At 35.8% G+C, this 287,427-nt stretch overlaps 7 protein-coding genes, 1 long non-coding RNA gene and 3 other non-coding genes across 25 annotated transcripts; 3 read left to right on the top strand and 8 right to left on the bottom strand.

The window, feature by feature from the left end:
- Nucleotides 1–13,306: 13,306 nt before the first annotated feature.
- Trnad-guc lies at nucleotides 13,307–13,378 on the bottom strand. The gene has a single exon. It is a non-coding gene; the product is annotated as a tRNA-Asp (tRNA).
- A 15,734-nt stretch (nucleotides 13,379–29,112) lies between these two features.
- Nucleotides 29,113–29,184, bottom strand: Trnad-guc. The gene has a single exon. It is a non-coding gene; the product is annotated as a tRNA-Asp (tRNA).
- A 31,725-nt stretch (nucleotides 29,185–60,909) lies between these two features.
- Nucleotides 60,910–63,359, bottom strand: LOC124642286 (attacin-E-like). The gene is made up of 4 exons (XM_047180646.1): nucleotides 63,229–63,359; nucleotides 62,682–62,805; nucleotides 61,882–62,079; nucleotides 60,910–61,397 (listed from the first exon to the last, which is right to left on the bottom strand). The coding sequence occupies exons 1-4, from the start codon at nucleotides 63,323–63,325 to the stop codon at nucleotides 61,193–61,195; spliced, it is 624 nt and encodes a 207-aa protein (XP_047036602.1). The 5' UTR covers nucleotides 63,326–63,359; the 3' UTR covers nucleotides 60,910–61,192.
- Nucleotides 63,360–83,632: 20,273 nt separating this feature from the next.
- Nucleotides 83,633–133,879, bottom strand: LOC124642223 (myb protein). 9 transcript variants are annotated; one of them, XM_047180547.1, is made up of 17 exons: nucleotides 133,675–133,877; nucleotides 130,683–130,799; nucleotides 105,535–105,667; nucleotides 105,022–105,171; nucleotides 98,200–98,297; nucleotides 97,646–97,780; nucleotides 96,943–97,111; nucleotides 94,323–94,525; nucleotides 93,534–93,625; nucleotides 92,345–92,496; nucleotides 91,787–91,942; nucleotides 91,181–91,272; nucleotides 90,624–90,810; nucleotides 89,815–89,991; nucleotides 88,999–89,172; nucleotides 85,923–86,039; nucleotides 83,633–85,169 (listed from the first exon to the last, which is right to left on the bottom strand). In XM_047180547.1, exons 1-17 carry the CDS (start codon nucleotides 133,695–133,697, stop codon nucleotides 85,047–85,049), a joined length of 2,298 nt encoding a protein of 765 aa, XP_047036503.1. In that variant the 5' UTR covers nucleotides 133,698–133,877; the 3' UTR covers nucleotides 83,633–85,046. The 9 variants fall into 9 exon arrangements, with proteins under 9 accessions (XP_047036503.1, XP_047036504.1, XP_047036496.1 ...); XM_047180548.1 differs by lacking the exons at nucleotides 130,683–130,799; nucleotides 133,675–133,877 and adding an exon at nucleotides 126,721–127,147 and having other exon boundaries at nucleotides 94,323–94,522; nucleotides 97,009–97,111; XM_047180540.1 differs by lacking the exons at nucleotides 83,633–85,169; nucleotides 85,923–86,039 and having other exon boundaries at nucleotides 88,127–89,172; nucleotides 94,323–94,522; nucleotides 133,675–133,879.
- A 1,574-nt stretch (nucleotides 133,880–135,453) lies between these two features.
- Nucleotides 135,454–138,775, top strand: LOC124642470 (checkpoint protein HUS1). Its single transcript, XM_047180903.1, has 6 exons — nucleotides 135,454–135,592; nucleotides 135,669–135,875; nucleotides 136,570–136,670; nucleotides 137,066–137,176; nucleotides 137,646–137,823; nucleotides 138,527–138,775. Exons 1-6 carry the CDS (start codon nucleotides 135,541–135,543, stop codon nucleotides 138,754–138,756), a joined length of 879 nt encoding a protein of 292 aa, XP_047036859.1. The 5' UTR covers nucleotides 135,454–135,540; the 3' UTR covers nucleotides 138,757–138,775.
- Nucleotides 138,776–139,797: 1,022 nt separating this feature from the next.
- Nucleotides 139,798–150,825, bottom strand: LOC124642359 (nuclear pore glycoprotein p62-like). The gene is made up of 14 exons (XM_047180754.1): nucleotides 150,593–150,825; nucleotides 150,178–150,237; nucleotides 149,909–149,998; nucleotides 148,324–148,439; nucleotides 147,773–147,842; nucleotides 146,486–146,763; nucleotides 145,385–145,559; nucleotides 144,373–144,651; nucleotides 143,616–144,182; nucleotides 142,556–142,640; nucleotides 141,981–142,155; nucleotides 141,390–141,565; nucleotides 140,887–140,998; nucleotides 139,798–140,557 (listed from the first exon to the last, which is right to left on the bottom strand). The coding sequence occupies exons 1-14, from the start codon at nucleotides 150,660–150,662 to the stop codon at nucleotides 140,399–140,401; spliced, it is 2,412 nt and encodes an 803-aa protein (XP_047036710.1). The 5' UTR covers nucleotides 150,663–150,825; the 3' UTR covers nucleotides 139,798–140,398.
- A 1,553-nt stretch (nucleotides 150,826–152,378) lies between these two features.
- Nucleotides 152,379–161,396, bottom strand: LOC124642485 (E3 ubiquitin-protein ligase MARCHF1-like). 7 transcript variants are annotated; one of them, XM_047180944.1, is made up of 5 exons: nucleotides 160,539–161,354; nucleotides 159,782–159,892; nucleotides 156,756–156,843; nucleotides 153,877–153,979; nucleotides 152,379–152,643 (listed from the first exon to the last, which is right to left on the bottom strand). In XM_047180944.1, the coding sequence occupies exons 1-5, from the start codon at nucleotides 161,267–161,269 to the stop codon at nucleotides 152,456–152,458; spliced, it is 1,221 nt and encodes a 406-aa protein (XP_047036900.1). In that variant the 5' UTR covers nucleotides 161,270–161,354; the 3' UTR covers nucleotides 152,379–152,455. The 7 variants fall into 7 exon arrangements, with proteins under 7 accessions (XP_047036900.1, XP_047036897.1, XP_047036899.1 ...); XM_047180941.1 differs by having other exon boundaries at nucleotides 152,379–152,679; nucleotides 160,539–161,337; XM_047180943.1 differs by having other exon boundaries at nucleotides 152,379–152,664; nucleotides 160,539–161,333.
- Nucleotides 161,397–169,079: 7,683 nt separating this feature from the next.
- LOC124642320 lies at nucleotides 169,080–171,835 on the bottom strand. Its single transcript, XM_047180702.1, has one exon. The coding sequence runs from the start codon at nucleotides 171,384–171,386 to the stop codon at nucleotides 169,266–169,268; it is 2,121 nt and encodes a 706-aa protein (XP_047036658.1). The 5' UTR covers nucleotides 171,387–171,835; the 3' UTR covers nucleotides 169,080–169,265.
- A 6,272-nt stretch (nucleotides 171,836–178,107) lies between these two features.
- Trnad-guc lies at nucleotides 178,108–178,179 on the top strand. Its single transcript has one exon. It is a non-coding gene; the product is annotated as a tRNA-Asp (tRNA).
- Nucleotides 178,180–179,850: 1,671 nt separating this feature from the next.
- Nucleotides 179,851–195,100, bottom strand: LOC124642438. Its single transcript, XR_006985768.1, has 2 exons — nucleotides 194,992–195,100; nucleotides 179,851–180,408 (listed from the first exon to the last, which is right to left on the bottom strand). It is a non-coding gene; the product is annotated as an uncharacterized LOC124642438 (long non-coding RNA).
- A 61,835-nt stretch (nucleotides 195,101–256,935) lies between these two features.
- Nucleotides 256,936–257,760, top strand: LOC124642175. The gene has a single exon (XM_047180488.1). It carries the CDS (start codon nucleotides 256,936–256,938, stop codon nucleotides 257,758–257,760), a length of 825 nt encoding a protein of 274 aa, XP_047036444.1.
- The last annotated feature ends 29,667 nt before the right edge of the window (nucleotides 257,761–287,427 follow it).

Here is a 287,427-nt window from a genome sequence, read left to right as displayed (position 1 = left end):
GGTTTGCAAAAGTTCAAACCTATAATAGCAATATATCGATTCAACTATTACCACGAAAACGTAAGAAACAAACACATTTCCATTTAAACTAGTCAAAATACACAAATACCTAGTAACTACATAGCAACCACCCACAAGCTTTGTACAGTCGCGTACAATATGTGTTCACTTAGCAAATATTTTAAAGCGATAGTTCTTAAAGTGGTAGTTTAATGTGGCTTCCAAAATATTATGCTAGTGAAAACGATGAACACCAATGAAAATAGAATCATCATCAGCCACGCTTGCTATTATTGTGACTTTATCGCCCAGGTTTCCTCGAGATGGTTTCCTTCACATTAAATCAGCCATTTGTATCCAAGATACTCCTAAAAAAACAAGCCGACTTAGAAAAGTTGCATTGGTACTAGCCTGATCTGGAATTAATCCCCCACACAGGCATGACAGGTTGGTGCTTTACGCTTTTTCTGCGAAACTTAAAAACTGATCCATTCGTTGTTTTGCGTTTAGAGATTGGACGCAATTTATAGTGTACGTTGCCCAGGCCAGATGTTGTCGAAAATGGTCATTTGAATCTTATAGATAATTAGTTGTGCGGCTTATGTAATTGTTGCGCTCATTTTTAAAGGACAATGGGCACTTTGTATGAGATTTGGTACCCGCTCCAACAGTAACGTATGATATATCATTAGAAAGGTATTTGCGTGAAGAATAATGAAAACTATGGGGCCTGCCTCAATTAGCTGTCCGATCCGAGTAACGATAAAAATTGAATCGACATAGAAACAAGTATGTCATCCATATATGCAAATTCATTAAGAGGCATATGTCGTCAGTGTAATAATTTTAAACTCAGTTAATAGACATCTTACATTGTTTGAGATACACTCTATTATAATCTAAAGTTTGCAATATTCTATGGAGTCATACTACGGAAACACAATCGTCATCTGATTTGACAAAAGTTCAAAACATTTCTATTCATCTTTTTTTAAGAAGAAATTCATCATTATCTCAGCACCTCTTGAGGAGCAAGATTAAGTCGTAATATGTACTATGTTAACATCGTCTCCTAACTTTTCAACCTTAATTGATTGTAAATACTGAAAGACTTTCATCAAATACATAACCTAGTTCTGCGTGAACTGCAAAGGTTTGCACAGTCTTTTTTTAAAGCAGTCGGCAGGCAAACATTTTAAGAAGGCCTAATTCCTGTTTTTGTTACTTTACCAGTTTTTATTAAATACAGTTCGATTTAAGAACTACATCTACGTTGATGATTTATGAACATTACACATTCTATTAGTCGATGTCACGCGAAATGGACAAGGATTTGGGACTAGTCGTCATAGTAAACATTTTTTGCCTTGTCAAGACCTACGCAATGGTACTAGAATCAACACTGTTGGACAGGGTACCAAAACGCCCATCGTCCTTTGTTGTGCTTATAGTTTTTTAATTATTTCACAAAAACATTTCCTGCTGGCGTAACGTTACGCCAGCCAGACCTTTTTCTTTCTAATGGGAATATTTAAATAAATATTACCTATAAAATTTGTTGTCTAGATAAAGTAAATGTTGTGCCATATTTTGTACTAGTTTTGTATTTGTTCTTTCTTCGGTTGCGAAGTTATTCGAGATTTTGCTGGGGTAACGTTTCTGGTTTTGCTAGATCTTTGAAATGGTTAAGCGGATTCTTATTATATTTTGTACATGACTTCCTAGCACTTAGTTTAAATTTGTTCGGCGGTTCGAAGGTTTCGAAGGTTATTTCATTAAATGAAAAAAACATTTCAATTGGCCCCAGCACTCTCAATAAGAAGTCTAAAGACTTACCTACTTTAAACGTTATTTTAAAGCTTGTAACTGCCTTCAAATGTATGTCAAGTATCCTGTAAGTATTTAACAAGTTATGATGATATTCAGTTCTTCACGAGCACGGTCTTGATGCGCCTGAATATACAATGTTTTGTTCAGTTAACAATAATATTATATTTTGTACCTATGTCTCTACCAGACCTCGGGACTATAGAGTCCCGTATTTGGGGGAGGCGAACGTGGGTTAGGAAATGTTTTTGTGAAATAATTAAAAAACTATAAGCGCAACAAATTTAAAAATGTGCGCAACCATTACATAAGCCGCACAACTAATTATATATAAGATTCAAATGACCATTTTCGACAACATCTGGCCTGGGTAACGTACACCAACTTATATGTAGATAATGTCCGAACAGTCTCCAATTGCAAAAAGAAAACAAATAGATCGGTTATTGAAATACGCAGTATGCTTAGGTACAGACAATACGACCGGAGAAAATCGCTTCAGAATTTTCCTAACTGTAAACATAAAATTGTTGCTCATGACTTTACCACTATAGAATGTTCCTGCTATTCGTTTGACAAGCTCCCTTGCAATGATATGCCAGATACAATTTGAACACACCCGTTTGAAGTAGATCATTACGAATTAATTGATCGCTTTGATTCGATTACTAGACCTAACCGACCGTGCAAATGATATGCGTTTACCTACGTGAAACTTTAAACGACTAATTAGTGTAATATTAAACTATATTATGATTATATTTGGTAGGTTTTAATGACTGAAATATAAATCTAAATATGGTAAAGCTAGTGTTTGTTTGAACACACTAATTTCAATAACTACACGACTGATTTGAAATATTCTTTCCGAGTTAGAATTTAGCAACAAGTAGAGTATGAGCCATCACATTTTGCAACGCCTGCAAAAGGCCGTTATGCTGAATCTAAACCTGTATCTTAGAACTGTACAACCTTAACATGCAAATAAATATATTGAGTTTGAGTTAGACAACCCCATTAATGGAGGAAGACGCTTTATTTTTATACGGGTGCGTGGAGGAGTTCCCAGGAGACGCAAATGAAACTGATGGTGGAAGGTACCCATATGTATATGATTTTTTGAATGATTGTGTAGTGCGATTCTCCTACGTAAGTTTTCGATACCAGTCAATATTGTTCGCTGTGGTCGGTAGGTACTAGGTACCAAGGTAGGTAGCACGCTATTCTATTCCGCATATTAGTAAATAAGGCGAGCTACAATTTTGAAAACAACTTTAAAGTACTCTTCTCATAAATAAAGACACTGCTATTGCTAATAGATTAAGTCTTAATACCAACACTAGTCACGTAAACGTTTGAAATCAACGAACTGAACCTTAAGAATTGTTCACACTATTACTAGAAAAATAAGTTCTTATTCTACCGATTCACACAGCGCTTATCATCATCCACTTTTCACGCCAAAATTAGCGAGCCAATTTAAATCAGATTTCGTATACAGATAGCCTAAAGCATGAGAAAGGACGCAGGCAAGTTTTTATCCGAGTTGCTGGAACGGTTCCCTCGGGACACGGGTGAAACCATTATGTTTCTCATTGCATGAGATAAAATATTCTTGAAAATGAGTCAACACATTTAGAATTAAGCCCAATTATACCCTCACAAACACACATACATGATCTAAAATCGCACTAATCACATATCAATATCAATCCATGACCCGTATACAGCAAACCCAGATTTAAATTTTGATCCAACCGACCATTATGTGCGGTCAAACATATTGCGGTAAGTTTAACCTCACCCTTTGAAACTAAGTAAATAAATAAATTAAGCTAGGTGAGAATTTATGTTTCCAGTTTTACTCCCCGAAGACAGAACTCACGTTTTCAATTTGAACTATTAAATTCTAGATTCTAGAAGATGCTAGTAGTGCTAATGCAGTTTTGAAAAGATCAATTTTTGTTGCTTCTTGGTATGAGAAGATGACTTTGTCTAACATAAGATTTAAATACGTTGGTTTATTTGCACAAGCAGTCTTAGCTAAGAACCAGCCGGACAGGTCGATCGATTTTAAGGCTAAGCAACTCTCAGCACGATCGATCAGTGGATGGGTAACCATCTAGGTATTTCATGGCGAGTTTTCCGAGTTTCGAGTTCTGGAGTCACGGCTGTCATTTGCCATCCGTCTGTCGTTACTGGTACTGAGATGCCGGAAAGCCTGACCACCAGTCTTACCGAGGGGTATCGGGTTGCTCAGTTTGAGGAGGTCAGATAAGCAGTCGGTCCTTGTCAGACACTGGTACTTAGATAGAAGAGAGAAGCACTGGTTACACTGAAAGCCGATCCCAACATAGTTAGGAAAAGGATACGATTGGCAAGTACTTGGATAAACGTTATCATTAATAAAACTACGTAATATATTTCAGTGAGAACCAACAGGTATTTTTATCCGAAACATTATACCCATATTTTCACCTTTTTATCCGCCTCTCTTCATATTTGCAACAAGTACCTTCCTAGGTATGCCGGTAATCACATTACATTTTTAAAGCTCCGCTACTCTTAAGGCTTCGAGCGTTTAACCAACCGGAGTCGCCACGAGCACAAATATCTATGTGAAAGTAATGCAATATGTGAGGCAACGCAACAAATGGTGATAGCTCGATAAATGCATTTTCGATCCCATATATCGTTATGCACACTTCAAACACAAGCATGGACAGACATTGTACAATTGGCGGTCATTAATTCGTTAAAAACTTGAAAATGTTTCTACATATTTTAGCTGTATCAGACAAACAGTCCATTCCAGATCCGTATAGACGACAAAATTTCAATTATTTTTATTATGTATATGTCGCAGGGATATGATAAAAACGGGGATATGATCAATTCCCTAAGGGATTTGATCAAATCACGGAGGATGTTAAAATAGCAACACGATTTTATCTTTTCTCCAAACAAATCTAGTGAATTGAACAAATCCCTAAATTGGTTCAGTGAAATGACAAAAAAAATGTCAGTTCTTGTTTGGGTCGCGCTTGCAAACACTAGGCAAGCCGTAGGTGTCATAGATGTGCCTGTAAGAAAAATAATGTTTTATGTTATTCACGATGCCACAAATCAGCTGCATGTTTTAATAAGTGATTATTACAAATAGGCATATCATACGCAACTAAAATATTTTTTAAAGAAATTTTTGTAGATTCTTTCAAAAATTAAAATATTGTTCTGAGTAATCGTGATTTTTATATCAATATTTCCTTGTATTGCATACACCTGATTATCATAATTATGTAGGTATATCTTACCAAATAAACCTTTAAAATATCAAAGCAAAATTATTTTTGTCATTTCACTGAACCAATCTAGTGATTTGTTCAATTCACTAGATTTGTTTAGGGAAAAGATAAAATCGTGTTGTTATTTTAACATCCTCCGTGATTTGATCAAGTCCCTTAGGGAATTGATCATATCCCCGTTTTTATCATATCCCTGCGACATATATATTCCCGCAATAATGCCTACACATGAGCATGCATTATGTTCTCATACCCTTGGCAGAAGATATTGCACGGCAATGACGTCTCCAGTTGTTCAATTGATCTAAGACTGGAGAGCTCTCAAAATCGGTTCGGATTCCGTTCCGTGGATACAGCACTCGTGGCTGTTTGTGTTTCTAACTGAAACTGAGACATTTTGTCGTATTACAGAGTTTGTGAACGTCATGCCAAAGTAAGTTCTACTGAGGTGCTTAGGAAGTTAATCAAATTACTAAGGTTCGCTATTCTGGTATTTGAGTCAGTTTAAACAAAGCTAATCTCAGTTAATTCTGAACAGATTTGAAAAACTAAATGGTGGGTAGCCCATTTCTATCGAAGAAGGCTATATATAACTAGCTACTGAGAGCTCTATGCTTTGAGTTGCTTATGATGGGTAAGTCTAAAAATCAAAATCACAAATCTTTTGTTCAAAGTAGACTGAATACAACACTTTTACAATTAGAATTACATAAGCCAGCGGCAAAAACGCCCACCCTTCACCACTTCCTATGTGGAAAGAAACGACAATGTCTGTCTATCTTATAAAATTACTAGCGACCCGCTCTGGCTTCGCACGGGATAATAGTATTTCCCCACTATTTAATGTATGTTTTAATACAGAGAAAGCTTTCTCTTTAATCACTCTGTCTATTGAAAAAACCGCATGGAAATCGGTTGCGTAGTTGTGAAGATTTAAGCGTATAAAGGGACATAGGGACAGAAAAAGTGACTTTGTTTTATATATGTAATAATATTCGTACGGCTGTTACTTAGACATTCTGCTTGACGTTACTCATCAGCATTTATTTATTTATCCAACTTATTTATGTACTTACCTGAGTTACCAAAAACAAACTTCCAAAACACAAACACAATTTTCTAACAAATAATAATACTCGTGAAAATATCCGCGTCATTTATCTTCAATACTTCGAAAATGACGCGGTTTTACCAAAATACCTGAAGTTTTCCAATATAACTGTTGTGCGACAAACGCTGGGCGCTCATAAATCACTGCATAGCTTTTGTTACGTAATTTTCTTACCAATTTTCTTGTAAACAGATGATTGGTAAATCTTTTGCGAATAACTTTACCTATTCCATTATTAATATGAAAAGGACACATTTTTTCATTTATACCCTAAAGGCTCCAAAACTACTGTACCAATTAAAAAAAAGTTTGTTGGAAAGCTACAAGCTCTTCCTGAGTAACATAGACTATATTTTATCCCTTTACAGACTGAAGTTCCCACGGGACGCCAGTGAAACTGCAAAGTCAGCTGGTACTATTATACTTTGACGGACTAGATGGGCGGACAATCTGTCCAAGGTCGTCGGGAAGTAGTGGGTACGGATTAATAAATACTTACTACGTACGGTTCCCATAGTGAAATACTGTACTTAATACTAAGTTGAAAATTATGAGTTGGAGGCTTAATCACGGAATGCAAGGAATTGTTAGCTACTTTACCAACCCAGGAATCGAACCTGGACCTCAGATTACTGAATAGTTAGTACATATCCTGGACCGTCATTCACCCTCCTGCCCTTCTCCCATTTTTTCCAACTGGGTCATTGTACGGTAGACTGCACATCAGTGGTAACTGTCATGCACCTTAACCTATAGTAATAAGTACGATTTTTTTATAAAACTGTTACCACTGACCTGAAGTTAACTGTACATTAGGGTGCGTCCACATCTGGCGAACGTGCCGCGAATGTGCAGCTCGCGAGCCGTTTGCGACCTGCCCGCGAGCTGCGCGCGTGCATTTTTGTTCGTGCGCCGCTTCTGCGCCGCCCGCGCGCAGTTCGCGCGCGACCTAAGCGCCGTACGCGATCAGCGCGCAGGCGGCGCGCGACGTCTGCCATCTTCGATAGTACTGAGCCAGTATACGGAACTGTAAGGGCGAGAACTGAGTGCGCGCAGATCGCGCGCCGCTCACGCGCTCTATACGAGCCTTGCATGAGTTGCGCTAAAGAGGCACACCAAACTATCGCAGTGACTGCACGCGCGCAGCTCGCAGACAGCTCGCAATCGGCTCGCGTGCTGCGCATTCGCGGCACATTCGCCAGATGTGGACGCACCCTTACTGATTACAGTAAAAACAAGTGGTGATTGAAATAATTGATGAAACAACCCTAAGTAAGCGTAATTCGCTGAAATATTAATACTTTAAAAACCTTCTTGGAAGGACATTGTAAGTGCTAGTACAAACTAAATAAATTAAGGACAAACTAAAATAAACTCGATCAAAATACATTTTACTAATGAATTTAAATTTAAATTCGCAAACAGTATCAAAGGGAATACCTTCCTAAGCTTAGTTTAGAAAAGTTTTAACAACCCTAGCTTAAACTCAAGCAAAATTGACCTTTATAAACTTATATATAGAGTTGAAAATAAATTGCTGTTGTCAAAAAAAACTGTAGAGGCTGAATTTCAATAAAAGCAGATGGAATTTGATCATGAGAAAACGAAACAAAAAATGTGTGATTAGAAACATGACGCTCTGTATACTTTTTGCCCAAAATCACGGACTAAGGAAAAATAGCAGAGATATCATAAGCAAGGTAGCTCAGGCGCCTTCTTGTAGGTCAATGTAACGTACCGTACGTAGACATGGTGACTAGAACTAACTAGGCGTTCGGATTTCTTGTAAAATCAAAAGCAATCTGTCAAAGATTAGTCTTGATTGATTGGTGATAAAATTAGCTGGTATTAGTTTAAAAATGTCTTTTAATAAAAAAAAAAAAAAAACGTTACAGCTTTCTTCCGTAGACATTTCGGTCTGTTTGGTACATACGATCCTTATCTACTCAAAAGTTAATGATTATTCTTTCATCTATCTATAGGGACCCACTTTTCACAAAAACCATGACCAAAAACCAAGTTAGATAACAGCAATTGAATCTTCGCAGATTAACCTATATTCCCAGCAGAGCTCTGGAGCGGAAAACCCGTTTCGTCCTGCGCCGCACGTAATTATAAATGCAACAGATGAACTAGTTTTGACACTATAGTTCGGCCATTCAGAGAATGCGTTCCTGACACGTCGCGATTGAACTGACGACGTAACTTTGCAATGGCGTTGCAGTTACGATAAAAATATTTTTGCTGGTTGTTTACCGTTTTAACAATTGAGGAGCATTAAAACAACATTATTATATCAATAATCAATGAATGTAGTTACGTCGTCAGTTCAATCGCGACGTGTCAGGAACGCATTCTCTGAATGGCCGAACTATAATTAACAGTGATTCTGGGTACTCTTGGTAAGGCTAAAGGATTTGATGCCTTGGAGGATTATTTTAGGATAAATTTGTTTGGTATAAAATTGTTATTTAAGTCATGTTTTTAAAGCAAATAATATTATACTTGGAAAAACGTCCGAATTGAAAAAACTTTTCGAACTTTGAAATAAAGACATGAAAAATCTTTGAGCTATATAATATGATAAAATCTTTCATATTAACGCAGTGCGATAAATACTGCATGCTCGCTTGATAGATGGCGTTGTCCTGGTCTAAATCGCGCTATGGTTGATCTATGATGGCCATCTACCTCTGAAATAAATCTTTTTTATTCTAAAAGATATTCGATTCAGCGAATGATAAAATTACGCCTCACAATGATAACATCTCATATTTTATGATTTAACGTCTACGTAGGTAAAATAATAAAGAAATACATTTAAAACACCTTAACCCACACACCATTAATACCATTAAACGTTTTTACAGAGTTTAAATTTAGAGAAAATGTGATTTAACGTTAATCAATATAATTAATATTTTTACCACCAGATATAAATGTGTACCACGTTAAAATGCCGCAAAGATAGTTGTTTTAACCCTTTAAATCCCATTGTTTTGTGAATGAAACATACAGGTATAAAATAAAACTGAACAATGACCAGTTCGTGGAAATAGATAGAACCCACCAACAATGTACATTTCACTATAAAAACACCAGTTTATTCACAGCAAAAACAAATACAAAAATATTAATGAACGCTACAAAATTTTATGTAAACACAAATATTGTTTTAAAGCAAAAATAACAGTCAAACAAAAAAATATATATAGTTACAAAAAAGCTTTTTAAAATTCACAAATAGTAGTACTTCGGTAATCCGATTCGCACTTCACTGTTTACATTTTAAAAAACATCGAGTAAAAAAAATTATTGAGATTTTTGTTGAATAAACAACAGAATATTGTAGTTATTTGTAGGAACTTTTCACGTTGAAACAAAGGTCATTTTAGAGCAATTAAGTACGGTTTTTACAAAAAAGACGGTAAATTTGCTCTCAGGGGCGTACCGTAAGCAAAGCACTTTAGAATCATTCGCGTTGCTGTTAGATTCTTAGACCTCACCTGTGTCGATTTTGAAAAACAAAGAAAATAAAATAGAACCTCCGTAACAGAAAGTGTAGATGGTAAAATAACTACTTCAATCTCGTAATCTGTCGTGTAAACAAGAAACTTCTACTTCCCAAAGAGGAAGAGGTTCTCAATAATTTGGATGTTCTCAATATTTTTGACATTTTTTTTATATCAAGATCCAAAAAAATATCATAATTATGTAATCTTTACACGTTTGCTTTATCTCTTCAGTATATCGTATTCCCCTGCTACTTATTGGTGTCTCACAATGTATTGATCTCCAATTACTCTTATCCTAAATAAGTTTTAGTAAGAAATAAGTTTTTTTTTGCTATTTTTATACTGCTGTATATTGTGCTTTCTCACCAAGTTTCTACAGTTCTAGTCTAAATATTAAAGCATCTAACATACTGACATTAACTCGACACACTCAAACTGCAGACTAATGACCGAATTCACTGAGTGTCGCTTCCATATTCATGTGGTCTGCATGACTAGCGGTAATTGATAGCGAGACCACTGTGCCATCCGATGGCGAGGGGGTGACCAGAAATATAGGTTGGAGTCTATGTTTGTCGATATTGTACTATTATTTTATGTCTGCCTTTGTCATCATCGTACGGTCTGCTTTGGTAGTTTCGCCAAACTTAAAGGCGGCTCGTAACTAACTTCCGAGCATAGGTACGCGCATGTTACTTGGTCATAACTGGGCACACTTCCACAGCGACATAGTGAAAGATTTTTCAAATATTTTCAGTAGTTCCCGAGATTACTGTTCAAACCAACAACCAAACTTTTTCAGCTTTGTGATATTGGTATAGATGTTTGACTTGTAAAATAAAATAACACCTTTACCTGTAACCAAAAAAAAAAAATACAGTCCTCATCGTCCAATCTTAATCTCAACAAAAAAACATGACCAAAACATTCTAATTAACCGGCTATTGAATGAGCTCTATTCTAGCCCTAATTACGAACAAAATAAACAAAAACTACCCACCTTTTGTTCACGAGGAAGCCAATGGAAGGCGCCCATTCAAAAATATGCCTAAGGCGTCGACCCAGCAATTATTACTGTTGCGAAACGAACAATGAAGAATTGTGATTTCAGAGCTTTAGAATTAGCGAAGATACTAAATTCATGGTAGTGACAAATATGAGTTAATGTTTTTGCAGATGAATTGTTAGGGCGGAGTTATTTTAAGGTTTTACAACTCTTATGTTAACTACCGACAGCCGTAAAAGTCGACTTTATATCTTAGCACCTAATGGTTAGGAATCTCGATGAATATGCTATGGCTATGGGCTTTTACATGGGACTCATCATCATCTTCTGAGCCTTTTCTCCAACTATGTTGGGGTCGGCTTCAAGTCTAACCGGATGTAACTGGGTACCAGTGCTTTACAAGGAGCGACTGCCCTATCTGAGCCCCTCAAGTCAGTTTCCCGGGCTTTTACATGGGACTACAGTTTTTTAATAGGAGCAATGTGTGGTCCAAATGTTATCAAAATTTAGCTAAAATTGTTACCTCAGTTTTCAACTGAAAAGCTAGTACCTAATATACTAAATACCGCATAACGCAACAAACATTCAAGCCATAATTTGTTCCGGCACGCTATCGTTGCCAAAACGCATTCTACACAGCTAACAAAAAAACCACAGAGCAAATATGGCTTTGTGAGCGGCGAATAAAACCTAACGTAAATAAAATAAAATAGGTAGGTATGAAAAACTTTTTACAAAACAATATACTAGGTATATAGGGTATATACATAGGTTGATTGCCTCGTTGGTCTAGTGGTCGCAAGCGCGGCTGCTGAGCACAAGGTCTCGGGTTCGATTCCCGGGTCGGGCCGAAATCGCTTTGTGGGTTTTCTTAAATTTCACAAAGCAGCCCGTAGTCAGGAAGTTGGTGATTGATTCACCCGTGCATCGGAGAGCACGTAAATGTCGGTCCTGCGCCTGATCTCTTTCCGGTCGTGTCGGATTGCCGTCCCATCGGGTTATGAGAGTGAAGGAATAGGGAGTGCATCTGTATCTGCGCAAATGCTCGTGCACTATAATATGTCCTGCGCAGCTGGCTGATCTCCTTAAAATGAGAACAGCCGCCGTGGCCGAAATCGGCCGTGGACGCCATTATTACCATTATATACATAGGTATACACAGGTAGGTACATATACAGCTTTTTTTCTGAATTCAACAAGAATAACTCAATTTTCCACTGTTATGGTAGGAATCAAGTTCTAGACGTACGTGGCAGTCGCTCCTTGAAAAACACTGGTACTCAGATGCATCCAGTTAGATAGGAAGCCGACCTCAACATAGTTGGGGAAAGGCTAGGCAGATGATGTTGGTGGGAATACCGTTCTTGAAAGTGTATATTCTAAAGACAAGGAGATACTCTGTACTTTGTCACTATGTTGTAAAAGTTTTTATAAGGCACTGGCATTCTGTTCTTATATTCCGCTGCATATACATATGTGGTAATCCTAGTATGGAATCTAGGGCCCCAACCAACAGTGTAACACATTTTTCATTTTCTTGTAATTAGACTGACCCCAACATAGTTGGGAAAAGGTTAGGTGGAGACAGAATGGTTACTGTTTTTCTATTCACCTATCCAAATGAATTACCCTTCATGCTTCTCAAGTTTAACCAACTACAATGAAGGAGGAGGTTCTGTTTTCACTAGGTATAATGTTTCAGCACATGTTACAGACAAGCTCTAGCACTAAATACTAACGCCAACGTGTTTGAAACAGCAAATTGCTTGCCAACGCTGTTATTAATGCCAATATCGGGTTGAGATAATTTGTTGATGCTATCTACCTACATACAACGTATAGGATATGATAGAATTATAATAGTTTTACACTAAATGATTAGCAACAAAACTAATGAAATTGTACTTAATGATCTACTTACTAGATTTCGTCACAAGGTAACAACATGGTAGAAACATTTTATATAATTTACATAATAGAGTTTAGCGGCCTCGTTGGTCTACTAATTAGTCGTCGCGACTGTTGTACATAGGGTCTTTGATTTCTGATTTGATTGCGGTTTTTTAAGAAACTTTTACAAAAGCAGCCCGTATTCTGCTTGGGCCCTATAATATGACCTGCGCAGCTGATCAGCCAGCTTAAAGCGAACAGCCGTGGCGGCCAATCGGCCTGGACACCGTCATAGGATTTACAAATAAATCTATATTTGTGACTAGTATTCCTATTCCCCCAATCATTAATTTAACAAAAAAATCGCTGCGATTATCCTTTTTCCATATTCCCCAAAGATCGCTTAAAAACAAACCCCGTCTTAACAAAACGTTTTAACCTTAAACAGAATTCAAATTGAGAGAAACTTCGAAAGCTTTTGATTCCGAAAATAATTAGCAAGATTACGAATGCCGAGGTTTTCAACGAACTCGTAATTATGATGGATGGACAATTAGATCATGAAGTTATAAGGTTTCGTTTTAAATATTTTTTAAATAAAATAAGCGAAAAAGTATGTAAGGTAATTTTATAAAATAATGCAAAAAGAATTCTCTCCGGCGGGGAATCGAACCCCGGTCTCCCGCGTGACAGGCGGGGATACTTACCACTATACTACCGAAGACTTGCAAAGCTAATCGAAATTTTACTTTAAATTCTAAATATTGCCGGTCATTAACGAAACTTGATAATACGTATTGTCTCGTTCGACATATTGTACGACTGAATATATGTAATGATTAAACATTTGAATATTTACATATAATTACACAACTGCGTTAATTCGTATGTTTTGTGGGGGAATGTAGTTTTCAATGCATTGGTTGGCTTTTTTTAGGGTTCCGTAGCCAAAATGGCAAAAACGGAACCCTTATAGTTTCGTCATGTCCGTCTGTCCGTCTGTCCGTCTGTCCGTCTGTCACAGCCGATTTACTCGGAAACTATAAGTACTACAGTGATGAAATTTGATGGGAATATGTGTTGTATGAACCGCTACAAAAATATGACACTAAATAGTAAAAAAAAGAATTGGGGGTGGGGCCCCCCATACATGTAACTGAGGGATGAAATTTTTTTTTTCGATGTACATACCCGTGTGGGGTATCAATGGAAAGGTCTTTTAAAATGATATAAAGTTTTCTAAAAAACATTTTTCTTAAAGTGAACGGTTTTTGAGATATCAGCTCTCAAAGTCGTAAAAAGTATGTCCCCCCCCCCTCTATTTTTATAACTACGGGGTATAAAATTCTAAAAAAAATAGAGGTGATGCATGCTAATTAACTCTTTCAACGATTTTTGGTTTGATCAAAGTATCTCTTATAGTTTTTGAGATAGGTTGATTTAACTGTAATTTACGGAACCCTTCGTGCACGAGTCCGACTCGCACTTGGCCGGTTTTTTTTTTTCAAGGAGCTACATATCTAAGCGGTTGGTTCTTGCAGCCTTTTGACCATGCTGCTAGTCGATAGCAGTGTGGAGAAACTTTTTGTCGCTTCAAGTAAATACATAATTATAATAGTAAGGTACCATAAGTGTTACCTATTATTGTATTATGGAAACCAAAGTAAAGAAGACATACCGACAACTTAAATTAGTAAACAAATTGTAGGTACACTAAGTTATCAGAAAAAAGAAGATAAGATAAACTTGACAGAATTACGTCAAAAGTCAATTGATTATACGGAACCAGAACATCGTCTAATTAATGTGAAACATTTCGACCTTTTTACCATTGGAACTCACAAAAATATCACTTTTAATTTTCTTTTTTTGTCGTTAGAATATGTTCCAATGATGACCAGTATATTAAATGCCTGTATTGCACACATTATTAATAATTACATAAATATTTTCGAGAAGATGTTTTCCAAGGGCGAACTTGACCCAGAACTTTTTTTCTTACAGAAAACCTTATGTACTACAAAAAAATATTTAAATTGCCGTCAATATTATTCTAACGGCCAGTTTCTTCATCAAAAGTTAAAGTCAAAGTAATGTCTAAAGTAAAAGTAACGGTCAAATTCGTTTTTTCAAGGCTAAAGTGACATCAAAACTAATAGAAAAATTGAATTTGACCGTTACTTTTACTTAAGACATTACTTTGACTTTTACTTTGGCTTTAACTTTTGATGAAGAAACTGGCTGTTAGTCGGTTTCTTATTAACTAATTAAAATGCTTTAGTATGGGACGCGACTTGTGTCGATACTCTTGCACCATCTCACCTTCCTAGCTCGGCGCGATGTGCTGGTTCCGCTGCTGCGGCTGCAGAGAACCTCAAACGGCGCAAATATAGCACCCTGGTTGGTAACTATACCTTTGAGCCGTTTGGGGTTGAAACCCTCGGGCCGTGGGGTCCAAGTGCTCATCTGCTTTTTAAAGATCTGGCAAAGCGACTTGCTGACACTTCAAGTGACCCAAAGGCTGGTTTTTATTTTGGTCAAAAATTAAGCATTGCCATCCAACGTGGCAATGCTGCCAGCCTCTTGGGTACACTCCCGGTGGGCAGCGATGAGGAGTTTTTTGATGCCATTTTTTAGTTGTATATATGTATAAATAAGGCTTTTTTTTACGTCATGTAAATATGATTTTAAAATTAAAAAAAAAAAAAAAAAAAAAAAAAAAAAAAAATAAAATAAAATCCCATTACATTATTCAAACCTCACATAAGTAAATAAAAAATATGACAGCAAAAAATTATTCTAAATTCAAAACCAAACTGACGTAAAAACATAAATTCCTTTAAAAAAAACACAAACCTCTTTTCACAATGTCGCTTCGAAATTCGAAATCTCACAAAGCGTAGGGGCCAGTATTCATTCAATTTATTAAGCAAGGGATCTAAGGTTGCTTACTTTGCGATTCGTACAGCTTAACCTGACGGCGTTTTAAGAAAATGAACTTAACATAAAGGTTGGTACTAGGCATTCTATTTAATTACTAACACTTACTAGATTGGTTTTGGGTAGTGAGTTTTTTCTGGGAAGGAGTTCTTGCAATCTGTATATTTTAAATTTTGTTACAGATTAAGTCTAGGAACTTCATTTTCAGGGGCATGAGGTTGCAGTGTTAAAGAGAGTGATGTCGTGATGATGCAGGTAAACGGCCAACATATCTTTTTTAAGGATTTTTTCACTATTTAGCCTCAATGCTACACTTATATTAGTTAAGACTAACCTCCCCACTCAGAGACATTTAATGATTACTTAAGTCACTCCTTAGTGACGAAATGTCATACAAATCCTTCACTAAGGAATGGCTTAAGTAACCATTAAATGTCTCTGAGTGGTAAGTAATTGTTTGTTTGTTATTTTGCTTGAACGTACTAATCTTAGCGACGGCTGGTCAATTTGAAAAATTGCTATATTACACTTCTCTTTGGGTGCACAAAGAACTTCCCACGGGATATGAATGAAACCGCGAGCGAAAGCTAGTCATTAAAATGATTATAGTTTTAGTCTCACTTTTTTGAGTAAACCATATCCTCCGAGCCTTTTTCCCAAACTATGTTGGAGTCGGCTTCCAGTCTAACCGGATTCAGCTGAGTACCAGTGCTTTACAAGAAGCGACTGCCTATCTGACCTCCTCAACCCAGTTACCCGGGCAACCCGATACCCCTTGGTTAGACTGGTGTCAGACTTACTGGCTTCTGACTACCCGTAACGACTGCCAAGGATGTTCAATGACAGCCGGAACCTACAGTTTAACGTGCCATACGAAACACAGTCATTGGTGTCTAAGATATACTTAGAAAATACATACAAACTTAGAAAAGTTGCATTGGTGCTTGCCTGACCTGGAATCGAACCCGCGCCCTCATACTCGAGAGGTTGGTTCTTTGCCCACTAGGCCACCACAACTTTTTTTGAATGAATGAATGAAAATGAGTAAACCATATAACAAAGAATTACTTATGGAACCCTACAATGGAGGAAATGCATAATTTGTCCTAATTTACGAGGTTCAAACTGAAAGTTCTTAGAAAATCAGAAACTGATTACATTAACCAGTTATTAGTTTTATTATATGTTTAAGTGATTATGTGATTAGTGTTAGTACGTCGAACACAGCATTTGAGTCACCTCCGTTAAATCTTTCAATCATTTTACGGCACCAATCCACACTATGGAGTTTATGAGCCTCAGTCAAATTATGAGGTATCCACCGGGCGCAAAGCTTCCTGACCGCTAAATGTTCGTGGAGGATTTTGTGCACTTGACTCATAACGATGCCTAAGCTTGTCCGAATCTGCTGATAGGTCACTCTTTTGTCAGTCTCTATCATACGCCGCACAACACAGATGTTATCTTTAGTCGTCGCCTTAGAAGGCCGTCCCTCACGTAAATCATCAGTGAGATTAGTGCGACCACGTTTAAACTCATTAAACCAGTTGTAAACAGTCGCACGAGATAGGGCTTCATCGTGAAAGGCCAATCGTAGTCTATCATAACTTTCTTGTTGACTTAAATGACATCGAAAGTCATAAAAAATCATTGCACGAAAATTTTCTCGTGTTAAATTCATGTTGACGTGACACAGACAATTTTCAATTTGCCGCCAAATCGTAAAACAAATGACAAATGAATTAAATATATACTCAGTAATATTGGAAAAGAGTTCTATTTTCAAATTATAGAATTATTTTTTTATTATATTGTTTATAAGTGGCCAGTTCTAAGAACTTTCAGTACTTTGGCAATCGAATTTGACTTTGTAACCCGCGTTCCGAAAGATTTATCTTGACCTATCCTAACCCAGATTGCCTGCATACATAAATGAAATTAAATTGTAGGAAGATGATTAAATCTCTGAAACTACTGGGCTGACTTGAATAGTTCTTTAGTGTTAAATAGCTTATGTATCGAAGAGGCTATGGGTTGCTTCTTATCCAGATGCAGGAAATAGTTCCAGTTAACAATATAACATGATGATGCTATAATATGAAACGGTCACCCATCCAAAATCCAACCGTGAGAGCGTAACTTTCCACAACAATAGCCTAGCATATCTGAGTAGGGTGACCATGCTTAACTCTTTACCAGGAACATTGTATATAGCACAAAGGCTGAGAAATAGTAAATCCGTTTTAGTCCGTATTTTCATACAAGCGAGTTCTGTAGAATGTACAAACAAACACGCTAGTAGAACTAAAACAAACATTTTAACGTCTGTACGACACAAATAAATGTATAGTTTTGTTTAATTACGTGACAAATTAAAATAGTGTGCCAAAAAAGTGTCCTGAGGGATCAATTTCCCGCTCGTTGTTTAAATACTAAAAGTAGTAGTTTTTAATTACTGATTACTGGCAACTTATATCTTAAACAGTGCAACAGTTACAATGTGAAAAACTATCATCTAAACAACCAAACGCCAAAACTTTCTCATTTATAATACAACTGACAAATTTTCCGTGCTAGATAACGTATTATCGGGTACCTTCACATTTCAATTTCCAATCTGTAACCAAAATCAGCTCAAGACAAGAAACGTCAAATTTTTATCTTTAGTAACTTCAACAAATCAGCAGATTTTTTAAACAGGGGAAGTATTTTTAAAGGCATTCGAAGTTCCCACAGGACGCGAATGCTTCCCGTAACACAAACACGTATTTACACGCACACAAACAAAACTGTATTTGGCCAACACTACCTAGAACATTGTACCTACGTCCCTCGACATTTGAGATATCTCTTGTAATTACCCAATAGTGGGATGTAAGGTAATTATCAGTTGATTTAGTGAGGTAGAATCTACGGCAGCCTGTTTAGTTTGCTAGACCGCAGTGCTACGAAGGTTTGTAATTGCAAGAGTATTGTATAAATTAACTTGGATTTACGGCGGTGAGCAATGCGTTTTTGGTGTTTGTGTTTTAGAATAATGTTTGGTATTACGCCTTTCGTCGGAAAGTTAAGCAGATCTGTTACTGTATATGTAATGCCAGTCCCCTTGATTCTTGCAAACCCCTATTTCAGAAAACTAAAATACTCACAATTTTTTCCCTTTACATCATCGAAATTGGTCTCTTCGTAAGAAAGCACCCACAATTGTTCGAAAAAGTCTCAGAAAAGAGTGTATTCAGCAAAAGAGATCCTAGCAAGATTGTTTTACCAAAATGCAGAACCACTCTGTTCCACAGAAATTGTATATTTATGTGTGTAAAAATATATAATAGAATACCCCAAACTTTCAGACAGCTTCCACTATGATTGTTTAAAATAAAACTAAAGCAATGGTTAGCAGAAAAATGTTATTTTACAATTAAGGATTTCTTAGAAAATAAGTAATTAGAATGTATGTCATAAATTATAATAATAACAAAATTTCTAGATTTAATGATAAATTGTAATTTATTGAATTTGTTAAATGTAATAAATAATAATGTAGCTGCCCGCATGGGCTTTAATTATTGTATGCCCAAACGGGCTGATTGTTGTACTATAACTATGTACCTAACACCTGTAACCTACACAGTTAATACAATAAAGATTACTTTACTTTACTTTACTAAATATCATAGTATCCAGTTGCATATTAACTAATGAGAAGGCCGACTACAAAATTACATCTTCTTCTTAGAAAAATGCAGCTCAACTTGAATGGATATTGCAGCACACGATCATCCTGCCCTCATCCTATTGATTTGGGGTCGGCGAAGCTAGCTTTCTTTTTCTATATTCTTCTATCTGCCATCATCCCACAAGTAACATACATTCTAACCATATCGGCTTACACAACATTAATCCATGCATCGTTTCTAAGATCAAAAACTTTCTCACGAAATGATCGTCATTCCTCCCCATTATATGATTATGATAAAACAGCCGGTTGCGAAAATAATGATCATATAACTTTGAACTGAACCCACATTTTGTGCCCAAAATAACTGACAAGATCATCAAACCGCATCCACACACTTAACAAATCAATCAACCGCAACACTACAGCTCCCGTCAAATCAAAATCCAGAAAAAAGCGGTTACACTATAAAAACCGACCAGATTTAAAGGTAATCCAATCACGGGGCCCCAACGGGTAGTACGCGAGTATCCTCGAATGGAAACGTACATAGCAATCAGCTTTGTGAATGGGTCGGTTCATAAAACGGCTCTCCACCTACCCCTGTATCTGGGTCAGATGCATGGAATAAAGAAAGACCAACGGAGAAGTTATAATACAGGTAGGTAGGCCTTCTTCTAGGTCAAATTCTCACGGTGGGCATGAAAAAACTGATCAGTTACGAGTGAACTATCGAAGGGTACGGTTCTTTGAGATTGTTAACGATTTTTGGTATGACAAATAATGGTCAGGTCCAAAAAGGCGTATTAGAGCAAAAACAGTAACGTACCTCGCCCCCGCTCACCCACATTTTGGCGCGCTACTTTCTTCGGTGATTTTCCGTTATGGCACCTCCGCTAGTCATTTTGTTCTCCATGGTCAGATGGTTTTCGAACCGGGTTGCCATTGCAGCCTCGTTGCTGCAAACTTTTTGATCCTTTTAAGTTAATTAGGTGATTTTGACGATGGAGATTTGGATTTTGATTGGTTGTCAGATTAATTATAATGATGTGGGTTAATAATTTTTGAGTTTTTCTGTAATGTCAAAGCTACTGTAGAGGCTGCATAAAGCTGGGTACTCACTTAGCAGTGTAGCACGTAACGTATCAGAAACGGTATCAAGCTGCAAGTGGGTACGGCTCGTTCACGGTCCTCCGCGTACCTATCTAGCTACGAGCTGCCGGATCCGCTGTGCTCGCAACGACGTCACGCCGACAACATGTACCAAATGGTGGCTAGTGCTGCTTTCATATTCATGTATAATATTTTAGAAAAATACAAAAGCCCTAACAGTCCTAATCTAAATCGTCCTAACAGTTTTGTAATGGATATGAAGTCTCAAGCGATAAGTGGACATTTAAATAGTGTTCAACAGAGGTCAAGCTCACGCGTACGTACTCACTACACAAGCGGTCGTGAAGCCGTCCAAAAGCACACTGCGAGCTGCCTTTGTGCTCGCAATGAAACCGCCACTCGGCGGGTCACTGCGAGCTTACAGCGCTCCACGCGCGAGCGGCTTGCAGCGAGCTCGTGCCTACGTACTCACTTGATACCGTACCTGATACGTTACGTGCTACACTGCTAAGTGAGTACCCAGCTTAATGTGTAACAATTCTGTCTCCTATAATAACATAGGACGTTTCCTCGTGATATTTTTATAACATTTTTTGGAACCAAGACATAAAATATAAATGGTACATGATTTGAATAATCCTCTTCAATACGTAAGTTTTGTGCTCAAACTTCTGACACTATATTTAACAGTCCAATCGTCCAGGATTAAGGGGAACAAAAATGCCTCTTTCAAAATACAAGTAACAGGCAATAAACAGATGAATTCCTAGACCCTAAAGAATATATCAACATTTCTATAGATAGATACAACGTTGTATCTAAAGTCCGTTAGTTTACAGAAGTGCGGTATGTAGCTCAGAGCTGGCTATTTACTTTGCCTCGCATTACCTCGCTTCCTAGTATTCCCCGTAACGCCAAGAGCATTGCAAATAATCTAGGTTTATGGAGTCAAACAAAAACTTGTACCTTTATACGTTTTAAATGTTACAATTCAAATATGAAGTTGTACATAGATGAAATCTTTAAACACAACTTATGGATGCAAAGAGCCTATTTCTTCAAGTTAAACTTCTCATTATTTACACATTTATTTTGATACGTATCAAGACTGGTCATTTTTAGATAAACATAATTTTTCTGAACTAATATAAAATAAACGATTTTTTTCTGCATGATTCATGAACATCTACTGTTCACACCCAAAACGTGGTAACCGACCGAAAAAACCTACCATAATAACATGAGGCAGCGTGCAAAACTGCTTCGTCAGCACAAACTGTACCTACACAGCAGTATTGACACGCAGACACAACTACGTGCACCGTGTTTATTCTGCCTACGAGTCTCGACGATGCAAATATCTCGTTTGTTTAGTTAAAACCAAACGTACGAATTTGCTGCTGTATTTTGGATACGGTTCTGCTAAATAAAGGTATTGTTGTGTGGTGTAATTAGTAGCTTGAAAGCGTTTGGTGAATGCAGGTTACCTATTCCTGTGTTGTGGTAAAGAATGTGTTAGAAAATTAGAGGATTCGTTTACTTTAGTACAGATTCTGAATTTTTTGATGCGATTTTGTAACAGTATTAAGATGTTTATATAATGATAAGTTTAATAGAATAGTTTTTTTTATTAAAATGTTAATTGAATAAGGATATACATTAATTTAAAAAGAATTACAGATCCTGTTATCTATTCTTACCAGAGCATTGAAGAATTCAAAACATTTTTGTATAACGTTTATGCTACACAGTCAATTCTTTCTTCAGACTGTATCACGGAATCTCGAAGTTCAAAATGCCGAAGTACTGAAGCCATAAAGTACACAAGATCGATGCACGTGACTTAGAATGTACGCTACATCGAAGTACTGAATTGCGAATGTTCATGATACCGATGTACGGAATATCGAAAGTTTGTTATAGCGAAGTACGTGATTGCGATTGTTCTGAATCCCGATGTACGGAATATCGAAAGTTTGTGACACCGAAGTACCTAATATCGAAGGGTTTAAAATCACGGTATCTGCGGTAATTGGTAATATCAACCAGAAATGCTTTAAATATCGTATTTTGATCAATTTCCAGTAAAAAATGCATTGCTTTAATGTACTTGTGTTAAATCTACGAGATCTTATGTTGTTATTCCACGACTTTGTTTTCGATTTCTGTCGTGGTTCACATTTATTCATCATTATTTGCCGAGCCTTTCCCAACAACCACCCACCCACCTAACATTGTATTGAGGTCTGCATTATATTGCGCCTAGCCTTTCCCCAACAACAATGTTGGGGTCGGTCTACGAGATCTTATGTTGTCGCTCCTTGTAAAACATTGATGCGCCCCTGGCCCCAATACAATGCTGAAAACAAAAAGTGTATATAATATAATAATGCAGACCTCAATACAATGTTAGGTGGGTGGGTGGTTGTTGGGAAAGGCTCGGCAAATAATGATGAATAAATGTGAACCACGACAGAAATCGAAAACAAAGTCGTGGAATAACAACATAAGATCTCGTAGATTTAACACAAGTACATTAAAGCAATGCATTTTTTACTGGAAATTGATCAAAATACGATATTTAAAGCATTTCCGGTTGATATTACCAATTACCGCAGATACCGTGATTTTAAACCCTTCGATATTAGGTACTTCGGTGTCACAAACTTTCGATATTCCGTACATCGGGATTCAGAACAATCGCAATCACGTACTTCGCTATAACAAACTTTCGATATTCCGTACATCGGTATCATGAACATTCGCAATTCAGTACTTCGATGTAGCGTACATTCTAAGTCACGTGCATCGATCTTGTGTACTTTATGGCTTCAGTACTTCGGCATTTTGAACTTCGAGATTCCGTGATACAGTCCTTTCTTCAACGCAAAAACATACTGTTTTCTACAGTAAAATTTTCAAAATATTGAGGACATATAATACCTAAAAACATTACTTCATTCACCATTTCCTCTATATTCGGCTAAAAAAAGCTTACTCAGCGAGCAAAGTCGCGCGAGTTTTAGCGAAATCGGATTAGTTTCGTTTAGACGAGAATTTTTCTGGAACGAATGCGTAAAACTAAAAGTTTCGAGGAAAAATTTTGCGAAAATAAAATCTAGGTATTCTAGAGGTACTGTATAAAATCTCAATGATGCATTATGACCGAATTCAACTTTGCTTATTGTATTTACTTTTTAGGCAAGTACATGATTGGTATTGAATGTTGCAAAACGTAATACGAGTAAAACTTTTATTTGTTTATGAGCTCCTAATATCAAGTTATTTATATAGTTCTCTAATTTAAGTGCAAAAAAGGATGGCATTATTTATCTCGTACTTCTAACCCGCCCTATAATCTAGACAGCCTGTAAAAGTACATTTTTTTTTAAATGACATGCAAGTAGGTACCTAAGTATCAGTAAAAATACTTCCGTATATCAAACATTGACTATACATAAATAATCTACCTCGTATAACTTCCTCAATCTTCGAATATTTCTATTCCACTGACTTGGAATCCTATCACACGAAATTCGCAATAAATAAAAATAAACTCGAAGTCGCACTACACATCAATGTATATAAAATTATTCATTGCCGGTCAGGTGGACAGTCTCATGTTTTATTCTGAAGCCTTGTTACCCTACTTGTGTTGGGTCAAACGATATATCCGATATCCTTGGTAATGTTGGGTTTTGTGGACACCCTACTGTAACGTTGACTCTGTGAGTCAGTTTTACCAAAATACTATAGTAAAGATTCATGAAATATATTTTGATTTCCGTGAAAATAAGTAGTAAACTGAATTGGTTGAATGTAACGACTTGGTTTTCTTTTCCACGGATAAAAATAGGCCAGGTAATGTTTCTTTGTATCATTATAAGTACATATTATAGCTCGTTTTTTTGCCAAATCTGTTTATTTTAAAAGCTTATTTATGAACTTTTAATGCGTGCTGGTAACATATGGTGAATGGTGCCCATCTATCAAAGGTACCTTTTTAAATCTTTTAGCAAACATAGCTGGCCTACTCACATTGGTCGTTAAAGTTTTTTCAGCTTTTTGCATACCATTACTAACACAACCATATTTTACTACACCCCATATAGTGCTGGATTTATGTTGCCACTCCGAAACGGCTTTACCTAAGTATTCGTTAAAAGTATGTTCATATTCAATTTGGAAACATTCCTTTAAATGTAAAGTCGCTTAGCATGATATCATAAATTAATGTAAACTGAAGTCTTCAAACAAGTTTGGTTATAAACAAAATTAAAAACAATTAATATAATAAAGATTATTTTTGTTCGTTTGTGCCCTGTAAGCTCCTGACACGACGACACTGCTGATCGATTTGAAAAATGTTTTTACCATCCCGTTCATATTTTCCCATCACATAGGTGATTTTTATCCAGGTGTGAGAAGAATTTCCCCGGGAGAAACCGCGAAAACAGCTAGTCTAGGATAAACCGACAGACGCCGAAACTCCAAAAATCTATAGATCTACATATACTTTTAGCGCTGTCAATACCCATTTGTCGTAATAAATGACACTCTAAAAATACATACGAGTATTTCAGCTCCTATCATGGGAATAAAAATGTAGGCACAAATATAGTGACAGCCGGAATACTATTTCTATTTGAGTGGTAGTTAAGGTGGAATTCCATCGGTGCATTGAATTTTACCATACTATGACTGGAAATGTACTACAAAAATGTTTCTTCCGGTCTACTTACCCTATAAGTAGACCGGAAGAAACATTTTTCATTACCATTTTTGTGCACTAGAAAACATTAATACATTGAGTTACTGTTACAGCCTTTGTATCGTCCCACTACTGGGCACAGGCTTCTTCTCACGTGGAGAAGGATTGAGCATTAATCACCACGCTTGCTCAATGCGGGTCGGTGATTTCAGACTATATAGTCCAGGTCTCCTCAAGATATTTTCCTTCACCTTTTTATCAGCCATTGGTATCCAAGATATACTTTGAAATTGAGTGTGAAGATTTAATTGCTCTAGCAAAAAACATAACAGTAAAGAACAATGTCAGGTTTCGGCCCACCCAATCAACTTTTAAAACTAAATTCTCACGGACACAAAGTTCTTTACTACAACAATTTAAATATAAAATACTAACTTCTTATAAAATATTTAATTGTTATCTAGAACTTCTCCAAAAAAAAATATCATTTTAATAAGTAATTATTTTGTTTATCATGTTCAGGTTTTTCGTTTTAATAATTAGGAATAATTTGGTTTTGAGAAGTTCAATGCAAAAGTGGAAAACATAGAAAAGCTTCTGACATTAAACTACACAAAAAACTGTAAGAATTTTCACTGTCCATGAAATATTTTTATTGAGCCTAAGTTACTATAGACGTCTGACATTGTTCTTTATTGCGAACATTTCAATAATGCTCGTAAAACGGCAACCTTTGTGTGCGAACACCAGCTAGCAGTGGAGTCGTGCTGACCAATGCGTACACAATTTTTGTTCGCCAACAATCTCTAGTGGAATCTCGCTCTATGAATACATTACACAGTAATTAGTAGTAATAAATAATTAATTCATGATGAAAAAAAAAACTGTCTATCTTCCTACTGATTATCAATTAAGTCTTTCTTCCTACATACTTCTATTATATACCTAAGATTCCCGGAAAAATTAAACTTCCAAGTCCTACAAACGATTGACAAGGGAATAAACGTATCTCACTATTAATTACTTCATGCGGGTTGTCCAACAGTTCTGTATCGAAACAATAATTAATTTCAGTGTTTGCACAGCCAATAATTATTATTTCTGTTAAGCAAACAGACATGAAATGTATTTTGTAATTGACTCTGCTTGTTTGTGCAACGATAATAATTATATTGTGGTTATATATTATTTATTTATTTATTAATTATATTGTGTTGTTTTTGAACTAGTAAAGGAAAAACAATTTCGGAATATTTTCTGCTCCCGTCAAAGCAAACTTTTAGGCGGCCGATAGTTTCATCGGGCTCATAAATCAGTATGGGGATGAATGATAATGCGCACATTACAATGATTGATCCGACCGGTATCAGATCGACTAAAAGGTTTGATTAGATGGATTAATTTTTTGATTACATTTTCGATTAAAATAAACTATCAGCAAAGCATCTTGACAAATCGACAGTAGTTTGGGAATTACGAGTACCTAAAGCACGGATGAGTGATTTTTACTATGCTACATACTTAATTAAATCGTTTTTTTGCTCCTAGAACGGATGGATTAGGCTGGACTCAAGCCACTCCAACCTGTACTTTTTGAAATCAATGGGCCTATGTGCAGTGCAGCAGTGTTCCTATGGCTGAAATAATAACGATGAAAGGCTCCTATCGCAAGACCTACATAGCAATAAATGAAGCCTTTCCTAGCTGCATACAGGATAACTACTTTTGTAATATTTCTTCTAAGAAATTAATATGTTTTTTTCTACGCGAGTGCATTTTTTAGATTGCTAGTTTTTAGGGTTCCGTACCCAAAGGGTAAAACGGGACTCTATTGTTTTCGTTCCTCTGTCCGTCCGTCCGTCCGTCTGTCACCAGGCTGTATCTCTTGAACCGTGATAGTATTTCGGTTGCCGGTATAACAACAAATACTGAAAACTAGAATTAAATAAACATTTTTGCTCGATTTCGAAAAATATATATACCTAGAATATTAGTTTGGATGGTACGGAACCCTTCATGCGCGAGTCCGACTCGCACTTTTCCGGTTTTTTGTTTTAGGATTGCCCAAACCACCTTTTCGGTATTCAAGTAAAAAATACACGAGCACTAGGAAACAATAACCTAGCTATATCTCAGCTCCTAAATACAGCCAGGGTATATTAACTACAATGTGCCGGGAATCAGAGCGGACAAGATTTATAGTGGCCCACCGAGCTATGAGCAAGCTGCTTTCGGGAGATGAGATGACATGAACTAGGTAGTATGTGAGCTATTTTACAAGAAATGCGTGCATGCTAATTTTAGGTTGTTGAAAAGTCTCCATTCTTGCCAAATTATTAGGAGATCAACAGTGCTTTTACACCAGCGGATTTTCCAAGCGACATTGATGTGTTGGTAGTGGTTAGTGTGAGAAAACAATTGACAACTACGAGAGGGAAGGGTGAAGTTTTTAAATCCAATCCGAATGGCAGATTTTTGCCGGTTGGTTTTCTGTGTAAAAGCGGTGTTGTTGGTAATACACATTATTGTCAGTTAAGGCACAGATTAACTAATACGCAGACACTTCTATGTAAATTATGGTTCTGTTTGGAAGAGAACTGCCAACTGTCAATGACATCACTTGCAGCTACTGCATGAAATCGGTCACATTCCCACATACCACCCACATAAAAAAGGAAAAGAAAGTGAAATATATATGTACATATATATGCAACCAGAGTATGACCTATACCATAAATCCATCATCATCATGCCCTCAAATTGCCAGTTCTAAGTTCACACAACACAACTTAACCCTGCCTCCTCGCTCCGCTCATCTCCGTTTCACTCCTACACTAAACGCAGCTTTATATCGGTCACTACGGGCGAGTGCAACGTTACTTACTGCCCTAGTGCTGGCTGAATTTACTATTATATGTATACAGATCAGTTTTTAGGAGCTACAAGATAAAAGCCAGGATTTTTGACAATATGTTAGGAAAATGGGTTTTCCACGGTCTTGCATTTACATAGGCGCTCACTATCTTATTTAATAGCACGAATACCAGGAACATAATATTATTTTGCTATCCTCCGCTCTCTGTTTCACCCTTGTCTGTAGAAACTATTAGATGCATAAATGGGCTATCTAACACTAAAAGAATTTTAGAAATCGGATGAGTAGTTCCTGAGATTTTCGCGTTTAAGCAAAGAAACTCCCTCGCTCCGCTCATCTCCGTTTCACTCCTACACTAAACGCAGCCTTATATCGGTCACTACGGGCGAGTACAACGTTACTTACTGCCCTAGTGCTGGCAGAATTTACTATTATGTATACAGTAGTGTTTTCAGGAGCTAAAGGATAAAACAGGGGAAAAAATCTGCTGGTATTACCAATAGTGAAGAGAAGCATCTTTAACTTGCCTTTAATCATTAATTAGGTTAACTATTAGAGGTTTGGTCGTGTTTGTGAAAACCTGCATTTGTAACCCGATATATAATGAAAAGGTAAGTATAAGCTCTGGAGTTGATTTGATAGCAGGAATATAAATTAGTTTTTGCTAGCCTGAAAGTATATTTCAAATCGGATCAGAAGTTCCTGAGATTAACGAAAGTTCAAGTAAAAAAACAAACTTTGAGTTTACATAGGAAGTCTAAAATACCGCAGTGGGAAAATTTACAACTTTACAAGCATATATAAACTCTTTGCTAAAAGAATAGTGGCTATTTTTATTGTAGTTTTAATTGTTTCGGAGATAAATATACACCGCTTATGTTCACGGAGAAACTTGTAGTTTTTATGACCACAGTGAACAAAAATGTGCAAATTATTTTTATTCACACAGTTTATTTTATTGCAAGGCGTTCATCTAATCAGGCACACTATGTACATACACTGGAAAATATAGAACTTAAAACGAGCAGTTCTATAAATTGACAATAAAAACAAATATAACCTGATTATTTCAGGAATTATTCATATAAAATCATAAAATGTGTATTTCACTAAAAATACACTGAGAACACAAACAAAAAGATCCTCTCCGGCGGGGAATCGAACCCCGGTCTCCCGCGTGACAGGCGGGGATACTTACCACTATACTACCGAAGATGTGACTGCATGTTTGAAATTGTGATTGTGTTTATGCGAGAAATACTATGAATGACATCATTTATATCATGCGCATTAGTGAGTTGGTGTTGATAGATTACCTCAGTAGATTACAATATCCATTACAAAATACAACGTAGGTAGACAAGTATTATTTGTTTGAACATTAATTGGGAAAAAAAAATCAGGCCTCATGTTAAAGAATTACGCTGCATTTTATTTTGTTGTGTTTTTTTTTAAGTGTTATGTAACCTATTCTTCTTTACGAAAGCACAGACAATAGAAAAAACCTTAACTAAACGCTAAATAAAACATCAAACTAACACAATTCCCTCAAAAACTGAGAATAGAACTTTCTGGAACTCAGTAATTATGCCTCGTCATTATAACTTAAAGCGTCGGTCATTATTGTGCAAACTTCTTAGACACTGTTCAAAAAGTTAGTTCAATAACTTTTACAACGCTAACGATGGCCGTGGCTTCCGATATTTTAATTGTTCATGTTTCAAGTATCCATAACCAGTATATTTAGATACGCGGTAAATATGGAAACTAGAATTATTAGTTGATAAATTAACTCTTTACGTGGCTAGTAGCGCCGCAATAATGGGTCAAACAGTTCTGGACAATTATGTTGAAAGTTTACAGTTTGTATCAATAGATGGCGCTGTTCTCAATTTCTGAGATTATTTTTTCTGAAGATTTATTTTTTAAACAAAAGATGAATGACTACGTGATGAACAGAAATCCAAATTATTTTAGATTGGAAAAAGCTATCTTGGCCAAGATCTAAAACTATAAGCTCATATTGTTGTGTCTTCAGAAGTCAACATACGTTTAATGGGTCAGCCATCTACGCCATAGAAGTACCATAAAAGTAACGATTATACCAAAATGATGATTGAACGAACAAGAAAATAGTCCATCTTGACCTTTTTAATCTCCTCCCATCTACGCCCATGTATCATCTTTATAGTGTATACTCGACGTTAAAAGGGTGCTATTTGATTGACGACCTCACGGACAAATTACAAACTTACCAGACACATTAAACATAGGAAAATATACCTTATGTGTTCATTTTAAGGTTTATGTAAACTGTAGATGTATGAAAAAAGGAGGGAAATAGACACAAAACGATAACCGATTGGTTGTCAATGTCAGTTTCATAGTAGATTTCTTTGTCGCTTGGTTGAGTCCAATTTGGGTCGAATCTGGGAGTAACAAGCCTATTGTGTTTGACAAGTTGGGTTGGCCGCCAATGTTGGTGATGACGTCATATTGGTAGGCTTTGAAATACCAACTATGAATGAAGCATATTTTTCAGCTAAAAGACAAATGTCTGCTATCAGTCAAAGTGCTTTTAGTTTTCAGATAGGCATTCCTTACTTAAATATTTTTTTAATATAAGAACTACTAAGCTGTTTTCCCTCGTGCCCCGTGTGTAGGACCGGTAGGTATCATACCCGGGTAAAACCGTAAAATATTGTATGTTATTCGGATGCAGTATTTAGTTTCGGAAAATTCATGGTACAAACAAACAAGAAAAAAAAATACAGAATAAGTATTGCTTATGTTCCATTTTTGAACAGGCATGTTTTAGGACATTTTTAGACAATAATCATGCATTTTAAAATAGAGATAAAGGGCAATTTATCTTTGCAAAAAATATTTTTAAGCAATAAAAATCTTTACCATACCTACTAATCTAATACTAATTCTCACCCTTTCACAAAAAATGGCAAAAAACCCATAATTAACACCGGCGCATCCCACAAGCCACCCAGTATTGGCTCCGTATATTATGGCCTTACCTTAGACCATTTAACGAATTGGACACGTCATTGCCGTGCTTCTAATTTCCATTGCCAAAGATAGAGGACGTCACTCAAACTTGTATATTATGCACGTGTGTGTGACAAGTTTATGCTCATGTTTGTCAATTTTGTCATATGCCTGCATAACGATAACAACGAATTGCATGAGTGAGCTTTCAGTAGTTGTTGCGTTTTGAACTCCACGCTTCAATTGTCAGACATATACAAAAATACTCAAACGTTATTTAACTTTAAATTTAACCTAAGTCTACTCAGATACTGCTACAGAGAATTTACGCAAGGCTCTCAGGGATAGAATATTATTTGATCAGCACTTAAAAATGAGTGACGTTTCAATATTCATCCGTATTTCTTATAGGATTTGTGTTCCATGGTGGTTCCGGTTGTTTAAATGCTCCAAGGGACCAACAGATGTACGTTATGGCCCGGAGGTCGTTTTTACGACTTCAATTGACTTTTAAGATTAAAATGCCGGCATTTCGCGAATCGTATGTGGTTATAATAAAGTTTTATGTTAGTGTTATCGGCTGTGAATTATCGGATTTGCTGAGTAAGTAGGTTTTTGTTGGATTTTCTTGGGTTTCGTAAAAAATTGGCACTTTTCGTTTCGATAAGGTTTTTTTTTTTTCAATTTAACGTTGCCCCAGTCTATCTATTTTTCACACAAAAAAGCAGGTATTCAAAGTACCTAGACGTGGAATAATTTTAGAACTGAGGAACGGGAATGGAACCTAAGACACGCCGCATAGTAGCTAATGCCACCGACGGCAGGAGAAAACTATACTTGTATGTAAAGCATAACCCTTAAAAATTATCCTATGTAACAAAATTACTGTCCTGTGGCTGAGTAAACCATCATCAAAAAATAAATAAAAATAAAATAATTGCAAACAAGTTGTTGAAAAACAAATTAACAACGTAATTGCAGAATCTTTTTAATCCCCTTGTGAGCAATAAAGATAAATCTCTTTCCACTTACAATAAGGCCTAAACATGCAAACACAATGTACAGAGGAGGAATTTTAATTGCTTCTACAAATAACACATTATTTCGGGAGGAATTTCCACTCCTTTGCTAGCCTGTTCTGTGTAAAATTAAGCGAATTTCTGTTTATAACTTTAGACAGAATAAGGCTTGTTTTTCACTTTGGGATAGGCAGACATATAATAGGGAAATAATGGCCTCCGATTGACGGCTGAAGAAGATCAGCCAGTTGCGCAGACACGGGTGCGCTCCCCATTCCTTCACTTTCATAACATATTGGGACGGCAATCCCATACGACCGGACAGAGATCAGGTGCTAGACCAAAATTACCTAATGTGCTCTCCGATGCACTTTGTACCACCACCAACTCTCAGACTCCGCTTCTTAAAAACCCACAAAGTTTCAACCCGAGGAGGGAATCGAACCCACACGTCCCACACCCTCTGTGTCCACATCTTCAGCAATCGCGCTATCACAATACGCAGGTATCTGTTACCTGACCAAAGCATCAAAACCGTATGGACTAATGGAATCTTAAAAACATATTCCAATGGAATTTACTTTACTAAAAACTTTACACAAACACAACTGACTGTCTGACAGAAGCTGTTCTGAAAACCGCATCAAAATCGGTTCAGCCAAACGTGACGTAGCCAGCGTAACGTCCTTTTTTTTGAAGTTGGTTATAATGGATCTTTTATCTGCACTAGGACAGTAAATAGGCCATCACCATGTCACGGTAAAACTAGAGATAGTTGGAAAGGCGTGCCTCTCTCGTCACTGTGAACACTGCGCTATTAATTCACTTACATCTTGCCCCGGATTAATTCATCAGCTGAGCAATCCAGTGAGTGACGGTAACAGGGATGTAGGGCACTAGATGAGCCGTTGAAAAATGAATTATATAGGTTACTTTTTCAGTTGCATGTAAGTAAATATCCTGAAAAACTACTGTATTTTTTATAAAAATTAATCTTATGCCGATATGCGTAATGCGTATGTTTAATAAATGTTCTTTGTTCTTTTCACTATGTCATGGTTTAAGTTGTAAATGTACGCTACTCAATAAAAGTATCTTTTGCATGGCACCTCGGATCTATAACCATTTGCCAAGATCTGTAGCCCAAGCACGAATATTTGCGAAAAGTTATTCGTATCGAAATCGAGTAACATTTGTATGAGAATTGTACAGCGCCCCTATCGGGCGTAAAAGGAAACAAAAAATGGCAGCACGAACATTGTTTTGACGTACGGTAACGTAAACTCTCGAAGGCTGGCTATCGAGTATGGTCGAAACATTATTCACTTGAAAAAAGTCGGTGAGAAAAGTTTCGAGAAGTGTAAAAATAAAGTTTTAACCGTGTTTATGTTTTGTTTAGAGTTAGTTTTGTGAATAGAAGTGTTTTAAAATTATTGTTAAGTTATTGGAACAATTAGTAATAGCTTCAATATACTTTAAAATGCAAAGACCGCCACTGTATGAACGTAGTACCGCATATTATTTTTTAGCTTCAAATTTACTAGAAAATTATGGATATCAATCACGAGAAACAAGGTACCTAAGTAATTAAATCATATTTTATTTATTTGCGTAGATACCTATAGAATTAATGTGTTTGAAAAAAAAAATGTTATTTATATGTTTATTTTTAATCATTGTAGAGCAAAACTTAGGAATAGAATTAACCCACTGGACACAAATGAAACCGAATTTAAAAATATAGAATATAGAAATAGCATTGCACTTAAAATACTTCACACTAAAGTTTATGCCACTCAAACTTATTAAAACTGTTTACTCACGCTTCCATGAATTCAACCATCATTTCATATTGCGTGCGTCTGACTGGTTCTCATAATTATTTATTATATTGAAAGCACTTAATTATTTGTAGCAAAAAAAAAACCAGAAATAATTTTGTTGTGGATGTGTAGCAAAACATAAACAAATTTGGCGCCCTTACGCGCGTCGGATGTCAAGTGGGTGCGTTCGGTACCCGTCATTTTTAAAAAATAAAATCTCCGTAACTATGTTATATTGCTAAAGATAATGCCATTTTATAATGTCTAATAATTAACTTTGGGTCTCTTTTTTATATTACATTCAGGTTTTATTATAATTTAATAATAATAAAACGTTTAATCAAAGGTAAAAAAAATATTAACAACTAGAGTTAGTTTTCGAACGCACCATTCATTCAACAATCGTTCATTTTGCTCACTATTTCGCGTCCCTATTTACATTTGCATGACGTCACATTAGAATTCGAATCGAGTGTTCGATAGTGCTTCGAATGTGGTTCGTGCTGCCTACTATCGACAGACTCCGTTTTCGAATCGAGGCCTCGATACATTGTCGATACGAATACGTTAGATATTCGTGCTTGGCCTACTGTTCTCGAAACCTCACAGATCAACATGTTTAAGAGGAAAGTTAAAACATTGTTATTGTCAAAGGCGTATTATAGTGTAAGAGAATTTTTAGAAAATAAATTATAGAATTAGAATAATAATAAGAACTATATGATTTCCCTTTTTTCTGTTTTGTTTAATAGTTTAATTTTGCAAGCCTTATATTGGTAGGATATGGTCAACGCTCCTTTTGTAAAATAAAATAAGATCTACATGTATGTACCCATATTCGAAAAATAAATAAATTTGAATGTATTTGGAATATTATTTAAAACAATTCGGCATTAAATGAATGACAAGTATGATAGAATTATCAAGTGTACAGATTTTAGGCATGACAAGATTTTCAGGCATTAGTTGGTACAACCAATAGTTTTTAAGTTATATATATGGGTTAAAAGAAACAAATAATATCCTACTTAACCGTCTTTCAACCATGACAAACCATTGAAACAGAATATATTTTAGTGCAGAAGAGTGCTCGCGCTAATCGGCTCATCCCAGCTTTGTTGACACGAAGTGGCACGGCGCGTATCGTTTCTGTTCACGCTCGAAAGATGGCCGAATGCCCGCGTGAATATTGTTCGAAACCTTTTGTTAAAGCTAACAGCTTTGGCCAAGTTTTCAAAGTTTTTAGAGGTCAACATTTTATGACATTAAATGAAAAACCATAAGAAGAGCATAGCTGTTAAAAAAATTACCTAACATGTTCTACACTACGACATTTTTTAAACAACCTCAGAAAATTGAGAAGCTTCTCGATTAACATGATGGTATGTTTCTTTTTTAAAACCTTCATCCTTATAATATCAGTTTACTTTTGCATAAAGCCTATAAGAATACATAGGTACCTACGTATATAGTTACTTTCTTTAAAATATTTTGCAAAATAATCTGGCACATCCAGTAGTGGTAATTCAACGTATGGCATCAAAATGTAACGTAGTGGAGTAATTTATAGACTCTCAAAGAAATCAAGGTTGCATTTAGATCCACTAGTAGTCCAATTTAGTGATTGATTGCAAATAGAAAACTAGTTTGTGTCGTGTCTAACCAGAATCTATTTAGCGAATACCTAGAGTTTTTTATCGACAAAGTGAATTAATCATTAAACTGCAATTGAAAACCGAATGGCAGTCTGTTTCAGCAAATCAGATTAACCATATTCGGATGATCAAGCTTTTAAAAAGGAATTTTACGCGACTGAAAGATTTATTGAAATCGGATGGATCGGTAATTTCTGAGCACAGGACGTATTCAAACAAACTCTTCAGTTTAAGAATGCATTCCTAATAGTTTAGATTTTCCATGTGAATATTATAATGTAAACTACATATATAACATGACTTAACAGTTCTAAAATGCGTACCTACCTACTATTTAATACACATATTTTACAGCAGCTTTTATATTTTTTTTTTTTATATACTTAATAGATTTTTTGAGTTTCAATCTTTTGACTGTACATATTTTAAAAGAAATATATGGCCTATTACCCCATAAATCCCCCCTACACAGAAACACACTATACCCCCAAATACGAGTAGCTGAACCATAGACAATCCGCCCCACTCTTCCAAATTGCTTTTCGAAGCGAATTTGTCGCGATTCATCACCCAAACACTCCCGGGTGGGCTATAAAGGAAATTTGGAGTCTGAATTAATGGATTATCCGATTTCCAATGATGCTCGTTTGTTTTCCGAACTTCTGGCGTTCTATGCTAGTTTAGGCTTTATAGTGTAAGATATACAGTTGATGGGATCGGTGTTATGTTAACCAGTTTGACGAAATGTCTTACAGAAGTAATCTCTTCTTCTCTCGTCTTACAGAAATAAAATCTTGATGGTTTTTCTTAAACATTAGGCTGGCTCAAGATTGTTAAGCATATCTACAAAGTATCTTCTTCGATAAACAGCTTTCCAAACACAAGGAATTTTTGAAATCGGTCGGATATTTCTTGAGGTTAGCGCGTTACACACTTCAGCTTTATATGTAGAGGTTAGTTAAGTAGTTTCTAAATATATCGCTGACAAACAGATCTAAGGACTGATAAGCTCGCATTGGCTGGAACAGACAAACAAATGTCAATAACATTCACTTTACAATACTGAGAGATCACTAAACTCATTATATACAAGCATCCTTTACTTGACAACATGACATGAAATTGTCGGTAACTGTTAGGCTATGACATTCAGAATATCCGACTGATTACAGAAGATCAAAGTGACAACGTATTCGACTATTTCAATGACTGTACAAAACAAATAGGTACCTATCGCGTTTGGTACCTTTTGGTTACGTATGAATTTTAAGTAATTTATACTTAGTGTTTGAAAGACGGACTGAATAGAATCACCGTTTTTTAACCCTGTTATGACTCCTATTTTATCATCAGCAGATCATGAGATCTGCCGACCCATTTCACAACTATGTTGGGGTTGGCTTCCAATCTCACCATATGCAGCTGAATACCAGTGCTTTACAAATAACTACTACCTATGTGACCTCCTCAACCCAGATACCCAGGCAACCCAATACCCCTAGGAACGACTGGTTGTCAGACTTACAGGCTTCTGACTACCAGTAACGACTGCAAAATATGTTCAAATGACAGCCGAGGCCTACAGTTTATCGTGCCTTTCGAAAGAAGGACAAATTAAAATCACTGTTTTGGAACTTTTATTTAGATAACATTATATACTAGAAGTGACATAACTGTTAAAACCACAGGCTACCCATTAGACGTCAGTGGGTACTTTAACTCTAACCAGAGACTAGACTTACTTAAAACTTAGCTAAGTATAAACTTGCCTTAAACTAATAGCCTAAGTTGTTTGTAAGTCGTCAATATTGTCGACTTTAGCTGAACTTGGCTTGCACTCAGGGGAATTCGAAGATTGCTTTACAAATACGAAGTTTATTAAGGAATTCTGTTTCTAAACATTCTCATCCTAATACGTAAATCATCTGCCTAGCCTTTTCTTAACTATGTTGGAGTCAGCTTTGAGTCTAACCGCATGCATCGGTGTACCTGTCGTTGCTTGCGACTACCTGTCTGATCTCCTCAGCCCAATTACTTCGGATACACGATACCCCTTTTTAAGTCTAGTATCTATAATTATTTAGACATACAAAAGCCAGAACGTCTGAAGACTAATCTTACTGAGGGGTAACAATTTGCCTAGGTAAATGGGTTGAGGATGTCAAATACGCAGTCGCTCCATGTAAAACACTGGTCCTTACTCAGCGACATTTGTATATCCTGAAAGCCGACCCCAACATAATTAAGAAAAAGACCAGGATGATAATGATGATATTTATGAACTAAAAAAGAAGAACAACTTTTAATGCAATTTTAAAATGCATTATAAACCTGTTATTTCTATTCCATTTTACGTTTCTATTAAGATAGTTCCACATACCAGATGTTACTTCACAAATAATGTAGGAGAACCTTTTAAGGGCTGACGGTATTAAAAATTAAAACGGATACATTTACTAATCCCACTTACTCGGATATATCTCTTGGGAATGAAATAAATTGGTTCCTCAAAACATTAAATATTGAAGAAAATTGTGTGATAAGAACCTTAGTGCACCTGTGACTTTTGTTATCGACTTAGTATTAGCTTTCTAGAGTTTACATAACAGAATCATGTTGAATGGGTTGCTAATGAGTGAAATCAGTGAAAGGAAAAAACAATGTTAAAGTTGTCCCACAAACGTATGCTATAGTTGTATTGCTGAAAGATGCGTTAGTTTTAATTATATTTTATTTAATTTATGTGCTCATCTCAGGAATAGCTAGACCGATATGGATTTTTTAAAGAAAAAAGATAGCCATAGCATTAATCGAAGAACAAGAACGGGATCGAAAACACTTGAAACATCTAGTAAGTAACGCTAATATGAAACTTATCCGTAACCACAAAAACCTGACAGAACTATTCCCAGGCATATTTCAAGGATATTCAACAGCAAATTACGCCATTTATATCAGTCTCCAAACAGCCTATAGGAGGGTAATCAATTGTGCGTTTCATCACAACAGAGACGGGATTCGGTCCAACTCGCCCTCTGACAAATTGGTGCAATTTACCTTCTTTTCATACTAGATACTGGAGACTCGTTATAGGCTTAAAAGTAAGAGCATGTCCGTAGGGATATAAAATTAGGTCCTAAATATGAAAGTTTGTGAGAATCTATGGATGTATGTTTGTCATTCTTTCACGCAAAAACGGCTGGACCGATTAAGTTGAAATTTGGTATGTAGATCAGTTAGGTGAAACATAAGTTTAATACATAAGCTATTTTTTATCGTTTGACACCATGTGTATTTATTGAGTCACAGAAAGTATAACGAGCTTTTTAAAATCTTGCTAATCTATGAGTATAATTATAAAGATGGTTTTTTTGCTGAAATCGCTAATCTCCGGAACTACTGTAGCGATTTGAAAGTCTGAGTATTAAATAGCTCATTTAATAAGGAAGCTTTTAGGGTGAATATTATCACGAAATCCTAATTAACGCAAACAGCGCCTATTCACAGGCCGAAGCCAGACGATACTCGTACATAGCCTTACAATATCCTTAGTTATAAGAATTCATACAAACTCATTAAATCCCAATACTTTCATTTACCAAAACCCCCAAAAAATTCCCATACCCATACAAAAAAACAAGGGAAACTGAAGACCGATTCAATTAATACACTGTTTTCCCTCCATGGTGTTTGGTACCATGAATAAGTTATGAGGTTTCCTACCTATCAAATTGGAACACGGGTTCATCTATTTAAGTATTCATTCCATAGACAACGGGTGACAGAAGGTACGTAAACATTTGGAATACCTTTTTGGAGATCTTAATAATATTTACCGGCTTTTGGAGATGGAGAAATATTTTGATGACTTGTTTGCTGGTTTCTTGGTTGATCATCATCCTCCGAGCCTTTTTTTTCAACTATGTAGGGGTCGGCTTCCAGTCTAACCGGATGTAGCTGAGAACCAGTGCTTTACAAGGAGCGACTGCTCTATCTGACCCCCTCAACCTCTTGGTGGATGATGATTTTAAAGATATGTAACTAGATTCTACTTTGTATGGATCCTCTTATCTATCTTACATAAGTCTCAGTTTTTGCTTGCCTAATCGATTTCCTCAGCCGTTTTTCCGAAAAGGTGTGATTGACAGACATGTTATAATGGAGTTAAAATTCTAATATGCTTACCTAATTATGAACGTTTTACTTGCGTTCCAATATAATTCATTAACTTTTCAATCTATACTAATATTATAAAGCTGTAGAGTTTGTTTGTTTGAACGCGCTAATCTCAGGAACTACTGGTCCGATTTGAAAATTTCTTTCAGTGCTAGATAGCCCCTTTTATCGAGGAAGGCTATAGGCTACTTTTTATCCCGGTACGGGAAGTAGTTCCCACGGAATGCGGGTGAAACCACTGGCAGAAGCTAGTTATAGAATAATAACTTTAATTCCAGAAAATCCGCAGATTTTTCATTACATACATACCTACAAACATTTTGCCTCCTAAACACAATATAAACTTAGGTTGACCAATGCACATTAAACTTCATTAAAAACGTGATATCAAATACATCAGAACGGGCTTATATTTCCCCTTCAATCTGCCCTCCAGTCTGTCTACCCTAGAGGTTCCAAAATGAATACAGCCCAGATACTCCCCAACGACTAACAATAACCGCATTAAACCCTTCTAAAAGCGAACTCTTTCACCACTCCAAACGAAGTTTTTTCTCGCCAAAAACATTTAATTGTGTTGGCGAAGTTTTGTTGTGTAGGAGCCGGCAAAGTTTTCTTCAATCTATCTTGTAAGCCCACAGCAAACCTCTTTAGGGCGCTTCGATCCGGTAAATCAATAAGCGGAACCCACTTTGAAAGTTGGTAAACTCTTCTACGCAGAATAATGCGACTGTTGAAACAATAGACTTGTCACATTTTTATGGTATTTTTGTCGTGGTCTATACGTTTAAGCATCTGCCTCTCAAGTACGAGAGTGTTGGTTTGATTCCAGTGAACAAGTATCAATGTGAAGGCAAGATACTTAGGAAATCTTACCTAGACTAACCCAAAAGTCTGAAACCGTCAGTTCGCCTTGAGCATGTATGGTAATTAAGGGTCAATTCCCACTGAAAGAGCAGCGGCCGGCAGCGGCCGGCAGCGGCCGTAAATGCAAGGGATTGAGCGCGAGCGCGGCGGGCCGCGCCGCGCCGCGCTGGGCCGCGCCGCGCCGCGCTGGGCCGCGCCGCGCCGCGCTCTTACGGCCGCTGCCGGCCGCTGCTCTTTCAGTGGGAATTGACCCTAACGCTCATTCTTTGTTTGTGTGAGAACAACAACATGCATTACTCCGTGCATTCAAATAAAAGCTAGCCTAAAGCTGTCTCAATAAATTGTCTATCCAAAAGTTATTTTTTTTTCAAATCACTTCTCGATTCGCGCGTTTATACAAAACTCAGCTTTATAATATGCAAATAAAGTACCAGCCACTGGTCAACACATCCCCTACTCCAATAGTTCCCAACTCCTTAGTCTCACCATCTCCATCGTTTACTAAATGAACTCGGCCGTCACGTAGATACACAAACTCAGATCGGGCTTGGCAATAATCAACTTGCGCTGGATTTGATTTGACGTCTTCAGCTCGGCTAAAGTAATTTCTTGTGTCAATGTTGTTTGTTGCAAGCTTTGGCTTTGCTATTTTAAGATAGGGTCATGATGTTGCTTTTGTTTTCTTGTTATTTGATTGTTTTACAATGATTGACCTCTGCACATTTTGAACAGAGAAAGACGGAAGACTTTGGAGGAAGCCTAAAAAAAGATCTACATCAGATCACACTTAATATTATAATGGCGAATGTATGTGTGTATGTTAGTTGCTTTTTCACGCTCAAACTAATGAACGAATTTTGATGAGACTGCCAGAGTTTAGCTTATACGTCAGAATAATATATATACTTTTTATTCGGTTGTCGGTCCCTTACAAAGTGGGTCAAGCCGTTTACAGTAGCTTATATAAAACTTAAATGCAATCAACCCCGCTCACTCGTACTTAAGGTAGATCTTTCAAACACTAAGCTACCATTAATCCAACATAGGTTACTTCAATTGAACCCAAGATTTTAGCCTAGGAAGAAACAGTTACGGAGCTACAAAAAGATCTTCGTTCAGAAACAATGACACGCAATAAATACGAGGGTAAGTAATGAGTTGTTACCACGTTGTTACCCTAATAAGTTTACCCTTGTTATGACTTGCGTGGGAATCGTAACAGCTGTCTAGGCCACTTAACTGGTTTTAGACATAACTATGTTTAGTAAGTACTAGGACTTGTTGGTGAAACTATTAGGACAAGTTGGACTGAAGTATGAATTTCTGTAGCTGGGGAATGTCTTAAGTAGGCCAATGTTGTAGATAAATGTGAAAGTAACTCTGGTTTTCTGTATGTATGTCACACTTTCAGACCAAAATCACTGAACTTATTTGAATTACACGAAAGGTATAGGTACTCATGAGCCTGAGAAAAGACAAGGGTACTTTTTATCCTGCTGCAGGCGGTATTTCCATCGATAAGCGGGAGAAACCGCAGGAAAGAAATAGTTGTGAAATAAATTGTGAACGATACACACAAAAACACATGGACAGTCGGGTATACTAAACTCATTTTTGCAAAAAAGTGAAATAGATTACCAAAAAATAATTGATTCAGCTTAAAACACACTTTTATTAAAAACACATACCTATCCACCACCAAAAGAGACATTTCACAGAAAAAATCGTCAGACCTCAAAAGTATATACAGGCTGCTTAAAAAAACCGAAGCCAATATTTTCTATATACAGGCTGGTAATGATCGACTAAGCGCCAGTAAAAACTCAGCTATAAAATACACAAACTGAGCCCGCCTAGTTAGTAGGGAAACGCGTTATATCATAGTTGGGATGGTTCCGTAGGTATTTTTGAATCAGCCTGTATAGATCTTGGTGAAATTACGTTAGGTTAGGTATATTAGTGTGGTAAATACATTTTCATGAGACTCGTGCAAATATGCGTAAGGCACACGCAAAACAGCCAGTTTCTTAGTACTTTTACTTTTGGCTGGTAATTTTGGTTATGCCAATCAAATCAAATCAAATCGTTTATTCGCGTTCATGTCAAAAAGTCAAAAGTCAAATCATTTATTTAATTTAGGTCTTTACAAGCACTTATGAACGTCAAAATTATAACTAAGTTTGATTCTAGTTGCCCATTCCAAAAGTAGCTTCCTATGGAGAAGAACGGGCAAGAAACTCCATGGTTACTCTTTTTAAAAATAATATGGTATTACAGTTTGTATGTATTGATACATACAGTAACAGCATGCGAAGATCATGTAGAATCGCAAATGAGGATAAAATGACAATTAAAATGCTACATGGTGTTCACATTTACAAATTGGTTTATATTTTGGTACGAAGTTACAAACAAATAATCAAAAGATGAATACAATTTTACTTGCTGGTGTAATTTTAATTTGTTAAATAATTAAATTTTGTCAGTATGTCCTATGGAGCAGGACCAGCATGTTTCCAAGCATTTTTATCTTGAATGTAATCTTCTAATTTATAATATGCTTGCTTACAAAGTGTGGCTTTTATATGAGTTTTAAACCGCATGTCATTCAGTTCCCGAACGTTGTCTGGTATTTTATTATAACAATTGACACAATATCCCATGAAAGATGTATGTACTTTAGATAATCTAAACTGCGGGATAGCTATCTTATTTTTATTTCTAGTGTTATAATTATGTCTATCACATATTTTATCAAACAAATGTAGGTTTTTCCTAACATACATGATATGTTCATAAATAAATTGGCAAGGTACGGTCATGATATTAATTTTTTTAAACAGTTCCCTAAGAGATTCACGACCACGTAAGTTGTACATAGCTCTGACAGCTCGCTTTTGTAAGATAAATATGCATTCAATGTCAGCAGCTCGTCCCCACAGCAGAATGCCGTACGACATGATGCTGTGGAAGTAACTAAAATATACCAATCTAGCTGTTTCTACGTCCGCTAGCTGCCTCATCTTTCTAATAGCATAGGCGGCCGAGCTAAGACGACCCGCAAGAGATGTAATGTGGGGTCCCCACTGTAGTTTTTTGTCAAGAGTGATTCCCAGGAAAACTGTCTGATTTATAAATTCTAGTTTTTCACTATTAAGTATAATGTCACATTCACTACTTTTTACATTTGGCAATGAAAATCGAATGCATTTTGTTTTTTTTTTCATTAAGAGCCAACTTATTTGCGTTGAACCAATTTTGAACCTGGAGAATGGAATTGTTTACGTCGTCTAAGATACGTCTACGTCGATCAATATTAAAAATAAGAGAAGTGTCATCGGCAAACAACACCATTTTAGATTGATTATCAAATAAGTAGGGCAAATCATTTATGTAAACTAAAAAGAGGAACGGACCTAATATAGATCCTTGTGGTACGCCCATTGCCATCACTGAACCTAGTGAATTTACGCCGTTTACTTGAACATGACGCACAAACAAAAACGTATATACATATAAAAGCACACAAAAAAAAACAAAACAAGAATGAAATAGAAAAACAGAAGAATATGGTAAAAGGAAAATATGCGTCACAATCACGCGAAATGGCCCTCGCTCAGCATATGCAGCGACCCTATCCGAGACAGAGTCGCGGCGCTGGTTTTCAGCGATGGCCAAATCCATAGCCAATCAACCATAGGATTCCTTTCCACCACCAAGAGAGGTGCATTTCACACAAAAATCCTCAAACGTCCTTCTATCTACTGGGTGCTTAAAAAACCGAAGCCAATATTTTCTATATACACGGTAGGTAATGATCTCGTAAGCGCCAGTAGACAGTCGGGGACGCATCGCGCTCCGCTCAGCTGTGAAACACACAAACTGAGCACGCCTAGTTAGTGGGGAAACCTGTTATATTATAGTTAGGAAGGTTCCGTAGATTTTTAACACGCTTATATTAGCTTCACTTGTAACTATGTACGTAAGAAAATCTAGTAATCTTAATTTGACCCACTTCTCGGTCTTCGATTAGGATGAAATTTTGCACACGCTCTGACACGACTATCACACATGACTTTGATACATGACTAGCGTGTTTTTTAGTTTTTTAAACTTTTTTTTTTTTATCTTGTATATTGTGTTTTGGTAAAATGACGTTTATTTGACAGTTTGTAAGCACAATTTCGGTCTTGTCAAAGTTTGTATTTGTCAGTCAAATATTTATAAGTATAGGCATATTAAAAATACTAGCGCCTCCGCTCAGCTGTAAAACACACAAACTGAGCACGCCTAGTTGGTGGGAAAATGCTTTATTTTATAGTGGGTAAGGTTCCGTAGGTTTTTTTAAACAGGCTGAATTTCTTGGTGAAGAGACCTTTATTTGCCAGATCATATGGTTTTTTATGAGACTTATTTACTCGTGCAATATTTTTAAGACAAATGAAAAATACCACTATACTGTACTAGTAATTTAACTTTATATTTTAATACTAAGAACTTTGCTGTAGTTTTTTTTACTATATAAATGAAGGGTTGTGTTAACGTTATAGAGAGACCATCAAAATTGATCCAAAAAATAAATAAATTAAGTTGTGTCTTGAAAACTAATTTCTAGATTTATTACGGCAAAAGGTCAGAACATAGGGAAAAAATGCTAACAAAAACGCTTCTTATCGTACAAAACACTACCTTACCTTTCCATAATCCCACGGGGCAAAACAGTTGCGAACCGAACCCAATAACATAAAAATAAAATAAAATACCATATTTATTGCGGAACCCTAAAAAACTTCCCCATCTACCCTACCTCAGTTTATTTGCTTTCATACTTAAAGAACGCTTCAGTCTGGAAAATTGTGTCCTTTCGTTTGCCAAACGAACATATTAAAATATTTCTTTTTTATTACTACCTAGTTGCGAAACTGAAACCTGAAACTCTGAGAGTACAGATTGTAAGATTTTTTTACTTTTTACGTTTTACAGTTTTTGCTTTTTTGAATACGTGTATTGGAGTTGCTCAATCGACGTAGTCAATAAGTTTTTTTCACTTTTTTCATAGGATGCACTTGTAATTTATCATTTGATGCAACTATGAAAACGCCAATTTGCCTTTCCTTTGACGTATTGTGGGTTTATTACTCAGATCAAAGAAATAGGGTTTATTAAAACAAATCCTAACTATTTTAAAAAGGAAATATGTTTTCCGCTTGCAGTATTGATGCAATGGGTGGACTTTTTTCTGCGGTAACATTCATTTACTCAAGATACGAGTAAACTGCATTAGGTGACGACGTGGGAAACAACCAGTTTTTCCTCATCATCTGCCTATATAGCCTTTTCCAACTAGATTGGGGTCGGCTTCCAAACTAGACACAGCTGAGTAACAGTGTTTTACTGCGTAAGAAAATACTCAAATAACTTTCACACCTTTTTAATAAAGAACTATGTGTATTGATACAACTTCTAAGATCTATAATTTTATCTAGAATAACTAATGTTATTAATTAAAACCACACACTCAAAGATAATAATTAGCCGACCTTTATGCTGAATTTCAGCCGTACACACACAATCAGTTGGATGCTATCTGGCAAATGATAATGTAGCGTCATGTAAATTCGCCAACGATAGCGCTCGGCCCTCGATGGAAAAGCATTGTTATCGTCATGATAAAATTGGACCGCTACTAAGGATATTTTTTCAGTAAATTTTTTAGCTCTCCTTTTTAATATTCATACTTAGCTGCATCCATATTAGGCTGAAAGACGACCTCAACGTAAGTAGTTAGGAAAAGGCTAGTTATAATTTAAATAAAAAAAATATTTATGTCTCTCTGATCTTTATCTACATAAATACACATAGAAATCTTCGGAAAATCCGTCTTTGAATACATTTAAAATTCATTCGTCTTTCTGCATCTAATGTAGTACCCAAAAAGAGATTCTTATGACGAATCGAAACCAGATTGGTATCATTGGTACTGTTTTGAGTAAAGTACCATTTATCCCATTTTCCTCTCCTCTTTTGGAACATAAAGTGAATGTGCGAACATTAATCTCATCTCACAAAATTCTCACATCAACACACAAAAAATCGAGAACCCACAATAAACAGTGGTAACGAAAACGAGTTGAGAAGTTCACTGAGTAAAATAATCGACTTAACCCGCACTGGGGAGGAATTCATTTATTTAATTAAGATTCAACAAACTTCCCCAAACACTCTGTTGAACGAATTAATGATTATAACATCTTATTTTAATTGAACACTAAATTCTTGGGGATTATTTAAATTTTTAATTAATTGGTGTGATAGAAGTCTGTTATGTCACACCATTTTATCACACACGTTTTATCACACCATTTTCTCAGGAGGATTAGATAGGGAGAAGTTTCACATGGGATGTTCGAGTATAGAAATAAAAATCATTATTTCTCAATGTGAGGATGACTTGTAAATCCTCGATTCGACCAATTGGCGGCCAATATAATTAGATTATCGTTATAATTATGTAGTGTCTAAGGTGTCACAGTATTTGAGTCATGTATCATCGTTGCAATAAATAACAGTAGGTAGGTATGTTTCAGCTTAGTGACACTACACTTAGATTCCAGGTCAGGCAAGTACCAATGCAACTTTTCTAAGTTTGTATGTACTTTCTAAGTATCTTAGACACCAATGACTGTGTTTCGGATGGCACTTTAAACTGTAGGTCCCGGCTGTCATTGAACATCCTTGGCAGTCGTTACGGGTAGTCAGAAGCCAGTAAGTCTGACACCAGTCTAACCAAGGGGTATCGGGTTGCCCGGGCAACTGGGTTGAGGAGGACAGATAGGCAGTCGCTTCTTGTAAAGCACTGGTACTCAGCTGAATCCGGTTAGACTGGAAGCCGGCCCCAACATGATTGGGAAAATGCTCGGAGGATGATGATGATGTTTCAGTTTAGCTTATCAGAATTTTTGAGTAACCAGACACACTGGGGTTTGAAAGTAAAGAAGTCTTAAATAATACTTCATTTTCAGTTTCATTAGAAGTTAGGAGAAAACCCAGAACGTTTCTATGAGTATATCTATAAATAGTACATTCAATTGCCGCTTATTATTTTCCGAGAGTTGATCAACTACCTAGAAAATTGATCAACTTACGAGTCTTGTATTTTCCGGTGACATATACAATTCTACTTATTATTCACCTTAAAATCATAGCATATCTTTCTACATCATCTGCCTTTCCCAACCTGTCTATCTTCCGGGCAATGTTCACCAAACGCACATACTACCTATATAAAATCCGGCTCACCTCGTTTTTCAGCAGTATATATAGGTAGTAACGGTTTCACGACGACAAAGACATAATATCAAAGCTACCCTTTTTGCACTATTTGACGACGGCACCCAGCAATAAAGTTATTACACCGCATGTAAATATTTTGGGCCACTACTGAATAGCGTACAGTGTGTTGCAAAAAAACGTAGCAATGTGGGGGTTGAAATATATGGGACGAAATTAAATTTTTAATATGGGTTTTTATGGGAGTTTGTTCGTTGTGTACCTAAGTGGTTTTTTATTACATTATAGTCGTAGTAACATGAACATTTTAGTCGCATATGTGTAACATACCTGGTCCATATTCGCCGTACGCATTCTTGACTCGTAGGTAGCCAAAACGAGTTCAATGCGAACTACGAATTAGGTACTCATCCAATTATTTTTACTAATATCTTCCATTTGACTTTTAACATTCTGCCGGATATGTTAAGCAAAAAGAACTAAATATAGTATACATAACAAACATAACATATTTAACAACATTTCAGCTATTTACAAGTCATGACCTACATTTGAGGTCACACAGTTGCAGATTTAACTTTCAACATTACTGCTAGAAGGGATCGAGTTTAAATTAAAAAGTACCGTTGTAAAAATATATTGAACAGTAGTGTATTCATGTTTACCACTTTAGATCCATGACCGGGAGTCAACCGTCTTTCAGATTCCGGGCTTCATCAAAGTCTAAACCACTTATGTACCTACAGCAATCACTCCATGCCACCCACTAAACCAATGAGACAGTTCCTTATCCGTATCAACATCCACATCAGGTTTTTGAACTTCTCTCACACAGAGAAGAATTGAACGATAAACACTACACTTACTCAATGCGAGTTTTCTATCACCTTATCAGTCAGTGGTGTCCAAGATACACTTGACGAAACGAGAAGTACACAATAACTTATTTAGATTACATTAATACTGTTGCGTACATGCTATTTACAAAATTTACACTAATTCTTGTCTGTCCCGGAATCGAACCCACACACTCGAACTTCACAGGCTGGTAATACAACCTCTAGGACACCACGTCTTCCCTAAACAAGTACCAAAATCACATCTACATACAAACTAAAGCAGCATGTATAACATCCGTTAAGCGTGTGTATGTGGTCTCATGAATATTCTGGATCCGCGATGAGATTTATTACGGCCCCGGTTTTCCGTCTTGCTCCAGATTTATGCGTTGGACGAACCGGTCCGGGAACGGAACGGTTGTCGGACGCCGAATTAGATTTGTGACTGAGACGCTCCGTTTAATAATTTATAGATTTAGTGTTAATTTACAGGTGGGTTGCTGAATATGGGGTTAGGTTGTCGGTGAAAAGAAATAAAAGTATTTCTTCAGTTGGTGTAGGTAGGCTGCAAAATTCTTGGGTTTCTTTCATGTTGTTACATATTTAAGACTATGCAAACTTATTTAGGTGCTTCTCATTTTATATTAATCTGATTCCCACGGTTTAACCCGCGGTCCTACTTCCCTTATAAGGATGGCATATAGCTTATGACAGTTTCGAGTAGTAGCTTTCTATTGGTATTTTCTATCGGTTCAGTAAGTCCAGATATTACCACTACAACGCGGCAACGCCACAAAATCAAACAACTCTAAATCTTGTTTTTTTTTATAATTTTAAAAAAATCACATCCAGTGATTCACCATTTTTCATCTGTAAACAGGTTAAAAATAAAACAAAAATCAAAAACATCATCATTATTTCTGCCTCATACATTCAAATACCCTTTACAAGGAATAACGGAGATACCCAACAAAGGAGAACACAAAATACCTTTTACCCCCCACAAGTGGGAAATCACCCGTACGAATCGCCTTTAGTGATACCAACTCTGATATTTTCTCCCAAAATTTTGGGAGAAAATCGGTAAAGGCAGTTTTTCCATAGGGTTGTTACTGAGTTATTTTCAGGGGTTTACTTTAAATGGAATTTATAACTCATGCCACATTTCCTACTACTTATTCTTTCAAACCTGAAAATAGAGATTTTATTAGAATTAAGGAGTGTCTACGTATTATTTTATGAAAAAACTGATACTGACATGTGTTTACATCATGTGTTTACTGGGTACTTAAATGTTTAAATTTGTAGTCGTGTAAATATTTCAACTTAACTTATAAATACGTAAAAAGAGCTTATGGTAATCAAAATAGCTTAATTTTAAGGGAAAAATTTTCACCCAGCAGGCAACACCTCGCCTTAAAGAGCGGTGGAGTATAAAAATATGACAATTACTAATATGCTTCGTTCGCACGGACGGCTTCGAATTTGTACCCCAAAGGATTTCGCTCGCTCCACTGATTCCCCTGTTATAAATGGAAGCGACTACGTGGTTTTCTGATTTAATTCTTACCTAATAAATACTTTTGAGACGATGTTTTTAGTTAGTCTCGTTTTATAGCACTTTAGGATCGTAAGTTACTTTTCAGAAAAATGAGGAGATTGAAAATTGAAGCGTGGTTTTGTTTTCTAATTTTAGAGTAGGTTTTCTTGAAGTAGACTTATATAATTTTACTCTTAGTTTGTTGCTATAATTATCTTTAATGACTTTGTAATAGCTTTCAGTAAGTTAAGGATTGCTAGTTCGTTAGTTAGAAGGGTTCCTCTTAATTTGGGTTCTTCACAGGGGATTGATAAGAAAAAATCGTGACCCTCTTTTATCTGTTTTTTTCCCTATATTTTCTATTTGAAACTATCACTCAATAGAATTCCCATGATATTCAAAATTTCCAACAGTGTGCTAGCAATAGAATTTACAACATACCCCCGAACTTTCAAACTGGAAGCGCTTTTTGTCAAACTCGTAACAATACTTTCGAAAAACAAGTGTTACACAAAAGCCGCTTCCAGTACATTCGGTGTTTGTTCGACGCGAACAATATATTCGCCGGTTGTGATATCTGTGACGTCACAGCATATCTCGACATCGTTATCATAACGATTGATACCGGGATACTTTGCTGACGTCGCTTTATCGAGTCCCGGGTTTTTAAGAATGGAATTTGTAAGGGGTAATCGATTTGTTTGGTTGAAGGTGTTTGTAAATTGCAATGGTTTGGTGTAAATGTAAGTATTGCTCGTAATTGATAAGAGAGAAATTAAGTAAGTTTTTTAAAAAAACAAAGATAAGGAGGCAATCTTCGCAAATCCTTATTCAGATTAACTCCCCGTAGAATGACAAATGACGTTCAAATTCAGCAATCAACACACAGCAGACAACTTGTGAATTGCACATATCCTTTTATATATAATCACTATAGGCGGGTAAAATATATATTTACTATCAATCAGTCCTTCTTCCATTAATTTTTAACAAATGAATTACAAATTCTAAATTCCAATGTCATTTTCAAATTCAAAAATCGAATCACCTAATTGCATCTTCTACCAACCTTTTTGGGCCTCCCATAAATAAGTATAAACCATAGATCTCACCTCTTACCTAAAGTTTCTACCAACGAAACTTAACCCCAAAATACCTGAGCGTTTCAATCACTTACAAGACGTTCAGATTGCTGAACGGGAAATGAGCCGTGATCTCTTGCCCTATTACGTGTGAAAAGAGGGGGGTTAACATGTTTTTGCAGCCAACATGAGTACGGGAGTGTGCGGAAATTGCTCAGCCAGGGTTATCGGGAACACATTGTCGGGGTTACATGTTTTTGTTGAGGTTAAAAAGTTAGGTTTGTCGTCTTGCGGTTGGGGGTTAGAGTTTGTCAAATATTGGTGTGGTGGTTAATATTAAAATTAATTATAACCTGAGTTTGATTCTTAAGAATAAGAAGATTAAAAGAATGCTTAAAAGTTAGGCAATCTAATTCTGAATAGTAAACGAAAAATTCTATTTTTATTCATTCGGTTACCATCAGTAGGTAGAGTAGACTTAGCCTATGCCTAATTTATTTTTAATTTTAGTAAAGTTTTTTGTTTTAGTCTTACATCTGTCTGATAGACCGATGAGAGAAACTTCTATGTGTAAATGCACAACATGAACATTGTATGCGCGTATATTTACACACACAAGCAAGGCTCATTCACATCGCAGGCGCGTTCATAAGAGTGGTATTCTCTAACCCGCTTTCCTAAAAACCTATCCCATATTCAGAATATCACAGCAACATTTAACACAGGAGTGTAATTCTAAATTCATAGGCACGTTCTCACTGGACGGACCAAACGTGCTTTTAAATCCTGGCGAGCGCTTTGACAGGCTCCATTAGCGACGCACGTTGATTCATGAGAGCATTGCTTAGAGAATTAAGACAACTGGACACGCCGTTGTAATGTCTTTTAGAGCTGCTCGTACTCATATGTACATGTTTGCACGTCAATTTTTCTTACTAAAACCCACCATGTTCCTTCTTGAGCCATTTATGTAGGTACAAGGTTTCGGCCCTTAGGAACCCTTCTGTGTTTGCTGGAGTCAGCAAAGAAGTAAGAGAGTTCTTAGAGGATCACGTGGAACAAAACGCGCTCCCGACATGAGCCTCTCGTATTTAGATCGAAGGATGGGCAGCCACCCAAAGCTCATCGCCCACAAACTCGCAGTCAATTTTATATCTGTGTTTCTCAATTTTGTCGTGTGTAACGATTTGATCAACAATGCATGAGTGAGCTCCCTTCGCGTAAACTCATAAGTCTTTTTATGCGACTTAAAAAAATAGAAGGATCTCAGTTTGATCTCATTTTTCGCATTGAGATTTGTAGTCGGGACGGCTCCGGTCGGTTGAATGTTCTAAAATACATTGCAAGGGTTATGTACCCGTGTAGTGGATGCATAGATTTCGGGTTTACGGTTATGTAGCTGCTACATTATGTACTGGCTATATAAGGCTTTTAGATATATGAAACAGTATTTCCCGCAGTTTCACTGTAGCATTATCTTCATGCCTTCTTTTCAATCAACTTCTATGTAAGCATATTGTAAAGTTACTTTTAGTTAATAAACATTATTCCTTTTATTTATTTTTTCAGTCACTTTAGTTAAAATCGTACCAAACTTATTCTATTTCACGTGTAATCAAGAAAAAAATAGAGATAAAAGTTGTTAATTTAAGCTATATTAAGTCTTGGGAATCTGTTCCCGTTTGTATCTTGATTCAAATTATAATCATATCAGAAATTATATAATATAATTGTAGTAAAATAATAGAAAAATACATTCAACACGAACGAATATTTACGTTAATTAACGAACTCAATCAATTCTAACTAGAGCTGTCGGCGCCGAGCAAGAACTTCAAGTAGAACAGATCACAACCACCTGTTCTATAGTTTTCCTTCGTTAACTTAAAAAACTTCGCCGTGCTGTCTTAATGTACGGTGACTATGTGAACAGGGGTTTGGAGACTGTATTTGAATTGTAAATGTATTTGAGACTTTATAATGCTATCACCATATATTTTTATAATGTACATCACTAAAACTAACTTTAAAATGTAATAAATAAATCATTTGTAGCTCTATAAAGCTAAGCGTCCACTTGTCGGTATCGTACGCAACGGACGCAACGGACGCAACGGATCGTAGTATTATTTATATAGAAACTCAAACAAGATGTGCGATGCGTACGATGCGGACAGGTGGACGCACTTGTTTGAGTTTCTATATAAATAATACTACGATCCGTTGCGTGCGATACGTCCGTTGCGTACGATACCGACAAGTGGACGCTTAGCTTAAGACTGATTTAGTTGTCACCCGTCTTGCCTTTTCTTAAGTATCCTTAATTCTAGGATCGATGTCTAATCTAAAATGCAGCTGATTGAAAATGCTTTGTATGGAGCAAGAACTTCATATTTGATTAAATACCTATACTTAAACAAAATAATTAATTACAAAACACAGCTTTAAAAGCGTGCGTTTGCATCGAGATCTAGTGGTAAACTAAATAGGTTACGTTCTCGGCTCATTACTTACTTGCTTTCGAAACGAGGGCAGCCCTCGAACTACCCTCCGAGAACTTATAAATAGCTGCCCTGGATTCCCTTACGCACTAGCATGGAGTAAGGAAAGGAGCAGAGATACCATAATGCAGGTAGGTCAGGTTCTTTCTTCTAGGTCAAATACGTACGGGGGCACGACCAAAACGATAAGTTACGAGTGAACTAACTCAGCGTCCAGGTTCTTTGAGACATTTGTCAACGATTTTTGGTATTACATAAAATGATCGGACCTAAAGAAAGCGTATAAGAGCGAAAACAATATTAACGTTCCTCGTCCCCCGCTCACCCGCATTTTGGCGCGATACTTTCTTAGGAGATTTTTCGTTATGGCATCTCCGCTAGTCATTTTGTTCTCCATGTCCACGTGAAACTATAACTCTGTCCTTTACTTGTTGGTGAAGGGTAAAAGGGAGGGTACTGTGTTATTAATTATTACGGTTCCGGGTTGCCTTTTGTGAGTGAATGTTTAGAAAATGTTGCCTTTTTTAAGTGTACATAAGTGGTTTTACAACTTAGTTGAAAGTAAGTGCACATATTTTTATATTGGGGTCGGCTTCCAGTCTTAATCAGATGCAGCTGAGTACCAGTGTTTTACATGGAACGAACTCTAACCTCGTCAACTCTGTTACCCGGACAACCCGATATCCCTTTGTAAAACTGGTTGTCAGACTATCTGGCTTTTCACTACCTATAACGTTTGCCAAAAACACGGAGAAACACGTTATGATGTAGGTCTCCCATCCATGGAACAACTGCGCCAAGCGTTGCTTAACTTCATGTTCGGTAGTTATCTCTCATGTCTAAGCAACAAACGCTGGGACCGCTCCTCTGTGGAATTATCTCCGCAGAACAATCTAAATTCAACCAAACAAACAAACACTTTTACAGCTTCCATTTAAAAAAAAAAAAAAAAAAAAAAAAAAAAAAACAAAAAAGGACTGTCCTTGAAAATCCAAAAAATTGGCATTCACAACAGGAATAGAGCACTCGAAAAAAAAATTCTCGCAGGAACCTGCTAGCGGCGCGGCGCCCGCTTCAATTAAGTTTCCACCGCCGTGCACCATTGTACCAACGCTTAAAGTTAGGACTTGCGTTACCGAGTGTACTTCAATGTTGCTTACACAGCGGAACTTTTTGCTGCGAAAAGTTTTTTTTTTCTATTTTTTTTATTTTTTATTAAATCCTTTTTCATGATGGCAAGAGATAAGCATGGAGGAATAGGAAAAGTTTTATTGGTTTTTTAATATTGTTGTTTTAGTTCAGTTTTTTAATCGTAGTCGGAATATTATTTGTTATGCAAATGCATTAGTTAATCCTTTTCCATTAGCTTGGGATATAAATATATTTCCATTAATGGACATTTTGTATTCTGTGTGGATAAGTTTTTGTGAAGATGATTAAATATGTTTTCGATTTTAATCTATGCATTTCAAACAAAAATATATTTTTTAATCTAAGCTGTGTTTTCAGGGTTTCTTTATACACAGGTAATAGTTTTTAAAAGCTATAAACCTACAAATGAATTACTAATGACTTTATTTTTTAATGTCACTCATTGATGGTCACTGGTCACCCATCCTGTAACCTATCGCAACCAGTGTAGCTTAACCTGGACACATTCCTCACAGGATCACAAAACACATAGATATACCTACTTAAATTGCTTGAATATACATACGGTAAACATACTTGGAGATAGGTGATACCATGGATTAACACATAGGCTGCTTTTCAACAACACACTATGCGGGCAAAGCCGCGGGCGGAAGCTAGTATACTATATTTCTACATACTTATATCTTTAGAAGTCCTACCAAAAGCACCGAAGCATTATAATATTTCGCGACAATATTAACAGGCCAATTATTTCAACGCCTTCTTTTCCTCCCTGAGGGTCAAAAAGTAAGATTCGTCAGCATCCCAAAAGGTATAAAACCTCTTCATCCAGTGAAGCCTAGACTCCCGGAAACCACTAAGTAACTACTTTAATTAAAATTTTAAAATTATACCGAATTTCATTTCTGCGTTGGTGTCGCGGAGTATTGAGTTAATGGAGGATTATGTAGAACTTTTATCATTTATGCTGTTTAGGCCTTTGTGTTTATGGATAAGCCATATTATTAAGCCATATTATTGGTTTTTCACAGACATAAGAGTCGATGGTGTCAACATATTTATCAACCAACCCGAAAGAAGAAATTTAAAAGCTTTTATGTATTTTTTCGAATCATAAAAATTCAATTTATTTGGTACATTTCTGTTCAATAATAAATTATACTCATATATAAACTATTTTCCACGGGGTCTACTTCTCGTACCTAGATAAAATATAACCTATGTCACCCTATGTAGAGTGGCTTTCCAACACTACATTATACACTATGGGGTACACAAAAAATCCTCCTTGCAATACATAATTGTATAGATAACTCCATTTACTACTTCTCCGTGTGCTCAATCCGCAGTCGTATATTTAGCATGGGGACACAAGTTTCTAGATCCTTGTTTTTCTGCCTCAATCTGTTTAATGGCAGTGGGAATGAAAATGCGGGCGCGGTACACTATTCTCAAAACTTATAGAATATTTTTTGCGAGTACTTTTTTTAGTTTTATCTCCCGACTTTTTTTTTAGTTTGACATAAAAAATATGTTTTCTTTGTAATTCTTTGTATGGTTATAAAATGATTTATAGAAGTTTTATAAATTGGTATTTTGTACTATTTTATGAAGGATTCTCCTATTCACCCTAAAATGACGAGCTATTTTATTCTAATCTCATGTCAAACTAGATTGGGCTTAATTAAAACATAATGTTTCTTCATTATTATAACATTCATCTATTAAGTATCAAAATAAATGTAGGTGAATGTAAATTCAATTAAAATATATTCAAACAATGAAAACAAAATCGATACACGAACCCAGGCAAAGACATAACACAACAAATGATTAGGAAAATACCTTTGGGCACAATCTTTGTACAGTCAGAAACATAAATTGCTTGAAATTTTCAACTTTCAATATTACATTATAGTTACAGGTATCATCACCACATTCATCAATATAATGCGAACTTTGCTTTTTAGATATGGGAGATCCTTTCAAATAGTCGTCTAAAATAATGATTTCCTATCATATTTAAGGAGTTCTTATCTATGCTTCACTACTTACCAATTGTAAGCATAGCGGCTATCATGTCATAACCTTTAAAATGAAACTTTTTAGAATAAAAATATATTGTATAGTAAAATATAGCGACTTTTGTTACTAACGGTAGGTACATGTAGAATCGATTTAATTGTTTGTAAGACTTCAAAAGAAACACGAATAAGGTAGCTTTGTAAATAAATACAAGGACACGTTTGAAGGCGGAATATTTTGTTGTTGTTATGGAGAAAGCCAGAACTTTTGGATTCATAAATTGTTTTGAATTCGATTCGTATTTAAGTCTGGAAAAATAAATCCATTCTTACTCACTCACTAGGGATATCCTTACTATGTTTGCAAAAACTACTGAAACGATATAAAAAGTGTTTGGTACATAGAGTCTAGCAGGAACTTGAGAAAGCACATAGGTATGTAGTTTACTTTTATCCGAGTGCAGGAAATAGGTCCATCGGGTTGCGGGTGAAACCATGGTAGATAGTAGTACTGTGATGACTGATCTTGCACTAGGCTATTTCTTGAAAACCGACTCGATCGAATCGAGTCGATTTATTTCACTTGAAAATCGTAATCAAAGTTATTAAATGAAGATAAAATAATTCTTCATCTGGTGAAATGAGATGCTAAATACAACAAGAAAGTTTTATATAAAAACAAAAAAATCCACAAAAACAAGAAAATATCGACCGCTCACCAGAATAGCACCCGAACATTTTTTCCATCTCGCAGCGCTAAATCGGGCCGTGCTTACTTTAATGCGGTATCGACATTAATAATGTTTTTGAAAACAGTCATATTTTTTGAACCACCAGCAAAAATGTTGACTTAAAAATATGAGAGTTCCATCGAGCATACAGAGTTACGTTCCAATAACTACGGCTTTAATCCCGCCAAAAGTTTTTGGAAAACTGTTTTGGTTTTCGGAACTTTAAATAGGGAAAGTAGTAGATAGAAGCTGGGGTTGTACCAGACTATGGACAAGTTTTTTGTTTGTCTTAACAGAGCTTGCACACTGTACACTTTTAGCCGACAATATGGAGATGTTATCCAACCCCATGACCAACTATTACTTTTAAAAAGTACTTTTGAAGATAAGAAATGAACACATTTTAAATGAAAAATTAAATATAACATTTATTTTACCTAGAAAGAAATTACATATTAAAGCTACAGTATAAAATTGCGGAATGGATTACTAGTAGAACTCAGACCCGCCGAATGATGTCTGAAACAAAAAACAATTGAACATAAACAAATTCAGTTTGTTTTTAAAACCTACTAAATGTCTTAGTGCTTCTTAAACTCACCGTTCTTGATCCTTTACTATCTCATGAAAGTTTAAACTATCCCCATCAACAAAATCCAAGTTACCAATATCATCTTTGATTACTTCTTCCATATTCTTCCTAAATCCTTTTCCATTAACAGTTTTCTCTTCACCGACCATAGTCACTTTATCACCTAAATTTTTAGTGTGGAAAGTCTTGAATATTTCAGCCTGTCTAGGTAATCTAGCCAATTCTCTTTCACTAAGATGACCAGTTTCTTTAATTGTGTCAAAAAATGGATCTATTTCATCGAAATCTATGAATCGCTTCTCATCAATTATTGACTCTAAATCTTTGAAAGTTTTTGTACATGTCATTAGGGTTAGGATCAAGAACTGTTGTGCTTCGTACATTTCTGTGTTGGATAAGTTTTTTCGTCCTTCAAATCAATTCTTGTGATATTCTTTTAAACAATTAGATATCTTGTTCATTAATCTGAAAAATCTGAAAATAAAAGTAAATACTTATGATAATTTGATTTAGCCATCAGAAAAAGTCTAGCAAATGAAGTAGTTGTCTGACATGTTTTATTATGTATTGTAGAAGAGAAGAGTCTCCTCGTCTCAGAAGAAAAAATCCACGTTTGGACAAAAGGCTCCCCCAAGTTTCGCCATTTTGATCGATCGTCAACTTCCCGGAGATCTTGACTACAGAGTATAATATCCCCAAAATTATGGTCACAACATTACACTGAACTGTTCAGGCAGGTTACATCTAAGCACGCTTCATCTTCACAAAAACACAAAACGATCAAAACAGCCTATCATAAATAAAACAATCCCAACAAACATTGTGCAAAAGAAAATAATTTAAAACAAAGCAAACACAAGCACTCCTTTATTTCCCCGCAGCAATACTTATCGTCAAACATATCTTTACTAGTATTGCGAAAACTGAAGGAATTTTCACGACAATTTTCACGACGCTGAAAGCTCTTGATAATGTCTCGAAAACTTCACTCGTTTCCTTTTACAAAGATATCTTTTTTTTACTAGAAAAGCTCTCGGGTAAATATGTCTTTTCCGTCGTGAGTATCTGTCTATTGATACCTTTCGCACCTGTCATTATGTCAAATGGTGTGTGTTTTCTTTCTAAGATTTTTGTTGGCTATCATTTTTTTGTATAGTTATTTTGTTCTTCCCATGTGAGAGGAGGAATGTGCCCAACTGTGGGAAGATAAAAAGGCTGTAACTGTAACGAGCGATATTTTGTTGACACTACTTTAACGAGAAGTGGAAATATTCAAACTTAAAACTGAGTAGAAAGAAATATAAGTTAACACTTAAATGCAAATTAGATTATGTGTAAAATAAAATTGAAATTGGGTAAGTTTTGCTTATGTGATATTATTTCATCTCCAGTCCTGAACCGTTCCAATACAGATTATGACTGCATTTACATCATGATTACGTATTATCCCAACACACCACTAATCAAGTGAATTAATAGAAATAAAACATCTAAACCGCATTTACTAAAGTCCCAATTAAAATTAATGTTCCAAATTAAATCACATCTAGTTAGCCTACATCTTAGATTCGTCACCAGCCTGTTATGATTGCAACTCGCGGCCCATTGGGTAGAAACAAAAGATTTATTCAACAAATATCGACAAACATTGTTTATTCCAAGATATTTAAGCAGACACATCAAAGGAACCATTTGTTTTTATGTTGGCACTTAAATTTTAGGGCTTTTGTATTAAATGTAGCTTTTAGCACTCAAATATTGTATTTTCTTGTTTTAGTTTTTCTCTTTGTGAAGATAAATTCAAGATTTAAGGTATTATTTTTGAATCATAAAGTGACGATGAAGTTAAGTATATATATTTGTGAATGTTGTTTTAAGAACAATCTAAAGGTCAAAATTAGATTAGGTTTCATTGAACAGTTGGTACCAAATAAGTTTGCGTGTCTAAAATTAGCCTACACCTTTCTCCAAATTTATTGTGGTTTAGCTTGTAAATTTGTGTTAAAAGCCTTACCGTTTCATTTAGGTATTTTATAGCACCAGTGTATTCTTTTTCCCTTTACAAAAACATCACTGAGCCACTACCGGTGCGCTTGCGTCGATAAAAGGCCAGTCGATAAAGCCAGTTAAAAGAATAGGTCATTACAAAATGTAACCTGAACTGAGTACTTAAATTCTGTACAGTTGCTAACAAAAGCCGTCTTCGCGAGTCTTGAAACCACAAAAGTCAACCCATATCTCAGTAGCTTCTCGATCGGCGCTGTATGTCTTTATATGCCATACTTATCTGTTTAATAGCTCTCTCCTCTAAGTATATTCATAAGATGAAATCATTGCTGCCTATTAATTAAAGAGGTTAATAAAGATTCATAGAAAATTAAGAAGGAAACTTGGTAAATACATTAGACTCTTCAATGATACAAATACAAAAAAAATCTTAATAAAATTTGAAGAAAATTAATGTGCACGCATTAAAATACGACTGTATGTACATTACCCTTTTTTCTGTAAGTGTACAATACTTTGTTGACTGCGGATTTCAATTACAGATCTATCTATTGTTTTGCGATTAATGGTTGCAATTTGTCATAATTATCCGCAGTTAAATGCATGTTGTACAAAAGGTTTAGTTTATAAAAACACAGATTAGTTATATTTTATTTTATTCTGTCTTTTAAATGAACAATAATGAAATGACAAAAGTTTTACTTACTCCTAAAATATATAGCACAAGATGCAAACTTACAAATACCTAATTAATACTTTGGTTTCACATTTTACATCTTAAAATTGAAGAGATGAGAACTAAGCTTAAGCAAATGACATAACTATTTATAAATGAATGTATAGTTTAAAAGTAGTAAAATATTAATCACAAAACTGAAAAGAAACTTTTTCAAATGCTCTTTGACAATGAAAACTCAAAAATTTAAAAATACTTTCTAAAAGTAAGACCAGCGGATGGCTCCCAAGACGAACTCCTCATAAAGGGTGACACAGACTTGCTGAACCCAGCGTTGAAGTCCAGAGAACTGGATCTATCGCGGAACAGGTTGAGATTGCCAGTGGCTGAGTAATCCGTACGATCAAATAAGGGAGTGCGGGCTACCCCTAGTGAAGCTCCCACTCTATTCCTGTAATAGAAAAGAAAATTTTAAGACAACGGAAAGACGATTGAGGTATTTCTAAGGAGGAATCAGTTGCGATGAATCTAGGCAGAAGTTACAGAAAGTCTATGAAGGTGAATGCGTCGACTGGTGGAAATTCGAATATACATAAGTGTTTTACACATTTTGTTTAACAATTTACACAATCTAAAATTCAAAATTGAATTTCCCACTACCAGTCAAAGCATTCGCCTTAACCAGTTTTACTAGGGGATAAATTGCTTTGCCCAGGTAACTGCCTTGAGGAAGTCAGAGAGACAGTCGCTCTGTGTAAAACACTGTTACTGAGCCAGTTAAGACTGGAAGCCAGCTCCAACATATACTTTGGTAAAAGGCTAGGTAATTGATGATGAAATTGCGTACACGGCTCAATCATTTCAACGTAAAAACGTAAGAAACAAACTCACTTTCCCATACATAATGTAATTGCGGAAGATGGTATCACACTTACTTGTACATATAGTCAAGACCACCGCCAACAGTGTTGAAGTTCGGCACCTGAGGTATGGAAGGCATGTTGCGGGTGACAAAGGCGTTGGCAGTCACATCATGGTTATCATTGTGGAACAGATTCGCATGTCCAGCAGCTGTCAGCTTGTCACCGAAGTTCGGAATGTGAGTGTCGGTTAGTGAGAGTCCGTGGCCGCGGCTGGAAGAGAATATTAATTATTAATGGATTGTCTAAAGAAAATGATTGTTAGAGGGAAAGAAATTGAAGAGCTGCAACATCTAGTAATGAAATCTCCATGAAAACTCACGTGTCTGTGCATATGAATATATGGCCCACACATATCATATTAGTATTGTGGTGGCCTAGTGCTCAAAGACCAACCTCAAGCATGAGGGCGCGGGTTCGATTCCAGGTCAGGCAAGTACCAATGCAACTTTTCTAAGTTTGTATGTACTTTCTAAGTATATCTTAGACACCAATGACTGTGTTTCGGATGGCACGTTAAACTGTAGGTCCCGGCTGTCATTGAACATCCTTGTCAGTCGTTACGGGTAGTCAGAAGTCAGTAAGTCTGACACCAGTCTAACCAAGGGGTATTGGGTTGCCCGGGTAACTGGGTTGAGGAGGTCAGATAGGGCAGTCGCTCCTTGTAAAGCGCTGGTACTCAGCTACATCCGGTGAAGCTGGAAGCCGACCCCAACATAGTTGGGAAAAAGGCTCGGAGGATGATGACATATCATATTAGTGGAGACGCAAGACCAATAGCAGCCCAATTTACAAGCTGATGATATATCACTTACGCATTATCATAAGCGAGACCAGCGGTAGCAGCTTGTAGGTGCTTGTTCCTATCGAAGTTCAGTCCTCCAACAGCGCTCAGCATATTCTTATCGTCACCAGTTATTGGCAGTCGGGCGTTTATTGCTGAAAGAGAAAAAGAAGCGTGGTTAATATGGGAAATTATCTATTCAAGAGGTTCAGTTGAAAGTAGTTGGATCTATAACATATGTCAGTTGGTTTAAAATGAACTTATATTCGACAGAAAAAAAAACTACTTAATAAGTAACTTTATTGTACCCAAAAGTACTGAATTGATGTTAATTAAGTTGGGCACATAGATAGACTAAAGCCTGAGAAAGGACATAGGCTACTGTCTTCCCGGTTACTGGAAGTGGCTCTCCCGGGTGAACCACTTCAGGGAGGAACCGCGGGAAAAAGCCACTAATGTATGTTAGACGGCCTCGAAATCCCAAACATAGAACTGTTTAGCTACCATTGTCCCATATAAACTAAATTGAATCAATTCTAAACCAAGCTATAGATAACTAGGTACAAAAAAAGTCTTACCTGAACTTTTATCAGAGTTAACGACTGTACTGCCGTGTAGCTGCGGGTATGCCGAAGCACTTACCACGAGCAGGGTTAAGCAAACCAGAGAGAACATGATTGCTTTCTTCAGGAGTATCAAATGATGACCAGTCTCCGTATTCTCGCGTTTATATACGAACAGTTGTAACATGATAAGCTAATAGGGACTTTACCGTGCAAGCGAATTATCGTGGACAGTTAAATGATTCATTGGGAGTTTATTAAGTAAACAGTCTTTTGTTTTTTGAGGGATTTAGTGAATGATCTGTTTGTAAATTGACTATGTGTTGTGATGAATTTAACACATATCTTCGTTATCCTATTTACCTAGGTACCTAATGTTATTAATGCGAAAGTTAGTATGTATGTAAGTATGGTTCCTCTTTCATATAAAAGTGTGTGGATTTTGATAAACTGATATATATAATTACATAAGAATAACATATAAATAGACTACATATGGTAGTAACCACGCACGTGGGTGAAACTGCGGCTGAAAGCTAGTGTATTATTTTTTTTTAACAAAAATATACTCCACTAATTGTTGCTCGCGGTTTTACCTGTTTGCCGAGAAAACTATTTACCGCACGTAAACAAAAAAAGTAGCCTATATCCGTCTCCTGGGTACCGTTGGCAGAAGAAAGTTCCAAAAATATATTTAATGGAATATCTTCATTAAATAATTATAAGTTTTGTATGTCTCTAACCGACCACGGGACTACAGAGTCCCGGATTTTTGGAAGGCGAACGTGGGGCCGAAGCCAACACGCTGAAGCCCTTTTGAGACAATTATAATTATAATATTATTATGATAAATGCCATAACTTAAGCAATTAGGTATTACATGATTAATTAAATAACAACAATAATATAAATACTGAAGGAAAATTAACCACTTGTTTGTATTGCGGTTTTGTGGCTAAAGTTATGTTTTTTTATATATAAAATCATTGTGTTGTATTTAAAGCAAATAAAAAATAAAGGTTTTAATTAGTAATCAAGTAAAGAATTAGGTTAATAATAATTTGTTTAAAAACTAGCTGCGCCTGCGACTCTGTCTGTGCATTTATAAGTAGGCATTAAAAAAATTAACCGACTTCCTGAAAAGGAGGAGGGTTATCAATACATCTGTTTGTTTCGTAACTTTTTTCATAACCATATCTTAATTTAAATCTGCCTACACTTTTCGATTAATTCATAATTCTATTTATTTCTTATATATTTATATTATTGTCAACTCTTTTTTTTTATTATTATGAACTATTTGACATACATAAGTACATACACGTTATATTAGCCCATATTTTGTTAGTTTAATTTTGAGTAAGATTTGCATTTTTGTCATTTTGAGTTCACAAACAAACGTACATGCCAATTTGCTTCCCTTGTAACCCCGGGAGTGAACCGAGTGATAAGTACATAATAGACTGATGCTGTCTGAGGTCAAATGACGACGAATTTAGATATCACTCGGATTAGCGGATTCCTTTGTTTAATTTAATTTTGAGTGAGAATCAACGTCGTGGACGTCCACCAACGAGGTGGACAGACGACCTTATAAAGGTCGCCGGAAGACGCTGGATGCAAGTCGCTTCCAACAGGTATCTGTGGAGATCAAAGGGGGAGGCCTATGTTCAGCAGTGGACGTCCTATGGCTGAGATGATGATGATGATGATGAGAATCAAAAACTGTAATTTTTATATTATAATAAATATTCAATAAATCAATCAATAATATTAGTACACGAACAAACATAAATGCCAATTTTCTTCCCATGTAACCCCGGGAGTCAACCGCGTTGATAAGTACCTACGGTACCTACCACTAATAAATTGATCATGACTGTCTTTGACAAGCATGTTGCACTTTTTAACCGACTTCCTGAAATATGGAACGTTTTCAATTCGTCTGAATGTCTGTTTTCTAACACATTTATAATCTGACATGAGCCAAATAATAAGTTTTTTTACTGTACTATCGCCACCTAGTAAAACTTTATTTTTTATTAGTACGTCTTATGTTTCGTATATTTTTAGGTCAAAATAAAAAAAATAACGTCTTCAAATAATAATAAATATTACTTTGTAAAAATAACTGCAACAATATTAATACACGAACAAACACACATGCGAGTTTGCTTTCCTTGTAACCCCGGGAGTGAACCGCTCGTTGATAAGTAGTTACTACTAATAGATTGATGCTGTCTGAGGTCAAATGCTTACGACTTTAGATATCACATGGACTGGGGGATTCCTTGGCAATATGGTCAGATGTAGCTATTTATATTTACTGGGTGAATTACATAATAATGATAGTATAGATAGATATAGATAAGTACCTATAGTGTTTTTAAGGGAAGTCTTTGCCTAGCGGCGGGGCTAGATTGGCTAAAAAAATATGTAAAAGATATATTGTTTACACAACTTTAGAGCCGTGGAGCTTTTCACATATATATATATGGCATGCTTTGTAATTACAACTTCGGTTAGGACAACTTTTAAGGCGGGAAACTTTTCGAGTAGGCATGGCAGAATTTTTAAGGCATGTTTTCTAATTGGATAGCTTTTGATATCGCATTGAAAACATACAATTATTTATCTACACCTCTTTTTAACGTTTAGGTATGTAAAAATATAGCTTAAATCAAACCTACACCTAACTCAAAACATGAAGTAACTTTATTTCTCCAAAAATAACCACATAAAAAATACTCCAAAAACGTCTTGTCATAACACCAGTGCATTTCAAAACAGAGCCATAATACAAGCAACTGGCCATTGAAAAAGCCTATATACGAAGAAAAATTCTTTACAAAGTCCATTTACTAACAAATTAATGGCAACATCTTTTTATCGCGGCATCTCCGCACATTATCGCGAAAGGAAACATCTAAGCCTTTTTCTTTGACTAAAAGCCTGTATAAAAATATCGCTGCAACATCCTAACTTAACTTGACCTAACATAAAAACAATATTGAACCTTATCTTCACAGCCTAAAGTTGATTTTCCAATGTATTTGTGACTACCAAAGCTGCACGAACACTGGCCGATTCCATATCGCACTAAATAAAAAAACCTTTAACGTCACGATAAAAATCCTCAACAAAGCCAAAAAGGTCCGCGATTTTACGAACGTTTACATTGCGAATGTGACCCTTATTACAATGATGTAAGAGTCACGTCAAAATGTTATGTAAGCCGAAATAAGTGAGTAGTACAGGAGATCGACTAGCTTTTTTATTACTCAACCTTTTTTTATTTTATTTTTCTATTTCAATTTTCAATTACAGTTTTATAAACATTAACTCATGTTTACTGTCAAAAGTAGAGGAAAACAATTTGATTAACAATATTTTTCGGCCGCATTTGATCTCGTAACGTCAAACCAAAACACCAAAGCCCCAACGTAAACTTAGGTCGTTAAACATGTCGCTTCGACTATCCCTACTAATATTATAAATGCGAAAATAACTCTGTCTGTCTGTCTGTCTTTTACGCTTTCACGTCTAAACCACTGAACTAATTTAAATAAAATTTGGTACAGAGATAGAGTTGACCTTGAGAAAGAACATAGGATAGATTTTGTCCCGGACTTTTGAAGAATTCTCTTGGAAACGCGATATAACCGAACTCCACGCGGGCGAAGCCGCGGGCGGAAGATAGTTTCAAAATAAAAACAGAAGAAGCTCCTTTAAGTTTTATAAAAAGAAAAACATAGAGAAACAAAAGAAAGTAATATTTGCAAGAATTCTTGAAGCATAGTGAAAAAGTTTATAATTATATGTCAAGACAACGAGGCTCTGTGACAGTACTTTATGAAGTTGAAAACAAAGTTTCATAAGTGGATTCTTGTGGATCCAAGGATTTTAACTTTTGAATTTGAGCTGCATAATCTTAGCTGAAGTTTGGAGCAAAAATCTGTTTAGTAAATAAGGACATTTATTAACAGAAACGATTATTATACACTAGCAATCTGCCTTGGTTTTGCCTTATACCCATTTAAAGTTCCTTGTGAACCCATCTCTGTATTGCTGAAGATAGGAAATCCATTTAGTAACATGGAAACAAATTCGAAGGTGTGTGTCGTAATGTAGTCAACTTAAGTACCTATCAAAATTAAATTCATTAAATGTTTAAGTAATTCAAAGTAATACGTATAATGCATTTATTACTGTGGTATGATTCTAGTAAATAATTTTATTTTCAACTATATATTTTTGAAACAGATAACACAAATATTCATAAAAATAATATTTCCCGCCTCAAATACTCACTACGTCTCCTCACCTACAATCCTTGTACACTGCCTCTATTGAAATCGGAAAAGGTCTAAAGGACCCAAAGTATAGGGCTATTTATTTTGATCTCAAGTGACATTCCCCAAATCGTTGGTAGAATGTGAAAATTTTTAGCCCTTCGCAGTCAAGGGTATAAATTGTTTCCCAAAACGGATAAGGGTACTTTAGATACGAAATAATTTGGCATGCGACACCTTTTTGCTGTAAGATTGATTAATTTTGAATTTATAGAGTTTTATTACAGCATTTTTGCGGTAGTGAATCATATATTTGGACGGGTTAGTACGTAGGTACATATTTTGCTTATTTGTGTAATTTTAGATACCAGAAACATCGATTGGGTCATTTTTAACACGTTATCTTAAACCTGCAGAATATTTATACTTTGAACTTCACATTATTTTAAAAGTTTTACCACAAATATGAACAAAAACCCCAAAGTATGTAAATAAACCATATCGCGACACCTTCACACACGGTTGGTTAGCCCCACGGTAGGCTATTTAATCGCCAACTGGCTATTTAAACTACATATGTATACTTCTTTACATATATAAACATACTAGCGTTTTCCCGCGGTTTCACCCGCATCCCGTGGGAGCGAATGCCCACACCGGGATAAAATATAGCCTATGTTACTGGCAGATAATATATCTTTCTAATGGTGAAAGAATATTTAAAATCGGTCCAGTAATTTTTGAGTTTATCCAAAACAACCAAACAAACAAGCAAACAAAGTTTTCCTCTTTATAATATTAGTATAGATAAATACATATTACGACACCCAGACCACAGCGAACCAGCCCTTTGTTTCAAAACAAAACATTATTTCACAAAAGATTCTTTTCTGACTGAATAATTTACTAGATAGCTGACAAAACTTTCAGCAAAACATCACGAATATAAGATTATTATATACGTACACTAGCCATTTTCCCGCGGTTTCACCCGCGTCCCGTGGGATCTACTGCCCGCACCGGGATAAAATATAGCCTATGTTACTCGCAGATAATATAGCTTTCTAATGGTGAAAGAATATTTAAAATCGGTCCAGTAGTTTTTGAGTTTATCCATTACAACCAAACAAACAAAGTTTTCCTCTTTATAATATTAATATAGATATATACTTATATAATTAACCAGACCATTGCAAAATAATATCTGCCTGTTTTCTATCTAAGAGACAGCAATATAAATGTTTCGAAAATACAAAACTTTTGAGTGCACCCGACTACGGAACCCACGTAAGCATAAAATATTGCGAGACTCCGCCATTTTGGTTCTTATTCACGGTCCTTGGTTCGCTAACATATGAACTCATCCTTTTTTGAAGAGGATGTTTTTAGATAGCTATTTATTTAAAGGATTTTAATGAAATAGTTTTTCCTCTTGGAGTTTTTTAGAGCTTGCATATGGACGTTTAAATGTTGTTGGTGCATCGAGGAAACCTAATCAAAGCACTTAGTTATCTACCTATAAACTGTTTTAACAGTTTCGTCCATCTTTTTATTTTATCAACAAAACGAAAGGAAAGAATAATTATTTTGTTCGTTTTTAAATTCTCCGAACCCACAGAAGATTTAAATAAAATTTGGTACCTACAGAGATAGATTTGACCTTGAGAAAGAACATAGGATAGTTTTTATCCCGGACTTTTGAAGAATTCTCTTGGAAACGCGATATAACCGAACTCTACGCGGGTGAAGCCGCGGGCGTAAGCTAGTAGGCTGTATTTTAGTATTATATAGTATTTTAGTAGTCCACGAGACGTGGATACAGCGGGAAACAGCAAGTAATCAATGTTTCAAAAACTTGCAAAAATGTAAAGATAATTTTGATAAAACATGTTGCCCATATTAAAATTGCCACAGAAACCTCTGTACCTAACTGATTTGATCTTCGCAGTCCTTAGAGGTTGCCTTTAATATGTCTTGTAGTTTTTCTTTCATCTAAATTCCAATGTATCTGTGTAAAGGTTTTTCTGAAGACACGCAAAATGGTTTTTTTATTTATTGAGACTTTAATGAAATTGCCCTTTTTCGTTCTAGCGTACATCTACAAACTTTGAGATATATTTACAAAGTAATGAATTAAAAAAGAAAATATAGGTATGAATCTATGTTCTAAATATTTATTCAAATAAAAAATGTAGTGAAAGTGTAGTTAAATTAAAAACGTAGAAATAAAAGGTTCTAAGTAGAAGTCAAGTAGGACCTATGGACCTACAAAAGGTCCTGCATTTTGGGAACTATGACCTAAGAAGGTCCTAAAAGACGAAAGCTAATATCAACTTATAACAATGAAACCAGAGGCATCCTAAAAGCTTTAGAATTTAAAACAAACAATATTGGCTAGAGAGCAAAGCGGTATATAGCTATCCATACATTTATGTAGACACCTGCACTGCAAGCCATTTTAATGCATAGATTTACTTAGAAAGAGAACCAATACATGAACTACCCTACCTAAGTAAGTACAGTATGAATAACAAAAGTTCCAACATTTTGAAACAATCCTTCCGGTCCTTTATTGAAGGAAACAATTCAAATTGAAACGTAAATTACAGACGCTTTCAATTTAAATGACCTTTTAGACGATTAAGTGGGACCCCATAGGGCTGGGTCCCATCGGTTCGTGTTTTATGACGAGATTTTTCAATGTTATGGACCCGTTTGTGAAGATGGGGTTATGAGTGAACTTGTTAAGGGTTATTTATCACGGATTTAGTTAATGGACTGAAATTTACTGTTGCTTTAGGGTTGTGGTGAATTTAGGGGTAAGCAGGAGGTATCGAGATCTATCAAGTGGTTTTGTTACCATATTTGATCCTATGGTTCTCAGAATTTTCTTACACTATACATACTCATTACACATCATGATCATCAGCCTAGTCTATTGTTCCACTGCAAGGCATAGGCCTCTTCTCATGCAAAGAAGGAATGAACGCCTGCTCAATGCGACTAGGCGATTTCAGACTTTGAAGTTCCAGGTTTCCTCATGATGTTTTCCCTAACCTTTTGCTCAGTCATTGGTGTCTAAGGAACATCCATATCGGGCTTATATTTTTGTTCACAACTTGACCCGCCACGTCATTTCCTCCAAAACGGGAACGGGATCAAAAGACCAAAAACTGCGTCCTCAGCTAACACTCAAAAGCTACAAAATGGACCGTCTTGTTTGCCAACAATGAAAAAGGCGACATTTCCAACATCTATAGATACAGTTAATACGTATTTTGTCGCTTCTGTAACAGCCCTACACATCTATAGCAAGAAGATTAGTGAAAACCTTTTGCTTGCCGTAATGGACCGCCGTTTAAAAAGCTACCGTACCGTTACTTTTCGACAGCTTAATGGATCCATGCCTGAGAGCTGTTAAGTGGTTTATGAAAAGTCTTGCGCTGTAAAATATTAGTTGTTGCTTCGTAAATTGTAGTTTTCATCCATGATATATGTTAGTTTGATAAACGTTTGCCATGATCAGGTTGTTTATGGATTATGAAACATATTTACAAGTACGTGGATCATGGATATAAAATTGTGAGAATCTGGATCGATATACAATATTGTGCGAATGCAAATCAACACTTTGTAGAATGAGGGTGACAAAAACAAAACAAGAGAGTAGTGTGATCGATAATCTTGGTGAGTGAGTTGACGTATAAGATGATGTGAAACAGAGAAGTATGGAAGAAGAAGACATACTGCACCAACCACTAAAAAAAATTGGAATAAAGAAGGAGGCTGATGATTTAATAAGTATAATTAACAGATCGTCTGATTATTTAAATTCGATGAGATAATGTATAAAGTAGGTACATCTGCAGCTGTTGAAATTATTTAATACTAGCTTCTGCCAGCGACTTCGTCCGCGTTAGAGTCGGACTTTGTGCAAAGAGAGGAAGAAATAATAAACACCAGCCCCTCCAATTATCTAAATCTATGCGTACTTACTGCTTCTTTAAGTAATAAAATGTAAACTATTAATAATTTGTAATTTGAACGAATATTTAAATACAAAAATAACTAATAGGTACCAACCTATTTTATAAAATAACAACAAAAGAAAGTTAAAAATAAATTATTTAAAACCTAAAAGTCGCGCAATAAGGTTGAACGCTCTGAACGTCTATTCGCATCAATCGCACCAACAGCCAAATATTGTATGAGCTCGCGCAGCCACCGCGCCGCGAGTCGCGTCGAGCGCGGCGACCATTGCACAAAAATGATCCTTATAGCGTGCGTGATTCAGTATTCACGCGCGGTGGCTTATTACCGTTTTTCACGTATAACTTTGGTGTTTCTTTACCGATTTAAATCATATGCTGCCATGGGATATTTTATGAAGAATATTTCCGTCGTACATGGTTTCTGTGTAGATGTAACCATTAAGGCTGCACACGCGACGGAAGCTTAAAAAATGGAGTAACTTCTCCCGTTTTCCCAACATTTACCTTCACTGCTCTGCTCCTATTGATCGTAGCGTGATGGAAAGTATCCTATAACCTGCCCAGGAGTATGAAGAATATTTGTGCCAAGTTTCATTAAAATCCGTCCAGTAGTTTTTGTTTCCATAACGAACATACAGACAGACAGACAGACAAAAATTTTACTGATTGCACTAATCACCCCTAATAGTTATTTTGGAAATATATTCAATGTACAGAATTGACCTCTCTACAGATTTATTATAAGTATATATAGATTATCAGAGTTTAAAAGGTTAAACTTCTTTGTTCTGCCTCCATTTATTCACAACAAACTCTATAAGTAGGATAAGTATTTCGTTTTATTAACTCCAATATTCCGCGAAACAATTTTGATTAAAACGCAAAGCTCTTACAATAAGAAACTTATTTAATAAGCTGTTTCAACGAGACGGACTAAATACAAATATGGGAAGCAAAGTTTCTTGTTTGAGATTAAGTTAATATCAAGTGTATGTTTATCTTTGGGATATGAATACGTGTACAAGCCTTTGTTTTGTGTATGTTTGTAGATATTGTTCTTAGCTCCAAGGGCTATATTTTGAAGTATTAAGTTTAAAGCGGAAAGCCTGCGTAGGTAATAGAAATAATAGTCCCCAGGCCGGCGAACAAATTTTTTTTGATACATATACATTTAAGACTTTGTGAGTGCCTTCCTTACGATGAGTCCGACAAACTTTTCGGATGCGCAAATTTTGGTGCCGCTGCGTTTTTTAATGCTTGACTCCTGAAATTGTCGATATGACGTCACTATGGCTCTTCGTACATACACGTTTCATCTTTTGAGAATCGTTTAATAAAGTTAACTAGAGAATGGTGGTCAACTTGTCCGATAAAGATCGTGCTGCGTTTGGAGTGTCCACCATCCTGAAAATGTCGATATGACGTCACTATGACTCTTCGTACATACCTGTTTCATTTTTTGAGATTCGTTTAACAAAGTTAACTAGAAAATGGTGGTCAACTTGTCCGATAAAGATCATGCCCCCTTCCTTCTTCTTAACGTTCCCCGTTGTTATACTAATTACAGACAGAATTCGTTCTTTATAAGATGCGCAAAGTTCTACAACAGTCTGGTCGACTTTTCTGAACTTGACTTATTCGTTACTAAACCACATGTATTGAATAGATTACTGACTAAACATTGGTTCGATAGCTGTTCTATCTAGTACCAACACTTATTATTGTTACAGTGTAGTAATGTAGTTTTGTCTAAGTTAAGTTTTTCCTTTTTTTTTTTACATTATTCCTAATTTTGTTTCCTTTTCTCTCTCAAGCATGCTCTTCATAAAAACCTAAATGCGAAAACATGTTATTGGTTAATAGATGCATAATTAGTTATTTTTGTTACCTAGTTGTTAATACTGTATGTTTTCCGATTACAATAAAATAAAATAAAATAAATAAAATGCTGCGTTTGGAGTGTCCACCATCCTGAAAATGTCGGTATGACGTCACTACGACTCTTCGTACATATCTGTTTCATTTTTTGAGATTTGTTTAATAAAGTTAACTAGAAAATTGTGGTAAGCTTGTCCGACAAAGATCATGCTGCATATGGAGTGTCCACCGTCCGGAAAATATAGATATATTTTAAGATTTGGTATAAAGTACTGACAATTGGTGTGAAGTATGTTAATAGTAAATGTTGCATTTAGAAAGTCGTTTCGAATGATATATGTATCATTACTACAGGAGGGATTTATTAACTTGAAAACACCTATCGATAAAATAATCTTATATAAGCTCTAGCTTCTGAAATACTAACAATTCGCCGAAGTTTTTTTAATATGAAATGTTGCATTTAAAAACGTCTTTTGAATGATGTATAACTCATTACTAGAGATGGGATTTATTTAATTGAAAACATCTATCAATAATTATAATTTTAAATAAGCTCTAGCTTCTAAACTACTAACAATTTGTCGGAAGTATGTTAACACGAAATGTTTCATTTGGAAAGGTTTTTCAAATAATATATAATTTGTTACTAAAGAAGTAATGGATTAGCTTGACAGAACCTACCGATAATATATTCTTAGAAAAGCTCTAGCTTTTAAAGTACTAACAATTTTTCGGAGTTATGCTAATACAACCTTGCGCTTAAAAAGATCTTTTGATTGAAATATGGCTCATAACTTCAAGTGAGATGTTATTCCTTAACACAATGTAAAGTATCAATAATATGCCTTAGGTCAGTTATGTCTTCCAAAATACTAAGAATCGGTAAGTGGTATGTTAAGACGGAATATAGCGCTTAAAAAGATCTTTCGATTGACATATGGTTCATACCTAGAGGTGGGACATTATTCCCTAACATAGTAAAACCTATCGATAATACGCCTTATTTGGGCTATATCTTCTAAAATACTAAGAATTGATAAGTGGTATGTTGAGACAAAATGTTGCACTTAAAAAGACCTTTTGATTGATATATAGTCCATTAATAGATGTGGGATATTATTCCTTAACATAATATAAACTATCAACAATACGTCTTAGTCAGGCTAGTTTTTCTAAAATAGTAATTAAAATTGGTAAGTAGTATGCCAATTTAATATACTTAAATAATGCACGTGAATATTTAAGTCAGAAATTGACAAAAAGAATAAACTTCTTCCAATTGTAATATTTTTTTCTCATTTTCTTGTCGAACTGACTATTTGCCTCACTACATTTGTCGGACAAGTCGATATTTGCAATAAGAATAGTATTATCTATCATTGTTGTATTTGACCGACATGTATGTATGGGGAGACACAGTGACGTCATATCGACATGTTTCGGATGGTGGACACTCCAAACGCAGCATGATCTTTATCGGACAAGTTGACCACAATTTTCTAGTTAACTTTATTAAACAAACCTCAAAAAATGAAACGTGTATGTACGAAGAGTCGTAGTGACGTCATACCGACATTTTCAGGATGGTGGACACTCCAAACGCAGCACGATCTTTATCGGACAAGTTGACCACCATTCTCTAGTTAACTTTATTAAACGAATCTCAAAAAATGAAACGTGTATGTACGAAGAGCCATAGTGCCGTCATATCGACAATTTCAGGAGTCAAGCATTAAAAAACGCAGCGGCACCAAACTTTGCGCATTCAAAAAGTTTGTCGGACTCATCGTAAAGAAGACACTCACAAAGTCTTAAATGTATATGTATCAAAAAAAAATTTGTTCGCCGGCCTGGGGACTATAAGTCCATTATGAAAAAGCGATGTAAGTATCTAATTGTGCGTCGAAACTTGCTTTTTTGGAGATAAAGGTGAAACATAATATCGCAGCACAATCTCTGGTCTTAATCATTTAAATGGTGCTTCTTTTAACATAGTGGTATTCCATGTAGTAATTCACATTTTGTGTACTGTACCGCAGTTGCAGAAAAAAAGAGTAACAGAGTCTATTTAAAAAACACTTATGTTAATATGTGAATGTGTGTGTGTGAGTGTGTGGGTTCGATTCCAGGTCAGGCAAGTACCAATGCAACTTTTCTAAGTTTGTATGTACTTTCTAAGTATTTCTTAGACACCATTGGCTGTGTTTCGGATGGCACGTTAAAGTGTAGGTCCCGGCTGTCATTGAACATCCTTGGCAGTCGTTACGGGTAGTCAGAAGCCAGTAAGTCTGACACCAGTCCAACCAAGGGGTATCGGGTTGCCCGGGCACCTGGGTTGAGGAGGTCAGATAGGCAGTCGCTTCTTGTAAAGCACTGGTACTCAGCTGAATCCGGTTAGACTGGAAGCCGACCCCAACATGATTGGGAAAAGGCTCGGATGATGTTAATATGTGAATCTTTCGAAACCAGTAAGTAAAGCTAGGTAGGCTTTTCGAATATGTTTTAGTCAGGGTCCATCAAAATAGAGAGACCAAAATCTGTACCATAATGTAGAAAATATCTTCCATTAAAACAGAATGAGAAATATCTAGAACAAAAGACAATAGTCATAATAAAACAACAGCATTGCAGGTGTAAAATATTTATTACGAAAGTTTATAATGAAATAGTCGGTCCCTCGAAACTTCGTTATAGACAGAGATAGGCAAGCTTATGAAAATAAGTGGAAACTTACTGGTGGCACACTGGGCGTTCGTTAAGGTAAGCTACACTAAACTGACATTACGAGTGTTGTCAGTCTATTGCAAATTCTTAAATAGTGATGTGGCACGACCGAAACTTAGCGTTAATAAAATCAAGTATCGTATTTTTACAATAAGTCATACTGAAATAATGGGCTTATCCTTGATGATTACGCATGACTTTTCATGGTCAGATATCCCTGGCAGTTTGTAGCACGTCGTACAGCCGTGTGTATGTACGTGAATTTTAAATATAAAACTTTGAATGAATATTAAATTCATCTATTATAGACAAAAAGTTACGATTCAACGAACCGGTATCGTAAGTACAACACTGCACCAAACCTGTAAAGAGCTAGCAACATTATTTGTAAGTTTGACATTTTGCAAGTGTCAATTTAGTCTACGAGTTTGAAAAACAGACTATAAACATAATTCTTAAATTAAGACCCGGTAGCCGGGGCTGCGAGATTGTTCGAAAGACTTACCAAGATACATATAGGACTTTAGAAGGAACATGGTGGTTTTTAGTCAGTAAGACTATGGCACTTCCTCACGCTGCTAACCCACAGCGGGATAGGTCATTTGATGATTTCCCATCGAAAAATAAAGGCCCGGTTTCATTGGTTACCGATAAAGTGTCAGTTAGTACTATCTGCCAAATAAAGGCTGCTAATAATGTCTGTCACATATGTATTGCTATCCGAGACCTCTCAAACCAAAGGTATCTGTCAGATAACTTCCTTATATAGGGAACCAAGCCTTGAGTAAACAAGAGACAGATTAAAAAATAGCCATCAGTACCTACGATAGAAAACCTGTAAAAAACAATCTTCATAAAAGTAAAATAAGTTCTTTTCCCTTCTAAAAAAAAATCTTATCCAATTTACATAAAAAGCTGTTCACTAATAAGGTTTTAATCACAGACTCCTGTTGTGCTGACGGCCTTACAAGCAAAGCGTCTCGTTTCGTTGAAGCGCAAAATGGAACGTGCAAGTTGTTAGCAGTCTGTCTTCTAACAAAAAGAGATCTCGACGAACTACCGCGCGCTTCTTAAAGTATAAAATTGTTTTTCATATTATTTCCCATTTTAGTTGGAAACTCTAGAAGTTTGTTATGAACTTTTGAAGATGTAATGTTATCAAGTGTTTGGGATTAGTCTTGCTTCGTATTTTGCTGTTGAAACTATTTCATTGTTCGATTTAAGTCACGCTGTTTTCTTTGAATATTCTTAGTAGTGAGAATTTGTTCTTATTGATGCTGAAGTTAAGCCTATACCTACATAAGGTCGTCAATATTACTTGTGAAATATCGTTGTTCGCTATTAAAATATCTATTTTGGCCTCTTCGAGGAATTAAGTATTTTTTTTTAGTTCACGGATATTACCCAATATTTCAAGTCTCTTGCTAGCTTCACATCCAAATAAACCACTAACTCTAAATCCACATCACTACATAGTATAAAACAAAGTCGCTTTTTCTGTCCCTATGTCCCTTTGTAAGCTTAAATCTTAAAAACTACGCAACCGATTTTCATGCGGTTTTTTTTCAGATAGAGTGTTTCGAGAGGAAAGTTTATATGTTTAATGATATCCATTAAATAGTGGTGAAATACTGTTATCCCGTGCGAAGCCGGGGCGGGTCGCTAGTTTATTATAAAGCTGAAAAGCTTACTTGTTATAAAATAAGTGCGTTCAACACTATGGCAGAAATCTTCCGTATTTTTATTATCGGAAGATTTAATTCATGTTATTAGATGCATTACATAGTTCTCGTCATTTTTTTGAAGCGATGAAACAATAAGTCACGTTTACAATAGAAAATTAAGCAGAACTTGAATAGTATACCTACCTACTTACATACCCAAAGATATGTTTAATTAAGTGTCTATCTGTGTTTAGGCCATGTAACGCTCCATCAAGCACCGCCAAGTAATCGATAACTCGCTAAGTTTACTCGTGAACTAGATACCCACTCGACTGTGTTATTGTTCCGTTTAAGACGTTTATTTTTGTTCTGTATTTACATTTACATATCTATTTATAAGGGAACAGGGAATTTACAAAACGATTATCAGATTTACGGGTATTTCTGGGTTAAGAAAACTTATGTATAACAAACAGGCAGTGTTTCCTACCTCCTGAGGCTGTGGGGTTGTAAAAGAGTTACCGCGGCCCTGGTACATGAAGAGCTTAAGAAGGAATATGGTAGGTGTTGGTCTGTAATAGTCTGACACTGAAGCACGCTGCTAACCCACAGCGGGAGAGGTAATTTGATGATAACAAGTTTCCTATCCCACATCGTCATAGCTGAAAGACTAGGACAAAGGCCTTCTCCAAGCTATGGGGATTTGCCCATACTCATCGCGCTGGGCATGCGTGTTGATATCCTCCTAACCGATTATCGGCTACGGCGGCTGTTCTCATGCAAGAAGATCAGCCAACTGCGCAAGACATATTATAGTGCACAAGCCTTTGCGCAGATACAGGTGCACTCACTATCCCTTCACTCGCATAGCCCGATGGGACGGCAATCCGACACGACCGGAGAGAGATCAGGCGCAGGACCGACATTTACGTGCTCAATGATGCATGCGTGTTAATGAGCTTAGTGTGGGATACTTTAAGCTTCGATGCTGCTGCCCATCTCCGAACAAGGCCATTAATATCCCACTTGGTGCTGTGTGGTGGTTATACCACCACCAGTCGGTCGCCATAGCCTCGTCCGTTTTCCAGCACGGTGCACCATGGGCAGATGAGATTGGCAATTGGGTTATGTGCCATTTAAAAAGCATGCTTATTAATTAAATGATTATTTCACATAAACACAGTAAATACCAATCTAACGTAATAATTAGTGCAGTCGAAATAATTTCAAGTATTTAATTAATTCCGCGAACTGTACCTATTGATGAAATATTATAACTGGTGCTAATAATTATATTCCATAGTTTCTCATCAGAGTACACATTAATTGCCTACACTAATTTAGCTGCTAGGTAAACGGTATATTAGGTGCTCCATGCGTGCGGAAAATCCCGGATTTATTCCTTTTTAATCACTATACAACAATGGGGATGTCTGAGAATTAATACATTCTGTAAATAGTTAAACTTGGATATAATTCATTGAATGTGATTTAAGAGCTTGAATGCTTGAAAAAATAAGTTGATAGGTACCTAAGGAGGTAACTATAAGACAATTTGTTCAACGTTTGCTGTGGGTAAACCGATTAATACTTTTCCAAAAATTGGAACATATTTCAAACAAATCCAGTTTGAGAATATTTAACTTAATGATGGTAACCCTTCACAGAATATTGCAGGCTCTATCAAAGTTAACTGCTCGACTGCGTAACACACAGTATTCAATATTATAATATTATTATTATTTGCCGTAGAACGGAGCTAGTTGTTAATTAGGCGACGTGTGTGTTTAGTCACAAAGAGCTTATTTGTGAATAAATAATTATTTAGGCACAGAACTGCTAGTTTCTGTGGTTGTACCCGGCTGGAGTTTACATATCTACATAATTCCTAGAATATGTTTTTACTTATGTAGGTACTGTAGAGTATTTAGTACCTATTAATTATGTATAGTAGAGTAAATATAATAGTTACATTTACAGCCAGTTTCTTCATCAAAAGCAAAAGCCAAAGTAATGTCATAAAGTAAAAGTAACGGTCAAATTAGTTTTTTCAAAGCTAAACTAACAGCAAAACGAATATATTAAACGAACCATTTGACCGACGAAGAAACTGGCTGTTAGTCATCGGTGATATACCACTGACAACTCCCATTTTTTTAAAAGAGACCTATCCAAATCTCTTTCCTTGATCCTAATCATCCCATCTCTCCATCTATTTTAGGTCCGAGTACCATGTACCACCACATTGAATTGGTAGCCCCTGACTGTTAGTTGTACTTTTTGGGCAGTCGTTACTGGCAGTCAGAAGCCACAAAGTCTGACGATCAGTATTACCCAGACCCAGGCAGTCACTTACTCAGCTGTATCTGGTTAGGGCTGCGGGATTGTTCGAAAGAGTTTCCGCGGCCCTGGTAGATACATAAAGGCCTACGACGGAACACGACGGTTCTTAGTCAGCAAGAGTCTGATACTCCCTCACCGCTGCTAACCCACAGCGGGAGGGGTCATTTGATGATTTTTGACGTCGTCAAAAAAAAAGAAAGCTGTGTCTGGTTAAGACTGGAAGCCGACCTATAGGAAAAGGCTAGACAGATGACGAAGTAGCAATAAATGATTAATGAGACACACACCCATATCAGAAGCTCACCAATAAATTCAAGGGACTTTAACTTAATTTAGACCAGTGACATGCAATCTTAATTGCTCCAAGCGATGTTACTCCAATTTACAACCGTTCGACTGGGGTTTGAGTTCCAGTCAAAGTAATTAGAACTTTAATTGCAGTTCGGAAAGTTGGTTTTGGCTTGTAGGTGAGTAGTTGGACGACTTTAGGGAGGGAGCTTAGTGGTAATGAAATACCGTTTTATTTAATTACAATTTGTTGTTATTGTTTTAAGGATTTTGAGTGATGTAATGGATGTGTAATAATTCTTATTAAACTTCAAAAGGAACTCCTTGATTAATTTTCTTATGCATTATATTTAATTGAAACTTGACTAAGGTAAGATAAATTGCTCGGGTAATTAATTGATGGATATGATATTAATTATAAATCGCTGTCAATCCATCTTCTTTGGTTAGAATTATTGTTCTGCTAGATGTGTTAAAATGGTCACCAAGTAGGTAACATGTAAGACAATTCAGCACCAAGGCCCGTGACCTAGGCAGACATAGGTCTTTATCACTTTTAACAAAACCTGTCAGCCAGGTGGAATGTAGGACCTTTGCTACGCAAATGGTAATTTATGTTAAAAAAAAAAACAAGAAAAACGAATTATCATTTCAGTAAATAAATAAATATACTTAAATAACAACCAGCAACAACCTACATTATGTAAAATCGCTACCGCTCGTAGCTCCGCTCATCACAGCGCCCAACCTTACCGTACAATTTAATTCCTCCTCATGCTAATAGGGCTGGTCTCCAACTAGAAGGCAATTTCGCAAGACGTTTTAGTTACTGATGCTATTACAGGCCTGTATCACGTGCCTAGTTTTAGAACTTAAGTGGTTATTAGTGGTTATGCCTGGATTTGTTTTATGATAGATTTCATGTTTTGATGAGTCATATATCCTTGGCTTGGCTTTAAATAGTAAACATATTAATGTGGGACACTGGAAAAAGACGCTTATATAAATGCACGTAAGTAACACACCTAATCGTGGTCACAAGACTGTTGTAACAAGTCCTAACACAGCTATGATACCATGTTTCATTATAAAGTTCCAGTTGCATGTCTTCTGGCTAAATCCTCAAATCAGTTTGACAATACCATTTTATTGTAAGATTTAGTTATAATGATTCCGAAGAACACAATCAAGACCCATTTTGTCTATAAATTATTATTTTTAAACATCAAAACGACGTTGCCTTTACTGCGCATATAGCACTTAAGCTACATTCTTTACACACAGACCGGAGCCGATCGGCAGCGCGAGCATTAAAGAGCATGCAATCGGATCCAAACGTCGAGAAAAAGTACGCTATCGGAGCCGGTCGGCTCCTCGACAGACCGGCTCGGAGAGGAGAGCAAATTCTTAACACGTTGAATCGAGTACTTAGTATTTGTAGTAAGATTTATTTTTGGATGTGCACTACTTTTGTCATCCTTGGAAGAAGAGTAAATTAGTTACCTTAGAATCCATTACAAAGCGTGTTAAAAAATATAGTCGTCTAACAGACCGATTACGTAAACGACTGTCGGCGAAATTAGCCTTAATCAGGCTAAATGGGGCATTCAATTTCTAATCTGTCCAGTGTTTTCTCAAGTAGGTATGGGATTTTTTAGATCACACGATACCTATTTGAGCGATTTTAACTTTGAGACTTATCAAAACCAAAGTGAAGTGTGTACTTAATTAAGGATTCACTTTCTAGAAATAAAATTATACCAACCGTAAAATACACATAAGTACCAATCGTTACAATCTTTTAAAATTTGCATTCGAGTAGACTTTCTTTGGCTGACATTTGAGTGCATATTTTAAAATTCCAACATCTTTCTACTGGTAATAGGATTTGGGTAAAGTAGGAAATAAAAGATCAAAAATTCTATAAAACCATTTATTTTCCTCACTTAAACATCTATAAACCTATACAAACTTACATAAGTACTATTTACAAGCTAAAACAAAATAGTCGTTGTCACGAAATAAAAACACTGCGTCTTTGAATAAAATAAAACATGGCAATCAATTACCTACTAAGACTGTTTAACTTAAACTATAGTTCGGCCATTCAGAGAATGCGTTTCTGACACGTCGCGATTGAACTGACGACGTAACTTTGCAATGGCGTTGCAGTTACGATAAAAATATTTTTGCTGGTTGTTTACCGTTTTAACAATTGAGGAGCATTAAAACAACATTATTATATCAATAATCAATGAATGTAGTTACGTCGTCAGTTCAATCGCGACGTGTCAGGAACGCATTCTCTGAATGGCCGAACTATAAATATAATTTACAGTATTAAATGTTATTTATTAGCAATTTATAAAGTGCTGCCGAACTTTGAACATAGAAGATCCTATTCCTTTCTGGGGTCAGTTAAAAATGCTACCATCTTTCATATGGCAATTGGCATATGTGCTCAGTAGGGTCCGTTCAGACAGACCGGCTCGGGGAGGAGAGCAAATTCTTAACACGTTGAAAATCGAGTACTTAGTATTTGTAGTAAGGTTTATTTTTGGATGTGCACTGCTTTTGTCATTAAGAATGCTCGAAGGCGCTCGGTGTGAAATAATAAGAGGAGCCGACCGGCTCCGATAGCGTACTTTTTCTCGACGTTTGGATCCGATTGCATGCTCTTTAATGCTCGCGCAGCCGATCGGCTCCTGTCTGTGTGAAAAGAATGTAGCTTAAGTGCTATATGCGCAGTAAAGGCAACGTCGTTTTGATGTTTAAAAATAATAATTTATAGACAAAATGGGTCTTGATTGTGTTCTTCGGAATCATTATAACTAAACACAATAAAGTTGTTCGGACATTTCTAGTATCTATGCGTTAAGACTTTAAGGTTCACATTTCAATATTTTTAAGGAGACTGTATGTCTCAAAAGACAATCTTTTGAGACATACAGTCTCCTTAAAAATGATGGTGATCTTGATATTATAGTTCGGCCATTCAGAGAATGCGTTCCTGACACGTCGCGATTGAACTGACGACGTAATAACATTCATTGATTATTGATATAATAATGTTGTTTTAATGCTCCTCAATTGTTAAAACGGTAAACAACCAGCAAAAATATTTTTATCGTAACTGCAACGCCATTGCAAAGTTACGTCGTCAGTTCAATCGCGACGTGTCAGGAACGCATTCTCTGAATGGCCGAACTATAATAGATTGCAATTAAAAATCATATGAAAGAAAAACTGTAAAGGTTCATGATTTTATTATTATTTATTTAATCAGCAGCACTAGAGAAAAATTCCAAAGAAAAACATAAATTAGAATAGAAATCACAAAAAACGTACAATAAAAATATGTTTAAACATAATTCGTATAAATATTGCCTCTTAAAATTATAATTATTATTATACCAAACTTAAACGTTAATTACAAAGTTAGATTTCTTTAAAAGCAGAAGTTATATTTTTTTCTTGTTAAAAAGCGCACACCACAACCTGAAACTTTATGATGTTAAAATATTTGTTTTACTAAAAATCAGCCATCCAGTAGCTTTTAAAAAGTATTAAAAATTCACACAATTAACAAAAAATGTTATTACACAATTAAGTTACATATCAATGCGCAATCACACAAAATGCAAAAAGAATTAAAAGCTTTAAAATGTGTTACTCAAAAAACTTACAAAAATCTTAAATTACTGTCTATATTTAGGATTGAATTATTCCACTTAATATTATACTTTGTACTCTTTCAAATTACAATATAGACTTACTAAAAAATATCTAGGCTTAAAATAAATTTAAGTGTAAAATCATTTCCATTCAAAATAAAATTTTACATAAAATCAGTAAACAAAACTAAATCGCTTCAAAATGGGACCTTTTGTTACAAAGAATTAAATAAAACGATAGAATAATAGACAGATATTACACTTTTACCCAAATTATAGCGATTTTATTGCAAATTCTACAAATATATCGAAATTATGTATCCAATCAAAAATTATCTGCAACTGTTTAAATAAGTAAATTCTTTCGCCATGATGATATAATTCTATTTTATATAAATTAAACACTAAAATATGCATTAAAACCAACTTATGAAATAAAGTCACTTGTTAAAATTTTTATATCATCCACAATCACAAAATACAGAACTATTCATACATAATTTCTTACTTATACTAAAATCACACTGTTTTATTTACAACTCTAAAAATAACTACTAAAACCCATAATCTATAATAATAAGCGTACTTACGACTTCATCGTATTATTTTCTTCCATCATCAAAATCTGAAGTGATGTGACTAAAAAACATTGGCAGTAACATTTTTATCGAAATATCATTCAATGACATGTAACGACCGAAATCAGTCAACGAATGCCCAAATTAATACATCGACAGCACAAACGTCAGTTCTTCGTAGAACAACTATTTATTTTCAAAATGAGACGTACACATTTAAAATAAACAGTAATTTTAAAACTGACGTTTATGTTGTCGAAGCACTTTGGCAATTTTTTGAACCAAAATAGAACAATGATCAGGAAGAAAATGAATTATCGATAAACATAATTAAACACAACACTACCAGGTCCAAGTCCCGGTATGTTTAAGTTCATTATTTGTAAAAGACCCACTTCTATAGAAAATTCAGTGATCTAGGTTTTAAAGCTGATTTCCTCATATATTGGTGAGCTAGTTGAGTGAGGTCCAGTTGGTCTTGCGTCATGCCGCATGCGAAAGTCTGCCATTTGTAGTTGCCCTGTAAAATAATTGAGTACTTTACCTACATCTACACTTACGGCCAGTTTCTTCATCAAAAGTTAAAGTTAAAGTAATGTCTAAAGTAAAAGTAACGGTCAAATACGTTTTTTCAAGGCTAAAGTGACAGCAAAACTAATAGAAAAATTGAATTTGACCGTTACTTTTACTTTAGACATTACGTTGACTTTTACTTTGGCTTTAACTTTTGATGAAGAAACTGGCTGTTAATGTAATAAAGAGTAAACATTGTTTTGTTTCTACAGTCAACTTCAGGTCAGTGGTAACAGTTTTATAGGAAAATCGTACTTATTACTAATGAGTTAAGATGCATGAGAGTTACCTCTGATGTGCAGTCTACCGTACCCTGAAAACTGTACTGAACCTGTTTGAAAAATTATTTCACTATTGGAAAGCTAGTTTTCTTAAGTAACATGGACTTTATTTTATCCCGGTAGTAGTTCCCACTGGACGCGGGTGAAACCGCGGGAAAACGGCTAGTTGTACATAAAGTACTGGTTGGTCTTCGCAATCCCTTTTTTTATTTTGCTGACAATTCTGTTGAAGGAACATGTTTTTTCTTTGAAATGAAGACGCGTTTCTGACCTCTAGTTATTAAATCATCACAATTTTTTTTTTCATCATTCTCTTTTACTTTTTTATTTTGTCCTCCATCGCCATCCACAGTCATCCCGGCTTTTGAGCAGCCCGCATCAAGAAACTTACCGCAAGTTAAGACAAACAAAATACTTACCACTATAAAAGGCGACTGATTCTCCTCCTTAACGTCAACTTCCTCGTCCAATTTGTCGAACTTGATGGAGCGCACAGCTGATCTCTTCACGACTATAGGCTCATTACCACGAGCAACCTATAAGGGAATAACGTTGTGTGCTGTTACGTGAAGTTTTTAAATGATATTCAGGATTTTAAAAAAATATTATTAATTGTTTTTTTGCTGTTAGTCTAGTGACCAGTGTCTGTAATCTTTACACTGGCTTTAATTAATTAAAATTCTTTCAGTTTAAAACGAAAATCCTTATCCTTAATCTTTTGCTTTCTAGAGCTTTTTAGTTCGACTGTTGTTTTTGTATATCCACAGATATTGATCAGCAATTTATTCTTTAATTAATTAAAAGTGTAGCTAATTTCATATACAGAGATATATCTAATGATACTATCTACAGAAATATAATACTAAAACAAAATAAATGTTGCACACATAAAGAAAATAAATTCTACTTCAAATGAAAACTGTCAAATTATCTGAACTGAATTTAAATATACTCATTATTCTGTTCTACACATTTGGATATCACTAATTTGAATAATGCAAGCTAAATGCATCCAAAATAAATATGTCAATTTTGATTAATTTTGTTTTTTTTTAGTCCAAATCTGTAGAACCAACTAGAGGGTTAATAAAAAACAAAACAAAAATAAAATGTACAAAATACATTTATTGAAATAAAAAATGACATCGGATCTCATTTGGATTGGATTGGAATACAAACAATATTGACAGAGACACTAAACTACTCAAAAAAATAAGAAAAAACACATCGAAATACAAAAAAAAATGTTGCCATAATACAAAGAAACTACAGCTACAGAATAAATTAAAACATTCTTTTTAAACATAAATAGTAACAAAAAACAATTTCTATAACAAGATATAAATAAATAAGTATTTTTAAGAAGATTCAACACTGGCCTGTCAATATTGTGGCGGGGATGGAATTGGCGGGAAAAAATACAAAATGGAGGAAAAAGGGGTAAAGGGTAATGTCATTTATTTATTTCAAATAAAGTTCTCTTAAGTAGCTGCCGATATAAAAATTGTTATAAATGTAACAAAAAAATGACTGTATAAATACAATGATCCACAACCTATGCGACAGCATTTAAGTCGTTATTCGAATGACAGTTAAATTAAGTATAAAAAATTGTTAATATTTTCAAATGCAAAATACAAAGCAAAAATACTATAATTAATAGAATTTCTAAATAAATAAATACAAGGATAGGACAGGTCACCTACAAGGGTTAAGTTAGTAGATTTCAAAATTGGAACGTGCCTTTAAATTATAAGACCCTACGTCCGTTCTTTCAACGATTTATCTCATACGATTCCGTATTTAAGAAAAAAACTTGTACAAAAAACATTATTTTTAACATTTTCTCATCAATATTGGAATACCGCGATTCCTGAATACTGCTGAAGCTCAATATTTATTTTGTACTTATTTGTTTTTTGTTACTACGGACAAGTATTTTTTAACCTAAAAAAAAATTAATACTTGAAATTATTACAACTAGTAACACTTAAATAATTTGGTGCATGGTAAACTTGAGGTATACTTTTTGACGATCCTACAACTATATTTTTATCTAGAGAATTAAGAATATATTAAATTAATTGAAAAAAAAACGAATAGTTCATTTGATGAAAACCTCATCTTTGGTACCTTATTTTCTAATACCGTTTGACGTTTACATTAGTTTGGTGCAAAACCTACCTAAGAATCGAAAATTCGAGAAATAAAATTAAGAAAAATTTACAACCGTTATTATTTAATACCATAAAAAAGAAACGAAAATTCCATAGTTATTTTTACACGATATTTTAAAATTATTACTTTTCGATAGTTTTATTCGCGAAGAAAAAGTTAGTCATGTTTTAAGATTCAATTTTTAATCGATTGTTATGCCGATAGAATCGATTTAGTTTTAGTATGATTTCAACGTTTATCACATTATTATCGCGTAATTTTATGTTAGTTCATTAGTTGATTATGCAATTATTTTTACTAGCCACTAATTTGAAAACACTAAAATGTTTTACATGTAATTGATATTAGAATTGTTTTCACCCCTTCGGTAAGGTTATTTAATGTCTACATTTTGTTCAAATGATATAATTTTTTTGTATGTATTTTACTTTTGTCTTGTCTTTCATTCTTAACATTTTAGTATTTCCTCCAGTGACTCGCATATTTCGTATTAAATTAAAATTGTTATTTTTATGACTTAGTTAAGCGTGTGTTGAACTTACTATTTACTCTTACAACTCACTATTTATTCACAGTCCATTTCATTATTTAACGTCTTGTGATATTTTGTTTATATAATGTTTTGTAATGCAAAAACTATATAAATTAATTATCGATCTGATTTCTAAAATATTTTTTTAAGCAATTAAAATAAAACGTATTTGTCGTTAGTTTTAACAACACATATTACCCTGTAAGGTTTTTTTTTAGGGTTTCATGGCTCAAATAGAAGAGAGAAACATATTTGTCCCTTGGTGTGTTTTCTGTATTTGATTAAATACATTTATATATTTTTTAAAATCATTTTTTCATCGATTAACAAAACACCACAAGACCTCACTAACTCAATAAGCGTAATTCCTACATATTAGTGAACATATAATAATCGTTACTAAACACATCGTCTTGCCCATTATCTTTATCTACCGTCCACCATTGATTCTCTTTCTGCGAATAATCATTCTTATTCATAATCTTATTGGTCAAAATCTCATCAATGCGTGATGTAGACGGCTTCTGATTGGTCACTTTGTAAATGTGATCTGCTAGCGCATTGGCTAGGACTTGTTTTGGCGCGATAAGGTTGTCACACGCGAGTTCATTGCCCGAATTGATAGTTCTTAACCGATCCGCGTTTAACCTACTAAAGCTAGGGTTGTCTAAATTGGTGATGTCTCTAAAGGGGGTCATTTCGACCTCGTATTCGGGGTAAATTATTTCATTGGGGCCTAAGGTGTTAGGTTCGGGATTAGTAAGGAGTAAAGACCTGTGTTGTACCTTAGTTTTCTCAGTGATGACGGCTTCTATGTCAAGTTCTTCGTATTTGCTGGTTTCTGGGGTGTTGTCGGCGCTTATAAGAGAGTGTAGGCTGGTGGATTCTTCTAGAAGAGAGTGTTTCACGATAGATGGTGGCGAGAACATAACTGAGCTGTCCCCGGCTAAGGTTTTGCTCTGTAACAATTGAAAAAGTTTTATTAAAATACATATTTTACAAAAAACAGTTAATATTAAAATGGGCATATTAATTGTATTGAAGTTAAGTATACTTTGCTACGATCTGTTTCTTGATGTTTGACTCTATAATATAACTAGCCCTTTTCCCGCGGTTTTATCCGCGTCCCGTGGTAACTACTGCCCGTACCGGGATAAAATATAGCCTATGTTACTCGTGGATAATGTAGCTTTCGAATGGTGAAAGAATTTTTAAAAACGGTCCAGAAGTTTTTGAGTCTATTCATTACAACCAAACAAACAAAGTTTTCCTCTTTATAATATTAGTATAGATATATGCTTTGAAAGGCTCGATAATTAAGCATTTGGCCCTGGTTATCGTTTGTAGTGAAGCATAGGTTAGATATCAGCTATTTTGAGTAAATGCATTGCATTGGACAGTATGGTGTAACAATTCATACAATTCTGACGTTCTAAAACTGCTGTTTTAGTCTTTCTGCTAAATGCTTTTTAATTCTCAGGTGTGAATGCGTTGAAGACATTGAAGATCATTGTAACATTTTTGTTTTTGTCTGAATTTTTATTTGGTATACTGAAGGCAAGGAAGGTAAGGTAATTTTTATTGTTTGTTAGTGAAGTTACCGGCGTCTCAATATACGAGACATCGGGCACGATGGTGGCGTGTGCCCCGCGCGCGTGCGGCGTGGAGGTGGCGGCGCCCCAGGCGGGCGCCAGCGCCTTGCGCGCGCGCTTGTGCGCCGGCACGTTCTCCTTGCCGCACTCCTGGCGCCTGAGGCTGCCGATGCCGGAGTCGTTCACCTGGGGGAGTCATTTGCTGAGTATGTGTGAACTATGTGTGGTGTAGTGAAGGTGGAAGGTTTGACTACGATGAAATATGACGCTAATGTACAGTACACCAAAAAAACATAGTAGCAACACACAACGCACAAATACAATGGTATTATTATGTCATATACGAGAGTATACTGACACTATTTGGATTTTTACTTATAGCATTTTAATTCAGAGCTGTACTGAATTTGAATAACAAGCTAACTAAAGGTAAGCAAGCAATCATCTAAACAGAATTTGTCACAAATACATATAAAACAAACTTCTCGGACTGGAAATTCATTCAAAAAAAGAACCCGCGAATAAGAACAAGGAAAACTAAATCCATTACAAAGATTGCAAATGTGATTTTAAATCAAGAACATTACTCCACTCAAAAAGGCGAGCTTGGATTATTAAATGCTCTATGATTCGATCTCTTTTATCGTTCTTGGCAAAGACATAGATACCATTAAACGCTTAAGGTAATATTGAAGATTACGTAACAATACCACTACCAGTCGAAGTTTAAATAAATTACCGTGGAGCTAACCAACCGTATATAGATATCGTTAGATTTAACCAAAAATGCTTAATAAATTATTTTAAATATTTCTCACCTGCACATTAGCATTTTCCTGATCAGCAGTAGAAGACAATAACGAGTCGTTGATCGTACTATCAGAATTCTCTCTCTTCATCATAATTGTGATATCTTCTACTAACAAGCCCGGGCTAGATGGTTCGTACTTCAAGCCGGATTTTTTGCCTAACTCGGCCATAGCTATCTTGAAGGGCGTTGGAGTTCTGTAATTAACGAAAATTAAAATTAATTAATGTGTTTGTAACTTTGTTTAATTTTGTACTTTAAAAACAGAATTGTTTTGTGTAACTATTAGAAAATGAAAAGGTTATTGATAGTTATGTATTTTGGATGGTAAACTATTACCTTTTTGATTGAATTATAATACATAAATAATTATAATTCTACTGAGCCGATTACACAGAAACAATAAATACATTTCTGTACCAAGAGATTCTTAGCATATTTAATGTAATTTCGAAGACTGATTTTTATTACGATTTGACGAACATTTTTCCCATTAAATGTCAACTTTGAAAAAAATCTTTAAAAAAACTCTTATTTTTTAAACAAATGTTATAATTATATACTTACTTGGGGGTGTTACTCTTGCCAGGGTGTGGTCCTCCCGGCGTCACGTGGTGAGCAGGTGTTGGCGTTTGAAGCAATGGACTTGCACTCCATTCCTGCAAAAAGATATTACATTCCATTATTTACTAATATTAAAAAATGTGAAAGTGACCATCTGTCGCGTAACAGCAACTAAATAATAAAAATATTTTTATTATTTTCATGTTTGTAATCAACTCGTCTATTTGGGTAACCCAATACGATGTTAAATGACAGCCGGGACCTAGTTTAACGTGCCATCCGAAACACAGTCATTGGTGTCTAAGATGTACTTAGAAAGTACATACAAACTTAGGAAAGTTGCATTGGTGCTGCCTGACCTGGGATCGAACCCGCGCCCTCATACTCGAGAGGTTGGTTCTTTGCCCACTAGGCCACCACGACTTTTTTAAGCGATTTAATGTTATACAGACATATTATTTTGAAAGGGGACTGCCAAAGATGTTAGCCCGGCTAGTACCGGTTAGTACCGGCTATCATTTGAACATCTTGCTGCTTAACCTTATTGACCGATCTTTCAACTTCTTAACAAACTGTTTAGCTTTATAAGACCAGTATATAATTACATACCTTAGTGGCATGCCTGAGCGGAGTAGAGTCGAGCTCCGCGAAGGCGATGGGCGCGGGCGAGTTGAGGAACTGCGACGGACTGAACGGCAGCGCCTTGATGGGAGTCACTCCCGACTCCCGACACTCTAGAGCTTTGGATAATGTGTCTGACCATGCCTGGAATTGTAGAAAGGATTATTAGTAAGTTTGAATAAGTTTTTTATAAAAGAAATAGGTAAATACAGTACAGTAAATTTTTTACTGGGTGTAAGAAAAAATAAGTAATCTCTTAGTTACAGATTCAGTAACTTCAGAGTTTGAAATTCTAATTTGATTTCAAACAAATGGGTTCAGAAAGGATGATAAGACTACGCCTTTTTTGCACTTTACAAGATTATCTTCAAAATATTGTGATTTTATGGTTGACCAAAATGCTTTACTTTGAAATATACGTCAGCCTACCCGAAGCTGTCGTCTGTACACATTTGAATCATTAAGTATGTGGTAATCCAAGTCACCTCCATTGCATTTTAACAAACTTCATAAATAAAAGTGACCGATACAATACGTTAAACTCACATTAGTGTTGGAAACAACTGGGGTTAACTTTTTGGGCTTTCTCCTCAGTATGGGGGGAGGGGAACTGGTTTCCATCGCCTTCTTCTTAGGAGACGTGAAGATTGAAGGCACTTCTATTTCCTTGGAAGATTCCGCCTGAACTGCGTATGTTACTGCAATGAGAAGAAATAAAATTATTTAAAAAATAATACAAATCAATGGACAAATATAAAATAATGTCTATACCAGTCGAATATCCCACCTCCTTTTGTTCGTTAAATAAGCTTTCTATACTAGCTCATTAATATAACTTTATTAAATAATGGAACGAACCAGATAGGTATGATAACATGAAATCGATTAACTATGCTATGTGCTAAAAAGTGCTAAAAAGTGTCAGCACATTAAATATCTCGTATGTAGGTAATTTGTCTGTCTAATTCCATTGAAAACACATTTCTTATATCTAGATGCTCATTTAGTGAATCCTCCGAGCCTTTTTCCCAAACTATGTTGGGGTCGGCTTCCAGTCCAACCGGATTCAGCTGAGTACCAGTGCTTTACAAGAAGCGACTGCCTATCTGACCTCCTCAACCCAGTTACCCGGGCAACCCGATACCCCTTGGTTAGACTGGTGTCAGACTTACTGGCTTCTGACTACCCGTAACGACTGCCAAGGATGTTCAATGACAGCCGGGACCTACAGTTTAACGTGCCATCCGAAACACAGTCCACGGTGTCTAAGACATGCTCATTTAGTAATCCTGGCAAATCGAAAATTTATTCGAATTGGCTCCGTAGCTATTGAACCGATATGAAAAATTCTTCCATAATTGGACGTAGTTATGCAGAAACGTTCCAACCCACAAGTCACCCGAAATCGAGTTATTGTGATTGAACAGCCTAAAATTTAGCATATGGTTATCTAAACTCAATATAATTCAACAATAAAACCTCTAGTACCTTTACTAGTTAGAATAAAAAAGAATACAACTGAAACGCGTAAATGCTTATATCTCAAATTCAAGTTGAATTTGAGATATAAGCATTTACGCGTACAGTGGGTTGGAACGTTTCTGCATAACTACGTCCAATTAGAGCTCTGCGAATGAATCTACACAATCTGTGCTGAACATGGGCTATATTTTATCCATATACGGGGGCAAAAGTTCTTCAGTGAAACCGCGTGAAACAGCTATAATATACATACCAGCATCCTGATTGTTTTGATTGGTTGTTGACGCTTGACTCAAGTAACTTCTGAGAGGGGAGTCCGTTGGCAGCGTGTCTATGTTTACAAATCTGAAAAGTGATATAAGAATTATTTAATAACATTGTATATGGGACTATCTAGTAATTATTTGGACTCTCTGACTGCCATTACAGACATGGGCTTGAAAAGTGTGTGTTCTATATCCCAAACTAGAAAGATTAAAAGTCACTCTAAGTTAAAATAATAGTTATATCACATATTCTACAGTTCTACTCGATCAAAAAGAAGACATTTGAACATCTTTGGGAGTTTTTACGGTTAGTCAGGAGCCAGTAAGTCTGACACCAGTCAGTTACCAAGGGGTATTAGGTTCCCCGTGTAACTGGGTTGAGGAGGTCAGATAGGCAGTCGCTCATTGTAAAACACTATTACTCAGCTGCATCCGGTTAGTCTAGAAACCGACCCCAACAGGGAAAAAGGCTTGGGAGATGATGAAGCATTTATGCAGACATAGGTCATCATCCTCCTTCCTCCGAGCCTTTTTACCAACTATGTTGGGGTCGGCTTCCAGTCTCACTGGATGTAGCTGGGTACAAGTGCTTTATGCAGACATAGGTGCACTCACTATTCCCTCAATCTCATAGCCCAATGGGACCACTGGAGAGAGATCACAAGCAGGACCGACATTTACGACTAATCTAATATTAATGGTGGCTGTCCACAAACACTAGGCAATCTAACTAAAGTAAATCAAAATTTCTAGATCATTCCAAAGCTAATACTTACTTAAAAGGTGCATCAACGATTTCAATATCAGCAGCAACCAGCCCCCCTCTGTCAGGTGACTTGGGGGGAACGGTCTGATGTTGCAGAGTCGTCAGCTGGTCTTTCAGAAGTTGTCTGAAGTGTAAGACGTGCTTCGAAGCCGGTTGGCTTGTGTTCGATGAGTTGCTCTGCGTTGATTCGTTGAAGGGGTCTGACCAGGTCTGCTGTGGAATTTGGTGGGTTATTTAGATTAATATTTATGTAGGTATATAGTTTATATTCTGTGACATATTCATCTATGAAACAGACTTAAAAGAATAAACGTGACGGTTTAAAATCATCTAGACACACGGCAGTGTGTCCGCCAAGTTCGAGCAAAAAAAGCGACACACCGGCCGTGGGTTATATTACACGAACCATTTCGGGATGTTACTTGGCAAGTTTTAATATAAAATTAAATACTTGATTCATTGCGTTTAGTAAGTTTATAACAAGGTGTGTGAAAACTTGCCAAGTCACATCACTAAAAAGTAACTATTTTTAACTGAGGTATGTGTATGGAACTTGGTACTTATTCAGATCTCACTTCTTTTATAGGCGAAGCATTCCCATATTATCGAACTTGGCAGTCTTTCACATTTTTGTTTTGGGTGGGATTTGACTTTACGCACATTTATAATACTTAAATACAAAAGTAACTCTGTCTATATCTCTGTCCATCTGTCGCGCTGAAATAACTGATCCAATCAATATGAAATTTGGTACACAGATAGTCTAGATAAAAGACACAGTCTACGTTTTATAAGGGTGCTACATCTAGAACAATATTTCCTCTCAATTATCCTCTCGTGTAAAATAGTTTTCCCTTAATATTCTACGTAGTTTGATTAAAATTTTCTAAGTTAGCATCTAAAACTTAGAAAAGCCAAAGCACACAACTACAACATAACGTATAAGCCCGAATGGACACAACCAGTGATATGTACATGAAATATTATTTACATAATGATGGGGTACGTGAGCAAATGAAAAGAAATACATTGCAAATTAATATGTAAACATTTAAATGTATAGGCTGACCAGTTTTTTGTAGTAACCTTTCTAATTTTGTATAAAAAATCATGTGTAATTTATGGAAAAAAGGACACAATAGATTAGAATTATTCTTAATTCTATTGTGTATTTTTGTATTTGACTATGAACATAATTTTAAGACTTCATAATATATTTCGATCAACATCAGCTTTCGAGTTCTCTCATATAGAGAAGGAGCGTTAACCACCATCCTTACTCACATCAGTTGATCAATATTGTTACCAACAACCTCCTCCTTTTTGGTAAGTCGGTTAAAACGAATATGGTCAGCGTATACATTTGCAAGGCAAAAATACGACACAAAGGTGGGTTTTTTTATATATATTTTTTTGTGACTATAATTTGAAATGATATTGAATTATGTAATTGTAATTTAATTATAATTAAATTGTAATAGACAGCTGTGTTGCTGGGAAGTTTGTTCTTCACCACTTCTTCTTCCCAGCCATAACACTAGGAAGTGGTGAAAGGGGGGCGTTTTGGGGGTGCTGTCCTTATGTATTATTTGATGTGAAAAAGTGCTATAATCTAGCCTATTTTCAATAAACGTTTTTGACTTTGACTTTGACTTTATCATTATGAACAGTGCTGAATATTATACAAAAGTCGTATCTTTGCCTGTTAGTTAATTTGGTTGATTTTCATACCAAAAGTTAAGTTAATTTTGAGAGAAGAAAAAAAAGGAAAAAGGTTCGTCTGCAATGTAAGCACTTAAAATGCTTATTACTTGCAAACGCACCTTAAAACAAAAAAAGTCTTATTACAAAATGAGGTCCAATCTTTAATTCAAAATTAAACCTAAGAGATATTTTGAATTTCGAATTTTAAATCCAACTATGGAATTCCCACTTTTGCTAATAAAAACTTATTTTTTTTAGTTTTGTTGTTAATTTTCCTATTCATAGTTAGATTTTATATAAGTTTTAGTTTTTTCACAACAACGAAATCATTAAAAAAAACTAAACAACACAAAGGCACACTCGAACATAAATCCCAATACTACATATCAATCACGAACGAAATAAAATATTCGAAATTCAAAAACCATATTTTTTATCTCTCAGAATTAGTTCCGAATTCAAATCCGACCTCATTATGCAGTAGGGGTTGATCCCAATATTCTATCTATCTGTTGGTTTGCTTAATAGAGATATGAATTTGTCATAGCTTATATGGAGTCATTTAACATCCTTGGCAGTTGTTACGGGTATTCAGAAGCCAGTAAGTCTGACACCAGTCTAACCAAGGGGTATTGGGTGGCCCCGGGTAGCTGGGTTGAGGAGGTCAGATAAGCAGTTGCTCCTTGTAAAACATTAGTACTCAGCTGCATCTGGTTAGACTGGAAGCCGACCCCAACATAGTTGGGAAAAGGCTCGGGAGATGAAGTACTTAATATGAATATTGCCTTAACAATGTCAAATTAAGAACAGGTGGGAACCCCGCCCCTACTAATTATTAGTACTCGTCTAATACAATTGACTGTAGTAAGCCAAACCAATAGATAGATAGCATATAGGAACGTCAGGAGGTAATGAAGCAAACTAACATCGTTATAAGCGACTTGCACTTTGTCGTTAGAAGTGTTGTGTTCAGTGTACTCTCGCGGACGCACCCGCGTTTGCTTGCGGCGCAGGGACTCGAAGCTGTCGAGTAGGTCGGGCTCGTATTTACGTCGCATTGTCGAGTTCCAATGGTTCTTTATTGCGTTGTCGGTCCTGGGAATAGATTTAGAACTGTTAGAAAAATATTCATAGTTGGGTACACGTAAAAAAATATCATACTAAGGATAGCTTAGCCATATAGGTAAGGATGGTCCTCGATATAGGCGTGGGTCGTGCTAAGTATCTTGCTATTCTGAACTTAGCCATTTGCGCATCAGTCATGAGTAGAAGTGTTTTCAATGGTTTTTTTACCCGACTATCAAGAAGGGTTATGTTTTTGACTGTTAAGTCAAAAATAGTCAACTTCGGACAAGTAAAGCTTCTCGAAATATTTAACTTCAGAATTGCAAAGTGTAAAGTCTGCGAACTGCAAAGTCTGTGAGTGTGTACTTTTGTTACTTCGTCAAGCACAAATGACTGAAAAGATTTTGATAAAACTTGACAATAACATAGCTTACCTCTACATATAAGTAAACATAAAATTTACTTCTTATCCATGTGCTAGAAGTAGTTCCCACGGGATACCTACGAATAAAACCGCTGACAGAAGCTAGTATGGAATATTAGTGAGGTGTATATTTTTCTCACCTGCCGGGCAATAATTTAGCGATCTTAGCCCACTGGTTGCCGAGTTGTTTGTGCGCTTGGTATATGACTCTGTCTTCATGTTCCGTCCATGCTGTCTTCTTTATAGAGGGGTTTAGGTGGTTATGCCACCTTTCTCTGTAAAATTAAATGTTAAATTAGTTAATATTTTTTTGTATTATTCTATATAAAAAAAAGAAAATGGTCCAATTGCCTGGTTTTGAATGAGTTATTAATCCTATTATATAATATTATAAACGCGAAAGTTTTATGTACGATTGTTGGTTCCTCTTTCACGCAAAAACTGATGAATGAATTTTGATGAAACTTGGCGATAGCTTAGCTTATACATCAGATACTTTTTTATATCATCAGGGTACTTTTTATTTATATGCGGGAATTATTTCCTTGGGGATATGGGTGGAACCGCGTGCAAAAGATTCTTATTCATATATCGGGGAAACTCATGAACTATTTTAAGAATTACATATTTTTATGGGCTACTAAAAATATTAAATATTAAAAAAAATGGTATATGTTATGGACAATATACGAACCTGCATTGTTTCCCTATCCTCCCTTTTAAATGACGCGCGATGAGCGTCCATTTTTTCGGCCCGTATTTCGCGACCAACTCCATAACTTTCTCATCCTCCTGAAAACATTAATAAAAATTACATGAGATGATGATGTTAATTTGTAGTTTGATGATGATGAAATAAATACTTAAGTAATCAATCAAATATCTTTAGAAAATTAACAAAGCCGCTATAACCCTCTTGACATAACAACAGGATGACTACAATATGATGACCTACTCATGATATCCTCTAAAATAAAAACAAAACCAGAAAAGGTTTACCATTCTTCAAAAACAATATCAGACTTCATCACCAATCAATGAGGATAAAAGACAAAAAGTTCTTTCATAAAAAAAAAAAATAAGTACATAGGTACCTCCCAAAATGACCAAATCATCGCCTCAAAAGACCAAACAATTGAAAATGGAAACAATAACCAATCAAAACTCATCCTTACACGAACCTCCTTAGACAAAAAGTTTGCAAAAACAAAATACCTGCCAAGTGCGAGACTGACTTCAACATAAAGGTTCTGTACTATTGTCAGAGTACAAATTATGTTTGTGGTATGGGACTCCCTGGAATATTTACTTTATTCTAGTTTTCAGTATTTATTGTTCTAGCTGCAAAAATGAAAAATCATCTGTGAAAATTTCAACTGTCTAGCAGTCAGTTTATTACCGTCCTCGCGATATAGTCTGGTGACAGAAGGACAGACTGTGACGGAAAGACGGACAGAGAAATCGCGAAGTCTTAGCAATAGGGTTTCATTTTATCCTTTGAATAAGGAATCCTAAAAAACAATAAGAGCATCTGATCAGAACGTGCGAAAATACGTTACGAGCAAGGTGAACCGGTGGGTGTGTGGGCGAAAAAATATGAATACAAGCCGTTGATCAGCTGATTGGACAGTGAGGAGGTAAAAAGTGCTTCTATCATTAATTCTCTCACGGTTTCATCCGGTGTAGACTAGATGCCAATTTTAAAGACAATCCACTATGAAGGATCCGATTAGACTCAAAAGTTCTCAGTGGATCCCAGTATTGTTTGGAAAAGACTAAGCTGATGACCACTATGAAAGAGTACTTTTTATTTTATGACGTATCTAAGTTAAGATTTTGTGACAGTGACAACAAGCCATGGGTTAAACATCAAAGAACGAAATATGAAAGCAGAACAACTGTGCATTATTTGCTATTTTCACATATTTTTTTAAAACAATACACAATTCAATTATTCACATAAAAAAGCACGCACTTATTTATACACGCAAACCTTACCATGTCGTTATACCTAACCTACTTGAAATTCGACCATAAAGTACTCGATTCTAAATGACTCTATCAAATCGCGAGTCACGTACGAAGCAATTAGAACGCCCTTTACATTAAAATAATAACACTTTTTACTCGATACTGTACCGAATAATTGGCGGCGGTGTGATTGTAACTCGATTGCTCGCAAAAAGCTTGATCATAATCGCCATTCAGTATTGTAGATTTATCCTTGAATGGTTATTGTTAATTGAAGTTGGAGGAGCCTCGTTCTTGTTATAATTGTATTGATTGATTTAGTTCCGGAAGATATACCTGGTCATTAAAAGCTTATGTAATGAGCTGATGTAATTATTTTTATCTTTATTCATTCAAATCCTTTGCCAACGACTGGTACATGAAAGGTAGATACATCACCATTCGTGCATCATGGTACATGATAAGTGAATGGTCAATGTGGATAAAAATCATTAGGATTTTTAAAGGCAATTAACTTTTCATCAATTAGTGATAACTATCTCATTATTTGGATACTTCCGAAAGTGGTTATAACCGCATCCCGAAGGAAGTAGGTACTCCCCGCAGTTCGATAAAAAAGAATCCCATGTCCTTTCTTAGCTCTGTGTACCAAAGCGAGTTTGTAGTTTTGCAGTGAAAGCGGCACAGACAGGCAGTTATTTTCAAATCTATGATATCAATGAGGAGGTTAGATAGGCAGTCGCTCCTTGTAAAATACTGCTACTCAGCAGCATCCGGTTAGACTGGAAGTCGACCCCAACATAGTTGGGAAAAGGCTCTGAAGATTATAATGTATGACGAATACCTAAATACAGACCTCAAAATAATGCTACGTTCACACGCGCGCCGCGCAGCCCGGCGGGCTGCCTGGCGGGCTGCGCGGCGTGCAGCCCGTCGCGGGCAGGCGGATATTCAAGCTGTTCACACGCGCGCCGTCGTGTCAGTCAGTGCAAGAATGGCGAGCAGCGAGGATCTCGGTGTTGTTGCTGTCATAGCCTTTGGGTTAACTTATTTTTATTGGAAAAAGAATCAAAATGATGAACGACGTTAACCATTCCGCCATGTTGTAATTTCCGATCGTAGCGACTTTCTTAGAACGTTTAGTCGTCACGAAAGCGCAGGAGAGACTGACTGCCCGCGCGCGTGTAAACAGTCGCCGGGCGCCCGCACATTCATCCTTTGAACTTTGCCAAAAAACCGACACTCGCCCGGTTCGCGGCATTCACGGGCACGGGCGCGTTCACGGGCTCGGGCGTACCGTTTACACGCTCGTGAACGTGACTGTGCCCGTTGAATGTTGATTTGAACGCGCACGTGTGAACGTACCATAACACCAAAAAGTCCTTATCAAAACAGATGGCCTCAAGTCAATATCCTTGCCCTTGAATAGTTTTTTGTCTGTTTGTCCGTACTAAGCTCTCATACAAAGATCTAATAGTGCTTATTATTAACTAGACCCATTTAGTTTGTAGATGATGTCATTTCTTAATGGGAATGTAGAAGCTGTGGTGTATTGTTCTATTTAAGAGGATTAGAATTGGGACATGCTATTTGTGGTTATATAAACAAGAAGTTTAAAAGGAAAAGACTGGAGATAATGTAAGAATATTAAAATTCTGCCTTTTTACTACTGTCCCACTGCAGGGCACACGCCTCTTCTCATACAAAGAAGGAAAAGAAAATAGAAAACTACCACACATGCTCAAGGCGGAGGCTTTAAAGTCAAGTTTCCTCAACATGTATTCCTTTCCTTTGAGAACATCTAAAATAAGTTGTTTTTCCTCTTCTTCAATTATGGTACGAGCGTCTTTTGTTTTTGGTTTGGTCAATTTCGTCGCCATTCCGTCTCATATTTGGCAATTATACCAATACATTCCAATCCATAGATGGGTATATAATTCAGTTCCGCATTTTATCGAACTAAAAAGGAACGAAAATATGAATAATTCATATTACCAATTATGTTATTATCTTATTTCGATAGGCTTCCATATGAGGACAAAAATCATAAATGATGTAATGCCTAAAGCACGCCCATTCAATCTTAGTGTTAGAAAAAACCAAGTGTATTATACAGTGATTTGCATTTAAACTATCATTGGGTTCCGTAGCAATATAACCAACATTTGTGTGTAAAATAGGTAGTTTTTTTTTTCATATAGGTTAATGAATATAAACGGAGAGCCAATAATTATGTATGTCACACAATCACGCCAAAACACCTGAACTAATTGAAATTTAATTGGACACAGAGGTAGATGGCACTCATGAGACGGATATAGGCTACTGCTTTTATCAAGTGAATAGAATAGTTCCCACGCAACGTGGGCGCTAGCTAATATTTAATTGTTTTTATTTTCAAAAATAGTCATAAATCATGGAGTTAACTTGAAAAGTATTCTTGTAATTATTTAATTTTTACGAAACTTTCCAAACAATAGTAACATTAGCACTTTGGTCGTCGTCTATTCATACTGTACAAAACAAACGGAACCCTACATTATGCGTAGGCAGGTATAAATTTATAAATATTGTATTAGAATTTTATTGTCTTACGGCTTACTCACTGGGTGTCCAGGCAATAAAATGTGTGAAAATAGTTCCCAGAACATATTTCTATGAAGACATGATGTTCCTTATTGTATTGTATATTCATGTAATGTATGAAATAACAATAAAATTTATACTAGGTCATAGCTAGATACAGGATATGATTACACATTTTGTTGAGTACATTGACCGTACTGTTTGTCATTTATTTATTCGTACTTATTTTTGGTTTTTACGGTCCGTGAATTAACCATAATGCTGTATGATAATACATGTAGTTATTAGTTAGTAGTACATAAATATAGTTTATCAATCACGTTTGAAAACTCTCATACGAGGCAGGCAATATCAAATCTTGAATGTCAAAGGAAGCAATTTTGAACGTATTATTTACCAAATAACTTAATTTGTTTAATTTTTTACCAGCTAAAATAATATACGAATTGAGATGAAATTCCAAGCTTCCTTACATATGTAGTAGCTTTCCGTCTTGAAAAGACGATCAAATTTTTAATACACAATTTACAGCTGAAGTTATTACTGTATAAATACTCAACAAATCAACATTGTAAGTAATTGTGACTACACTAAAGAATCATATAACGTAGTAATAAAGATAATAATCTTAGATAAGACATCAACATTCGCTACGCGTATGCGTAAACAATGGATTCATTCATAAAATCTAAGAATTCGTGTCGTCAGCATTGCGGGTTTTATAGGCAAAATGCGTGGTCAAATTCAGGCCTAGAGTAATTTTATATTAATAGATGGAATATTATTTATTTACTGTAAAATGTAAATCAATAGATAAAACAATAGGAATATTAAATTGACATAAGTCAGCTTAATTCTTAAAGTATCTACTGTTTGGATGTCGCAAACCGTCGCAAACCGTGTGTTAGAATAAATTTACGATTAATATTGGGACATAGAAATCTGTTAGAACATGAAATACCGATTATTTGGATTCTATTATTGAGATATTCAACTGGAAATAACATTGTCCTGAAAGGCAAACTTCACAAACTTTCTTAGCTAATGTATCACTAATTTTAGTTTTTTTGTTTCCTTATACTCCAAAATGAACCCTAAATCGCCCTGTATAATTTACCAACCTTAAGCCCTCTTAGTATTTATTTACCCAAAATGTTTTACTCCCTTAAGATACGTATACGAGACCAGGTTTTCATTACATGACCAGGACCTGCTTACCGCACTCTTATAAAAAGTAGCCTATAAGTATATGTCATTGCGTCAAACTTCATATCAATCGCCTCAGTGATTTTACAATGGAAATGAAAAAAAAAAATCTTTATTTATATGATCGTATCAAATGCAGAAAACATTGACACAGCGTAGGCATTCAATTACGCGCATTCTATGCGTCCGCGCTTGCAGTACCAACGACCTGTGACTCACGCGCTTCCTCGCGCTCTTAGACTGATTGGCGAGTGCTGAAGCGCATATGTATTACTAGAATTGTTGGTAAATTGTTTTTAATCTTATTTGCATGTTTAATAAATTACTTCCTTACGCTGTCTGATGTCCCTAAAGCCTAATAGTAACTCATGAGAGCTGTCTTTGATTTATCCTTGTTATTCTGTTCATAATTATTATCTTGTATACCCACATGATTTGATTCTTAGATTGAATCCTTTGATTAGATAGGTGTTTCTTTTATTATAATGCTTTGTTTTCCAATAAAATGCATTATAGATATACATGAACTACCCCCCTAGATGGCTCTGTCCAGCTAGATCCAGGCAAGGTCGCCGGCGAATCGATGCGGATTGCTGAAGACCGAGCAAAGTGCAAACCTTGGGAGAGACCTTTGTCTAGCAGTGGACGTCTTTCGGCTGAGATGTTGAAGGTGTAAATAATTTTAAAAATGCTAAGGTCAAAATTGTTGTACCTCAAAAGGAGGATCAAAATGACTTAATGAAGGAACATCCTTGTCTTCAACAAAACAATAACAATTCTTCACGCATACACTCAAAGCGTTAAACTCCCCACTTACGCACATTTTGCTTATGGACATAATTTCCTCGCGGTTTGTGCTACAAGACATTGTGGTCTGTATGAACGGAAGCCATTTTACTGTAATTTGAGCCTCGTGAACGCTTTTAAGGTAAATAGTGAGAATATTATGGGAAATCATAGCCTTTAGGTACAATATACTGGTAAAAAAGTATCGTGGGGGAAGGGAAACCATTTTTTCGGAAATAATCAGATCGAGAGATGAAAGTATATTTCTAAATAGATTTAAAAATGAGAAGATATACAAGAAAGACGATATGGAGAAGGAAATAATTCTCCATTAAGGACCGGTGAGGGTGGTAGTAAAATAGCTAACCCCAAAAACTAAACGAAGCGACCAATTTTATAAAGTCCTCAAAGCCCATATCCCTGTCACATCAAACTTCCCCCAACATCGCCGGATTCACGCAAACACTGCAATGTAAATAATGACGTAACTACGTTCAATAAACTCGGGATTGTATGTTCTAACCGCAATAGGATGCAATGACTTGGTAATTCATGCTAACATGGATTGCTGTGAATGAATTAGTCATTGAAGAGATTGCTCGTGTATTCTGCTTTTGTTGTGTGCCTTGCTTTTTCATACCTATATATTTTTATTTATTTTCTGTTTCTTACAACAATCATCATCCTCCAATAAATTTAAACAATTATTTTTACCCCTAGCGACTTTACTCACTAAAATAATCAGCAATTGAATAAAATCAAAGCTAACACTAACTAAAACCACTTCATTATTTTTTACCCTTGCTCCTCTCTTTGCATGCTATCAGCTAAAAAATGCCTCCGACCACTCAATAAAGTAATTTTAAGGACAAATACTCCCCTAATGTAATCACTCCATCATCACCCTACTGTTACTAAGCTTTTCACAAACTTCATCAAAGAGCAAATAAAAAGAATTGCTATTTACCTCCTTGGTCCAAGGGCCTTTGACTAGTTCAGGGTTGACGACTTTGGTCCACCGCTGTTGGCATTGGACATCGGACCTGTCTGCGAATTCGGCAGATATCAGGTCCCAGTTCTCGTTGTACATCTTAACGTAGGCTTTCAGCTTTTTGTCCTGGAAATATTAAATTAAATATTAGTTTCTTTCTCTATGTTTTTTGACCTAAATAAAAAATTACAAGTCTATAGGCACTCAATACCTCTTTTTCAATAAGCTTCAAAATTCTCCCCGTAACAAGAAGAAAATAATAATTTGGGATTTTAAAGATGGAGAAAATCATTTGGTTCTGCTAGTAATCCAGAAGTCAGGGAAGATGGAGAGGAAAGAAGGTGTAGACTTTTACTGACTAAACCCATCGAAGTTCTTTCTGGAGCCCTTCTTCGTCCCGACAGCGCATATAACACGACTGTCTTTCCATTACTATTACACCATTACACGTCAGCACTTGCGCGACATTAACAGAAAATGTATTCTCACCTCCTCCTTCGTCCACCTCCCCCTATTAATATTCTTCCGCGGCCCAGAGCTTTTGGTTGCAGCCTGGACATCATCGTAGGCCGCCGCCGAATCCTCTGAGTATTCGCTCGACTCCGAATCATAGCCGCTACGTCTGTTGATGAGGAGAAATGAACTTTAGTTGTAAGGCCATAAGGCTTATTATGGGATTGACAAATCGAAGGAGAGAATTTTATAGTGGTCTGTTAATGAAGCGAAAAGGACTTTAATCACAACGCAGTAAGTGTCAATATGTTTTGGCAGCTTGGTGTTAACATGGGATTTACATAGCTAGTTTCATCGTATCGATAAAAATTACAGCGAAAACTTAAATTGTGTATTACGTCACCAGAGGTCTCTGTTTCATGTCTGGATTCCTTAAAAGGTAAAGTACACACGTAGGTACATATTATCTCAATAAATGACGGTACTGAACAAACAAGTAATCTCAAAAGCTCACTAAAGTACATTTTCCCTCTTCCTTCAAGTTTACAGAAGGATGTTTACTTTAAACCTTGCTTAGACACACAGATGTACCGTTTTGTACCAACACGATGTATAGGAACTTAATAAATATGGACTCTAAAAGATAAATTAAGCTTGGGAGTAGTGCGGCAAATGTAAAAATTGAAAAAATATTATAATGAATGGAATACCTACGTAAACTGACATATAAGTTAAGCAGAAATATTTAATTCATATAATAAATATTAATTAGTATGGACATGGTCAGCCATGTACGAGTCTGACGTACGCAAAGGTACATACTTTCTATAAAGCTTGCTATGTCTCCTCGCATATCCATAGCTGGGTACAATCATGTGTAATTAAACACTATAACCACAGATTATATAATAGCTATAACCTTCTCATTGATTAACATAAATTGTAGCTTTTGTTATACAAACACACATTTGAAATTAATTACCTATTAAGTTAGGTGGGTCCAATATGGTACCTAAGGTTCGCATCATAAGCATTCGATTTTTGAAAATCCCCATAACTTTTAATACAGGTAACAACCACAAAATACAATAAAAAAAACTTCACTAACAAACCAAGTCACGTCCTTTTCCACATACAGACATTTATTAATCAAAATACTCGAGGAATGCCAAAATATATTTGCAGTCCAAGCGGCGCTGTTTACAAAGGAAAACTGTCAACAACATGTCAAATTGTGCACATTTTTATTTAGTTCCATTTTTGGCCGACTGATTTAAATAAGTTGGTTTTTATGTAGACGGATCCTGGTTTCATCCTTGTATTGTAATTGGGATTACGTAATCTACAAAGTTGTTTGAGGCCCCGTTTATCTTGAGAGTATTATTATTAGTAATGTGAACTATTGATCGGTAAAAAATTGTAATATAGTAATTAGTTTGTCTTGTGACTTGTTTAATTAATTAGACTTATTAATGTTTTATCAAAACTTGTAGCGAACACTTCTGACTGTGTTTAACACACTAGGCATATTTGTGTTACGATAAAGAGTGTTGAAGACGTAATATAAATAAACGAGTTCGCATTGTGTGGTCTTATTTTGGATTGCATTTCAAAACAAAGCTCTAGTACTTGTAAGACGAAAAACTTTGAGAAGAACCAGTGGTATTATTTCAGGAATTTTAAGGAAAAAGTTGCACCTAAAAAGGATGATAATTTTTCACTTTTGCGGTCTTCTATCATTGTCTGAAGTAACTTTGTAAGATCAAATTTCAATAAAAACAAGAATAATATTATGGAAGACCAAAAAAACAACGCGCTTTAGCAGCTTTGCAGTGTCACATTCGTCAGTCGTAGGTACAGTCATCCAATAAGTTATTATAGCAAAAACATATTAACTTTTTACAGACATCATTTTGAAGAACAGAAATGTATTTGCCACCCAAGAGTGGAAATAAAACAAAAATTATCATTACATTATAGGTACGTGATGGATCGAGCACAACAAAACATGTTGCAATTTTTTTGGCGAATTTACAAAGTTGCTAGCTAAACAATTCCTTCTTTCTCACATCATTTGTCGCTGGCTTACCTACTTATGAAAAAAAAAATCTTGGCGCCAGAATCCCCCGTAGACAGACAATAAAATTCGAAGAACTAACCAGCCCTCGGAATTTCCCGTCACCCAAAAATGTACTTAAATCTTCAAGTAATAAAACTTAAAATCGAACGGCGTAGGTTGAACAATTTCTTCGGAGAACGAGTTTCGTGTAGCTATAGAAGAATAACCTATGTAAAGACGACTAATAATTCTTGAATCGGCATGTTTCGGCGAGGCAGAAAAACCTGAGGCTTTATTTATACATACCGAGCCATCAGCTGATATGGAAACCAGTTTATGTTCTCATTCATTGCAAATACACGGATGGAATAAGGAAACCGGAGCGATTCGAGTTTAAAGTCACTTATTTTAAGGAATTTATGAAGGAATCCATCTTGATCTTCACTTTGGTAGTATATTTTTATGGAATTCGTTTTTAGTCTCGTGCTATGGTTGAAAAGAAAAAGTGGAATCTTGACACATCGCCTTGATCTGACTGCTTTCGTATATAGAATGTTGATTCTTAACACAGTATGTGGGTACACTTAACACTCACATTGTAAACCTTTGGAAAAATATTGAAACTCAATCTTCGCGGAATTCTCCACTTAAAAATTTTCTCACGTAAATTTCAACTTCGCAAAAAACAAATTATGTGGTCATACGTGTTTAAAACAAGCAAAAAACCTTACTCACAAATTTATCATCACGACGATTTATAAAAACAACTTTTGACATCCAAAACCCCATTATTCACTTAGAAACATCACACACGATTGAAAAACTTTGTAAATTTACAAATCACCATACATTATTTTAGGTTATAATCCCCAGTGTTCCCGCCAAAACTTCACCCAAATCACATTGCGGGATCCCGACTCACGCGCATCGAATGCCACAACAACACTGCCGAACAAAAATTCAATTCGTAAAGGTTCCCACACGCACACATGAATATTCACTAACACACCCACATCGAACGCATACGCAGGACGTAATAAGGGTGTGGGGAACAACAAAAACCCTGTAAGGGACGCGGCAATTCCGATGAAGAAGACAGAGAATACGCAATATAATGAAAACAACAAGGATGGAAAATCAGGTATAGAAATCATTACCCCGCAGTGGGAATGTGACGCAACGCAGGCAAAGGTAAAGCAGGTGTAGGCTGGTAATAGAAAGGTACAAAGAAAAATTGATCTTTTTTATTGGATAGGTCAGCGTAGACCCCATAAAGAAAAATAATCGCATGGTATTAAAATTCCCAAAGGAAAGGAAACAGGGTGATATTTCAAAGCCTTAGGCAATAAAGCAAACATATTACAACTTTCAAGGAACATTAAACGCCTTATAACTTTTAGTATCATACAGCTGCTTTGCATTCCTACTGGAAAGAACATGAAAGTATAGATTTAGAAGCCTGAATTGCGATTAATACTACCAGAACAAAATTCCAAAATATTGACAACGTTCAAAGTCCAAAACACCAATGTTGCACAAACCGGGACACTCAAACCACATGTTTCGGATGAACGGCACTTTCGATTGCAACAAAAAAATCTTCAAACAAGAGGGTAGGAACGTGTGCCGGATGCTAAACTAATTTTGGATAACGGGGACTCGGTTTTTGCAGGAATTGGGTGTTGCGAATTCCGAACGTGATGCTTTCGGTGCAACGGTAGTCAATCATATTTTATGCATTTACATCTGTGACATTCAGCAAAAGACCTATTTATAAACTCTTACAAATTAACCATGGATTTCGTTACAAAAAATGCACTTTTACAAGTCATCATTACATTCATGCTACGAGCATTTAATCAATTAAAATTATACATCTTTAATGGGCTAGCATGTCTTGCGATTCCTAATCGATGTTTCGTTGTCAAATTATTGATCCTACAGTTTTATTGACTCCAATAATTTCCAACAAGCTTTGTCAATTACTCATCAACTGTTTGAACAGACGTCTAGCTTTTCGTCCAAATATTAGTTTAAATTAATAAGCGCTATCAACATTACTTCCGCAGCCACACAATGATAAGAATACTGTGAATGCGCTGTGATCAAGTTTAATATAAGGGCAATGTCAGATACGAATATGTAATCAGATATATTTGATAAGGAAGACGTTCCACGTTTATCCTGTTTCTCTGAATATGTGTTTGTGTCTTTTATTCATTTGTCTAGTACCTGAGATCACAGGACTAAGGCAAACGATGCAAGATCGGAGACATCCATTACCCTAACATTTCTATAAATTAAATTCTGTTATGACAAATAATTATGAATAGAGCTCTAATCATAATTATAAATAACAACCACAATCTTAGATCACATTTTAATAGCGTAGAAGGCATTACTAATTTAAAGGGAAGAAAAAGAAGAGGAAGTGGTAGCCATTTTGTGTCGTCATTTCACCTGTCCGGTGGTGACCACCCTCGGATGTACATTTGATTTCACGACCGATTATTTTCGGAAAAGGAACAAAAAAGGGACCTGTAACCTCGTTTGAGTTAAATTATGTTCCTTACAGATTTCTATCGGAAGGTGCGTAGACAGTCCGTGAACCGAAACTCGTGAATTAGCCTGTTCCTGAGGGTTGTCTTGCGGTAAACAGAAATTGGAACACACTTAATATTTTACAGGAAATCTTTTAAAAACTATAAATAACATCATGATCATGGCCAAATATTCCAAAAAGATTAATTGGAGAATAAGAGTAGATTTTCGGCATTATATTTCAGTATAATTTACACACTCTAATTATACAGCGCTCGAATTCCCTATCTATTCATACAAAAAACACGCCCAAGGCTATAATTTCGCACATTCTCAATTTACCCACTTCTTTATCGGAACCACCCACTTCCACTGACGCAACCTAGTTCTTCACAACCAGTAATTAAGTACAAATCATTTCCTTCGAAACAAAAGACTGGACATCGCCAATTTCTAAAGGGGAACAAGACATAAAAAATTGTCAAGGGGTTCCTTGAGGAAGCGTCCTGTTAAGTCACGCATCGCCCGTGCTTCCTGTCCTCTGTCCCCTCGTGTATGACCTGCTTATTAGCACTATGGGTATACTCAAAACATTCTTGGTGCCCGTTAGAAATTTACAACTCCATTCGGTCAGTGACTTGCATTTAGGAATACTTGCACATAGCGGACACTGTTTACAAAAGTAGGAAACTGTTGCATAATATTGTTAGACTTGGACCTAAAAATATTGAGGACCAGAACCAGATTGCCGCGTTGTGGATCAAAGGATCAATAAAATTGATTCAGTATATGTATTAGCGCGTAGCATTATCCTCGAAGCAACAAAGCAACTGGCTACGCACATTCTACCATAAGCCAATTAAAACAGTAATTAATATTATTAGCAGTCGCATAACCTATACAATATTAGAAGGACTACAAATAGAATCGATGGCACTGCTTCAAATAGAATCGACAAATGTTGCAGCTCATTCATAATTCATCTCGAATTACGAATGGGATTGCATCACAGGCTTAAACAGCCAAAGCCTTGGAATATCGATTTCCTGTTGGGATAATATTATTACATAGATATACTACATACATATATCATCATCATGGCCACGGTATGTGTTAACTTTTATCTCAAGGATATAAAAAACAGGCATTAAATACTCTGAGGAGAATAAGAATCCTACTTGACCACAATGGCCTTATTTTTAACGTGAAACTGAGAGTCAGACTATACAGGAAATAACACACAAACACATGCTCATAATTCAATTACGCATCGGAAAGCTTTAAACATTTCATAATACCGCTCATATAGGTCAAGCGATAAGCACAAAGTTATATCGAACACATTAACATAATAATAAATGAAACCTAATCTGTTCTGATCTGAACATACAATTGAAAATATTGGAGAGTTACTTAATAATGAAATGACAGAATGAATACATTAATACTTAATCAACGTTCAAGGATACTTGAAATGATTAAACATTTTGTATAGCTTTGTATGATGGAGTGTTGTCATTAAAATTGGCAATGCTAAGAAAAAACTATGGAAGGCGTTAAGAGTTTCAACTCATGTTCGTCAAGTGCAATGATACGGACTAAAGCTACTACCTACCCCGTGGGAATGCACGATAAAGAATAATCCTTAGCGGCGCCAAAAGTCTAGACATGTACTTATGTGCACTAAGGATGTTTTTTCAGGTCGTATAAGATTGATTTAAATATTGTATAAACATAGTCTTAAATGTCCGGAGGTGATGACGTAAGCGTGACCCGAAGGACTAATATTTAAGAGGAATGGGCACCAAGTAGGTATGGTTACAAAATTTAACAAAGTGATATCTTGATCACCAATTTCTTGGAAAGCAAGCACGAGAACAACAATTTTAAGCGGATTCACACACACCTGTTACACTGCAAACCTAGTTATAAAAGAAACTATGTAATTTGTAAACTAAAGACGAAAAATGTCTAGAATCTGTGAATGTGTGTGTAGAATCTGGCTTGACACAGTTCGTAGTCTTAGACGAAAACAATGCTTTCTATTAACACCATACGTGCATCAATCGACTAAATTAGTAAATTACTTTATTAAAAGGGACACGCCACTCATCGTTGACAGTATAACAATCTCTTCATTTTCTATCTCTATAACAAGAACAAGATCATTAATGGGAGAATTGCAAACTGCTACTGCGCGTACGATAACACCCAAGTTTCTCATTCCCATGGTGGAACATAAAACATTATTTTTCCATATCAGATTATACTATATAGTTCAGTATCGTTTCTTCGAAGTCTATCGGTTAGCATTACAAATGACGTCTCTCACAATTAAGGCAAAGCTGTAAAGACTCGAGTTTACAGTAAAAATAATTAAGATAAACATTGGCTGGGTCTTATTACCAGTTGAATAAGATGCCTTGTTGACATGTGCAGTGGACATGGAATGGTGAATGAATGAGTCATGCGCGACAATTTGTAGATAAAGTCAAGAATGTTTATTGAAGACGGCTACGTGTAGTTACATACATTAACTTTATGGATATTTTTCTGAGCGAAATAAAAATATGGGTTTCAAAACAAATTATTATATTCATAAATAATTGTTTCAAAGATCCTTATCCAAATTCCATTGCATAATGATTACAAAACTAACTATGGGATATGTCCAAAGTTCGAAAGACCAAGGATGTGAAATATAAGGACCATAAAAAATGCCAGAGGCCTCAAATCTCAGTGTTGTTTTTGCTCAGCAATATGACACCGGAATCTGTGCCGATGAGAACTGAGAAAGTCGATTCGATGTGGTGGCCCACTGCGTAATATAATCCAGGTCAACCAAGAGGAATTAATGTGTCGTCCTTTGGATAAATTGCGGAAAAAACCTCATGAAAAAGCACCTAAGGACCTACTTGAAATAATGCTATGAATTCTATGCATCATAAAGTATTTGTACCAGATCATCCGGGTATGTTGTAGGTACTCAAACACTAATGACTAATATATTTTACGAAGTAGAACCATTCCGAGGAACCTAAACTCGTGTTACAAGGGAAAATAAGTCTACAGACATGTAGGTATATGGGAACTTGATTAACAATATCCAATGTCATGCGGAAAACAAAAAATAAAATACAGTATTTTATCATTCTACCTAAATTGACGAGTGTAGTCTACAAAATTCCTGCATTATAAGAGGAAACTAGGATAAAGTTTCCAGTCGCGTGTTTGGTCTGCTATTTTAATATGACCGGCAGACATGATTTGTAATTTGCCTACATTCTACACTTGACATTTATCTTGATAGACGATCTCATACCAATGAAGAGGTAATTCATGAATTCTGTGTCAGATATCGAAATTCAACTCCTCAAGTGTTCTTCTTACAGTCTGAATAAATGACCTGACCCAAATGAATGATTGCCTATTCAATGGACTCTATTTTCTATTTAGAGTCATCGGAGAATAGATGGGACTTTTATTATTTAAACACCCCTTCGCGAAATTAATGCTACGTTCTCACACTGTCTGGATATAAATTGGTTTGTCGGTAGTTTATGTGAACATAAAAGTGGAGAGTTATTGCAAGTAATCATGATGAAGGACCGAGTGGTGAAATGACGTGACAAAGTTAGTGGCTATAGAACAAAATTTGATTGTATAGTTTGAACAAATGTAAAGGATTTTAGCTGCATTAGGATTGATGACTTAAACAAAGGTGAAACTTGGAAAAGTTTTCAAACAGACACTTCTAATTGAGACGACCTACATCCGTATTTATCTACTTGGCATTGACCGACTAATTGATCAGATATTTTTTTATAAAATCTGGTACTATAAATGCAATTGTTACAACTTTCATTGTATTTACATCTCGTAATTTACCCACAGTCGATTCTCCAATCTCACCCTTGAGAATCTACTTAATCATGCCACACAATGCTTAGAACACCTGAACTAAGATAGATTCCCTCCTAAATCATAGGCAGGGGTTAAAAACAGGTTCCTAGCCTTTACAAAGTAGATAAATAGACATTAGATGAAAGGATGGCTCATAGGATTATACAATAGACGATAGACCAACTTGAAGGGGATGTATGCGAAAACAGAAACCCCTTGTCTTTTAAATATACTTTCTCACGCAATGGATAAAGGTCTTGCGTGGCATTGCACGATTCATCATAGTTATTGTTAGTCCGGGTACCTATATCAGTCTTATCGGGACTGGAGACAGTTTATTTTTGTAATTAAGAACTACTTATTGTGAAATAAATAAAGTTTTTAAAGGTCATTCCAATTTCTGAGTCCATGCTGGTATAATTTTTGCCAATTCTTTGACTTGATAAAGGAAGTTCAATAAACATTTAATTCTTTACAAAATCTGGAAGCTACTTCCGACTTGCTAATTAAATAGAGGGGACTTTTTTCATAACTATCTTCGTGTCAGTGGCAACAGCCGTATAGCCATATGCCGCGGATGACACATTTAAAACATATGTGAACTTTTTGCTATACTCCACTTCCATTTAGCGTCTGTTTGTCGATCGTCTCAATTTTATCAACCAATTGATAAGAATTAATAGCGTTAGACAGACACATTCATGAACGTGGGCCATTCTTTATCTTTTTTTTCTGATTACGCGAACTATAATTTTGGGGACCTCCGAAATTACGGAGCTTATCTCTGAATGTTGGGATTTTATACAAAACAATCTTGAAGCTTTAATAAATAAGGAATACAAAATGCAAATCCAAAACATAAAACAGTAACATAACCTGGTAAAGGCAAAAAGTAAACTTATAGTACAATAATTAAATTCAGTTATACATAGATGACATTAGGACGCATACGAGGGGTGCGGACAAAAGGACCAGCTGCTACCTTTGAAAACGATTAGCATCAATACATGTTGCAACATGTATGAAATTACTTTGATGCTCCTAAGTTGAAGAGTCGATGGATCTTTATATTGTTTAATGATACGTGGTCATTGCTTTGTATTGAATTTACTTCTCATGGTGTTTGTTCAAGCGCAAAGGAAAATGCAAGTTGTGAGAATTTTATGGGACTGTTTACTAATGAAACAGAATTAGATGGACACGATGATGAAGGAATTTAAACCATTTGCTCTATGTAAAATAGGAATATTAGCCACATAAGGGTTACAAAGTTAGCATCTGTGCTCATTAGCATTGCATAATGTAATTTTAAATGAATTGAAATTATGTAATTAATGCGGGACTTAAAACAACTTCCTCGTCACATTGCCTTTGCTCAAACACCTGGTATCCAGGCCTAAGAATATTTTGACCAACTGTAGAAATTCTGGATTTGAAACTCAAAATTTGTATTTATTAGCTGACCTCAAAAAAAATCAGCTGTAGGTACAAAACGGTCAAAAATTTTCGACTTAAACTACGTATTGTTGAAAGCACAAAGGTTCAAGGGTGTTCACCTGGCCACCCCTAAGATTAATGTCTTAAGACAGTACAATGGTTCGCCCCCGCGCACATGGCCTGACATTTCTACCCCGACTTGTATTTTTTTTCGACTTCCTCCCTTATTATATATCGTCTTACAATAATTACGCACGCGCCCTAAAGGTGTTTAGAGAAAGCGTTAATGAACCATTTATTTATATATTTTTTTTTATTGTTAATTGACCTTTTTTGTCGAGGACTTTTTTATGAAATGTCGCGTGCTTAGAAAATGTGTAGTTTTGTTCAAAAAGAATCGGAAGTAGCAATAATCAATTTTGCAGGAGCTAAGTTTTTTCGGCAAAAAATATACAGAATCATTTTTAGCTTTGTTATAGAGCTTATGTTACAATTTGAGGGTCAAAAAAGTAAAGAACTGGTATTTTTTATGAATGCTTTAGAACACTTAATGAAGTTCTTGTTACCAAAATACGGTTTATATACGGTTTAGAAACATAAAAAGTGGAACTGGAATGGAATCCCCATTTGAGGCTTGTTGAATATCAAAATAATAAATACTGCATAAAAATACACTTAACCAAAATAATTGAGAACCCTCGTTAATGGCTTAATTTCAGATCAAACAGCATCAGAAACTTTAATGTGTTGACTTTTTTAATGAATGTGGGATACTTGATATGTTTTGAGGAGTCCTTAAATTTTAAACTGCCTGATTCAAAAAAATATTGCACTATTTATTAATGCAACAGCCTAGTCTACCTGAAGTTCTATTAGAAACTGCCGTCACGGTTCCGATGAAAATCAGGCACGTAGACGATTCTAATGATAGCATGAATGCATTTAGAGCAATGCAAAACACAATATGCAATTGTTCATAAACTTTCCCTTGCATCGGGTACTACTTTATACATATGGGCTAAAAAACCTTTGTCCTTACCCAGGTTTGAATGTACCCCCATAATCTATTTCGCTTCAGTGATTTCACCGTGAAAGTGTCACAAACAATACTTTAGTAGTACACCGTAAAATTGGCCTTCCTGACATCAGTTTAGATGAAAAGGCACTGTCTCATCATCTTTTTGGTCCTTCTTCCCTCTAAATTAAAGAATTACGTCACGTTATAACGTCATCAATGTATTTAGGTTATTCACACTAAAATACTACTTCTCATATAAACAATTGGCTTCCATATCATAAACAATAAGTACTTGGACATATGAGAAACAGATTGTGCCCGGCCTGGAAGACCGTATTATTGTATGAGGTCATTGTTCCTAGCCAGGCCTCTAAATTGCCACGGTTTATTACATTATTGCAGAGTTATGGGCTACGAAAACGTTGGTTGATTTATTTGTGTTCTAGCTTTAGTGGCGCTTAGTTCATCGGCATTGTTGGTGTGATGTAATTTTTGGTCCTTAAATCCGAAACCGTAGATTTAGCCACCACCCTTATTTTATTAAATTCTTATCCAAAACTTATCACTTCTAAAAGTAACCCTTGGGTAGTTAGGTAAAAAAATAATTACAAACTTGAACTTTTTTTGATAACCAAATAATATTAAAGGATTTTCTCGAACACTCTTGCAGAAAAATTTAAGAAACAGAGATTGGTAAGAGAAATCATCATAATTCATTAATTAATTAATAAGAAACCGAAAGTACAAAAATCGGCAAAACGCACAAAACTGCATTAAAAAACCTAAAGTCAACGACCGACTCGTAGTGATGGGAATTCGTTTTACTAAAGAATGCGGTCCGGGACGGTCTTGTTCCGCAAACCCATACAGGACCTATACCTCTTTACTCAAGTCGGCAGGTGATACGCCATCTGGCCTGCCACGTGTCAACGAACGGCGAATTTACGATACCGATACCGAATTCGCAATTATCGATACGATTCCCGTAAAGATCGGAACGGCACTTTTTTTTGGAATTTTATCGATTTTTAAATGAGTTATTAGTTTATTAGATATCGATTAGTTTGTTCGCAGTTGCTTATTATAAAGCTGTTTGTTATTTTTGGATTGGACCTCCTCGAAGTTGGTGTATTCTAGTGATTTGCGATTCTACTTCGCTTAAGGGGATTTTTCCATTTACTTAAAAATAAAATAAAACTTAATATGTATGTATAGTATTTCAAATAGTTCATATTTACATCGTAATCGCTTTTCGTTGAGTTGGAAGTAGAATCGGATATTAAGTAGGCAACAGGTAGGTTAGACATCAGCGAGACATTTAAATCAAACTTATCAAAAATGAATGCCAAACTAAATATATCGAAGACATATAAAAATTTAAACTGTCCAGGTCTTCACGATCTAATTTAACATTGTTATCAAAAAAGAAAAAAACAAATAAAGGAAGACCAACACCATATGACAAAGCCATACAACTAAACTCACATTAAACAGAAAAAAAACTAAGTCATACAAAATATCGATTTTTGGTACGTGTATTCGAAATTCCGGGCGGGAGTTCATACGCCATCTGCGCCCCCCACGCACGATTGCTGCGCAGCTGCCCTTGCGCAGGGATGCGCGTAGCGGGCCAATAACAAAGCGGCAACGTAATGCCTTTTGGTACTAGATCAATGAATGGAGTGATTAAAGTTAGGGTTGCTTTTGTGTTTAATATAATGTTTATTTTATAGTGTTATCATTTCCTTTCCTTTGGCTGTTTTTGATGGTATAACAATTTGATGAGTTTCGTCTTTAGTTTAATTTAAGTATCTTTTTCCGATGTTATGATTGGGAAACAACAATATTCGTAAATAACTTGAAAGCAAAATAAGAACTTTGGAAAAGCATTTAACATACTAAACTTCTTCAATGGAATGAGGTGTACGACGAATTCCTAGACCCACCCACATTGACAAAAAACAAAAATTCTCTTTTAAAGGTTTCAAACAAAGAGTAGTTGAAAGCTCATTTGCATGCTTCAAAAACCCTTAAGCAAAATGACCCATTTTAAGGGCAATGCACTTTTGAATTCTCAACAATAGGCTCCCTTTGAAACCAAAGGGGTGCTTATTAAAAATCTTTTTCTCGAAGTACAGAAACAGGTTTTGAGCTACTTTTTATTATGGATAATCTAAGTAAGAAGCGTGGGTCCTTACTAATGGATACACGGTACCTTTGTGTTAATTGTGTTGCTATACGCAGGATGAAACTTTTAAGGCGCCTTGAAAAGATTTGTGTTATGGAGAAAAGTTTATAGTTCATGAGGCGCAAATATTTTCTTCTGATCTTTGAAGTTTAGTACTCTACTAAAACTATGTTAGGATAGGGTACTACTGGAGCCGTAATATCAATAAATAATTAATGAAACAAATTAATTAATTAATGATCCTCATACTTAATTGCAGGCGTCAATTCAAAACTAAAACAAGTCCCTCTATAGTCGGCGTATCATAGTGATCTTTCATTATAATTTACTTGTTGTTTAATCTTAACAGGACTGACCAATTGTATTCTGCTACCTTCCCTTTCGGGAAACACATTCTTTAAATTATGCAACAATACAACTACAATGATATTTCTCTAACACACGAGTTGCAAGTCAAATGACCCAATTCTGGGGTTAAAAATCTACATGGGAACATCGAAAATTTAATAAACATCACCACATCTGCTTGTTCATCGTTTACAAATTTAGATAAGTAAAAAGATCAGAAAGGACATGCACCAATGCTTGGGCCCCTTGTCCGAACCTATGCAAGCCCCCTGTTTTTTGACTCGTGGGAATATGTCATGGTTACCTGTAAAATAGGGTGGTTCGTCTACCCTTATATTAATTATAAGTGCAATAAATTACAATCAGTATTTTGATTCCATTCACACGTGATTGGGTAATTCGATGCAGGCATTACATCGAATATATCAAATCTCATTGTTGGATGCATAAAAACATGAATTATTTATTCAGATCTATCGATGCAGGAGTAATTTTAAAAATAAGTCACGTTTTCATATTTTGTGAATACAATAAAAATCAAAACATTAAAGAAGAACTAATTTTAATTTATAATATCTCATAAGTATTTCAAATTCAAGGCAGAATGTCCAACAAAAGAAGTACGAGGCAAAGGTTAAAAAAACCATTCCAATGATAAATGATAAAGATCCTATCAATAGGCAAATTGAGTATAAAAAAACTAGTATGGAACCTGAATTAGAACAAGGCTCTCAATATGTAAAGGATCGCAAACCATCAGAGCATGGCATGACCATGACTCATGAACAATATGGCGTTCAAGCTAAACTAAACGATACTATTACTTAATTAGTACTGAATAAATAAGCAATGAGAACCGATTATATGGTTGTTGGGCAGAACAGGAGTGATTTTAATCAAGGGAGTGTTAAAGGAATCATTATGTTCTGCAAGCAACATGATTTTAATCTTGAATGTATTAGTAAAGACACGTACATTTGCAAATCTCAAAGACCGTGGAATACTGGAGGTTAGAGTGAAAAGATACTTTAACAAAAGTAACAATGTTTCAGTTGAAGGGTTTTTGAAATTGGAATAACTTAAAAACAAACACTACATTCGAATTTTGAAAAGACAAGATTTTAAATATTCGTTCGGCGAGCCTTGAAGATTCAGATTCGGAACCAGCCAAAGAACCAGTTCCTGCAATTTCGTAAAACTTACACGATATCATCAAAATTGGTTCACGTGCTTCCAAAAATGGCTGGTAAAAAGGCGGGCTTTCAAAAATTGCCAGCATTATGCTGGTGCATTCCAATATTAATTAAAACAGTCATGAAGTAGACACTACGGACATTAATATCAAAGTAAACCGGTCTGGTACTGACATCAAAGTTCTATTTTTAAATGAAATATTATGTAACAAGGCAGGAGAACCATATAATCGATTCGATCGCCATATGGCTGACGGAAACAAAGAAATCGATAAGTATTTAAAAACCCTCATGCATGATAATGGGAAACTAAAAGTAGATAGTTTCCATAAAACAGTGAAATTATCTAAAACATAGGGGCCCCTTGAGAAAGTTACCATTAAACTTAATACCCGCATTTGCGAGTTTTTACTGTTTCGTTTATAGTCGCGGTTTCGACAACTGTTCAATTATTAAGAAATACAACCTGGTTCATAAAAGTAAACTAGTGGACCAATTTATTATTTTCACTAATATTTATTTTTATTACAACCATATTTTCTAAAAACTGTTTAATTACATGGTTTTAATGTCTTTCACGTAATGGTATTTGAAGGAAGACACGTAATTAAAAATGTTTATGGGACAACTGCTGAGGAAACACGTAATAAGGGTTTATATGCAAATTATTCAATTCATGAATTTGCCAGCCTACGACATCACCTGGCAAGATTTAAAAAGTAATATGAACGCCATGGATGAAATAGCAAAAGCAAACGATCTATGTGCAATACATTAAAAGTCTATTAAACAAACAAAACTTTGATGTAATTAAAGCTGAAAACAGATGTAGAATTTCCTGTAAACCAACGATAAACAGAGAACAATGACTAATATCCTGGACATAATTATAACGATGGCAAAGGGCACTGACGATATCACGAATACAAACCATTCGTACTGCTGACCAATGACCGCAATTCCAATAATGATTTGTTAAAAGAAAGAAGGGAGGAATAATTCTCGATATTTCAGTTTCATGGTTGAAGATTTCAAGACCTTTAAAATATACTTGATAAACATCGGCGTTCTCTACAAACGACTACGAAGAATTGTCTGACGCACCGTGAGGGTAGCAAAAACCTCATTTGAATAACCTCACGACGTTAAACATCTTCGGTGCATAAGTAATTCAGAACGCACCCGGCTCGTAGGAATAGCACGCGCCGACGCGGGCGCAGCTTATCGAAACACCTACGCATCACCGGCATAAAAGCATAAATCGATTCATTCATCCGTTGTGAACACAATCGCTGTTTTTGCAGAACTCTCTTGTTGGGTTGACGTTTTCATATCAAAATCGTATCGTATCAATATCGTATTGTATTTTTTATGCAATATGGTTTCTGTTAAAACCCGTGTTCTCATGATTTCAGTCTACTCTACTCCCATTACGTAAAAATTTAGAGTATTGCAGCTTGCACATAAATTGACGCTCATCAAGATTTAAGGATTCGTTTGGGGAGCGTCAATAAATTTCGATCTCGTTTCACGATTCCGGGAACTTCTCGCAGTACTAATCAAAAGGATCTTGATGACCTTTGACATAAATACAAGACCGACCCATGTTACTTATTCATGGCGGAAAAAAAAACTACTCGTCAACCATTGCGAATCTGTCTCGTGGATAACAAAAGCAAGGCTCGTACGAACCTTTGTTAAGACGGTCCCGAAAAAGAATAGCTCCCTCAATTTCTTGGGCTCCCCTCAAAACTTTATACAATATTTCTTCTGACATCAAACCAGCTGGTCTATTCAATGTTTAAAAAAAAAAACACGGCCTGTCTCCACGTGGTCGGAAATTCGACTGGTTTCTTCATAGATATTATTACAACGCTTGAATGGTGAGTCAAAGTCATTTTGTCACGACTATGGTAATAAATTATTCATCATAAGTGTTCCTTGTACCAATTTATTGGTGTGTTATTAAGTGAAAAAATGCCTTCCTGAAATGTCAACTTCGAAGTGTTGGTAAAAACTTCTATGTCATGTTTAATAAACTCGTTGAGAAATACATATCATAAATAATATGGGCTGTAGCATTAGTAGGTGCAGTTGCAATCGTGTGAAAGTCAAGACCTACACTTACCCCAATTACTTTGGTATTCATAGAAAAGCCACGTTAGATAAGGGTGTGCTGCACTTATCGATAATGATATCGATAATGTGTGACCAAAACACTTCACCTAAGTTATTTAAGAATTAGAAATATTTCAAAACTCATTAGAAAGTAAATCTTCTTTTTTATTGAGAATTTATAGCATAATTAATTGATTAGGTGTTTTTTAGGTGTCGTGTCCGTAAACGTAAAGTACTCAATTATTTCAGTCCCATTAGTCACAAAGAAAGACACAAGCAGCTAAAGCATGCAATAAAAACGAAACAACTATAAAATTCAAACCACACAACAGAACACAAATAACGAAATACTTTTATAAAATAAATAAAAACAGAAGTATAAAAGCGCAAAGATCAAAAGTAGCCAGCGCATTTTATCGATAAGCGAGGAACATCACTTACTCGCACCTTGCTGGCCATCTGCCGCGATGCACGTGAGGCAATTAAGGCCATCGGCTTTGGGGGTGCCACCCTCGGTACAATGGTCGTTTACCTCATACAGAGGGGTTGCAACGTGGTCAATGCACCAACTTCATTGTTTGGTCTTTACACTCCCACGGGAGACAAAGAGGCCTCACAAGGTAGAATTTTTAATCCAAATGAAGTGTTAGGTGGTGGGATTCTGAGCACTTAACACTATGGTAATGAATTCTTTAGAAATCAATTCAATAAAGCACAAACAGAAAACAATAAAAGTGTACTGAATGACAATCCAAGAAGACGCTTTATGAAAACGTTGAATAAGCATGCAATTCTTTGATTCCTACAAGAAACATTCCTGTGTGCGTGTGCAATAGTGTGCATGAAATAGAAGGAAGACTAGACCAGATAATAGGTATTGATACTAGCAAGTTTCTAAGACGGATTTTATGCAAAAAATATTGAATTATTCGAACCTGGTGTAGGTAAGTCATAATTTATAAGCAAATTATCACTGAATCCTAATTAAACGCTATCTAGAATTGTCAAGAACTTAAGAATTTATAGTTTCGGATCTTCTGTAGTTTTATTTTCGTTGAGGTCATATTTAGCAACAAGTTTGTTGATTGCTTTGCCCTGAAGGAAAATAGTCATCCAACTGTCTACATTATTAAAAAAAAAAATGTCTACGTACAACATCCTTAAAATTCTTCAAGAATATACCTACTAATAGCACTGCTTTAAAAAAGACCATAAATCCAAAGGCAAGGTCGTACGCTATGGGTGTTAAAACTTTGAATGAAATCAGGTACGACTTCATGGCGTCAACAATACGGCCGACTAGTAACTGCCCACGCGATACCAAAGGCATCTCGCGAAGCTACGTGAGGCCTTGGCAAGCCGTCAAGGTCTCCGAAAGCACGCAGGATTATCCGGGCCATTTGCTAGTCCGCTCGTACCCAACTTAAATATTTAAATTTTATTCGCATGTGGCTTGCTTCGTAAATGATCGCTTCCTTTTCTATTACTATTATCATCTGTTGTGATATTCTTGACATTGTTAACCTTTTAATTAATCAAATCAGGTTTTTTGTCTAATCACACACCGACTGCCCTTCCTTAAATGTTTCTAAAAGTTCGTACAATGTCTACACCAGAGCGGTATATTTCTAAGTTCAGAGTAAATATCCCAGCTGATAAAGCGTTTTTTTTTTTTTTTTTCAACCGGCCACGTACAAAAAACGACCTTGGCTTTAAAAGCATTAAGATAACATCTTTCTAAGAGGAACAAGTTATTTCCATATTAAATATCTTATCATTCCTCTTTGTTGTACCACGGTGTCGTCAGTGGTCTGAAGCCCTTCTACAATCCCTTAAAACTCTGCATCTTTTTCTTGGGATCCAACAAACTCATCAATATCTCTTTTAATTTCTTTGTCATGACATATTTGATCCACATCTTCAATAGCTTCTAATTGACGTGTTTCTACGGGCCCCAATCTTGATTTGTGCGAGGTCAAAAAGTTCAAGGAAACAAGGTTTTAAAGCTTCCTCTTGGTTACGGCGTACAAATATCGCAATATAATCCACTGTGACTTTAATCAAGGTCTCGGTTTAACATGGGCACCACAGGTACGTTTTAACTACGCGTATCAAGTAATATATCCTCGACTATATAATGTAGTTTCATTTACATTGCCGGTTTTATGTGCTGGTTGAAATTCAGTATCCTCTTTCAAATTTCCTTTGATAAATACTTCATGTTTAATATTATTTATATCCCCACCCTGATGCAGAACGGTATAAACCTTCGCGGTGTTGATTGAGTATTTTATAGCTCATAAATTCTCAGGTTTTGCAGCCTCAAAGTGATTGACCGCGGTTATAAGATATTGTTTAGCAAATATTATAAGTATTTCCTACTATTAATTCAAGGGACAAAATGCAAGCTCGCGTGCACAGAGATGCTATTTACCCAATAAACAGGAGTTTCTGAGAATCTCAAGTATTGTTTAAAGCAATGACGACTGGATTCAGGATTTTCTTGTTTTATTTAACCTCATCACGTCCTGTCGTCCTCAAGTTCATTACATTAACATTATTAACAATAACACGTGCCATAAATAAAATTGTTCCGAACGAAGAAGAAACAAAAATAAAAATCCTGTTTTTTGGCGATAGAAGTTAATTGGAGATTCTTACGTAATGTGAAAAAGAATATGGTTTTAAACGTGTAAAAAGGAAGTAAAACTGGTCGGTAGGTACTTTGTGTTACTACGGTGCGAAATCGGCTGTGTTATACTTATCTTAACCAATGCTGAATATGTATTCTCTAAACATTGATATCGTTAAATTAGTTTAGTCAAATAACAATACTAACAACATAATGATTAATGGAGTGATGAACACTAATTTATCAAGTAGATATTACTGCTTTACTATGTCAAGTTTTTGCGATCTTTGGACAACTTAATTACTAGCCAGGAACAATTTACGACTTGAGCGCTTTAAAATAATTTGGCGACACATAGGTAATAGGTTATTTTATTATGCAAGACTTGTTTGCCTGGTTAACAGTGCACTAAATCCAAGTTAGAAAAGTATTTAGCCAGTTTTTGAGCATATTAATATTCGGCGCATCTTTAATCGAAAATTAATAGGTAAGCCGCCAATAAAGGTTATCTTAAAACGATCATAAGTTATGTATGTACTTGGGACTTGGACAGACTATTATAGTACCTAAATAAAAGCTAAAATTAAACACAAAATGTTTTCCTTCCACGGCACTGTTGAAATTTCTAGAAATAGTCCTTTCACAATGCGCTGGTACTTAAAGAGTGTTTAGTGAGCGTATCGAATGACCTAGCCCATGGACCTAGGCATTAGTGCTCGCCAAAGGCCTAGGAATGTCGTGGACTGCAAATATGTACTGCAATACAATAAGTTTATAGATGGGTACCTACACATCGAAGTTATGAGAGGTAACTATAAGATTAAAGGCAGAAATGGAAGACATTAAATGGTGTTTTGCAAAAGAATGGTCAGATGTGACTCATGTGACCTCGTCACAGCCAAAAGTCGTCCACTACTGGACTGCTGCAGTGCTGCATCCCACAAGGTGGGAGGATTTGACCATACTCACCGCGCTGGGCATGCGTGTTGGTGAGCAGTCGGATATGTGTAAGTATTCATCAAAATATGGCTGAGAAAATATGAATACCAATAGGTACCAAACATATGAATTAGAGATAGGAATCAGCTGTTTTAAAATAAAAAAACAATCCCGTTATTGGGCATGCGCGAGGCGCCAAATGGTAAACCTTCAGAAATGTAAAGTTATTTGGCGCGGACTGTAGGTATGTATGTATGTACTAATAAGAGTAATAACTATTAATAAATATAATCTGTCCTTTAAGTCTGATTTGGTAAAAAGTGTTTCTCTGTAGTAGCCATTAATGTAATCGTGACCACATGGTTTTCAGTACATATACGGCGGTAAGGGATGGAAACGTTTCCACTGTTTCCAGTGTAAGTACCTACCTGTATTGGTTACCTACCTATTAACCACCATATAAGCAGGAACCTACCTCTCTACGTTAAGCCCGTGGAGAAATAAATACATGGTACACGAATGGTACCTATTGCTATGGTGCAATGCAGATTAGAATGGTGGGCGCGCATATCCTGCATGCATGTTTTCATTCTAGATAACAAGGCAACAGGATTCTATGAAACAGCCTCTTATGTATTGAAGATTTGAAAACACGTAGGTAATACACAGCTGATTATGATGCCTACGTACGTATTCATTCTTTGCGATTAAAAAGTACAAAACCTTGTTTCTTATTTGTTAAGACTTAAATAAAAAGAATCAGAACTTAGTGGGTAGGAACAAAGCAGGTACAAAATTAAAAAAGGTCGAATATTTGAGGTTAAAAAAATCAAATATGGAACTCACTTTCTCCGCCGGCCGGCATTTGTTTTGTTCTCGATGGCAAAGTTGAAGGATTCGCCAAAAATCCGATATTGCAGGTCATCGTCATTACTTTGATATTGCATCTCTTACACACAATTTGATACGTATTCGATAAATAAACCACCCTTATCACTATTTAATCTTAGAATCATGATTACAAAGCATTATTCTAACACTTTTTTTAGGTTAAACGCGAACATAACTTTTGTCTTGTTACCGCCAAAATGGTACAGATAATGTAATCGAAAGATATTTTTTTAATGTTTTTTTTTGCGGCACGGGTCGCGATGAATCTCGGCTGTATCGCGCGCGAAGCCGGACTGACTGAGCGAGCGAGCGTGCGGCTAGCGCGGGAACCCGTCGCGTTATCCCTTGCTCGACAATAGTGTTGCCATTACGGGGATACTCCACCTTTGTGTGGTTTGTTTATTATGATTTGCTATTGTTTTTTTGCTGGAAAAGCTCTGAATAGGGATTAGGGTTTTCCTCACAAAAGAGTAGGTATGTATTGTGTAACTATACTGCTTTAGAACTATAATTATTTTCTATAATTTATTTTTTTTACTTATCTACAGAAATACAGTAACACTTATTTTATTTTAGTTTTCATACATCATCTTAGGAGGATAAAAGTAGTTATGTGGACTACACAAAACCGTCTGTTAAAACTTCGAAGATAATTTTTTATTTCCTCCTTGCTAAATAATTTACGTAAAACAATAATTATATTATCCTATAAATAAATACTCTAAGGTCAAATAAATTTATTTAATTCAAAACGGGTCAAGAACAAAATACCACAGAATTCATTTGGCACGTTATAAATTCTAACTTAGAACACTGCAAGCTAATGTCTTATTCAACCATCGCGGGACTAGACGCATTGACATTTAAATTATTTTAGATGGAATTTAGCCTCAAGGCTGGTCATTCACACCCGTAAAATATGTACATCACGTAATATTAAATACGAATTATATCTTTAAAAACGTCAGATTAAATTCAGATACGAGGGAGATTTTTAAATAATTCCTGGCAACACCGTCTTGTCCCCGTATGCCCGGGGCCGCGCTATAATGACCATGGAATTCCATACTTAATAGTTCAATTTATTGCTGGGATGTGAGGATTCAGACTGGGAACTGGGAACAGCGGTGCAGGTGTAAGAATTTGTAGGGAAAGCAAAGTAAAAGAGGTTTGACACTACTCTAGAATAGGGCTGCCATCCGTCCGGGTTTCCCCGGATTTGTCCTCGTTTGGAGGCCGTCCGGGGGCCGTCCGGGCGGGGTTTCAAGAAGTGTCCGGGGAAAACCCGGACACTTTTCATGTAAGGAAGCACCTCATTGGATTTAAGTATGTGTTAATAGTAAATGGATTACAAATTAGGTACTATTTTGTTTAAAAAAATCGTACTCCTTCGGGGAAAAAATGCGATTTACGCCAAATGTCCGGGTTTTTTTAATGTTTGTCCGGGTTTGGTGAAATTCGAGATGGCAGCCCTACTCTAGAACAACCTCGACCTTCATTAAAACGAGTTCTCGTAATTACAATACGTGAAAAATAATTTGCAAACTTTTTTATCCATTTATTGCTTTTAAATATTTATGTACAGTATTGATTTCGTTTCTTTAGACATGGCTTAATCATTTTCATAAAAAAAACTTTGATGATGTTGATCACTCAAATATCTTTCTTAAATCAACATAAATTCTCTTTTATGTAGAAATGATGCGAAAAATCAATGTTTAATTTATTGAAATCATCTAAATTGATTTTTAAAATATACATATTGACTTTTTAGAACTGTTCATTTGAACTTTTGACATCGATCTTAATAGGATACAAAATAGGTACTTAAATAATATTTTATCTTGATTAGATGCTTATCGTATATTAAGTACCTACTATCATCATTTAACTTTCTTAAATAAAATTAAAACTTACAGGCTTGACTAAAAGCTCAAACAAGCAGATATGTACTGTTTTATAATTCTTATCATGATCTGAGGTAAACTAAAGTAATAAAGAATATCCAAAACCTTCTTGGAGAAGTATCAAAACTCCTTTTTACTTTACAGCTGTTTATTACCACAAAGGTTTTATGCAACCCCCGTGTCGGCAAGTTACAATAACGTCTGGCAAGTTTCTATGTAGCTTATACCGGATAGACTGCTTCCAGGTCAGATAAAGGCTATCAACAATGTACGTACACTGTTTTGCCTTCACCTAGATTTCCCTTTATTTTGTGTGGTGTGCACCAGTATGAATTAATTGTTTACATGTTAATCCTAATTTTCCATATCCTGCCAAGATATTTCTCGCATTATTCGAATCAGAAGGAACAATTTCACGTTTCTTACCCTATCCTGCGCCCCGCCAATTTTTGTAGATACCATGCTATGTATCAAGTAAATTTTTTGAGTCGTCTTTCTATTAGAAGAGATAAATAGGACATCTAACCAAATGGAAAATTCTGTTATGTACCCCAGTTTCTTCTATTCCTTCTTAAAATTCCAAGTTTCAAAGCCACAAAGTAATGACGTCACCGTCGCACCCATAAGAATTTCGCATGCGAATCGATGTCCAAACTGGCTCCACACCCACGTTAATGAATAAAAAACCTTCCACTGTAGGCGTTTCGGCTTGTAACCGTAGGTGTTACTAGATAATGTCTGAGGAAATCTTAACGAATGGGCCTGGTTTATAAACACGGAAAGGTTCCTTATCGAATACACTAAGAACCATCATCGCTAGTGAGTCTAAATCAGAAGGAGACGGACCAACCTGCAGTAGTTTTAATGTCCTCAGTTGGAGTACTTAAATGGTATTAAATAAAGAAGCAAGCGAAGGGATTTTATTTGCCCATAATTAAAAATGCTGACAACCAAAAGAGCACCAAGACGACAAAGCTCGCTGAAGAAATCGCGCTAAATTAAATTAATGTGTTAATTCTCACAAGTTTTATAGTAGCAGGTGCAATTAAAGTAGCTTCCTTCCTACTTAAATGTGCACCTTGGCCAATCAGGCCGATAATCACGTAGCTGAGGGTGCTATTATTTACGATGGCAAAGTTAATTCTATTGTGGCATACGATAGTGTCAGAAATGATATTCCGTTTAGCTATACGTGTAGTGATTTAGGTAATACACAGATGTCAAAGGGAGTTAAGGCTGCGCTTTTAGAACAGTAATGGGGACCTGTGTTTGCAAAAAGTAGGTGTCTTCTCGTGGTCTTTGGTTTAGTTTTGATCCGATTTAGTAAGATCAAGGAAGTTCTCAATTCGTCATTGCCTTAGAAGTTGTTGACTGAATATTTCAGCCTCAAGACCGCAAAGTAATTTTTTGTCAGGTTTATTTTTTATAGTTTCCTCTTTAGCACATAGAGTGAGTCTTTCAAATATAAAGTTGTAGTTTCCCACATTAGTGGCAACATGTTATTTAACACTCGATACACCCGAGAGGCCATATAAAGACATTGGCATCTCGTGGTATTTGCAACAGGACAAACCACTTCTGCGTTTATAGATAAAGGTTTAGACTTACGGGTGTAGTTTCGATTTAAATGTCACATGTTTCGTAATTAGATTAAATAATATGTATCTTAGGTAATCAAATCAATCTTGGAAGAGAGCTTTCTGTGCCTTTCTTTGTATACGGTCATCCATATAAAAAAAAATTTTTTAGTCATGCCAAGCCAAGACGAGCTTAGACTTGTATAATCAGAGCATCATCCACAAAAAGGAGTACTTAGCTAATTTGTTATGACAACAATTAAAACGGAGAAATTAATAATTTGATTACAAAAACTGCTTTTTTTTAGTACTTCCTCATTTATGCAAAGCCATTTTGTATAGGTGCAGCACGTCGTATTTATCTTCCATATCTTCTTTGTCAGCCATCATAACGGAATCTATAGAGCCGAAAAATCTTATAATTAGTACTCACTCCTCTTTAATAATGACATAATCTTCCTCTGCTTCAGTCGACAGCTTCGCTTGCAATACTTTCAGCCTTTCTATCTGGAACTGCAGATAGGATTTTGTTCCTTTTTCTTCAGCCATACTGCGAACAAAACATTGTCTCCTTATAAAATAGGATTACACAATAGAAATGCATACTTTTATATCAATGTACCAGAAAACCATTAAGTGGAACATGACTGATATCGGTGTACATAGTTAACTTTATTTTTAACCAACATAGTTTTCCTGGAAAGTTCAAACCATGTTGGATATAGCCAGAAATTTTAGTTTGGTTTAAAAGGTGTGAAACTAAGGCTCAAATGTGAGGTTGGTTAGAAATCTGACATGACAAGGCTAATTCCACCTCAAACCAAAAATTCAGCAGACATTCCGTCGAATATATTTTCGCGTTGGTTCACTTGAGGCCATTTAACCAAAGGGTATCTTTATATATGGCTCAGTTTAAAATTCTGCAATAATGGGCTTCTTTTTCACCTCAGTCTATAATCCATTCTAGACTATAATGGAATAGCAGCACCATTCAACATCAAAGCTGATTACATAAGCCGCTACAAACACCCCTAGTTCGAAGCCATTGCAAAAACCATACGTCCTGCCTGTGATTACATGTCATCAAGATTCTTTCTCAATCTCGAAATAGAAATAAGTTGCCCAGTGTCCTGTAATTTTGATTGATTGAACTAAACCCGTTTGTGGACGCAATGAAGGTATAAGTGACAAGTAAGCCGACTTGAGGAGTGAAGAACGATGTTTGTGGACGCTTGTGATTATGAACTAACGAGGGACCACCCTGTGGGAGCTTGTTTTAAGGTTTTATCAATATTTTTAGGCATTGCCATGCTTTTCGCCGATTTGGTTGAAAGCTCATTAGTGATCTGAACAGAGTGAAGATATGAAACAGAAATGAGCAGGTAATTACTCTTTTGAAATAAATAAAGCCATTTCTCTACTAACAAGTAATAGGGAAAGATTTTATGTCTATGAATTGTTTATCTCCACTACAATCTAAGCTGACCAATGTCATTATGTTTTGTAATGACTGTTCAATTTAAAAATACTTTAATACAACGTACAAATTGTGTGCTTACGAGTTCATTCGCAAGAAACTGCTTAGTACTTAATACCACTTCAACAAGACACATTTAGAAGCCACACAACGTCTTTGAATCCTACACCCCTAGGTTAAAAGTACTATTTATCCGCGATAACTATCTCAAATCCATCGGACTGACATGTGGCATCGAATAATGCCGATGCACCTGGTCCCTGTCATTTACAACTCCAATTACTGCGTGAAAGAGCCGTGAAAATAATATCGTGTCTTGTGTAGTAGAAGCTTTCTACGTGTTTCATCTATGGTTTTAGGCCTATAAGTCTCCGTAGTACCACAGATTATATAATGGTAGTACTAACTACTTATGATTTCCGTTTATCAATACCGGGTATTCGGATCTCCTCTAACTTTTTCACGGCTTCTACTATCACGCGTGTCGCTATGTAGAAACCATTTTAAGATATCATCGAGATCGGCAATTAGTTGCTAGGTACTTGCTAGACACCAAGTTTGGCGAGAACTAACTATGCCTGCTAGAATGCCTTTTAGAGCGCTTTAGTTAGGTCGTTTTTCGAACCAAAATTCGAGTTTATGGACACGGAAATCCGCACCCAAAGCATAGCTGATGTCACTATTTTCGCATTCAGCTGATAATTATAAATTATGATAATCCTCCAGGATTTAAACGTGTTTTCTTTCTCACAGAAATAAGAATAACATCAGCTGTTTTTCAACATTTGCGTAAAAAACCGGTCCATTGTAGATGGTCAAGTTTTGTAGGTAACAAAGGTGAATGGATGGCAAACGCATCCATTAAATTCAAATCGAGTACATAAGTACCTAATTCTATCGATATGACTTCGATAATCATTAATATCAAAGGTCACGTTACAAAATTGAGCAGTTCCAAGTTAAATCGATTACTTAAAAACGCCCCTCGTTTAAGAATGAAGCTCTCGTCATTTCACTGAACTTTCGTCAATTTGCAACGTCAACCCTTGAGTTGTCATGTTTTAACCCACCATCAATTTAATTTAGTACGCTTTTAACGTTGTCCAAAAATACGATAACATAATTTTGTCCGTCTTATGATTGCCTAAATCCATTTCAAGTCATTTGTAAACTGCATTCAGGATAATTAAGTTAATGAAGGTTAACGCTAAGTTTATTTTGTTAGAGTGACATATTTAAATAAAGCCCAATGTCCCTTTCATTAGAAATAATCTACAACTAGAATGTATAAAATCAGGGCTTGTACACCTATTTATTTACTTCACATTCACATATAACCTAACTAGTAAAAGATAACGTAAGTAAACACTGGATTGCTATCAGTGTTGACTAAATAAAACATAACCTACTCATTCGCGTGGCTAATATCATCCACGGTAATCCTCATACAACGATAGCCTCAATAAATAATGTTAAATTAATGACAGACTTGCGCTCAATACAACTAAAAACCGAACGTATAAAATGGCGTTGCATTGCATAATCAAGGCACCTAATCACGGACGACATTGAGCCGTATTACGTAGTATGCATCGAGTTAACAAAAATCGCTCCTATAAAACCCTCAGTACAACTGACTGAATATGTTTGCAATGTTCATGAATTCTGAAATAAAAACAAAATAACGAATTTGTTTCAAATAAGAATCCGTTAAATATTCGAAGATCGAATTCGAAGGGAAAACGTTATGGCCAACGGCGAACAGTGCCAATAGATATGCCAAAATAAACAGCTTCTGTCACAATTTTCTTCAATCTAACCGCATCTTTGTGAACAATGTAGTTGTTAATAACAAATGAGTGAGGTAGAAGTGAAAAATTGTGAACAAGAAAGTGTATTTGTGGTTATAACACATTCGTAATGACGACATTATCGATCGTACACATACCTTGACTGGTCATTTTTCTCCATTTATCCTTGTTACTTAAAGATTATTGTGAAAATAAATTTACAAATAAAATTATAGATTTTACATTGACTTTATAGAATAATAGATTACTTTAGATTGCACAATAATTTAGTAAAATAAATAAAAAAACTTTTCAAGTCATATAACCACAATTCGTTAGTATTCGTTACAATCAAAATGGAACATTGTCTATCTCATTCGTGACACCGTAATTTGCCTGTTGTAAGACAGAGAAAGGTGATGTACCGTAAATAGAACTTTATCAACACGACAGCACCATTCAGAGCCATCTTTGTAGGAAACGAGAACACACACATCTTTGTCTATGGATAAATGTTGCCATAAAAATATTGATGAAATCGACTAAACGGTATTAGATGTTAACTGCCAAATACGGCTCAATCAACAGAGCATTTACAAAGGTTCCGTATCAATTTAATCATCAACTGCAATGAGGGATTTTGTTTTATTATTATTTTCCTAGCTGATGCCTAGATGGCTGTGATTTTAGTACGTTACTTCAAGGAACGGAGCGTCATATCAGATCAACCGTCATAATAATTTTGAGGTCGCATAACGAAACTTACTTGTCATCAACAATTAAATAAAAATTAAAATAGGAAAAAAATGGAATAAAAGGAGAAAAGAAGTCAATCAGAGATTAAAAAAAAAAATATCCAGATATATGACTTTCTGGAACCAAGCCACATAAAGGGCTCAGCATAATGTTTTTTTTTTTTTATACTATGTATATGCAACGCGATCTATAAATTTTCTTTAATTCTAATAAAACTATTTTTTTAATTCTCATAAAGAAAACATTAAGGCTTTGGTTTCAAAGCTTTATGCTCAGTCGTAACCTTAAAAAGGTACTAGACACACCCTAAGCCCTAAGCGGTAAATTTAATATTTGATATTGTGCAAAATTGACGTTTAGGCCTAGTATTGAAGATTGCGCAATGATATTTAGCGACCAAATTTTAATTGCATAATATTTTCATCGTGATATTGCGCAACTATATTGGCCGTCTGTGTAAAGTCTAAGGGGCAACCTAAACGATCAATGAGGTGTTTTCTTTGATTTTTTAAAATTATTTTTCTAGCTGATGAGTAGATGGCTGTGAACGAGGTACCTGAATGCAAGGAACGGAACGTCCTATGTTATGAACGTCATATAATTTTCCGGTTTTTAATGCGTTTTTGTTATTAACAATTAGAAATATAGAAAATAGGGCCATAGGGCATAAAAAGAGAAGATAAGTCAGTCAGATAATTAATATTGTGTCAGTCAATATATAAAATGTATATATAAAATTTTAGTTAACATTATCATTCTTGCATTGTAAAGAAGGTTAAACTTTTACTTAAACAAATAACAAAGATCCGACCACATATTATGCATGTTGTGGCAACCTATAATAAGTCTACACTTAGCAAAAGATTTAAGATTTCGTAATAACATTCATAGTAACTAGTGTAAGATTTGTTAGTTGTCCTAAATAAAGAAAAAAAGATAGGTAACTATCTGAATGTCCCGAGAGATTTTGAAAACAATTTGTCCAGAAATCTGAATTTCTTGGATCTTAGTTTTTTTTTTAAATTCTCAATAAGAAGACCTCCTGTTGTAAAAATCATCGTATCGCGAATAAAGTAATTTTAGTCGATTACTCGTGTCTATTTTATATCATGGCAATCAAAATGTATATTGTCTTTGTTTTATCATCCTCCTCTAGCTGTCAAAACAAAGCTGTCAAAAAAAATAGGTACGATTTTAAAAGCCCGCGAACATCTTCAATAAAATAATAGTTAATTTATTAGTTACACCATATTAAAACAACACAAAATATGAAATTCCGTGCTTTAATGATTGATGCTGGCACGATGCGAGAACTTTCAAGTAATTATTTTTGGTTGAAAACTTGCAACAAAGTTTTGCTTGCTTTATCTTTTCAGCTTACTTTATCTATTTGCAGATGTTGTAACAATAATATCGAAGTTATCCAAAGAATGCGTGTTAAGGTTGACTGATGATCATATGTATTTTATCGTGAGTGAAGAGAACAGCGGGCCTTCACCTCCAATTCTTTGGTGTGAGATTCCACAAGCAATGTTTTGTTCAGAATATCAAATGATCGGGTTGGATGAGGAACATAAGGATATTTATTTAGCTTTAAGTTCAGGTTTGTAAACTCCAGTTCTATTTATAAGTGGTATATAATACAAACTTTCAATTGTAGTGATGGTTAAGTGATTGTGAATTGCACAGGGCAGGGCATCTGAATTCTTCTTATTTGAATGTATAATTTATTTACTTTAAATATATTCAAATGAGTTTGATATACATAAAGTACATGTTGTTGAATAATACATCTTTGAGGATTTTGTGAGGAACAGAGATCAGACCTAAAAATTTAATTTATTTAATTTAAAGCCTTTTTATTTCCATTTCTTTACATTATTTATATCATTTATATGTTAATTATTATTTGTTTTAATTTTTGATTTAAAAAATGGATCCCATATGGGTATAGACCTCCTCCATCTTCTTCCATTTTTGTCTATTTAGGGCAACAGTCTGCCAACTGGGCCCCGTAGTCCCAGCTATGTCATCGGCCCATCGCTTTTTACGTCTTCCAACTCTTCTTTTGCCTTTTGGACCATTCCAGTTTGTAGTGAGAAGGGTCCACCTGTTGTGCTTGCATCTGCATACGTGGCCCGCCCATTTCCATTTAAGCTCTAGAGCATGTATAAGTGCATCTATTAGATTCGTCTTTTTCCTTATTTCTGAACTTTTTATTTTTTGTACTTTTCGTAGGTTTAATATACTTCGCTCCATCGCGCGAAAACTTTAATGTATTTTTAATATAATTTCAGGTAATTTAGCAAGATCCTTAGTTACTTTAAAGACGGCAAAATCTTTAAAAATGAAACTAACTAAGAAACAGTGTCCATGTCTAACTTTAGAAATTGAAATGGTATGTATTCTTTACTAATATTATAAAGCTGAAGAGCTTATTTGCTTGAATATGTGGAATTATTGCACCAATAAGTGCACATTCACTATGTAAGTCATCATCATCAGCTTTTCTACAGTCCTACTGCGGTGCACTGGTTTCTACTCATACACAAAAGGTTTGAGCATTAATCACCACGCTTGCTCTTGCGCTTGTTTTCAGTTTGGTGATTTTAGTCTTAATAGTCGAGGACCAAGGTTTTCTCAAGGTCTGTTCTTTCATCTTTTATCAGTGTACTTCATTATTAATGCTTCAAAATATAACACTTGTGGTATGTTACAAAGAAAATTGCTTGTACAGTAACAACATTGGTGATGATTTCATCTAATCTAACATGAAAAATGTATTCTTTTCAGCCATGTGTTCTATCTCAGCAGACTAGACAAGTGACACATGATATACCAGTAACTGTGATACCAAGGAAGCTGTGGGCTGACTTCCATGAACCTAGGATACCTAGCCTAGATGTAAGTATATTTTATATACATCTGTATTTAGTTATTTTACATAGATTTCTACATGCTGGTTATTTGATCATCTTTGGCAGTAGTTACATATACTGCGAACAAAGAAACTCTGACCACCAGTCTTAACAAGCAAGGAACATTGGCTTGGCCGAGTAACTGGGATGTCGAGGTCAGGTAAGCAGTTGTCCCCTGTATCCCATTAGACTGGATACCAACCCCCATATATATAATTCGTTAAAAGGTCAGGCAGATTTCTAAGTAGCTGATAATTTGTCTCTTTGTCAACTCTGGCAGGCTGCTTTATTGCAGGCTGGCATTGTTAACTTTTCGAATACCACTGTGTCTGTTGTATTCCACACAATAGAGGAATGCTTAATCATTAATAAAAAAAATTACAGTTCAAGCTTCCACCAGCAGAAACACTATTTTACTGATCACCTAACTATTATATCTATTACGTACTTTTCAGATATCAATAGAATTACCTCCTCTAAAACAACTTCGAACCACAATCGATAGAATGAGAACAATGGCATCTGAAGTGGTGATCAGGGCGTCCGCTGAAGGAAGATTAACTCTACAAATAAAGACTGACATGGCTAAAGTGTCGACAAGGTTTAAAGGATTGAGTGTGGAGGCTTTTGGAGGTAAATAAGTAGCCTTACTAAGTATTGTAATATTCTTGACTAGCTTCTGCCAGCGACTTCGTCCGCGTTAGATTTCCCTTTACTGCTCTGCTCCTATTGGTCATAGTGTGATGAAAAGTAACCTGCCCAGGAGAATGAAGAATAATCGTACCAAGTTTCGTTAAAATCCGTTGAGTAGTTTTTGTTTCCATAACGAACACACACACAGACAGACAAAAATTTTACTGATTTAATTATATTCAATAAAGATTAGATTTGCCATCAGTATCGATCACTAATCACCCCCTGATAGTTTTTTTGGAAATATATTCAATGTACAGAATTGACCTCTCTACAGATTTATTATAAGTATAGATTAAGAAAGTTACTATATGCTTAAAATGGCTGTATCAAATTCATTCACATCTGGGTGATCGTGGGCTAAGTCAAATCCGCGCGGATCGATCGATTTCATTTATCAATCAGTCAAGACGGGTCAGCCAGAAAGTCTAAGATCCAGTTTTATCTGGGAAAATTGGGTTGCCTGCGTAACGGTAAATGTTGAGGTGGTCAGATGAGCAGTCGTTCCATTTAAAACACTGGTACTCACCTGTATCTGGTTAGATATGTTAGGAGCAGGATATAAAGCAATAATTTACTGAATTGAATTTGATGAAATTAGGCATCATAAAAACGGCATAATTAAACTTACTGTAAATTCCAGGGCCAATAGATCATTCCGACTCAGAAACGGACACTCAAACTAACGAAGACATCTCCCGCATATGTAACTGCAGAGTGGACGCTAAGAAACTGTCAATGTTCCTCAGTGCAGACCAGATATCTACCAACAAGACTATCTGCAGTATAGTGCATAGAAAACTAGTCATATTGTGTTTGCAGAGCGATGAGAATGTTAAGCTGCAATGTTTTATTAGTGGAATTGTTTATTGAATGAATGAATTGCATTTTAGTTTTTGTTTTATTCAAAACTGTTTGACAGATTTGAAAATCTCTGAGTGACATGGGCCATATTTTATCCCCGTACCTGTTCAGTAGTTTCGGACACTTAAGGGTACAAACAAACAAAAAAGATTCCTTCAAAAGAAAGTTGAAATGGTATACTGATGGAATGAATGGAATACTGATTACCCGATTAAAGACACGAATATAAACGAATTACTTTTATTTCACAGAAATACAGTTTTATAAGAATTACAATAACACTGGTCAACAAATTATTATTATTTTTTTGGTGCAAAGGTGAAATATACAATTTCTTATAGAATATTTGATACGTAATCGAAGTCCAGAACATAAAGTTGCACTAGTACGTAGGGATTTAGAGATATACCCCTCCTAAAGTACCAAAAATGTGTTTTATTATGAAATTTGATGTATTTTTTCAGGGACATCAGAATTTTCTAGTAATTTCTAACTAAAGCATTATATAGTACTACTTTCCCCGCATTAACACCATTTTAATTTATATTTTTGCAAGTTTTCTTTCTCAATATATACCATACTATATCTAAAGTGGAGTTTTTTCATACTAACAGGCCAAATAAAATATAGGGAAGATCGAACTATCGTAGCTGTATACCTATTTCATGAAAATTTAAACTCTTAGCGTTCGAAATAAAAATGAATTTCAATCGGGAAGAGTAGTACTATATAATGCTATAGATGGAAACCAAAAATCAATTTTGCTGTCCTTCAAAAAAATCGTCAAATATCGTTAAAAAACGCGTTTTTGGTACTTTAGGAGGGGTATATCTCTAAATCCCTACGTGCTAGTGCAACTTTATGTTCTGGACTTCGATTACGTATCAATTAATCTATAAGAAATGATATATTTCACCTTTGCACCAAAAATGCTGTTGACCAGTGTAATTAACAAACAATTTGTCCAGTTTTTAATAATCAACAAAGTAGGTACAGAAATGATAATCAAAAACTTTTTGTCCACAAGTTTGAAACTAAGTACGAAACATATTTAACATGAAATAAAAAATCTATTTTTTTTTATTGCTGAATGAATATGATATACAGTTATACAAAAACAGTTTTTATCTATGTACATTTGTTATTTCGATAGTTTTCATCACTTCGTTTTTAATCAATTACTTTTCCGAAAGTGATAACTATTCAATTAATTGGAATCAATCATTTAGCACAGTCGACGACCCATGTTAGACTCAATACTCAAGCAAAAACAACAGTTATTTATTTAAATTTTAATATAAATGAGGGTCCCGCCCCGGCTACGCCGTGGGATTTTGTATGTACCCAAACTTTTCACATAAATAACTTTAATTTATTGGTACATTACATAACTGCATCAAAATCCGTGCAGTAGTTTTTGAGTTCATCGCATGCAAATAATCTCCGTCGTCTAAGGTCTTGGTTCTTTTATATTATGTAGTGATAAAGTAAATGTGTGGGGTTTTTTAAAGTATCAAATATTTTTTCACAGAAGTCTCAACAAAAAAATTACTGGTACTGAAATAATTGGTCTTTATGAAATCTGTTACATTCTTGAGCATTGTTTTATAACACGGACCTAAAATTCTAGTTAACATTAAATACTGTAACTTCAATTATAAGTGAGTTGGTAAGATCGCTCGTTGTCTCTCCGCAGCGTGTCGTGGGTAGCTTTCAGTTGGTCGAGTTTTGTAGATATCTGTGCAATGGAGTTGTCTATCCATTGCATTGACGACATGTGGGCGTTCAGAATGCGGCCAATTTGGACGATCTGAAAAAAAAAAATGGGGTGAATTAAGCCTTATTTTTGGTCCTTCATTTTTGTAGTATTAAATTAACAGTGTATTGAAGGTGAACAAAAGGAAAGAAAGGCTCGAATTATCGAGCTGAACACTTGGAATATTCAAAATATTTCCACTACACTTACCTGGTTTTAACTACCTGGTTGGGGAGTTCTGCCTTTCGAAACCCTAAGGCACTTATGGTCAGCCATGCACAGACCAACCACTGTTTCTCTATATTCTCGCACTAAATAGTCTTATAGGTTGTTTGGGGAGATATCAAATAGTTAAGTCTTGAAATCCACAACATTATACTTACAGGATCATTGCTGTCTTGACTCCTATTGGTTTCGTTGAGATGTTCTATAACTTCTTTCAAATCTTCCGACATCTGTCTCAGTTGAGTGTCCAAGTTTTCAGCTAGCGAATACCTGAAATGACAAAAAATATATGTTAAATGTATGGATTTATTACTTACTTCATAATTTTGTACTATCTAGCGATTTTGATAGCACCCCAATTTCGCAAACTTTTCATTTGTCATAAAATTGGGCGCAAGTGAATTGCAATATAGCACAAGTTATAGGCTAATATACAAAAGTCTTTGTTACCATTTTACGTAAAAACTATTTACAAGTACGATTTTCAACGATACTAAGCAGTCATATAATTTATAAACAACATAATTACCGACTATCTCTAATCCGAGACGCAATTTACAATAGCGGGAAACTGCTACTTTGTAAATTAAGTTCCCAGTTTATCAATAAGCAAACAATTTCTTCAAATAAATAATTATTTAACAACAGCTTGTATACTCACATATGCTCTCTCTCCGGATCTCTGAGCCTGTCCACAGTTTCTTCAGACAGTTGTTTCTCCATGGGCGCTAACAAATCTTCTAGTTCCTTCTGCTGAGCTAGTACGAAGTCTAGCTCGTGCTCCAAGCTCTGTTGTTCGTTCTTCACTGATTGTACGGCATCGTTTAGTTCTACTATCTGTAAAAATATATTATTTACTAAGTAATATAAATTTCTATGTTTCAATCCGTGGCCAGAAGGAATTTGTTGGAATGATCGGAAAGTGTCAATTGACGAATAATTTTTTGGCACAAACAGCAAATAGGATACATGAATTTAAGTGAAATTTTTGGTCTATGCAAGTAGGGTAAAGTTACGGGAAGCAGAATGTTAGATACTTTTATGTACACGGAAAGTCCTGTGGTACTTATAGATGTTTATCTCATATAGGCGGATACTTGGTAGGTGCACATTGCCTTTGTATGCGTAATCTCGGGAGAGCTTGTTATTGGCAGAGCCACCGAGACATGAAAGACAATGTGTCCCAAGTGTCCAGTGTATAACAAGGCCCCGTTTTTGATAAATTAAATACTAAATTGACATACAAACATACCTTCTCCCCATTAGCAATTAGCAGTCTATCCCAGGCGTTGATCTGTGTAGCCTGGTTTATAAACACGTTTTCTTGTTCCTCTAACTCGAGGGTCCATTTGTTGATACTCTCTTCAAGTTGCGCGAAGGTAATTGATGTTATTGTCTGAGGGGGAACTGGGGCTGATGCTGTAGTTCTGAAAGATTTTAGGAAGATTCATTGTTTAAATTACTACTACTATTTATCGAGGAAAAAGTAAAAAAAAAGTAGCCTGTAGTGTAGGCCACACTACAGGCTACTTTTTATCCGGGTTCGTGCAGAGGTTCCCACGGGATGCGGGTGAAACCGCTGACAGAAGCTAATATAAAATATAGCCTATGTCATATAGGGACTGTAATAGTTTCGCAACAGTGAGTTTTTTTTTACCAGTAATTTCTGAGTCTTTATACAAGCAAACAAAAAAAAAAAATTAACAAATAATATATATTTTTAATTCTGGTTTTTCATTTTCTGACTATGTAAGTATGTACTTACCTACTTATGTTTTGGTTTCTACATGTAATTGAAATACTGACTGAGTGTAATTGATTACTTACGTAGTTGCTGTACTAAGAGAAGCCAAAGCTGTGGTCGCTGTAGTTTTGCCAAGGGCTATGATACCTGAAGGGGCAGTGGTTGATGCTGAAACATACAATAATTTGAATATAAATAAAGAAACCAGAAATCAGAGGCTTGGCACGCGACGATGGCAAGAGACCAGACGGGATGTCTATAATGCCTTGGAAGATGGGAAGGTCTTTGGTGTGGGACGCAACCTGCGTCGACACCCTTGCACCTTCCCACCTTCCCAGTACGGCGAGCTGTGTCGGTGCAGCTGCTGCAGCCGCGGAAAACCTCAAACGGCACAAATATGTAAACCTCACCGGCAATTGCATTTTTGAGCCGTTTGGGGTTGAAACCTTGGGACCATGGGGCCCAAGTGCCCACAGACTCTTTCGAGAAATCAGTAAGCGATTAGTGGAGTCCACTCGTGACCAAAGGGCTGGCCTATACTTCGGCCAAAGGATATGCATTGCCATCCAGCGTGGCAATGCAGCCAGCCTTTTGGGCACGATCCCAGCTGACAGCGATGCGGATGAATATTTTGATACTTAGTTTTAATATTTCCCTATCATAAGATCATTTGTAAAACTATTACCCATTTTTAATAAAGAAATATTTCTAAAATTATTTACATATATAGCTATGATTTATTAAAATACAGTATTTGTGTTTACAATATTTTGTAAATATTTAGTTTGTAGTGCAAAAATTTTAAAATGGCGGATTTTTATGAGCGGTTTAGAATCGATGAACATCAAGATGGAGACATAAATATTGGAGGTAAAAGAATAAGCAATATAACCTCTATCCATATTGGTATAAGTTCTATAATAGATTACTAATAATTTTGTTAACAAATGCTGAAATTTTTATTTGACAATACAATTTTACTTAAAGTCAACATGACATGAATTTAAATATGTATTTGAATTAGGAATTTCTGTAGAACCATCATATTATTATTTTTTAATCACTTTCCAAAAAGGAGTAGATTCGCAATTCGGATCTTTGTATTATTTTTAGAGGCAAATGAAAATTTTAAAATTTTCTTACCTGCCGAAGAACCTACAACCGACGTAATAGGTTTTCCAAAACTAGAGTCAATTTGAGCTGCAGACCCAGCGACACTGACCCCGTATGTTGCATTTGGGGCGGACGTAGAAACAGCTCCAAAACTCAGCTTAGAAGCCGCAGTGCTGGTTCCAAAACTAAGCCCGGTTGCTGGTTGACTTGTTGCAGTTGATGCCGGAGTGGACCAAGATGTAAGACCACTTGAGACAGGTGCTGTAGAAGTGGCACTCACTGTGCCAGTTGATACCGGACCAAAGCTTAATGGTGCTGATGTTTTAGGAAACTGCCCAGCTGGTAAAGCCTGTCCCAATAATAATGGTTTGTCCGTTCCTGAAGTAGCTACTCCAGAAGTGGCTGGTTGGGTTCCAAAACTAAGTCCGGTCTGCGTGGTTGTTGGAGCTCCAAAACTGAGCCCGGTTTGTCCGGATTGGATGGTTGTTGGTGTACCAAAACCGAGTGTTGGTTGCGCAGTCGATGGTGGAGCGAAACTGACACCGGTTGTTGCTTGACTGGTTTGCTGGTTACCACCAAAGCTTAGGGGAGTTGGTGCTACAATAAAAGAAATAGGTTAACTTTAGTCTTTATACGTTTGTTCAAGCTGAACTCAAAAAGAGCAAACTGCGTTTTACATGATCTATTTAAGCTACTTTAATAGAAGAAATTAATTAAATAAAAATTCTTGGCAATGGAAGAGAAGCTGGAAATTAATATTTATAAACCAAATAAAAGTTAAACTTACAAGTAAAAGAGCCAAATCCTTGTGGAGTACTAGTAGCAGTTTGAGCAGCACCAAAGCTAGGTGCTGTAGTCAGACCAGTAGTCTGACCTCCCAAACCCGTACCTTGTCCCGTCAGACCAGTAGCTTGTCCGGTTAGACCAGTAGTCTGACCTGTTAGACCAGTAGCCTGTCCCGTCAGACCAGTCTGACCTAGGCCAGTCTGAGGTGTAGAAGTCGCGGCTCCTAATGTACCGAAACCGAGTGTTGCTGGTTTCTGGCCGAAACCTCCTTGTGTGGTTGCTATGGAAAAAAAGTAATATGCCTATGTAAATGACCCTAATTAAATTATAAAATAAAACTTGATCATAATCAAATCAATTCATTTATTTAGTAACTCCTTTTTTCCAATTTCTAGTAAATATGAAAAATCCAAATATACCAAAAACGTGGGCCTTCAATTTACTGCCTGTCAAATACTACTTTAACTACGATAAATTATACCAAAATTAGATGCAACCATCGCAAATAACAACTTTGCCTTCGGTACAGTTGGGTAAAAATAGGGAATAAGTATGTTATTTCCCAAAAAGATCGCTCCCGTTTATCCCATCGGTGGCGAAATGAACTTGGGTACATCCATTAGACACCGACTTCTAGGCAAATGCATCTAAAATTAGTTTTTTTGGCTTTTTAATGTTTTTAGAAGTTGGTTCAAACTGAGAAATTTAGTGCTTTTGTAGTTGATTGTTCTATTTTTTTCTCGTCTTATCAACAGTGTACATAAACTGCTAAATCCCTACTAATATTATAAAGTAACTCTGTCTGTCTATCTGTTACGCTTTCACGTCTAAACCACTGAACTGATTTTAATAAAATTTGGTACAGAGATAGAGTTGACATTGAGAAAGAACATAGGATAGTTTTTATCCCGGACTTTTGAAGAGTTCTCTTGGAAATGCGATATAACCGAACATGACGTGGGCGAAGCCGCGGGCGGAAGCTAGTATGTAAATAAATGAGAATAAAAACTTACTAGTAGTGCTAGCGCCTCCCAACGCAGGTGCCGTAGTGGTGCCCCCGCCGAAACTGAAAGCGGACCCAGGCTTGGAGCGTAGAGCATTTTGTCCGAAACCACTGGTCGTACCTCCGCCGAGGAACGACTGTGTCGGCTGAGCTGTTGCAGTTGTTGTTGCCTGTTGCTGTTGTTGCTGAGGAGAAAAGAAAAATAAAATTATTAATGTGGGTTTTTATAACAGCAGGCTACTTTTTATCCCTTTGCGGGAAGTAGCTCTATCTTGAACCAGGTGGAACCGGATCTCATAACATTGTCTTGCTTGCATTACAAAACTAATAACTACACTAACGTAGTCTTTTCCATAGTCAAAACACAAAATAAACTGCTTGGTTTTCTAAGCTATTAAGTACTAGTGTCAGTTTCCCTAAAGAACAATGTCAGGTTTCGGCCCACCCAATCAACTTTTAAAACTAAATTCTCACGGACACAAAGTTCTTTACTACAACAATTTAAATATAAAATACTAACTTCTTATAAAATATTTAATTGTTATCTAGAACTTTTCCAAAAAAAATATCATTTTAATAAGTAATTATTTTGTTTATCAAGTTCAGGTTTTTCGTTTTAATAATTTGGAATAATTTGGTTTTGAGAAGTTCAATGCAAAAGTGGAAAACATAGAAAAGCTTCTGACATTAAACTACACAAAAAACTGTAATGGCCTTACTACAAAAACTTTAACCACTGTTTTACACTTGTCTAAAAAAAATGTGGCTCCAAAATGAACCATATGTCAACGTCATAATTTGACATTTTTTTAGACAAGTCTTAAACTGACGTTAAAAAGTTTTTGTGGTAAGACGGTAAGAATTTTCACTGTCCATGAAATATTTTTATTGAGCCTAAGTTACTATGGACGTCTGACATTGTTCTTTGCCTCCAACATAGTGACTAGTAGATCTTAACACTTTTCAAAATGGAGAGAATTTCTTCTTAACATCACTTTTAATGTGTCAGAAGTGCACAAAGAGCAAATAAAATCACAGATTGTTTTAAAAGTATATACTAGTAGGTAAGTATAGTAATAGTACATAGAATATATTTATAAGAAATACTTACATTAGGCTGAGGAGCCGAAAACCCAGTAGCTGGTGTAGAAAACCCAAAACCACTGGTTGCAGGTTGACTACCAAACCCAGTAGAAGGTTGTGCTGCACCAAAACCAGTTGAAGGAGTGCTACCAAACCCGGTACCAGTTGGTTGTGTACCGAAACCGGTGGTGGCTGGTTGTGTGCCAAAACCGGTGGTGGCTGGTTGGGTACCAAAACCGGTGGACGGCTGTGGGGATTGGCCGAAACCGAAACCGGTGCTGGGGGATGAGCCGAAACCGGTTGATGCTGAAAGTACAAATTAAGTTATTGTAATCGTACTGTAGTTTAAACACATGACAAACATTATTAAAGGAATTCAATCGTAAATGACATTGACCATGGGAAAGGCATTGCATTACATAATAATATGACGATGCTAGAACCAGAGTGATGTAAGTGACATTTTTGGCAAAAATGGTTTTTTTACACACTTGCATGGAAAAATCAAAATTCTTTCAGGCCATACTGATCTAAGTGCTTCCTAGTATTATTTTCCTTGAGAAATCAATTTGTGAACTGCCATAGTGATGTAAGTGTTTTTTTTTTGTAAAACTTAGAATGTTAGTTTTAATAAATAACTCATACTGATAAAATTTGTTATTTTTATTATTTAAAACTGTGGGACCATGGGGCCCAAGTGCCCACAGACTCTTTCGAGAAATTAGTAAGCGATTAGTGGAGTCCACTCGTGACCAAAGGGCTGGCCTATACTTCGGTCAAAGGATATGCATTGCCATCCAGCGTGGCAATGCAGCCAGCCTTTTGGGCACGATCCCAGCTGACAGCGATGCGGATGAATATTTTGATACTTAGTTTCCCTATAATAAGATCATTTTGTAAAACTATTGAATAAAATTTAAAACTTACATGAAGTACATATAACTAAAAAATAATACCTAATAAAAAGCTCATAGATTTCAAATAATAACGCGTAACGCATTTCCTTCATTTTCTCAGAAACATACTACTGTGCCCTAGATGACTCTGGTTCCAGCGTCGTCGTCAAATATCATGTCTGTGTTACTTCAGTATTCGGACTGTGAAACATAATGTACAAAGGTAAGCTAAACCTACAATTGTGTTTTCAAACGGCAAATCATAAACAATCACAGATATTTTCTGACATAGTTACTTTTGAAGTTCTCTCTTTTAAAGGCACCAAACATGTACTACTGTAAAGCACTTAGTTCAGAAATAAAGATTTTGTATTTTGTATTGTAAAGTAGAAAGAAATCTTTAGTTTCAGATGACTGACCTTGAGTGGTTGGTGTACCGAAAGCTGGCGCTGGCTGCTGTGTGTTACCTCCTACCAGAGAGCCACCAGACTGCAAAACAAAATGAGTAACTGTACAATAAGGATGTTTTTGTAATTATACATATTACAAAAAAAGAAAACAAAATAAATAAATAATATATTTAAATATTTCATATAAAAAATATACAGTGTCCCACCGGAATTGTACTGAAATGAAATGGTACTGAAAGCCAGGGCACCACTGAGAGACTCACCACTTTCTGCTTCAAAAGCTGTATTGTCCCAAAGAGAGTGATTTTAGTTCATTATTGCAAGTTAATCATCACTATGAGTAAATTACTATTAGGAAGATGACCTAAGAAGAATAGCCGGCCCTACATGGAGTCGTACAACTAAAAATAGAACAAAATGAAAAACTCTGGAGGAGGCCTTTGCCATAGACGAGTTGAATAATCGCAGACTTGTAGTTAGGTAGATTGTAAACAGTTCTGTATCGGATTTCAACAATAAAGGCTTTTTTATTTTTATTATGAGTAAATTGACCTACAAACCTGAAGACCGAAGCCAGGGCTGCCAACAGTTTGGTTAGGTGGTGAAGTGAACCCTCCGAAGCTCACCGGTTTGCTGGCACCAAATGCTGGAGCAGCACTTGTTGTTGGTGTGGAAACTGGATAAACAAGAAAAACAAATATAAGAATACATAATGTAACCTAACATTGATTAGCTTTTAAATTCCCTCCAACATAGTGGGAAAAAGTTAAGGCAGATAATGATACAAAATAAATGCCTCTCATCATCCTCCGAGCCTTTTTCCCAATCATGTTGGGGTCGGCTTCCAGTCTAACCGGATTCAGCTGAGTACCAGTGCTTTACAAGAAGCGACTGCCTATCTGACCTCCTCAACCCAGTTACCCGGGCAACCCGATACCCCTTGGTTAGACTGGTGTCAGACTTACTGGCTTCTGACTACCCGTAACGACTGTCAAGGATGTTCAATGACAGCCGGGACCTACAGTTTAACGTGCCATCCGAAACACAGCCAATGGTGTCTAAGATATACTTAGAAAGTACATAAAGACTTAGAAAAGTTGCATTGGTACTTGCCTGACCTGGGATCGAACCCGCGCCCTCATACTTGAGAGATTGGTCCTTTATCCACTAGGCCACCACGACTTTTTAAAATAAAAATAAAAAACAAAATAAATGCCTCTATTACTATATATTATATAAATCACATCAGACAATGGGTGTTTCACACGGTTTCACCTGCATCCATTCGTGGGATATGAATAGGGCCTAGAAGTAAGTTAATTAGCATACATTGACTAAAAATATACTCTTACTTCTAAATAGTGAACAATTCAAATTGGTTCAGTAGTTTTGGAGCCTCTATTATTATTCTTTATTGCACATCATCATCATCATTAGCCTATCGCAGTCCACTGCTGGACATAGGCCTCTCCAAGTGCACGCCACTGAGATCGATTTTCAGCTGCTCGCATCCAGCTCCTGCCAGCACACCTCCTCCTTCTTTATTGCACACTTAACAATTAATACATACAGAACAAAGACAGTTTATGTACAACTAGCAACCCGCTCCGGCTTCGCATGGGATAACTGTATATCCCCACTGTTTAATGTATGTTATTATACATATAAACCTTCCTCTTTAATCACTTTATCTATTTAAAAAAACCGCATGAAAATCGGTTGCATAGTTTTGAAGATTTACAATTTAGAAGCGTACAAAGGGACATAGGGACAGAAATAGTGACTTTGTTTGGACGTAGTTATGCAGAAACGTTCCAACCCACAAGTCACCCGAAATCGAGTTATTGTGATTGAACAGCCTAAAATTTAGCATATGGTTATCTAAACTTAATATAATTCAACAATAAAACCTCTAGTACCTTTACTAGTTAGAATAAAAAAGAATACAACTGAAACGCATAAATGCTTATATCTCAAATTCAAGTTTAATTTGAGATATAAGCATTTACGCGTACAGTGGGTTGGAACGTTTCTGCATAACTACGTCCGTTTTATACTATGTAGTGATGAGCTTAACCCAAAATCGTGTTCTCTTACAAAACATATGTTGCTCTTTATGTGTGTACATTGGTTTGTGCTACTTACATATAGAAGATGTTGGTGCAGTAGTTTTAGCTGCACCAAATGCAAATCCTCCTCCGGAGGGACTTGAGAAATTGAACGCTGGCTTGTTGTCTGTAACACAAAAAAAGGTTTTACTCTCCATTGTTCAACCAGTACTAAATGTTGACTGACTCATATTGTTAGTAATGTATTTATTTTAGGTATAAAGATGTTATCTTTGCTCATTGAGTCATCAAGGATTAAAAAACATTACAATATTATTGCTTTTACGATATAAGTGATTATATTACCTGTGCTTCCAGTTCCAAATAATCCTTGCTTAGCTGGTTCTCCACTACCAAATGCAAACCCTGAAAGGAGGTTTTAATTGCTGAACTTTTGTGGATTTTTAGCTGAATAATTCTACTTAACATTTATTTATAAGAATGTAGCTATTTGAGCTGTTTAAACGGAGGAATATAACCTGTCTCTGTGATTTTACTTGCGAATGATACTTAAGAGAGCAATAGTATTCACATGACAACGTTTATTGTAGCATTTCATGCTGTTTTGCAATATTGAAAAGGTATAGGTTAGAATTTGTCAAAATGTTAATGCGTTTTACTTAATTATCCAAAAACGACATGTAAAGTGTGTGTTTGTTTAACAATAACAGTTTTAATTGTATTTTAAAGCTAAATAACAGAGAAATTAATAAGAATTTACCTGTAGAAGGGGTGGTAGTGCCGAAAGTACTTCCAGCCGTCGTAGTAGCTGAACCGAAGCTAAAACTCATCTTTCAGTCTTATTTAACTTTGTTAAAATTACACAGGCACTGTTTGTATACGAAATATTTATAATAGCAATAGTATTTTTAAATAAAATTTACGTTTTCCGTTATAACAACAAATAAAAGTCAACAAACGCGGCCCGCCATTGAGCAATTGTTTTTGGGTGCGTTCATATGATGTTGGTATTTGGTAAGTTTCTAAAAAACTGCGTCCAGGTTTAACATTTACAATTATTTATTCTTTCGTTTTACTATTTTTCCTTTTCAAATCATTAAGATATTTTCGTAGGACAATGTAGGACATTCTAGTTTTAAGGAAAACTAAATTAAAATAACATGCAGTTCCAAGGGCTTGTTAGATACTTTAAATAATTATTAACAGTCTTGTCGTCGTTATTTTTTTGTATTCAAAAATATTGTTTCAGCAAGAAAGAGCCTCCTGCAGGTCGAATTATACATGACATGCTCATTGGGTTCTCGGTTTTGTTCGGATCGGTAGCAAAAATCGGCCATGAGCTACCTAGAGCAGTTTATGAGTTCTAACAGCTTACTATTGCTTGTAATAAGCACTGGCTGTACGATAGCAGTCACGAGAAATCTTTAACACCTAACTCATCTATCCCTGAATCTAAAATTCATCCAAATCAGTCGAGTAGTGTTAGCTTGTAAGCGCAACAAATAAACTGCCATATTATTTATAAGCAAGGATATTAAAACCTTTGCTGAGACAACGCTGCAATAATCCCGAACACAATAACAGGGGCCCGATTCTCCTAATTTTACTTAAGCGACATATGATTCACGTTCGACTCGATTCGACTGAGATCCGATCCCGACTCAATTACGATTGAAGCGTATGTGACGTTTTTATCCTTTTCTGTCATTCAATAATGAATATCATTTTGTCTGCAAATGATTTACGATTGCAAAATGATTGTACAGCAAACTACCGCATAGACCAAAATCACCAAAATAGCAGACCAATAGCAAACCAATCGAATGTCGTTGGAATATGATTGGTCTTTTATTAGTTTTATTAGTAGCAGAATGCCCGATATGGTTAAAACTGCTATTGCGATCATATTGCTATTCGATTTCTATTCGATTTTGACATTATTAACTTAGGAGAATTGGGCCCCAGAGCTTCCTAAATAACCCGCGCTAATCCACAATGGCAGCTCGCCAATTTGCAAACACACCTGATTTTGCATAAATTCCTCTATCTAATCTTTTCATTGGGTGAATTTACAAAGCCACTCAACAGCCACCTTCGAGGGTATCTGGGTCTGGCGGGTTGCCAAGAGCACTGGCTGCAAATCATAGGCGTTTGCTATCGCTGTAACTACTTGTAAACAAGGCCTTTTGTTGAAAAACCTTTGGGTTTGTCGTGTTTGTGTGTTTATTTACTTGGCGATTTTATTTTTTTACTTTTAGGTGTCTATTTTGCAAAAATCACATTCTTTTGAATCTATTTAACTGGACTAGGTATATGGTCCAACCAATATGTAGGGATTAATCAATTACAGGGAGGTTAACTTTCATAAATTATTAGATAAAGAGCTGAAGAATTTATTTGGTTAAACACTTTATTCTCTAGAAAAATATTTTTTGTGTTCGTTAGACTACTATTGTCTGGGTGCACGGCGTATGAAAACGATAGGAGAATGACAGAATATAGCCCGATTATAATGATGAATGAATGAAATAAATAAAACCACAGCCTGAAACTAAGAATCATCCCATATAATATTTAATACTGATCACACAAACTTGCTAAATATAAGACGACGATAAAGAAATTAAACGACATTATACCTAGCTCTTGGTACAAATGGTACTGGATGCGAGTCCGGCGTCAGAAGCAGTCTGACGTTGACGTTAGCTCGTCTCCATCTATTCCACATGACGTAATGGTCCTTCCAGAGAAGGTAGACGGTGACAGAGTACCCGCAGAGGACGATTGCCATGAAGAAGTCCATGGCAGTCTCTGTAATCCGGTGGGATATACCTGGAAAGATAGTAACTGATTCATTCATAACATAACTGTTTGTTTTCCATTTTTAAATAGTTGTCGTTTGCGATTCAATCGCAACCCTAGGGAATTACGCCCTCCGGATGGAAACATACGCAAAATGTTATCTCTATCGGTCAAGCAGTTTTAGGCAACCAACCAATCAAACTCACTTTTGAATTAAAATAATGATTATGTGAAAAAGTGTCGATGGAGAACCGATTTTACAAGTTAGTCAGTTCAAGGTTTCTTCACGCTAATCCCTCTCTATGTAGCATAGAGTCTGTGGTTGATCAGGGTTTAAAGTCACAACCTCTTTTTGTTACTAGGGGGTTTAGGCGTCTAGCGTAGAAGTAGAAGAAGTGCTAAAATTATTAAGTATGTAAGTATGTACCTACTTATCGGGTTGGTAAAGAGGTTGATAATAAACGGTTGACAACAACCAGGGCCCCGATTCTCCTAATTTTACTTAAGCGACATACGATTCACGTTCGATTCGATTCGACTGATATCCGATCCAACTCGATTACGACTGAAGCGTATGTGGCATTCCGCTATTTTTTCTTTGAAATAAACGTTTTTATCCTTTTCTGTCATTCAATAATGAATCATTTTGTCTGCAAATGATTTACGATTGCAAAATGATTGTACAGCAAACTACCGTATAGACCAAAATCACCAAAATAGCAGACCAATCGCACACCAATCAAATGTCAATCGAATACGACTGGTCTTTTATTGGTATCAGAATGCCCGATATGGTTAAAACTGCTATTGCGATCATATTGCGATTCGATTACTATTCGATTTTGACATTATTAACTTAGGAGAATCGGGCCCCAGTTCAAACGATGATGCCAACTGGAACAAAGCGACAGATTTTTTTGCCGGGTGGAATCTACGCGCGACATAATCCAAAAAGGTGTAAATGCTCTAATCTGTAATCTCTATCATTATAAAGAAGATAAAGTATACGCAAGCTTTTGAAATAAGAAAAGACCAAAAGGCAATTTTGCTTTTGCATTTATGACAACAGAAAAAAGGATTCACAAAAAGAAAAAAAAAACGACAAAATTCCATTTTCAAATTGAAAAAGCCCATTCTTTTCAACCAGCAAAATTTCCTTTTAACTCTTAAAAAAAAAACATAATTAAAAAAAGCAAAAACAAAACACACCTTCCTCTTTTCGAGCGCTTGCGTCGAGCTTACCAAAATTGGTTCCCTCAATCACAAAGTATTGAGTTCCGACGATGCATACAGCCAGGAGGCCAGCCGTCACGGTCGATAGCAGCCAGAATATCAGACAATCCGACTGCGGAATAAAAGTATGGTATGAAAACCTGCACAGTGTTTAGGCTGTTTGGAGGGCGATATTATTTCCTTTGAATGTCAAACTTTAAATAAAAAAGAAATCCAGCGCTGCTTGTTCTATTATCCTACTATTATCAAAAAGGACCTCATTTTTTGTAAAAAAAATTGCTCGTATGTAAGATTCAGAACTTTCTTGTACATCCGACGCATTCATTCAACAGAAGGTTTCTTCCTCCCACATGTTTTTGACACAGTTCTAAAAATACCTTACAACAAATCTATTCAAGAAACTGTTTTTCAGCGTTCCCCAATGAAATATAGCTGTAACTAACGAAGGGGAGTCCACGTCAAAAGGATATTTGTCAAAAGTGGTACCTACTGAGGAATTTTGGGCCAAGACCGAAGATTTTCAACGACAGTGTTATATCGCGGGAATATTTCATCATCTACTTACCAACTGTGAGATTTACAAAGACTGGCTATTGGTAATCTAATTTCAGGATATTTTTTTAATTTTGGCCCTTAGGTACGACTTACCTAGTCTCAGTTTGGAAAAAAACCTTAGGTAAGGTAGATGACATAAATGTGAGTGCTTCTATCAGTCGAATTTTTAAACTTATTTAGTGACTAGTACTTAAAACGGTGAAACTAACAGGCCACCTGAATGTTTACATTTCTATCCCTTTTATGCTCTGGTTTTTGTTAAGAAGAAAAAGTATTTCAATAGATCCAAAAAGCTTGCATCAATCTATAAATCTGAGCATTCAAAGGCGTGAAAAAACCGGGCAATATAACCCTCCGAAAATCCCTTTAGATACCAACTCATATCCAATATTATATCCTTCGAAGCACAACAAAGCCGGAGCAACGTTCAACGCAAGATAATTCAATAAATGACAGACTGACAACAGAAATCCAATATATGCGTGTCACGTCAAGACGTGTCAGCCATCTTTGCGTCGCCATCTTGCGGTCAGCTTGGCGCGTGAAATATCGTCAACGTTTGAGAAACACTTGACGGTTAATTTTAAATGATGTGACGTATGTTCTTGAATGTTATTAAGGGTCTTTTGTTTATGTTTTGTTTGCAAAACTATGTTGTAAGTTAGTGGGAATGGTTTGAGGTTTAGAAAATATTGGAAAATCAAAGAAACGCCTTATTTGCCTGCCCATAAACGTAAAAGAGAATGTTGCTCTATCTGCAACTATGTCTGAATTTTACTGAAACTTCTGGATGTCGATAAATTTCGATAATAGAAAAAATAGATTTGACTGGGTAATAGGATAGGTACTATTTTTTGCTGGATTATAAAGACTGTTTTCTATAAAACAAGCTAGAAACTGCTTCGATCAAAATACCACTGATTCATTACGAGTTTCAATATAGAGACTAATCAAATAATTTTGAATGTTAATCGACTTTGGTTTCACCAAACACTTTGGAGTGTCAATCGAAAGCCGGTGAAATTTCCATTGAAATTAGACGATTAAGCTCGGCTCAGACCAAAATATTGAAAATGTAAAGCGCGTCGAGAGGAAATTGTTGTCAACGGCTATGTACTTAGGCTAAAATAGCCACCTATCTACGGGTATAGTTTGTTTTTAGTACTGGGAATGGATAAACAAATAGATAAACAATACATACCATTAATAGATTAATCGATGGTCAAAGCCAACGACGTTTAATTCAGAGAAACAATGTAATTGGATTTATGAATCGTCACTTTTTTATACAGGAGTAAATGTATTTTGGCATCTTTATCCGGATGATAACAATATAAGCTCGTCTCCCAGAGTAAAATATACCTAAAATATGGCAGAATGTGGAAAAGCTACATAGCTAAAGGCCCGTCATTACATAGATATTAGAATCAGGATCTTGGATATCTCAATGTTGTGAAACTGTTATCGCTTCCATCAAGTGATGAGAAAGATGGTGGTCCAAACAAAGCGTACTTATACCTATCTATAATAAATAAAAATAAGACCTCTGGCAATAATTAAATGATTGTAGAAATCACAAAACGAAATTACGACAAGCAATTAAGAGAATGACAAACACGATTAGAAAACAGTCCCAAAAATACCTCAGCAAACCTTTTACCCGCTTGATTGCGAGTTTAAAACGTGGAAATATTCAAAGGCTCTCGAGGAAGCCAGTTTCAATTGGGACAAAGTACCCTAAACCTAACAGACGCGAACTCAATATGCCCTTGACGTGTCAACGCCGTCACTCTGACGCGAGATTATAATCGATTGTAGGAACACTCGATTCCGAGTGACATTCTTCAAAAATGTTTGGGGAGAACATTTGTTTGGATAGGACGTTGTTCAGGGTTATTTTTTTGAAAATAGAATGCTTTATATACGCGTGGCGGTTTTAATATACATACTGTCAGTTGTGATCGACAGATATTGCATGTACCCTTATCATATGGTAATGTGTTTTACATCAATCAGATTGGCTTTCAAGCAGATTAGGCTTATCGCAAAATGTTGTTGTTATGTTTACCAAACTGTAAGAAAATGTATACAGGGCTAAATAATCCCAAAGACAATTTAGACATACGAACAGTTCAACACCTAAATACACCGTAGTTATTGTTGTCCTAAGCAGTTTTAAAGATTTCAATAGAAAATAATCCTTAAAACTCTTTATCGAAATCAATTAACCAACACGACTTGGTCCTTTCAAAACACCAATCGTATCGAAGGACCAATTCCTCAATTCCTATTTCAAGCGTTTAAATTTCGAATGCATAGGTAAACCGTCTCACCTGCAAATGGCTCCTGTTTCTAGGATTGCCAAACCACAGCCGAAGCGCCTGTAGAACCGTGTATCTCGGCGTGCGGATCGCAGGGTAGCTGTGAAAAAAATGCACGGTTTCAGAGGGTAGACGGTGTTGGTACTACCTTTTTGGAAGGTAAAAGCGCGGTATTTCGTTTCGAATGCCGATAGAGTTGGATATAGGCCAGGCCAGGAGCGAAACGTTTTTATTCTAAAAAGTTTTCTGTCAAGTTTTTCTTTACGAGACTCTTTCTGTAAGAGTTTAAAAATTATGCTTTTTAATTAGTAGATCATAGTTAAGTTTATTTAGTTCGCTTATGTATGAACCATGTTCTAACATTTATCCACAGGAACATATTTTTGAACCATGTTGTACCATGTAGATGTCTCACGTAACGGTGAATATTCTGTTTTTCTTTTTTATATAACAAGGGAATAACTAAAATTTTAATACATACACCGCTGAGTATTACCAATAAACATGCCTACTAAATAGCAACGCTTTATCCCATCAAGATATTTTACATTTTCCCAACGATTCGAAGGATGGGTTCATGCCCGTTACCGAACCGACAATGATTGATTGTGATGCACATTTCTATCTCATTCAGTTAACAGGTGTGACGTCACATTGATTGATTGCCATAATAATTCAATGAAGGATATTAGTTGCCCCTCTAATCGAACCTCAGCTGCATTTAATTAAGAGTCCAACGCCAAAATCCGGGGCCGGTATTAAATTCTTTAACAAATTCATAGAATATGAATGGGGTCGTTCCTTGAATAGGATTCTTTATCTTGGACGTTCATAATCTGTGCCATTATTGGAATCAACTTTTTTATTATTTTACTCTGTGGTGTTCCTTTTTTAATCGGTGAAATTGTGTTTGAATGGATTGGGATAATTTTTTTATGTGAATTTTAAGAGCGGATCGCGTTTCTGGTACATTTTATTGGTTATTGATTTTAGATTTATGTTCTGTTAACGCGGTTTGACAGTTAGCTGTTTCATATTTGAATGATTCTTTATTAAAAAAATAAACCTTTTAAATACCTATTGGAAAGAGTTCGCACTTACAGCATGGTGGTATGGTGAAGGTGTGAAAGCTCTCCTAGAATCGTATGTACTTATTACTACATTCTCTAATAATCGTGTGTAACATTAAAAGCAAACAAAAACAGCTATGATAATAATCTATTTTGAAATTCCATTATCGATACATAAATATAGGTACCTAAGTAACTAAGAATTAACCCCCTTACTTATAAAATCACTAATCACCTTCTAAGCAACATTTTAACTAATCACTACTTAAAGTCTTAAGTAGTGATTAAATGTTAGTTAAGACATGCTTAAGCAACGTTTATAAGTAAGAATTTTCTTAAACAGCCCTTAAGTATTACTTATATTTAATTCACGTTTATAAGTAAGGGCCAGGCCACAACAGTGCGTTGCGGCGTCGCATCGCAAAAATCAAGGACGCATATCATATTAATCGCATAGCTGTGCAATGTTGTTTTTGCGATGCGACGCCGCAACGCACTGTTGTGGCCTGGCCCTAAGGCTGAAAGTTATCCGTTCCAAATACGTTCGATTCAGTCCGAACGAAGCCGAAGGCATAATCTAGTCGCGCAATATTGCAGTTGATAGAATTAAATTTAAATTGTTACAGATCTACCTGTACACAGGGATGGCAAAACAGAGTAATTGGTTTATGGCCAATTAATAACTCGTAAATGAAGACGATTTTTTATAAGGTTTGTAATTACGCATCAATTAGAACCTAACTATTGTTTTTTTTAATTTAGAAGGTTTCGCCGATGGTATACATGTGTATATAAATGTGTCACATGAGCATGTATTATTTAATAATGTTTCCAACACTGATTACAATACAAGATTATTAAAAAAATTAAGATTGAAGCTTTAAGCTGCGTTTCGGGGAATTTCAAACACTTTTGGTAGGTTTTTCGTAGTTCTCATCCTCGGCCTGAAAAACCCTGCAACAATCTTGTAACGTGTTGGATTTTTAAGTAAGTATTGAAGTCCTTTTACACCTTGTAAACTTAGACACTGGGCGATGTCCCTCCTTATTACCAAACTTTTTAGTATCAAAAGAGGTTTTTACCCTTTTCTCGTGCAAATAATTAGCTGGTTTTAACACCTGGCAACCCTACCTGATGATCAGGGAACGAACAAGCCCGCGGCAAGTTGGCCAACTGTTTCACTCCATTTGGAACTGTTAAATAAGTTTTAACAATCGGATATCGGAAACTTTGAGAGTAACGTTTTTGCCGTTATTCGGGTTTGTTGAAGATATTTATCGTATTTTTTTTTGTTTGGTTTTGTCATAAATAGTTGGTTTCCGATTTCATTTCATTAATGTTGTTGGTTATGGTCTAGATATTGTTACTTTTTTAATGCAGAGAAGGCGCACCAGCAAGATTCGTAAGTTAAGCTGACTGTCGTGCACGGGGAACTGGCTTCAATCCCTTGGACATGAAGACATTGTTTTGTGGGTTTTAAGAACATCCTGAAAGCTACCCGGAGTCTGGAAATTGGCGGTGTTACACCCCTATGCCTAGGTGGGCACGTAAAGCCGGAGTCCCCTAATGCTACTCAGTGGTAATCATTGTTACCTCCACGTCAGAAGCCATGAGGCGGGTTTGAGAAACGTCTGACACTTTTACGTTAGTTGATTAAAGGCTCCAGCAGACCGGATGCGTATGCGTAGACGTAAGCGTAGACGTGCACGTAGACGTGCACGTACCATGAGTTGTAATGTATGGAAATGTATGAGACAGGCCACACCGCTTGCGTAACGACGCGCACGTCTACGTTACGCAAGCGGTGTGGCCTGTCTCATACATTTCCATACATTACAACTCATGGTTACGCCGTAACTACGCGCGTGACTACGACGTGGTTACGCATACGCATCCGGTCTGCTCGAGCCTTTAACCTTCAGTTACTCGATAAGAAGTCGAAAGAAACATGTCGTTCGTGAAACTCACCTGAACCCGCATAACTCACAATGGTTCCTCCCCACTTGGTTGAGCCACCGCTCCAAGCAGCTCAGGTGGACGTTCGCCAGGGAACCCTTGCAGTTGCACGGAGATATTAACCTGAGAACAACACTTCAAATGTGAGATTTTTATTAGGTAACTAGCTTCTGCCAGTGATTTCACCCGCTTCATGATGGATACTTTACGCCTGGACAAAAAGTAGCCAATCGCGTTAAATACTATTGCTTCAATTCGGAAATTTTAGTTTCAGTTCATGAGACGATCGAGTTCAAACAACATTAGAAAAGATTCATTATATTTCTCGAAAACTGACGAAAATTAAAACTATTTTAAGATCAACGACTATAGCTTGAGGCTGTCCTGTCTGCTAAACAAAAATCGAAGCGTAAAGTTCCATCTATGAATCTGGTTACATGACAAGACCCATGTCAATATAATTCAATCAATGTTGTATATTCTTCACTCTACATAAGATATCCAATATACCCACTTATCTGTTACATAATCGAAACCTATCACAAGATTTGCCAACATCCTCTGTACCCGAACCCAATACTTTTTCAAGTAAATAAACATTTGGTTAATATATTTAAACTAAATTCCGTCAGCGGTTTCACCCGCTTTTCTCAGTCTACTTCGTGCACCCTGGTAAAAAACCCTCCATAATATAGGTTATAAATCGGTTCAACAAACAAACTCTTCAGCTTTTCAATTATTAGTAAGTACTTATTTTCTCTTTACTGACCTTTCACGTCCTCTCGTCATACATATTCGGCAAACATTGGACCCAATACTTGAGAGCGAATCTCTTGCCGTGATACCCAAGTCCGATTTCTCAGAAAGGCTTCCCGAAGTCTTCTTTTTATCAGATTTCGATATCTTAGGTTCAATAGCATTAGTTATAATCACTTCATTAGTGTTTATTGATACACATTCAGTTTGTACAGTCGTGTAACTAGGGTTCGCTATTTCTGGCGGGTCTGGTGGTGGTATTACTGCAGTAACAGGAGTTATCACTGGATGAACGTTTTGCACGTTCGGGATTTCAGACAACACTATAGCGCTCGGGGCTTCTTTGTTGAATTTGAAACAGGATGCCATGAATTTCTTTAGATCTATCAAAGTAGTTGATTCATCTCTTTCTGATGTTTCATCTTTGTCAAGAATAGGGATGTTTAGTTCTTTAAGATTCAGGTTTTTGACTACTTGCCCTGGAGCACCGAAGCTTAGAGATTTTAGTGCGTTTGTGACATCTTTACTTGTTATAATGTGCCTCATGCTATGTTCTGATTTAGAGATGCCAGGTTTCGGAGGTATGTTCTTAGCATGGTGTACGGCTCCTGGCAGATTCACTGCTCCCGATGGTCCAGCATCTTCGTTTGTATTTGATCTTTGATTCCTATCATCATTCGGTTTCACTTCGTTCGTCGTAGTTTTATCTCCATCTGTTATTTTATTTTTTTCGTCTTTATCCATCAATACTTAGGTACCATTTGTATTATTTTAAAGAAAATATAGTTAAAATAAATCTTGTATGAATGATGCGGTGTTTGACATAACAATTTGACGTTTTGGGTTGAATTGCTTATTTTATTTTGTTCCCAAACTTTTTTGAGAGCCAAGGAGTATTTTGTGTAATAATGCTTTACGTTGCATTCCAGTTGACATACATTAAAACTTGAATAAAATGACTTAACTCTACTTCTGCTATCGTCGTTATCGTGTATGCTATATTTAACTATGCCAAGGGCACATGATATGTCTACGTCACCTGATACAATATTTTTAACAAATACCCTTTTTACTCTCTTTTATTAAAATAACAACATAATTATAGTTGGTAATTAAATCATTTTCAAAAGAAAAGAATTAAAGAAAAAAGTTGGAGAAAAATCCAAAAGTTTACACCTCACCTCGATAGATGGCGTTGCTCGATCTAAATTCGCGCTATGGTTTCGTTCACACGCGAAGCTTAAGTAGCACGCGCGAACATTGCCACATTGCCATCAGGAGGGTCTTAACTGACTCGACTGAACAGCGAGTGATGAACTCGGGATATGAATCTTTGTGATTCCAGTCCGCTCCCCTACTCGTCAACTATCGCAGACTTGTAGGGCGAATAGCTGACGCTGTTTTTGGCCTCTTTTCATACCTAAAATATACATACATATTCATACGTTTTACGTGTTATTTATAATAGTAAAATGTATCGAAAAATAGCAATTTTCGGGAATGATTTAGGTATAACAATTTCAGCAACATTCAGTCATCATAGGTATACGAAAGAAATCTCTATCTTTTGTAACTAAATACGCGGCTATCAAAGACGTTACTTCTTATTGCCTAGGTATTGAGATAGTATTTTAATTAATTTAAACATTTCTGTACACACTATACATATATACAAACTTAAACTACTTATCTTTATACAAAACTAAAAATAAAATACTATATACAAAATGTATATAAACAATAAATGTATATAACTATCAAAGATATATCAGTTTTTTTTAGATTAGGTAGGATATGTAAAATATATTATGAATAAATAGGATTTATAAGTATTTAAATAAATGATTTTTTTAAACTGTACTATTATTTGGATAATGGTAGCATTTTTGCTGTAATGGAAGCAACAACAATTGCTCCTACGTAAATATTTATAGCAAACGCAGCTACAGTTGTTTGCTAATATAACAAAATGTAACCACTACAACTTATTATACTTCGGCCGTTCAGAGAATGCGTTCCTGACACCTATCAGTTAGTCACGACTAGTGATGGGCACAACATAACACTGAGTTCGTTACCGTTCCTTCAAAATGAACCGCCGCATTATTTTAAGATTATTTTCGTTTTAAATTGGCGGAATCATTTGTTTTATATTTTAGTTATTTAAGTGGAAACCAAAAAAAGGTAATATTCATATAATAAAATTGTTTTATTTATTCTTTGTTACAAGTACATTGAATTGAATGTGCGAACAGAATATTAATCAGACTCCGATTTGCTTGAGGAGGTGGTGTCTTCATCATCATCTTCGCCTACATGTATAATTATATTATTATCAATAACAGAATCAATCCTGATATCTCGGTCTAACAAAAGCCGGGTAATCAAATAAAAACAGATCGAAAACACTTGAAAAACGTGGTCTATGCGCACGAAACGACAACGGACGACTGTTTTAGCGTCACAAAATGGCGGCCCATAACGCCATTTGGGGTTACCATTTTTAATCTAAGTATAAAAATGCGGTTTGGTCATAGTTTTATTTTTATATTTCATAAACGTTATAATTAAGTCTTATAGTCCATTATTTTCCAATTCTTAAAAAGAAAATCAAAACGTATTATTTTATATTATAACTGTATAAGAACAGATTACGATACTTGCCTGTTATTTTTAGCACAGCACTACAAAATATAAACCGCTGACATAACCTTGTAATAGCGCAGTATAGATTTAGAAAAATATTGTTTACCAAGTTATTTGACACTCAGTTTGGCACAAAATTATAACATTCATTGATTATTGATATAATAATGTTGTTTTAATGCTCCTCAATTGTTAAAACGGTAAACAACCAGCAAAAATATTTTTATCGTAACTGCAACGCCATTGCAAAGTTACGTCGTCAGTTCAATCGCGACGTGTCAGGAACGCATTCTCTGAATGGCCGAACTATAGTTTTTTTTTTTTTATGTAAATATAGATTAAGTTTATTTTAAAACATAGCGTAAATATTCTTATTTAAAAAAAAAAGAATGTTTAATAAATCTTCTTGATGAACAAAAAAAATGTAACTAGAATTAGCTTACATCTGGTCTGGTATCTCATATAGGTAAATAAATATATCGTCATAATTTATGCCATCTATTTCCATAATAATTATTATTTGCACAAATTTTTAATTGTATTTCCAAAATCTCGCTCAACACCTGAAAACCACGTTCTTACTCTAAGTACTGGCCCAAACCGAATTAAACCGGCTAAAACTAGATATAAATAAGATGTTTAAACAATCCTGGAAGTGGCTTCCCAACGGCGTGGTTGCAACGTCGACCACAGCTTGTGGTGACCTTAATCCAGTACTAGGCTGCTAATTTAGTCTGTTTCTGTATATCTGTGTACACTTCTTTTAATGTAAAGCTGAAGAGTTTTCGTTACGCGGTAATCTTAAGAACGACTGGTCTGATTGGAAAAATTGTTTTAGTGTTCGATATTGAGGAAGACTATAGGGTGAACTTTACAATGAAGTAGTTTCCACGGTACGGTTTGCGGTAGCTTGTTTTAACATAAGAAAAATAATTTCAATTAAACTACAATATTTAGCCATATTACGGTTAGAGAAAACGACGTACCTACAGAAATTATGAAAATATTAAAGCAATAAATATGGATGAAATACTTAGGTACTAAAAATAAAATGAAAGACAGATACGATAGCGAATGAATTACAAATTCGTGAATTCAGTACATTGAATGATTTTGAGTTGTATATTTCCTTTGCCTTTTTTACTTATACTGACCAAAGGAGACTAATTAATAGTCTACATTTAGAGCTGGTTTTGAAAACAGTGTTGCTTTGATAAATATTAACAACCAACTTATATTATACAACTCGAAAACTCTTCATCTGATTTTATATACCTTAACATGTAGCAATACGGTTGATAGTCGCTTGAATTTTAGTAGTGCAACATTATATTTGTGCAATTCTATTTTCATAGTGTTGCAATCGTAAAATTGTTGCTTTAATAAAAATTAAGGCATAAAAGTTGAAAAAGGTTTTATTGGTTGTCGTTATTTACTGTGTAAAAGATTTTTATTGCAGTTTTGCAAAATATTTGTTCCGAATATTGCCATTTTTTAAACCTGGATAGACCTAAAAAAGTCATTTATTAATGCCTTGCCGTATGTAAAAATGTTTTTAGAGTACATAATGCTAATTTTTAAATATGCTTGAAAACGATTTCTTGCTATAGATATTTGGACATTTCCTGTTTACCTAAGCTTTAAAGTGAAAATAAATATTAATTTATAAAAATTACTTTGTTTCTAATTGGGCTTAGAACCGATATAAACTTGAGAAGTGAGCCTTCTAACCAACGCGCCATCTCGTATTCTATCTTACTTCACTCAATTATGATCTCACATACTGAAATAGCTTTCAATTAAGCGTTATCCTATTAGGTAATATTCTCCAAATAATAATTATAAATCTATGAATATTAATTGTTGTTATGATTAAGCTTTAATTGAAGGCTCTGAACCGAAATGATAGTGTCATGTGTTATGGTCCGTTTAACAAATATTTAGAGAGATAGTTGGTATGCAAAAATGTGGAAGCTGATTTCAACATAGTTTGGAAAAGTTTAGACAGATGAAACATAATCCTAAAGTGGAAGCTAAGTTGAAAATCTACTTCTTTATGCTAATGGAAAATAGCTCAAGCAGTTATTTTTTGTAATTTGGGGGTCCTGTACAAATTACACAATACAGACATAGGTATTCTAAGAATCTTCCTTAAAAATTTTCCTCTGTTTGTTTGATGATCGCACGCGGCCGTTTTTTCTAATCTTTGACTTATATTAAAGCAATTTTCCATTGTACTTTGCACCTTTGCCACGCGCGCTTGACATTCAAGCCCGCGTTAGCTGGAATTAAATCCCTATTTATTTACATCTCTACTAATTACCTATTCATAATACTCAACTAAATGTGTAATTCCAAATGACCATTATAAACTCAACGATCTTAAACACTAAACTTTTATTACACCTCCGTATAACGTCATTAAGATTTCCTGGATTAATGAAATTCAATACTTTGTAAACTCGCTGAAACACGACATTAGCCAAAAGGTCACCAGTCAGACAAATGTAGCTTACGAGGCAAAAAATAATAAGCCATTAAAAACAATTTGCGAACGATAAATCAAGCCAAATTAATTAAAATAGGCATTTCAAAAATAATTATATACCTATTAATTATTTTCTTCCAGTCACTTGTTCCAGAGTGACATTGCACGTTTGGTTTTTCGCAAAAATAATTTTAACAACGCCGAAAAATTATTATTTCGCACCGAATTTCGGGCAATAATTAAGTCCCTACTTTTCTTGTATGAAGTCAGCGAAATATTTTAATTAGGTGGTCCGAAATGGCAGTCGTGGTGAACCTATGTGGCGTTTGGTCTATGTCATGGTATAGTGAACCAATGAAAAATATAAAAAAATAAGTTCGAAAATAATTGTTACGATATACGATTGCTAACGATATTTGAGTGCAATTTGAAACTTACTCGTAAAGTGTTTTAAAATCATTTGTGTTATTCTTTCCAAGCTTATTAAGACCTACGCCATAAAATATTTTGAAGTTTGACATGTTTTTTCATTTAAAATATTAAGAGAACCTTAGCAATGTTAAACCGAGAATTTAAAGCTTTTTCTTTAAAATCAAATCACCTTTCATTTCTGTTAAACTGCGCAGACAAGTCTTTATTTCGATAGTTTTTCGTAAATAAAACTTATTTCTAGAATTTAAATAAGACCTGCCTGTATAAAACGTCTATTCAAATTCAAGGTTCGACGCCTACTTACTTGAAGGTAAAATGCTTAACTTTTTGGGACCTGCGTTTGATTTTTAGGGTTCCATAGACTATAAATGTAATCTCGTCGTTATCGTCATCTACTCGTCATTATATTCTCATCTATCGTTGCATTTTATATTTTTTTGGTATAGTAGGTATAATTATATTTTAAAATATGTGCGCTTTTAGATTCTTCGATTGGATATACTTGTAACAATAAAGTCATATTATAATTTAATTGCATATTTCGTATGGTTATCTTACCTATAGCTTTATTAAATGTATGTGTAACTTTATACCTTATAATTTAGGAAAACAGGATCAACAGTTTTCGAGATTTCCCTTTACATAGAAAGTTGTCTGTCTTATTCGCTGAAAAAGTGGAGATAGTCATATATTAATTTTAAATCCAACTTAAGTTATAAGTACATTGCTCTGAAATATTCCTGAAAAAACTAAACGGGACCATAATTCAGTATGTCTCGACGCGTTCTTGCTCGATTTTTTGCGAATCCGTATTATACAGGCGTTAACCCTTTTCTTTGGATTACAATAGAACAGAATGGAACTGTCTAGATATATGGTACCGTATACATTTGACGTGACAATGACTTATTTTTTGCGGGTCTGAGAATTTTGGATGTTGTGTGATAAATGATAGAGAGCTCTTTTGAAGTCTTCTTTTTTGGCTAGACTCAATACATTAGGTGTGTCTGTGATACAAGATATATTTTGTAAGTTTTCTTTATTTGAATTATAAAGTTAAATTGGTGGGTACGGCTGTCATCTTTGGTTATTGTTACGGGTACTTTAAAGCCATTATATCTACCAACCAGTCTTTCCAAAAGAGTTGCCCAGGTATCTGTATTGATTAGACCAGATAGGCAGTCGTTCTATTTAAAACCTAGATGCATGCAGATAGACTGGAAGACGACCGTAAAGAGGCTGGTTAAATGTAGTACAGTCAACGTCAGGTCAGTGGTAACAATTTTATAGGAAAATCGTACTTATTACATGGATATTAGTGCATTTAAAAAATCTAATATGTATGTAAATATAATACTTTTACCTTTTATACCACCATTCAACTGTACAATACCCAGCTTTAATTCCCAAAAGAAACACGTCGAATTTTTCTCCGCAATTTTTTTCTTGGTCCTCACTCACACAACGTGGTCCTTACGTCACACCTAGCTGCACTTTTGACAGGCCAGGTAGCGGCGTGCACTAATTTGTAATTACAGTCGAGGGACGCAAGAGCGGCAGTTTTAGCAAGCAAGCTGTTTTGTTAAGGGTTCTTGCAAACTCACGATTAATTAGAAAAGAAGTCGGCTTTATTATGCTTGTGTTGTTTTGGTTCTTGGAACGGTTCTTTGATAGAGTGTGAAGTGTGATACTTAATGGCGTTATAATTGCAATCTGATATGAAATAGGATATATCAGGAAAACTAGTAAACTTACCAGTCACAAAAAAGTCGTTCATCAACATTATTACTATGTAGGTACGATTTATCTTATTTGACTAGCTATATCTTGCAGCTTCAACTGTGTCCTGTGAAAACTACTTCCTATGTCGTCTGGGAATATTGTAACTTGGTAGGTTGGTATGACAATCATCAGTCTGTTTACTGTTAAGGCTTCTTGGTACAGGCAATTTCTTCTGCAGATAAATTATGACCACTGATTACTCCTTCAATATTAGTTCCCTCTATGATGCAACGCTTTTATTGTTCAGCCCATCTTATGTATTCAAATACACATCATACACTTCATTTCACAGTATTATACACACACACTGTTAAATAATGTATGCACGACTGTAACCCATCCAGGACTTAACTTCTTTATTTTTGCTTAACTTATCTCATTTAACAGGTCTTCCGCAGCATAATGGATATACCTATCTCATAATGTATGTATGTACATTCGCGCAGGTAGCGATGTGCACTAATTTGTAATTATGGCCGAGGCCGGGGCGACGTAAGCGTTTCACTAATACCGACCGTGGTTTGCTGTGTTAACGATTAATCGGTTACCGCGAATCGATCGAACACAATTAAAATCGATTATGAGTTTAATTGAAGTTGCGTGTTATATCAATAAAGGGAGAATTTTGATGCTTGAAATATATTATTATTTTATTTAGTTTTGAGATCTATTTTCAAAGTCAATATTCAAGCTTATGAGCATTACAGATAGACAAACTCTATTCAGTCGTTTTATAAAATGTCTGGGAACAAATATTTTAAAATAAATTATTTTTTAGTGAAGGCATCCACTTATTCAGCCAAAATTGATATGTGATTTCAGCATGTTCCAAAGATAGCCATGCATCAAATATCAATTTCTACAAAGGAACATCTGCATATCTTACTTGGAACTTAATATAATTAAATGACCAAAGGCAATTATGTGACCCAAAGGCTGGTTTTTATTTTGGTCAAAAATTAAGCATTGCCATCCAACGTGGCAATGCTGCCAGCCTCTTGGGTACACTCCCGGTGGGCAGCGATGAGGAGTTTTTTGATGCCATTTTTTAGTTGTATATATGTATAAATAAGGCTTTTTTTTACGTCATGTAAATATGTACATAAACTGAACCCAACAATAAATACTTATTTGTTAAACTAAAAAAAAAAAAAAAAATATTATTTAAATTATATTGTCGCGGGCTTATAAGAAAAAACCCAGCGATTTACTTAAGTGATTTATTTTAAACTTTACAAAACACTCGTAAACGTACACACACTAGAACAGCACAGGGAGCGGGTCGCCGTGCGTGCGCTAGCGTAAGACTGGTACTCAGAGCTGTCCAACTGGAGAGGTTGAAGCAGACTGAGAACGCAGTGAACACTGACTGCGCGCACGCCGGACCCTGCGTTATATAGGCGGCGGTCGGCGGGCTTCGGAAGAGCTCGGCAATACTCGGCGCTGACGGGGAGGCCACGCCCACTTGACGCATAGCCGTGGTACCGCGGGCCGGGCGTTCGGATCCAGCGTCCGGGCATTTTGTTTATTATTGCTACAGTCTCCCCCTCTGGATCTGAAGTCGTCCCGACGATGATCCAGCAGTTGGAGGCATGTGGTGTCTTTCGCGTTTCTTCGCTTGTTATTCCGTTCGGCGGCTGTCAGAAGACGACTAGCGAACTCAACAGGATGTTCGCTTTCACGCTCCCCCTTGACCAAAACTGCTCCTTTTGTATAAGAGCTTGCCTCGCTTTTATAATGCAGGGTTCGCTTGCATCGGCTTGGCATTGAAACGTGCTTGTTTTCTGGTAGAAGCCCATTCAGCTGCTTCCTTTGAACAGTTGTCCTCTGTGTTTCGACATTAATTGTGTCAATCCGTATGTCCCAGTTGTTGGCGTCAAAGAGATTGGCACTTTGTGGGGATAATTCGATGTCTTCCCGGTGAACATTGATTTGTGCATCTCGCAGCATAAAATCCGTGAAACTAGGTGAATAGCCATCGAACAGTCGTGGTTTCTTGCTTACAGAAGACGAGTCGCCAAAATCTATCGATGCCAGTTTGTAGGTGACCTTATCATCTGACAGATTTTTAGGCGTTGACGGAGGTTCAGGTGTTAACGGAAGTTCCGGTATTTCCATCCGTGGAGGTGTTGGTGGTGGAGTAGGAGGTATGGTATTAATACTTGGACTTGCTTCGCTGTCTGTCATTGTGAGTGAGGTTACTGGGCTTGGCAACTGCATTATTTCATTGACGACCGTACTCTCAAAGATTGCAAACTCTTCGGCGTATAGCTCGTATTGCTCTTCTGGTTCATCAATGAAATTCCACGTGTACTGCGGCAAGTTGATTACCATGCCCGCATCCTTTAAAAACCCAACCCCCAAAAGCGTGCGGTTGTCTTTTGCTCCAGGTAGCACGATAAATGTCGTCTGCACCTTTCGACCCATCAAAACAACGTTGACTCTGCACATTAGCACTCCTCGATTCTTTTTTATTCCATCAGCCAGCGTCAAATTGACTTGATGTTCCTGGAACTTGCATCCGCATTTGACTAGCTCTAAATATAGGGAGTACGAAGCGACACTCATCTTTGCGCAAGTATCAATGTAGGCGGTACCTTTTATCCCTTCGATCTCCACGAACACAACAGGCCGGGAATCTGAGTCTACCTGTACGTTGATAGCACAAAACTTCAAGTCCTCCTTCTTAATGGCCGACGCCTTCTTACACGTGGGACAGTTGCTTCTGTATACCCCAGGTGCGCCGCAACCGTAGCAGGAAAACTTTGGTTGATGAGGAGATGGTGCCTGCGTTTCAACTTCTGAGACAACTTTCGGAATACTGGGTAAAGTGCCTTCAGCCCGTTTCTTCTTCCGACAGACGTCTGCAGTATGGCCAGGGTTTTTACAAAAACTGCACCTTACCTTCCCTTTCTTCCCAGTAGTTCTGATGTCACTTGCATGTGAACCTGCTGCGTATTCATGTAAGGTCTCTTCGATTCCCCGTGCCGTCTCCAGCAGTTTATCTATCGTGGGAACTGTATCCCGAGGCATGCGGTTTCGTATGTCTAGCCGTATGAGCGCAAATATCAGATCTATTTGCTGCGTTTCAGACAGTGCGGGAGGAGGAAGTGATGCAAACAATGCCCGCTTCTTGGCAATAAATGCTTCAGTGGTGACGTCAGCTTCCTGGACCTCATGGGTAATCTGATGATATATCATAAATGCAGGTCTGCGGGGAGCGAATGTATGACGCAATTTATTGCAAAACTCTTCCCACTTTTCCACTCGGCTTTTCAAGCCTTGCCACCAAACCGCTGCTTCATCCCGTAGAAGAAGTGGAAGTCCTTGAAGCGCATCGAGGTCACTCAACTTTTCTACATTCTTGAAGGTAGAAGCTGCCGCTATAAAAGCCTCAACTGCGTCCGCGTCTTTTTCCCCACTGTAGGTGATGTTGCAGGATGCAAAAGATCGCTGTTTAGAAGCTGTGATGGTCTGCAGGAATATTTGGAATTGTTCGTTTGACATCGCCATTTTCAAAGTCCGATGTGGGAGTCTTCTTAAATGTTCCAACTTAATCCCTGAGTTCGGCTCCACGTTGTGCGCCAGATTGTCGCGGGCTTATAAGAAAAAACCCAGCGATTTACTTAAGTGATTTATTTTAAACTTTACAAAACACTCGTAAACGTACACACACTAGAACAGCACAGGGAGCGGGTCGCCGTGCGTGCGCTAGCGTAAGACTGGTACTCAGAGCTGTCCAACTGGAGAGGTTGAAGCAGACTGAGAACGCAGTGAACACTGACTGCGCGCACGCCGGACCCTGCGTTATATAGGCGGCGGTCGGCGGGCTTCGGAAGAGCTCGGCAATACTCGGCGCTGACGGGGAGGCCACGCCCACTTGACGCATAGCCGTGGTACCGCGGGCCGGGCGTTCGGATCCAGCGTCCGGGCATTTTGTTTATTATTGCTACAATATCAATTTTTTCGTATTGCGTAATTAAAGTTTTTATATAATTAAGTACATACTTACATTTGTCTCAAGGTTGTATAGTAACCTTTCAAATATAGAAACAAACTTAGATACTTTATAAAGACCTTATACCTATGTAATAATAATATGGTACTGTAGAGCTGTAGTACCGAAGTAGATTAGAAGTAGGTTTTATATTTAAAAATAACTGGCCGGACAATGACATAAATAGATTCAAATAGAAATAGAATAGTTTTTATATATTGAAGTGTGTCACTTCACCCCCGAGTCAGCGAATAAACGCAAAGTTAAAGTTATTATTGAATGTTTTAATTTAATATCCTGAGGATCCCCGGTTCCTAGCGCACCACGCGCTACAGTACCTACCTACCCAGATGATGATGAATCACTCATTTTGGTTCCTATATCTACGCAAAAAAGTCTAAAATTCAAATCAATACGAAATTAACATATAAGTAAAATGATTATATAAAAGCAATTTAGGTACAACGATTTTTTTCTACAAAACTTTTTTAAGACTAATCTAAAGTGTGCGCACACCCTAACTTCCTTTACATATATAATTCACCTTATTTCGTTTGCGGAGGTGCGATTCATTATTAATACTAGACTTTTTTGTGTCTGGACTTTGAAGTTTGTTAATGAACTTTACAGTAGTTTTTTGTACATTCTCGAATGTAGGTATTTTTTGTTATTACCATTGTTGTCGTGTTGAATTTTGCACTAAAGGTACGTTTCACTCTGTGATGCGTGAGAAAAAAGACACTAAAACCATAACCAAATTTCCCAAATTGCACCAAAATGTCAAAATCATCATCAGTCTTTGTATCGTCCCACTGCTGGGCTGCGGCCTCCTCTCACACGGAGAAGGATTAAGCGTTAATCACCACGCTTGCTCAATACGGGTTGGTAAAATATGCCATCATTATCATGGCGTCAATCCCCATATTTATAGAAAAACAAAATGGCGTGGCATGAAGCATACGGAATATGAAGGGCCGTTACTGGAAGTGCGTTTACAATAAAATTTTACGAACAGAGCTGTAATGCTCGATATTATTAAGTGGATCGTTTCTGGTTTGTTTCTGTACATATGTTTGTGTTTGGGGTATTTTAAAGGGATATTCTTTGAAGTTATATTAGTCTAGAGACCTACTTAGTTTTAATGTAAAGGCAGATGATAAAGCCATTGCATAAGTTTAGCTTAGATACTCATGTTTAGTTGGCTCAAATGGCTTTAAAAAGTTTAAAAATACTACGGAAAGAACCCGCCATCATTATTTAAATTTTTGGGGTTCAAAAGCAATTTCGGCTCGACAAAGGTATGTAAGAAGTACTTACATTTCATTCAGATTAAGTACGTTGCCAAAGTATTCAAATGAAACTGCAGGCGGCAGATGGCATCTCAGTCTCCAAAAACTTGATTCTTGAACGTACTCTTCGGACGTAGGCCCGGCGACTTAGCTTCAGCGATATTATTCGATACAATACAATCATTACCATATGAGGTGAGAGGTCGCCGACTTTACGTAGCCGACATTACGTCGCCGACAACCTTCGTGTGCACACCACTTTACACAATAATCATTTCTTCAATACCGTTAACCTTTGAGTCACCCTAAGTTTATTTTCTTAAAAGCCAATTTTGTGCACGGCAATTGCAACATTCAGCCTTAGCAAATTAACCGTCAAATCCGTAGCGGACCCCAATCGGGGTCTGAACATCAATGTCACCGTAAGCTCGGTTTAGACCCCAATTGGGGTCTGCGAATCAGTCATACACTTTCCTAATTATTTACGCTCATATTTATTTTCTTTCCAATCAAACCACATTTGTGAGTACTAAATAAAATAACTAAATAAATGTAAATTATTATTACGCATTCAAACCTTTCATATTTAGCATCCCGTTAGAAATATACCTTTTTAAAATCCAATCGTAATTACCGGGAATTCTGATCGAACTCGCCATGTTTGTTTACATTTGTTGTTTTTTTAAATTTGAAGACGCATAGACAAGATGGCGACGGTGATAGAAGTTTTGCATCGAATGATCCGATTCGTTAAAATAAAGAATCGATTTAATAATTTTATATTATTTGATATTATAATATTACTAAATTGCACTTTTGTATACTTACCATAATCTGAAAATAAATTAGGAAAAGTAAAATGACTTAATTTATTTTGAAAAAAATGCTAGAAAATCAGTGGTAGAAAATACGTTGTAGCCGGAATAAAAAAAATCTTCGGTTTTTAGGGTTTCTGAAGACGGCAAATGAAGACTTATTCTTCGGGTGTTTTATGTGCAGGATTCCTGTAGATCTGCCAAACTTAATGGCGATTCGTTACTTCCAACTTTTTAACTGAGCGGCAAAGCTATTTGACGAGAGCCGTAGTTAGGTGTAGTTATCGCAAAATTTTATGACGATTTTATTGTTTGAAGGGGCAAATAGTTCGCTGTTCATCGAAAGCTGGTCCAAGATGGAAAGATGGCCGCCGCCGACTTATTTTTAACCGTCTTCCCAAAAAGCGGAGGTTCTCAATTCGACCGTTTTTTTTTTGTATGTTTGTTACGCGATTACTCAGCCATTTATTTATCGATTTTGATGATTCTTTTTTTGTTTGATAGCGTGTACTTCCGAGGTGGTCCCATTATCATTAGGTCAGGATCTGATGATGGAACCTTGAGAAATCGAGGGCGACTTTCGAAAGTTGCAGAAATACATAGGTTGAAATCTTATCACTCAGGTGTTTGCCTGGTAGCACTATTCAACAGTGAAGGCTTTGAGCTGACCTGATGATGGAGACCAGTGAAGGTCGAGGGAACTCGACAACTGAATATTTAAACTTTCTCGTGTTTGTGCTTATATTATTCGTATTTACGAGGCCTCTGCAACAGTGAAGGAGATGGAGACGAGAGAAGTACGGTTGTCGAGTTCCCTCGACCTTCTCTGGTCTCCATCATCAGGTCAGCTCCAAACCTTTACTGTCTCATAGTGTTATCAGATATACATCTGAGTGTCAAGTTATAACCTTATCTATGCTTACAATTTTCGAGAGCTGCCCTCGATTTCTCAAGGTTTCCATCATCAGATCCTGGACCGGTATTGTTTCTCATCATCAAATAAGTACATACCTTTGGTAGTTACAAATTGCATTATATTTCAGAACACCCGCATACCCTCCGCCGAAACAAAAATGTTAGAATTGTTGAGAAATAATATAAGAATAAATTAAAATTCCGTAATAGGTAATAAAAATTCAGTTAAAGTTAAAAATTATTACGAATGACGCAACACCAAAATAAATAATACATATAAAAATTTAATGCTAAAAACTTAAATATCTTTTTTCTTAACAACAAAAACAAATTGAACCTATAATTTAAAATTAATAAATAAAATTGAAATAAGTTGCTATTAAAAAATAGGTATATATAAAATTGGTATTCGATTATTTATAATAAATTTCCGATTTAGGTATCGAATGCACACCGCTGATTGAAAAAAAAAAAAATACTCCATTCCAAACTCTACTTGTCTGTGACTTGACTGATCTTGTAAATTGTTCATTTTTATTGTGTATTTTATGTGCTGATTTTTTAGTTATTGAACATAAATAAGTGCACGAAATGTATTGCAACGGATTGAAAATGTTATAAATATGACGTTTGTGTTGTGTTTGAGAAAGTGATGCGATTACTTATTGGTAAGTTTTCACCAAATTTGAAATGCCTAACTTTTCGATAGACTTAAAAACACCGTAATTATTATCTTTTTCTGAATTAACTGACCCCATTTGACCTTTGCACGTTGTTTTCAAATAAGTGAGCTCTAAAGTTATAGTTAAAATACTTCTGATCAGGCATTACGGACTTAGAATTCATGTGTTGAAAGTTAGTACAAATTTTTTACTTCCATGTCGCGATTCAAAATATCCCGCCGAATCAACGGTAAAGTCATATGTCAAAATCTTGTCGAGCAGAGGGGTTAAATTTAAATATTGAACGTAATTGAATAAAACCTTAAAGGTATTTTCAATGCAAAACATACCTTGATTAAACCTATTCTAGATACGTTTCAACGAAGAAATAGTATAAATGGTTTAAGAATTTTAAGTTTGGTATCAGGATTTAATAACTGGTTAAAACCGCTGAAAGTTACTTGTACAAGACTTGCAGCTTAATGATTTTCAATTCAATGTTAAGTTTCACACTTTTAGTCTGAAATAGTTGGGTATTATTAAATCCACTTTTAATGGAGAGCAGCTCTATTAAATTGTTTAAGTTGGTCCTTCTGAAAACTTTCGCGTTATTGTTGGTCTTCTAGCGGACCTAAGGACCAAAAGTTGTTATGGTGTTAAAATAGTTTTGAACAGTCAAAAATTTAAGGCAGAAGGAAGGTATCAATTTCATCCTTTCTCTAGAAACTTATTTTCTGAAGCATTGTCTTCATAAAGTGTTGTAATAAAATGCAGTCGGTAAACTAGTTCCGAGATTCGATAATAACTAGTTTAGCTTTAATAATAGACTTGCAGAATTTGAACCGCAAGATCCAGTTCGACTAAAATCGCTTTTGTTGTTTTTTCTTTGTAGTTCGGATTTTATTTACAAAGTTTCAGAAGTTCCCAGCTTTAAAGTGTAGAAAGAGGTTGGCTTTCAATATTATTTTTATTTCAGATTTAAGTAGGTATATGTTTTGGTCATTTTATTATTTAAACTTACAAATGGGTGGGCTTATCAAATGTACTTACAGTCACGTGCTTGCTGTAAATTAATAAGTGTGATTTTATACAACAAAACAAAAAGCATTGAATCGAAGGTACAACTAAAATACAATTTAACAACAGATTAACATACTCCATCCTTTTCACATAACATACAATTACACAAAACATCTACTTATATTTAAAAAAAGATAAATTCATTCAAAAACAGAACAAAATTCTCCTAAAAGTAAGACAAAATACTCGCCAAGACAGCCCGCCACACTGCCAAGCCGTTTGATAGATAAAAACGTGGACGGACCGGACTCCGGACTGTCCGGTGTCCGTACGGCCCGGACACCGCACTATGTGGATTGGATTCTTTTTACTTGATACTGTCCGTAAATGGACACGGAAATGGTACTAGCCTTAAGCTTTGAACAAGGAAAATGTATTGCACTGAATATAATATTTGCTTTGGTTTGTAGTGCAGATGCGGTATTATTTTGCTTAGGGAAAAGGGGATTACCAAGATAGCAGGATTTTTTTCAATTATTTTTATCGATTCGTTGCTGGGTACAATATTTTAACGTGCATCGATGAGCACGATCTCTGTCCGGTCGTGTTGGATGTTCGTTTCATCGGTTTATGTGAGTGAAGGAATAGATGCTCCCGTGTCTGCGCAAATTCATGTGCACTACAATATGTCCTGCGCAGCTAGCTGATCTCTAAAGAGAGAACTGCGCCTTGGCTAGTAGTCTTGGCTTATTTTCAAGTAAATGTGGTCTAGTCCTCGTTGTAGTGTGATAAAGGAGAAGAAACGGCAAATCGTTTCTTTATTATGAGTCAGCTTGCATGCTTAAGCTGATAATACTTACCTCATAATCTCCTACTTCCAACATTATCTGGAAGATATTAAGATACTGTAACTTTGTCACTGATGATTATCATTCATTGTAGACTCTGGTTGCAACTTTGTACCAAAATTCCAAATTTGGTATGACCTCATTCTTAACAAACTTTGTTATCGACATACCTAATTTTAAAGACAAGACGTGAGCTAATACTAGAAAATGTCGAGAAAAGCTAGTGTTTCGTGGAAGGGGCAATTTACGAAGCAAATTGGAAGGTGGCCAACCTAACAAGGGCTGTAGTGTAAGAGCGTTTCGTTCTAATACTAGCAATTGTCTTCGTGTACCAGTAATTTGCTCTGATGCTGCCCATTTTGTTGAGATGAAAATGGACTTTGAAGATGGCTTTAGGCTTTCCGTGTTTTGAAGTTTTGAAGCTTGTTTATTGCTATAAAAAATAAATCGGTTATGGTAATTTATTTTTTATTATTAGATATTTTAATGTGGACTAGTATAGTATTAAGACTGAGAAAGATTTCTGGCCGAAATACTTAAATATAAATTAACTGTCATAATGGTTTCCTTTTTTTTATCTCGAATATTCTTTAGTAACAAAAATAATTTGACGAGTTTTGAGTGTTTTATTAGCAAAAGAATTATGAAGTTTTGGACTTAAATCAGCATTTCAAACATGATTAGCACGTCTTCGGTAGTATAGTGGTAAGTATCCCCGCCTGTCACGCGGGAGACCGGGGTTCGATTCCCCGCCGGAGAGAATCTTTTTGTAATTTTATTATCAGTATTTTCGTCACTTAAAACCCTCATAACGAGATAGCATATAAAAATAATGCACAAACGAATAATAAAAAAGGAATATAAACTCGTTGAATCACAAAGGAGTATTGATAAAACTGTTGTCTATGCAAAATAAGATATAGCCATAGATATAAATATATTACGGCGACGACATCGTGAATATTCTTACATAAATATTTATTGAGGTCCTTTAACGTAGTGGCCGGTACCACTGACAGTGCAGAATGGGGTATACATGATTTTTAAAGAAATAGAGAACCTTCGGAAATCTTTTGACTATGAATTCAAAAGTATTTATGTAAAGTATATGAAGTTTATCGGTTGTGTTAGTAGCACAAGCTAATAAAATATAATAGCTTACCATGGGGCTAACCGAGTGTGTGGGAATGTGTCGTGATATTTATTTACTAAGAATTTAAGTTTAAAAGGCTTAAAGATTGAACTGAAACACAATTTAAAAGTAGGTATGTAAGTTGATTCTGAAAAGTCTATAGAACAATTAGAGTTATATGAACTACCTACTTCCTGAAAGTTGAATGAAATATTTCTTTACGAAAGCGAAATCACCTAGAATATTAGTTGATTAGGTTGTTACTTATCAAAAAACATAAGCTATCTTATACACAATTACATTCAATATGCCAAGCTGACAGTCAGAACTGTGGCTAAAGAATTAACGCCCACGTTGACCATAGTTCCATTTCCCCACGGCACAAATATTGGTTCTAGCTGCAGATATTCCGGGTCTCAATGTTTATTGTGAGATGTATGTTTGTAAACCTACCAGCACTGTTAAAATACCTGGTAACATTGTAGCATTGTGCCCATGTTGTAAAGTCGGAGAAGCTTCTTTCTGAATCAGCTGGATATTAAACCTTTTTTCCGACGGCTGACCGTCAAATGTGTCTCTCACATTTTCTTTTTTCAACTGCGCTAGGAAGAAATTTTGCCTCTAATGATTAATCAGAAACCGTTCACACACACACGTAACTAGTTGTGCTAGCATTAGGACAACCAAAAGTACCATTTACATAACAAATGCAGCTCCAAAGACCAGTAGCACTAACCGCACACTATTACAGTGCACTAAAATCCAAATACGAATTCGGGACTGTCCGCAGCCATTTTCGAAGCGTGCACACCCGAGGTTTTGCGTATATCGCTAGGGAGGCATAAAACTGAATCGCTTCAATTGGCTATGTCTGCGAGGCTGCGTATACTGCTAGTTTTCAGATCATATACGTGGTACGAATATTCTTTTATTCACAGTACTTAAGTGACGGATAGTGGAGGCGTGACTGCGGCTTACAAGTCCTGGAGCCTTCTGGTGAAATTTCTTTGTCTTAGGTTTTATTTTTGGTTAATATTATGCCTTGTATCGTTGATGTGGAAATACAGCTCTTATTGCTTGTATAGAAGGTATATTTTGCTTTAAAGCTTGAAGATATAAGGACCAGATGCTCACTCAAAACTGGTCCTTTGAGTCGATCACACATTTTAAGTTTATAATAAATCTAGTTACATAGAATGTGGTGTAGAAATAAATTGGATTCCATATCAAAATGGAAAAGGATATATTAAAGAACTAGATATTTTAAATATTTTAAAGATATTTTAAATATTTTAAAGATATTTTAAATATTTGTTTTTTATTGAAATTCAACATTCTGAAATGAACTCTATATTAATGTGACAGTACGTTAGGATATGCAATAAATTATAAAACAATGTACAATTTAAAACGAAATTCATCACATCCGAAGCCAACATTTTACTGTCAAAATAAAGTACAGCTCAAGTGAAAAAATATCTGTAATATATTCGGTCCTCATATCCGACGTTGGGTTTCGACATGGAGTATGAAAACAGAGGCTTCAGATTAACATTCTTAAACCTATGTTAAACCTCTAAGGGTGGATAACCAAACCAGTCCAGGCGTTAAATCGCTGGTTTGACAAATAGGCGGCAGTATGACAGTTTGGTCACTCTTAGATGTTCAATAAAGAATTCGTTTTATTGTAATTGTGTGTAAATAAAGGGTTACATAACAACGTACGCATACAAATTACTGTGGTATATACATAGTAAGTACAATGAGCGATCCACTATTTCTCCCAGACAACCTTTGTAGCTTCAGTTACTGAGACCTTTCAGGTTCATTCAGCTCCTGGTGGAAGGGTCAGTGTAACTGAAAAAAAAAACATGCATATTATAATCACTAGAAATCATCTCAGTTGCTCCAAACGGCCTTTGGATTCTAAAGCTGCGGTGTATCTTTTGCTTTCTTTTGCCATCTCTATTTGCTAAATACTCCATGTGCACAAAACTATTAACCCTGCACACATCTAGACATTCTTTTACCTAGGATTTATGTGTTCCTGACCGCAATTTGAGAATATTAGGCACTAGGTCTGCTGTACCTATGTAGGTGTTTGACTAATTTACAAGTCTGCCTTCCTAAGACTTGTTTGCCAAGATTAGGTTAGCCTTTTTCCTCTAGAGGCTCATAAAACATGCTGCGAAGATAAAATGCTCTTACATTTTTTCTTAGGTTCTTAACTTGATTTTGTAGGCGTATTACGTGGGAAAGGGGTCATGGTTTAATAAGTGAGGTTAAGTTGAGGTCAGTATGAAGATGGGTGGTCATATTTGGACAAAATTAAGTGCTTGGGAGCTTCTCAATATTGTATGTAGTATACTGTCGTAATTATTAGCAATGTAGAATTAGCAAATAACAGGCTAAGTTTGATAAATATTTCGTCTGAAGTTGTCATACAACTTTATCATCCTTACTGTAAAATATTTAAAGCCAAAATTCTCTGTACGCAAATAAAGCCCGATATTTTTATAAAGTCTTATGAAATCCCTAAGTTAACCGAGCAAGCACTAAGTTTCGGCGGGGATTTAAAGTTCCAAGTAGTCCCAAGCATGTAAACGGCCTATGCGGTGGGCAGTGAGCCAACAATTTGAGATAATACCCCCAAAATAAAACTGGCGGCGCTCGCTTTTATGTAGTTGGGTTTAGCTAAGATTTAGATGCGGGAAGTTACGCAATTGCTTTTGCAGATTTTTGAGAAATTTTATGTTTGTAGATAATGAAGTTTACAACTACAGAATATTATTTAATACGCTTATTCTACATATGGATGAAGTGATGCTCCTTTAGATGTGTTTCGTTTTATAGTCTGAAACTTAAAACATGTGGCTGAATCTGGGTATTTAAATATGGAATTGGTTGAAAGAACGTCGAATGTAGGAATGTAGGACTAAAACTAAGACTAGAAGCACAAGCATTAATCTATTCGTTCTTTAGGAACTCAAAAAGACTGAACATATTTTTGGGAAGTTTTCTCCAATCGATGGACTGACCCATAAGAATATTTTAGGTTTATAACATACTCGTGCAAAGCCAGAGCACCTCACTAGCATAGCATACACTTCACAAAATTATCCTTCATACTCCCATCACTTTAAATAATTAGACCACAAGAGATTACACAGTTCAAAGCCCTTCAAACTTTGGCTTGACAAAGCATTGAAGATACATAGTAGCGATAATTACAGCTATTCGCTTGATGACTTCGTTAATGGCCTCTCTACGTTCACCATAGTTAGCCAGCGATGGATTGCCAAAAACTTTGGACGTGGCCTGACAAATGTTTGGACCAAGTTTGGCGTATGTTTTACCATGTATCAGGTTTCATGAAGTACTATCTGCAGTCGGGTTATAATGTTCAGAACAAATTTAGTATTGTTCTAAAATCGGTTTCGGTATGTGTGAGAGACAAACGAGATTCAATCATCTGCCTACCCTTTCTCCAACTATGTTGGGGTTGGCTTCCAGTCTAACCGGTTGCAGCTGAATTTTACAAGGAGCGACTGCCTATCTGACCTCCTCAACCTAGTTGCCCGGGCCACCTGAAACCCCTAGGTAAGACTGGTTGTCAAACTTACTGGTTTCACTATCTGTACGATACGATTGCCAAATATAATCAAATTAAAGCCGAAACAAAAACGTGGGGTTCCTCCGACTTTGATGGGTTCGCCATAAGAAGATGTTCACCTATCCACGATCACGCCAAGCGTCGTCCAACATTTAATCAGCCACGAACTCTGGCACTATTAATATACCTATATCATAGTACATTATCCATACAACGACACATTTCACGAGACAATAAGCATCACACGGCAAGCGTTAATAATTATTATTCAACGTGTTCACATAATATTGCGGAAGTTCGAGGACAGTCCACCATCAATCCATATATGTTGTCACCCTAACATGTTCAGTATATTAGGGCGAGTATCATTTATAGTGTATTGTGATTATCCCAATTGTGTATCTAAATCTTAGTTATATTATAAATAGAAAGTAACTATCTGTCTGTCTGTCACGCTTTCATGCTAAAACTGAAAGGATATAAATGAACTTTGGTACATAGATAGTCGAAGTCTCCAAAATGAATATTCTTATAAAACTGTAGAACAAAAGTTTATTCAAGCAAAATCAATAAATCTTTTCAGATGGCAATAACAAAAAGATAATACTTCAATAAAATACCAGTTCAGAAAACATTAGATATTACATTCGATGTTTCGATGACCAAACCATCGATTTTCAGTGACGTTACATTTTGTTACGGATAAGTAGTGAAAACTCTTATTTTTTAAATGAAACACTACAGGGGACACTATAGGGGAAAAACGTATAATAAAAAAATGAAAACTAAGCCAAAATATAAAGATATTTTCTTATAATTAAATGGGGTTATGAGCTGAATTAAATAATATCTTACACTATTCATCAATTTCGTAATTGATAACAGTCTTAGTAAGATTGAATGCATTTATCTGATTTATCACCCAACACTTTCCAACAAAAAATCTCACCTATCCTATATCTAAATCCACAAAAACAATCAAAATCCATTTGTTTTTGTAACTACAAAAACTACAGCAATTTAGCGACAAACCTAGTCATTTATCAGAACGCCATACGTCAAACTCTGTCAGCCACACATGCATAGAACATAAAATTTCGAAGCACGTTCGTATGAGAACCAGTTACGCAATGTAATCGAAGCAAATGTACCAATTACCGAAAAATGGAACATCAATTATTGCTTGAATTTTTAATGCAAGTTACAGTTTTAACACACTATATTAGCTACACTTGCAACTGGCTATGTATGTAAGAAAATCTTTTAATCTTAATTTGACTAAGTTCCCGGTCTTCAATAGGATGAAATTTTGAACACGCTCCGAGTTCTGATGACAATACATGACTATCGTGTTTTTTAGTTTTTTTTTTACTATTAAATTAATTGTGATAGCTATTTACTGTGTTGTCGCAATCAACAGTCACCATGTAATTATAAAAGCCGAATCCAATAAAGTCTTTTAAAGTTTTAGCTGGTATTTTTAAAATCTACGTTAAAAAGATTCTCTGCTAAACTAGGTAGCTTACAGAACTATTTCAAGACACATTGCCTGCATACAAAACAGTTCTAAAATCCTTCGCAACACATGGTGCCCAAAAGGAAAGTGGACCCGTTTCATTCGGATCAAAGCCCTGAAGATGAAGGATTTATATGAGTAATGGTCTTGATCGTGGCATTATACAGGACGGCATTCAAACCGTTAGGACATTTCACACGTTAGAATTGACGCTTGAGTTGCTTACATACATAATTTTGTTGGGATCTGTGAAGGGGTTGATAGTGTGAAATTGGTGTCGAAGGACCAGTTTTTTAAAATCTGGTCCTTTTGGTCCTACGTGACTAATGTGATACGATGTCTGATGCTCTTGAAATTTTGCTCTTGACTTAGATAAACATTTTAGTAGACTGAAATATAAAACAAAATAGAGAATTATTATTATTCTTTATTGCACACATAAATTTATACATTTTGACACACTGAAAACAGAGAGATTATGTAAGTACAACAGCGAGCGTAGTCCAGTATTGGGTTCTCTTACAGCCAACCTTAGAGTGATAGAGTGATTTGATGGGGTAGGGCAACTGTGCAGCTTTATACTTACAAATATGACGAAATAGTATTTCCTCCGGTTACATAAAATACTTTCTTTGGTATGAGATCAAGAACATGTTTGATAGCTTGTTACCATAAAAATCTTGCATAAATCCTAAGTTAGTAAGACATCAAAAATATGATTACAAGCACAAAACTTCAAAGATTACTTCATAATCCTCTATAACCTCACCGGACATTGTTTGTGAATCAATTCCCAACTAATTCCGGATTCCGTACGCGGATTTCCCGCTAACTTGCACGAACATGTTTCTGAGTTACACTTTTTTCTGTATTCGTTAGTGTGTTTTGACCTCTGATTAAAGGGAAATATGTACATGAAATCTTTTGTGTCATTTGCACAGGATACTGTTGAAGATTTGGATAAAGATGGATAGTAGGTCACCCATAATAAATTGATGGATTTCAATTTGTCGTACAAAGAAGACAGTTAGGTATTTACGAAGCGATTTTTTTGGACAAGAAACTGCAAACTCTGCATGGGGAATTAGGTAAGTAGATTTTCATGAAATAATGCTCTCGTAATTGAAGTTAGTAAGCACTGGTAAAGCACTGGTATTCAGCTGAATCCGGTTAGACTGGAAGCCGACCCCAACAAAGTTGGGAAAAAGGCTCGGAAGATGATGATGAATTGAAGTTAGTAAGTGACCACTGCAAATACATGACATGTTTGTTATAAGTATTATCTTTGATTGACACAAATAACTTTATCTAGGCCAACACAACCACTAATAACTTTGATCCCCACTGTAGTGTTCGCCCTACCTGTGTCTCTGTAATTACCATCCGATAATTAGGATATCGGCTCGCTTGCCCACATAACGTCTTACTCCCGTGCCACACACTCTCCCGGTTTCCCGCCAACTGGCCATAGAGTATAGTGTGCACTCTCCGCGTCTATGCGACAACGAGACGACAGATATCGGTGATAATACAGTACACTACATCCCTTCCTTTGTTTAGTAAAAACAAATTAAACTCCGTCACTTTGCCGACATCAATAACCAGTCTGGTGATCAGTCGATGGACACCGATATCCCGCCTGTTAGTCCATGTGGAATCAAACAGTCTCAAATATTGCTGCACGTTCAGCCAACGAGCACTCATCTTGCACTAGCGGCAAAATCAAAATGAATATAAAAATAGATAAAACCAAACTGTACCTGCCTATTAATGGAATATAATAAATCTTCATACTCCCAGTGGTTTCCTCACATTTTACTCTAGCTACCTACTCCTTTCCCTTTTCCTTCAAATGACCAAGTATTGCCTTTGCCCTTGTCGGGCTTTGACTGAATAATTTTACTTCACTTACTTGTAAAACAGTTTCAGAATGCATTGTCCCAATGTAAGAATTTTATTTCTAGCTTCAGAGTTGAAACAATAATGATGAAATGAAGTTTTTCCTGACGCTTCGTACTTGCGATTAAAGCCCCGTAATGACTTTTACGTGCATTTTACTAGCGTAGCGTTTGCTAGTGTTTTATAAACAACCGGACAACTTTGAAATGTCACTACAGTCGAATCGTTTTACACTGACGATTTATGGAAATTATTACCTTTACCTTTTACTCACACATTACCTTACCATTACCACTTTCAATAACCTTACCAACAAGTTACCGCCGCGCCGTTTAAAGCAACCTTTGAGTGTTACTCAAGGACTCCACGACTGTGGAACGTGACTTTTAAGTCCATGCCAGGCCCTGCCATTTTATACTTGCACACAACATATACGAATCCTCGCGAACCTTGCTGTTCGCACCTCGTAAAGCTGTACAAGACTTGCACACAACATATACGAATCCTCGCGAACCTTGCTGTTCACACCTCGTAAAGCTGTACAAGACTTGCACACAACATATTCCTATTCGTCTTCGCAGGAACACTCGCATTCTGTGTCTTTTATTTAATATCCTTTTCAATCCTAAATCTCCTTCGTACCTGCGGGAACGTTTCTCCTTTCTCCGCTCACCTGATGCGTCCTGCAGGACTCATCTCAAATCCTTACTTAAAATCCCTTCCCACTCCACTGATTTCTACTCTTACTCCTTCACCGTGCACGCTGTACGGTTATGGAACAATTTGCCGCCTGAGCTGAGGAGCTGCCAAACTGTTGCTTTATTTAAACGGAAGTTGAAGGAACATTATTTGTCCTTATCATCATAGACGCATATAGTATTTAGTGTATTTTTATATATATATATATATATTTTATATATATATTACATATGTAATTAGGTTAATGTTAGTATTTATTTTTAGTTATAGCTTCTTTCTTTTTTTACACACTATCTGCATCTCTTCTTATTCTAACTCTCCCATAACGGGCCAGCTGGAAGAAATTTCTCTTGAAATAAGCTGTGCCTATGTACTATATGTTCTATCTTTCTTCTTTTCTGTATTCTGTGTGTGTATCTGTGTACATGAACTATTAAATTAAATTAAATTAAATTAAACATATACGAATCCTCGTGAACCTTGCTGTTCGCACCTCGTAAAGCTGTACAAGACTTGCACACAACATATACGAATCCTCGCGAACCTTGCTGTTCGCACCTCGTAAAGCTGTACAAGACTTGCACACAACATATACGAATCCTCGCGAACCTTGCTGTTCACACCTCGTAAAGCTGTACAAGACTTGCACACAACATATACGAATCCTCGCGAACCTTGCTGGTCGCACCTCGTAAAGCTGTACAAGTTCTCGCCTCTCAGGCATATAGGTACATATGATAGTTTTACTATCTAATACTTTCGCGCAACCTTACGATTTCTCACGGACCTTACTGTTAGCAACAGTGGAACGTGCCTCGCAAAGCTTTACGAATATAAATATAATAGTTCTACTATTTAATACTTTCGCGCAACTTTACGATTTCTCACGGACCTTACTGTTAGCAACAGTGGAACGTGCCTCGCAAAGCTTTACGAATATAAATATAATAGTTCTACTATTTAATACTTTCGCGCAACTTTACGATTTCTCACGGACCTTACTGTTAGCAACAGTGGAACGTGCCTCGCAAAGCTTTACGAATACAAATATAATAGTTCTACTATTTAGTACTGCCGTACGATCTCTAGTTTTTCAAACATGTACATAAATACATAGTAATTATGATCACACAAACGTACGTACCCGGTTGACTTCCGCAGTGGGCCCGTGAACTAGCAGATTTCTGCCAGTACCTACACATACATAATGACTAAAAGTAGAATTATAGTTCAGAAGTTTTTTTTTATTGATAACAACATAACACAATAATTTATACGGTTGTACCTAAGTGGTAAATTGTGTCTACAAATGAAATACCTTTGTATTTCCAATCTGCTTTTCAACGTGTCTAGGTGCCAGTATACCTATTATACCTACAATGTTTAAAACTTAAACGGTCGAAACGCAGCTCTCCTGACGGAAAAGATATCTCGTTTACTCATGTTGTATCGTTAACTATTCTAAAAATTGTACTACTAGGGGAATTACATTTAATCTCGATGACAACAGAGCACTAACAGTTTAGTGCACTACTAATGTGTTAAGGTAGGTATTCCTATCAGCCTCGGAACCAACCTACCTAGCAATTAGTTTATTTTTAATTTTTAAAATTAATGTAAATATTATGTAAATATTTGAATAAAATTACCTAGCAATCATGTTTACATAGTTACAGATCGCTTAGACCAGCCACCGTTCACATCTAATTTGACACCCCATTGCAAAATTATTTAAATTATTACAAATGAAATTAATAATATTTAAATTATTGCAAATGCTTAAAGCATAATATGAATCAAACTCAACTAATTTTGGTAACAGTTTCCTTTTATTAATTGAGAGTGGAATATTTCAAAGCTTTATTCCTTATCTCAGCATTGCAACAAGTAATCTGGTTTTCAACCGTATGGATCAGCGCTGGCACTTGCATGCTTCTGCAGATACACTCTCTAAAAGAATTCTGATATACCTAAGCTTCGAGCGTTCATGAGTGTCCAGGGGCGCAATTCTACAAATTTAACTTTAGTGCTATGTGTACGTTACGATTATAACGTAGGCACCTATAAAGCCGTTGCTTTATAGTTACGTTCAACTTATCAGATTTTAGGATTTTAGTTAACAACTACGTCGTGCAACGAAACGCGCTTTGACAGGTGTCATCAGCTTTGTAATCTGTAGCTGTGACATTCAGTGAAACGACAAAACACAAACAAACACCTTAACATAGAATAGAATCCATCAATAGAGACTCTCAACTACTGTTCCTCCTCCTTTCATCAAAGTGAACAGCAACTCACAAACAGCGCTCCCGTCGATGCACAATTCCCCCTGTAGAAACGATCGCCGACCCCTCTACAACGTCCGTCCACCTATAGATTGGCCGCAGGATTCCCAATTCATGCGCCCACCAACGCCGAATAGAAACCTAGAACCTATGAAGTAGGTACCTACTTAGTGAACAACCAAGCGCCGCAGATAAAATGCAGGTGCCACAGGACCCAGGCAGCTCGGTGCCGCTGCTTTGAAAATTTCAAGAAACTGTTCGGTCAGCAGGCATCTCCAGGTTTCACAAGTGGGTGGCAAAGCAACAACAACAATCAGTATGCCAAGAACATTTGTAGCCAACAACTGAGAAGGCTACACATTGTACCTACTTCAAAAGATAGATGTATTAATCTCAAATCAATAAATGGATTCTATTTCATGTCTTGGTTATGTTATTCTCCCAACAACTTTCTATGTAAGTTTATTTAGTTTACACTTATAATTCTTGTTGGGCACTGCAATACTGTAAAGTATAATTTACAAATAAATAGCAATATTACAATGAGGGCTACTCTGTTAAACTGCACCAATGTCAGTCAATTGTGATACCAATTAAAATCCACTCGAGCCTGAATCTTGAAGGTTATATTTTAGAAGCACAAGCAATCACCAAATTATGAAATCTAAATCATTAGACAGTACCCAGAGTAAGTATCTATATTGAAACTCCTTCCATGTTTCATTCTTATAAGATTTTGTCACAGATGTGAAACCCCAGTTAGGTAAATAAAGCAGCATTGTCCCAACAGATCTTAATGGGAATTAATTAAAGTACAAAAATGCTCCATTGCTTAGTTCCTTAAACTTTTGGTCTAAGAGTTTCATATTCACCTAAAATACTCAAATTAGGATTATGAGTTAGGATGTTTACCAAAGATTCTATCTATTGAATACTAAAAGTTTTGATCCACATTTTCCATCTAATATTGCTGTTTGGTACTGTTTTCCTGTTCTGCATCTTCTGAGATATCCCTGTTGTAACATAACAACCTCTTTAATACTGCAAAACAAACTAAATTAAAAGGATTAGAATTATATTCAGGGTGACTGAGCAACCGTTATAATTAACATTAACTAGATAGGCAACCCACTGGAAGCGTTGACGGGTTGGAATGTTGTACATATGTGCATACATACCAGTACAACTGGGTAAGTACTTCAACATGCATAGTCCAACTTACAATGGTCCTTCAATGTGCTATTTGTTTAACTAAATACCTAGCACATGTTTGTCATTTATAGAACAGTTGACTAAAGGTACAAAACCACCAGTTTGTTCTTGTAATATCCACTATATTGTAAGCAAGTCTCTTGAAGTAAGTTGGTACCAGAACAATGTAGCAAGTAAGTAGTTAACTAGACTCTGGGAGGGAAGCTAGGTTTGGAAGCTTATATTATCCAAACCACCAGCACAGAAAATCTGAAATTAATCAAGATTTAAAGAAGGTACTCGTCCAGATTAACTTTCAAATACTTAAAATTACTCAATTCAAAACAGATTATTTAGTAGAAATAACTACTTAATTATTGTAGTAGGGAGTCGCTTACAAACTCAAGGTACTTATAATATTATGCACTCAGTTCACCAAATATTTCACTATATTACAAGTTACAAATTAATTTGAAACTTTCAGTCATAATTGCATTCCCAGTTATTATTTCTTTTGCTTTATATAACTTGGTTTGTTTAATTTATTAACTTCTTAAAATAGTTTGTATAATAATTTTCTCTTATAACTTCCTAGTTCAACTTGCATTGTATAACTTTCTCAAAGTCAACCCAAAAAATATTGTAAACATTTCTTTTTCATGTTATTATCGTATGTATCAATACATACAAATTGTAACACCTATTATGTTTTTAAAAAGAGTAACCATGGAGTTTCTTGCCCGTTCTTCTCCATAGGAAGCTACTTTTGGAATGGGCAACTAGAAGCAAACTTATTTATAATTTTGATGTTCGTAAGTGCTTGTAAAGGCCTACATGAAATAAATGATTTGATTACTTTTCACACTTTTATAGTCAATGGGAACCAAAGATTATTTACTTTATGATAGGAACTAGGAACACAATGTAATTTGTCTTTCATAAAGGAAATTACTCCCACGACAGATGTTTGGCTGTATGCTGTAATCATAGCCATCATGTAGCATCACAGCATTAAAACGATTTACTGATTCGCACCAATCTTAAAACAAATGAATGTTCTATGTTCAATTGGTGAAAAATACATGAATTTCATACGCAATGTGATATTATGATACAGGCTTTCTGGAAAACCCTTATGTGATGAATATACAGTACAATTACTAACGTACAACTTACTTATATGCTTCAAAGAACACACAATTAAACTTTCCAAGTAAAACCTAGACATGAGCACTGGTGTGAGATTCTTTAAAGTCTCATACAATAATTTATAGTCGAGTCGGTGACTGGATACCATACTAGCATCCTTACTAGAAACTTTAACTTGCACGTTCTTTGGACAGACGGCCAATTTGTTCAGATTTCGGCTGTTTAGGGGGACTTCTAATCCGCAAACTGAACTTACCATACCTGCCCCTTCCTTTCTTTTCAATTCAAAAGAAATAATGTTCGCTACTTACAGACACGCCGCCAATATCATATTTTCACTCGTCGCCAAATGTAGTGTTCGCCCTACCTGTGTCTCTGTAATTACCATCCGATAATTAGGATATCGGCTCGCTTGCCCACATAACGTCTTACTCCCGTGCCACACACTCTCCCGGTTTCCCGCCAACTGGCCATAGAGTATAGTGTGCACTCTCCGCGTCTATGCGACAACGAGACGACAGATATCGGTGATAATACAGTACACTACACCCACAATAAGAAAAACCTTGACATTATTTTCCAAAGCAACAAACTGAAACTTGCAAAGTTCAGTAACAAGTTCGTGTTACGTCATTAATCTCTGGATGACGTCACAGCTACAAATCAAGCATCGATGACGTCACACTTGCGACCGATTGAATTTATGATGTGTTTCCGCAACAATATGTGGGTAGTTGAATATAAATAGGGTCTGAAGTCGCGTTTTATTAGGGAAAATAGAGGGTAGATATATTTTTTGCGGATGAGGGTAGCCGAAGAAGGTAACTGTTTTGTCCATGTATGATTGTGTTAATTTGTGAGGTATGTGTGTTTGTTTGTGTTTTAAATATTACAAATTTTAAAATAAATGTAACAAAATATCAAAATAATAACACATTTTTAAGAAAATGGATTTTCAAGTATAATAACTAAATCAGCAAGAGCTAGCTAAGAGGTAGTAAAATATCAAAAATTATATGTTTCTCAAACAAGGAATAAACCCGATAATAACAAAGTAGGTACAAGCAAGGAGATCCTACAGGCACACTTATCCAATATTATTGTTCCATAGTAAATTATCCGATTTACGAATCGAATAGACCATAACCAGAGAAACTTCTAACCAAAGAACTATCGCGAAAAATCTCATCGGTATAAAATTGTTAAGTAATAGTTATTTGTTATACAAGAGTGCAAAGTTGCTTTTTAACCGCGTGCTCAATTTTGATGACCGAGCAAGCGAAGGATTCTAAATTTGAAACACGAGCGTAGCGAGTGTTTCAAAAATTAGAATCCTGAGCGATAGCGAGGGAATCAAATGAGCACAAGGTGAAAAATCTTTGCACTCGAGTGCAACACGTAACTTTTCATCCCACCTCATCGAGGAAATGACTAAATGCAAAAAAATATATAATGAGTAGACGGCTCACCTCCAGCAGTGAAAACTACGAGAAGAAGAAGGAATAAAAATACGTTTGCAATCAATATAATTTAATTTTAGTTTGGGTATTAACTACTACATTATACTACAGGCTAATTTATTAATCTTAACAAATGATGATTAGAAATTAAGAAAAATTGAATGTAACGTTGTTACAGTTAGTTATGTGGAGTGTAATATTTTTGTTTTTGTTCGGTACTGTAATGTTGGTGGTAGAGACTTGTGTATTATTATTATTGTTTTTTGGTAAGTTATCTGTATCACTTAATATTTCTACAGATTCATTAGATTCCTTTGGCGTAAATGTTGGCGAGAGAGGGCGAAGGCTAGATGTTTCGTACCGGCTCATTGTTGATGTGGAAGGGCCAGTCCAAGGATCTGACAAAGGCTTGTTCAGTGTAATGGCTCCCACGATGCCTTTACATATTTTAGACTTATTTTCGATAGAATCCTCTATATATCCTTCTACTACCGCATTAGACTTCCAGCCTCCATGACGCTTAAGAGACAGAAGATCAGCTCCTAAAAGTGTGGCTGAAGTTCGTCGGAAACAATGACCCGTGTACAGTTGAGGTTCTGGGAGTTCGAGAAATGTCGCTATTTCTCGTGGGATACTGCCAATTTTATTAGAACCCATAGGCTGTCGAACACACTTTCCGTTGCGATATTGTAGAAAAAATCGATTGGTTGGAGTGTTAAGAGGGCGTAAAGCTTTGTATTTCTCTACAATCGCTGCGCACTCCTTGCGAATGACGAAGTTGCGGTCTCTTTTGGTCTTTGTATTCGTTAGGGTGCGTCCACATCTGGCGAATGCGCCGCGAATGCGCAGCACGCGAGCCGATCGCGAGCTGTCCGCGAGCTGCGCGCGTGCAGTCATTGCAATAGTTCGGTGCGCCTCTTTAGCGCAACTCACGCAAGGCTCGTATAGAGCGCGCGAGCGGCGCGCGATCTGCGCGCAATCAGTTCTCGCCCTTACAGTTCCGTATATTGGCTCAGTACTATCGAAGATGGCAGACGTCGCACGCCGCCTGCGCGCCGCTCGCGTGCGGCGCTTAGGTCGCGCGCGAGCTGCGCGCGGGCGGCGCAGAAGCGGCGCACGAACAAAAATGCACGCACGCAACTCGCGGACAGCTCGCGATCGGCTCGCGTGCTGCGCATTCGCGGCGCATTCGCCAGATGTGGACGCACCCTTAAGTGTATCAATAACAATTCATCCGAATGTTTCTCAATATTTGTGACATTAAGCAGTGTTAGTTCATTTGTTCTACATGCTCCGTTTATGCCAATAATAAGAACAACCTGTAAAGAATAGAGTATTTAAGTAGTAGATAATGAAAATTAATTACATTAATATGCATGCATGCTTATGCCAACTACATTAATAATAATACCTACTGAATGTACACTTACTTTTGCCGCCAAATACATGGAATCTGGTGCATTGTTAACAAACTTTTCTATTTCGGATGCTGTGAAAACTTTCGATTTTTTTGGTTGATGACCAGATGAGGCTCTTTTTAAAAATGCCAGTAACTTAGTATATGTTTCGATATTAATATCTTTTTTCATCTTAATCGTTGCTTTTAGCATTGAGTAAGTACTCCATAGTGTGCTAGATTTCCTCGTCTTATATAATTCAACAAAATATGCAAGCAAAACGTTTTCTGAAAATGTTTTGGCACCTTTAGCTATTCGCCATGTATTGAACATTTCATATTGTTTCAAATACTTCTCGCGTGATTGTTGAGGGAGAAAGGTCATCTGTACATTATTTACAGTTTCGATCAATTCTGTCGGCGTCAAATATATGTCGTCGTCGTCACTAAAATCACTCATTTTAATATTAGAATATGTTTTCACTTTTAAACAATATGACGTAAAAAGAAATTAGCGCGCGCAACGCAAATTAAGAAAAAAAGTACCAAGGTTTTCTGAATTCAAAAATGTTGATGACGGGCTGTGTTCCGAAGCTAGTGCTCAGGACATTACGTCAACTTGTATCACCGTAGCACTCCGTACAATAAGGCATTGATTCGTGAGGTCATTAACACTAGGCAGTATACTGAGTTTAATTTCGGAACACAGCCGAATTCACAAACTCAGTCCACATGACGTTCTAAATTCAAATCACTTTGCCGCTCTAGAGGATAAAATGGGCTTTTGCGCTCAGATATCAAAGAGTAAAAATACCCTTTCCGAGATGGTGGGATGAAAAAGATTTTACCATTTCTTTATCAATTAAGAGTCTTCAATTCAATCAAACAAATTGAGTTTGGCCTTTCAATTGGAATTTAGAAGTCTTGGCAACCTTTTTTCGATATTTTTCTCACGTTGTAGATGGATTTTACAAATCATGTTTGAACTCTTGAAATAAATCGTATTCAAATTCCAAAAATAGACGTGTTTTGTCAGTATATCTTTAAAGGCAATTTGGGCTTATCACATGCTTTTTAACTAATGTGGTCTAAAGGTGGTATTAAAGAGTGTACCTAATATAGAATACATCTAAAAAAATAACGGGTATGCAAACTTCCAGGAACACCTTATTCAATACCACTGGTATATCTGATGAGTATTTTCATGTTTGAAATTGAAACAATCTACTCACTCTTTTTTCCATTTTTTCATATCTAACAGTTGTTCTGATCCGTGTGCGAAAAAAAAACAAATACTCTGTTGCAGCGTTTTTACACAAGTAGATTTTCCGCAACACAACAAAAATGGACGGCTAGTGTGACAGCGCTGTAACTCTGTAAGCAATAAAGGTTCATTTTAAATCTCTGTTCACTAAATAATAAATAAATCGATAAAACAAAGGACTAACTTTTACTCGAACACGTGTTAAGTATCATTAAAACCCAGTTTTAAAGTTGCCAACCTGAAGCCTGTAATATCCAGACTTATAATAGTTTCAGAACAAAAACTTTTTTAGAAAAAATCTCGATAAAAATGTAACACACTAAACTTTTGCCATAAATAAGGTTTTTTATCGAAATTCGATGAAATTTCGTTTTGTAAGGTCAAGTTAGTTAACCTGAACTTGCTGAAGGCTTTTTTGTTTCAAGATTGTTAAATCTTTTTCAAAGTTTTAAGTATTGAGTAAGAACTCTATAAGGCTGATTTGGCCAAACCAAGCATAAATTGTGCGTGGTCGATGACCAATCGAAGTCGAAGATCAAAAGTCAAAATATATAAATCATTAAAAACAAAATCGCCATAGGTAAATTATGTACCTACTGATTTTCATGACCTCTTTACCAATAGATATAATGAATCATGAGAAAAGTATTTATATCCCAACAAAAAAAATAATAAGTAAATACGAGGGACGGGAAACGGACAGGCCGCCAGAACTACCTACTACTATATAGCTTTACTAGCTTTGCAACTGAACTCAAGTCCTCAAATAATCGGCTAATGCTAAACAGATTATCAACCTTCACACCCTCATAATAAGATACACAACACCAATAACCACAATTGACATTAATCCTATTAATATCCTACTAATATTATAAATGTGAAAGTTTGTGAGAATGTATGGATGTATGTTTGCTATTCTTTCACGCAAAAACAGCTTCACCGATTTGGTTGGAATTTGGTATGTAGATACCCTGGATTAACATATAGGCTACTTTTTATCAACACACCACGCAGGCGAAGCCGCTGGCGGAAGCTAGTATATCTAATATATCAAGACAGTTCGTTTCCCATTATCGTAACTCTAGTTCAACTGGCAGTCAGGCTTGCGTCTTAGCAATTAAACTTCAATGTCCCCCGACACTTGAAAGCCACAGTAAATTAGTCCGACGATATTACTGAAAGCATTACAAACTTGGATTTTTAGTTTCGCAAAAAGATTCGCGAAATTACTTAGATCTTTTTATACCGAGAATTTGTTTTCTGGAGTCTTCGCTTAATACTAAGCTAAGTTTGAGATGACTGAATTTCAATTGTTCAAATATAGGGAAAATCAATGAAAAATCTTTTCAAAATTTGTATAGCTAAAAAGTTTGTTGTTTAACGCGCTGATCTCACGAATTACTGGCCCGCTTGGGAATCTTTCAAAGTTAGATAGCGCATCTACCAAGGAAAGCTAAAGGCTATTTGTTATCCGGGTGCGCGATGTAGTTCCATCTTACGTAACAAGAAGCAAATTTTCCCATAACATTTTCTTCTAATACATAGCTTTTCTAATAACTCCACAGACAAGACATTAATACCGAATCCATTAGAACCGAATCGATCACAAAACTGATTACATAATAATCGTTTCTAACTATCGTGATCGGTGTACTGTGACGAAAATCAATTAGCTAACATCGATTAATCACTAGTGCAGTGTACAGATTCGATTTATCACAATATTCGATTGACGATCAATCGGATTGATTCGAACGTTGATTTATTTGAATGTGATAGTTGACGCTGTGATGTATTTCGATGACATTTTGAATTTGGAATTGACATTTTAATCATAAATCTTAGTTATAATTATTACATAGAAACTTTATAATTTAGTCTTTGACTTTATTTGCAAACAATGAGTCAAACTTTATATTACCTTTTATACCTTTTACAACTATATATTTAACTATCTAACTTTATATTTTTTTTAAAGTGTCATGTGGGCTGCAATTTTGATCACCTAACAAACCCTAGTTTCAGACTATTCTCAAATATATACGCAGACGCGAAATTTTAATAAATACTGGGACAACTTCTTTATTCTTACCACGGCGGAGTAACACCACCAACCTCAAATTCAGAACTAACTTCAAATGCTACTTATATTTCCTCGCGTTTTCCTTCTCAGATAACTTCGTAATTTTCAGGTTTGCTCAAGCTATTTGGAAAGATAATGTGTCTTTTTGCAGCGGAATTATTCAGTTCCCGATCATTAAACATATTACTTAAATGTCTTTCTTAGGTACTTACTTGGCTAAAAGGACAGCTTAGCTTTTCAAAACGCCGATGAATTTTCTAGGAATTAGTCCAGCACAAGGTTTTCACCACCTTCTTAGCAATTCTCCAAAACTCAGCATTCATGGCTAATCCTTTTCATGTTAGTAACTTATTCTGACAGTCATTAAAACCATTTAAAACATGCATAGAAGTCTTTTCCATCAAGTTTCCCGTAGGTGCCCGTATTTTTGCAAAAGAGTGTAGGTACAAGCTGCACGGTACCACACAAATAACTTACAATTCTTAAAAACAAACGATGCAAAACAATCTCGATATATAGGTCATTGTCCAGCAATACGATTCTAAATCGATAAGTCTGCAAGTTACGATTCAATCGACGACAGGTTCTCACTAACGCGTATTTAAGGTTCACTTAGTTCCGATTTATTCCGCTAGGGGCGTGGTGATAGCAGGAGTTACGGTAAGCTCCGAGGTGATTTTTCAGTCTACTTGTTTTGCCTGAAATAACTTCTTCAGTTTTAACATCTTTATGGGTAAGCTTTGTAGTTAAAAACTACAGATATGAGTTGGTTGAGCCATTCTTCTGTATGTAAATGTAGGTCTATGTGTTTGTTAGTTGACTTGAGTGCTGTAATCCCAGGAACTACAGGTACAAAAAAAGAAAACAAAAAAAAGGCTAGGGAAAATCATTCGGGCTGACATCTTATCGATGGTGAATATGCTTATTTTTAACCAGGTGCGTCAAGTTGCGTTCCTACGGGACGCGGGTGAAACCGGTAGCGGAAACTTGTACCTCCGATAAAATAGTTTCTAGCGAGCACCTCTGTTTTGAAGCAATGAGAAAAATCTATTAAATATGTAAATGTATGTAAAACACAAGCTCCAAAGGTAATTTCGATAACAATGCAGAGCAAACTATTTCTACAAAATATAAAAATGGAGAAATAATTCATAGTTAATACTGTTTGCATTGACTGTGGTCCCCAAGGAAGGTATTTCCAATCAGGCTGTCAGTTACTATATCATAAAAACTACAAGCAATATAACACTCTAATTACTACAGCTTAAAGTTCAAATTCCCTTGAAAGTTCCATGTAAAATGCACAGATAGCAAATTTATTTTTTCGCCCATCCCCGCTTGGTTTCGTTTGAAAGAATTTTATTTTTCAAACAAATAAATGGTTGAAATATTTGTTCAGAAGTACTTCAACAAAAATGCAGACTTTTTCATCTGTACCAGTGTAAGTAATTAAATAAAAAACAATTCGTTGTAAGCCTTTTGAAAAAGAGTGAAAAGCTAAATGAACAGTGCACAAGTTTTTTTTTGTGTTGGTATTAAAAGTGTACCTGTCCATGTGCGAATGATATTTTAGACGGAAGTTTTAAAATTGTTTCACGACAGAAAAAAATCTACGCAGGTTTATGACGCAAAAGTGTTTTTGAATCTTTCTAAGCACAGAAACTGAATCATAATGTGTTATTACTATGTTAGTGTTAATACCGTGCATTATCATCATCTGTGTAATCTTTACAAAATTTTGTTTCTATGTGATGTAGCCTAATCGAAGTTGTGTTGTGTTTGTGTTTACAAGGAGTGTCTGCCTAGCTGAACTCCTCAACTATTCTGTTGTCCGGGTCATTACCCGACAACAGAATACCTACCCCTCGATAAGTCTCCATATCATACTTTATTACGATACTAATTACCAGCCTAATTACCATAAGCCTCAACACTAAAATCCGAAATCATTACAAACATCTCTTACTTGATAAACATGATAATCTTAAAGGAATCCCTAATTACAACCTTACGTCGAAAATATTCTCAGCAGGCACCTTGGTGGAACATCGTTCCTTAATAGCAATTCCTTACGTAGCTCAAGTATCATCCGAGAGCTCGAAGATTTTTTCCCCTTTTCTTCACCGAGCACGTTCAGATTCAACAATTTATAGACATTACCCTTTAAAATTACCATTGGAATTTGTTTGACTGAATTCAGAAGAGCTATTCTATTCGTTTTATCTTAGTTTCAATTTTCGTTGAAAGTCGAGGGTCTTGTATACTCTTAGGAATTGTTCGGCTATTAGACTCCGTATGACTTCTACGGGAATTGATGAAATTGTTTGTCTGCTAAATGATTTTAGAGAATTCGTTGAGAGAGAAGTATTTCAAGAATGTTTTTGATGTTTCGATTTGATTACGACAAATGCTAAACAATCAAAGTTATTATTGGTTCTTTCAGTTCTCAGAAATAATAGAACAATTTATGTAAGTACCTAATATGTTTACGAGAGCAATTTCGTTCAAGTACTTAATGAGTCCAAAAATAAATTCAAGAACTTCTTTCAAAACATCCTAAAAATATAACATAATAAAGGAAAACATCGAGATTGTCAGCTAAAATTCAGAAGACGCAAATTAATTAAAGTATCAAGTTTGGTGTCCTTCGCAGGCCAAATGTTTCAAAATACTCGAGTAGTCTCGACTTACAGAATTTTATTTATATTTATAAAGCAGGCCATTCATAACACGTCAGAAGAATGACGTTCTAATGTTCTAAAAAGGGGTTCAAAATGATAAATGATAAAAAAAAACAAATTCTGTTAAGAAAACAAAAGACAAAAGCAAGTCAGAGTAAAAAGCTGGCTTTCCACCAAACGTTTAGAGCGATGCAATAAATATACCTATTCATTGCATTCGATAAATGTTTCTAGCTTGATCTGCAGTGTTGTCGAGGAAGGACCTAAAACAGACTGAAATGTTTTTGCTATGCGTACAATGGGAACTTTATAAAAAAAAAAAATCTACCGTTTTAGTTTAGCTACATATTTTGCAATTTTCTTAGCTTTTCTTTTCAAAGAGATTCTATGCCTGCAGCTTTTTTCAGATCGTTTTTCCATCTTTGAGATAATATAAATCATCGCTCCGCTTCGAGTTTAGATGGATAGCGAACTTAAAAATTCGGTTCTTGTGTTTACGTTACAATGTTCTTTTCTTATGTGAAAATGCCAAAATAACATACTTTCCCTTCTGTAACAACGCATATTTTTTTTGTGTTTACAAACATTTATACTGTTGATGGTTTTACACTTGACTTGCATTATTTTGATATGGTATTTAGAGAGGTGTTGTGGTGGCCTAATGGGTAAAGAATCAACTTCTCATGTACGAGTGTTGGTTCGATATCAGGTCACCCAAGTACCAATGCAACTTTTGTAAGTTTGTATGTATTTCCAAGTATGTCTCGGACACTAATGACTTTGTTCCGGTGGGCACGTTAAACTGTGAGTCGCGGCTGTCATCTAACATCTCTGGCAGTTGTTACGGGTAGTGAGAAGCCAGTAGGTAAGTAAGTCCGACAATCAGTCTTGCCAATAAGTATTAAATTGCCCGAGTAACTGGGGTGAGGAGGTCAGACTGGCAGTCGCTCCTTGTAAAACACTGGTTCTCAGCTGCACCCGGTTAGACTGGAAGCCGACTCCAACATAGTTGGGAAAAGGCTCGGGAGATAAGATGATGAGTGTCATATACCATAGGCCAATCTTGACTTCAAATACATTGGTAGAAGACTAGAATCCTATATGAAATGTATGTACTTAATAGAAGTAATAAACACACATAGCATGTTTCATGAGGTTTATAGAACACAAACATTGAGGTTTACTATCGATGTTGTTCTTGCAGATATTATATGTTGCTTTGTAACTAGTTGTAGTTGATAGCTCATATGTTATGTACCGATGTGGGTGCTTATGTTACAACATATACTTACATATTATGTGTAATGGAATACATATTATGTGGAATGTGGAATTTATTTATGTATATTTTTTGATAATGATTTGACCTATGTAGGTATATACATTTGCTTTTCTGTGTTATCCGTAACCAGTCTAATCTTTTTTATCAGTCAGTATAGTAGTTAAATTTCTAGTGTCTGACTGCCACTAGAAATCTGAATAACAGCCGGTACCCACAATCTAACGTGGCTTCTGAAAAACAGAGGAACTTTTAATGACATAGGCAGATATCGTCACCCATCCATAAGTTCACCGCACCAAGGGTTGCTTAACCTTATGAACGACCGACCCTAGCGAGTGTCATTTAGCCAAAACCTCCTCAATGATGACGTACCTAGTTCTTAAATAAGAGATCTAGAACGTCCATCGGTAACTATTTTAAAGCAATAGTTTCCTCAGATTGCTGCAATCGGTTTAATAAATCGGCACTTAAAGTTATTTATAACGGGATTCTGCGCCGTGGTTTACTTAAATCAAGTTTAAATCGAACCTGAGAGCTTGAAAACTGTTAATGTTTGGATTTTTTGAATTAATTGTTGCTTCTTTCCACATATTTTTCTATTCTTTAGTGCGAAAGGAGGTTCAATGGTTGCTTTGTTACAATCTTTACTGATATTATTTTAAATTATGTGATACTATATTTAATTTATGATATTTTAAATGCGAAAGAAGTTTATTGTATGTTTACTTTTTACCCATTTGCGGAAAGTGATTTTTCTGGGAAGCGGGTGAAACAGCGTGGAAAAGACAGTTTTCCAGTAAGAGTACCTAGGTCCAAAATTGTTTCAGGAGTTTTACTGGGAATTATGATAACCAGCCAACTATTAATTGCATTTCTACACTATACTGGCTTACAATTATAAAATAACACTGAAATATTTTCCCTATAATTAGGTTAATTTTGCAAACATTTCATAACTCACATACCTACCATTAATAATATAATTTACCATGCCACGAATAACAATATATTTCTGACAACAAATGCATGGACCGAACTGAAACCCGCTACAACCATTAGTGCTGCAAGTGGAATCTTGAAGATAATCTTGAAAGTACCAGGTGGTACCCGAAACCGTGGACAAATCGGACGGGATTAGGGACCCCAGGTGGGCCAAGGAACTATTTACCTCACACGGTACTTAGGTACGCAGGCATATTAGTCTAATGCTTTGGATGTGACCGGCATTTTTTTGTAAAGTTAAACCCGGGTGTTTTATGTGCGTTTTTTTGTTTTTTCGGTCAGCGGGTTAGGGGTAACGTGGACCTATTCTTTTTTGCATATTGTTATATATGTAAGTAGGTACCTGCATAAGAATTGCATGTTGCGGGATAAAAATGACGAGACGAATCTTCATTTCCGTTTTGGTTTTCGTTCCTAGTTTAAGTACGCTTATAAAAAATAGAGGTGTGATTAGGCCTGATCACAAAATTCGAAAAAATCAGGGTTATATTATTATATAATTTCCTTTAAGAAATTTATTTTTAGTTGAAGCTCATTATTGTGCATGAGGTTATGTACCTATGTTTGTTACCATTTCACGCTAAAACTACTTGTTGAACTGGGCAGTAGTATAGGCATCTTAAATCGTAATAACATGACATTCATCTGTGGAAAATTCCTTCCTTCCGAAAGAAAATTTATTTTTAATCAACAACTTCCCTATAGCAACAAACTTTCAACAAACAAAACAAAAAACCAATTGATATAACAAACGTCGCTCCCAAGATAAAAGCAAACAGTGGTAAGAATAAATAATTTTATTTAATATTTTCTTCATCCAGCTCTTACAATAACAGGCGTTTTGCATCTCGTTAGCCAAGTTTTCTCCGCATAAATTAATTCAATTTTTATCCCCAACTGAGGGTTTCAAGAGCTGCAGCTGTGACAACTGTCAACGGCAAAATTCCTCGCGAGGGGACTCTAGATTGTGTGCTATACTGGTGGGTAGAATGGACAACGTTCGCCAAAGAACTGATTAAAATTGTGCTATATAAATTCGCTATGTGGACATCGAATGTTTGTTACCAATGTCTTGTGCTAAGATGAAAAGTAAACATTTTTTGAGACTTAACTTTCACCAAATGTGCTTATCTTGTGTTTTAATTCGTGTTTCTGATACTTCCGTCGATTTTCGGTTTGATAATAAAAATAATTTATTTCACACTATTTATTACTAACGCATGGTCAATTTTTTATCATATTTCATTTAAATGTTCGACATGTCCCTTTCACAGTTGACCGAATTTGAAAGTGAAGTTGTTCATTCTTGAAGTCGGTGTGTCACAATAGCCGATGGTCTCCCAACAATGTACAGAATTACCACTACACATCGGCTGTACTTGTGGCCGACGGTTTAGTTTTTGTACTTGGTGGTTACCTTTATTACTTTAGTTCGTGTATTAACTTATAGTGGCCCTTATAACGACGAGAACTATCGAGTTATATACATCACTATTTTGGTAAAATAAAGTCCAAACCAGTCGACCAAATTAGAATAACCTTGGGCTACATTTTATTCGGGTGTGAGGAGTAGCAAGATTTCTGAAATCGTGCCTAATTCAGCTACAGCTGTGCTAACTTGGGCAACCTGATACTTCTTGGTAAGACCGGTTGTCAGACTTTCTGGCATCTGACTACCCTTAACGACTGCTAAAGATGTACAAATGACAGCTCGGACCCACCAATTTAAATGTGCCTACTGGAACAATTTGGTCAGTATAAACTAACACAGCTTAAAAATAATTTGTGATTGTTTAATGAACTGTCATTTTTATTATCCGTAAAACATTATAACACAAACAGCTTTAATTTATAAGCCTTCCAAATTAATTATACAATGCAGTATAGCAGAAAATCTGTGCAAAAGTCTTGTTTAATTTAATTAAAATTTAGATCCATTAGTCAATTTATAAGTAACGTAAATTGTACAGCAATTATGCAGTTGAACACGCGGGATAAAGTTTTATGACAGTTAGCTAGTAAGCTAATTAAAAAGTTAATATACTTAGCTAAATAATTGAAAATGATTTAGGATATTTTTTTTATCTTTTCTGAGGAAGAAATATAACAATGAATGATTTTTTGGGGGATTTTGGTTAGATAAAGATAACATTTGCAGAATAAGTTCAATTTTGGGGTCCAAAATGCACTATTTTTTACGGCATTTAGGTAAAATTAGTTGATTTCTGAAGTAAAACCCTATCGTAAACACAGCGTGCATAATGAGTCTTTGAAATGTAATAAAGAAATATTTATACAAAAACATAACCCTTTTCAGCACTCTGATAAAAAAAAAAACAGTCTGAGAAAAAAAGTTATCATCCATCCAAATCCATGTATAAAAATTCAACAGTACTAAATCTACATTTTTCACCACAACTGTACCTGAACACGCAGGAAGAAAATACCTATCTCAAGCTCGACATAGGTACTTCCATATCTCGACATCCCGGCTTCTCGTCGACAAACAACTCACTTCACACATTTATCTGAGTGTTGACCCGCAACTGCAGACATTTCGGCGACGGTGACGTCACAAAGGCAAAACAAATGTGAAACGAAGTTAGGACGATTTGAGATGGTACTTGTTTTTTTGTATAGACATGTAAGCGTGCTATTTTCAATATCATCATCAGCCTTTTTAGTATACCACTGTAAGGCAAATTCCTTTTCTCAAACATAAAGAATTAGCGCACTTGAAAGGGGGATTCATCTTCAAAAGCTGATTTCTCATTTTTTAAGTCCAGATTTCTTCACGATATCCTTCGTGTTTTATGGACGTGTTTTCTCATGGCTTTTCTCACTAGTTCTATTATTTTTTTAGGGACTATGAATTGGTAAATCAATGAGAAAGATGCTCAGAAACCAGCCAATAAAAACTCAACGAGCGCACTCAAGTTTATTCGGACGTATTCACTTGAATCAGTAGAAATTATCGTATGGACTCGCGTTTTTACTAGCTAAGTTACGCGTTTGTCAAAAGTCGTGCGACAAAACGACGCTAGTCTGAAACCGGTCTAAATATGAGACTATTTTAGTAAGAAAACAGTCGCTATATGAATGTTTATTAACGCTCGTTTGAGGGTTAAGTGTCCGTGTGTTATTGTTATAGTTATGGAGTTATTCAAATTGGTTTTTGAATTGTTGTCGCTACTTTTGGTGCTTCATACGAAAAAGAGATTCCGGAAGAGTTTTCTCTTGATCAAAGATTTGCAGATGAGTGATTGGTTTACACAAAGTGCTAGACAATTGAGTTAATATTGAGATGTATCCTGTTATTAACTCAATAGCATTGAGCTATACCTACAATTTAAAAGTTTACATATTTCTTTTTCTCCGAAGTTGGCTAGCAGTAACTTCGCTATTGTCAGAATATAAAACAATATTTTATAAAAAACTACCTCATTCTGGCAACGTTATTTGATGAGATCTAAGTGATAACTGCCTTATGATAACTCTTTTCTGAATACACTATGTAAGGGCTACAGTAAAGTTAAGAAAGCAACAATCGTATTAACGCTAATAAGCATTCATTACTAAAGTCGTAAATAAAGAAGTTAAAGTAAAGGCTGCTGCAAAAGATGTTTTAATTCGTTTAACAAACAAATGCATTACAATCAACCCAATTTTAGCAAGCACATTATTGCTCCCGTACACAGAGTCTGCATTCAATAAAGCGTATCTAGTCATTACTGAAACGGATCTTTTTAGAATATCGATGCGCAGTTTTTTGATTATTTACTGTAAAATTTTATTATCATGTATCATGTTATAATGTTTTTTTTTTTTAAGTTTTTTAAAAGGATAAAAGTACAAAGTTTTTAAATATTATTACAACAACTTATTACATTATTACTAAATCTGTTATCTGTGCTAATAACAAACTAACTTATTCACTTTTAAGTGACGTTTTTACCTTAGTTCTAGTCTGCTCCTCTGGGAAACAGCATATTTAATTTTATATGTTTTAATACAGTGATGTCTCTGATTGCGCCCATAAGACATTTCAAATAAGATCGCATTACACGAACAAGGTAAGTTTTAGAGGGTAATTAAGCCTGACTTAATATGAAATGAAACGGGGTATCAAACAATTAAATATACATTGTTGCACTTAATTTATACTTTAATTTGTAGCGTGATGGTATTAAATGTTCAAAATGGCTGCCAGCTTTGTTTGAATAAGCTTGAGCAGTTAATTTGAAACTTTTGTGTGAATTAATTCATTTGGTGGGTATTTCGTGACGAATTTGTCTTTCCTTCAGAAACACCTACTTAATACTATTATTTTGACTGAAAAGCGGTATCAGGTTCGGAGATCAAATGGGTAGCGACTGCCCATTTGATCTCCGAACGCTGGTTCTGATAAAAATTAAAACGCTGGTCGTGACCTGCATCCGGTTAGACTGGTAGCTGACCCATAGATGGGAAAGGCTAGGCAGATGATTAATGTTAACCAGTTAATTAATGTAGTGTTGTGTTAAGTTTGACTTGTATTTTTTCTTTTTGACGTGACAACGTCTTATAAATCGATGGAGCCGGCTGGACGCACGAAAAAACATGACTCATGCGGCGTTACCTCGCTCTGAGGCGTTCCGTTTAAGGCTTGAAGTGCAAGCGAGAGCACGCAACGAGTGACAAAGAGGCACGATCGGCCTCCGCTTTCGGCAGCGTTCGACATCTGACGATCAATTTCTTTCAATGACGTTGTTACGTTCGACTATCGTCAGTAAACCGACTTTACAGACAACCGTTTTTTTATTTAATAATTTGATTTAATTGTATTTTGTTTTTTATTTTTTTATTTGAATGAATGTATTTTTCCACTTTTATATTTGAACACCAGTAATGGTAAAACATGTTGTTTCAAACCTTTGTCTTACGATATTATATAAAACTAGCTTTCGCCCGCGGTTTCACCCGCGTCTAAAACTATCCTAAAACCTTCTCCCGGGTCTAAGTTACCTCCCCTCTAATTTTCAGCCAAATCGGTCAAGCCGTTGTCATGTTATGTCGTGACAACGGAAAGCGGGTTTCATTTTTATATATATAGATATGGATAATCTCGCTAAAGTATGACATTATTATTACTTACTCAGTAAAATCTAAAACTGAAATCACAGATGTTCTTAACAGCAAACGTCTCATGTTTGCAACTGAAATAAATTCAAAGGCAACAAAATTTTGCTTTATTTGTCGTCTGTCTACGTTCATTAAGTTTCCTTCAAAACACTTTAATTATTCATTCGCTTTTTTTAGTTTCTCGTAATTATTTACCGCTCAAATGAGTCCAGGGACAGTTGAGAAGCCGCCTTAATATTTCGAAGCTATTTAGCCTTTTTCAACCTTCAGTACTAATTAAGCTTTTTAAGTAATTGTTTACATTATTTTTGTTGTTTTTGAAATTCTATCGTACAAAACAAACCTCTCTTTCTTTTGTACTGAATTCGAAATTATACAAAGCGAGATGGATATAGTTACAAAGTACTAAATTGTAATTTTATTGTTCACATTTTTGCGGCCAAACGATTTTGTTTAAGAAATTGTGAAACTGTGTTGGCTTTAATCAGACTATTTGTATTTAAAGTCTTGGATTAAATGGTCGGAAACAACGGTTACGAAAAAATGGGGATGAAGGCAGTTTGCATTTAGTTTTTATGGGGGAAATGGGGAATGTGAAGCTTTCCGACCTTGACCTTCTAGTATGTTGGAATTTGTCCTTGAATTTGTTGTCGCGTGGCTCAGAAATGCGTGGTTTTATTCGAAAGTATGAAATTACACCAAGTAAAGATATCATTGCCATAATATTATGTTTATTTGTATCACATTATGTAGCAGACGAGAAAATGGTGGAAAAATATAGAAATGTTTACACGAAATGATAAGCTAGCGAAAGTAGACCTAATGAAACATCTCAAACTTCAATGTGATATAATTAACAAAAGTGATATGATCAATAAAATGTAGGTACTAGTTACCACAGCTTATTTTTTTAAGGGTCTCTTTCCAACTAAAACTACAACTCTCATATCAGCCATGAAAAGCACAAAACATTTGTCAAAGCGTGGTTAAATCTGTTTGTTTGTGTAGGTAACATTACAGCGTCATTAGGCACAATCGTAGCGCCCGGTCACGTGCGCCGTTGCTTGTATATTGCGGGTTTTTTCTCTTGCATCCCTAATGGTGGGGGAATTAAAGTAGCGATGGATGTTTAAGTTCTAACTGTATCGATAGCGGATACAAATTCACCTCTCCCAAGCAACGCTGATGTGACTTTCGAAACCGAGTTTAGATTTATAGAGTTTGAACGATATACTGGGTGTATGAAGGCTGTCTCTCTTTCTGTGGTTGGAGCTTTTCGTCGTTGAGGAAATTTGGGGGCTGAAGCTCGTATTCGCGGAGCCGTGCCTGCGCTGGAAAATGTTGCATGAATAGCCCTTTAGACCTTTAAGTTTGATATCACTAACGCCATCAGTAAGCGTAGTAGCTAACGCTCATTTCTGCAGTGGGATACAAAGGATTATGATGATAGTAAATAAAGTGACTGATTTAAAGTGGTTTCAGAACAACGAAAGTAAGATACTCATGGATTCTTATCTGAACTTCCTCTATCTATAGGAATTGAGAAACTATCTTATCTCACCCTTTTTATCGCCCCACTGTTGAGCAAGGCCTCTTCTCGCACAAAGAAGGATTCAGCGGAGGATTGATTATGTTCAGGTTTTCTCGAGATGTTTAGTACCTAGCTATTGACTTAAAAAAAAAAAACAAACCTATATCCAACACACTTTTCTCGCGTATTTCATAGCCACACGTTGGAACAGCATAGCGAGCGCGCGGATCGAATGAAAAACGCGCTCATTACTGCGTACCTACAAGTGTAACGTCTAGCGAATTTGTTCACTATTGTTCTTGTGATGCTAGCGTTACACTCGATATGTTCTTATCGATGTTTTAATCGATTTTATTAATGAGTCATCGACACGAAGGGTGAATTTTTAAACTTGTAAGAACTTAAAGATATTTTTGGGATGTTGAAGCTGAGAAGAATTTAAGAACTTTAATATATTGAGTTAAGAAAATGAAGAAATTGATTTGAGCGAGCGCCTAAGTGACTCGTGCGTCTAATTAGATTTTTTTTCAATAATAACTGAAAATGGGCGTTAGCTTATTTATTTACTTGGCCAACTGAAGGTAAATTACATTAAAATGAAGAAGATTTTGTAAGGATATAATTTTTGGAAATGATTGAACCAAAAATACTTCATAGGTATTTTACTCAAAGTTGCAATAAAATATGAGTTACACTGCGGGCAATAGACAGTTCTTAAATATGGATATAACAAAGTATATCCTAAAATGGCCAGCTCATATTGCATTATGTAAATAAAATTGAATAATAAAAGCCAATAATTAAGCCACGCAGCGTCATAATAAGCAGCGGGGAAATAAAAACGAAAATATAATACTACCACACACAATTTGAGTATCGGTAAAGTTGAGAAATACGACACTTTGAAATGTTACTGGTACATAAGAGAAAAGTCCAGAGCAATATTATGGAGCTCATTAAGTAACCTATCTTTTATTAAGGACAAAAATATTGCAAGTTCCAATTATTGATGTCACATAAACAACAGATTTTTAATCAAGCGATAAAAGGCGGATTGTATCGTTCCAGTCATATCGCTAAAACACCAATTTTCAAACCTCACCATAACAAGTACACTACGTGCCAAAATTACGGGTACACCTACGGCCACAATTTTAACTGCTCCTAAAGGAATATAAATTTCAATTTTAAAATCTCCATATTGCCGCTCGTTGTTTGCAAAAATGCGGAAAAGAATTCATAATGTATACATTTATTTGGCTTCCAGTGTAGTTCTGGGCCTCCGTTGTTTATGACTAAAACTTGGTACTGTTGGAATTCGCATGGTTATGCAAATAAGTAATGCAAAGCAGTATAAGGCTTTATTAAGCGAAAATGAACTATGTAGTAGAGTAAATATTTTTTTTTTGTGAAGGTATTTTTGTAGGAAAATAACTGTATTTAAAGCCGTATTTTGCTTTATTTTATATCATAGAAAATGTATGTCAGTTACGCTTGTGCTTTGTAAATATTTTGACGTCCATTACATTAATGTTGATGGTAAAGTTGTTATAACGGCGAGGGATCTCGAGATCCTGGGTTTATTTTTCGGATGAGGTCCACCATTGAAAACCTTTAGAGGAGGTTGGAGATTCTATAACAATTTCATGGCCATGTTTGTCCCAGTATATTTGAATCAAACCATCCTTAGCTTCACAACTTTACAGAACATATTCTTACATAGAAGTTTTAAATCGAATATTAAGCAGTGTTCCGCAGGATCTTAACACATTCGAATTAAAAGTAACCTCTTGGCTATTACGATAAGGAAGGGCTTTGTATCACCGTAATAATTTAACAAGCCAAACCATTACTTCCAGAGATTATTACATACAAACAAACATGCAATCCAACTTTTAAAGCCTATACCATTAGTAGAGATAGCAGGACAGAGGATGTATGACAACCCTATTATCAATTACAAAGGCAACAACGTTTAAAACTAAGTGACAGTCCTAACTGTTCGAATGACCCTGTTATAGTATGCAGTCAAGAATTTTACCCAGAGTTTAGTTTTGAATAACTAATGGTGGTAATGATATCATTATCTAGGTAAAGAAGGTACGAAGGAAATGTGTGATTTGATTTTAATAGTCAGTTATACGACTTGTATAAATAGTGTCAAAAACTCTTTGAAAACCGGTAAAATCCCTACTAATATTATAAATGCGAAAGTACCTAACTCTGTCTGTCTGTCTGTTATGCTTTCACATCTAAACCACTGAACTGATTTTAATAAAATTTGGTATAGAGATAGAGTGACCTTGAGAAAAAACATAGGATTGCTTTTATTCCGGATTTTTGAAAAATTCTCTTGAAAGGCGATGTAACCGAACTCTACGCGGGCGAAGCCGCGGGCGGATGCTAGTAAGTAAATAATTTCTTGGTAAATAACAATCTTCATAAGACATTGAAACTGTCTTTGATGTAAGATTGTAACCACACATGGTGATTGAAAAAATAATCGGTACGTATGTACTTCCCAACATAACTATACATATTCATTTATTTGCAAACTACCAAGTACTTCTTTTCAACAAAAAAAAAAACTAAAATCTAAAACTTAAGCCCACACTTCTTCCAGGTTGACCTTGACTCCCGAATCTTAAATCATAATTATTCAGTCAGAATGACGTAACCCTATTAAAAATGATTGCTCGACTCGTTCCCGAGCTAAAACTTAAATGTCTAACTTAATAGACCCTTGTCAGCCGGTGTTACTTCATCCAGATAACTTTGAAGGGTCACAGATATACAGATAACGGCTAAGTTCGTACTTATGTAGCATTTTGTCCCTTTACAACATTTATATTAATTACTAGTTTTTGGCGCAGATTATGTAGGAAATGGATTGTGTGGTTAAAAGGGGTTCTTCTTGAAAAAGTGACAACCATTTGCAGCAAAAATAATCTTCTAAAAATGAGGCATCCTAGTTGTCGAGATAGCTGAGCTTCAATTTTCGTTTTAGGTCTTTTTGTGTTCTGTCACTACAGACTACAAACTTATCACTATAAGTTTTCCAAGAGTTTCGTATTAATCTACATACCACTGCCAGGTGACAGCGATGAGGATCAATTTTTCGACGCCCTTTACTAGTTTTAAGTTTTCTTTTTGCATGTAAATATGTACTTAGTTTAATTTAAAATATAATGTACAGATTGTAATTCCGACAAATAAAATCACATACCAACATAAGATTTTATTTAGTCTGATAAGTAAACCTGTCTATAAGTGTACTTTTAGGGTTCCGTACCTCGAAAGGAAAAAACGGAACCCTTATAGGATCACTTTGTTGTCCGTCTGTCTGTCTGTCTGTCTGTCTGTCTGTCTGTCTGTCAAGACCCTTTATCTTAAGAACGCGTGGACGTATCAAGCTGAAATTCACATGAAATACTCGGGTCTATTGTCCCTTTAGGCTGTGAAAATATCAAGCTTCTAAGCCAAGCCAATCAAAAGATATAACCGATTATGTCGATATTTTCAACAAATTCTCGACACTCGCAAAGGAATCAAAACCTACAGGGTACTTCCCGTAAACTCAGAATCTTGAAATTTGGCATGAAGCATTGTTATATAATGCAAATATAGGAAAAATTGCGAAAATCTCATTTTTTTTGTTATATAATATAATAAAAATATTTTAATAAAATGAAACTTACTACCTTATTTCTCACGAACGAATAAAGGTACCAAATTGAAATTTATACCGAATACATAGGTCTATTGTCCCTTTAAGTAATGAAAAAATCAAACTTCTAAGTTAACGCGATCAAAAGATACAGCAGTTTTACCGACACCTTAGACGAATTTCCGTCACACGCTAGGGAATCAAAACCTACAAGGTACTTCCCGTGAACTCAGAATCTTAAAATTCGGCACGAAGCAACGTTATATAGTACAGATAAAGGAAAAATTGCGAAAATGATAAATTTGAAGTTACAAAAAATAATAAAATATTATTTTTGCTTACATGACATAAAATATTTATTAATAATTATAAACTTACTACCTACCCTTTTTCACATGAACGCGTAGAGATATTAAAGTTTTGAATAAAAAGTGAAATTCAAATCAAACACTTCTTAAATACAATGGCCTCTAAACTGTGAAAAAATTTAAATCATTCAAAGGTCATTGGGCACCTTAGTATGAAAACCATACCCACGGCGGATACGAACGAAATATAGCACAGTATAATGATAAAGGCTCTGATTTACTATGGCATTAGTCGCATCAATGTGAACCATGGGAATCTAGAGAAAATCAGGTGTAAACATCAAATATTTTCCTCATTTCAATGGGGAATTTAAACGACCAAGTTTGACGGATTTGAGAAATCATTTCTTTGTAGTGAAAGAGTATACTCGCCGTTTATTTCCATTGTCATCAGGTCAGGATCTGATGATGGAAATCCTGAGAAATCGAGGGCAACTATCAGAAATTGTAGGCATGCATAGGATTAAAACTTGATTCTCAGATGTATGTCTGGTGATACTATCAAACAGTGAAGGTTTAGAGCTTATCTGATGATGGAGACGTGAGAAAGTCGAGAGAACTCGGTATGTTTTAGTTACGTCGTGTTTGGGCTTATATTATTCGTATTGACGAGAACTTTTCACAAAAGTTAAAAATAAAAACTTTTTACAATAAAAAAAAACAACTTCTAAAACAACAAGAAAACTGTTTATATGCATCGGTCTAGTACTGGGATTCTATAAAACTCGATCAACAACTCGCATTTCACTTCGATTCGTAATGTCATTTCATACTTTAGGGGAGGTAGGGGAGGGATGGGCACTTTTTCACAATTTATTGCATAAAAAATCAGATTTTACAGATCATTATCAACTTTTATTGCCATTTCTTATATTCGGCTAGATATAATGAAAGAGCTTTCCTAAAAATTACAATCAGTTTCAACATTACGAGATATTTAAACGGTTTTATTTAGCTCACCCCGTTTGTTTTATTATTTATTCTTGGATCAAATTTAGTAATTCAAATTTCACCCTCTTCCTGTCAACCGATTGGTCTGAAATTTTGTATACACCTTTAATTAAATCCAATATGGCCGCCGGCACAAAATTGCCTTTCTTGCTGATTTTGAGGAAACCTTATATATTTTTTTACTACGGCCGGATTGTTCAGAGCTTCCACTACTTCATTTATGCAACGAGATGCAGACGGTTGCGATAAATAAGTTCTGATGCCCTCTTTAATAACCTTCTGGTAACTGCCACTAGCCAAGAATGATAAAGTACATAGTATCTGTGAAACAATAAATCAATAAAAAATGTAATACCTACTTTATCTGGATTTAGTGAAAACAAAATTGAGACCAATTTGGTTATTTTCATGCTTAAGAGAATACCAATATTATAACTGAAGTACAGAGGCTTTTGAAAACATATCAGCTGGCGGGGAAACCACATAAAGGGAATACTCCTTATTAAGAACTAAGTGTTTTTCTTATTATTGTGTGCTTGATTACAATTTTTCAACTATAAACTGTGTCAATACTTACTTTTACACGAGTTGTAAGTCCTTTGCCTCGACGTTTTGTGGGCTTTATCAGGGGCAGTAAATCAGACTCCAGTTGGTCAATTAGCTCCTTAGACAATCTATATATGCTCACATAGTCATCATCGCGAGTTAATAAAGGTAAACTACGAATTCTAGCAGATTGTTGACGCTTTTCTAAATTATCTAAAGCATGAGCTTCTTCTAATAAAGATTTAAGCAAAAACATTCTAGCCATCGTTAAATGTAGGCACTTAATCACTTTAAAACACTTAGAACTTTATTTAAACACTATTTTAAATATAATAGTCTCTAGATCAAGTTGGCAACGGTACCTGAAACAAGATTCTATAAAGGATTTTTCGCGCAGATTTATAACCTCACAAATTTTCACTGACGAAGAAAAGCCTCCCTACCATAGAGAGCATTGGACACTTTTGACTTAGTTTATGAAAAAAAAATCGGTAAAAAAACTTTTAAGTTAAACGGTTTTATCTTATGTGCACTGAAAACTAGAAAATAAAAAATAGTTACTTACCTGTCAACCTACGTAGGTGGTCCCGATCATATTAGACTAAAATAAAAACGTGGGGCCCATTAACTATTGCTGTAGTACTCTCTTCTAAAGGTATAATAGGTGTGGATTGCATCGACTTACTATAATTGTAACTGGAGATTTTGACAATCAATAATTAATAATAGAAAATACACATACCTTTCATTAGTTTTCTCTTTATAACGATCCGAAACCGCAACAAAATATTTAAGTACTTTTACGAGTGTTTGTTCTTGACAACTCACAGAAATGACAGATAGTCTATGGATGAACACCGTTACCAGTCGGTAACGTAAACTACCCAATTAAAAAAAAACAAAACTATGATCAGAAATCAGAATAAAAGGACCCCCCTTTTATTCTGATTTGATCATGTCTCCCAACTGCCCATCTCTCCCCTACCTCCCCTATAGATAGACAGATTTTGACAAATCTGTCAAAATCTCGACTTTGATTTAGTTCAACTTGTCAACACGCTCGATAGTGAAGCGCTAGTGTAGTTTGACAATGTCAATCACGAAACTTTAAGGTAGAATTCCGTGGGTCGCGATTGTCGCAGCCGCGCGCGACAAAAGTCAACCTATGAAAATGTATGGCACCGCTGCCGAGGGCTGCGACAGTCGCGCGCGGACGACGAATTTCGTGAGCCGCTCGCGGCCGTACGCTTCTCAACATGGTCTAGCGCTTAATAACATCTATAGAATTTTAGTAAAACCAGAATTAAATTTTTGACAATGCCGCGAGCAGCTTACGAAATTCGTCGGCCGCGCGCGACTGTCACGGGCCTCGACAACGGTGCCATACATTTTCAAAGGTTGACTATTGTCGCGTCCACGGAATTCTACCTTTAGATCGAAGTCGAAGTGAGAGTGATGTCGAAGTGAGTTGTGATATTTTATAGAATCGACATGTAGATCTCGGTGGTTAAATAAATATAGATGCATCCTCTAGACACCGACTTCTAGACCGATGCACCTAACATCTTTTTAATTTCATTCTTGCTTTTGTTTTCTTGTTGCTTTTTTATATGTTTGAAGTTGGATTTGTCTGTAAAATGCTACAAAATAAAATAATGCCGACTTTATAAAACAAAGAAAGGGACAGAATTACACTTTTGTCAAGGCTCTAGAAACGTAAAGCCAGCAGCCCCGAATCCTACTCTCTAGAAGTCGTTGTTACAATTCGACAGCTACAAGTCGTCAGGCGGTCTGCTTTAACCCAAGTTAGTAGTGAATTCTCATCACCTAAAATAAAATAAGCTCCAACACAAGGTTACGTTATAAATTGTAAAGGAGTTCCCATAACTATATCTGATCTTAGCTGTCGATCCCACAATGACAGTCAAACATATCTTTGTGGAAAGTCTTCGCCAATACGAATAAAATAAGCCCAAACACGTGGTAGTTGCAACATACCGTTCGGGAGTTCCCTTGACTCTCTGTAGTCTCCATAATCAAATCAGCTCCAAACCTTCACTGTTTACCAGTACCCTCAAAAATACACTCACATGTCTGGTTATGACTCGATGCGTGCCTACAATATTCAAGAGTTGCCCTCTATTTCTCAGGGTTTCCAGATCCTCATCAGATCCTGGTCATCCGGATTGGCACCTTCCTTCTTTATGAAATGTCTTTAACAATAAAAACTAGCATTGCAACCTGTACAATCCTCTGAAACTGCTTGTCTTTTATATTTTTCAAACGATCCTGGACATTCGTCTCCATGGAATTTTAATAAAATATTTATATTCAAAGAAACGTCATACCATTCTCCACGATTTAAAACTACTTTGATTCATGTCCGCCACTTTTTACAAAGCGGGTCAGATATGCCCCATGACTTTTAAGACATAATTAGTTATTTTCAATCAGATTTCTAAATGATGACTATAAAATGTTGTAAAAATAACTTTTACAAGGTACTGGCCTACTATTTTAGTTATATTATAAAATAAAAAATATTAACTATTTTGACTCTCACGAAATTACCATAACTATGATTGTTCTAAACTGAACGGTTGGCGCGAAACTCACTTTTTATCTATACAGCATTTGTACGGAACCCTCGGTGCGCGAGTCCGACTCGCACTTGGCCGGTTTATTTTTTATAGCACCTTTACCACATATTTTATGGCTCGTTTCATTCATTCACTAAATGCTCCATGTCCAATCTCTCATACGCTGGCACGAAAGTTGGCGAAATTCCGCAAAAACATTAAACTAGTGGTTTTTGTAAGGATTCAGAATCAACCACCGAATCGGGGCAAAAGTTTTTACGCTGCGGATTATAGTATAGTAGGTCTTTCACGAAAGCGGGTGAGTCAACCTTGTGTGTGTAAATGTACATGCACATTGTCTTTGTAGGCGTAAGATCAGGAAAGCTCAGTAATGGTCAAGTCGCCGAGTCATACAAATACAATGTGTATGTACATTTTTACACACACAAGTGTATCTCACCCGCTTTGGTGAAATAAAACAACTGAACTGACCACGAACGGTCCAATCTTTGGATTTTGATAGAAAATGGAATGTGTTACAGTTTTTTAGTTTTATTTTTGTGCAGTTCGAAGCGTCTAGTAAGCTTGGGGGTATTCAGGTTTTTATAGTCCTTTTTCCACTTCGAGGTAACGTGTATTTTTCTGTGTAACTCTTTTGGGAAATCTGTTATTGTTTTCACAGCCGCAGCCACTTTTTAAAGACCTAAATCGATGGACATTTTCAGAAAAGCAAAAGGAGTATGAATATTGAAAATTCTTGGAAAGGTTTCGGAATTCGACGAGAAGTCGATCACTCAGAAAAATGAAGGGTTGCATATATACAAACTTTATTTTACGTATTCATACATATTTCAATATATATGCACCTTAAACTTTTTAGTTGAGTTTGAGTATTTGCGATTCAAACACTATTGGTAGTAATCATAGATTACGCCATGTAAATAGCTCTACTTATCTCCAGCAATCGGCTTAAACTAGAATTTCTAATTGAACTGCTATTGTAAGAATGAAAAATGTAGCAAATAGAGTAACTTTCCTACGTGTTTGGTTTGTTACAATATCATTTGAAATCATTAATTAGTAAATACGATACAGCCTGAGGCGTTCCAATTTGAATATTATATTTAGTGGTGGTATGTGAGTTTGGCTTTTGTTTAAATATTATACACATTTTCGTTTGCCTTGACCATTCATTTCATGTCATTTCAACAGTAACAAATTATTTATTTTTATGTTGAAAAATAAGAATTTAGTGAAAATAATAATGTTGTTTCCTACTACTTTTAAGCAACTGACAGGTGGCTTAAGTTAAATAAAAAATATCATCCAATGTCTAAATATTTCCATTCAATTAAAACATAAAACGAAAACCAAAATCATCGTATGACTTAAGAACTAGTCAAAAACAGTTACTTGTATTTAAATATTTACGTTACTGCCCCATTTTTTCTGCACCGCAGTGTAACATAAGAAAAATTCCCAGCTCAACGAAACATCATGAACTTTTACGAATTGCTATAAACTTGCAGTAAAATATGCGTATTTTTGCCGCAAAAGCGTTGCAATAAATTTAAGTGAAGCGTTTGTCGCTGCGTTCCGTCGTTTGTCGTCCGTTTTCGTGGCTTTTAGTGTAAGTGGCTTTATTGTTTGTATGTGTTTCTTTTAATTGATGTATGTACTTTTTCTGCGAAAGAAAGCTAAAGGGGCATGGGCAAAAAATGAAAATATGAGCTGCACTTAGTCGTGTCAGTTCAAAGTCCAATGAACACGGAAAAATAGCAAGTTTAGCAATGAAAGTGAGGTGGGCAGGAAAGCGAATTGAGAGTGCACCTATAATTACTGTTGACTGATCTTATCTCTCGACGGGCCTAGGTTGCCTTAATCATTATGAATACAGATTTTTAAATTCTCGTAAACAAACCATAGGTTAGTACATAAATAACTTGTTACTTACTTCTAATTGCCTATTTAATCAAATCGATGAACAAACCAATCGAATAATTCCGAATCGAGAAACAAAGCCGAGTGAAACATACACACATCATTTGTTGTTTGTAGCAAAAGTAATTAGCAATATTACTTTCTAAGCTGCTAAAATATTCAGCAGCTAAATTAAGGATATGAAGCATGATTAGTTTTCTCTCACATTGTTAGTTGGACAGAAATAATTAGGCTAATTAGAAGTACATTAGGAATATCCTAATTCAGTGCTTTTAGGTTACTTGGTCAGACCTGTTTTGATGTTCATAACTTTGAATTTTAGACGCGAACAAAACATTATTTAATTAAGGTTTTGGGAAATTCGTTTTATTTTATGTTTATTAAAGTCATGTTCTAGTTTTGTGTTTAATTCGTTTTTATTACAGTATGTGATGAATTATTTTTTGATGTTGATTTGGCAGGTAGAAATGGACGTTAAAAGCAGTTTTTAATTACACTGCTGATTTCATATTCATAATGTTTGATTGGATTTTAATATTTTTTGGTCAAAACATTACAAAAGCGTCAAATATAAATTCAATTCGGAAAGAACACTCACTATCACTTTTTTTTAACGACGCCAAAAATCATCAAATGACTCCTCCCGCTGTGGGTTAGCAGAGGTGAGGGAGTGTCAGACTCTTACTGACTAAAAACCGTCGTGTTCCTACAGCCTTTTATGTACCAGGGCCGCGGTAACTCTTTCGAACTGTTACGATTGCCCAATGTATCCTTAAACGATTAATTTACAAAAACCCCCTTATAATCAGCAGTTAACCCCTCTTCGTCACAAAAGTGCCTCATCAGCACTTTTGTCATTGAGTCATGCTAGCTCTCTCTGACCTCAGTCTCCTTCTAGATCCCGTCGCGAGCACATCATCTTAAGCGTGCTAGTTCTATTTCCAAAACATGTCTTTAGTTCTAGTTCAGTGTAACAAAGTAATTGCCTAATATAGAATATTAAGTGAAAATTGTTTTTTAAAACTTTCCCGGAGTTTTCCCGTCTAACATTGGTGGCAGCGGTGGGATTCCAAAAATCTGGAAAATCCGGAAAACGCCTCAGTGAAGAGACATTCAGTGTGCAGTTTACGTGTGCAGAACCAAACTTACTATTTCCGTGAAAATAAATTCTTACCTACATCCATATCTTACCTGCTTCTAAACCTCTTATAAAATTCATCACTTACCCGCGTGTGTATCTTCTATGAAATCCCGCGAGTGCAAAGTGCAGTTCCAGTGTTCCTGAAAATCATCTAAATATTTTCACCGTTCCCGCAGTCAGGTGATCATGTTCCTGCCTCATCTCATCATCGTAGCTGTTATCCTGTAAGTGAAATCAATATCTAACTCGATTCCCAGTGCAGTGCAGTGTTCCAAAAGTATACATAAAATATAATCCAGTGAATAAGTTACAGTGAAACTTAGCGATAATACCTGTAGACTAAACATCCGAAGCACTTCTAAGTAACAGCCTTATCAGTTACTCGACGACGCCCGCTGGCATTCCTAGCAACATTGTAACCGCTGTACTTCATTGTTTTGTAATCTATTCTTAGCCTTTGTTCATACTTATTTTATATACATTTCCGATTATAATAAAAAATGGCCAGACCTGAGGCAAAGGCAGAGCTCGTTACTCTGTCAGAGAAAATGGAAACAAGTATTCTTTTCAAGTTCATTAAACCCTTTGATGGTTCTAGAGATAAGCTTCAATCGTTTCTCAATAATTGTGAAAATGCAAACAAACTCGCTTCAATTACTCAAAAACCTATTTTGTTAAATTATATTCTAAGTCGACTCGAAGGTAAAGCTGAGTCGGCAGCGTCCATAAAGGACTTTGACAGCTGGGAACAGGTAAAGTCTTTCTTACAATCCCAATTCGGAGAAACAAAACATTATGCACATTTATTGTCTGAATTACAGGAACTCCAACAGCAACCAGATGAATCTGTTAGCCAGTATTCACTTAAAATTGAGTCTTGCTTAGCCAAGCTAATTACCGAAATTACGATTTCCAATAAAAAGAAAACCGAATTATCCGGTAAAATATCAGCTATGGAGGAATTAGCCCTCCACTCATTCTTAATGGGGCTCTCACCCAAAATTTGCAATTTAATTCGTATGAAAAATCCTTCTACCTTGAATGAAGCCATTAACTTTGCTATCTCAGAGGAGAAAATACAAGCCCAATTATTAAAGAAAAGGAATTTGAATCGTCCTTTCCAAAAACCAAATATTATTCAAAATCAATCTAGATCCAACGCAATTCATAATTTAGACAAACCCCAATCTTCTCCACCTGTATGCCGATACTGCAAGTTCGAAGGTCATACTCTCGAAAATTGTAAGAAGCGTCAGTATAATAACAACAGATTCAAATTTAACCAAAACGACAATTTCCAACGCCCACAAACCAATAACAATCGCGTTTTTCCGCGACAAACAAATACACAAAACCGTGTTAACCACGTCGAATACGACAACCAACCTCAAGATTTTATAACTGACGAAAGTCATTTAAACGAGTAGTGGGCTCACGACGGTGTCACGTGAGGCCCAGACCTCAAATTCCATATCCGTCTTCGCGCATAAAAGACACCAATTCTAGATCCTCTGTATCCGCTGCACCAAGAGTGTCAGCCTATTCTAAGTCCTCTGTATCCGCTGTACCTAGTGTATCAGCTAATTCTAAAATCTCTGTATCCGCTGCACCAAGAGTGTCAGCCTATTCTAAGTCCTCTGTATCCGCTGTACCTAGTGTATCAGCTAATTCTAAAATCTCTGTATCCGCTGTGCCCAAAGAGCCAGCCTATTCTAATCCCACTGAATCCGCTGTACCTAAAGTGTCAGCCTGTTCTAAATCCTCTGCATTCACCGCGCCTAAGAAGCCAATCTATTTTAAGCCCTCTGAATCTTCCGTACCTGAAAAATCTAAATTTTCTAAATCCATTGAGCCCGCTCTAGGTTCAACAAGTTGTCCAACCCCTGGAACCAAAGGAAATATTATTTACGAAATTACTTCAAATTCCACAAAGAGATATGTACCACATGTTTCCCTTAGAACTCCGTTAAATAACCGTAGTTTAACCTTCTTAGTTGACACTGGATCCGCTGTAAGCTTGATAAAAAGCAATGCAATAAAATCGATGCCCGTGCTTCAAAATGAAATCATTCATCTAAAAGGTATTGACAACACTAATGAAACTATACCTACCTCTGGTCATTTCCAGTTGCAACTATTCCCAAATTCTGAAATTACATATCGTTTCCATGTAGTTGAGCAGATTGTTTTAAATTACGACGGTATAATTGGAACCGACCTTCTGAACGATTTAGAGGGGATTATTGATTATAATTCTGATACACTACAAATTGGTAATATTATAACAAAATTGAATTACTGCCAACCCATATATGAAATTGCACCCCGTACAGAAACGATAATAGAGTGCACTGTTAACAAACTTGAACATCGTCAAGGACTTATCCTCGATCAACACGTTTCCGATACTTTGTTAATAGCAAACTGCATCGTTGCAGTTAAGGACAACAACCGTGTAAATATATCTATTGTCAACACCTCTGAAAAAACGGTCACAATCAGCTCAGATCTAAAATTAGAAATACAACCCCTTGAAGTAAATTCTTTCCAAATCCAAACAAACTTTGACTCTTCTAAATCCTCTGTAATCAGAAAACAAGAGGTCCTAAATATGTTACGAGCTAATCATCTCAATGACGAAGAAAAATCGAGCCTATACGATATCTGCTCTCAATATTCCGACATTTTCCATTTACCCGACGATAAACTGTCGACCACCGATCTCCTAAAACACGAAATAAATACGTCTCCCTCTGAACCTATTAACGTCAAATCATACAGATTCCCCGAAGTTCACAAAAAGGAAGTTGAAACACAAATTTCTAAGATGCTGTCCCAGGACATTATTCAACCCTCTGTTTCCCCCTGGTCATTCCCAGTTTGGGTCGTCCCCAAGAAAATAGATTCCTCTGGTCAAAGGAAATGGCGCATTGTCATTGACTACAGAAAGCTTAATGACATCACAATCGGCGAAAGTTATCCTATACCTCAAATCAACGAAATATTAGACCAATTAGGTCAAAGTAAATATTTTTCAACCCTCGATTTATGCTCAGGTTTCCACCAAATTGAAGTCTCTAACAAGGACATTCCAAAAACCGCGTTTACGGTTCCTCAAGGGCATTTTGAATTTAAACGCATGCCGTTTGGACTTAAAAACGCACCTGCTACTTTCCAACGTCTTATGAATACTGCCCTTGCCGGACTTCAAGGCATCCATTGCTATGTCTACCTCGACGATATAGTAATATATTCACACGATCTTTCATCACACTGTGAAAAACTGGTAAAAATATTCGATAGATTACGTAAACATAACCTCAAACTACAACCCGACAAGTGCGAATTCTTCCGCAAGGAAGTTGGCTACCTTGGTCATACAATAAGCGACAAGGGAGTAAGTCCAAATCCTGACAAGGTCAAGGCCGTGTCACAATTTCCAGTTCCTAAATGTCCAAAGGACGTTAAGTCATTTTTAGGCCTAGTATCCTATTACCGCCGTTTCATCCCTGATTTTTCTAAAACCGCGAAACCTCTTACTACATTACTAAAAAAGGACATTCCTTTCTTTTGGTCGAATGAACAACAAATAGCTTTCGAAGAACTAAAAGGAAAATTAATCTCTGCACCTATACTTATTTATCCTGATTTTTCCAAACCCTTCGTACTTACTTGCGATGCATCGAATTATGCGATATCAGCCATTCTATCTCAAGGCGAAATTGGGAAAGATCGCCCAATCGCCTATTCGTCAAGAACGCTAAATAAAGCGGAAACTAACTACTCCACGACAGAAAAGGAATGCCTAGCTATAGTATTTGGTACTAAAACATTTAGACCATACCTATATGGACATAGATTCACTATAGTAACGGATCATAGACCATTAAAATGGTTATTCAACTGTAAAGACCCGGGTTCCCGACTAGTTCGATGGCGTTTAAAATTAGAAGAATTCGACTATAATATTGAATACAAAAAAGGTAAAATAAATAGTAATGCTGACGCCTTATCTCGATTTCCCGTAAACCCCGTTCAAGATAACGAGGATCCTATTCCTTCTACATCTAGGCAGGACGTCGAGGAGCTAACACCCGACTTTAGCCCTATAACTCTAGAAGATCTCGATATACAAGTACCATCTGTGCCCTTGGATTCTGATGAAATCCCATCGGTAGACTTGTTAGACAATGATGATGGTCTCACCGATATTCTAAGTCCTGAAAATAGAGAAAACTCACCTGAAAATCTAAAGCTTCCAAATCCTTCAGTTGATAATGATGCCATAGAACCCCCATCATTGACTTCTAATTCTGATGAAACTTATTCCAAATTCCTGAAAACAATGTCCGGAAAACAGTTCGATAGTAATACCAAAATTATAGAACATAATGAAAATATTTTCAAAACTAATTGTAAACATATAGTTCTACCTACCTCTATCGACCTCGATACAGCTAACCCTTATATAGAGGAAATCCTGAGTGAAATCGAAGGTTCCTCAGAACTCTTAAGTAAAGAAAGGACACTGTTTACTTGTTTATCCTTTGAACATAAAAATAAGCTCTTCTATTTCTTATTTACAAAAGTTTATCACTTTGATAGTTGTTCTTATGAAGACATCTATAAAAGCCTAATAAATCTAAAACATCAATTACTCTCGATACCAGGCGAAGAAACCGTAACCTTGGCTATTAGCGACTTCCGTAATCCCTTTGATAAACACGATTGGCCAAAAATATATAATATGTTTTGCTATATCTTCAATAACTCAAATATATCTATTGACATTTACCATAATTCGTTAATATTTCCCACTCCATCTGAAATAAAGAAAATCCTTCGGGAAAATCATGATATCCCTATCGCTGGACATCTAGGTACGGCTCGCATGTTAAATAGAATAAAAGAAAGATATCATTGGAAAAATATGCGATCAGATATCGAGCTATATATAAAAAACTGCTCGCAATGCCAAGCCAATAAAGCCCTTAGGCAAACTAACCGCGCACCCATGCAAATAACTACTACATCCACAAAACCCTTTGAGCGCCTTAGCATGGATCTCGTAGGCCCACTCCCGGAAGCAGGCCTAACAAGACTTAAGTTTATTCTAACTATGCAAGATGACTTTACCAAATTTTCTTTCGCATATCCTATTGCAAACGCCACTTCGGAGGACACATGTGAGTGCCTTGTACATTTCATTTCCTTATTCGGGATTCCAAGAATAATCCTCACAGATCAAGGAACCAACTTCACCGCAGACATGTTCAAGAAGACCTGTGAATTCCTAAAAATCAAACAGATCTGGTCATCTCCTTATCACCCGCAAACTCAAGGCGCACTTGAACGCAGCCATTCCACACTCAAAGAATATCTAAAGTCTTATGTTAACGAAAACCACACAGACTGGCATAAATATGTTTATACTGCTATGCTCGCTTATAACACTTCGGTCCATGCTTCTACTAATTTTACCCCATATGAGCTTCTCTTTGGCCATAAAGCTTTTATCCCTGACTCCGTGTATGAATTCAATTCCCAAACGACTTACCCTGAATATATTAAATTTCTACACCATCGATTAAAACTCTCAAGGGAGAAAGCCCTTGAAAACATCCAAAAATCGAAAGAAAAATCAAAGGAATACTACGATGCCCACTCTCGTCCCGTTCGATATAAAGTAGGAGACTACGTCTATCTGAAAAATCACGTAAGATTACGTAAAGCCCTATCACCCGTTTGGAAAGGGCCGTATAAGGTCGTCAAAATTAATGGCCGCAACACTTTAACTCTACTAATTAATAGACGACACGTCACTCACCACTATGATGAAGTGAAACTAGCCCCTAGGTCCATTACATAAAACCCTTATTTTAAGTAACTAGTATGTAAGCATAGTAATTATAATTATCTTACATTATATTCTATTTCCTTACAGTAAACTTTCAACGGGTCAAGAATTCGTCAAACCCTTAACAAATAGTTCCGGGATTTACTTCGACCCCATAGGATCCTTAAGTTTAGTTGATAGTTATCTTAGTGTAGTAATTCCTTTAAAAACATCATTTATTAATCCACATATTACTAATTTACATCATATACTTGAAAATTCAAGATCACTATGCGAGGAAAGCAAAGTTCTCGATAATGTAGAATGTAATAATCTCTTTCTACCTCTATTAACTCGATTCCAAGATATTATAGTTCGGCCATTCAGAGAATGCGTTCCTGACACGTCGCGATTGAACTGACGACGTAACTACATTCATTGATTATTGATATAATAATGTTGTTTTAATGCTCCTCAATTGTTAAAACGGTAAACAACCAGCAAAAATATTTTTATCGTAACTGCAACGCCATTGCAAAGTTACGTCGTCAGTTCAATCGCGACGTGTCAGGAACGCATTCTCTGAATGGCCGAACGGTAAACGCGATAACGAAGCCATCTCTTATCTTATGTCTCATCAAATAAAAAGATCTGCACTTCTGGGTGTTATCGGAACTTTGTCCAAAAAACTGTTCGGTACTATGGATGAAGAAGATGCCATCCGCTACGATAATGCAATTCACGAAATTCAAACTGATACTAGTAAAATAGCATCAATATTGAAAGAAAATATTCTTGTTACTACCTCCACCCTTAAGTCTTACAACAACACCCTAGAAGCAATCAAATCCAATGAACATGAACTAAATGTTGCTATCGACGCCCTATATGAAGATATAAAAAACCTAACTTATATTTCTAGAGAACTAGGAATACGATCCCGTATTTTAGAATTAACCTCTATGCTAGAAAATAGCCTTCTAGCCTTATCATTCAAGGTCGAGGATATAGTGAACTCAGTCATGTTTGGTAAATCAAACATTCTATATCCATCTATTCTTTCGCCTGTAGAACTTTATACTCAGTTAGTGGATAACTACAGATTCATCTCGGATTCAAGACAATTACCTGTTCTTCTATGTCTTGACAATGTACATATTATTTTAAATGTATCTTCTATATCTAGTTATTTTAGCAAGGACCAAATAGTATTCGTCCTTGAAATACCTTTAGTTAAACCACAACGCTTTTCATTGTATCACAACTTACCTTGTCCAGTACCTCACGAGGCCAACAACCCTGTATCTTTTACAACCATTATTCCATCTTCCAAATATGTTGCAATAACCAAGGATAGATCAACATATTGTAAACTTGACGAATTAGGGGGCTGCAAAATTGTAAACAGTAATCATTACCTCTGTGATGTGCGTATATCCTACTCTGTAGCCGCAACCCCTTGCTGTGAAACAGAAATAATTAGTAAAGTACTAACCTCGATTCCAGAAATATGTAAAACCAAATTTTTCCATGGCCAAGTCAATATCTGACAAACCCTGCAAAATAATAAATGGTTATATGTAATGTCAGAAAAATCCAAATTAAATATTGAATGTAATAATGTAAACCAACTCACTGAAATAGACATAAGTGGTAGCGGTATATTATACTTACCCCGAGGTTGTGTAGCATATTGTAAGGACACGCAATTGATTTCTCAGGATAATGTTAATATCCTACTAAAACCTATTGAGACAAACCTAAATATAATTAACGACTCATGTTGTAATAGATTAAGTTTTAATAACATGATACCTAATTTACCTCCTATTTCTTTGAAAAATGTAAACTTAGACTCTGTTGCTTATAATCCTGAAATGTTAAAGAACTTAGACAGAATTATTGAAAAACCGGTAAATCCTCATATTGTCCAATATGGTAACTATTATTCCGTTATAATTATTATAACTTTAATTTTGATAACTTTGTATCTTTTATATAAAATATGTAAAACTGACACGCTTAAGAAATTACATCCCTTTAATCGAAATAATAGGGGAAACAATAACAACCCCGAACTAGCTGACGTCGAAATCGAAATTGCCCAAAGTATACCGGCCCCAGCTCTTAGAATTGGATAATCCCAATATTCTCTCATTTCCCGTAAACTACACTTTAAAACGTATAGTTTACTCTAAATCGGGGGGCTGTTACGATTGCCCAATGTATCCTTAAACGATTAATTTACAAAAACCCCCTTATAATCAGCAGTTAACCCCTCTTCGTCACAAAAGTGCCTCATCAGCACTTTTGTCATTGAGTCATGCTAGCTCTCTCTGACCTCAGTCTCCTTCTAGATCCCGTCGCGAGCACATCATCTTAAGCGTGCTAGTTCTATTTCCAAAACATGTCTTTAGTTCTAGTTCAGTGTAACAAAGTAATTGCCTAATATAGAATATTAAGTGAAAATTGTTTTTTAAAACTTTCCCGGAGTTTTCCCGTCTAACAGAACGATCCCGCAGCCCCGGGGCACTCACTGTCACTGTGTTGGTCACTTGTGAGATGACGTCAGACGGAGGAGAATGAAAGAAGAATACATTTTGCGCCGACCACTAATAAAATCATGATCTTGTCTTCTTGATGATACTACGTCTGAAACTATGAATATACCAATGTTTATTAAACCTAGTTTTGCGGTACATAACTATGTTCATCAACCCTCAAACTACTGCATCCAACCCTCCACTGGCGAAGTATCATAGTTTCATATTCCTCCCTAATAACACAAATATGTTTGCTCTTGTCTAATGGCCCGGAGTTGCTTACTCAGCGAGGAAGGGGTTAATCGATCTCTGTTTATTCTGAGACTTGCTGTTGCCCGCGGATCTGCCCGTGTCCCGAGGTAACTATATCCCGCACATGGATAAAAGGTAGCTTATGTTTTTGATAAGCTGTATTATTGCCAAGTTTAATCAAAATGTATCCAGTAGTTTTAGCGTGAACAAGATAAAAAACATGTAGACACAAATACACTCTGTCTTAGAAACATGTATTTTTAATATAGTAGGATCAAATTTCATTTTTATTGTCATTTTCGAAAATGTAATTATATTTTTTTTCCAATTTACGTACAATTATGCAATATTTTTAAAAATAGTAGAAAAGTCGTGCTTTAGAGCTCGTACTCAAATTGGTAGTTTGAACGTTCAAAAGTCGGTGTAGAACAGTTTTCTGTGAAATATAGTTCAATTTGCATTTACTTTTAAACGTGAGTAAAATATTTCTTAAAGAAAATACCTATTCAGTTTTAAAATGCGTGTGAAGAAAACTACGTTTTCTTTATATTCAAGAGACTTTTTCATCATCATCACAAGCCTTTTTCATCGCCCTACTGTAGGGCACAGGCCTCTATTCATACAGAGAAGGAATGAGCGTTAATCACCAAGTATGTTCAATACAGGTTGGTACTTTTAGACTTATTCCACATTTCCTCGGGATGTTTCCTTTCATCATCAGTCATTGATGAGTGAATGAGGCATGCGTAAAGAGGAAAAAAAATCGAGGAAACCTGGACTTTAAATTCTGAAATCGCCAATCCGCTTTAAGCAAGCGTGGTGATTAACGCTCATTCTTTCTCTGTATAAGAAGAGGCCTGTGCCCAGCAGTGGGAAAATAAAAAGCTGTGATGAGGATGATGACCTTATGAAGGCATTTTTGTCTTTATATTTTCTTTAGAAAGACAATGAAAAAGTTCTCATATAAAATTAGAAAGTAAATAAAATGAATACCCACTATAACTATTTTAGAAGCGCGATATACAACTGCGCAGACCATTAGTGGTCAGCGAAGTCCACTAAAAGATATTTATTTATAATTTTCTGCTCGTACAATTGGCTATTTTACTCTTAATTACCTCAAAGTAAGACTGAATACTACGTCTGAATGGGCTATGTGAACGGTATAGGGGATGTACTAAAAACTGAAATGCTGACAGTTAAAAAGTTTCTTAGAACGAGTACATTCAAAATAATTGGAAAATCATTGGTCCGCTTTACAAATTAACATATATTAATATATAGGTTTATGTGTATGTATAATAAGTCTATGTACGTATATATTTTCGACTTGTCTTATATATTTAGTGCACCTGCCATGAAATTTCTCCTCCACCTAAAGGTTGACTGGTAGAGAACGCCTAAGGCGTTAAGTCCGCCTTTGTACATTGTTTTTTTTTTTTTGTAAAATGTGTGCAAAAAGTATAATAAATAAATAAACATAAAACATATAAAAAAACTTTTGTGAAATACTAATATTATGAAGCTGAAGAGTTTGTTTAAATGCCCTAAACTCAGGAACTACTGGTCCGATTTGGAAAACAATTTCAGTGTTAGCCACTTTAACGAGGCTGCTTTTATCCGTAATAGTTCCCACAGTACACCTGTGAAGTCACTGATATTGACTGAGATATTTCTAACGGATATTTTTGTATCACCTTGTATGTTGATTTCTTTACAAGCTTTAACTCAATGGTCTCTTTTGTTTAACGGTCAAGATTCACGTTAATGAAGTTGTTAAGATTATTAGGACAAGTGATAGATGTTCGTCTGGCTCTACAAAAGTAGTAGTCTGGCCTTGATTACACTCAATTGCAAAAAAAGTTGAAGTTCACTACCTACCTACTACGAAAAAAGTTGACTAGTTCATAAATGTTGAAGAATCTATTTCAGGCAGGCTCTATTTTGATAGAATTAAAATTAACTTTGAGGGTTCCGTATAGATTGAAAAAATGTGTTTTGTTCAATTTGATCATGGCCAAAGATCCGTACCCTTTTTGACGGTTTTGCTTTCACTTTTGAGTCGGTCTAATTGATTCAGAATTGATTGCATATCCATTTTTCTATGCCATTAAGTGAAAACTGAAATGCACATAGGTAAAGGAAGTGGATTAAATATCGTTTATTAAAGCTAGATGAAAAACTGCGCAAATAAAATTCAATAAAATACAGTTATCAGCTTACGTATAACTTTTTTGCTAATTGGAAAACATTTTATATGTACACTAGACGTTTTCCCGCGGTTCCACCCGCGTCCCATGGGAGCTACTGCCCGCACCGGGATAAAATATAGCCTATGTTACTCGCAGATAAAATAGCTTTCTAATGGTGAAATAATATTTAAAATCGGTCCAGTAGTTTTTGAGTTTATCCATTACAACCAAACAAACAAAGTTTTTCTCTTTATAATATTATACTTCGGCCGTTCAGAGAATGCGTTCCTGACACCTATCAGTTAGTCACGACTAGTGATGGGCACAACATAACACTGAGTTCGTTACCGTTCCTTCAAAATGAACCGCCGCATTATTTTAAGATTATTTTCGTTTTAAATTGGCGGAATCATTTGTTTTATATTTTAGTTATTTAAGTGGAAACCAAAAAAAGGTAATATTCATATAATAAAATTGTTTTATTTATTCTTTGTTACAAGTACATTGAATTGAATGTGCGAACAGAATATTAATCAGACTCCGATTTGCTTGAGGAGGTGGTGTCTTCATCATCATCTTCGCCTACATGTATAATTATATTATTATCAATAACAGAATCAATCCTGATATCTCGGTCTAACAAAAGCCGGGTAATCAAATAAAAACAGATCGAAAACACTTGAAAAACGTGGTCTATGCGCACGAAACGACAACGGACGACTGTTTTAGCGTCACAAAATGGCGGCCCATAACGCCATTTGGGGTTACCATTTTTAATCTAAGTATAAAAATGCGGTTTGGTCATAGTTTTATTTTTATATTTCATAAACGTTATAATTAAGTCTTATAGTCCATTATTTTCCAATTCTTAAAAAGAAAATCAAAACGTATTATTTTATATTATAACTGTATAAGAACAGATTACGATACTTGCCTGTTATTTTTAGCACAGCACTACAAAATATAAACCGCTGACATAACCTTGTAATAGCGCAGTATAGATTTAGAAAAATATTGTTTACCAAGTTATTTGACACTCAGTTTGGCACAAAATTATAACATTCATTGATTATTGATATAATAATGTTGTTTTAATGCTCCTCAATTGTTAAAACGGTAAACAACCAGCAAAAATATTTTTATCGTAACTGCAACGCCATTGCAAAGTTACGTCGTCAGTTCAATCGCGACGTGTCAGGAACGCATTCTCTGAATGGCCGAACTATAGTATAGATATTTAATAAGAAGTCCTGCACTTTGAAAATAAAACATGAGTATTTTTTTCCTTTTTGGTAAATGGAACATGAGATCTTTACACTACCGAAATCTAACCAATCCTAGTGAACCAAGTCTCCTTATAAAATCCCTCTAGAGTCTAGACTAAAGTCTACTTCAGTCTGGTGCCTAAACAATGAATCACGGTATTAGTGCAGAATAACTTCACCGTTTTAGATAAAGCTTATGAGGATAAAGTTGAAAGTAATGCGAGTGGTAATCGTGAGACATTTGCTCAAGAAAGAAGGAAAAGAGGAAATAATTTCGTTTTTTGTCCCCCTTTTTTGTGATCGCAAGTGTCCAATAGTTTTGGTTCATAAACGTACTTTTTGCAGCATTTTTAGATTATTTCGAAAATATTTTCTAGTGTAGTATAATCATTTTATTTTCCATGATAGAAACCGACAGGTATTTTAGCAGATTGATCACAAAATACAGTCATATTATAAAGGTTGAAGTTCGTGAGTGTACTGTAGGATTGCTACTTCTTCACGCGCAAACGACTAAATGGATTTTGATGAGACTTGACAGTAACATTTATAGCTGATGTATCAGAATATTCGTCAATAAAGCAAATTATGACGGAAAGCAGTTTCACGGTGACACTTTTTTGTTTTACAACTATTCACAATTTCGGCTCGCGGGTTTTTGAGCATCAGAAGAGTTTGTATAGTTAACCAACAAGCCATGAAACAAAAAACTTTACCGAACATAACACTAGCAATCTCTGGAATTATTCATTACTCTATACATAATGTCGGTAAAGGCCGGCTCGGAAGATCTATGCGTCCATCTTAGTATTATATTGGTCGATAGAGAAGCCCGTTTGCGTGAATCCCCATATTGAGTTTGTAAATCTCTTGAGCTGATAAACTATGAGGTCCATTTTGTATTCTATTTGAGGTCTACTTACCTGTATTATGTAGGTAGGTACATTTAGGCACATTTGAAGATGTTTTGCGCAGTTTCTTTGATAAAGGGATCGAACGCCAACTTCTAACAGGGTTATGGGCGTGAGCTACGCTAAATAAATAAAGTACTGTTCAAGGCTAGTTTATTTTTTAAATTAATCATCATCTCCCGAGCCTTTTCACAACTATGTTGGGGTTGGCTTCCAGTCTAACCGGTCAGCTGAGTACGAGTGCTTTAGTTTCTTTTTTAAATTAATCTAAGTAATGAAAGTGTTTGTATTAAGAAATTCAATGGATGGAGTAACGTATAAAACCATTTAATTTAACTAGATAAAAGAATATTGCTTTTGATACAATACAACCTCATATAAAATAGTCAGGTAATATTTTATAACACACAATAAAAGTTATTGTAGATGCAACAAAATTGCACCTCGCAAGCCACACTATGAGTTTTCTGTATCAAAATAATAACGATTTGTTGCACCTACAAATGTCAAAATACTGAAACGAATCACCTTGTTTACGTTCAAGTTTTGAATAACCATCGAATTGCATCATACAATTCTTGCCAACAATAACGGCTGTTTCCAATATTATATCTGTAGATCTATCGGCTGTTATACTTACTTAATAGAGAGAGAAGTTAAGTCAAGTTACGTATTTACTTTTTGAATGATATAGAATTTATAGTTGTCTCTTAAATCGTATTTTTTACTTCAATGCTTACCGTTAAGATAAATAAGATAGTTCATTTTATTAACTTAAATATTTTGTTGAATCAAGAATTCAGTGTTTGTGTGTAATATTCAGTTTCTGAATCTTTAACCACCCATATACTACTTGAATGCATAATTATGTATGTTTATCGTTTCGGTTGAATCCACACAAAATAAATCTTAGACAAAAAGACTTGGATACGAAAATTCTAATATTTTGAATGGTGTATTGTAGTTTATAATGTAAATTGTCGTGATAAAATCACGTAAGAATCGGTTGAAATAGTTACTTTCAAGGGCCTGGATTTATCTGTTGGAAAACACACGCGCTCTTGCTTGCAAAGGAAAAAAATGAGTATTCATAAAAATGAATGGGGAAACAAGTAGCATAGTTCCAAGAAGTGATTATTGTGGTTCAATGAAGAAGAACCGTAGACATTATTTTCAACAGGTAACATTTTCATTGGCTTCTTTACTAAACAAACAATTTATTTATTTTATTTAAATTACTGCTTTGGTGCTCAAGATTTAATCTAAAACCAAACTAAGATCTATGTAACTCAAGAGCCAAAGAACCACTTTTATAATGAAACAAAATTCCTTATCCACCATTTCCAATTCTAAGAAAATCTCCATCTTGTATTGACATTTCTCAGCGGATACCAACTTATCTGAGACTTCAGAACTCACTGGTAGATAGCCATGTTTGTATAGACATGTAGCCACATTTGTATCTACATTTGAAGCCAAGCTTGTAGGTTCTATCTTTGATGCATCCACTACATCCAATTAAAACATCAAGCTTCGATTTGTCAGAACTTCATGTGCAATATGTTAATAGTTTATGGGTGTGTTTGTGGTATGTTTAGAAGTTAAGTATGTAAATTAAGGGCAAAGTTTGATGTCTAGATATTTCTCTGCAGTTACACCAGCGTCCTTAGCTTACATGTAGTAAGGTATTGACGTTATGAGAGCTATGACAGTTGATGAGATAAGATGACATAAGTTTCTTCAGCAGATTTTCACTGACTTCATATTTGTCATATCAACTCCTGCAAACAAAGAAGTATTAATAATGTCTCTGTTTTCTAGATACATGAATTTTAGGTACAGTAGTCCCCAATCTGGCCTCATCTACCTAGCCCTTTCCCAACTATGTTGTTGGGGTATACTGGGGTATAATGGGGTATACCTACACTTATTTTCGAGAGGCTGGTTCTTTACCACTAAGGCACACAAAGTCTAGCCTATGCCTGTTTCTATAATACAAAATTGTCACTAATAAATGACCAACTGTCACGAAGAACAAAAAAATACTCTAACCTCACAAAGGTATAAAATAAAGTTGTAGACAGTATTTATTGGTGGTGCGCTGCATCCGAACCGATTTATAGTTGCCATTAAAGGTTTTGCACTAAATTTTCTTGGCTCGTATTTTCTTGTATCGTCACGTACACAAGCGTTGTAGAGTTTCTGTGTAGAAGCACGGCCATCGTTATCTTGCACATTTCTTAATGATCGCATTCAGAGTTCGATGTAAGATTATTTGATACAACATCATTTCGCTGTTATAAAAACTTTGTATGATATAATTTTGTACGAAACATTAATAATGCCAACTTCCTATCAATATCATACGGTTTCCTACAGCATAAATTCAACAGCCATTCTTAAAGGAAGGTCATGAGTCGGCCATACCTACATATTTATTTACTCGAGTTAGTCCCATGGTGATATTGATCACGGGGTCACATAAATGGTAGATTCTATCCTGGACTATGGTTGATTTTTTTCTTACTTTGATATCACCTTTTCAAAAGCACTTTTTTGTTAGCATCCATGTACATTTTAAAATTGGAAGTCATGGAAGCTGAGTAGAGAATTCACTCACGTCTATTGTATTTCTCGCTATTGGACATATCAGTTCTCACAACCCTTGAAAGTAAAAACAAAAGCTGACTATTATTTCAGTTGCTAAACCAGGGTCCGTAAATTTAGCTCCCGAGCTATTTGTCAAGGCGATCCGGTAGCACCTGAGCACTAAGCGGTTTTCCGAAGCTAGGGATTCGAATAATCACTGAAGTTTTTATACTGAACGATAATAGAGACCGTTTCATGGATTTTGTTCGGCGTAGTTTTTCGTGAGTTTAAACTGAATCTTTCACTCCTGGAAAGTTACACTCTTCCTGGACACATAGGCATAGGTGTAATTGGTCCCGGTGCGGGCAGTAGTTCCCAAGAGACGCTGGTGAAACCGCGGGAAAACGGCTAGTTAATTATTTTTTTGTATACTTTTTAGCGTGATTTATATGGAGCAGCGGTTTATCTGACTTTCTTGACCCAGACCCGGGAAATTCTATATACCTTTATAAGGTCGAAATACCAAATCACAACCAATAATAATTTTCATAAATTTTTTTACATCGTATTTTTACACGAGATTATAAAACATAAAGAAATATTGCTGCTTAAATATCAGTCTCTGTGGACATAACTTGCCAGCTTATTTAATGAAGTATGAAATCCTGTCAAAGCGGTTTTCTTTCAATATCCAGAGAATCACAAAAGGAATCAGTCCAATAAATGGATATGACGTAAAAAGGTAATTCATAACTGTCCTTGTCTAAATTGTATATAATACGGCTACTGGTATACCTACATATCTAAAATAGGTTGAGGGGAAAACTAGTCTCTATCTACGCGACTACGTAAAGAGGAAACATTATTATGTTTGTCAAAGATTTGGTCTTGATTAATGATTTTATTTTTAAAAAATCGAAGGGTTCCTAATAAGGTTGGGGCTAGTAACGCTTCTCGTCCTCCCAAAACCCACATTTTGGCGCGCTACTTTCTTCATCATCATCATCATCATCATCATCATCATCAGCCTATCGCAGTCCACTGCTGGACATAGGCCTCTCCAAGTGCACGCCACTGAGATCTATTTCTACTTCGCTACTTTCTTAGGAGATTTTAATTCATGACATCTAAGGTATCTATTTTGTTCTCTATAATATAACCTTTCACTCTTCAATTTTCAAACAAGAACATAAAACAAATAAAAACTGTTATCTCAGATATTCAGGTAGGCTATTTTCTGTTTCTATACAGTATTCGTTCTCTATATACCACGTTATCGGGTAAATAACAGTTGGATTCACACATTCAACCATTAATACCTTCACGTGAAATATTTCAATTGGAAGGATCAAAGGATTGAACGAGATTTAGTTTTTTGTTTGGTACTTTTAACAGCTTTGTATTTTTTTAGGGTTCCATACCCAAAGGGTAAAACGGGACCCTATTGTTTTTACTCCTCTGTCCGTCCGTCCGTCGGTCACCAGGCTGTATCTCATGAACCGTGATAGTAAGAAAGCTGAAATTTTCACAGATGATGAATTTCTGTTGCCGCTATAACGGCAAATACTGAAAACTGGTTCAAATAAATATTTTGGGGGGCTCCCATACAACAAACCAGATTTTTTGCTCATTTTCTAAACAATGGAACGGAACTCTTCGTGCGCGATTCCAACTCGCACTTGGTCGGTTTTATTTTATTTATATTTTTATATACCATTGAATGGATTACAGGTGTTTTGTATGTAAAGGATTTGGGAAAAAGCGGTGCTGTCAAGTTTGTTTTGTGAAGAAGGCTCGGATGGACTAAGTATTGGTTTTTGTTTTGAAGTGTAATCGTTAGTTTGGTCAGAATTGTTGATAGGAATTGCACTATCAATGAAACTTGAAGGTTTATCTATATGTACCTATATTATAAAAATGAAAAATTCGTTTGCACGCGCTAATCTCGGGAATTAATTGAAATCGATTAGAAAATTCTTTCAGTGTTAGATAGCCCAATTATTAAGGCAGACTGTAGACAGTTTTTATCAGAGTATGCGGAGTAGATCCTCGTGGTGTGCATGAAACCGCTGAAGGAAGCGAGAAGAAAATAATTACTTACAACATGATTATCGAAATTAACTGAGTCTTCCAAAACCAGAAACAAAGTTAAATGGAAAAATGCCTTGAAGACACTAAGGACCAACTTCTTTGAAGTGGAACAATAAAAACAATACCTCAAAGGACCAAAGTTTTTGTTTTGCAATTATCTAGTTAAAAATAATCGAAAAGGGCTTGAATTCATTAAGTACCAAGTCATACTCTACTCGGTACCAGGTACCTTTAAAAATCTACGGTAACAGGTATCTTTGTACCAAGGAAGACAGGTTCTAGTAATATCATACAAACATTCAATATATGCCTGTAAATTTCGCCGAAACAATTTATTTCTATTTCAAGGTTAACTTGTCAAACATTTCCTCGACATGTTTACCAAAAGACAACACACTGTATACACTGTAACGAGAAGCTTTAATGTCAAGGTCATAGTTATTTATAGTGAAGAAAGCCTTTAAAGACATAAGGAAAGAGAACTTTTCCTTAATCTTATTGTCTTCGCGTTGACTATAAATAAATAGTTTTCGAATATAAATGCCTACATACAATGTAAACACTTGAAATAATCGCTTTTAACTTGCTTTCAAACCCTTGCTCGGAAAAAGTTGGAAATGGATATTAAAAGTAATTTTTCATTCATAATTAAAATAACTGTAATAGTGCTTATACAACAGTCGATTTACCGCTTGATTTTTTTACCTCCGGGTCATCGTATGATCCAGTAGTAGTCATTTATTTACTCTATCAACGTACGGAAAATCCGCTATTGTTAAAGCACTGTAAGTTTGCAATAGTACTTAGTTACGATAAATAAGGGTTAGTACATTTAAAAATCTGTGTTCTAAAAAGTTTTTGTCTATCTTTTGGAAGTCACACTCTCTAAAATCACATAGATATGTCTACCATCCCAAAATTGAATTCAATCTACCTAAATTATTATTCAAACCCTCAACTCAAATACACGGAAACTAAACGTTAGCCGTTTAAGGCCTAATCCGTGGTTTAATTAATCACTTTGTGTTTACTTGGTGTCTTAGTGTTTGCGAGTGAAGGATCTATCTGAGGGTTATATCGCATGTCGTGTACCGTAAGTGCCTTGTCATGCTTAATTTTTGATGTCTAGTGGTACCTTTATTTGGCTGTTAGGTGATTTCTCTTTTTAACCGACTTTGTAAAAATAAGATTATAAATTCTGATCTCGTATTTTTTTTTCAAAATTCTTTTAACTGAAATTGGATTTTTCAATTCAATATTCGACGGAAATTAAGTTGCCTTACGTGTTGGTACAGAGGTTTTATTTTACGAAAGCGGGAGTAGAATAGAATAGATTTGTTTATTTGTAAACATGAATAGCCGGACCAAATTGGATGAAAGTGGCAAGAAGTAGGCAGAAATGGAAAGATTTGGAAGAGGCCTACGCCCGAAGACGGACAACCAAGGGACTGTGATGGATGTATCATCATCATCATCATCTCAGCCATAGGACGTCCACTGCTGAACATAGGCCTCCCCCTTTGATCTCCACAGATACCTGTTGGAAGCGACCTGCATCCAGCGTCTTCCGGCGACCTTTATAAGGTCGTCTGTCCACCTCGTTGGTGGACGTCCTACGCTGCGCTTGCTAGTCCGTGGTCTCCACTCCAGCACTTTTCGGCCCCATCTGCCATCTGCTCTGCGAGCAATATGGCCTGCCCATTGCCACTTCAACTTGCTAATCCGGTGGGCTATATCGGTCACTTTGGTTCGTCTACGGATCTCCTCGTTTCGGATTCGATCACGTAGAGAAACACCGAGCATAGCCCTCTCCATAGCTCGTTGAGCGACTTTGAGCTTTGAGATGAGGCCGATAGTGAGAGACCACGTTTCGGTGCCGTAAGTCATCACTGGTAACACACATTGGTTGAAGACTTTCGTCTTGAGGCACTGAGGTATGTCGGACGAAAAGACATTGCGTAGTTTCCCGAACGCTGCCCAGCCGAGTTGGATTCGGCGGTTGACCTCTTTCTCGAAGTTGGACCTACCTAATTGGACTACTTGTCCTAGGTAGATATATGAGTCAACAACTTCGAGTACCGAGCTTCCAACAGAGACTGGGGTGGGCTGAACATGGACATTTGACATAATTTTCGTCTTGTCCATGTTCATTTTCAGGCCCACCCGTTGTGAAACTCGGTCGAGGCCCTCGAGCATCATACTGAGTTCCTCCATCGACTTTGCCATGACTACGATGTCGTCGGCAAACCGAAGGTGAGTGATGTATTCGCCGTTGATGTTGATGCCAAGTCCTTGCCATTCCAGGAGCTTGAAGGCGTCTTCCATTGCGGCGGTAAACAGTTTCGGGGAGATTACGTCCCCCTGTCTTACGCCTCTTCTCAATGGAATCGGCTTCGTGCTATGCTCCTGTACTCGGACCGACATGGTGGCGTTATTATATAAACACTTCAACACCTCGATGTACCGATAGTCAATATGGCATCGTTGGAGTGACTCAAGTACCGCCCATGTTTCCACCGAATCGAAGGCTTTCTCATAGTCCACAAACGCTAAGCATAATGGCAAGTTATACTCCTCGGTCTTCTGTATAACTTGCCGCAGCGTATGGATGTGGTCTATGGTACTAAAGCCTCTTCGGAAACCGGCTTGTTCGGGAGGCTGGAAGTCATCAAGCCTGTGCTCGAGACAGTGGCGTAGCGTGGGTATTTGCCGCCCGGGGCAGTTGTCGATTTTGCCGCCCCTTCCCGTGTATTTTTTTTAACAAGTGTTACTGGCCGTTTGTCATTTTTAACCGACTTCAAAAAAAGGTTTTTTTTTTGTATCGACGTTAAAAATCATCAAATGACCCTTCCCGCTGTGGGTTGGCAGCGGCGAGGGAGTGTCAGACTCTTACTGATTAAAAACCGACGACGGTTTTTAATCAGTAAGAGACGGTTCGGACAGAACACGAGTTCTGTCGAAGGCCTTTTATGTTTTATGGTAACTCTTTCGAACAACCCGCAGCCCCGGCAGAAGGGGGAGGTTCTCAAGTAGACTTTTCTTTTATATCTTTGTTACTTGATTTCTGGAGGGTATTAAAATTCCAAATACGCGAGCGAAGCGAGCGGGAAATTATTATCGGATTTAAACCAAAAATACGTAAAATTTAGCCCAAACGTACTTAACTTTTTGCTTGTTGACAGATGTAAAAATAAGGGCATATCGTTTTTGAATACGCGAGCGCGAAATTTTTATGGGACTTAAAACAAAAATTACGTAAAATTTAGCCCCAAACATACTTAATGTTTTGTTTGTTGACAGATGCAAAAATAAGGGCATATCGTATTTGAATAAGCGAGCGAAGCGAGCGCGAAATTTTTATGGGACTTAAAACAAAAATTACGTAAAATTTAGCCCCAAACATACTAAATGTTTTGTTTGTCGACAGATGCAAAAATAAGGGCATATCGTATTTGAATACGCGAGCGAAGCGAGCGCGAAATTTTTATCCGATTTGAAACAAAAATTACATAAAATTTAGCCCAAACGTACTTAACTTTTTGTTTGTTGATAGATGCAAAAACAAGGGCATATCGTTTTTGAATACGCGAGCGAAACGAGCGCGAAATTTTTATGGGACTTAAACCAAATATTACGTAAATTTTAGCCCAAACGTACTTAACTTTCTGTTTGTTGACAAATGCAAAATCAAGCGCATACAGTTTCTGAATACGCGAGCGAAGCGAGCGCGAAATTTTAATTATTTTTTATTGAAGACTCAAAACCAAAATAACGTAAACTACATTTTACGTCACGTGTGTTTTAAGTACCAAATTTTAACAATAATTAATTTTAAGTTTAAAAAGTTTCAACTTGTTTAATGTTTTGTTATTGTTAGACAGTTTTATGTAGCGCAGATACTAGTTGCGAACAATTTTTTTTTAATTGGGTAAATTTTGCCGCCCCCTAAAAGCTGCCGCCCGGGGAATGTGCCCCCCCTGCCCCCCCCACGCTACGCCACTGGCTCGAGACGGTTCGTGATAACCCTTGAAAACAGCTTATAAACATGGCTTAGAAGTGTGATGGGTCTGTAGTTCTTCAATAGGCTGTTGTCACCTTTTTTGAAGAACAACACCACCACACCCCTGCTCCATGCTTCAGGCGTTTTGCCATCGGACAGGACGGAGTTAAAGAGCTTCTGGAGGACTTTAAGTGCCGGTGTTCCACCCGCTCTCAGAAGCTCTGAAGTGATTCCGTCCTCACCCGGCGCCTTGTTGTTCTTAAGCTGCTTCAGGGCCATCCTAATCTCGTACAGACTGATGTCCGGGATATCTTCGGTATAATGTCGGGACAGCTTGGCTCTTGGATCTCCTGCCAAGCTGTCAACGGACTTTGCGACCGAAGTGTATAACTGTCCATAGAACCTCTCGATCTCGCCTAAAACCTCTGCCTTGGTCGACGCTATGCTGCCATCCTCCCGTTTCAGCTTAGTCATCTGGCTTTGCCCAATAGACTTGTCCTTTGCGAACACTTTGGAGCCTTGGTTTCGCTGTATGGTCTCTTTAACACGATTCGTATTAAAGAGACGCAGATCGTGTCGCAAGGACTTGGATATTCGTCTATTGAGCTGCTTATATGACTTCGCATCATGGGAAGACTGCAACTGTAGCAAGCGTCGTTCAGCCATGAGGTTTAAGGTTTGCTCGGTTAGTTTTTGAGGTCTATTTTTATGGCAGCGTCTAAAAAACTTAGACCCTACCGTGCGGACAGTTTCCACTAGTCCGTCGTTGATCTCGTCCACTGACACTAAGTTCTCAAGGCAAGCAAAGCGATTAGAGAGCTCGAGTTGAAAGCTTTCCGGGTTTTGAATATGGGACCGAGTAGGTCGGAGCGTAGACTTCATCAGACTGGACCTTTCAAGTTTAACATTGATATTCAGTGAGGCTCTTACGATTCGGTGATCGCTTCCGGTTTTTACCCTGTTGATCACAGAGACATCACTGAATATCCGTCTCTTGTCGGTCATGAAGAAGTCTATCTCGTTTCTCGTGAAACCATCGGGACTCAACCAGGTCCATTTCCTGTGAGGCGGCTTCTGGAAGAAAGAGTTCATCATGAAGAGTTCCTCTTTCTCCAGAAAGTCAGCCAGCCTCTGTCCCCTAGGGTTCCGTTGCCCATACCCAAATTGCCCCACTCTCAACTCATCACCGCTTTTCTTGCCCAACCTAGCGTTAAAATCCCCCATAACAACAGTGAACTGGGTTTTGGAACTATGTATGGCCCTACTTACGTCCTCATACATAGTCTCCACCTCATCATCGGAGTGTGACGAGGTCGGTGCGTATACCTGAATGACCTTCAGCGAATATCTTTCGGATATTCTGAGTATTAGGTATATCACCCTGTTCGACACACTGTCGATGGTTGTTATGTTGTTTACGAGGGACTTGTGAACGAGAAACTCGACACCACCTTGGGACTTTTGGTCGCCCTCCCGGTAGTAGAGCAAGTTACCAGACTTCAGGGTTACGGTGTCCTCTCCCTCTCTACGGACTTCGCATAACCCTATAATGTCCCAATGTAACTTGCTCAACTCCTCTTCCAGCTCGCAGATCTTTTCGTCAGTCCTCAATGTGCGTATGTTGTGTGTTACCAGGGCCAGTCGTCGTGGGGGTGGGTAGCCGGATCTCTTCCGGAGATTCTTAGCACCCCCTGCTCCGCCGTTACCTTGACCGCTACCCGCGCCAGGGATAGCGGAGCTGCCGGGGACTGGGGGCCTGGTTTCTGTGCTTCTCATTGGGGGGTAATTGCCTTTAATCGCCACGCTTGGCAGGCGGGTTGGTGATCGCAGTGAGGGTATGCAGTACGCGGAGGACGCTGCTGCCCGACCTCCGGTTTGTCCCTTAGTCGCCTCTTACGACACCCACGGGATGATTTGGGGGGAGCGCAATTCTAAGCCGGCGTCCCACGGCAATGGATGTATGGATGGAAGGAAACATGAATAGGTAACATACACAGGAATGTTGCAATAGAATCATAATTGTGTGTGTTAATGTGTAGTACTCAATATTGGCACACACATGTATGGCTTACCCGCTTTCATAAATAAAACGTCTATAACCACTCATAGTGCAGTCATTGAAGCGAAAAATACGGTCTAACCTCTGAATTTTTTTACTGTGAACCGATTTGCATGAAATTTTGGAATTAGGTTCATCCTACCCTTAACTTCAAAAGTGAATATGATTTGAACTCCGCCACCCCCCCTGGGGGTGGTTGCCACCCCTTCTTTGGGGTGAATATTTTTTTTGCAAAATAACCTCGGATATCGATAGAAGACCTAATTTTAAGCATAAGTTGTCTTTAAAGTTTAAAAAAAAATCCAATACTTTCCAAGTTATTGGCAATTGAAAATTCGCAATTTTTTCACGTTTTTCATCGGTTTTTTTTGCAAATATCTCCAAAAATATACGTTTTATCGAAAATGTATAAAGAACAAAATTGTAGCAGGTAAAACAACGAACAATTTGTTTTTTTTATAAACTGTTCTAAGTGCAATATTAAGCTAGATATTAAAGATCAAAGCCGTTTTTTATTTTGTCTGAAATTTAATCGACGTAGTTTATGCCATCTATTATTTTAGTAAGTTGATCAATTTACGAGTTTTATTATTTTCCGGTTACATATAAACACATTACAATAGTTGTGACTCTTTATTATACTGCCTACTTTCACATTGCTCCAAATATTGATACTCCGAAGTTTTCAGTTACTAAGTAGAAAAAAATATGACAAGTTTTTGGACCGTAACTCCTTCAATTTTCATGCTATCACAATTTATAAAAAACCACTGTAAAAGTAATTAAGAGAGCTACAACATCCATCATTGCAATATATAGTAAAGAACTTTTTTCTAAAACGGTGAAGGGTTAAAGGGCTTAAGAGAGGCTGTGATTGCGCTGCCACGCGCTCTTTAAACAATCATATCTCCGTCAATTTTTGTTCGACAGAAAAAACAAACAAACCTAATTGTTTGTCAGAAAAATACCTAATTTTTTTATCAGTACACTTTTATACGTATCTGTCGTAATTTTTGAGATATTATGAAAAACAAGTGGGTTTTTCTTTAATTAGAAATTTTGTTATTTTCCTTAATCGCGACTTTTTTGAAAAATATCTGTCCTAAAGCAGCCAAACTGATACTATCTATCAAACTCTTCATAATAAAGTTAATCCTAGGCGGAATACGATTAATTTTAATTTTGGTGGAAATGGCACTTATGAAACCCATTGATTTAAAAGAAAAAATATAAGATGCTCCCCTTATTTGCAATACAGCTCACTTATTTTACGTGCAAAAGACTTTTAATAGTGCTCATCTTAAAGCTTATTTCAAGCACTACAAAACCCATTTTTATTAGAATTTATAAAATGCATCTACTCGCCGCTACATGGCATTGACCACAACGATTAAATTTCAGACAAAATAAAAAACGGCTTTGATCTTTAATATCTAGCTTAATATTGCACTTAGGACATTTTATAAAAAAACTAATTGTTCGTTGTTTTACCTGCTACAATTTTGTTCTTTATACATTTTCGATAAAACGTATATTTTTGGAGATATTTGCAAAAAACCGATGAAAAACGTGAAAAAATTGCGAATTTTCAATTGCCAATAACTTGAAAAGTATTGGATTTTTTTTTAAACTTTAAAGACAACTTTTGCTTAAAATTAGGTCTTCTATCGATATCCGAGGTTATTTTGCAAAAAAAATATTCACCCCAAAGAAGGGGTGGCAACCACCCCCAGGGGGGGTGGCGGAGTTCAAATCATATTCACTTTTAAGGTTAAGGGTAAGATGAACCTAATTCCAAAATTTCATGCAAATCGGTTCACAGTAAAAAAAATCGTAGCAATAATGCTTCAATATTATAATATATATAACTGCACTATCATCTCGAAGTAAATTCTTATCTATCTTAATTTTTCGAGAATTTCGGTTGAGGTTTTTTTTATCTAAAAATACCTCCGCCATCTATTTACAAACCATTGACACCACACAAACAATCCGTTTGATCATTTCACCTCTAAATTCTCAAAACTCATAACCAATTAAGGATCTCCAAGACCTCCAGTGGTAACATCACACATATCAGTGACGAATTAAATTACTTGCATTGCTCTGAAGTTAGACAGTCGCTAATCTGGTTAAATGTAACTCGACGTGTATACTGTACATATCAAATGGTTCAGACTTTTGGTCCTATGAGACGAAATACTGAGATAAATATGATCATGGCAAACGATACACTAGTTTACACGGTTTTTATACCCCAGCTGAAAGTTGTTGAATTTTATTTATCTATCTATAGGTAGTCTAGGAAAAATATTTTTAAAAATCTATCACGTCCACATTTGGAATTATATTTAATTTAAACAACATGAAAAAACGGACCATAAACAACTAAAATTATTAATTTTGGACTTCTTTTTGTAGGTTTCGGAATCGGTTTCTCTTAATATAGACCAGGAGTAGTCTCCCATCATATTTTCGTCCCAATAGCCTTGATAACGATCTTCAAAAGCCTTTAAATTCTGGTAAAAATGCTCTCTTTGTGCGTCGCTCATGCTTCCTAAGTTTTCCGGAAAAAAATCCAAGTGGGAATGTACAAAAGGAATCTATTGACATGTTAACACCCATCTTATGATAATTTTGTAATGAATCACTAACTATCTCTTTATTGTTTTCACTTTTATTAATGCTGAAAAAGTCTCTAACAACAGTTTTGAACGAATTCCAAGCAACTCTTTCAGTCGTAGATAAAAGAGTATCAAACTTAAAATCACTTATGATTTTGCGTACTTGTGGGACGCCAAACACCCCCTCTTTAAGTGACATATGCATATACAATACCCGACTTAGTTTTCCTATTAAAACCCGAAGTCTTAATAACACAAAAGTAACAGTAATTTTCGTGATTAGTTGGTTCCCTGCACAACATTTGTGTACCAAATGGCAGGTGTACGTTTTCTCCTTATGACCATCACAGTAAAGTGATTCTACAGCTCTCACAAAACACATAGTGAGCCCAGTTTTTTCTTGAATGGCCACAGGAAATCCGAAATAAAGAAGATATGCAATTTTCAACGATTCTGTCATATGTGTTTTCTTTTTTATAAATATATTGTCCACAAACATTACAAAAGCGATCACAACTTTATTTACAGTGTCTAGGAGACATTTTATTTGAATTAAACAAAAAATATCTCTTAAACTAAACAAGTAATGCAACACCAAAGATCGGTAGTTAAGAATGATTCCTAAAAACAAATATTTGAGGGCAGAAAAAAAATGTGACGTGATAGAATTTTTATGTTGTTAATTTTATAATGTACAAAGGTGGCGAAGAGTACTGGTATAGATTTTGTGAGGGGTATATGAAAAAAATAAAAATTTGTAAACTAGTTAATGTTTAAAATTAAAAAAAAATGGATTGTCTACAGGATTTTTTTTTTATATTTTGAGAATTCTTGTCTAGATGGGTGATGACAGATCAAGAAAATGTTCAAAGATATTTCTTTACAAATTAGCTTTGTTTCATTTTTTTTTAAAGTATCGTCTGGATCTATCTTTGAAATAAGCTTTTATTTGGCTACGATTCTTTTAAAATCTTTCTACAACACCTGTATAAAAAGGATTTTTTTGAATAAGGTAACGCAATACCAACCTCATTAGCTTCTCTGACTTGTAAGACAGAGGTATAACTTTTTTCGGCAGTTTCTGAAAGCGCGTTAAAACAAAAACTCTTCAGCTTTATAAAATTAGTCCAGATTTAACAGTAGTCAATTTCGAAACATATTCAATTTTGAACGTCAAATGTTGTCTTTAATTTCAATATTCATTTATGCCAAAAATAAAGCTCAAACAAAAATACCTGATACATTAAAAAGTCAAAACGGCAAAGAAGACAGAGGGCGCTGTAATAGACCACCGGAGCACTCCATTTCGGTGAACACGCGGAATTTTAATATTTTAGCAGACAAAACAGAATTACGTACATTTGGAAGCAAAGAAAACCTTTTAAATGTACGTATTTTGTTTTGTAACAAACACACGTTTTGGTTGACGGTGATTGATGGCATACTTTTGTTTCAAAATTTCGTGGTAATGATAAGTAATATTATGATAAATGTGAATGTTCCTGTTTGTTTGGTCGGAAAATTTAATTCTTTTTTTTGTTACATATTAACGGCGTTTTTTTATGGAGTGTTTTTGGGAAATGTGGAGGAAGATTTTTAAATGTGAGTCATTCAGACAGATTTCTAAAGCATAGTTTACATGAAGCCAACACTGGCAGCCAATAAGACTGGCAACCATCGCTGGCTTGGAATTTGCCTCAGTTTTTCAAGCACTGGCTAAAATAGAGTGCCCGTCTATTTTCTAGCCAGTGACCTCCGCAGGACTGGCGCCAGCATAACTGGCTTCGTGTAAACTCTGCATTAGGGTGCGTAGCGCATTTGACGTTAACGATGACCAAACTATAGGTTGATTAGAACGATGGATGGTAATTTCACGGCTGGTTATGGTTCGAATATCGTTATAGTTAAATGGTGCAACCAATCTTAGCTGCCTTTCATTGACAGTAGGTATCAAAAGTATTCTCAAATTATGACGAATGTGAAAATTAAGAGTTTTCATGTTATTGTGGTATAGTAAATTAATAGATACTTATATATATTAATAGATACCTATATATGTTTAGAAAAAATATCTCTAACACTAAAATCTATGACATAGAAACTTTAAAGTCACTACTAAGTACATATAATACTAAAACATGTTTCGTCAATATAATATGAAGCTTGTACACAGCTTTCAAAGGAGCATTACATGAATAGAGTAGGATAATGCGAGCTGATTCACGTAAAGCCTTGAGACCTTTTAGTCTAGATCGCGTGTATGTAGCTAAACTATCTAAGTGGCAAGCTTTCAGTGTTATTTGTGAGATATTTTCTTTCATATCTAGGTAATAATTTTGCTCATAGGGAATAATTCCAAGCTTCAGCCCGGAGTTTCACCCGATACTCGATAAGTCCTTTCTGCACGTAGATAAGAAGTATAGATAAATAGATATAATACTTATGTCAGCTAATTTTTATTATTTATTCATTAAGTTATTAATTAATTTGTATTATGGGTGCTACCACAACACATAAACTACATATAGCTACATTATACATATATATAAATACATATTGTAACACCCAGACTACGGCCAGCAAGCATGCTCAACACACAAATGTCGACCGAACCGGGAATCGAACCCGGGACCTCAGGTTCGGCAGTCCGGAATGGTTACCATTGCGCCATCGATGTCGTCAGTATCTTATGTTCTTCGGATATGTAACTCTACTAGCCATTTCCCGAGGTTTCTCCCGCGTCCTGTAGAAATGGAATTGTCCGTAACGGGCTTAAATAAATACCTCTAGTCTATTGTATATGTTACTCGGGAAGAGTGTAGCTTTCCAACAGAGAAAGAATTTTTGAAAACGGTTCTGTAGTTTCGGAGCCTCCACGATAGAAACAAACAAAATAAAATAGATTTCTACCAAGTTTTATTAAAATACATACAAAGTGAAACAAACATCCATACATAGACACACACTTTCACGTTTATAATATTAGTATAATATTTTGCTTCGTACAATTTTGCTCGTAGGTATTAATTAGAACAGTTTTTGCTTACACTTATTAGATAAAATCCATTACTCATTCTGTAGGGATGTAGGCAAAAACATTAGCCCTGAAGATTGTTTTGACCTTTTTGTAAGGTCAATGTCCTCATATCCTTACTAATATTATTAATGCGAACGAACCTCTGTCTATCTGTTCAGCTTTCACGTGATAGTTAGTGAATCGGATTAAATCAAAAGTACATAGATATAGATAGTTAAAGGTCTCTGCACACAGCGGGCGCGGCGTGACGGGACGGGACGGCGACGCGACACTGAGCAGTTGTAATGTACTAGATATTACGGACGACGTCACACAGAGCCGCCCCGCTCGACGCGACGCGACGCGTAATATCTAGTACATTACAACTGCTCAGTGTCGCGTCCCGTCCCGTCCCGCCACGCCGCGCCCGCTGTGTGCAGAGACCTTAAGGCCGCGTTTCCACTGACGCGGAGCTGGGTGGAGAGGAGCGGAGAAGAGCGGTGAAAAGTGGTCAGTGTCTCCACTGAAGCGGAGCTGGGTGGAGAGGGGTGGAGAGGAGCGATGAAAAGCGGTGAGTGGTCAGTGAGCGGAGCAGAGCGGAGTGGAGCTTGAGCGTGGACTTTTGGAATCGCGCATTTTTGCACTTAGTTACACTCAATCTCTCGGATCCACCCCGCTCCTACCGCTCCGTACCACCCCGCTGTTCTCCGCTCTGCACCCCAATGCTCGCTGTCCTCCGCACTGCACCGCCTCGATGTATGAATATTCGCTCAGCTCTACTCCACCCCGCTCGTACTGTTTCCATTGAAGCGGAGCGGAGATTTCAAGTATAGTCATTGGTCAATTTGTGCACCGCTAAGCTCCTCTCCGCCCAGCTCCGCGTCAGTGGAAAAGCGGCATTAGAGCGTGTGGAAGGACATAGCCTACTCGATTGTGGGAAGTCGTTCCCTCGGGACGCAAGAGGAACCGCGGGAAACAGAAAAGCTAGTGTTTTTATATGATAAGATCTCAACCTGATGTGATTTCGATTATTATAGATGTCTTTGTGAATGAACCTTTTTATATACATTCTCTTTGTCGTATTGAAATATTCATATTGGATCGGTTTGGGTAGGAACAACGGATTGACTGCTTAAGAACAGATGGGACTGTGAACAGGAAAATAACTTGGCATAGTTTTTGTCCTGTAATTCATATAAATATTTTGGTTCCGTAACCAAAAGGTAAAACAAGACCCTATTGTTAAGACTTCGTTCTTCGTCTGTCGCCAGGCTGTATCTCATGAACTGTGGTAGTTGGGCAGTTTTAATTGTCACAGGTGATTTATTACTGCTAAATCTTTAACAAAAAAATACTGGGAACTACCTACAGTAACATACCTAAGTATTTTACAGGGGTTCGATACATCAAACGCGTTTTTTATCGTTTTATAGAAAACGGTACCTACTGTTTTTTCAGTACTTGATCCTTTGAAGTTAAACAAAATATCTTGCCAGAAATACAAACTATCTCACAAACGCCTACCTTCTATTAAAACGTGACACAAAATATTTACATAATGTCGAAGAGAGCGTATGAATAAAAGCCTCTATGTAAGGGAACACCGCTCAACCTAACTGTACCGGCAAACATCGCATACAGTGGGACTATTATTGAAACTACTCGACATTCATAACGAGTGAAAGTTATAGCAAAATCATACATTATATCCTGGATTAAGGCATGAGTGGATGTCTGTAACTTCTTCACACAAAAGCTACTGAATCAATTTTGATGAATTTTGGATGTAACATATCATAAACTTTATAATAATCTTTTAACCGGGAATCTTCACACAAAAGCTACTAAATCAATTTTGACGACACTTGAGTTTAATGATGATGATGATGTCCTCCTCCTAGCCGATTATCGGCTACGGCGGCTGTTCTCATGTAAGGAGATTAGCCAACTACGCAGGACATATTATAGTGCACGAGCATTTGCGCAGACACAGGTGCACTCACTATTCCTTAACTCTCATAGCCCGATGGGACGGTAATCCGACACAACCGGAGAGAGATCAGGCGCAGGACCGACATTCACGTGCTCTCCGATGCACGGGTGTATCAATCACCAGCTTCCAGGCTCCGGGCTGCTTTGTGAAAGTCTTCTAAAACCCACAAAGCGATTTCGGCCCGACTCGGGAATCGAACCCGAGACCTCGTGCTTACCAGCCGCACTAGCGACAGCTAGACCAACGAGGCAGCTACACTCAATCATTAAAGAGCTAAACTCATTCACAATATTAATATTGTGAATTAATATTGTGAATGAGTTTAATATAACATGTACATCAGACTGACAAATAGGCCACTTTTTAACCAGTTGTCGGAAATAGTTCTACTTATTGCGTCTATAGTTGAGAGTAGTATCAATATATTATACTACAGTAGTCAGACTAATAAGCGTCTGCTATGAATACCTATCTGTTGTAATCACAAAAAAAAAATAGTAGATTTTCGTTCATCTATAATATAAAAATGAATCGCAAAATGTGTTGGTAAGCGCATAACTCAACAACGCCTGGACCAATTTGGCTAATTCTTTTTTTGTTGTGTTTGTTATTGTCAGGAGAAGGTTCTTAAGAAAAAAAGATAGGGTAAAGTAGAGAAGTCAGTTGACGGGAGCGAAGCCGCGGGCAAAAGCTAGTTGGTAATATAATTATCGACTGACTAAAATTGTAATTTCTTTTATTACTTTATCTGTTTTCAGCAAGAATTTCATGAGATATTCTAGATTTTTTACTGTTAAGTCTATTCGAGTAACATAATAACGAGCGATTCTAAAATAAACCTCTTAGAGCCCACTCCGTATGGAAATATTAAACGTGACAGCTGATGCTGACACGATGAAGGAAATTGCCATTTGTTCACTTACTACCAAGTAAATGCAGTTTTTGGAGCTTTTTAAAATATACAAAGATATTTTTTAGCATTTTACCAACTTAATTTTTGAAATGAGCATTTATCAGGATATGCAGGTCAGCTATTAAAAACATAACGAAAATAAGCCCCGATTAGTCAAAACAAACAGTCTTACATCTAAACGTTAATTAAAACTATTTGAATTGAAACTCAACGTCAAAACTCTATTTTCTGACATCAAATGTACAAACAACAAAGACAGCCATTAATTAAATCAATACGTATTTTCAACCAATCATCGTGAGAAAAATAAATAAAAGTTAACCTCTCGTATGTCTCAGGAAAAAGTTTTAATTACTCACTAATGACTTAACAAGTAATCCGTATTTAATTATATTATTTAACAGTTTGCCTTTACGAAGTTTCTTGTTGTAATTAATTTGATTTTATTAGCTCAGCATACAAGTTGAATATGTCTCAAGTGCTTTATTTTATCTGAAAACTCGTTTAACTGAAATTCTGAAATGAATTAAGACACAAAATTGGATTATGAGAGACTTTTGTAGTCGGGTGTCATCACATTTTTCACCAAAATCTGTTCAGTAGTTTATGTATGAGGGAGAAACATAAAGCATACTTAGATTTCTCATTTAATTTTTTGCGTACGTGACCTTTTTTTAGAGTCGTGGTGGCCATGTGGGTAAAGAGCCAACCTCTCGAGTATAAGGGTGTGGGTTTGATTCTAGGTCAGGCAAGTACCAATGCAACTTTTCTAAGTTTGTCTTCTTAGTATATCTAGGACATCAACGGCTGTTAAAAAGGTGAAGGAAAACATCTTGAGGAAACCTGGACTATATTGTCTGAAATCACCAACCCGCATTGAGCAAGCGTGCTCAATCCGTCTCCACGTGAGAGGAGGCCTGTGCCCAGCAGTGGGACGATAAAAAGGCTGTAACAGACCTTTTAAAAAAATTGTTTTTTAAGCCATTCATCAACATTTCTTCAATAAATAAAAAAAATACATTTTGGTGCACCGTTAACGTATCATTACTTAGAATTTATTAGTCGAAGCAAAAATAGGTCGTAAAATGTGCAAAAAAGGTTTTATTTCAAAAAACAAATGCTTTGTCATGCACAGTGGGACGAATGACATAGAGGTCAAGAAAAAACGTATTTTTATAAAATTATGTAGATGACAAACATACATTTTTATTTATGTCTTGAAATAGAGCGTAAAAACGGTATGATGCTTATTATATTTTATTGGGCTGACTGCTTACAAGTACATACTAGAATATGTTAAAGAATTGTTATTAAAAATAGTAAAAGACAACGAAAACTTGATGAGTGTGAATTTATCTTTTATGCTTACTAACATTATAAGTGCGAAAGTAACTTTGTCTGTCTGTCTTGCTATCACGACAAAACGATTGCACTAACTTAAATTAAGTCTGGTACTAAAATAATCTAAACTCTGAGAACGAACAAAGACAACTTATTATCCTGGTGCGGTAAAAAGTGGAACAGCAAGAAAACACACATAAATAAATCACATATATATTGCTATTTACCAGGCTTGAAACATAAATCCAGGTTGACGAATCAGCTCCATAATAGCGAGAGGCACTACGATATGTAGCCACTAGCCACGCAGAAATTCCATCGACATTTACAATACAAATAACCAATGAACCAACGTAAATATTTATCGGCTACCGTAAATCACGAAATGATAAATGAATGTCGAAAAAACAAAGTTTAAAAATATATATTCGCAATATCAACACGTAAGCTTTGTAATGAAATAAAAACATCGATATAAATTACATGAGAAATATCGATAATTTACGACGTGAAATAAATAAGACGGCCTTGTGTTGACAAGCTTATGAATGTACGCAGACATTTTAAATAATGTTCATTATTATTTTTAAGCGGATTTCGGCTGTAAAGAATTAAATAATTTATTGCGTAAAAAATCTTGCCTATTACGCACTCGTAATTTGAACACTGCATAATGCCATCCAAATAGTGTTATCACATACCGAACCCAAGCATATTTCAATGTGAAAGTAAACAGAATACAATGTCCTAAGTTCAGAACACGTTTTACAAGAAGCGACTGCCTATCTGACCTCCTCCACCCAGTTATTCGGGCAACCATATAGTTCGTAGGAAGATTGGTTGTCAGACTTTCTGCCAAAAGGAATAATAACACAAATACAAATGTTCTAAAATGTTCGTACGAGGTTCGTACGTTTAGTACAAACCAATATCGGGACGAGTTATGTTTAACATAAAATTTTATAGTCAGTTATTTGACAGTATTGGTACACAGTTACCGTTATTATGTCCAGGCCCCGTCGTTAAAAATTATGACGATTTATAAACGGTCATCCTTTGTCATATATTCTATGGGGGGTGTTGAATTTTTGTGGAATAATTTGCCGATATTTGAGATCCTGTGAATGTGTAGGTGTAGTAAAATGGAAGAAAAGCAGATAAACAAATGCAAAGCGTAAAATAAGAATTTTAACTTAAATGAAGACGTTTCATGATGCGGTTCAGCAGTTTCAGAGGTCAAGGTTAATAATGTATCACATGTCAATTTTATTTCCTTCAGTCATGCGTTGTTGACGCACATAGTATTTAGTTTTTAATGTGGGCTATCTTACACTGAAAGAATTCAAATAAGCTCAGTAGTTTCTGAGGTTAGCGCGTTCCAAGCAACTTTCGTCTTTGTACTAGATTTAAATGACTTAAAAATAAAGTTATGTACCTACTTAAACTAAACTACCTACTAATTACAAAGTGAGACTTTAATTCTCTTTACTTACTAATAAAGTCGTAAAAAATTAAAGTTTATCATTGTTATATACACTTACATAACTCGTTCTACTCTATTTCGTAACAAGTCCTACATTTTGACTTCCAACAAACTCAATTAGGGAATCAAAAGTCGTTTTTCTACGTAACAACCAAAAAGTTTTATTTATAAAGGTGTGACCTTACAGGGTCATAATATTGGCAAGGTTTTATTATGTACCTTTTTTTTATTGTGAATTCTCAAAATGGTTATATATGTATGAATTCATAGAATGAATTTTTGATGGGGCCGACGTGTTTTGAAGTTCAGATGGGACGTCAGAAAATATGTATAGCGCGGGCTAAAGTTAGGAAAATTATATTTCTAGCAGCATAGGTTAGACTCAATGTTTTCTATATAATAAAGTACATTGTATTGGAAGTTCTCAAAGCTACAATTATAATTATAGCCCCGTAACTAAATTTTATTTCCCTAGGTTCTCAAGGTTTTTTTGAAGTCAGTTGAAATTACTACTTTTGCTGTTATATCTCAAAGGAGATCCCTATCTGTACCTACCCTTAGAATCTCTAAGTACTAAGTAGAAAAAGTGTTCACGAAACTTAAGATACATCTCTCTAGTTTTGTTTAGGTCTAAAAGTAACTTCGTGTTACATTCAGGCTTATTTAGGGTTCCGTACTCAAAGGGAAAAACTGGACCCTACTGTTAAGACTTCGTTTTCCGTCTGTCTGTCTCTAACCATCTGTTTTTCGAGTGATGTGTTTTAGGTAATATTGCTTTAAAAAAATATGCTGAAAACGAGAATAATACAAATATTTTAGGTGATTCTTATATCACGAAAATGCTATTTTTGATCCGTTTTATATGACTAGCTTCTGTCAGCGGTTTCACCGCGTCCCGCATGAACTAATGCTCGCATTGGGATAAACGGTAGCCTATAGCCTTCCTCAATAAATGGGTTATCTGACACTGAAATATTTTTTTTTGTGATAAGTGCGATCAAGCAAACAAACAAACAAACAAACTCTTCAGCTTTTAAATATTAAGTATAGATTAGGTACCATGCGGTACGGAACCCGTTATTCTCGAGTCCGACTCGCACTTGACCTTTTTTTGGAAACAAAAGAATGTCGGATACACGTGTCTATTCCTTTTAAAGATTTAGTACTTTCTTGAGATGTGGTGGGAGTATTGTGTCAGTTTTCTCTCGAAAGAATTCTTAGTATGAAAACGTGTTTTGATATCCTGTTTGAATAAGTACATATTGGATTGCATTCGTCGTTCGGCACTGCGTAAGGACGCCACTGTGCAAATTTGCTCCGTAATTATTTCAAAAAAAAGTAGTTCAAAGTTACCAATCAGTGAATATCTTACTACATTCCGTTAGTTAAGTTTGTTAAGATAACAGTGTTTAAAACCCCATCTTAATAACTAAAGTATTGCCGAAGATATAGCAAAATCAATCCACCAAAAAATCTTAATTCACCGCCGTTTAAACAACAACCGTGACTCATTCACCGCGTCGTCGCTGCCCGCTGCCCGCTACCCCCTGGCCGCTGCGTGCCGGTGTGCGCGCCCCGCCTCCCGCGCCTCCCGCGCCTCACCAGTGTCACCTGTGTCGCCTGCGCTGTCGTCGTTTGTTTACTTTCTTCAAAATGAATGCGAATTGCGATGCATGCGGTAAGAAAATCTTAAATAAATATTTTATGGGTTGCGTAAAATGTAAAGGAGCATATGACTTGGAGTGTGTTAATATAACGAAATTATCCTGGGAAAAATTCAACATAAAGTTTAAACAATCTTGGCTTTGCCCTAACTGCGTATGCTCTCAGCCCAAGCTAGATAACACTAGAACTCCTGCCCGGAACCCTACTCTAAATATTGACGAGTCTTCCTGTGAAAATGTAAATATGACGAGAGGAACGCGGGGGTCAGCTATGCTAGATTCTGATACATCTGTTGTTGAGTTGTTGAATGAAATTAGGGAACTGAGACAAGAAATAAAGGATTTGAAGCAAAACAGTAATGACATATGTTTACTGAGGCAAGATGTGCAGGACATTAAAGCTGAGCTTGCTAATCTCTCCCCGAACTTCTCACAACATGTTGCTAAGTTCAATAGCATACTTGAAGCCAAGGACCAGGAAATAAAAAGTCTGAAGCTAACAATATCCCAGTTTCAAACTACCCTAAGCGTCTTGGAACAATCCTCGTTGAGAAATGAAATTGAAGTATGTGGTGTTCCCGAGCAAAATGCTGAAAACCTGACACACATCCTGATGACGATGTCTCAGAAACTGAATGTGGAATTACAAGAGACCGATATCGACGTTATTTCGAGGGCTGGTCCAAGACCTAAAATTGGAAATGACTCGACCAAGTCCCGTCCTATTGTGGTAAAATTAATTAGGAAGGCAAAGCGAGACGAGTTGCTGAGAGCTGCAAAATCCAGGAAAAACCTAACTTCGGAAAACATCGTGAACACTAGTCCTTCGAACATCTATCTGAATGAAAGAGTTACCAAAGAAAAAAGGCTATTATTTCGAGAAGCCAGAGCAAGAACTCGGACGTATGGATTTCGTTTTTGTTGGATGCGTGATGGAAATATATATATCAGGAAAAATGAGAGTGGACCAAGTGGTCAATTTCCTGCGATACGTATTCAATCTATGGAGGATCTGGATAAACTCGTTGGTTCCAGTACGTCTACGGCTAATACAGATAACTCTGATTAAATCTGCTATTGTTTCTATTATCATTAAGTTCTCGGATTTTTTGGCTAATTTTGATATTGTTACTATTATTTTTAAGTTCTCGGATTTTTTGGCTAATTTTGATATTGTTACTATTATTTTTAAGTTTTCGGATTTTTTGGCTAATTTTGCTATTGTTTCAATTGTTAATAAGTTCTCGGATTTTTTATTTACTACTATTGGTTTCCAATATTTTGCTAAATGTTTACTACCTTTTGTATTATTATACAATTCCATACACACGATAAATAATTCTTCCCAACACACACACAATGTAAAACTCACCCAAAAGTACATATTTAGCATTTACTTAATTTTATTAATCCTACACACTCCACTGCACTTTACACATATAACTCTCTCGATAACTCTTGCACGATATAGAATGACAAACAATACGTATTGCCCTACTCAACAAAATACTATAATTGTTAAAAAACCACCATGACTACTCAGGAACTCATGCTATGTATAGATAATTCGCTACCTATAAAATGTCATTCTATAAACTTAGCAGAGGAGTGCCATGACATCATACAAAATCATACATTTAAAACTTTAACACTAAATATTCGAAGTTTAAATCGCAATTTTAACTCCTTCTTACTAGTTTTAAACAGACTTAATGTAGACTTTGACGCTATAATTCTGACTGAGTGCTGGCTAGAAAATTCTCCAACAGTTCCACATATCCAGGGCTATAATTCTTTCCATACAACAAATCACGGGAACAAAGCTGGTGGGGTAGTGGTCTATGTTTTGAATATTTGGTCCCCTCTGGTCCATGAACCTTTAATTGATGATGCTGACTGTATTTTTCTGAGCATTCCAAAGGTCATTAACATCATGGGTGTTTACAGATCTCCGTCTTTTAAGAGTACTGACAATTTTATTAACTCTTTACAAAGAATAATAACCACACTTAAAATAAAACCTTGCACCATTTTTACAGGCGATATAAATATTAACATCAATAACGCGACCTCTAATGATGTCTCAACTTATCTCTGTACGCTTGCTGAACTAGGTCTAAAACCAGCTGTAAACCTCCCAACGAGAGGGGGTTCTTGTATTGATCACGTCTTCTATGCTGGTGAAGTAGATGTGGAAACTATAATTTGTTCTTCAACCATAACTGATCATAATTTAATTATTACTGGCATGTCTGGATCAATCGTAAAACCGGTCCCCCGACCTAGGTATAGACTACGTATTGATTACAACTCTATTTCAGATGAACTGAATAATATTGATTGGTCATCTTTAAATAATGTTTCCAATGTTAATGAACAAGTGGACATTTTTATTGGTGTTGTAAAGGGTGTATTAGACAAAAACTCCCAAAGTATGCGTCTGTCTGGATCAAGGATCATATTAAAGCCCTGGATGACACAAGGTTTACTAAAATGTTCTCTAGTAAAAGACAAACTTCACCTGGAAACTAAAAAATATCCCTTAAATGATATTAAATCTATAATTTATACTAGATATCGGAATTTTTACACTACTTTAATACGGAAAGTTAGGATTCAGTATCAATCTAACCTACTTGAAAAACACAAAGACAATCCTCGTGAACTTTGGAATACTATTAACGACATTACACACCGGAAAGCCACCACAAAGTCCCATAACCTTGAACTAACAACCATTAAAAGCTGTCCCAATGAATCAGTTAATATATGTAATGACTTTTTTGCTTCGGTAGGTGAATCATTTGCTAATAAAATATTATTGGAATTAGATACCACACAAATTGAACTTGCTCATAAAATAGATACTTGTAATTCTCCTTCTTCCTCTTTCTTTTTTGAACCAACTGACAGTGACGAGATCAACAGCATCATTCTCAGTCTAAAATCTAATACTGCACCGGGTCTCGATGGCTTATCAGTCCAGTACATAAAAGCTATTAAGGATCACGTTACTAGTCCCCTTGCTGCTATTATAAATAATAGTTTAACTACTGGAACAGTTCCAGATGCCTGGAAATCAGCAGCAGTTGTACCGATTCATAAAGGTGGTGAAACTAATAGTCCCAATAACTTTAGACCAATTTCTTTATTGCCAGTATTTTCAAAGATATTAGAAAGAGTGGTCAATAAACGTTTAGTGAAGTATCTTGAATCCAATAATATTTTATCACCAAATCAATTTGGATTCAGGTCAAAACGCTCAACCGAGGATGCAGTAAAGTTACTCACCCATAATATTGTGCATAATCTAGACAATGGCAGGGCATGCATTGGTGTTTTCCTAGACCTTGCAAAAGCCTTTGACACCGTGTCAATTCCAATCCTACTGCGACGACTGGAAAGCATCGGTGTCAGAGGTATTGCTCTTGATTGGTTCCAAAGCTATCTCACTGGAAGACAGCAATGTTTAAAAGTAGATTCATGGGTTAGTTCCTCCAGAGGACTGTCCTTTGGTGTTCCGCAGGGCAGTGTTCTTGGTCCTACTTTATTTTTAATTTATTTGAATAATCTTGCCTCGTTAACATTGCGAAATGCTGAAATTATTTGCTATGCCGATGATACCGCTATAATATTCCATGAAGCTAATTGGAGTGAATGTTTTAGAAGCGCGGAATACGGAATGACAAAAGTCTTTGAGTGGCTCTCTGATAATTTACTGACGTTAAACACTGCGAAAACGAAATACGTATGTTTTCATAAAACCGCGGTTTCATCTCCCTTGGTCACAACTGATATCAAGATTCATGAGCGTTCTTGTAATAATCCACCTAATGTTAACTCCTGTAATTGTAACTTCATTCAACGAACTCATACCATCAAATATTTAGGCGTCAATATCGACGAAAAACTTACATTTAGTGATCACACAGCAGCTCTATCAGCTAGGGTCAGAAAGTTGATATATGTTATGAAACAAATAAGAGACGTAGCAAACCCAGATCTTGCAAAATATATTTATATTGCTCTTTGCCAATCGATTGTAACGTATTGTATTAGTACCTGGGGGGGTGTTGCTGCGTCACACTTAATCTCATTGGAAAGAGCTCAGCGGTCCGTGCTAAAGGTTATGTTAAAAAAGCCTTTAAGGTATTCCACAGCACTTATTTACAATGAAACGAACTTATTAAGTATTCGCCGCCTTTACATAAAATCTGCTATCTGTCTTACACATAAACAAATATTAAAATCTGAATCTTACAACAAACTGCTGACAAATAGAATATTTAGAATCCCGGTACCCACAGTTAATACTTCCTTTGCACAAAGATTCTCAAATTTTTTATTTCCTTATTTATACAACAAAATCTGTAAAATCTGTAAATTTAAAGACGACACGGCGCGCGTAATTCAATCAAAGGTTACAAAATATTTAAATGATTTAACATATAACGAAGTAGAACAGCTACTAAAACCCACACGGTAAGAGGATGTAAATTTTTTGCACATTATACACACACACACACACACACACACACACACACACCCTCAAACTCACACACCTCGCACACAAACACACACCTTGTCTGTTTGTTATAATTACTTTTAGTCTTGTACTTGTATTTTGATCTCACTAGTCCTTAAGGAAACCGTATTGTTGATAGCCGCGATACAGGCTTTGCCTAGTGCGGTTGTCATTGTAAATTATTACTGTATACTCTGGGATGCCTAATAAAGATTTATTATTATTATTATTATATCTTTGTATGTTTCAATTTGTTTTGTTTAGGAGAAGTTCAAAAGATTCATACTGATGTGTCGATCAAGGGCTGATAATATGATTTTTGATAAAACATGTCTGTAATTTCATAAGACTAGAACAAACATCATTTTGAAAGATTCAGAAATACCACTCAACTAGAGATCTTACATTGAAAATTCTAAATGAAAATGTGTGCATCAAATCTAGATATAATTTATTATTTAACGTCTCATTTTACATGAGAGGTTAAAATAGAACTTTAATCAAGTTAAAAAAATACTCTTTGTGAGACAAATCCAAAAACAAATTGTAATTTCGATAAACAAAAAACTAAAATCTCATATAGCAATTCAATCTAGCAAATCAAATCAATATAAATCAGAAAAAGGTTCTTTCCATCTATATAGTATTAAAATAACAACACCCCAGGGAGTCTACTATTGAAAATCATAGACTAAAAGTTTTAATAATATCGCTAGGATTATGCCTAAGTTTTGTCTAGCAAATTGAGTTCGCTACAAGCCTTGGGGATTGGTTTTATATAGCCTTTGTTTGTTAGGATTGATTGAATAACGATGTTTATTATTAACTTTGATTTTGTAGTTACAATTATGTCGAGTAACTCTCTCTGTCTATTTTGAACCTTAATTTCAGCCCATTAAGGTTTATATTTCCAAAATTTAATTTTGTGAGCGAATGCCTGGAATATAATATCTAGAATATTTTAGTTATTTTCGTCTTTTTCAGTGTTATATTTAGCCTCATTATATGACCACTCACTGATTTAAATATCTCTGTTTTTACACAACTCTATTAACATTGTATTGACACTACTTACAATATATTTATATAGAAATACTTTCTAACCTCCCCCACTCAGAGACATTTAATGATTACTTAAGCCATTCCTTAGTGAAGGATTTGTATGACATTCCGTCACTAAGGAGTGACTTAAGTAATCATTAAATATCTCTGAGTATTGAGGTTAATGCAACATAAGTTACCATACATACTGAACAAGGTACATAACATTATATGGTAATATACGAGATGTGACATTTCAGTCGACGACAGTGTGCTTTGAGACTTAATGTCATAACATACAGCCACTGACTATGCAGTGAAACAGAAGCGACAATCGAACAATAGTTGCCTACACTATTATCCGTCGAGACATTACCTAATGATATTGGGTTCAATGGCCGTCGCGACCATTCATCTATTCGACCGTGTTTGGTATCGAATCTAATTAATTAATTAATTACTTGTTTTTGCGGGATATTCGTTTTCATGCCTATTTCATGGCTTCCTTTGATAATGAATTCTAGCTTCTGCCTTATAAATAACCTGCTCAGTTTGCAGGTAAGATTTAGTATATACGTAGGTACTCGAATTCGGTCTACGCATTGCTTATTTGACAGCAAAGTACTACTTTGGTGATTTCAGGCACACACTGAAAATTTTGGGTAAAAACCTGTTCTTTCTGTAATTGAATATTAAACAGTTTTTATTTTTAAAAGAACTCAACTTTCACCAAAATATCTACACAGCAGATAATTTTGAACAAATTTTAAACTGTCTCTCAGTACTTTTTGGTATATGTATATTATACCTCCTAGCGTCTTGTATAATTTATTTATTCTATGACAGTGAGGCAACAATGTTGCGGTAACATTGTTATTGGTTCCCATAAACAATGAATTACTGCATCTTAGTTTTCTAGTATATAGTTTAGGTATCCTAGTTTAGCAAGTGGATCTACATATTTAAGAACTTTACAAAGAAATGCCAATAAACTGATGTTTCATTTTTCAGAAAATATTCTTAACTTTGATAGATTTAAAAGCTGAATTAATATTAAAAAAATTGCCTTTCAATGGATGGTATCATACCCCAATTGTCAATTGTAGATAGGACGAGCGCCGGTCTTAAATATTTCCTCGACTTATGAGCTACTAAGCAATAAACCCGGGTATACATGACATAATGTTTCTAACCAACTCTAAGACCCAGTTGCACCATTTAACTATTGGCGATGCAAAGATTACGCGCACGCCTCTAGTGGCGACATTAAGAAGCTGTCTAAGAACGACACTGACAGCCCTTTCTATACAATTTATGTCACTATAAAAATTGACACTTTTTCTTTTTAATTTTATCGCGCGGTATTTTGACACAAATTGTATGGATATCTGTCAGTGTCGTTCTTAGACAGCTTCACAATTTTGACACTAGAGACGCTAGTTAGAATCTTTGCATCGCCAATAATAATAACCAAACCATAGCCAGTCTTAAACTTGCTACCCACTGGTCAAATCCCAAATGGCGATTTAACAACTTCAAATTGTTGAGTTATCGTTAAATTCTCAACTAACTGCAAGTCTCCAAATTTTTTATCTTTTCGCTTCTCCTTCAATAATTTTCAACCCTATCACTCACACAACAAGTTTCAAATTCTCTTAATCTCTCGGTGTGTTCTCCATACTAAGCTCGGCTAGTTTTAGTTATAATTACATAACAACACGATGCCGCTACGCTAACATTGTTACCTCGCAGTTTGCTGAAGGATTTGGGTGAACGCTCTGGTCTCTCCACAAGATTCCTTGGATTTACAGCTTCGGGTGAATGCAGTTTTACTGACATCTCTAGGGAACTACTTCGCACTCTCGAATAAAAAGTTTTCTTGAGTCTTCCTCGAAAAATGGGCTATCTAACACTTAAAGAATCTTTAAAATCGATCCAGTATTTCCTGAGCTTTTCGTGTTTAAATAAACAAATTCTTCAGCTCTATACCGACAAGCATGAGTAAATAAATAGATAAGAAAATGGATAGATTCTTTGCGCAATCAATGTAAGACCATCACTTAGTATTTCGATCTCTTTATATTCAGGGTATCTTGATTCCTTTGTTTGTTTTAAAATACACAAAAGTAACCACATAAGCACTATACCTAAAAATAAAAACTGAGCTATTTCATACATTTCCTTTATTCCGTTACTCTGAATAGTATATAGAGGCAGCTTTTAATACACGAACAATATATCTTACGTACCGCCTGTTGATAAATGGTTCATACTTGGTAACTAAATTCCTCTAATTTATTAGGCAAGTAAAATTCTTTGTATTTAGTAATGTCGCTATGTTTTTGTTTCACTTAGTTGATTGGATTAAGGCCATGTGTTGTATGATTAAGTATCGTACTGTATAAAACATTTTGCGAAAAAAAACGGGCACTTATGAGAATTATACGAGTAGTTTTAAGGACTTTGTGGCAGTTTCAAAGTGTTTTTTTTCATAATTTCAAATGTTATTTTAAGGGAAATAGTTTTACCTGAAACTTTACTGATCAACTTAGTATTGAATAGAAAATTCGTAGGCGTTTTATTTTTCTTCGAACAGTTCTAAAAATCTCCATTTGCTTAAAAACTTCTACGGTCCGCCCCACATTATTGGAGTCTTAGCCTTACTCTCCAATTCTTCTCAGACTCTATAAGGGTGATAAAGTAATAGATAGCCGATTCGTTGTACGATTTCCGAAAAAGTCAAATTAACAATACCATCAACATCTTCCTTTAAAAAATAAATATCTCACAAAAGATTCACAAGGATCTCTTCATCTAAACGTAAATTTTCAGGCGTTATGACTTTAAAGCGATGTAACCTTGAAATTACGGGCGCGCGAACGTTTTCATTCTTGGCCATAACTTACGTTAATTTACGGTATGTTTTAATCTAAAAAGCTGAGCGTGTTCACTTGAAAATCCCAAATTAAAAGGACCTCGCAGGTGACTTAGGATTAAGTCGGTGATGAATTTTGCTCGGAAATACTGCAGCTTTCGGAGAAAGAGCGAAATTATTTGTTAAAAGGAACATTTGTGTTAGTGTTCCAGTGGAATAATGGGTATTTTAAATTATGATGTTGCTAATGGTCAGATTAATGCGTAAATACTGAAACGTGACTCAATTTTTAAGACTGATCTAACAATATTCTGTATCTGTCACACTTACGTTTGGGACAAAAAATACTTTTAAATAGAACTTGACGTTTTGTAAAGTTTGAGTACTTTGAGGTTAGACTGTCAAATAGACTCAGCAACTAGCTGTTCTCCGCAGTTTTAACCGTCTCCGAAGGGAACCACTTCCCATACCTAAAAAGAAACATTTTATCATAATTCGTCAAGTACTTTTTGCACGACAGAGTAATATTACGGTAGTTCATTTTTATGAAAAACGTTCTATTTCAATCTTTGATTTTGATCTTTGTAAAATCTTTTGCAATGAATATGTAGTTTTTTAAAATATATTTTTTACTTTTTCACTTTGTAATTCATCAATGAACACCGTCGCCCGTCAAATTTTAAACCTACTCACAAAGACCGCGCCAGGTGCACTCAACTTAAAAATAAAACCCTTTTTTCCCCAACGCTCAATTCGGACGAGGGAATTGCGCTAAAAATCGGTTTTCCATGTCATCCGACTATCCGATAACAAATTCGATACACCTAAAATTGTAGACTTCCGATGACCAAATGATAAAATGAAAATAGCTTTTTGAAAAAAATCTAACTGGACGCGGCACTGGTTTGTGACGTCATTTGGGGTTTGTTAAAAATGCAATAGGTACCTGTATAGTCTGTTATGTCAATTTTTATATTGGAATAGAATTTATTTTAAAAAATATTGTCAGAAAAGCTTGATACAGATTTATTTGTAACTCTAAAATCTGGTACCTATGTGTTTTGTTTGCTGACAATACGTTTTTGATGAATATTTAACGACAATCCTAGTTATCCTCGAATACGAATTTATTAATCTGTGGTATTGTGTTTAACCCTTAACTATCCAGAATGCTTTTGTGACGTAACTGACCAGTTAAATGTAGGTAAGGTACGACAAAGCAAAATAAAGTTATTTTGAATTAAAAAGACAGTATAATGTATTTCAGTAATGTTTTTTTACACTTATTCATTTATAGATATTACACATTTTTTTTCTTCAGAATGTTCAGAGCAGACATTGCAATTGCATTTATCACAACACTGTTTAGAAGCCCGAAGAATTTCGAAGGGCAAATATAACAACGCTTCTTGCTTTTCGCAGCAGTTTCAGATGGTTGAGTAGCTACCCGATTTGACCCTGCCACATCTTGCATGGCACCCGACACCATAAGATTATGTATAAATAAATGTAAATAAAAATCAATCTACCTTCACACTTGAATCAAACAAAATGTTACTGTGTCTGTTGGACACTTGTGGGTTGATGAAGTACTATTTTCGTTTATTAACCGAAAATAATAAACTATTCATGTTACAAATATTTTCATTGCACATTTAGATTCGTAAAACATTGGTGATAAATTAGATAAAAGGCCGATTCATAAAAATAAATACTTTCGTTTTTATGAAAACATAAACGCAAAAATGTGTCCGCGAGGCACTTGTGGGCTGTTAAGGGTTAAACTAGCTGTTTCAACCGCATCGCAAGAAAACGTAGTAGTAAAAAAAAGTAGCTTAGGGCCTATACTGCCGTGAAAAATGATTTAAATCACTCTATGAAGTCGTGTAATTCCTAGTACTTTACAATTAGGCAGTAATATGGTAACAGTCCTTGAGACGCGCTAATGTCCTAACAGAGTTAAATAGACACTAAGAAACTCCTGTGATTATGTTAATATTCTCTAACTAGAAGTTAGTAACTTAATGTTTTCAGTTTCATGAAAACTTCATTAGAAAGTGCCGTGGTAACGTAGTGGTTACAAAACCTGCTTCTTAAGTACAGGTGTGAGTGTGCAGGTTCTAGTCCGGGTCATGTACTTGAATAAAACATCGCACTTTCTAAGAACACAGGGGATGCCAATTTACTGAGTGTAGGTGTAGGGAAATAATTTGAAAATAGTACTCCGCATTCATCAAGCATGGTGGTTAAAACTCATACCTTCTCTGTATGAGAAGACACCTGTGCCCTGCAGTGAAACAAAAATAGCTGATGCTGTTTGCTGATTCGTGCTAGGTTAATATACTTACCTTCTTTCTATTCTTGTAATTATCTTGTAATTTTCTAGGTAGCCAGTTTTCCTGGTCGTGGTTTTTAGAGGAACTAAAGAGGATGAATATTTAAAATTCTTCATCTAGTTAGGTAGCTATTCAGAATTTTCATTAACTTCTCGTTAGCTAATCCAGGTTAGCTAGGTGTTTTCCGCGGGTTCATTTAGGTCCTAAAATTAATAGAAAAGATAGGACATATGAACCACAAGTCACAGATCTTTAATATTATAAATGCATGAAAGTTTTGTATGTAGGTACATACGAATGTTTGTTACGCTTACACCAAAACTACCGGATGGATATAATGAATCTTGAGTGAAGCTTATATTTTCTAATAACATATAAGCTACTATTCATCTATGTGCCTTTTTAGTAGTTTCTTTGGGACGAGGATAAAACCGCGGGTAGAAGTTAGTAAGTTATACTTAACTTCTTTTGTTATGTGTAAATGGGTTGAACCTATTCTTTCAGGCAAAAGAACTCGCCACTATATTATCACACTGCAGAATGGCCATTTTGGGTAATTAAATCCAGGATCTCACCACTTTTTCTTTTACCCAAAGGCTAGATTTTAATACTTTAATAGTTTTTTCCACCAAATTAGTAAAAACGCGAGGTTAAAACTATAACTTTGTCAGACTTCATTACCTCCTTTTATATTTTCACTGAGACGTTTTAATTAAAATATTTTCTGTGTTTTTTTTTGTTTTTTCGTGTCTGCTGTTATTTTACTTGAACAAAGCTTTTTGTAGTAGAAGTAGAAATCTGTGCTGTTTCTGAGTATTACGTCAATTAGGTTTTTATGCAAAAAAATCTTGGCTCGCAGAAATTGGAGTATTATAGTATATTGATTAAATGGCGTTCCAGAAACTCCCAGTGAACTAGAAAGAATTCCAGATATATAACGTGAAATTATATTATCTTGACAACCTACGTTAACAACATACACAAACATGATGATAAAATTATACGCGGAAAAAGTTCACTTCAAACTATCCTACATTAGTAGGAAACCCTAGTAAAAATATGAAAAAAAAGTTCCACGAACCTTTTGAGTCACAATTAAATATTCAACATATGCCGAGCGAAAGTTAGTACGAGTTTTTACTCGTAAATATATCAATATTATAATTTATGGGCCCAACTGGGTCGAGGCAACGAGCGAACGAAGCATCCATCAATTCACTGTTGGGGTTCCGTATTTCTAAGAACTATATGGTTCTGTAGTTTTACTAAATAACCATCATTTGCCTGGCTTTTTTCTAGTGATTGGCAGTTTTTCCTTTGAGATTCTTAAAGTTCAGAAACTTTAAACTTTAACCCAATTGAGCAAATTTTAATGCTTATTCTATTCCCACCTTTCAAATTATTTCAGAGAAAAGTACTACGAAATAATAATCAGCTTTTGTTTTCATTAAAATGATTTGATAGGGAAAGAGTACGAAAATTCCGCGAAAGGATGCTCTTGCTCTAAGTTCCTTGTTTGTGTAGTTTAAATGTACCCTTAGGCAAATTGAGAACTTCCTTTTTGGAAAGCGGCTAAAATCACGAAGACATGCTATTCAGATATTTGTCACAGTTGTCGGAAAGGGTTTGTGTACCGTTTCGATAGCAGCCCGTTCCATATTAGACTTTATTGTTGTGCTTAATTGACTTATTTTAGATTGCTCTGTTTTTAGTGTTTTTGTTTTGTTTGGGTCAAGTGGTTTGAGTGATCGTTGGAGAGTCAAAGATAGGCATAGGAAATTGTGCCTTTTCAAATTATAAATGTAGGCTTGTTTATTTATTGTTACGAGTAACTTTGAAGTAGGAAACCTGTCTCCATTTTATGTTAGTAAAATATTTTACATTTTCCGGAACATTCGAAGGGTAAATCCGCTAAAAATAATGTCTTATTAAAACATTGTCTAATTAAAATATCAAAACGCTATTAAAATGAAAAGATTTAAAAATACCTCCAGAAATATCACTGGCTTTCCAGCACTAACTTCCTGAAAACAAAAACTGGTCATTTATTTAATAAGTACATAAATATATTCGTTGTCAATGCAATTAACAAAGTCATGTTACATGTGATATTACAAAAAAAAAACAAATCCAAATATAGCTTCTGCTTGTTCTAAAACAAATGCTTTACACATTTTAACTCCCAGCAATGTATACTCCAAAATACATTGTAAAAAGCATGCATGAAGGGTACGGAAGGACCGAGCAATTACACCCAACTTTTAGGCAAATGAGGACTGACATTCATTCATTCATTCGAACTTCATTTGGTACGGCTGACAAGCATTTATTTTACTGCCTCAGCAATTTCGTTTTAGGGAATGACTTGACATTTAAGGGTTATCCCCGAAATCTGTTTTGTTTACTTTAATATGGGTATCGGGCTAGCATAAATTTTGGACAATTTTGGCACGTCATCAAAAGGGTTTGGGAAATAGTGGTGGGGAAAATGTCAATGTAGTTTCCCAAACTAAAAGTATTCGTAAACTGACAGCCTGCTGGGCTAATTCGCACGTAAATTGGGATATTTAAGTATAGGTCAGTTGTGATATTATTGTTGGTAGAATCAGGTGTATAAATTATAACTTGATGTTTTACATACATCAAATCATGCAGTACTTACCTATCTCGTTGAAAGTGAGGGCTACTTTCACGTAATTTATTTTTAACGATTGTGACGTGATACAAAATAATATCTGGTTGTAAGTTAATATGTTTTGTCCGCTTAATTTAGATGAAAACTAGAGGATATGAAAATGATTATATAGTTTTATGTAAGTGGTAAAATGGAGTTCATGGAAACGCTTTTTTGTCTTTCGTTATGAAAAAAAATCATAAATCAGTTCAATATTTTCTTTAAATTAATTGGGTGTCAATTATTAGGTACTTTTAATAACACTCACAAGTATTACAATAAATATGAAACCCAACAAGTAACACAATTTAAATACGTATCAATTTAATTAATTTTCATTTTAAACAATCGCATTGGTATTATAATTTTGAACACATTATACATATATTTGAACGAATGATGCTATTAACAAAATCGGCATTATTTATAATGTGACATTTTTTACGGTTGGGCACTTGTTTTCCAAAAAGTCGAAAGTCGAGTCTTAGAAGTCGTGGTGGCCTAGTGGGCAAAGAACCAACCTCTCGAGTAAGAGGGCGCGGGTTCGATTCCAGGTCAGGCAAGTACCAATGCAACTTTTCTAAGTTTGTATGTACTTTCTAAATATACCTTAGACACCAATGACTGTGTTTCGGATGGCACGTTAAACTGTAGGTCCCGGCTGTCATTGAACATCCTTGGCAGTCGTTACGGGTAGTCAGAAGCCAGTAAGTCTGACACCAGTCTAATCAAGGGGTATCGGGTTGCCCGGGTAACTGGGTTGAGGAGGTCAGATAGGCAGTCGCTTCTTGTAAAGCACTGGTACTCAGCTGAATCCGGTTAGACTGGAAGCCGACCCCAACATAGTTTGGGAAAAGGCTCGGAGGATGATGACTTGTTTTCCAAAAAACAAGCTTAAGTTTAGTGTTGAAATTAGTGGTACCTTTCTTGCAATACATATTGCGATGCATGTAAAATATAACTATAAGATGAATGTATTAACCGGGAACATTTTTAACCGACTTCCCAAAAAGGAAGAGGTTCTCAATTCGGCCGGTATGTTTTTTTTTTTTTTTTTTTTTTCTATGTATGTACATCGATTACTCCGAGGTTTATGGACCGATTTACGTGATTCTTTTTTTGTTCGACGCGGAATAGCTGCCAGTTGGTCCCATAGTCATCAAGTCAGGATCTGATGATGGAAACCCTGAGAAATCGAGGGCAACCTTCGAAAGTTGTAGGCATACATAAGGTAAAAACTTGACACTCAGGCGTATGCCTGAAAGCACTATTCAACAGTGAAGGTTTGGAGCTGACCTGATGATGGAGACCAGAGAGGGTCGAGGGAACTCGACAACTGAATATGTAAACTACCTCGTGTTTGGGCTTATGTTATTTGAATTGACTAGACCTTTGCAACAGTGAAGGTTCGGAGCTGACCTGATGATGGAGACCAGAGAGGGTCGAGGGAACTCCATAACAGAATATGTAAACTACCTCGTGTTTGGGCTTATATTATTTGTATTGACTAGACCTTTGCAACAGTGAAGGTTTGGAGCTGACATGATGATGGAGACCAGAGAAGGTCGAGGGAACTCGACAACTGAATATGTAAAATACCTCGTATTTGGGCTTATATTCTTTGTATTGATGAGAACTTTCCACTTATATGGATAGTGACAAGTATTTGTATCACTGAAAAGCTGTAAATAAAAAACTTTTTTACAAAAAAATTAAACCGACTTCCAAAAACACTAAAAAGCAAAAAAAAAAAACTAATTTTAGGTGCATCGGCCTAGAAGTCGGTGGCAAAATTAACTTAGTAACATCCATTAGACACCGACTTCTAGGCCGATGCACCTAAAATTAGTTTTTTTTTTGCTTTTTAGTGTTTTTGGAAGTCGGTTTAATTTTTTTGTAAAAAAGTTTTTTTTTATTCGTTTGCCAGAATGAGCTTCTATTTCAATTATATATATCTTCTACAAAACACTTATTTTCTGAATTACAATTTTCTAGATATAAAATTTAAAATCAAATTAAAATATTTCCCTACTTTTCTGAACGTTTCATGTGCAGTTTTCAGTTTAAGGGTTGGCCCACATCTGGCAGCACGGAATCGCCTTTTTCCGTAAGACAGATTAAGTGATGGCGATCGCCTCGAGGATTCCGCCGCGTGCTATCGCATTATGCTTTCTGTCTCGGTCTAGTAAATAGCAGTTCTGAGCGACAGAAAGAGAAAGGGCGACGGAAAAAGGCGATTCCGTACTGCCAGATTTGGTCCAACCCTAAACACTACATTGTCGGGAATCGAACCCAAAAGAAAAGTAGTAGTGCCTAAACCACTTGTGGCTGTTATACGACACGGTTATAATATTAAGTAGCTTTAACAAAATCGATTGTGTATGGAAGAAGTTTTCTAGCACATGCTATTAGCCTCCTTACTAAGTTTGGAGTATGGCAACACTTGCGAACGATTTATTGTGAGTTATGCTTTATAAAGTTTGGTATCAGGCTTCATGTTTTTTATAGCTTAGTATTTAGTTGTTTTTAGTATTTTTTGTATCAATGTTTCAGTTATTTGATTTTTATATCCGTTTTCTAAACTTGTGACACTTAAAAAAAAAAAAAAATATAAAGAAAGAGTCAATATTGACACTAATATTACGAAAGCTAAAGCTTGTAGGTATTTTTGTTACTTCTTCACGCCTAAACGGCCTAACGTATATTGATGAAACTTTGCAATAATAAGGATACCATGGAGCATACTCGGAAGGCGGGTAGAAGCTAGCAAACAATATTTATTATTCAGCTACCAAAAATCCAAATGGTCAAACATATCGTTATCCATGCGCGCTTGTATAATATTATAGCTGAAGATAAAATTATTGTTTTCTTTCCAGATAAATGCATTAATAAGGCCTTGAATATAAACGAAATGAAAAATGGCTAAATGTCATACTCCCTTTAAAAAGAATATCAATCGTCTACCTCAAAAAACAAAACGTAGGAAGACGTTTTCATAAACTGTCTTCAGAATTCTTCTCGTAGTAACACAAACAGACAAGACTGTCGGATAGAAAGCACACATAATTTGTTTGAGAAAATGTACATTTTTCTCCCGTACCTAGGTTTTGAGAGACGTGACATTTTACAACTGGGTTTTAGGTTTATTTAAGGTGTCTACTTTTGTGTGTTGAAAGTGTAACGGTCTTACTACAAAAACTTTAACCACTGTTTTACACTTGTCTAAAAAAAATGTGGCTCCAAAATGAACCATATGTCAACGTCATAATTTGACATTTTTTTATACAAGTCTTAAACTGACGTTAAAAAGTTTTTGTGGTAAGACGGTAAATGTTTTGGATAGACAACTTGGTTTGCTCTAAGTTTCCTACCATGTTTAGGTAAAAACACTCACCGCAATGGAATTAAAACTCATCCTTGTACTTTCTTAGTCTCAGGACTGTCTGTCGTACAAAATTTCATAAAATTGGTTCGATAGTTTCAGCGTGAAAGTAAGACAAACTGAGTTAATTTATGTTCTTCTTCAACTTATCAAAGTCAAAGTCAAATCATTTATTTCATTTAGGACTTCACAAGCACTTATGAACGTCAAAAAATATAAATAAAGTTGATTCTAGTTATCCTCAATCCTATTATAATGCTCATGTAAAATTAAAATTAAAGCAACTATAAACCGAAATTAGAATACATCATAAACAACACACTTTCTATCATTCAAAATCAGATTCGTCACCAAAAACATGAGAAATGAAATCCGTCATCGCGTCGCGAACATAAACCGACAATTTTCCACCCATAGCCCTTATCAACAAGTATATGAAATTTTATGAAGTAAATGACCAAAAACAGTTAACCTTTAAACATATAACTGGAGTGTGTTGCCTCATAAAAAGACATTTTATGGCAAACTTGAGGCTCGTAAAATGAAGGGTTACGTGTCTTTGATCTGGTGGTACTGTGTTGTACGTGGGCCAGCGATGCGAGGCGAGGCGATGCGATGTCAAAAAGTAGTGACACAGAGTAGCAACCCATTGAGGGGGCATGCGATGCGACGCGAGGCGAAGCGATGTCAGAAAAAAGTGATACAGAGTAGCACCCCGTTGAGGATGTACTGTGCTGCTGGAATCTTAAGAGCTATAGATTGTAAAGGAAGATCTCAGAGATAGCAAAATAGTTCTCAGGTTTCGGCATTTCGCGTGAAAGTGGCGCTTTCACAGACTTTTCTTAGACATATAAAGAGAGAGTACTTTCGCGTTTATAATGTACCTACGACTATGATTTGTAGTATGTAGTGATTTCTTTCTTTTCTGTGTACCGGTGTATTAAATCCGTTAAAACTTTATTGACAGTAAAATGCCATTTTTTTATCTGATATCGTAAAGCATCGCTTAGTATCGCTCCAGAAACGTTCGTGGGACACTGGATACCACAGCTTTACTACGATGTGAGTACTAAACATTTTGAATATGAGATTTGGAAGTTTATCAGATTTGAAAACACGCAATCTTTTGTTTAAAAGCCACAAACATACTGGGCCTTACTACAAAAACTTTAAACCCTGTTTTACACTTGTCTAATAAAATTTTGGCTGCAAAATGAACCATATGTCAACGTCATAATTTGACATTTTTTTAGACAAGGCATAAACTGACGTTTAAAAGTTTTTGTGGTAAGACGGACTGAGTTTGGTCGTAATATTGTGTAATGTTTTGCAAACACAGAAACTGTTCATACGAATTTGGTTATTTACCAAGATTTTCAGGAACAGTGAAGGTATATTAGGTTTTGGTAATTAGTGCCTCATTTTGGGAACTATAGTCTCGATATATATATAAACTTCAAAGACAGTAAGAACTAATCTGAAGTTTAATAAAGAGGAAAGTTACGTAAAGTATCATATAGAGAACAATTTGTTTATTTCTTTGTTCCCTAACGGCCCTGACACAACTCCACTGGTTCGAAAAATGATTTCACTTTTAGGCTCTTCAACCATGGGGAAGATGCTAGTTTGATACCTACCTACAGACTAGATCACTAGAACAAGTAACTTTATATTTAAAATTACGGCCAAAAACTACCAACTAACCCATGTATATTAAATGAAATATCCTAATAATAACCCCATAAAATAGTCGTAAGGCCCATCAGAAACCATAGTTGATGTTCTGAGTGAAACATAAAATTTAACTGTCGTTCCAAACTAACTGGCCTCGGTAATGGTATAATCCGGCCGAAACCACAATTACTGTCCATTATGGTTTTAGGTATTTGTGAAGGGTGGTTTTGAATATAGTAGAAGTTGTCAGTTATCATGAAACTTCGGTAATTTTATACTTTAGAAAGTCTGTCTGTCCAGCTTCCACGCCAATGCTACAGCACAGTTTTTGATGAAACTTTACAATTCTCCTTCTTATCAAATGACTTTCTAAAACACCTAAATACTGTATTATCAGAATACTTTTCAAATCCTAACGGCGGTATAAAGCTTAACAGTTTGTCATACCTATAATAGAAAGGACATGGTGGATTTGTAGAATCTGATACTTACATACGCTGCACCCACCCATTTGATAATTTCCAACCAAAAATACGTTCTATAGATTGCAATCAGAATCTATACTAATCCCTACTCATATTAATGTTATAAATGCGAAAGTCTGTCTGTTTGTCTGTCTGTTACGCTTTCACGTCTAAACCACTGAACTGATTTTAATAAAATTTGGTAAGAATATAGGATAGTTTTTATCCCGGACTTTTGAAGAATCTACGAGGGCGAAGCCGCGGGCGGAAGCTGGTAAGGTTATAAGTTACCTTTACTCCAATACCGTAAGTAGTTCCCTAGCTGGTGAAACTGCGGGAAATAGTTTATCATTATCAACCATTTATCAGTTTATCATTTTTATCACTTGTCTACATTCTAAAAAACTACATAAAACGTTCAGTCACACTCACTTCGCATAACTTAAAACTTTTAAAGTATTCACAAGAACTTAGAATGTTAAACTACAGTTTTCAAAAATGTATTTTTACGATGCAAACATTTTATTTTTATAACTTTGTTTTCTTTCTATAGTCAAACTTGTCTAGACTCAAAATGGACAGGTATCATGTTTCTGAAAAGCACTTGAGAAGATTGGTAGGTATACATTTTCTTGTTGCTATGATAGTTAAGTATTGTTTTATTATATTGTGTTAATGTGAAGAATGTTACAAAGTTTTAAATTAATATTCATTTAATGAAGAGTTTATTTCTTTAACGCGCTGATCTCAGGCACCATCGATATGATTGAAAAAAAAAAAAATATTTCACTGTACCTCCATTATTGAAAATTAGCAACATAAGATCATAGAAATACGAAAAAACTGTATCAAATAAATTGGTATTGTAAGAAACATTATGATTTATTTTAATTAATAACAATTTCAAATACAGAACAAAGCAAGCGCATTCATTTGTTTCTCAGGTTTATTTAAAACCTCAGACAGATTAATTTTGTAGCTGAATTTAGGTTAATACTACTTTGATTAATGAAAATAAGGCTGGTTTCATACTGAGGGGTTTAACGGTTTAGTAATACTGGTTTTCCTTGGTCTACGTTCTTGATTACACAAATAAACTAATATCAGAAAGATGGAGGTTATTAGTTTAGAAGCTCTAATTTCAGGAGTTACACTGATCCGATTTGAAAAATTCTTCCAATGAGTTCTTCAAAAAAATATTCCTTTTATCGAAGAAGGCTACTGATTATTTATTAGCTTTTTATCTGGATACGTACATATAGCAGTTACCACGGGAAGCGGTGGATGCTCGTTAGTACGTATAATACAGGAATGAAATTTAAGCAGTGCGCAAAAAAAAAAAAAACTGGTGGTCCAGAATCGTTAACAGAACATATCTGCATCATCAGTAAAAAATTTTTTTTCATTATTTTGTCCACCCTAAAATCAGCAAAATATGGATACCAACTATTCTAACGCGCGCCGAGCGGAGCTCCGTCAGTAAACCGGTTTCGCGTTGCCGCCGTGCATACTATGACGACTGTGACCGTACTATCGGTTACAAAATAAACATCTTTCGATATCAATAACTTTTCTTTTTTGTACTAAAACACTACAAAATAAAAATATACGTATCTATAAAACTTATTTAACTATAAGTTGACAAAGTTTGCGCACTGGATAAAATTCATTCCTGTATGTATAGGTCCTTTTTTTGGTGGGAAGTCATCAAATGACTCCTTCCACTGTGGGTGCAGGGTGAGGGATGTATAGGTACTCCTAAAAAATGCATCTCATACATATACGTATATACGTAGTTGTTTAAGAACAAACTAAACACAAATCGTTGTGCCACAAAAACTTTAAAACGTCAGTTTAACAGTTGTCTAAAAAATGACAGATTATGACGTTGAAATAAGGTTAATTTTGCAGCCACACTTTTTTAGACAAGTGTTCAACAGATGTTTAAGCTTTTGTAGTATGATCATATCCGTCGTACCACAAAAAAATTTAAACGTCGGTTGAACACTTGTCTAAAAATTGACAGATTATGACGTTGAAATAATTTCGGTTTTGCAGCCACATTTTTTTAGACAATTGTTCGACAGATGTTTAAGTTTTTGTAGTAAGACTGTATATAGCTAATATTTACTGCACTCAGTCACTTGCACCTGTCTACTTAAAAAGTCAAATTGCCGTGTGAATATATTAAAGCCTTCTCGACTCGAAAGTAATTTTCTTAAACAAAGTTAACGTTTCATGGATTATGTTATGAGTTTCACGATTACTTTAGTTGTTTAATGGCTGTTTTGTCAAGGTTAGTGTTGCATGATTATATTATAATTTTTTTACAAAGGAAAAAAAATCTCTTTCGGGGCGGGGTAGGCCCCGAAATGCCTACAACCCTGGTTGGTGGGAGGACTCAAAAGATCGAGAGGTGTGAAGGCAAAATGGGGAGGCCTTTGCCCATCAAAAAACTTTGTAAAGGAGAAGGTAAGATCATAATATGAATGGCCGAATAATGAAACATCAGTCATTTTAAGTGTTGTTCAAACTATCTGTGACATGTACCTATATACGTTAGTTACTGTTAAGTCGGACTTAACGTTAAGCAACGTATCATCATCATCCTCCGAGCCTTTTTCCCAACTATGTTGGGGTCGGCTTCCAGTCTAACCGTATGTAGCTGAGAACCAGTGCTTTAGAAGGAGCGACTGCCCTATCTGACCCCCTCAACCCAGTAACCCGGGCGACCCCTTGGTTAGACTGGCGTCAGACTTACTGACTTCTGACTACCCGTAACGACAGCTAAGGAAGTTCAATGACAGCCGGGACCTACAGTTTAACGTGCCATCCGAAACGCAGTTAAGTAATGAATGTATGTACATGATAATATTTGAGTCTTTCAAAGCTAGATTATTTTTTAAAGGCTCTTACTCACACTTTTCCTTGTCAAGGTAACTCGAATCTCTACACCTTTCTTCTTTCTATGATAAAAATATACAATTTAAACGACCTACTGCAGAAACTGTTAATCACGGTATATAAGGTTTTTATATTTCTCTTACAATTAATGATACTTAGTAATTTTAGTATTTCTTAACAGTGATTCGCAAAATAAACTCATTCGCGATCCATTAGACTGTTTTTATAACAACAATAAGATTCTAGTGTCTAATAATTTTGCTGAAGACCTATCATTTATCTAGATTCTCCATACTTCGTCTTAATGATAAGATAAACCTTGTTTAATATTGCGAAGATATTTTGTTTAATATTAAAAGAAAAATAACATATAATTATGTTAATACTTATTTAAGACAGCCAATTTTTTTTTATTTAACTGTTTATCATGATAAGGAGCTTGTGGCTAGTCATTCATCAGGCAACGCTTGATGTATATAATAATATAATCCTACTAATATTATAAACGCGAAAGATTGTATGTATGGATGTATGGATGTTTGTTACTCTTTCACGCAAAAACTACTGAATGGATTTTAATGAAACTTTACAATAATATAGCTTATACATCAGAATAACACGTAGGCTACAATTTGTAAACATATTGTTCGAAATACTAAACCTGCGCAGACGAAGTCGCGGGCACCAGCTAGTACATGTATAATTTAATTTATTTGCATGAGTACAAGAGTTGGTACAAAAAGTTGTAATGCTAGACACATTCCGCAGTTATAAATTAGCATGCAAATATTGAGAGACAAAAAACACATACATAGGTAAAAACACATATATACAAACACATGCGTCAGATCCGTAGTTGGATGACCATCTTACCATAAAGATGTCCTGTTTTGGAAGGTATTGGCTGCTATTTGTATATCTTTGGCAATCTTAATGAGAAAAAACCGGAAAGTCTGACAACGAGTTACCAAGGAGATCGAGGTGACGAAGTAGTAGCTCCAAGTAAAACACTGGTACGCAGCTGCATCAATTGAACTAACCCAAGTTAATTTTAAGAGCCTTACTACAAAAACTTTAAACCCTGTTTTACACTTGTCTAATAAAATTTTGGCTGCAAAATGAACCATATGTCAACGTCATAATTTGACATTTTTTTAGACAAGGCATAAACTGACGTTTAAAAGTTTTTGTGGTAAGACGGTAAAAGTCTAGAAATGTTTGTAGCAATTTTAGATATTCAGCTTACCTTTGCGTGTTTACATGTACCTTTTACACCATCTAGTATGAGTAGTGACACCAACCAGAAAGCTTCTAAAAGTCGCCAGTTTATTAATACGGAGCTAACCCGAAACCGCTTCTCATTATAATTCTCTGTGGACAGTCCAAGTTTTGAGCAGTCGCGTTAACCCTGTAATGCTGTTAATAATTTACGCGAAGGTCGAGGCGTCATTTAGCAAATAACGCTTTGAATGTTAATTTATTAAGACATCTCGCGCTTGATGACTCTTCATGAGATACTTTTGTGTTAGGCTACAGTCACACTGGGAGAAGAACGAAAGAACGGCGAAAATAATATTATTTTGACAGGGTTCCTTCAGAGGTTTCAGCTAATACCTAACTCTTTTGTCAGGGATTGTAAAAAAACCCGGCCAAGTGCGAGTCGGACTCGCACACGAAGGGTTCCGTACCAGAGCAAAAATGAGAAAAAAAATTATGTTTGTTGTATGGGAGCCCTCCAATATATTTATTTTATTCTAGTTTTCAACTCTCTAACTATCACGGTTCATGAGATAGAGCCTGGTGACAGACGGGCCGACGGACGGACGGACAGAGGAGCGAAAACAATAGGGTCCCGTTTTACCCTTTGGGTACGGAACCCTAAAAAGAACTCCAAGTATTGTAGATATTATGATTGTTATTATTAGTAGGTATATTTAGGAAGATATCATTTGGGTTATACCTATAGCCTCAATTGAATTATGTAGCATTTTTTAACTTGATTCGCATCACACGCATTTTGCATCTCCGTAATTTAGTATTACCTAACCTTAACTAAATGTCAAGGATAAAGAGAGGTCTCTGTCGCAGCTGCTAAGCGAAATAAATTTCTTAAGCGAAAATAAATTTGTGAAAGTCCTTATAGATGGTCACCCATCCATAGACCGACAGCGCCAGGCGTTGCTTAACCTTGTGAGCGATCACCCATGCGCTGCTACTGAGCCACGAACTCCCAAAACATACAAAAGTATGGCAGAGCAATCTATCAAAACACAAATCCAAAACGCTAACTCATGTACTCATGAATAATTCTCCACATTTAACACAAGCATTGTAAAAGCGTTCTCCATTTAATTCTGCTGATTTGCAAATACATAAGAACTAAGAACATATTATTCGTTCACAATAATGAAAAGTTGCGAATCAGCTGATCCATGTGGCAAACTTCCAAATAATTGGTTCGCCATCTTTGTTAAAGTTGTCAAAACTATACCTAATAATAGGGTCAATGGAAAAGAAAGAAAAGAAAATAAAATAAGTTATATAAAAATTGAGGGGCAAAATATGCGTCTTAAAATCAAATCAGCCCGTTAGTTTTAATGCTTTCACTATTGATCGGCTGAACCGATATGGTGCAGACACAGGTGCACTATTCCTTCACTCTCATAGCCTGATGGACAGGAATCTGATACCACCGAGAGATCAGTTTTCAGTTACAAACACAATAGAAAATTAATTGTCCAATCGGTTGTATATTTTTCGACAAACATAGGTAACGAAAGATGACATTTTTATTTGTATTTCATTTTTTATTCCCGCTCAAACAAATTTTAGAACAAAACAAAAACAAAATTGTTTACACTTAATATAATTATTGTTGGTTGTCCGAATGGACGCCAGTAATGAAAAGTTCTAAAACAACCAGCAAAAACAACTATTGGATTTTATGTTTTGTAAATACATAATTGTGTCGGCAACAAAATGGTTACACAAAACATCAATAAAAGAAATATACCATCAATAAAGAATAAACAAGCTTTACAAGTTACAACTAAATATGTGAATTTTTTTTTGATTTTTACTAGAAAAATGCTTCATGGTAAAAATGGTTTTTTCATCATAAAAAAATGTCCTCGGCTTTAAAAATTAATATTTTCTAAAATATTTTTTATTTTTGTATCGAATAGCCATTTTTCATATAGGAAAAACTAGATATTTAGGTTGCATTTTTGAATACCACCATAGTCACCACACTCTATTTTTATCCAATTAATCATTTCAAATCTACCTATAGCAACCGAATTGTAATTTCACGGTATTTACAATTTTAACATTTTTATTCAACACGCTTTAAAACGACGAAACAGATTTAAAACGAAGTCTTTTTCTTATAAAATAAGCCGGTGGTTTGATCACCTGACAAGCCCTAGGGTCAGAAATTTCTCGAACCCACCTGACGGCCTTTGAAGTGAAATTATAACAAACACTGAAAGAGAGACCTAAGCCTACTTACAAATATACTCTCAATACTGGAGGTCAGTCAATTATATTCAATCTTTTCATATACAGGGTGTGTCGTTCACAATCACATTAAATCTAATCACATATACTTTATGATATTCTATGGTGAATTGTAAAAAAAAATAAGCTAATCCATTCAGTGGTTTAGCCACAGGAGTCATTTTTCGTTTTTCTAATTTTAACATCATGTGTAAAGCAGATATAAAGTAAGGAGTATCGAATGTTTTGATCAGTTGACAACTGTCAGTTTTCAAGGGAGAGTTTCAATTGTTTGTAATGACTGACTTTTATATGGTGTTCTAATTTTCGCACATTTTTATTCTATTTACTTTGTTTGAAAAATGCATTTTTTTATTTTTACGTATTTTTCTTTTTCCTTTGCGCTAATCGACAGTATATTAACGCATTTCATTTAATGTGATTATGAACGACACACCCGATATAATCTTCAGTATATATAACTAACACATTTAAAACGCTTTAAAAATCTAATCCATATTTAGAATTTTCTCATCAAAATCGCCTTTTTTACCGTCCCATCACATCACGACAAGCCCAATCAAACGCCAGCCACATTTCACAAAGTTATATTCAACCTTGATCTTGGCACAGGATATGAGGCGATAAAGCGCCATACTGTCAATATCGAAATCTTTATATTACTTTTATAATGTTAGAAAAAAAAACGATTTTTGATAAATCTTGCTCATGTCGTTTTAGGAAATTGGATTACTTAGTTTGATTTATTTCTTTTGGGTATACGGTTTCAATGTTATTAAAGAGACCTACGCTTAGTCTGATCTCAGACGTGTAATGTTCAAATGTTGAAGATATTGGATTTATTTTTAAACCACTATTTGAAATTGTATCTGTTTTACTTGGGGGAGAGTGCGGGACAAAATCAACTTTGTTGTCTAGATTTATTTATCCTTATTAATATTCCAATTCCTAAGGCATCTCTGGCTATAGACCAAAACTTATGAACTGGTTTAATTTGGTATAAAGACAGCCAAATAGAAAAGTTACAACTAAAGGCTTTTTTTTATAGAAAGTTCCCTTGAGATGAGCCTTTGCATACATTCTTCAAATGCTTTTTGCTCTTCCTATTTTGATTTTTTTATTCAGACAGTAACTTTCAAATTTGGAAGTTCTAAAATATTATAATAATATGGATGATACCAAAAACAAGCTACACTTTGATAAGTCACTCAAGACTCAAAGTCCATTCAAACAAAATAGTTTGCGAGTTTCTCATAGTTGTTCCCATTAATTTTAATCTGAAATTATTTCGCTAGGAAACCGGTGGATGTTGAAATATTACTAGTTAATTGGAATAAACTTTCAACAAATTCCTACAAAAACTCTCGGGGTGTGTTCAGACGAGATTCGAAAACGAACGGTTTGATTTCCGACAGATTTCGTTTGGTGAGAGCGTTCAAATTAGAGTGTGCTTCATAAGCTTAGCAGCAAATTAGTTTTCTGTAGTAGATATAATTTAAAGTATTTTTTTTTTTAGTTTTTTTTCTTGGTTATGCTATGAGGTAAACGCTGTAAGCTATACAAATAATGATTATAAGCGGCAGCACGATAAAATATTTATAAATAAAACGCAATAAATAAAACAATATAGTACTCTACTTTTGAATACGTTTTTATTTATTTTTATAAATATAATATTATTAAAAAAAATTATACATACAATCATGCGTACTGCTTAAATAAAAACCGTGCGTTATCATTTATCTGAAACACCCCAACAATTAAAGTATTTGAACGTCTATATTGTTACGCAAATTACGAACTCACCCTTCAATAAATACCAATTGAATATTGATTACTGAAACAGAATAACTTTCAATCGTTATTCATATTAAAGGATTTTATTTTATAACTTGATTTGATGAAATATTTTATTCAATGTAGTTCGGGGCGGAGATCCTATGAAGTGAAAAGAAATTGTAAAGAATTTTCTAAGGTTTAATTAAAAATAATGATCGTCTTGAAGTAAAAAGGTAAAGGGTTTATTGCTGAATAATAGAATTGGTAAAGATATCGATGGAACTAGAAAAGTGTTGACTATATCTTATTCCCTCGACTAAAAGCATTGTTAAACCATAATTACTGTATCTGGAGAGAGTACTCGCCAATCATAAGTACAATGGGTGGGAAAATGAGCATCGAATCCATATCCTCTTGATCACCAGTAAAGACTGTGGTTAAAGTACTTTATGATCACCAGGCAATTGTCGCTTTATTTAGAACTTTGTATGTTATAACCTTAATTATTTTTATATCAACATCATTATAAAACTTGTCAAATTGAAACGATATATGACACTTAGATATACGACAGTTATGACAGAATGTTACTCATCAAAAATTCCATCAGTATTTCGAATCTTTAGTTCTTTATTGACTTCGTAAAAATGAAGTATACCTAACAAATTTTACTCCTTATTTTAAGTTTATTCAACTATTCAATACTGCACACGTTCTGACAAAATCTGGTTATTTTCACTCTAGAGTCACAGAAGTCACATACATACATACTAGCTACGTACCAACACGTAGAGAAGCAAACGAATGAGTTGCAAATATTTCGTCTCGGTTCTCAAACTCGTTTCCCTTGCAATTCTATACGTTGATATGTTTAATTTCCTCATTGCCGTCCACGGGTCACTCTCCTTGTGAAAGGGTTCAGCTCGGGTTTCTCAACCAACTTTATACATTTGTATTCGTTCATGTTTGATGAAGGTTAAGGAAATTGGTCTTTTACGTCATTATTATGGGTGTTACCTGAGGGCTGAGTTATTATTTTTTTGTTGGATTGTTCGTGGAGATTAATTGTGAGAAGTAGAAGTGTTTAAATGTGACGTTTAGGTCACATTTGTCATCGTGAGAAGTAAATGTCTTCAAGTCATTTCTATAAAAACTTAAATTCGAATTATTGCAAAAAATCTTCAATTAAACAATGATAATAATGGACATAGCTCTAAGCTATTTAAATAAAGCAAAAATATATACAATAAGAAGTGTTTTAAGCAATTATGAGCCTCTTAAGATGGTACATTTTGAGAATTAAAAAAAAAAACTATAAAGAACAATATTTTTTATAACAATTAACTTGAGGTTTCATAACATAATTCACATAAAGCTCTTGAGCGATGAATAAATCTGAATACCCATTATCCACGAACATCGTAAAGTTCACGCTGAAGATTTGATTACGTAAACCTTAGTACTTCATGATCAGACTCGAGTATCATTCTACGATCTACCCACAAAATCTCCCTAAAAATCAACTTTAAAATATACAGTTTGTTGAAAAGATTAGCTCTATCGGGCGAAGCCTTGAGACTCTTCAAGAAATTTTGAAGAAACTGGCAAAATTGTTCGGAAACGTGGCCGTGTCAGAAAATTTACATTTTATTAATCTTTGAATGAGAAGAACCTTCGCTTGGGTTCCGTGAAAAAACGGTAGAAAAAAAAAAACAATATAAAAGCTCTGCTACGAAGATTGGAACCTTCCTCTTTCATTGATGAAATTTTGCTAAAGAAATTCTATAAAATTAAAGTTGACGTTTCGGAGTGCGAAGGAGGGCGACGGAGGTCTGAGAGGTCACGGGATCAGATATTATCTGATTGAATATTATTATTTGGGCGATTGTATTAAATCACGCACATTTTCATCGTCACAACATAATAAAGTATGTAAACACATATGGATTCAGTTAATTGTAATAGGCTGGCTGTAACTGGCTATTGTTTTCCATAATCGTTATGAAATATCTTGTTTTGATGCCAATATTATGGGTTAAAATTACCATATAAGTTAGGAAAATATATAATCTCTTCTTCTGGGAAGAGGCCTGCCTTGCAGTGAGACTACCTCTATAAAAGGCTGATGATCAATTCTACGAATACCTCTGATTTCTATGCTTACGTGGAAAACGGACACGATAACGACACTTCATAGAAAATGACAGAACTCCCAAACGTCCCTTATCACCATCCCTCATAACATAATCTGGCATAACCTTTAATATTCTATAATGAGTAGCATATAATCTTGTAAGCACAACATCAGAGCTTGCTTAAACTTAGCTAATTAAACTTTGCCAGTGGCAGTCCTTGGGGTGTCCCAAGCATACCTACGGATGTTTATATGAAGATGTTCACTTTGTAATATTAAAGTGTACTTAGAATTTTTGAGAAAATTACGATTTGATTTTGTACTTAAGCTGGTTATTGTGACTTTGTAGAAGTTATATTTTATCTTACTTTGTACTTACCAACTTGTGATATGGCAATAGCATAGAACATTTTCAAAGATTTTTTTTTTATTTCTGTCTGTGTCGTTTGAAACAAACAAACTTCAGAATTTAAGATAATGTAAGATATAAAATTATAATTATGCACTTGTAAGTTGTAACGGACACACTAGGGAGCAAAACGAAAGGGATCAGTTAAAATATTTTTTTGGGTGATCAATTTCATATGATGATATCAGCATTAAAAGTATTTGTAGTTGAAAGTGTGATACGCTTAAGTACAGTCTACATAAAAATACATTATTCCAAAAAAATATATCGTAGCAAAAATCGTATTGTTTACGTAAAAAAATCATTTTTCTATGTTCGTTTTCGTCATGTCTCCCTTTTATTGTGTAATGGTACATACATTATAATATGATTGATCGTTCTTGCGTTACGCATGTCTAAATACCGAGTCTTATATTCTTTTTACACAGTATTATCTTTACAGTATTTTTCTGCTATTATATTCTTTGGAAGAAATAGGTTTGTTGGTTTTGTCTTTTGGTAATGGAGTGGGGTGTATGTTTTGTTACATCTATGTGTCTCTTTATTGTTTAGTCTTATTATTGTCAGTACTTTTTAACACGCTTATATTAAGCTTCACTTGTAATAATTATGCAAAGAAATAGCAGTCGTAATAAGTAACAGCAGTCTCACATAGACAAACCATTAATGTGTTCTTTTTAGAGAGAAAAGAAACGTACCTATTGCAGTTGATCTATTCCTATTGTAGGCAATACATAGTTAAAATTTATGTTTTTTTTTAATCAGAAATAAGTATAAGAAAGACTGTTCAAATTATAATAAAATGCGATTACGATTTATGTTGCAAACCAAATGGTAAGCATTTTGGTTGCGTTGGACGTCAACTTAGTAAGTAGTTTTAAGGTCTCTGCACACAGCGGGCGCGGCGCGGCGGGACGGGACGGCGACGCGACACAATGTACTAGATCGTCGCGTCGCGTCGGGTCGAGCGGGACGGCTCTGTGCGGCGTCGTCCGTAATATCTAGTACATTACAACT

This window comes from Helicoverpa zea, chromosome 24, assembly GCF_022581195.2.
Source record: "Helicoverpa zea isolate HzStark_Cry1AcR chromosome 24, ilHelZeax1.1, whole genome shotgun sequence".
NCBI classification, from domain to species: Eukaryota; Metazoa; Arthropoda; class Insecta; order Lepidoptera; family Noctuidae; genus Helicoverpa; species Helicoverpa zea.
The sequence above is the reverse complement of the archived record's forward strand: the minus strand, read 5'-3'. Positions and strand labels throughout refer to the sequence as shown.

Coding starts and splice junctions, on each gene's coding strand:
- LOC124642359 (XM_047180754.1), bottom strand. CDS start 150,662: ATGAGTTTTAGCTTCGGTTCAGCTACTACGACGGCTGGAAGTACTTTC. Junction 150,238..150,592: donor CACTACCACCCCTTCTACAG/GTAAATTCTTAT, acceptor ACCTCCTTTCAG/GGTTTGCATTTGGTAGTGGA. Junction 145,560..146,485: donor TTTCGGCTCCTCAGCCTAAT/GTAAGTATTTCT, acceptor TTTTCTCCTCAG/CAACAACAGCAACAGGCAAC.
- LOC124642175 (XM_047180488.1), top strand. CDS start 256,936: ATGACGAGAGGAACGCGGGGGTCAGCTATGCTAGATTCTGATACATCT.
- LOC124642320 (XM_047180702.1), bottom strand. CDS start 171,386: ATGGCGATGTCAAACGAACAATTCCAAATATTCCTGCAGACCATCACA.
- LOC124642223 (XM_047180539.1), bottom strand. CDS start 133,697: ATGGAGAAAAATGACCAGTCAAG. Junction 97,781..98,199: donor AGGATAGGGAAACAATGCAG/GTTCGTATATTG, acceptor TTAATTTTACAG/AGAAAGGTGGCATAACCACC. Junction 89,173..89,814: donor TCTCGTATATTGAGACGCCG/GTAACTTCACTA, acceptor CAATTGTTACAG/AGCAAAACCTTAGCCGGGGA.
- LOC124642470 (XM_047180903.1), top strand. CDS start 135,541: ATGAAATTCCGTGCTTTAATGATTGATGCTGGCACGATGCGAGAACTT. Junction 137,177..137,645: donor CTAGGATACCTAGCCTAGAT/GTAAGTATATTT, acceptor CGTACTTTTCAG/ATATCAATAGAATTACCTCC. Junction 137,824..138,526: donor GAGTGTGGAGGCTTTTGGAG/GTAAATAAGTAG, acceptor TGTAAATTCCAG/GGCCAATAGATCATTCCGAC.
- LOC124642286 (XM_047180646.1), bottom strand. CDS start 63,325: ATGTTCTCTCTGGTTTGCTTAACCCTGCTCGTGGTAAGTGCTTCGGCA. Junction 62,806..63,228: donor TAACTCTGATAAAAGTTCAG/GTAAGACTTTTT, acceptor TTTCTCTTTCAG/CAATAAACGCCCGACTGCCA. Junction 61,398..61,881: donor GGTCTTGACTATATGTACAA/GTAAGTGTGATA, acceptor TTTCTATTACAG/GAATAGAGTGGGAGCTTCAC.
- LOC124642485 (XM_047180939.1), bottom strand. CDS start 161,269: ATGGATAAAGACGAAAAAAATAAAATAACAGATGGAGATAAAACTACG. Junction 159,893..160,538: donor ATGACGAGAGGACGTGAAAG/GTCAGTAAAGAG, acceptor TGTTGTTCTCAG/GTTAATATCTCCGTGCAACT. Junction 153,980..156,755: donor GAAACAGGAGCCATTTGCAG/GTGAGACGGTTT, acceptor TTTATTCCGCAG/TCGGATTGTCTGATATTCTG.